The sequence below is a fragment of the Maylandia zebra genome, linkage group LG1, assembly GCF_041146795.1.
Source record: "Maylandia zebra isolate NMK-2024a linkage group LG1, Mzebra_GT3a, whole genome shotgun sequence".
In the NCBI taxonomy this organism is placed as follows: domain Eukaryota; kingdom Metazoa; phylum Chordata; class Actinopteri; order Cichliformes; family Cichlidae; genus Maylandia; species Maylandia zebra.
The window spans coordinates 43,808,457-44,096,814 of NC_135167.1; the positions used below are offsets into that span (position 1 = coordinate 43,808,457).

The following is a 288,358-nucleotide window of genomic DNA, read 5'->3' on the forward strand; positions in this document are numbered from 1 at the left end:
GGCTTCAAAATACAAAGTCCATAAACCAATGGCTGACATGGGTTTTATCATAAGGGTGATAAATATACAAATTTCAGTCTGTCTTAGAGATTTGATGTTCATTTACCTGCAGATGCCCTATACGTACATGCTCCATGGTTTTTCACAACATTTTGCACATCACTATTTAATACAGGAAGTAGGTGAACTAAAACAAGTCATCGTTCTTTGTGAGAGGACCATATTAATGAAACCAACCTCAATGACATCATAGGGATCCCTAAAGATGCTCCTGCTGCTTTTCTTCCTCCTCATCCTAAGCTTCCTTCTCCTTGTCCTCGCCTTCCATCCAATTGTAATTCAACCTAATTGTGTTTCTCCCCCTCCTCTTCCTCATTTTGTTGGAGCTGTGAACACAATTAATGTGAATCTGGATTAATTTGTGCAAACAAGAAAAATCTACAGCTTTTTGGTCAGAGGTGCTCTTGTGATTTAAGCCGGGTAGAGTAGATTTATGTGTTGATGCTACCTGCTTCAGCTGAGTGATATTTACACCCTGGCTGGATTACAAACTTTAACCATGTGCTGAACTTTGGCCCAGCGTTGATACCTCTTGTTAGTATAACGACCTCTTCTTAGCTTGTATGTATGATGTATGATGGTGGATAAATGAGATATACAAAAAAATTAACTATATTACAAAAGAACATCTACCTTGGAAACATCAAATGACCGGAGCATAACTTGTCAACTAGTCCGAAACTAAGTTATGCAGGAACAGTCAAAGACACACCTTCTCATGTCACATTTCTATTCATTTCTATATAATTCGATTAGACAATAAAGAGTCATCTAATCTAATTATTCATTCAAAACACTTATGCATAGCTGTATTTTATACAGCTCATACAGAATTCAAAGTACAGGTTCATGTGAGTATTTAATGTACGGCTCAGATCTACAGAATTTCAGAGTTTCTAGAGCAGACACAGAGCTCACGTCACAACAGGCTTCAGGCGCCATTTTAGTGACTTTAACAATATATTACATTTTAATTTCGGTCTAGCTGACATTAGGTTATGTACGCAGCACGCAATTGAACCACATATTTTAGAAGCCAAAGGTTCAAATTAGCTGGGAGCCCCTTCACTTAATTATAACAGTGGTTTTGTTAGGAAAACCGTTGGATACTAAATTGCGTTGACCTCAACGGCTAACGTATCTAGCTAATCGCTACTGTTAGCACAACATCAACAGCAAGCTACAATGACGAGTAACAAAAACAAAACCGTAATAAGGTTTTAATGAAAATGTTTTACCTTTTCTAACAGTCCCAGAATCCACAGCTTCAAAGTCCAGCAGGTACTGAAGACTGTTATCCGTTTCGCTGTCACCGTCCGTGAGTTTTTTTCCCCGAAGGTCAAGGCCCGCCGCTCGCACACTCTGTCTGCGCATGCGCATCCCAACGACTGACCCCCTCCGTCCGCTCCCGGGAGGTTATAGTATGACCTGTTCTGACGTCACTCTCTCTCTCCCTGTCATTTATTTGGCTCGAAACACATATTAACAAATTGCTCAGTGATGAACAACTACTCAGATCATTTACCTAAGCAGTGTGCTTTGTCAAAACGAAGTCTGTGTCCATTACACTGACATTCTGTTCTGCAATTGTTATTTACTTGTATTTTATAATTTGACTTTACATACTGCTGGGTGGTTTGTAAAGTTTACAATAACTAGTATTATCATTATGCTATATTTTCAAAAATATATAATAATCTCAAAAGTAATGCCTTGGAGTAGAAAATAGTAATGCTTTATTAAAATTTAAAACTAAAGTACAGTATTTGAATGTGTGTATTGTGTCTATTGTTTGCAAATATTTCTAACTTTTATTTGAATATTCAGTTTCCTACCATCTTCTCTTAAAGGGTAATTGCCAGGTATCCCGCCCTTCCCCTTCGCACACACATGCACACAAAGAAAACACACAGTATAATTCACAGCCTCATTATAGTGAATAAATATTTATGCCATTTACACCATCAAACTTAGATTGCTAAGGATAAAGAACCTTTTGTTCTTTAAAGAACCATTTGTAATAGCTGAAGAACCATCAACAAAATAAAAAGGTTCTTTGACGTATGATGGTTCTTTAAAGAACCATGAAGACATCTGAAGAACCATTTAAGAACCATAATTTTTCTGAGTGTACGGTAAGTACAAGAGTGATAAACGAAGCCTTGGTCGTCTATCATTCCACAAAAAACGTACAAAAATTGTCTTCAGGTGTGAAAATAAGTTAGCAGGGGGTGACAATGGGATGTTCTGGAACAGGTACAAAAGTTTGGGCATTATGTTTAATTTAAGAACATTAATTCTCGCTATAAGTGACAAGGGCAAGGGCTTCCATCTATCTAGGGATGAGGTGATTGAGTCTACCATAGGGGTGTAGTTAGCTCCAACAATGTCTCTCAAACATGGCACTATCTTAATCCCCAGATAGGTAAAACAGTCTACCATTTTGAATTGGAAAGAATTTCCAGCACCCTCTCTCTCTTCTGAGTTAAGTATCATTAGTGAAGATTTTTCTTTGTTCACTTTATATCCTGAAATCCGTCCAAATACGTGTAGTAGATCCAACAAGGCTGGGATAGACTCCTTCAGCTTTTCCAAGAAGAGAATAACATCATCTGCAAATAAAGCAATTCTGTGTTCCTGTTGGTTTACTGATACACCAGTTATGCTCTTATGGGACCGCACCACAATGGCAAACGGTTCGATTGCTAAAATAAACAATAAAGGGGACAAAGGGCACCCTTGTCTACAGCCCCGTTTGATTTCAAACGGTTTAGATATAATTCCATTTGTCAGTATTTCAGCATATGGCTCATTATATAAAAGTCTAATCCACCGACAGAAATTATCCCCACAGCCAAATCTTTTTAATATTTCAAATAAATAGGGCCACTCAACTCTATCAAAGGCCTTTTCGGCATCTAATGATAGTAGAGCAGTGTCCGGTTTTCCCTCCTGACTATGAAGAATATCCAACACTCTCCTCACATTATGAAATCCCTGCCTGCCCGCAATAAACCCATTCTGATCACAGGTAATTAGATCAGGTAAAAATCTCTCCAGTCTTCGAGCCAAAATTTTGCAAAGTATCTTTAGATCCACATTAAGGAGACTTATCGGTCTTAGGTTACCACATTTATTGCACGGTTTACCAGGTTTGGGCAGTAAAGTTATCAGGGCTCCTCTTAATGAGACCGGAAGGATTCCCTTTTCAAATGAATCCGAAAACATGTCAAAAAAAGGGGACAGCAGTTTAGTTTTAAATTCCCTATAAATTTCTGTCGGCAGCCCATCTGGGCCTGGGGTATATTAAATATGTTATAAAAAATATAAAAACATCAGTTATTTTTAAACTGTATTTTTTAATTGGCTGTAAAAAATGAATGTATTTCATTTTTCAGTACTGCGTGAAATGCTTATGTATAAAAGTGGCTAACTTGGGATTTTTATAACATTCAAAAAAGTATAGCAATGAAGCAGACGTTAAGGAAAAATAAAATTAGCGTTTACGTGTTGCTTAAAACAGATTTAGTGGGACACTGAGTCAAATATTGATTTTAACTGGTTGCTTCAACAAAGTTTTCCAAACGGAGAGTAAAATACTACATGTGGTGACTTTTACTAACGCAACATTTTTCTAGTTTTTGTGTGCTCATGAACTGTGAAATATTCATGTTAACAAATCCTGATTCACCCCTTTTAGCACTTAAATTCACCCCTCCACAGACAGCAGTAATGGAAACAGCCAGGAGTGTTGCTTTACCAGCATACAATGATACAAATCTAAGACAGTGCTGAACATCCTCAGCACAAAATGACTCTTAGTTAATTCTGTGGTTTGTGGGGTGTACCAGCAACTGAAGAAATGGGTTGAAAGAGGAAGAACTAGTTCGAACAACAATGTTGGACAATTGCAGAAGAAATGTTACTTTTCTTTGGATGTATTAATAATGCACTTTATCTTTGGTAAACTTTGATATCTAAGTAAAGGAATATAATCGAAACAACATTGATATTCATCATGTTTTCTGTTTAATAATTCATTTAATAAGACTGACACTGACACAAAGTACATAATAGTTGATATAGTTTTCGCTTTGATGTATTTTTCACTGATGCTCAGTAAATTAACACAAATCTTGACAGATTTTCTAAAACCAAATATTTGGACTCAATGAAAGGTTAATAAATTAAAGCTACATAACCAAATGAAATTTAACTGGTGAGTGTGCCATGTTAATGCCATGTTCATTGAACTTAATCGAGACACCTGCAGCAAACTTAAAATTTTAGATGGAAATATGGTGGCAGGATAAAATTTAATTAATTCAAAGGATCTTTTTTTTTTTTTTTAGTGTACTGATTCGTAGTGCATGCAATGGCTGTTTTCTCATATTCACTGCTTCTGCTTTTGCAAAACTATGTGTAAACAGGACACAATGCAATTGTGCCCACAATTTGGAGAAGTATATAAACACAAAATTGGCTTTTGCAAGTTTTGCCCTCAGAAGAATTTCATCAGTGGGCAGTTTTTGTACTTATACCTCAGTACATCACCACTTTGTAGTTTAAATTAAACAATCAAGATGTGACTGAAGCAAAGACTTTAATTTAAGGGGTTTAACAAAACATTTGCGTTGACTGTTTAGGAATGGCAGTCTCTGAAATGAGCAGAGACTCAAAAGCAACAGGAAAAATCTGATTTTTTTCATTACTCCAATGAAAATGTCAGTGCCTTTATTGCAGACACCTCCAATTTAGAATAGAACAGAATAGAATAATCCTTTAATTGTCCCACAAGGGGAAATTTGGTTGTAACAGCGGCCAAAAAGACACATATACAAACAAACAGGACACAGGACAGAAACATACACAATTTTTCTTACATATTTACATTAAGGACAGTGGTTACTATATACAGAGAGTACTGTACAGTTATTAAATAAAATAAAAATAACTACAGATAAGAGGCAAACCAGGTTGTACTGCGAATCGGTTAATTAACTTATTGCAGTTACAGCGCAGATGTGAACATCTGTGTTTGTTGGGAGCAGTTCTGATTGTACAGTCTGACAGCTGCAGGGAGGAAGGAGCTGCAGAAACGCTCCTTCATGCATCGAGGATGCAGCAGTCTGTCACTGAAGCAGCTCTGCAGCAACATCTACATGCATGGGCTGGGAGACTCTGTCCATCAGAGATGCTATTTTGGCCACAGTCCTTCTGTCTCCCACCACCTGCACTGGGTCCAGGGTGCATCCCAGAACACAGCTGGCCTTCCTCATGAGTTTATCCAACCTCTTCCTCTCAGCTGCAGATAAACTGCTGCTCCAACAAACCACACTGTAAAAAATGACAGATGCCACCACAGAGTCATAGAAGGTCTTTAAAAGCGCTCCCTGGACTCCAAATGACCTCAGCCGCCTCAGCAGGTAGCGTCTGCTCTGACCCTTCCTGTAAAGAGCATCAGTGTTGTGACTCCAGTCCAGTTTATTACTCAGGTGAACACCCAGGTACCTATAAGAGTCCACTATCTCAATGTCCACTCCCTGGATGTTCACATACTGTGGACGTCCTGTGAGGTAGTCCAGTATCCACTGGGACATGTGGTGGTCCACTCCCAATAGCTCCAGCCTGTCTCTCAGAAGTCGTGGCTGGATGGTGTTGAAAGCACTGGAGAAATCAAAGAACATGATCCTCACAGAGCTTCCAGGCTTCTCCAGGTGAGTCAGAGCTCGGTGCAGGAGGTAGATGATGGCGTCCTCCACCCCGATGCCAGGCTGGTAAGCAAACTGTAGCGGATCCAATGAAGACCTCACCAGGGAGCGCAGATGGTTTAGAACCAACCTCTCGAGGGTCTTCATCAGATGCGATGTCAGGGCTACCGGCCTGTAGCTGCTGAGGTCCTTGGGAGGGGAGGTCTTTGGTAGCGGTACCACAGGAGGTCTTCCACAGCTGTGGTACTTTCCCCAGTGACAGGCTCAGGTTGAACAGATATCCTAGGATGCCACACAGTTCATCTGCACAGCATCTCAGGAGCCTGGAGCTGACGCCATCTGGACCTGCAGCCTTCTGCACCTTGATCTTGCGAAGCTCATTCCTCACTTGAAGTGCTGAGATAGAAAGAGTGGATTTTGGGGGAGGGGTGTGTATGTTGGAGTCCACAGAAGCCTGGGGTGGGTGTGATGGCTGGGAGCTGAGAGGTGTGAAGTCCTGAGATGAAGGACAGGCGGTCCCTGAAGATGAAGGAGATTGCAGCAGGGGGGACGATGCTGTGGTGGGCGTTTGATCAAACCTATTAAAATATTTATTTAGGTCATTCACCCACCCCAAGTCTCCTGCAGCCTGGGAGGTTGGTTTTTGTCCTGAGATTGTCTTCAGGCTGTTCCAATTTCATCTTCAGAAAATGAACAGCATGCTCTGGTTAGTCACTAGGAGAGTTTTGAAGCAGTTGGCTAAATGTTAGCAGAGTATAAGGCTGTAAACTTAAGAATTCACCCTATAACTTCTATCAGCAACCACATCTTCAGTGAACACTGACCCCGTGCCACTAACAGCCGCACATACATGCCTGTGCCATAACACTCCTCCACCATGTTTGACAGATTTAAATACATTGATGGTAACTATAATATTTGGACTGTGACATAATATAAAGACAGCAACAGCCTTTTTGTCTAATTTCATAATATGTTGAAACAGACGTGTTTAAGTAACAACTGTCATTTTCAGTTGAGTAATGAGTACTGGTTGAACAGCATGCCATATTAGGACAGAATTCAGCTGGCCTTTCTAACTATATAAGCCGAACACTTGTGTTTTCAGCAGGTATTTTCTCAGTCGGCTGCTCTTCTTCAGTAACCAGCCATGATCCTCCAGGCGGCTGTGCTCAGCGTGTTCTTGTGCTTCGCCCACACTTTTGTTATAGAGGTAAGCGTTGTAGTTAAGTATGCAGACGTAGATTTCCTCTCTGATTTGACCAAGATGTTTTATTTTGTTAAAATGGAATACAAGCTTTCTTCAAAACAAAACATAAGAACACAAAGAGAATACTTCTGTTTTTCATTTTATTAATTTATTGTATAAATTGGAATTTGCAATTTTAATCTTCAAGCATTTTTGAACTTGCACAAACAAATCAAATACTAGTCCTTATAAACCCTTTTATCTTATTACAGGCACCTTTTAAAAAAAGTGTTGAAAACTCCGGTAAGACTTTGCTATTTTTTACATTTAGCACTTGTATGTCATCACACTATGAGATATGCTCTTATTCATGTTGATTTGTATTCATTTATTTATTTATTATAATTGGTCCATATTGGATTTGCCTGACTCCTTGACATGTCTTTGTGATGTTGTAACATGTGACCTTGTCCTTATAGAACAGTCAAACATATGTGCTTCATATTGAACAGGAAACAACACTGAGGGTGATGATTTCAGTATCTCGACACTGCTGGAGAAGGCTAATGCTAATCTTGGTATGTTCAACTTCACTTCAGTTCCTATTCATCAGTAGTAAATATACAGCTTTAGTAACAACATCCAGGGGCTAACCTTAAAAACTGAGTTGATGTGTTAATGAAACCATCGAAAGTACACGGAAAATATGTTTTTCTTTCCATACTTTACAGGAAAGAACTTGGATGAACCTCTGGTCATATTTGGAGACATAGCAGTGCCAACAGGTCTACAGAACGCTGATCCGTGTACGGCTCGAGGCTGTTTGTGGCCTAAAAACAATGGCAGAGTTGTTGTACCTTATCGAATCTCCGACCAGTACTGTAAGTCTAGATACATGGAAACATTCCTTTTTATTGAGCTTTCTGCTAATTTTTCAGGTTTAACTGAAAACTATTAGAATGATTTTCTCCGTCTGTAGGGTTTGTTTTGGGGTTTGTTTGTTTTTTCCATTAGTGGGCAAAGCTGCTTCCCAAACCTTTTCCCTCTGAGATTCCACATTTTAGTGTCCTCTAAATACAAAGAGAAATCAACGGGTTCTCATCTCAGGGCTTCAAATACAGCTGTTTGGTCAAAAGACTAAACACTAAACAAGTATTTTAATGACATACAGAAAGGTTTTTGTGTACAGAGAATACAAAGAGTTTAAAAATACTACCAAGGAAACTGAAAAGGACAGTTTATTAAAAAAGGAATTAGTCAGTTACACATAAATTTCCTCCGATATATAAAAAAAACAACCTAAATATACATCAATCTGTATCAGATAGATGTAATATAAAATTATATATAAAGCTTTGCCAAAGCTTAGCATGGAGACTGATACAAGATATTCAGTCGCAATTTTGAAGACCTTAATGTTGCAGATAAAATTGCTGTTTTCTCGGTTCTAATGCCTTTTTCCTTCCATTGTGCTTTTGGCTCAATCCAACCCAAGAGGCGCTCTTTAATTCAAAAGTGCAGGAACTAGTTAGAGGAAACTACAAATAAAATTTACACCTTCTTCCAGTGTCACAATCAAAAAAAATTTATTTATTTTTTTTGGCAAGTTTGACAAGTTTTCTCCAGGGAATTACCTGACAAAGCATCCAGAGTGCCACAGACATTACACTGGGGGTGTCTTGTTATTGAACCTATGATATATCCCAATATAATAACACTCAAAGTTAGTTATAGTTAAGATATGTAGATAAAATGGGACAGATGTATTTTACCCTGAAAATTTCTGTTAGCTATGCCACATCAAAGATACTGGGGGGGAGCAGTTCAATGTTATGACCAATCTTTACAAGCTTCAAGCCAACATAATGAAGAATATTTTATGCTTTCTATAAATTCATTAAAGTTGTACAAAAACATCAGCTGATTTTGAGGCAGTAACATAGATTTGATTGATTTATAGGCCAGTGTAAGTAGTAAGCAGTTACTCAGGAGTAGCAGCATTGTGCTCAGTCTTAGTTGAATATAATGCCACAACAAACTAGAACCACAATACATGTTTTTCTGTGAAGCCCGCAGGGAACGTGACGTCATCGAGCAAGGTCTGAGGTCATTTGAAGCAGCCACGTGCGTCAGCTTTAGGCCCCAGAGCAGAGAAAGAGACTTTCTGGACATTCAGTCTCGTGATGGGTAAGTCCAACACAAAGTAGGCATTTATACTTGAATTCTACAGGCAAACTTTTCATCTAACGCAGGATGTTCTGAGTGAGGAAGCTGTTTTACTGGTTTGTCATAAAATTTTTATTTACCGCTCTTTTTCAGGTGTTACTCTTTTGTTGGGCGTCGTGGGGGTGGCCAGATAGTGTCACTGAGTCGCCAGGGCTGTGTTTTCCACCAGATAGTCCAACACGAGGTGCTCCATGCCCTGGGCTTCGACCATGAACAGACGCGTTCAGACAGAGACCAACATGTACGCATCTTGCTAGAGAACGTCATCCCAGGTGGGTCACATGACAAACAACAGCCAGAAACAACAGTCAGAAAAAATCTTTAAGTGGTCAGGATGACAAAAAAAACTTCTACATAAATGACAGTTCATTTACCAACAGTAGAGCAATAATCATGTTTTTTTTAGAATATTTCAAACAACCCAAAGTACAAACAATGTAGGGCAAAATGTGAAACATTCACAATAATCAAATCTGTCTGTGGAATTCTTTTATTTATTTATTAAATTTATTTATAAGTTTGAGACTAATCTATTTGAATTGGAAGAATGTTTTGTTCCTCTGTGCTTTTCAAAAAAAGATGTATGTATATGTGTGTGCAGCACGGTGGCACGATGGTTAGCACTGCTGCCGCACAGCAAGAAGGTCCTGAGTTCAATTCCACCATCAGGCCGGGGTCTTTCTGTGTGGAGTTTGCATGTTCTCCCCGTGTTTGCGTGGGTTCTCTCCGGGTACTCCGGCTTCCTCCCACCGTCCAAAGACATGCAGCTTGTGGGGATAGGTTAATTGGTTAATCCAAATTGCCCATAGGTGTGAATGTGAGTGCGAATGGTTGTCTGTCCCTGTGTGTTGGCCCTGCGACAGACTGGCGACCTGTCCAGGGTGTACCCCGCCTCTCGCCCTATGACAGCTGGGATAGGCTCCAGCGCCCCCCGCGACCCTGAAAAGGATAAGTGGACGCGAATGGATGGATGGATATGTGTTGTATATTAGTCTTTTGACCTGCATTCCTTCACTCACCCCAACCTGTCACGGCGGATGGCGCCCCTCCCTGAGCCACTGTCGCCAGAGTGCTTGCTCAAAGGGGGTCATATGATTGTTGGGTTTTTCTCTGTATGTATTATTGGAGGGTCTACCTTTCAATATAAAGTGCCTTGTTATGCTTTGGTGCTGTATAAATAAAATTGAATTGAATATTAACAAAAAGTATTAAAGTTAACCAAGTAATTTTATTGTCCAAACCTGAGTAGTTTTTGTATATTAACCCTGTCATGCATGAATTATGACAAACTCAATCAGGATTTATTTTCTTAAGTATTTGTATTCATCTTTAGGCATGAAAAGATGAACACAAATAAATCCTGATTGAGTTTGTCATAATTCATGCATGACAGGGTTAAATAATAAAATTACAATGAAACATTTCATACATCTATTGTAACATTAAACGACCAGTGGGTGTGACACATCAGTGTGTAATGGTTTATTTTGCAAGTATACCATCAGCAGTGACACAAATACAAGAACACAGCCTTTAAATAGCTGTAAACTGTAGCAACCACCATGCGTGAAAGGGTTAACATAGGCAAACATTATTCAAAATGGAAGTCAGCAGCAAAAGAAGTCACACCTCTTAAGTGTAAAAGTAGCATCAAAATAAATGCACAAGTCACTATGTGGAAGCGCAAGGTGAAATGACTTACAACTGTCCCAGCCCTCCCATGTCCATATGGAGAGCTCTCTCTTTAAAGCTGGAAAGCTCTTGTGTCCATGGACACAAATCAATAGATTTCTTTGTTTTTGTGCAAAGGAAAAAAGTTACCCAGGTGCTCTCACACAGCTGTAGGGTGAACTGAACTTTTGTGACATTTTAATGCTCAGCCTGGAGTAAGAGACAAACATTGACTGAGTTGTTTGAACCCCCACAGGGATGGAGCATAACTTTAGGAAAATCAACACAAGGAACCTTGATACTCCCTATGACTACAACTCTGTTATGCACTATGGAAGGTAAGATATCAGTTCACTCCCTGAACATGCTTCAAATGTATATTTATTTAAAAATTATGTCATAATAACACAGTTTTATTTGACACAGTTTTATCTGTTTTCAGTCCTTTCATTTTCAAGATTTTAATTTTCTACATCCTGTGTACATGTGTGTTGTAATCAACTTCTCTTACCACACTGGCCATTGAGAAAACCAGTAATTCAAACCAGTATAAAGCTGTGGTAACCAATGAAACAGTTTACACATTGAGTGCTATAACAATAATAATAATAACAATAATAATGATGATAATTTTATTATCAGTAATAATATTGCAGCTGCCTACAACGCACACATTTATAGACAAAAGCCACATTAGCTCGTCACAGAGTGCTAGCTTGCTGCCTAACGAGCAAATGCTACATGATGGACAATAATGGCGTGCAGGACTTTGCCTTTGGGCTCTTTTTGGGCAGATGATAAACCTTGAAACATTTATATCCCATTCTGTTAAATGTCTGAAATGGCAATAAGGACTCTGTTTGGCAGAGTCAATTAGGTAATAATTAGGTAGATAATCCTCTTGACTGACCTTTCCCTGCTGCATTGCTCAAGCTGAAGCCCATATTATAATTTCATGTTTTTAGCCTTCTCTTTGTAGTTGTTATAATGACACTTGTTTGAGACTACAATCACAATTTGCCTTACTACTGTGTGTTTGCACCCCAGGTTTGCCTTCTCAAGAGACAGGGAGCCAACCATCGTTCCCATACCCGATGAGAATGTAGCCATTGGCAGAGCTACAGAGATGAGTGCCAATGACATCCTTCGAGTGAATCGCCTTTATACCTGCAGTATGTACCTCGTTTCTTTTCGTTTCTTTTTCTTTCCTTTTTTATAAAGAAAAAAGGAAGCTGGATTAACAGTTGGAAGGTCAGTGGTTCAGTTCTTGGCTACTCCACTCTAAATTCAATTAGTTTAATTCAATTTTATTTTTATAGCGTCAAATCACAACAACAGTTGCCTCAAAGCACTTTATATTGTAAGGTAAAGACCTCCCTCCTGTCTTATAAACAAGTAAACAGAGGTCATGGCAGCCATCTGCTTCGACCGGATGGAGGTTGCAGGAAGTGAGTTTTAGTTTCTGCAGCACTTGGACAGTATTGGACAGTATTTACATATAAATAGTTATTGCACAGTGGTGGTTTATAGAGGGAATCCTTGGAATGTGGGTGGGACTGTGTTTATCAGTGCATGTGTGAGTTCTCTAAAAACTTTAGATAATATCTTTAAAATGATAGCGGCACAAACGAAAATTTTTGTAGCACAAACCAGCAGAAATGTAGCACAATTGATTGACACCAATTTTGTTTGATTTTGTTTGGAGTGGTTAGCACCAGAGTGTGAACAGACAGGAAGTCAGAACATCCAAGTCTGAGGCTCTCGATTTACTGGTGGATTTATGTCCCTGCTCTCACCTATGGTCACGAGCTTTGGGTAGTGACCGAAAGAATGAGATTGTGGATACAAGCGTCAGAAATGAGCTTCCTCCAAAGGGTGGCTGCCCTCTACCCTAGAGATAGGGTGAGGATTTCAGCCATCCGGGAGGGGTTCAGAGTAGAGCCGCTGCTCCTCCACATCGGACGAAGCCAGTTGAGGTTGTTCGGGCATCTGACAAGGATGCCTCCTGGGTGAGGTGTTCTGGGCATGTCCCACTGGGACAAGCCCTGGAGTAGACCCACTGGTGAGATAATATTACACTTGTAGTCAAGACCGCCTAATCCGAGACCAAGAAATAACCAAGTTAAGATGAGACAAAGACCGAGACAAAAAAAGTCTTTAAACTGCAGCCAGATGCTGTTTCGTTTACGGGTGTCAGGCATATTTATGTGTTTTTGCTTTCACACAGCCCTCCTCACCGCTGTCCACTATCTTACTCACTGAGAGGACAGACGCACGCTCCACGTGACTGTCGCGTCTCTCACCCTCTCTGTTTTTCACATAATGATATTATCCTATATCCTCGCATGTGATTGGCCGCAGTATGGAGGGATTGGAGCATAGCTGAGCCCCTGTGTGAGAGCCGAGCAGCTCTCACACAGGAATTTAAGGAAATTAGGTGAGGGTAGAAATGACTGAAAGATTATCAGGCTCTATTTTGAGTTTTGTTCAAAAAAGAATGACTTCATATAGGAAAAAAAAATCACATATGCAGGACACCTTAAACTATTTTTTTAATTAAGCAGCAAGGCAGAACAAAGTCGGGGCTGCATCAAACTGTCTGTATTTCTTAATTGTACCTCTGGTACTGTCATCCGAGACTTGCACCGCAGTGTCGGCGTTTGTTTCCCTGTTGGCCATGCTTCTTGTTGTGGTCATCTGTTGTCTTCCGGTATTTTCTCCGTAAGCGACCTTTCCTCGACCAATGAGATGAGCGGTAATCTGAATTGTCATACTCGAATTGTCATAAGTGTGCTGTCAGCTCAATGGTCACAAAGCAGGAGAGGGGCTGGGAATTATGTTTTCAAACAAAGCGTTAATTCCATAAACATTTATAGACTACTTTTGATTCTCACTGTATTACGGGACAAAGTGCGTCCCTTATTAGCTCAATACGGGACGTGTACTTTTGTTTCTAAATACGGAACGATTCCGTTTTTTAAGGGACGGTTGGCAACCCTAGGTGCAAAGTGGGCCAAAAACAAACCAGAGAGACGGACTCGCGACAGAAAAGCCGATCAGCTGATCATTAAGCAGTTTCATGATTGAAGTAGCAGCCGGAGAGCGAGAGGCAGTCGCTTGTTAAGCTTAACGTGGGAATGCTTTACAAACATTCAGAGATGGACTTACACACTTGCTTTACTTCTCTCGGGATAACTTTGTCGGAGATGAAATGCCAGGTTGCTAGCGAAGCTCCACATGCTATCCAGACCACCGACAGGTCCGGCATGCCACAGCTGCTCTATCACGTGATGCATACTGCTCCGAGTGCTAACGTTCTGAGGTGAGTTACGGCGTGTTGCAAGTTTTGCGAGGTGCTTTCGTGATATTTAATGGATCGGATTACATTTTTTATTTCTCTCCGATATCCGATCCAGTAATTTAGGTCAGTATCGGACCGATACCGATACGTAATATCGGATCGGTCCATCTCTAGCTTCGTGTGTTGTTTTTGTTTTATACAGTTGTCAGTCAGGCATCTAACTAACAAATTACACTCCAAAAGACCCCATGCTTCTGAAAAAATGACCCGGGCTTAAGCCCAGTAAGCCACCCCCCCGCTCCGCTGATGGTTGACTCCAAATCTCCCGAACACTATGTCGATTTGAGAATGCAAGACCGAAACAGCGAGACCAAGACCGAGACCAAAGTCAGTCGAGACCAAGACCACGTAAAAGTGGTCTCGAGACCAAGACCAGTCTCGAGACATCCAACTCTAGATAATATCTCTTGGGTGGTATGGGAACTCCTTGGTGTTCCCCTGGACAAGCTGGAGGAGGCAGCTAGGGCAGGGGTGGGCATTCTCAGTCCACGAGGGCCGGTGTCCCTGCAGGTTTTAGATCTCACCTTGGGTCAACACACCTGAATCACATGATTAGTTCGTTACGAGGCCTCTGAAGAACTTCAGGACAGGTTGAGGAGCTAATTTAGCCGTTTAAATCAGCTGTGTTGGTTCGAGGACACATCTAAAACCTGCAGGGACACCGGCCCTCGAAGCCTGGAGTTGCCCACCCCTGAGCTAGGGAGAGGGAGGTCTGGGCTTTTCTGCTTAGGTTGCTACCCGGCCCCAGAGAATCTGAAGAAAATGGATGGATGTATAGATGTTCCAGGTGTGTCGCCATGTGGGGAAAAATGCTTCAACACATGGTTGGGTTGGTAGTGTACCGGGGGCTTCTATTTAGGACTACGCTTCCTCCTCACCATCACTCAGCAATCATGTTTTCCCAACTGCTCGGGAAAATCCGATGGAAGAGAACTGACGGGGCCTCCGGAGCTACAAACAAGCTACATTTATAACAAGTATAGTTATTAGTAAAGTAGGCCAAGGGGTAACTAAACATCTGAGCAGGAAAGAGTAGGAGAGACAGGTGAAGAGCTAATGCTAAGCTAGCGAATCCCTAAAGACACAGTGACTGAACACTGTAAATATAATTAGTGGGTGATTCAACAGAGTGTGCTTTGGATAAAGCGCAGGAAGATTACACTATGAAATAAGACGTTATCTATAAGTTTTTAATTAAATTGGCTACACAGATAAGCAATGCAAAAATACCACTGTAAGATAGAACAGGAAGTGATACTCCAGACTGAGACAACACCAAGAAGTATTTTGAAATGACCTTGAGCAAGATACTGAACTCTGAGTCGCTATTGATAAATTTGTGCAAATGTGTGTCTGGTACTTAAGTATAAGAAAGAGCATTTACATGAATGTTTGTGCGACTGGCTAATAAGAATTTTGAGTGCTCAATTAGAGCACAAAAACACTGTATAAGTGCCAGTCTACTTGCCGTTTTTCTGCACCACCTTTAGTTTCCAAACCTACTACTGCACCCATTTGTGCTTAAAGGTTGAGAGGTTTTCAAAATTCAAACAAAATGTAACTGTACTATGAAGCTGTCTCCTCCTCAAATAATAATTATATAAATAGAAAAAGTTGGGACAAGCACAAAAACCTGGAATCCTGTTAACAAACAAGCAGAAAAACCAACGTCACTGGGGTAAAACGTGTTTGAAGATCAAATATGTACACAAAACTGACATTGGGTGATGCAAAATGGAGGGAAGAGGAAGCAATTTCTGTTTGGTATTATTGTCTATAGATAATAATATGCTTCAGAATATCATAACCATGAGAGCATGCTTATTTAATTATCTGCTTTGTGTGCTGAAGACCTTAAATTCTTTCAACCTATCTGCTCAGCCCCCGGCTTACTTTTCTACCTCCACTAGTTTCACAGAACAATCATGGAGACTAGTAAACACCAACATAGATATAGTACATCAAACTGTTCATCAAACTCAGATGTTCATGTGGTGTCTTAAAGAAATGCAGCAGCGTTTAAAGATTTCTCTCTGTTTGTTGTTTGACAGGCTCAAATGTGCCCATACCTGTGCAAAGGAACAAGTTCTTCTAGAAAAAGTAAGTAAATAAGCTCGGATGTTTTCGAATTTTGTTTACTTCATTATAATAGAAAATCATGTTCCTATACATTTATTTTACCAATTAAAGCTTTGTCAGGATAACTTTAGTGGAAACATTTGGTTTAAAACAAAAAACAATGAAATGTCATATATTTTAATTGATCAGGGTCAGAAGCATGTAGCTGGGATGAGTGAAAGGCATATAAACCAGAACACCAGACGAACACATCTCCTCAATTTACAGCCTGTGTTTGTGATTTTTTTGTGCAGATACTACATATGTGTAACATCTTCTTTCTGTTTCCACAGACAACCAAGAGATGGGGGAGATTGATGCAGCTTGAATTTTATGCTTTTCAAATTTGCCTGAAATAGCTTTGTTTAAAATGAGAAATGAAAATGTATCATTGTCTATACTTTTCACCTGTCCGTTGACTTAATCCCAATCACGCTTGTGTAATTGCTAGTCAGCTGTATGAAATACTAAAAAATGAACAAAAATAAACATTCATTTTCATTTCTAGTAAGTTTGTTTCTTTATTCCACAAATCCTACAAGTCTACAGGTCAAAAATACACATTTAACAAGTAAAGATATGAACTCAGTCTTGTACTAGTATTTTCCTGACAAAAAGATATAAAACCAAAGGTTAATCTACTTAAGTAACAGTCAAACAGAGTGGAAATGGCTTTCAGTGAGAAAAACAATATTATTTTCCCAGTATTACTCTCCTCAAAGTAAGAGTAAGGCCAGTCAAAAGAGTAAGTGAAATGCACACCGCCTTCGCTCCATGTTGCTTTACTGTTGACTGAACTGCTAACTTGGGGTTTGCTCTCTCTGTTAGTACAAGAATTAATAATTGAGCAACAAATTGATTTACTCTGACTTACAGAAACCTGGTTGCAGCAGGATGATTATATTAGTTTAAATAAATCAACCACCAATCATCAATCAAATGTGTTATGTACTGCTGTACTTTATTCACAATGAGTAAATAAGAATTTCATTAAAATGACTTTATTTTGGACTGTCACTTTAATTTTGTTTATACAGTACCAAATCCAAACAACAGTCGCCTCATGGTGCTTTATGTTTAAGATAAAGACCCTACAATAAACCCCAACAGTAAGATGAGCCCCTGTTAACAAGCACCTGGAGTCAGTGTGGAGGAAGAACTCCATTTTAACAGGAAGAAACCTCCAGCAGACCACGGCTTAGGGAGTGACAGCCGGTTTGAGGGGAGGACAAAGGGCAGAGAGGCAAATATTAACTTCATGTGGCCTACAGATTAGCTCGACAACAGTGCATAGAGGGCTTCATGGAATGGGTTTATATGGCCAAGCAGCTGCATCCAAGCCTTACAACATCAAGTGCAACACAAAACATCAGATGCAGTGTTGTAAAGCATCATTGTGAGGGGCGCTTTTTGTTAGGAGCTGGGCTCTGTCTTAGATCCAGTGAACTAGTGTTGGTGTGAGGGTCTTGGGGTTTGGGGTCTGGGATGCAGGGGGCCTGCAAGGAGTATGGAGCACCAGTGCCCGGAGTCGCCAGTTTCATGGTTTGGTCTCTCCATGCGCAGGGGGGGTCCACGCCTCCGCAGGGGGGTCCACGCCTCCTCGGATGCACTATCATGTGGAGCGAGCTGGCCCATGTTGGGAGGTACGATCTGCGCTTTAGGGAATCTCAGGAACCTCAAGGACCTTTGGGGGAAGCAAAATCCCACACCTAAGCAGCAGGCGTGGGGCATTTTGGGTAGGTTAGGGGCAGCTTGTCTTGTCCTTTCTTTGTGTGTGGATAACTGGCATGGGATGCAGCACATGGAAATCTGCAGCAGTGCAAGGCTGTTGTTACAGCCCTTCTAGGTAAACACAGTTCAAGTGCTGCAGTAGAGAAAACCTGACAAAATTGCACGGCAAAAAAAAAAGAAATAAATAGAGAGCAACTTTCCCCTGGCTGCTACACACCTATCTTTCATTAAAAAATGTAAACCATTATGTGACTCACAATTCAAATCATGTAATTTTATTTATAGAAAATAACATTTTTATTTCTTTAAATAAAGAAAGTTTTAACAAAGCTAACACAATAGCTCGATGATAAGCATAAACTTGTTGCCGTCACATTACGCAGCACATTTTAGGAGAGCTGGTCTGGGAGTTTGCCTTCTGTCGGATGAACTCTGGATAACAAACCAGAAGAGGAAAACAGAGAAAAGAAAAAAAAGTAGACACATTCCAGTGAACAAACAGAAAAACAGTCTTACGGCATTATTGGTCTTTCTGTGGAGAAATATTGTTAACTAATATTGTATGACTGTTAAAACTGACAAATAGTCTGACCAGTGAAAGGAAGTGACCTCCCTGATTAGCTCACCTGCCAAATCTGTCCGGGAGATTTCCACCAACCCCTCATAGAGGCCTTTGGTAGGGTTTTCTCCAGCTACGAGCACTCCATGAAGCCAGATTAACAGCATCCGGTGACCATGATCTTTGAAGCTTTTCTTACCTTCAATTTAGATTTATATCAAGCATTATCCATCTGAACTTTTAGTTAAACACAGTCACTGTAGACAGTTCTTATACCATCAGAACATTTATAGAATCACAGTAACTAACTAGTTCATATAGTCCACTGGGTCTGTATTGTAACCACAGACCAGCGTTAAGCAAGCGAGGTACTTGGCCAGTAAGCAAAGCTGAATGACATCCTGATATCTTACATTTTAAGTGCTCCAACAAAATGAAACAATATTTTATTTTATATAATTTAATATTTTATTTAAAGTTCAACTTTAAATTAAAAAAAAGGTTCAACAGGTTAAAAGTCAAATAGAGTTTAAAAGCAAGGTGTCAAAGATCTGGCATTTGGAATTAAAGAAAAAAGCTGTGCCCAGAATGTAACTCTTGCAACAGTGTACAAAAGCTGAGAAACTTATTACAATCCATGTTGCAAACTGCTGTCATCTTGGAGAGACTGCTCTTGGTTGGAGGACCAATCTACCCAAAGAGAAAGATTAGCAATTATATCCAACTATGTCCAACAAGGACAAGTGTGGGTTTGGATGGACGGAGGTACAGTATCTACCATTCAGGAGGAGGGCAATCTGGTGGGCAGTTTAGCCAAGTTATTGGCCAGTAGTTGGATGGGACCGGCCCCTTCTTGGGATCCTTGGGGATCAGGACAGCCTTCGGTTAGACATTCCGGGTGGGTCTCAACCATTAGCACCTGGTTCATTTGTGCTGCAGGATGCTAATGGAGTTAGCTTGTTAGCTTCCCTATCCAGTAGGTGTTAAACATGGCAGGGAATGGTGCTGTCCAATCCCTCTGCTTGACATGTCTGCCACTGTGATGGTTACTGGATCCTTTCAGGGAGGTTGTTGCAGTCTGCTCTTAGATCCACTAGGCACTGAGCATTTCTGTTATGTGTTGCATCCTTCTTACATATACTCTTCAGTATTGCTCTGTCTCCAGCGTTGGCGGGGCTGTTCTCATTTTGTTCTGCTGCCATTCAGACTATACTTTGGGTAGTTCAGTGGAGAACATCTGGTTTATTCTCCTGGCTTTTATCTCTCTGGTTAACCAAGATTCAGGTATCAGGTATAGGCAGTTGTAGTTGTGCTTCAGGTCATCATTATAAGACAAGATATTGTATGATAATAGACGTTTTTCTACAAAAAAGTGATGTTGTAAAAAAACCAAAAGAAAAACAACACCATCTGCTCTCTGAAATATTAAGGATTAAGCATCCATTTACTCATGTCAGACTATCCATATATTCTAAATAGATCTGTAGTTCATTTGTTGTAGTAGAATTGTAGAAAGAATTCTTGATCTGGGTTAAAATTGACCTAGACCAGAGTTAATCACCTCAGGTACTCAGAATGCTGTAGAGTGAATCAGTCAGTGCCAAATTTGAGAATTTATTTTCAATAAAATCACTGGACCCATGAAACAGTGCTTCTATGGTTCTGGACATTACAGGCCTTATATTACAGTTTTTCAAACTTGTATGATTTCCTGTGTAAAGATTTATATATATATATATATGAAAAAACCCAACAAGTACAAAAAAGGTAATAAAAATAGCAATAAAACTGTCAATAATTTTTTTAGGAACTCAGCACTGCTCACCTGTCCACTGTTGTTCTATAGCTTGTATATGTGCTTCACTAAAGTCCCAATGCTGAGCGAGAATCTTCCACTCCCCATAACACAGATGCTTTGTGGCGAGGGTCCATAAGACAGAACGGAAGTGCTGTGTCTCTGGCTGATGGTCCTGTTTGAAGCTCAGAGGTCTTCTTACCTGCTCACATCCCCCGTGATCCTGAATTCAACAGGGAGAAAGTTTTGTGAGTCGTTCGAAGTTAAAAGGATGTTATCACGTTTTATGCATATGATGTACAAAGAAAACAAACTCTCAGTACCTCTTGCTTTTAAAACTAGCACAAAGAATTTACAAGATACTTAGCTGGTTTGTTAAATACCTTCTCCAGGAACAAAAGGCAGTACACAGCTGTTTTACACCTTAAGCTTCACACTCCCTTGCTACCTCCAAAAGTCATTTCCTTCTAAACCTAATACGTGGTTTTGTCATCTAGCAAGAACTGCAATCAAGCATTTGCAATAACTAATAAAAAAAGCACTTGGGACAATTGTGTTGGTGACAGCTTTTGTTATAATATCAATAATATTCATATGAATATGGGATACTGTTACATGTTTGCATAGACTTTTGTGGAATATGGAGACACTCCTGGCATTATATGAGCAAAGTGAGACTCATTTTTTAGGGTTGGTGGAGATGAGTGTGAAGATCCAAACAATCCCTGTCAGTGATGGAGAAGCTTTGATGAAAATATTTGGTAAAAAGTTCACCAGCATGAAGGAAATGAAGTTTCAAACTTTCCTTAGGAGGAGCCCAGCACGCCTGCTTAAAGAAAAGTGAGTGTGGCGATGTGGATGCTTGCAGCGACTGCTGTATAGAGGCCATCCTGCTACACATGAAACACATCAGAGTCATAACTGTTATTTTAGTCACGTGTTTGTTTATTATCCTTATTGTTTTATCTGGGACTGTTTGCAGACATCTCAGAGAGAGGAGACACCAGCATCTGAACAGAGACTCAAACCAGCAACCTGCAGCTCCCTGCTTGGCTGCTCCAGTTTTCTCCTCACTCATGTTGCCCACCAGTGATTTCTAGCTGCCCACCCACACAGCAGGCTAGAATATGCGCTGAGCCTCAGCACCCAATACTTGGACATGTTTTCTTTATTAAATAATGAACCAGACCCCAAAAGTAAACAGCTGTTATTGCTAGGCAACGGGAGCAGCCTTTGGCGATGCAGCACCTGACATTCCTGACCATGTGGGCGGAGCATGCATGAAATGGAATGTTCAGTAGAACTGTGCAACACAAGCACTTAGTTCCAGCATGTTTCATTGTATCCAGACACAGCTAGAGACACATCTACAGCAGCATCTCTGTGCAGGACAAACGACAGTTGACGAAGAAACATCGAAAACTTCACTTCACTCCTCTACAAAACGTTGGCTCCTTTGTTTAAAAGGCCAAAATGAATCGAGGGAGAACGAGAAGAGGATCGGCGAGTGCTTCACCTCACAATTCAGTACAGCTGATTAACCTGCAAGAAGAACTTCAAATGATACAGGCTGAAAATATCAAATTAAAAGAAGAGGCAGAAAAATCAAGAGGAGAAGCTAAAGATTCAAAGTTTGAAACTGATGTAGTATTGCAGGAATTACTGCATGTGGGTCTCAAACTTAAAGGAGAGAAGATGGGAAAACAACAGGCAGAAAAGGAGAATGAAAAGATGAAGAAAGAACTGTTGGAAGCTCAAAAAGCATTGGAGGAAGAGAAAAGCACAGCACAAGAAGCCAACAATAAATATCAAACTGCAAAGAAGGAGGCAGGAAATGTGATGCAGGAATTACAGGAGGTGCAGGAAGCTTTTGAAGAGGGAAAAAAGAAAATGCAGTTGGCAACACAAGAAGCTGCAAATGTAACAGCTGAAGCTGAAACACTAAGGAAGGAATTACTGCATGTAAAGCAACAACTTGAAGAGGAGAAAAGACGTAAAGATGAGGCAGAAAATGAGATTGAAAATTTGAAGAAAGAATTGTTGGAAGCTCAAAAAGTGTTGGAGGAAGAGAAAATGAAAATACAGGAAGCAAAGAAAGAAATGGAAGATACAAAGAGTCACACTGAAAACATGAAGAAGGAACTGATGAAAGTACAAGAAGAACTTGCAGAAGAGAAAATTGAGGTGAAGGTATTCAAGAAAGAAATGACGGTGACCAAGAAAGACTGCAAAGACGCACTGAAAGAAATGCGAAAGCACAAAAAGGAAGCTAAAGAGCTCCTCAAACACAAAGGGAAACTGGCCAAACAGCAGCTGAAAGAAAAATTTAAAGATGCCGAGGAGCAGCTCAACAAGACCTTAAACGAACTGAAGGCAAAAGAAAAAGAAAAGCAAGCTGAGGACAGGAGGGGATTCTGGAGCAGACTGCTGAGAAAGAACTGACTCAGCAGCATCAATAGTTTCTTCCTCCTAATGTTAAAATCTCCACCTTTCTTTCACCCCATCCTTCTTCTTGGGACGTTTGCTTGTTTTTTAAAAACTGAAATGCACAAATAAAATTGCCATAACTTGACCTCATGTTGCCTGCTTCTTTTCTTGTGTGTCTGTGGATGTAAAACAGTAACACACTTTCTGCTCTGTGTCTTTAATTGTAAATAAATGCAATATGTTTTCATTTTAAAATGCAGTGCAAAAAACTTCTGCTCTGAATCTTTTTTTTAGCAAAAAGCTTTTTTTTTGCCTGTTGTGGAAGTTTTCCATTTAAATAAAGCTGCAGACGAGCGGTGAGCGGTAGCTAACATTCTTTAATCAAACACACAAAGAACAGACAACCAAGCTTGATGAAGTCCCTGCATGACCGCGGGACAGACGGTCAGCAGAGTCTGAGCCCAGCATGGCTCTCAGTTAAATATCTCCAGGAACAAAAGGCAGTACACAGCTGTTTCACACTCCCTTGCTGCCTCCCAGAGTCCTCAAAGACACAAAAGACTCTTCCTGTGGAGTCGTCTGCTTCCCCCAACTTCCTTACTACACCCCCACCATTTGTCTTACTGTATGAGTGTGAGACATGTTAAAATCCAGTGGCACCAAGGCATCATACAATAAAATAATGTGATTAATACATAAGTAAAAGAAATTCCTATACATGCCCCTTCCTGATTTCTTACACTTACATGTTTCCAATTTCAAATGTTAACACAGATGTTCAGAGTAAATACAGATTGTAGTTTTTCAAATGATGATTTAATTTAGTTTGGGGAAACAGCTCCAACTTTACCTCATGTAGAAAAAGTCATTTCCTTCTAAACCTAATACGTGGTTTTGTCATCTAGCAAGAACTGCAATCAAGCATTTGCAATAACTAATAAAAAAGCACTTGGGACAATTGTGTTGGTGACAGCTTTTGTTATAATATCAATAATATTCATATGAATATGGGATACTGTTACATGTTTGCACAGACTTTTGTGGAATATGGAGACACTCCTGGCATTATATGAGCAAAGTGAGACTCATTTTTTAGGGTTGGTGGAGATGAGTGTGAAGATCCAAACAATCCCTGTCAGTGATGGAGAAGCTTTGATGAAAATATTTGGTAAAAAGTTCACCAGCAGGAAGGAAATGAAGTTTCAAACTTTCCTTAGGAGGAGCCCAGCACGCCTGCTTAAAGAAAAGTGAGTGTGGCGATGTGGATGCTTGCAGCGACTGCTGTATAGAGGCCATCCTGCTACACATGAAACACATCAGAGTCATAACTGTTATTTTAGTCACGTGTTTGTTTATTATCCTTATTGTTTTATCTGGGACTGTTTGCAGACATCTCAGAGAGAGGAGACACCAGCATCTGAACAGAGACTCAAACCAGCAACCTGCAGCTCCCTGCTTGGCTGCTCCAGTTTTCTCCTCACTCATGTTGCCCACCAGTGATTTCTAGCTGCCCACCCACACAGCAGGCTAGAATATGCGCTGAGCCTCAGCACCCAATACTTGGACATGTTTTCTTTATTAAATAATGAACCAGACCCCAAAAGTAAACAGCTGTTATTGCTAGGCAACGGGAGCAGCCTTTGGCGATGCAGCACCTGACATTCCTGACCATGTGGGCGGAGCATGCATGAAATGGAATGTTTAGTAGAACTGTGCAACACAAGCACTTAGTTACAGCATGTTTCATTGTATCCAGACACAGCTAGAGACACATCTACAGCAGCATCTCTGTGCAGGACAAACGACAGTTGACGAAGAAACATCGAAAACTTCACTTCACTCCTCTACAAAACGTTGGCTCCTTTGTTTAAAAGGCCAAAATGAATCGAGGGAGAACGAGAAGAGGATCGGCGAGTGCTTCACCTCACAATTCAGTACAGCTGATTAACCTGCAAGAAGAACTTCAAATGATACAGGCTGAAAATATCAAATTAAAAGAAGAGGCAGAAAAATCAAGAGGAGAAGCTAAAGATTCAAAGTTTGAAACTGATGTAGTATTGCAGGAATTACTGCATGTGGGTCTCAAACTTAAAGGAGAGAAGATGGGAAAACAACAGGCAGAAAAGGAGAATGAAAAGATGAAGAAAGAACTGTTGGAAGCTCAAAAAGCATTGGAGGAAGAGAAAAGCACAGCACAAGAAGCCAACAATAAATATCAAACTGCAAAGAAGGAGGCAGGAAATGTGATGCAGGAATTACAGGAGGTGCAGGAAGCTTTTGAAGAGGGAAAAAAGAAAATGCAGTTGGCAACTCAAGAAGCTGCAAATGTAACAGCTGAAGCTGAAACACTAAGGAAGGAATTACTGCATGTAAAGCAACAACTTGAAGAGGAGAAAAGACGTAAAGATGAGGCAGAAAATGAGATTGAAAATTTGAAGAAAGAATTGTTGGAAGCTCAAAAAGTGTTGGAGGAAGAGAAAATTAAAATACAGGAAGCAAAGAAAGAAATGGAAGATACAAAGAGTCACACTGAAAACATGAAGAAGGAACTGATGAAAGTGCAAGAAGAACTTGCAGAAGAGAAAATTGAGGTGAAGGTATTCAAGAAAGAAATGACGGTGACCAAGAAAGACTGCAAAGACGCACTGAAAGAAATGCGAAAGCACAAAAAGGAAGCTAAAGAGCTCCTCAAACACAAAGGGAAACTGGCCAAACAGCAGCTGAAAGAAAAATTTAAAGATGCCGAGGAGCAGCTCAACAAGACCTTAAACGAACTGAAGGCAAAAGAAAAAGAAAAGCAAGCTGAGGACAGGAGGGGATTCTGGAGCAGACTGCTGAGAAAGAACTGACTCAGCAGCATCAATAGTTTCTTCCTCCTAATGTTAAAATCTCCACCTTTCTTTCACCCCATCCTTCTTCTTGGGACGTTTGCTTGTTTTTTAAAAACTGAAATGCACAAATAAAATTGCCATAACTTGACCTCATGTTGCCTGCTTCTTTTCTTGTGTGTCTGTGGATGTAAAACAGTAACACACTTTCTGCTCTGTGTCTTTAATTGTAAATAAATGCAATATGTTTTCATTTTAAAATGCAGTGCAAAAAACTTCTGCTCTGAATCTTTTTTTTAGCAAAAAGCTTTTTGTTGGCTGTTGTGGAAGTTTTCCATTTAAATAAAGCCTGCAGACGAGCGGTGAGCGGTAGCTAACATTCTTTAATCAAACACACAAAGAACAGACAACCAAGCTTGATGAAGTCCCTGCATGACCGCGGGACAGACGGTCAGCAGAGTCTGAGCCCAGCATGGCTCTCAGTTAAATATCTCCAGGAACAAAAGGCAGTACACAGCTGTTTCACACTCCCTTGCTGCCTCCCAGAGTCCTCAAAGACACAAAAGACTCTTCCTGTGGAGTCGTCTGCTTCCCCCAACTTCCTTACTACACCCCCACCATTTGTCTTACTGTATGAGTGTGAGACATGTTAAAATCCAGTGGCACCAAGGCATCATACAATAAAATAATGTGATTAATACATAAGTAAAAGAAATTCCTTTACATGCCCCTTCCTGATTTCTTATGTTTTAAGCATCTTGGAGACCTAGTCATAGTGTATGCTCTGAGTTGTTCTCGTTCTTTATAACTATGCCTGTATGCCAGGATTTTTTTTTTATTACAAAATCCAAAACAATTAATATGTATATAATGTGAAAAACTCAACAGGACATGGGTGCTGATACGCTGGAAAAGAGTGAAAATGTATTTATCGAATATGAGCACAGATTTCATATAAGGAGAGTGTATTTAGTATTAATATAGCGTTAGCAACACTTACCTTCTCCCATTTAGAAAAACGGTCAGCTTTAATTATCATGTCCACCAGGACGACATGGTTTCCTCTTGCTGCCACTTCCAGACATGTTTTTCCCTGCTGTGTACATTAGATGGCCAGAAAAGCATTGCTTTGTTAGAAGACACAGCTATGAGTGTCATAGATCTGAATCTATACTAAAACAGTTATCATGATGCTGTGCTACAAGATTAACTTTGTCCGGACAAAGAAAAAGTGAACTACGCATCAAGGTTTCAAATGGTGTGAAAAAAGATAAATATTCTACTTAAGACTAGCGTAACAAAGATCTTAATTAATATGATATAGAAGGATCAATGCACCAACTGAAAACTGTTTTTATTTGTTAGTGTACAATGTGAAATACACAGCTCAAAAAAGTAAAGGAACACTTGATCATCAACCACAAGTTAAACTTTACGGATATCAAGCTGTCGTCTTCGGAAGTGTAAGTGAATCAATTAATTTCACCTTTTTTTGGTGCAAATCAAACAGGTGTACTGAAGACGTTCCAAGACAAACCTTACTGTGTTATAGCACCACTAGAGGGGGTTGCCCTACTTTACTAAGGAGGTGGCAGATGACATCAACAGGATGTACAGCGTTGGTAGGGAGGCATTACAGTATTCACATGCAGGTAAAGGGGGTGTGAGTGTGTATATGGGTGTGTGTGGTCATACAGGAATGCAAGTAAATACGTTATCCTCCGACACACCTCTCATCTGTGCAGAACTGCGCTGAACACGTTCCCAACCGGAAGTACAGATACCGAGGTGCATCATGGGTAACGTAGTATAAACAGTTACAATGAACAAGCGGACTTTTAACAACTGTAGTAGTTGGGGGAGTCTCGTAGTGGGTGTGTGAGTATAGTGTGGCAGCCATTACATGCTTGTGTGTCTGTTCTGAGAGAAACCATACCTTTGTAACGGGCTGGCGCCGGTGACTACCCATCTCCGCACATGTACGTACGGACAGAGTAGAGCCGTGGAGACTTGGCTTGTATGGTCTTATGTTGCTAACATCAAATAAATGTGTTGTTCGATTTAACTGACTGACTTTGAGTTATCCAGCTAACCTCCACACCACATGCTCGCTGGACCTGCTAGCTGTTCTTCCTCGCCAAACTGCTCTTACAGTTCCAAGACAATCTCCATAAAGTAAATGATTCTGCAGGTGATGGGACAGACCATTATTCTCTCCTAGAATTGCTTTTTGATATCCTCGTCAGTACTGGTTTGATGAGAGAGTACCTGCAGCACATCCAGGTTACACTGTGGCCATGTCCACACTGAGACGCCGTTTTCGGTGAAGGAAAACGCAGCGTTTTGAAAACGCTATCCAAAGCCGTTTTCGTGTTGCAGTGTGGACAGCGAATCCCGAGCCTTTTCAAAAACGATGACACATTTTAGTGATGTGATGCAGTCATGTGACCAATCAAACTAAGATAGCGGAGGGCATTATACAGCGTTTGTTTTGTTTGCTCTCAGTTTTGACAGCGCTATTAAAGATTAATATCAGTCTGTACGTGCTCCAGAGCTTTTCTTCAAATTCTTTAACTCTCACTCGCTTTTGCAACTTTGTACTTTTGTGTTACTCGCAGCAACAACTCCACCTCATTGTTAGTCCATTTAAAAAACTCGGTGCTTTTCCTCAACATTTGCCGCGACGTTTCAAAGAGCCGGAAAAGTAAATAAATGGCAGACGGAAATGAGGCAGGCCGAATCTTCTTGCGTTTCACGCATGCACAGGACTGGAACGGAAGCGTTTTCGGCTGTTTCAATGTGGACGCACAACTCTGTGAAAACGACTGAAAACGATAGTGTGGACGCGGAACGTTTTCAGACAAAAACGCCATTTTCAAATTTTAGTGTGGACGTAGCCTGTGTTTCCCAGCACAGTCTGAAGAGTGAGGAGCAGATAGTAGGAGACAGGCCAGAGCTGAAAGTTCATCGCAGTGTGAATGCTAGATAGAATTGCGTGTATGCAGGTTTGAATTGGTAAATTATGTTGTGTAAAGCTCCTTTATCATTAACCATGCTAGCCAACAGTACCCTGTACTGCTGGGATGAAATCCTCAGAGCTTGTCTTAATGCACTCGGTCCTGGGTTTGTGTTGCAGGGCAATACCCAGTGACCTGGCAATTATATAATGATGAAGACACTGATGTCACTGCCTGGCCCTCATGTTTCACACACCTGAATCCCTCATCCAAATCTGGGAGGAGATCCCCCCACCACCATCCACCATCTCATCCAGCCTTCAAAAGGCTGATGATTATGGTTTTCACTGACCTTTGTGACCCCTGACCCCTTCTTGTTTTCAATGAATTTCAAAACGTACGTCAAAGTAACATGAATATTTTTTAAGGTCTGATGTGTGACTTTAGTACTCCATTTATTGTTTTGAGCAGTGTACATAATATTCTGTGTGAAGCTGTGTGTGGTACCTTATCAGTTAGACTGAGACTAACTCTAGAAATCAGCATCATCTCAGCCAGGTCATGCCAGCCATGTTCTGAGGCAATGTGTAGTGCGGTCTGCTGCCTCTGTCGCCCACATGACAGACAACCATTAAGTAAAATTACTGTATTATAGGACATTTTATTATGCATTGTGTTCATGTGGCTGTGGAACTTTGTACTTACAATGTCAGTGGCATTCAGGTTGCTGCCAGCATCGATAAGCAATCGTACAACTTTTGTGTGATTGTTGAAAACAGCCAGGTGGAGTGGTGTGCAGTGTTGCTGTTTCAAAGAGAAACAGGTATTAAAAAGCTGCTCTCTATGATATTAACTTTTAAAACGTTTACAAGTGTTTACTGCCTAATTTTAGATTTCTTCTTCATTTTATGCACCAAAATGCTAACATGCTAACATACCACTGTGTAAGAATACCCATATGGAAAAGATATATATAAATCTTATAAAGCTTTGTGTTATGTGAAACTTGTATGAAAAGCATACAAGAGTGAAAACAGATATAAGATCCTTTGATAAATTATATAAATGAAACTTGTTTTGGATACTTACTAAAACAATATATGAAAGTAATGAGAAAGTGGCCACTTTCATGAGTAAATCATATAAGCCTTATATGAAGTAAGCCAAATCTTATGCAAGTCTTTTATAAATTTCTTCTATTTCTTTTGCATATGGGTACTTTAAAAGAATTATCATAATTATTTTTTTCCGGAGATAGCTAACAGTGCTTACATTGTTTATAGCATCTACATTGATTCCTGCCTTCAGCAGCAAGCTGGCCTCTCTGTCATGACCATGCTGTGCCACATAATGGAGAGCATTCATTTTTCTCTACAGACAGAAGATAAATATTAATTCATGAAAATAACACTGCCAACCCACTCTTGAATTGCATATTTAAGTAAACAAGCATACATTAGTTTGTGCATTGACATTACAGCCAGAATCCAGCAGAAGTCTAACGCATTCATAGTGACCTCCGTCAGCTGCCGTGTGCAATGGTGTGAGATCATCCTACAACAACACAATACAACAGGTACAATCAAGGTCAAAGGTTTTTACAGTTTAAAGCTTATTATTCACAAGCATGAAGAAATGTGTTTTTTCAGGTTCAAAATGCTTGAGTGATCCCAAGAGTTTGGTGAGTAGGAATCATTTTTGCTTAGAAGGGTCTTGCAAGGCCAACAGGTCCTGGGTCAAAGGGCCAGGCTACTTGAAACTAGAGAAATCGCTGTGATTAGGAGTCAGCTACCTCACCCAGTTTACTGAGGAAACCACATAAACTAACATTGCTAATAGTTTTTCCCCATGCTGTGAAAGTTCTTTTATTTTTTGGCAAATTCAAATCTGGTCTTCCTGTTCTTGAGCGTAACCAGTGGTGTACACCTTGTTGTAAACTGTCTGAGCTGGCTAGTATATTCCTTCTGGTTGAAAATGTCCCAAATGTTATTTTGGCTCCTCATAAAACTTTTTAATCTCTCTCTGATATGTTTATTTAGTTTTTCATTTAATGATGGCTTCTGTTGCTTCATCAACATCTCCTTAAAACTCATATTAAGTGTTCCAGTAAACAGCTACCCAATGCCAAGTGTAAATGGTTGTCTGCCTCTCTGTGTTAGCACTGTAACAGATTGGCAGACTGTTCAAGGTATACCCTGCATCTCTCCCCATGGAGGTGAGATAGGCTCCAGCCCATCAATGACCCTGAATGGGTGAGTGGATGGCTAAAAAGAAAACAAGAAAAATGCTTCAGTGGCAGGACCCACTGATTGATAGGATTCACCCTTCTTTAAGGTTCTGGACATCATAAGGCTGCTCTGGTCTGCAACACAACACACAGTTAGGTACACAAGTGTTTTGGCAATTACAATTTCTGTAATTTGTTCAATCTTAGCCTTCGCTTGTGTCAGCATCTCTTTGGACCTCATACAAAGGGTTTCACTGGACATCTACTAAATGTAAGTTCAACACTTATCTCTATATCTCTGCTTAATTACTGATAGAATAATTATGGGAAAAGTCTTAAATGGCCACAAAACTGCTTGGCAGCCATGTATCCAAATGCTTTTGAGCCTCAAAGGTTTAAAAGAGTATAAAAATTTCTATAATTCCTAAACAATTAATGCAACACTTCTGTTAAACCCTTTATAACAACCCTGTTTCCTGCACCCTGTCCAGAGGTGCTGGATCTGGGGGGCATCCGTTCATCTGGGTCTATGGCTTGCAAAGCCTTGCTCCCTGTGGGACGCTGTTCTTGATGGTGGGATTGGTTTGGGATGGCAGAATGGGTGGCTTCAGGGGTGGGCACACGGTTGTCATAGAGATGTATGGGCTCTTTCTTCGGTACTCTTAGGGGTGCATAACAAGTAAACTATCATGGTAACGGTAAATGGTAAATGCACTCACACCCATTCGCACATGCTCTTTGGTAAATGGTAAATGGCCTGTATTTGTATAGCGCTTTCTATGTAAGTCCTTTTTATCTAATGTTCACACACATTCTTCGCGCGCTGGATGCATCTGAGAGAAACTTGGGGTTACTATCTTGCCCCAAGATAATTGCCATGCAACCTTGTTTGGTTTCCCAGATGTACAAATCATGGCAAACCTCCTGGCACTTAACAGCGAACACTATATTATTCTATTTGTGTTGGTGGAACCAATTTTTGGCACAGTGTGTTTTGGGTTTAAAAGCCATAGTAACTCTGTGTTTAGAAAAAAATGTGTCTCAATTATGGCCTGGCCTGTATTTATAGCACTTTACTAGTCCCTAAGGACCCCAAAGCGCTTTACATATCCTGTCACACACACACATTCACACACTGGTAATGGCAGCTACGGTGTAGCCACAGCCACCCTGGGGCACACTGACAGAGGCGAGGCTGCCGGACACTGGCGCCACCGGGCCCTCTGACCATCACCAGTAGGCAACGGGTGAAGTGTCTTGCCCAAGGACACAACGACCGAGACTGTCCAAGCCGGGGCTCAAACCGGCAACCTTCTGATTACAAGGCGAACTCCCAACTCTTGAGCCACGATCACCCCAATTGTTCTGATACTCCTGATACATACGGGATCACTAAGGGTTTTTGCTTAGACGGCAGTTTCACCTTCTTTCCTGGATCGGCTGGAGCTTTTTTTAGGTGCCTTGGATGAGTGACAAAACATTTCTTCCACTGAAAACACTACATCCAGATGAACAGAATCAACTTTTTGAAATTTCCTTACCTGGATGCTTGAGCATGCATTAAGACATTTTATATTAGAAACTGTGTGGGAGTTTCCATGGGAGTGTATGGGAATGAGTCTAACAAAAGCATAGGGTATATTTTCTACTTCTTACAATAATTGTAAACCTTGTAATATGTCTGTTGACTAACTAGTAAAAATAACAGAAGTAACTAAAGAACAAACAGAATTTCTTGTGGAAAACTGAACCAGCATGTGTGTGGGATGAGGCTGAAGGATAGTTTACCTTAAGAAACTACAATCAGCAGAAGCAATTCCTAGCAATGCTGCCGTTATTTCAGGATACATTCATAAGGTTGGAAATTAGACTTATCAATAGAACATATGTAAAGATTTCTGACATGGTTTTTTTAATCTTTTTATTATTTTTCTTATTAGCATGAAACATACATAAAATATAATTACCATTATATAAACAATCACACATCTATGTCTATACATACATATTTATATACCTAAATGAGTATATATATACAAAAAAACAAAACAAAAAAAAACAAAAAAAGGAGAAAGAGAGAGAGGGGAAAAAAAGAACAATACACCTGCCCAGACCAATATATATAAACTTGGAGCAGATATGGGAGGAGGCCATCCCTCCCAGCTTACTTATTAAAGTAATCTATAAAGGGCTGCCAAATTACGTAAAACCGTTTAACATGATCTCTCAATGAAAACTTAATTTTCTCCAACTGTAAATGATACATTGTGTCTCTTAACAAAGCAGAGTGAGTTGGGGGGGCTTTATTTTTCCAATTCAGAAGTATAAGGCGTCTTGCAAGCAATGTTTTAACGCTCAAAACATGAATTTGTTTGTCATTTAAGTATTTAACTGTAGCTACACCAAAAAGTGCCATTACTGGGTCTGGGGGGAGCTGTTTTTTTAAAAATATCAGACAATGTTTTAAATATTTTAGACCAGTAGGTGGCGATGCTGGGACATGTCCAAACACAGTGAGGCAGAATTCTGGCCACATCGATCACATCTTGAGTCAGCCCCTGGAAACATCCTTGAAACCTTCAGTTTAGACAGATGGAGTCTGTGCAGGACCTTAAATTGTAGCAGTCCGTGCCTGCAGCAGACAGAAGTGGAGTGAACCAGTTCTTGTGCTTTGGTCCATTGATCTTCAGTGATGTTAGTACCCAGTTCCTCACTCCAACTGTTTCTCAAGTGATCCAATGTAGTTGTACTGTCTATTTGCGAAAGTTGGTTGTAGATCCTGGAAATAGCTCCTTTCTTTAGCGGGTTCATCGGGAACAGATCATCTGAAACTAGCTTTTGTGGTTCATTGGGAAAGGATGGAAACGTTTCTTTAATAAAATGACGTATTTGTAAATACTTGAAAAAATCATTTTCTATGGAAAGTTTTTGCTGAAGTTGTTGAAACGAAGGAAAGAGATTATCAATAAACAGATCCTTGATTGTGTGTATCCCTTTGGAAGTCCATAACTGGAATGTGGATCCTGAGAACAATGTGTATGCTTGATTATGGATTAATGGTGTAAAGATTGAACATTGACGCCAATGAAAATGCTTTCTAATTTGAGACCAAACTTTTAGTGAGTCAGACACTACCGGATTTTTACATTTATGCTTACCCAGATCTGAGTTTGAATGAACCAAAGATTTAAGAGTATTAGAGAAAAAAGTCAAACTTTCCATCCGTTCCCAATCAGGTCTATGTTCCCCACCCCAGAATGACATACAACGTATGTTACAGGCCCAATAACAGAGCTGAAAGCAAGGCAACCCCATTCCTCCTGTAATCTTGGCTCTGTGGAGAAATATCTTTTTTATTCTGGGTGTCTTCTTGTTCCAGATAAACTGAGAGATTAACTGGTCTATTTTCTTAAAAAAGGTTTTTGTGATCAATATTGGGATACATTGAAACAAAAATAAAAATTTGGGTAAAGTGCTCATCCTAATGATATTTACTCGTCCAGCAAGCGAGATGGGCAGTTTAGACAGTCTTTCCAAGTTCTGTTCAGTTTGATGGTATAAATTAATAAAATTAAGTTTGAAAAGGCCAGAGAATTCACGGGTTACAGTTATTCCAAGATATTTGAAAGTATTTGAGACGGTAAAAGGAAACAAAGTCAATGTAGCGCTATCTAACTTTTCTAAAGAACTAACAGGAAACAATATGCTTTTTGTTAGGTTGATTTTGTATCCAGAAATTTTCCCAAATTCAGTTAAAACTGTCAGAATTTTTGGCACAGAGAGACACCTTATGTTCTACACCAAATCTCCTTATTCCTTTATAATCCTTTGTAGAGCGTAATTGAATGGCGAGAGGTTCTATGACAAGTGCAAATAGCAATGGGGACAGAAGGCACCCTGGTCTTGTAGAGCGGTGGAGGAGGAAAGGACTAGAAGTTATATTATTTGTGTTAACCGAGGTTTTGTGTAAAGCAGCTTAGCAAGGGAAATATAATTAGGGCCTATGCCAAACTTTGACAGGGTCGAGAAGAGGAAACCTACTCGACCTGTCAAAGGCCTTCTCCGCATCTAGTGAGAGTAGTATTTCTGACATGTTTTTAAAAAATGTTGGTTTGTGTTTTTTAAGAAATATTCTAGATTTACTAAGACACGTTTTAACATCGTCATTATGGGTTTTTCACTGTGGGCTGATAGAAAATGTAATTTATACCGCTTAAAATGAATAAACATGTACAAAAGAGAAGGATTCGTAAATGTTTCTGAACATACCCCTTTAAGTGTACAGGCTCATCATCATACTTACTATATTCCTTTTATCCACACTGACACCAGTCTCTAGGATCTTCTGTAGGATCTCTGCGTGCCCTTTCCTTGCTGCTAGGTGCATAGGCGTGTTTTCTTTCTGTAATCCAGACATAACAATATATAATAACTAATATATATATATATATATATATATATACATATATATATATATACACAAATCACATCCAGTTTGCGTTTAGTTAGACCATCATTTATTTTTCACACACCTCCAGGCTGTGTAAGGGCTATCTGACCAAGAAGGACAGTGATGGTGCGCTGCACCAAATGGCCTGGCCTCTACAGTCACCTGACCTAAACTTAGTGGAGATGGTTTGGGATGAGATGGAGCGCAGAGTGAAGGCAAAAGGACCAACAAGTGCTCAGCATCTCTGGGAACTCCTTCAAGGCTGTTGGAAAACCATTTCAGGTAATGACCACATGAAGCTCGTCCAGAGAATGCCAACAGTGTGCAAAGCAGTAATTAAAGCAAAGGGTGGCTGTTTTGATCTGAATGAAAATATACAATATAAAAAATGTTTTGAGTTATTTCTCACTTTTTCGTTTACTTCATAATTCCATGTGTGTTCATTCATAGTTCTGATGCCTTCATTGAGAATCTACAATGTAAATAGTCATGGTTCTCACTTGGCCTTGTTTTTATAAACATTTCAACACATCTTTTCAAGTCAGTTTCAAAACTCTGAAATGCTGGCTGCTGCTCAGCACAAATTACCTTGGCAGAAGTATGGGAGAGCCTAACAAAGCTTTTTTGCACAGCTTCTGCTTGTATGGCTAAACACATCTGCTGATTCAAAGTGTGTGTATGTGTGTCCATGTCTAGCTATCTTTGTGAGGACCGAAATCTGCATTCTGCTATACTTGTGAGAACCAACAGTCACTTGTGAGGACACACAACCTGGTCCTCACAAATTTGAAGGCATTTCAAGGCATTTTTGAGGCTCAAAATGTGGTTTTAGTGTCAGGGTTACAATTAGGTTATGTTTAGGTTTAGGGTAAGGGTTAGGGTTAGGCATTCATATTTAATGGTTAGGGTAAGGGGCTAGGGAAAGCATTATGTCAATGAAGGTCCTCACTAAGATAGCTGAACGGGGTTGTGTGTGTGTGTGTGTGTGTGTGTGTGTGTGTGTGTGTGTGTGTGTGTGTGTGTGTGTGTACCTTGTCCTTCAAACCAGGCATGTAACCCATTCCAATCAGAAATTCAACTGCTTCAAGCTGTCCATGTTCAGCAGCTAGGTGTAGAGCTGTCTTCCCTGACTGAGCAGAAAGACATACACATATGTTACATATAGTGTATACAATAGTGCTTCACTGAGTGCTTCACTGAGTGCTTCACTGAGTGAATGGGTTAAATGCAGAGCGGGATTTCCCCACAGGGATCAATAAAGTATGCATTAGTATTATTATTATTACAAACAAGATATAATAATTCCATTAATATCCATATAATAAAAATTCCATTCATTTTCAGCTTGATTTATTGATATACTGCTTATACACTGCTCAAACATGTAAGGAAACACTTAATCTGACTATAGCATCAACTAAATAAAATTTCTGGGATGTTGATCTGGTCAGCTAAGTAGTAAAGCACTCAAAGCGCTTTGTACCGGATTCAAAAGTGATGGGCTAAAGCTTAGGTCTCCCAGTTTGCCTACCAGATGCTGTGGGATGATGGTATTCTTCTCCAGGTGTGCAAGGTTCCGGTACAGAGCCAAGGAGATGGCATCCTCAATGGAGTGAGTTTGCCAGTAGGCAAACTGGAAGGGGTCGAATTTGGAAGGGAATCTAGAGCTAATTGACCAGGAAACATCTCCTGGACCGCGAGTCTTCTATGAAGAGCCGTTTTTCTTTGTCACCAGCGGTCGCGGCCGCTACTGTGTGCTGGCGGGGCCCGTGTCCCGGGGACGGAAAAGCATGAGGCAGCAGGCAGCGGCCCGCTCTGGCGCCAAAACGCTGATGGTAGAAACAGAGGTCCTGTCCACGGCGCCGCTGCGCCACGATCTCTGCCATAAGCAAAGGGTGGGATGCTCCGGGGCAGGTCGGCGGGGAAGTGGAAGGTGCCGCCGGCGAGGCAGGAGAATACGATCCGCTACCTCAGCCAGGGAGCGATAATCGTTCGCACCCAGGAGCGGAGAGTTGGCGAGGCTGGCTCTCACGGCTACCGGCAGCTGTCGGAAGAAGATGTGGGCGAAGAGCGAAGAGGAATCCCCTGTTGTCCAGTCCAAGCAAGGATAGCATGTGCTCCATCAGTTCCAGAGCCGTACCGCCACCCAGGCCTGAGAGGGAGAGGAGCTTTTCGGCTCGCTCTGCGTCAAAAAGGGCATAGCGCCGAAGAAGCAGGTCCTTAAGGGCGGTGTATTTCCCTTGGGTCCCAGAGGAGAGTCAATGCACGACGGGTGGCTAGCGGGTCGAGCAAGGCCACCACATAGTGATATTTCGTGTCGTCGTCAGCCAAGATGCCACGAAGAGCGAACTAAGCCTCCATGTGCACGAACCACGACGGGGGATCGTGAAGCCAAAAGTCCGGCAGCTCAAGCGCCACAGCAAAGGCAGCTGCAGCAGGAGGCAGAGGTCTGGCAGCCGCTGATGCATCCAGAGCGGAGCCGGTGCCACCATCAGGCTGCAGCATGCTTGAGTCAGGGGTCACCAATGTGGAGGTAAACACAGGCGACACGAGGGCTCTTGACTAACACTCCTCATGTATTACTCATTACCACACAATTGAATACTTTTCCCTCCAAAACACAGCAACAACACTTCCTCAGAACTGGGTGTGAGTCGAGCCTCCAGTGGTCCACCACAGTAGGATTATATTTAACTGCTAAAACTTTCTGAACAAGTTTTACACCACTGAAAAAATAATATGTGAGGGCATCATTTTTTATATTTTGACTTTCACTTCCACTCCATTAAGTGACGTGGCATCCTTTATTCCTAGCACATTACTTAGTCCATATCAGTATAGATATCCAACATGATTTTATGTTTTGAAAATGTTCCTTTTTGGGGGGCAGTGTATTTTGCGCAAATAATTTTTTGCTAGGAGATGAGAAAAGAAAGGAAGTGTTTGTTCTTTTTATGACTCAGTTAGTACAAAATTGCTCTGTAAAGCTAGTAGTCCGTCACCTTTTCAACTCCATCTAGACTGATGCCTTCTAGGTGCGCCAAGATGAACTCCAATACTCTGATGTGTCCTCGCTGAGCAGCACAGTGCAGCATATTCAGACCATCCTAAGATGAAAAGGATATCAGGTCAAGACAATAACCTTGTTATAAATAAGTTGCATTGCAACCCAATAAAAAAAAAAGAAACCCTGTTAAATTCAGATTTTTTAACAGTTCAATGAAATATGGCAGCTCTTACTTTGTTTTCAGAGTTGAGCTTGGCTCCACAGGACACCAGGATCTGTAGGATGTTTAGGTGACCAAACCAGGATGCCAGAAGCAGAGCATTCATCCCAAACTGTGGACGATATTTACAAACTAATGAATCAGAACACAGAGAAAAATGTCTGACATAGGAATGGGAATCAAAAACCGGTTCTATTAGAAGACTGGTTCCCAGTAGTTTAATTCCTTGGAATTTAGTCTGCCTGCCTATCGATTCCAGTTGCACTTGCGCTACAATCAGCTGAATTTAGTGTGTGCTGGAGGACGAAAATAGTGGCACAGTCCACAGTTTGTATATGTACATTGCTATTATTCTTATTGCACAAAAAGGACAAGACCGTGACAGTAAGATGGAAACTGCATCCAGGACAGAAACAACTGCATTATGTTGCTAACACAACTTTGGCTCTTTGCATGCACAGACAGCATAACAAACCCATCATTGTCAAATTTCTCTAAGATTATGTTAAATGATGGTTTTCACAAGGTATAGCAATTCTATTTTCAATTCAGTTTTATTCATATAGTGCCAAATCACATAACCAGTTGCTGCAAGTCACTTTATATTTAAAGGTAAAGACCCTACAATAATACAGAGAAAACAGACAGCCAAATGACCCCCAGTGTCTGACAACTGATGGTACCCCCTGAAAACCAGAACCAATGCAGGGGAATACTGATGTATGACTACCAGTTGAACAACTTTGGCAAACATTGGTGTGGCTGCTCATTGGAAGACACAGTGGATTCGAGCATGTCAGGTGAGTATGGGAACTACCCTCAACCATTTCAACTGAAGGCATGTTTTTTAGCTAACTGTTAGATTACTGAATTCTTATTGTACACATGGGCTTACAAGCAGGATATGGCTGTAGGGCTATTCACAGACAAAGCTACTAGCTATAATTCTAACTATTCTAAAAATGTCACTACCCATTATGAACTAAATATCAATTTAATTAGTGTTAATTAGTGTCCTAGATGTATGAGACTGACAGCAAAACCCAGGGTAAAATAACTTCAGCAACAATACAAATCCACAGTGAGTTATTCCCCATATCAAGGAATGGTGTTATGGGCGTGTTATCGTTACCACGTTTGCGAGACTAGTAGGGAAGGAGCGCAACATCTGCATGCATGCACAGACTAGCCTATGCCGACAACCCCACAATGTTCCAACTATGAATGCACCGAACCAAACTGTAACAGGAACAGGTGTGTGCCGCTGTCTTTATCCACATCTGTAACAGAATACAATCCCCTTTCAGCTTCCCCCTTGAACTTACAAAGGAATTTTGTAACTAAGGAAGTGAGAAATTGTTCTTGTATCAGTTCAAGTTTACTTACACTGTCAGTCTCATTAATGTCCATATCATGCTCCAGTAGGAGACGCAAAGCCTGTTCATTCCCAGCTCCTGCTGCCCAGTGCAGTGCTTTTCGGCCTACCTACACACACACACACACACAAAAGACAATAACAGCACAGCGTATTTCTTGTTTGTTAGTGCTGACATTTTGGATTAAAATCACTTGTCCATAATAATTCCTTTGAGCTCATTCATTCGTTCTTGTGGCAGCTGAGTGCGATGCGGCAGGAATGAGAATCAGGACACCCAAGTCTGAGGCCGTGGTCCTTAGCTGGGAAAGGGTAGAGTGCCCATTCTGGGTAACGGACAAGTTACTGCCCCAAGTGGAGGAGTTTAAGTATCTCGGGTCTTGTTCACAAGTGAGGGGAGATCGACAGATGGATTGGCTGCAGTGATGCGGACGCTGTACCAGTCTGTTGTGCTGAAGAGAGAGCTGAGTGTAAAAGCCAAGCTCTCAATTTACCGGCCGATCTACATCCCCACCTTCACCTAAGGACATGAGCTTTGGGTAGTGAAAGAACAAGATTGCGGTCAGCCATCCGGGAGGGGTTCAAAGTAGAGCCGCTATGCTTCCACATCAAAATGAGCCAGTTAAGGTGGTTCGGGCATCTGACAAGGATGCCTCCTGGGTGCCTCCTGGGTGAGGTATTCCGGGCATGTCCCACTGGGTGGAGGTCCCAGGGCAGACCCAGGACACGCTGGAGAAAGTGTCTGGGGAGAAGGAGGTCTGGGCTTCTCTGCTTAATAATAATAATAATAATAATAATAATAATAATAATGGATTGCATTTATATAGCGCTTTTTGAGACCCTCAAAGTCCTTTTCAATTCCACTATTCATTCACTCTCACATTCACTGGTGGAGGCAGCTATGGTTGTAGCCACAGCTGCCCTGGGACAGACTGACAGAAGCGAGGCTGCCATATCGCACCATCGGCCCCTCTGGCCAACACCAGTAGGCGGTAGGGTAAAGTGTCTTGCCCAAGGACACAACGACCAGGATCGAACCGGTTGTAAATAACAAATATACATTTCAAAAAACATGGTGCAGAAACATTTTGTACAAGTCAAAGGAGCTTGCAAAGAAAAGCGTCTGGACTTCTTTAAGTTGCTTGAAGACGTTTCACCTCTCATCCAAGAAGCTTCTTCAGTTCTAAGGTCAAATGGTGGAGAGTCCCAGATATAAACCCAGTGGGAGTTTCCCCCCCACAGAGGGACAAAAGGACCCCCTGATGATCCTCTAATCGCCTGAGCCAAGGTGTGAAACTGGGCGTGGGTCCCAATCAGCCAGAGTTTCGGGTGTGTTCATTGTGAAACCTGGCCCCACCTTATCATGTGATGTCCTGAGGTCAGATGGCCCAGGATGTGAGTGGGCGTTAAGGCGTCTGGGAAGGGATCTCAAAACTGGATTATAGATGGCAGAGAGTTGGTGTCGTAAGCCCCGCCTCTGTTCAAAGATGGTCGCTCACAGTGGACACACCATCTTTGATGATCTTTGATCACCGTCTCTGATTATCACTGGTTCAAATGTTTAGGGATAACTGGTAATTAAATTTGATAAGTAATTACATAAAAACAACAACAACAACAACACTAAATAGTCCACATTTTGACAAACATGCTAATAAGGTCTTCTTTAATTTCCGTACATAATCTGGCTACAATGTAGCTTGCCATCGCCAGTGTGTGAATGTGTGTGTGAATGGGTGAATGACTGAATGTAGTGTGAAGCGCTTTGGGGTCCTTAGGGACTAGAAAAGCGCTATACAAATGCAGGCCATTTACCATGTACCATGAGTCTGTACCAAGCATGTCACGACCTGCAGGATCAGCCAGGTGCTGATCAGAATCTCTCCACTCCTAGCCCTCCTCTCTTTTTCCCTCTCTCTCCCCCTCTCTCCTTCTCTCCCCTGTTTTGCCAGGGTGGAACTCATGGCTCAGCCCCGCCTGTTGGGTTATCATATAGCCCGACGGGCGGGGCTGAGATAGATTTTGGTCGCCCGACCGGAGATATCGCTAGCTCCGGGACGTCGGGCTAGCGATTTTGCGAGCCCTGTGGCGGGTTCACGCCCTCGGTCCACGCCTTCCTGGATTGTGAACACCTGGGCCTCATCAGACCAGCTGGTATATTAGAGGGAGGAGATCAGCTGTTCAACGCTGGATTGTTGTGAAGGCTCTAGTCAGTACACGTCTAGCTCAAGTTTCCTGTGCCTCTGTCTCAGAGACTTAACGAGTGTTTCTTTGTTCCTAGATTCCCCGGACCCGGATTGAACTGAGCGCATGTGTGATTTCCCCGTTTTCCCTGGAGTCCTGGACCCATGCCCCTCACGTCTTGTATATAGCACTAATCCCGCACTGTCTGTACATACACTTGGTGAAGATCTGTAAATAAACAGTCTCTGTTTAAACGCTACTCAGGAGTCCTGCGAGTGGATCCTCTAAGCAACCCGTGACAAAGCAAGACAATAACCAGGGCATTATCTCAAAAAGGACTTTAGTATAGCATATAATATATTATGTTATAAAATATTATCCATCAATGCATATAGGTGGACCAAAGTCCAGGACAGCTTAGTTATTCTAAGACAAATTTACAAATTTTAAGTGCCGACGGCCCGCTAACATGCTCTATCAAAAATGTGCTTTGTTGTGTATCTGACGGACGAAAGCTAAACCAGTTCCACATCACTGAAGCTGCAGCATTTTTACGAACCAGTTCAGGTTCATCCGTTTCATTCAACGATCCGCTCTCGCCCTTCTCATTCTCCATCGCTGCCATGCTTTTTCCACCATGTGCGTATGAAAACAAAGGCACTGCGCATGCGCGTTTCACCCATACTCTATCGTGATATTTCATTTTCTTATCGTTGCCCAACATTATACCGGTATTACCGTGAACGGTATGATATGGCCCAGCCCTACAATTAACTTCATCATACATAAATAACCCAGGAGTCTTCGAAGTAACTTTGGTCCATCGAGACGACAATAAAATGATAATATGGTCTCCTGTTAGTTTGGAATTGAATATTGGTCAAGGGTTCCCTTTGTTCACTTCAGACTTTCAGTACAACTGTGTATCACACCAGTTACAAAATACTGATGAGCAGGACAAGGAACTGAGAGCAGTAGCAGTCAATGAGAAATCTGTTCCAGATCGTGAATAAAACCAGAAAGATAGTGACCGACTCTAGACAACAGAGGACAGATATTTATCAGAGCCTGTGTTTATCCTGGGACAGGACGTTAGTATACAGTTGTGTTCATAAATGGTAAATGGCCTGTATTTATATAGCGCTTTACTAGTCCCTAAGGACCCCAAAGCGCTTTACATATCCAGCCATCCACCCATTCACACACACATTCACACACTGGTGATGGCAGCTACATTGTAGCCACAGCCACCCTGGGGCGCACTGACAGAGGTGAGGCTGCCGAACACTGGCGCCACCGGGCCCTCTGACCACCACCAGTAGGCAACGGGTGAAGCGTCTCGCCCAAGGACACAACGACCGAGACTGTCCAAGCCGGGGCTCGAACAGGCAACCTTCCAATTACAAGGCGAACTCCCAACTCTTGAGCCACGATCGCCCAAGTTTACATACTCTGGTATATGCATATAGATGATAAAAGAAAAACATTTCTTTCACTCATGGTTAGTGGTTGGCTGATGCCATTTATTGTCAAACAACTGCGGGAAAAGGTAGTTGACTTCTATAAAACAGGACAAGGAAATAAGAAAATATCAGCAGTGTCAAACTCCAGTTAAGAAGTGAAAAATGGGGGTTCTGCTGAAACCAAACCACAGTCAAGTAGACCAACTAAAATTTCAGCCACAACTGCCAGACATATTGTTTGGGATGCAGCTCCCCCAATCAGAAGCAGGACCTGCAGACTCTTAAAGGTGCAGAACACTCATACACAACAGACCAGACATACTGACACACCGATTCAAAACATGGCCAGGGCCACATAACAGAGTAAGCCAGAATGAGACTAGGCAAGAAAAGAAAATGAGAATTTAGAGGAGTAAATAAGACCCAAGGCTTGGATTTTCAAAGCCATCAACTGCTGACATCCAGAAAAGTCTGTGCTTCAGCATGCTTACTTTGTTTTTGGCATTGACGTCCACACCCTTCTTGATGAGTTCTTGCATTTTCCATGTGTCATTTCTTTTGGCAGCATCGTGAAAATCCTTTTCAGACCACAACACTGAAATCAGACAAAGAAAAAACCTTAAGCGTCAAATCTGTGCTGGAGTTGAAATGTCATTTGCCACCTTTGAACCTAACCCCACCCATTGCATAAAAGTTAATAATCCAAGAAAAAGTTTACAAGAGGAAGACGGGGGTGCAGAAAGAGTGAAATAAGCTACATGAATGTGTGAGCCTGAGTGATGCTCAGGCCACAGGTAAATGGCCTGAGCCAAGTGGCACCAAGTGGCACAACAATTCACTTCTGCCACAGTTTCTTTTGACATAAAGGGACTTTAGCATGACATTCAAGTTCCAGCACCACTCTGCTTGAAGCTAAAACTAAGTCTTTGATCTCTATTGGCATTCATGACCTGTGCTACCATTTGTAACTGTGGAGACACGTATGGCTGCAAAGGAAATGAATTTAGTATGGTTGTTAGCTGTACTTCCTTTCACCCTCATGTTGTGTTCTGGTCAAATTTGACTGATTTAAAACATTTAGCTTTGAAAGAAGTTTCATCAGACTGACCTGAACATTCCATGACTTTGTCCACAAAAGAGTCCACACACTCAAACGCAAAACACACTCCTTGGGTTCCCTGGCAACCACTACAGAAACATTTTCCCTAGTAGAGCCTCTCTTCCACGGAACAACTCCAACTGTGTTGGCAGTTCTCACAAACAGTTGAAACATTGTTTCAAAGGCATCAAACTTGTTTCATAAATTTGGTTTATAATACTTTTTTGGAAGCAAAGCCCCCCCAAAAAAGCATAGAGGCAACTATGTGGCAACACCAGGGCAGGTTGATATACCCTAAGTGAGGCTCTTGATTACACAGTTGATCTCTACACTGGTGAGGACAAGTGAGAGAATGAAACTGACAATGAGGATGAAATAGAGGAGGAAGTGTCAGAAGCTAAAGACAGCACTGAATATAATTTGTGCAATCCAGACCAAGATAAGATGAGGAGGAATTCAGTGATGAAGATGACGCTGCTGTCACATTCAAGAACTTCAGGAACTTATCCCCACCTGACAATCACGTTAGGTTTTCTGCTGAAAATTTCATTAGAACCTGCAAAATTTGCTGTGTCCTGGATGATGACATCAAATCCTGCTTCGAACAGTTACTGACTGTGTTGATCTAAACCATAGCGGCAAACTTTGAAGGGGAAACAAAAACAGAGTTACAAAGAAAGTTGGAAGGAAGTAACCCAGAAACAGATCAAAGCACAGATGAATCTTTGGATGTTGAGTAATGAATTCAGATCCAGAAATATTCAACCAGCAGTTTATGGGATGCAGCGTCTGGTCAGTCAATGTTTCAGGCCACCATGTCACTCCAATAATCTTACATGTTTTTTCGGGTGATTCTCTTTGACAGCCACGATACAGGACCAGGTTGTCATCACGAAGACAAACTGGCGGTGATCGGAGAGGTCTGGGGCAAGTGTGTGGAGTGCCAGCCACTATATTTCAAGTCCAAACGTCACAGTGACGGAGCATCTGCTGGCTTTTAGGGGACACTGCCCTTTTAAACAGCATGTGCATTCTAAATACAGCATAAAGAAATGGGCAACATATGAAATATAAAGTATTCCCAGTCACTTTTGACACAACAGGTGTTACTCTGTTTGACTGTAAAAATATTGTAAATGGTTTAAAAAAAAACAACCTGTTCCTGGTAACTTTGACCCAATGTAATCTGTGACAATTGTTTCTCGTAGTCAAAACAATGCAGAAATTACTTTTTAGTAGTCGAATTCACAGGTTATAACCTCGGATTAATGAAACATAAATAACAAACAGAAGTTTAGAAATGGTTTATATGAGAAACAGAAAAGCCACTGGGCTGCTCAGTCACTAACTAACATTACTGTACTTTTATTATGAGTGTTAGACTGTAAGAGTAACAGCTGAATACTAAATGTGTTCAAACAGCAGCATATTTCTCTCTCTCCACATCTGTAAGGACAGGTGAGAATGAGACTTTATTCGAGCTTTGAGGGATAAACTTCACATCTGACACTGATTCTTCTCTCTGATTACAGGAGCTGCACTCAGATTCAGACATCAGCAACACCCAGTGATGATTTATGCTGAAAACAGTTTTTTAGTACTGGAAAAAATTAACTGATGAAAAAAGAACAAAGGCTAAACTAAGTTAGCCCTAAGTTATTAAGTCGTATTGTATCACGCACTTAACTGTAGATTGTTATTCATACATTCATTTCATCACGTTTGGACAACTGTATTTCACTGTTTATATGTGTAAGAAAAAACTCCCTGGAATTCCTGCAGGTTGTTCAAAACGCTGCAGCAAGGCTTCTGACCAAATCTTCAAGTACTCACATGTGACGCCATCTTGGCATTGGCTCCCCATTGAATTCACATTCCATTTTAAGATTCTGATTCTGACTTTTAGAGCTCTCCATGGACAAGCAGCAGTTTACATTATTGAACTTCTACAGCCCTATGTCCCTAGCAGGTCCCTGAGGTCATGTGATCAGGGCCTACTTATTATACAGCATACGAGGCTTAGAACTAAGGCAGACAGAGCTTTTGCCTCTGTGGGCCCTAGAGGAACCCAGAGGCAGTAAATCGAGAGCACTGGCCTACAGCACTGGCCTAAATCTCGGCAGTGTCTCTCCTTCCTCAAAATACTTAAAGACTTCCATCTGCCTCTGAAGGTGCTCAAGAACTTCTACTCCTACACCATCCTGACGGGAAATACCTGCACCTGGTATGGGTAAAGCACCAAGCAGGACGAGCTCTCCAAAGAGTGCTTTGCTCTGCCGAACACATCATTCCCTCAGAGCTTCCTGACCTGCAGTCTGTTTACACCAAGTGGTGCAGTACCACAACCAGGAAGATTATGAAGGACCTCTTCCATCCCCACAATGGACTCTTCTCACTGTTGAGGTCAGGGAAGCGCTTCTGCTCCTTTAAGGCCAAAACAGGGAGAATGAGGAGGAGCTTCTTCCCCCAGGCTATTCAGGCCCTGAACCAGGTGTAGGACTGCAATCTCTACACATCACTGTACATGCACTTAACAACAACAATAATCGTCAGTTTTGACTGTTTGATCCAAGACTGTCAATCTGCACACGGCTGATTTGCACACCTTTTTATTTTAATTTTTAATTTCAGTGTGTTCTTGTATTTTTAATGGTTGAGAATTGCACAGCAATAAGCATTTCACTGCATGTTGTACTGTGTATGATTGTGTATGAAAAATAAAATTTGAATTTGAAAATTGAGCCCTGTGGAGTGCCACATGACATAAGCATTAGATGCTTCAGAACTGCAAAGGTTTACAGACAAAGATCTATCTGCCAGATAAGACCTAAACCATTTAAGCACAGTGCAATGCAATGATGTAGCAAAGATATTAAAAATGTTGTGGTCTATTGTGTCAGAGGCAGCAGTTAAGTCAAACAAAACCAGAACAACAAGTTTACCAGTCACATGCGATAAGGATGTTGTTAAACACCCTTAATAATACAGATTATGTGCTATAAAGAGTTTTACCCAGCCTCCCTGGGAAAGTCTATGCCAGGGTGCTGGAAAGGAGAGTCCGTCCGTTAGTCGAACCTCGGATACAGGAGGAACAATGCGGTTTTCGTCCTGGTCGCGGAACACTGGACCAGCTCTTTATCCTCTCCAGGATACTTGAGGGTGCATGGGAGTTTGCCCAACCAGTCTACATGTGTTTTGTGGACTCGGAGAAGGCATTCGACCGTGTCCCTCGGGGTGTCCTGTGGGAGGTGTTGCGGGAGTATGGGGTGTCTGGCCCATTGCTACGGGCCATTCGATCCCTATACGACCGTTGCAAGAGCTTGGTTCGCATTGCCGGCAATAAGTCGGACTCGTTCCCGGTGGGTGATGGGCTCCGCCAGGGCTGCCCTTCGTCTCCGGTTCTGTTCATAAATTTTATGGACAGGATTTCTAGGCGCAGCCAAGTGGCGGAGGGCTTTCGCTTTGGTGGCCTCAGAATCTCATCTCTGCTTTTTGCAGATGATGTGGTTCTGTTGGCTTCATCGGGTGAAGGCCTCCAGCTCGCACTGGAACGGTTCGCAGCCGAGTGTGAAGCAGCGGGAATGAGGATCAGCACCTTCAAATCTGAGGCCATGGTTCTCAGCCGGAAAAGGGTGGAGTGCCCACTCCGGGTCGGGGATGAGTTCCTGCCCCAAGTGGAGGAGTTCAAGTATCTCGGGGTCTTGTTCGCGAGTGATGGGAGAAGGGAGCCGGAGATCGACAGACGGATTGGGGCTGCAGCTGCAGTAATGCGGACGCTGCACCGGTCTGTCGTGGTGAAGAGGGAGCTGAGTGTAAAAGCAAAGCTCTCAATTTACCGGTCGATCTACGTCCCTACCCTCACCTATGGCCACGAGCTGTGGGTAGTGACCGAAAGAACGAGATCGCGGATACAAGCGGCGGAAATGAGCTTCCTCCGAAGGGTGGCTGGCCTCTCCCTTAGAGATAGGGTGAGAAGTTCAGCCATCCGGGAGGGGCTCAGAGTAGAGCAGCTGCTGCTCCACATCGAAAGGAGCCAGCTGAGGTGGTTCGGGCATCTGACAAGGATGCCTCCTGGGCGCCTCCTGAGGTGAGGTGTTCCAGTCATGTCCCACCGGGAGGAGGCCCCGGGGCAGACCCAGGACACGCTGGAGAGATTATATCTCTCGGCTGGCCTGGGAACGCCTTGGTATTCCCCCGGATAAGCTGGAGGAGGTGGCTGGGGAGAGGGAGGTCTGGGCCTCTTTGCTTAAGCTGCTGCCCCCGCGACCCGACCTCGGATAAAGCGGATGAAGATGGATGGATGGATGGATGGATGGATGGAAAGAGTTTTACCCGACCCACAGGAGGTTATTCATATCTAGAAAATGTTTTAGTTGACATGATACAATTTTCTCTAAAACTTTGGTAAGAAAAGGCAGCTTGGACTGAGGCCTATATTTAGCCAGTTCAGTGTGCTCAAGAACAGGTTTCCTAAGCAATGGCTGCATTACTGCACATTTAAAATTTACAGGAACTAGACCAGAGGACAGACTGCTGTTTATAATAGCAAGAACAGACTGCCTGCCCTATAGCAGTCAAAAAAAAAGAAGAGCTGAGGCCTTAATATAGCGAACCACATCCTCTAAGAGTGAGAGGGTCACCGGCTCAAACTGAGTAAAAACAGCAGAAGGGACAGAGGCAGAGAGGCGAGTCAGCAGCTGTGATAACAGCCCATGTGGTAGCAACCTTTAAAAGAAAACACACAGAAAACCATTGCATATATCAGGAGAAGCGTCTAAACAGAAACAGAGGCAAAGGTGTTAAATAACGTGGCCTATGGCTGTTTTAAGAAATGAAATCTGTAAAATATTCCTTTTTTGCCTCTTTAACAGTATTCTGGTAGTGACACTGGCAGTCTTACAATTTGAAATGACAGCTTTTCCATCTGTGCTCTGCTCTGTGACATTCCCTCCTGATAGCATGAGCTCTGTCATTAAACCAAGGTTCAGGTTTAGAATTAGGCTGCCTGACGTTACTAGCCAGAGATGAACTATTTGTTATTAATCTCCCGCTCTCTTCAACAGCTTGTCCTTTCCTCCAAGGATGGTTTGACAGGAAGAATAAAACCAGGAACAGGAAGGGCCACAAAGCTGATTAAAATCAGCAAAAAACTGAGAGGCAATGGGAGATAATAGCCCAACATTGCTGAACAGGAGGGCGAGCTGCAGTACATGTAAAACCCACATTAAATAAAACACACATCTGAGAGTACAGAGGTACAGACAGGTTAGTCACAGGGAGACTATATGAAAGAATAAGGTCTATTGTGTGTCTCCGCTTATGCAGGGCCCAGTACAGAGTGAGCAACAATAAATAAAAACAAGTTGCCCCCCCCCCCCCCCCCCCCCCCGTACTGGATAGAACAACAGGGGGAGACGAGCAACTCCTTTTTCCCACAGGATGCAAAATGCAGTCAGCTTATCGTCCCTGAAGCGTCCCGAGCAGGTGAACCTGTCATTAAATGGACATTAGCGCGTGATAATAGCAATAGAGGGGATCATAGCATTAAATGTGACCCATCCTTTCTTGTTGCCAATAAATGTCTTGAGCAGTAGATGGCAGCTAGAACTGGAATTAAATGTAGGCTCTTATCTTCACTTCATCTACGTCCATCCAATCCTCGCACCTTTGCGTCCCATGCAAGTCAGACTTCATGCTGCTGATGTGAGCAATTGCATAGAGTATGTGTCCTGGTGTGAAACCAGTTACTAGTGGTTTGCAGTGCATGCTCTCTGCATTAGTGGGAAACCACTAACTATTCTAGAGCACTCAAAGCACTTTATACAACATGCCTCATCCACCCATTCATACAAGGGTTTTTTTCAATGCTTAATTGCTTTCCATCTAACATTCACACATATTCATACTCCAGTGGTTGCATCATAGAGCAGCTTGGGATTAGTGTCTTGCTAGAGGATATTTGGCATGCAGACTGTCGCAGCCAGGGAACCACAAACCTTCCTATCAGTAGGCGACCCAGTCTACCTCCTAACTAGACACACCATCACGAGACATCCACTCACCATCCACTGCTCAGCCTCCTAGTAGATACACCTATGGTAACAACTTCAAAAATCCTACATAACCTTGTTCAAGTTATTTCATTCACAAGTTTTAAAAAAAATTGACCTCTAACCTTGACCATGAGGTCGATGTCACCGAGATTTGAAGTTCTCCAAGATTTGTAATAGATACACCCATGGTATCGATTTCAAAATCCTCATTATGGAGTTATCACAATCACAAATTTGTATGTCCGTACTGCTCGCCTATCTGGTGGGCAACTATAACCCATCATATAACCCTGTACACCTCTGACTTCTGCTACAACTCTGAATTATGCCACATTCAGAAGTTTGCAGACGACACAGCCATCATGGGGTGTATCTGGGATGATCAGGAAGAGGAGTACAGAAGTCTGGTGAGGAACTTTGTCGCATGGAGTCACACAAACCACCTGCAACTCAACACCTCAAAGACTAAGGAACTGGTTGTGGACTTCGGGAGGTCCAGAGAAGGTCCACTGCCGGTTCAGATAGAGGGGGAGGAGGTGGAGGTGGTCAACAAGTACAAGTACCTCGGGCTGTGGGTGGACAATAAACTGGACTGGTCATGCAACACAGAGCACCTGTATAAAAAAGCCCAAAGCCGACTGTACTTCCTCAGGAGGCTGAGGTCTTTTAACATCTGCAGGAAGCTCCTGAGGATGTTTTACCAGTCGGTGGTTGCTGGAGTACTTTTCTATGCTGTGGTGTGCTGGGGGAGCAGCACAGCAAAGAGGGATCATCCAGGCTGGAGAAACTGATCAGGAGGGCTAGCTCTGTGGTCGGCATGAAGCTGGACACTCTGGTGACAGTGGCAGAGAAAAGGACATTAAAGAAACTGATGGACATTATGAACAATGCTGGGCATCCTCTGCACACAGCCATTAACAACCAGAAGAGTCTGTTCAGTGACAGGTTGCTTCTCCCAAAGACAAGAACTAACAGACTTAAAAACTCCTTTGTCCCACACGCCATCAGACTGTTTAACTCCTCTCTGGAGGGGAGAGGGAGGGGAAACAGGAGGACAAAGGAGGGGAACAACTAAGCTGTAGTGCCTCTGCACCTCACTGTACAATACCTTGTGCAATACTTTTGTAAATAGTCAACAGTGCAATAGACTCAATACTTGAAATGTGCAATTCACTTGTATTTTTATTTTTTATTCCTATTTATTCTATTTATCCCCTTTGTATATTTTATTTATATTTGTTTCTGTATTTATATGTGTGTGTGTGTGTGTGTGTGTGTGTGTGTGTGTGTGTGTGTGTGTGTGTGTGTGTGTGTGTGTGTGTGTGTGTGTGTGTATATATATATATAACAATTCTGTAACTGTAACTTCGGTCGTTGCTGTGCTTTTTTTGGAAATCGAATTTCCCAGAGGAACCCACCCGAGGGATTAATAAAGTTCTATCTTATCTCTTATCAGCTTTTTACAGCTGAGGGGGGAAAAAATTTAGTTTTCATGGTTTTCAATTCCGCAATTCAGCAAAAATGGTCAAGGGGGGGGCAGACACAAATGGCCAGCATGAAGCCCAGAGGGCTAACTTAATCTAATGCAATGTTTAAATTAAGGTCCCAGTATGCCTGCCACAACATCATCTCACAGTCACTTGTACCTGTAGGACTATTGTTCCAACATCTCACTCTGTGTACCTGTATGTCTCTAAGCTCCTGTATTTGAAATATCACTGAAATGGTAGGAAAAACCGTTACAAAGCACACTTGTGTCTTCAACCCAGCTGGATCAGGAAAAGCCTGATGCACCAGGTTATAACAATTGAGACCTGGTAACACAAAGACTGTGTTCTAACTTCTCAACATGACATGAGAACATGACATTGACTAAAATCATCCACATTTTTCTAACCGAAAACCTTAGATGACGAGTACAGGCTGTGAGGGACAGTTCCCTGTACAGCGGTATCCAAGCCCTCACTAACTACAAAGGATAGAGCCCCCCCAAGCCCCAAAATCACCCTCAAACTCGCGAAAGGAGCTCAACACCTTCTTTGCTTAGGTTGAGGTGGACTGCTCAGTTTGCTCTCTGTGGACTAAAGCTCAGCATTCAACACTATAAAACCAGACATCCTCATCATCAAACTGGACCATCTTCATATCCCCCCCTACCAACTGCTCCTGGATCAAAGACTTCCTCACAAACCGGCCTCAATCAGTCCAACTCGGACCCCAAACTGGGTGTTTGGTACACAGACCACTACTGAGAAAAGCAAGGCTACGCAGAGGGTAATGACACTGCCCAGAAAAATCATTGGCTGTACTCTGCTACAAATTTTGTGGAGGGTGGCACACTGGTCTGGTGCTCATTGGTCTGGTCTAGAACAATGACGAGTGACGAGTCTGCATACAGACAGGAAATAGCAGTCAGAACCACCTGGAGCTGAACCTGCTCAAGATTGTGGCGATATTGGATTGTCGGAGACCCCCCCACGCCTTCGTCCCTCTCACCATCCTGAACAATAAAGTATCCGATGTGGATCACGGATTTGAAGTGGTCCTCACATCAGTCTGTCTGGAACAAGGCCCAGCAGAGGTTGTATTCCCTGCAGCAATTCAGGAAGTTCCACCTGCCACAGGAGCTGATGGTCATCTTCTACACTGCAGTCATCCAGTCTGTCCTGTGTACATCAATCATTGTCTGGTTTGGCTTAGCCACGAAGCAGGACAGGGCCAGACTGCATCAGAGAGGATCCTCAAGCAGAAAACATCTCTGCAGATCCTGGACATAAACTGTTCTATTTTTACAAAAACCAGCCACCACTCAGCCATGACTCAGGTCATATGCATATTGTACTGCACAATCTGCACTATTCAAAATTAATACTTAAGGTTCATCCAGGTTGCTCTATGTTCAGCCTATTTATATCTATCATTCATGCCCAGCTGCAACTTGTCATAGTTTGTATAGTTTCTTAAGACCTTCCACAACTTGCACTTTTCTAACTTTCTAACCTCGTATTTATGTTCTCCTTCTGTATATATGACTTATTTGCTTATTTAAAAATGTTTATTTTTTACATGCAGAGAGTAAAGCGAACCTGAGTCAAATTCCTTGTTTGTGTGCACAAACGTGGCCAAATAAAGAAGATTTTGGTTTTGAATCAATGCATGCAACACCTGTTTCAGGTAGAGAAAGGCAGCAGTGTCCTCAAGATTGCTTGTTTATTTCTTTTCATTCAAAAGACCCTCAACGGCAGTAAATGTTTCTAAAATAGACAGTATAAAACTGTGGGTGATTATCTACATCCATCTTTTATACTGAGTATAGTTACATCTCCTGTTCCAAATGTATCCTGAGCTATGAATGGTTTCTTATTATCCTACAAAGTATCAACAGGCTTTTTCAGTGCAAAATCTAAACAATTAAATGAATAGATACAAAAAAATAGAACAAAAAAGAAATCTCAGAAATCATATTGACTTTAAATGTTGATGACAGGAATTTAAACTCCTCAACAGTTTACTCAGTCACACAAAGAAATCTGTGAAATTGCACTTTTAATTCCTGTTTCCTGTTAATTGCAGTGTGGAGAGCAAATGATCAGGATACTCCAGTCACTCTTTTGTCAAACTTGAGCAGCAACACAACCATCACAGGGGCTTTAATGGGGACAAATAAAATGTGATAGGCTAAGATAACAGCCACTATACAGATAAGATTACCCAAACTGCTAATACATAAACTGTGCCTCTAGGCTGTTGGCTGAGCGTGAGGGTGGGCTTCCCTGCGCCACAGACGGACATCCTGCGCTGAGCGAGGACAGAAATACTTACAGAAGTCGTCCTCCGACAGCAGCTCATCGCCCATGACTGCTGCTCCTCAGAGCCGCTTCTACCGGCCCGGCTCCTCTTCCATCACTCGAGCCCGTTATCCTTCTCCAGCACAAGTTTATCCTGCGTGCTAACGTCAGTACATTTGTCAAGCTACACATGTCAAAACCAAAGAACCACCATATCCGGTCTATACCTTCAAAATAAAGCGAGCACGTCTTCAAAGCAGAAACGACGCTTCTCGGTCTTTTTCTGGCAGACAGCGAAGCGTGACATTCCCGTCACCAACTGCTGTGATCTATGGACTCAACTCACCATAAACCACATATTTAATAAACAGATAGATCTATCTAAAATAGACTTTTGGCCTGATAGATTTCACTTGGGACCAGCTCCCAATTTGGATTCTGGAGACAGACACTATCTCTACTTTTGAGATCAGGGTTAAAACTTTTCTTTTTGATGAAGCATATAGTTAGGGCTGGACCAGGTGACCTTGAATCCTCCCTTAGTTAAGCTGCAGCAGGTGTGGGGATTCTGTGTTTCTTTTTCACTCATCTCTCTGTACTCAGTTATTAGTCATTATTAATCTCTGGCTCTTTACCAGAGTGTCTTTATCCTCTCTCCCCCTCCTCACCCATTCAGTAATGCCGATGGCTGCCCCTCCCTGAACATTGTTCAGCTACAAGCTTCTTCCTTTTAGAAGGTTTTTCCTTCCCACTGACTCCAAGTGCACGCTCAGAGGAGCGTCGTCTGATTGTTGGGTCTCTCAGTATTATTGCTCTGGTGTAAACTTAGAGCTACATAAATAAAACTGAACTGAAATGAATATTGCAATTTTTAAAGCGTGTCCGAGTCATAATGGGGCTGTTTCCTCTCTGTTTCTTCCTGTTTCTCATGTCTCCTGCTTACTTTGGAGTTTATAAAACCATCTCCACCTCTCTTCTTCCTGGCATGGTTTTGGAGCAAAAAGGCAGCTGGTAACTGGCCAGTCATATTGATTCTGTAACGTGTTTGTTGAATCTCTATCTGAATATCTGGTGTGCTGTCTGAATGGCTATCCCACAAAATGACCAATAATGAATTTGAATCTGAACAGATTAATGAAGCTAATGATCTTGTGTCTTTAATCCACTAAAAACAGCTAAAAGGTACTGCAACCATTCCTCATCACTGGCCCAAGTAGAAGATCTCTCCTTGAGGAACAATTTAACCCAGCGCTGTTGTCATTTTAATTTCTATTGTGAAACTGTTATTAATATAAAATGACAAACTTCACACTACAGTCACAACAGTCCAAGTAACCCGCTAATCACATAAAAACTGTAAATTTGAAGCTGCAAGCAGCAAGTGATGTAATTTTATTGAAACACTTATTGTTTCATTACATTTTTTAATGATCAAATATACTTTCATTTTGCATTGGTTGACCATCACACCACATTAGCCAGTGTTTATTTCTAAAAAGGGTTTTTAAAAATCGCTGTTGGGATGTTAACAAATTTTAACAAAGGTGCAAAAAACAATCGAAGAAATTTCAACCCTCACCTCAGCAGGATGATTATATCAGGCTACAGTATAACAGAAGGAAGCTACAGTGCAGCATGTGTAACACTGTTGATAAATGCTTCAAATGGTTTGTAAGACTGAAGACATAACAACAAAAGTAAATCATTTATCTTTATTTAAGCAATAGCAAACTTTATCAAAGAGTACAAAACTTCAGTCGATCTACTGTTATGAAAATATGCTTACATATTCTGGAGGACATAAAAATTACATTTCTAGCACTAGAAAAACCCGGAAGATTCTTCATTAATAATCAGTTCAACATTCAGACAGGGGAGAATGATGCACATACCCCCCATACAAAAGACAAGTATTAGAGAATAGTAATAGGCATTAGTGAGAGCTGCTCTAAGTGCGTTTCTGTGCAATATACAGTACATTAATGAAATGATATTACTAATGATAAAAAAACCCTGTAAAGTAAAAATATTCCTTTATTTGCTTTATCAATGTTAAGAGTCTGAACAGATCCTTACCTACACCGTACATCTTCACCTTCACCAGTGACAAACACCATGAAGGCGGTGATTAAAGTATAATTTCTCTAATAGCAACTTGTCAGCAAAAACTTCCCAATGAAAAGGAGAGAAAAAAGCTTCTGAGGTTCACAAATGATTAGAAATGCTTTTAGGCATTAACAGAAGTGCTTATTTGTAGCTGTATATATTTAACCTATATTTATATATTATATATTTAACCTCTTAGGACCTGGCGTCCACATATGTGGTCATCACATTTTGGGTTGTCTAGACCAAAATACTAAATTTTGCTCTACAAGGGCCTGATATCCACTCACGAGGACGTCATCCTCCCACTGTTCTATCGAAATTTAAAATGGATGTCCTCATATGTGGATCAGGTAAAAAAAGAAATCAGGTAATTCTTTGTTTTTACATTCATCAGGTCCCAATGAACCCAAATAGCAAAGAGAAATTAAAAATGCTGCCATGAAAGAGTTCGGGTCTTAGGAGGCTAAAGCATTGATTCATCGATACTTTGTTAGTCCTCACAGCTCAGGTGAACAGAACCTTCAAAGACCTGCTGTGTACCAACACTTCTCCTGGATTTGAAACATTGATCCGTCTAGAAGAGCTCACAACATAAGAGATGACTAAAGCCAGATGCTATGCTTCCAGTTTTTTTTTTTACATAAATCCCTTTGGATAGCAAGAAAATTACCTTAAGAAACATTAAAGGTGTTAAGGCACACAGACAAATCTGTGCGTAGCAAGAGTTCACACACAAATCCATGATTTATCAATATTTTCGTACCTGAATTTGTTTGCACTGTAGAAACAAATGAAGAAGTACCATGTGTACAAACAAACACAAATGGCTGCTGAAGGACATTTAATGAAATGAATACTACTATAACTAAAGCTACTATTAATAGTATTAAGAATTGTTATCATTATTATTGTTATTATTATTGTTGTTGTTGCTTTCATGTAATATTAACAGTTTTACAAAACACAACATGCTCAGTTACAATTAAATAAAAAAGTAAATCGTATGCAAAGAAAACAAAATACTAAATTGAAACATTTTTAATTGCAACATATTCCAGTATTTCTTTGATCTTTTTTTGTCTTTTATCAGTTTATCCTCCCTAAAATTATCTTATTGTTCATTTAAAAAAAAAAGACTTCTATCACTTGCGGTCTAATTTTTTTGTTCGTTCATACAGTGAGTTTTGTCATGTGGAGCCGACAGACTTTCCAGCTGCTTATACTCTGTCGGGTCTTTTTACATCAGTTTCAAACTTTTTTTACTTGAGTCACAGTGAGTGTGTCTCTGCCTTAGCGGTGCAGGCTGCTGTCTCATGACATTACTGCATTTTCCACTTCACCTCCAGGTAAACTAATTTATTTATACAGGGAAATGGAGGAGTGGCTGTATGTTTTATGCATATTGCACACGGCAAGCATGAGCGTGCTGATTTAGAGTCTGATTGACTACCAAAAGTAAATCATTTATCAAACACGTGCAAGAACAAAATCAGCCAGTGCATTTGTTGCATAGGGTAAGGCTGTTCCCACGCACATATTAGTAATGAGGGCCATTATTTTGTATCTACAAAAGAAAACACAGTAGTAAAAAAGTATACAGTAACACATTACTTTCCGCTGCAGAAAAACATCCATTAGAAATAATTCCACAAAAAGTTCCAAGTGCAGCAAAACCATCGACAATAACACAGTTTTGTCCATCAGACTATTCCAGCCATTCATTCAAACCCTCTTTAATACTGTTGCACACCACAGCGCATTTAAAAAGCATAACGCTCAAAAACCTTAAAAGCACTTTGAGGTGACTGTTGTTGTGATTTTCTATATACAGTACTGTGCAAAAGTGTTAGGCAGGTGTGAAAAACTGTTATAAAGAACGCTTTCAGAAATATAAATGCTTGTTTATTGAACCCAAATGTATTCTGCAGCAGGACAACAACCCCAAACACGCAGCCACAGTCATTAAGAACAAGTACTGGAAGTGATGCTCTGGCCCCCACAGAGCCCTGATCCCAACATCATTGAGTGTGTCTGGGATTACATGAAGAGACAGAAGGATGTGAGGAAGCCTGCATCCACAGATCTGTGGTTAACAACCGACCAGCCGAGTTCCTTCAAAAACTCTGCAAGTGTACCTAGAAGAATTGATGCTGTTTTGAAGGCAAAGGGTGGTCACACCAAATACTGACTAGATTTAGATTTCTCTTTTGTTCCTTCACTTCATTTTGTTGATTGGTGAAAATAAATGATAAACACTTCCATTTTTCAAAGCATTCTTTGTTTATAGCATTTTTTCCTCACCTGCCTAAAACCTTTGCACAGTACTGTAAATAAAGTTGAACTGAATTGAATCCAGTACAGTGTCCAGGTCAGGCCTGCACACCATGATCATACAGAGTGAATAAGCTCATCATAAACGACCATCTCTGATGATACAGAATACCACTGGCCCTTCACTTTTAGGCAAATTGTATTTAGTGGGGTCTTTTTACATTTTCCATGATGTGACTGCACTATCACTGTCTAGGTAAAGGGTTTATCAGTTGGTCAATTTCAGTCAGTGTGTGACGTTCACCAACTCTTCCTTTTGCTTCCGTTTGTTGCAAATTTCAGTTTCTTGACCTCCCTGAGGACGTGGTCTGCCTTCTTCAGCTTCTCCATGGCCTCAGCCAGCAAATCCCCCGGTACATCCTCCTCTTCACTTCCATGGTCCTGGGACACTTTGCTCAAGAGCTTGCTCGTCTTTTCCATCTCTAGAGCCACTTCAGTCTCAAGTTTAATGACATCATCACTAGAACCCCCAGCACTCACAGCTCCACCTCTGCTAGACTCTTTCATCTGATTACAGACATCAGATTCAGACAGCAAATTTCCAATTGAGGCTGACCTGCCCTTGGCTGAGGGCTTGAGAGGAGGGATGGGTTTTATGTTCTTAGAGCTAACCTGAGGCACTGTTGTGACCTGTGCTGGTCTTAAAATAACAGATACCTGAATGCTGTCCTCACTAGCATCCACCACATCCAAAGCAGAATGGCTTCCCCTGAGTGCAGCTGTCGCAGCTACCAATGTGTCTTGACTTCCAGAGCCTTCACTCTCATCATCTGAGTGCTGACCACTGTCTACAGATTTCTCATCTTGCTTTTTTTTCTCCCCGGACAAGTGATAAAGCAGTGGACTCAGGGTAAGGGTCTCAGTGGTTGAGTCATTCAAAGAGGGGACTTCACTCTCGGCCAGTGCGTCTTTTGAATCGACAGAATTGAGTGAGGCAGTATTGTCGGGTCCCTCTTTAGGATTACTCTTAGCCGAGGTGCTCTCTATCCGCTGTATGTCAGGCTCGGCACATTCATCAGGCTTTTTGTTGAATTTTGGATGGGAACTTGGACTCTTTCTCAGTGACTCTGTGGGTATTTGTTCCCCACAGTCAGATACCATCTTTGTGTTGCTGCTAACTGTTTCTTCTGTGCAGTGACTCTCGTGTTTATCATCTTTCACATCAGGTGACGTTTCTTTAGCAATCAGCTGCACTGCCTCATCTGTTTCCACGGCTGTTTCTATAGTCTCCTTCCTACTTTCATCTTCCTTCTCATTATCCTCATTACTAATCCCTTCAACCTGCTGGTCTGTCTCAGAGCCAGAATGGGAGGGCTTCTTCTCCTTGGATGGAGGCATAGGAGGGTGAGAGTGTGGCTTGGACTGTAAAGCATCAACATTACTCACAGAGCTGGGTTTACTGGGAGGCATTGGTGGTGGAGCTGCCTTTTTACTGGCATCAGAACTTGTTTCAGAAATCTTCTCATGTTTTGCCTCTTCTGTAGTTTCTTCAACAGGTGAAGTAGAGGGTTTTGCTTCTTTCGATGGGGGCATTGGTACCTTCAAATAATATAGCAATTATAGCAAGGCCATGATATCCAAACACAAAGACATGCACAAATGTTACAACATTTCACAATTACAATTTTTAGAAAAATTTGACATACCTTTTTCTCTGAACCATCATTCTTTTGAGGTTCATCTTCATGTGCTGTGCTGGGTTTAGCCTCCTTGATAGGCGGCATTGGAGGTTTGATGACCTTTTTTTGGGGACTGACGTCTGGATCTGGCTGAGCTTCCTCCTCGGTAATTGACACCAACTGTTTCTCTTTGGAGGTCTCACTGCCATCAACATTGGCATAATGTGCTCCATTAGGCATTACGGCATCTTCAAGATCAAGATCCAAGCGCAGGATTCCATCAGATGACACATCAGCTACCTAGAAGAAAAATATACGATTAAATGACACAGAGCACACGGACAGGAAAGAACTGAGTAGAGTTCACCTAAGGGTGAAGCTCAGGAAATTTAAGGAACCTACGGGAACAAGATCAAGGCCAAACTAGAATACCAAGGATTTGTGGAGTAGTGCAAATTAAATCAGTAGGTTCAAGGTGAGAGACAAGCAGTGGGCAAATAAGCTAAAAGTTTCCTTATGATAATCTGTTTACAAGCCTCTGCTGCCTCCTCCATCACACACCCTTGCCTTCACAGACCATCACTACCCTCACTGGGTTTGCTATTCTCCTTTCACCCCATGTGAACTCTGTGAATTAGACTCCACCCCCTTATCTGATAAACAGTCCCTGCTTGATCGTGATAGCTGACACAGCGGTATTCTAGGGACCTGTACTGCTAGCCAACACGTTTAGAACCTGAGTGTCAAACAGGAGAATATACCAGTGTTTCAGATAACATTCACCTCATGGAGGAAGCTGTACTGCAGAATGTTGCTCAATTTGAGAACTATTTGCCGTATCGTACGATATCATCCACATACATAAACTAAGATTTACAAATGTGTACAGTGATTTGTGTCTAACTTTAATCATTTTGGGGGCAGATTTCAGCACTCTTTCTTGTGCCTTCTTGTCAGAATGGTCTCCACTACACAATAATAAACAGAAGTCAGCACAGCTGCACCAAAACCATGCTGCGTCAACCTCATTATTAAAACAAAACAAACAAACAAACAAAAACAGCTGTTGATGGCCTCATGAGATATGCAGACCAACACTGTGAGTTGATGATGCAATCATCTTCATGATGCAGAGACCTTACTTTCATGTAGAATAGAATAGAAAAAAGTAGAAAAGCCCACAAACAAACAACAACTGAATGCTGCAGTAAAGGCCTGCAGAGCATTAAAAAGGAGGAAACCAGCATCTGGTGATGTCCACGAGTTTAAGACTTCAGGCTGTCATTGCCAGCAAAGGGTTTTCAGCCAAGTATGAGAAATGAACATTTTATTTTCAGTTAGCTAATTTTTCCAATTACCTTTGAGCCCCTGAAATGAATAGGTTGTCTTAAAAATGCTTTAGTTCTTCACATTTTGATGCAATCTTTTTGTTTAACCTGCTGAGTTAAAGTTGGAAGTCTGAACTTCAATTGTATTTCTTTCACTTAAAATTCATTGTGGTAAAAAATGTCTTAGCCTTTTTAATTATTATTGTAATGAGGGCATAAATCAGAGGCAAGCTTTAGGAAAAGCAGTACACTAATTATTTTTTGACTCAGTCTTGTAGACATCCAGAGTTTCAGGAAACAAATTCATCAATACGTCATCAATGCCAGTCAAGTAACAAAATTGTAGGCCAACAAACTGACCTTATTTATTTATTTTCACTTTTTTAGTTCACAGATCGAGATTCAACCCAGAACCAGGAAATGGAGAGGATTATGGGTTATGGGCCTGGATCCGTTCATAGTGGCTTATTTTGTTCTGGGATGATCTGTTAAAAAACGTCATCCTTCCAAAACTGTCCTGAAATATGTCAAATCTAGATGATCAGTTTACAAACAGCTCTATAAAAGCCAAGGCACTTGTGACATATTTGCCTTTTTCTGAGGAAACCTTACATTCAAAAAACTTTTTTTTAGTTAAATGTGAAACAGCAACTATCAGTGAAGACTGACATCAGATCAAATCATCAATACTCACACTGGGAACATTAAAGTTTTTCTGATCTCAAACATTTAATTTAATAATGGCAGAAACAATTGAATTCTTTATTATTGGAATTATAGAAAAAATGAAATGTTCATAAATAAGTGCAGAAAAACCTTTTATTGAATAAATCTGAGCAGAGGGTGGATCCACCTCTTGTCTGTTGCTCTCACAGGTCCATCAGTAAACTGTCTAATCTGTTCCTTCACACCTTTTCTCTTATATACATTATGTACATTTTGAATAAATACATTCAAAATGAATGTAAAATTAGGATTCAGCTTCATCTAATGAAAGTTCAAGCTGGCTGCATGATGATCGTGGATATAATAAACTGATACGTATTATGTCAGACTCATTCTGTCTGTGATGATGACAAAGTTGCCCAAGCTGATTAAAATGACTCTTTTTATATCGTGGTAAGCACTGAAACTTGTTCATATTCCTTAGATCACATGACCTTAAAACTCACTTTTTGTTTACATGTTGCCATGGTGAATGATAATCACACCTAACTCATGCTTAACATCCTCGGAGCTAATTGAACTTGCTCTGATTGGCTGTTTTGGAACAGGAAACTCTGTGTTTTGCCAATGTCAGAGTTAATTAACTCAGAACATGCTTACAGAAACAGGAGCCTGCTTTTCTACCCCACCATGTAAGCCTCAGTAATTTCCATCCACTATCTGCGCTTCCTGTGATATGCAATGCAACCTGCCAGTTCTTCAGTGACATTCGGTAGAGTCATTTCCTTTCTTGCATAAGTACTGTGCCTTGTTGGAGATTGTTGGAGTCGCTCCTTTTTAGGTACTAAATTATTATCAGAGCGTGATACGTTGCTCTTACTCTCAGACATGGCTGGGCTTGTGTTATTGTTGCACAAGCAATGACATTGTGACAATATAAGTAAAATTGATATTGTGAAAAATTTATAACAATATTATCACAGGCATTATTATATGGCACAGCTGCAGTCAAAGCCCCTTACTACCATAAATGGTCAATATGATATCAAATTTAAATAATATAAATCTATCTAAAACCACAGTGACTCACTATTCTAACTCACTGCGGTTGGCAGCTTATTTTTAATGTACTGGGCCCAAACAAATAGCCTTTCTATTAGAATATAGCATCCAGTGGCATACAGCATGGACATTTTTGATTTTAAATAACAGGTAAATCCTGGCGTTACTAATCACATTCATTCTGGCTCTGCATCTTAACACAACACAACCTTAGTAATGTAGTTACGTTGATTAGTTACGATGTGGGTTTCATGTCAGTTAATACAAATCAATCAAAGACCCAGGTAACCACGGAAGCAAAGTTTGTATTAAGAGCAAATTAAAACAAAAGACACGTTACAACAATACTACAAGCACTATTTCAATTTGACACGCACCTCTTTCATGTGTATCCTGGTCGGTGGACGCCGGTTGCGGTTCCCTTTGGGTCTTGTTCGAGTAACGTGCTCTAAGTTGCTGCTTTGATCAATCTTCACCTGTGAAAATAAGAAATAATTTGAGTTTTAAAACTACATGCTTATTAAAACCGAGACAAAGACAAGATTTAAGATAAATTTATGGCTCTATCGCATGTTTACCTCATCAAAAATTTTATTTTTTGCTCGATTAATGCCATCACTGAGGGCTTTAATCCAAGCCTCCTTGTCCTCCACTGTCTGAGCCTGGAATTTAACATCATGGACCTGTGAATGAATGAAGCAGACAATAGTCAACTCAAACTAAGGTAGATAATCGAACTGCGACACAATAACAGGAGTATTGACAGTTTTTTCTTCTATTTTTAAAAACTGTGCTCATTATTGTGTTTTTTTTAAGAATAAGAAATAATCTATTTAGGCCACAGGCCCTTACGTAGGAATTCTGGTTGTGCTTACTGACCATGAACCGATTTTATGTGGTACATGGCGCTCAAAAATCTGTCAAAAAATGTTTTAGTACGACTTTGCTAAGCTACGAAGCCGCACTGCTTGATGGATTGTTGGAGCATTACGTCAGGAGCCTCACGGAGGCATCTGGGTCCAAAACTCCGTCAGCTTCTGTCTAAAAACTGAATTCTTTCATCTTTAATAAAATGATCAGCGTTGCTGCTTTACCAGGTGTAACTATTAAGTTTAACATCCAGGCATCCATGAAAACAGAATTTATTAAATTTAATGGAGTTAGAAGTTAACAGGAAGTTAGCTCGCTAGTTTCCACCTAAGCATGATATAGCACGTTCTGACTGAGAGATTTATGAAAGAATTCAAACGTACAGCTCTGCTATCACTTCCAACATAAATGAAGACAGGAAACTAAACAGCAGTGACGTTTGTAGGGTTACTGAAGTTGGGCTAGCTGGTATATAATGATGTGCTACGTGACCGCTAGCGACACAGCTATGTTAGCATAACATAAACACAGTGAAGCTGGAGGATGAACACTAACTTTTTTTCCACTCGATAAAAGTTAACGTGAGGGATTCTGGTGGTCAGGGACAAATGCAATCGCATGGCAGGATGCTGTAAACGGACCAAACTTCAGTCAGGAGAACAACTGAGATAATCCATCCACAATACGAGGTTAGTCATTAATATACTGCAACAACATGGGAATAGAGCAGCTGCCAGAGAATTCAACATTAATGAATCAATGTTACAGAAGTGGAGGAAGCAAGAAGAATGACTGAGTAAAGTTTGACTTATCAATTTATCTGTTTCGCTTAATGCGCCTTATAATCCGGTGCGCCTTGTCATCCGAAAAATACGGTAGGTTTAATAAACATGTGCAGATCAGGAAAAGAACTCTAACTTCTCTAACTCCCAAAGGTTTTATTAGAAAATAGGAAATTTCCTGTAGGGAGTATGACTGTTGATGCTCGTCCCGTGACACTATGTCTGAGAACTGTGAAACACCAAAAACTACCTGCAGCCTCAACTGTCATTCCTCTCGTCTGCCGGCTACCTTGATTTTCAGCCACTTATCACATTTGCCAGCGTCTAAGCAGTCCTTGATATCATTTTCCTGTCATATTCCTTCATCATTTATCAAATCAGCCTTTGGAGAACTGGATGCAGCTTCCACCATATCATTCTGAGCCATTTGTGACAGCACTGGTAACCGTGACCCGCTGTTCATTCGCATCACTGGCTGCAGGCTATCCGGTTGTTCAGTCTGACGTCACTAGCCGTGTCTGGGCCTAAACTCCGCTGCAGGTCCATATATCAAACGATCACTATGGCATTACTGAGAGTTGAAAAACTGTCTAAAGTCTTTCATCTTTAATAAAATGATCAGCGTTCTGCTCTACCAGGTGTAACAATTGAGTTTAACATCCAGGCATCCATGAAAACGGAATTTATGACATTTAACGGAGTTAGAAGTTAGCAGGGAGTTAGCTCGCTAACTTCTATCTAAATACAATATAGCATGTCCTGACTGCCGGGTTTTGGAAACAAATTAAAACGTACAGCTCTGTTATCACTTCCAACATAAATGAAGACAGAAAACTAAACAGCAGTGACGTTTGTAGGGTTACTGAAGTTGGGCTAGCTGGTATATAATGATGTGCTACGTGACCGCTAGCGACACAGCTATGTTAGCATAATATAAACAAGCTAACTTTTTTTCCACTGGATAAAAGTTACCGTGAGTGTTCTCGGTGGTCAGGAACAAATGTAATCGCATGGCAGGATGCTGTAAACGGACCAAACTTCAGCCAGGAGAACAACTGAGATAATCCATCCACAATACGAGGTTAGTCATTCATATACTGCTGCATGGGCTGGGCTGTAGTTACATCCTAAGGTTTTAAAAACTGAGCTTAAATAAATGATTAGCGGTAATAAAAGCCGAGGGAGGTCAACGGTGATCACTGACTGTTTTAGGAGCTTTTTGAGATCAAATAGAAGAAAATACAAAACATTAAACATGTTAACAACACAAAAGCCATATTAAACGCAGACTACTTTAGGCCCGGAAGTAGGATTCGTCACGTCATCACTGAACAACCGGATTGCTCACCAGCATCACTGCAACCAGCACCACTAATCTGAGCCTGCTGCTTACCTGCACCACGATCTACAACGTGTTCTTTGTGCAGGCAGGACAAATGTTTGTGACAGGGACAGAAAGAGATAGAGAGACAGACTCTTCTCTCACCTTATTTGTGGACTTTGCTGATCGTATGAGTATAAGTCTTTGCTTCTTCGTGAAGGGGCTCTTTAATTCATGACATTTGTCATAGTTTTCCAGGTCAAGCCTCTCCAAGCAGTTCTGTAGGTCCTGCAACACAAATGACTGATATTTGAAAATTTGTGTGTATAATTTAAGGATAAAGCCAACATCATTTTAGCTTATTATCTTATCAACAAGCAAGAGAGAAATTAGACCATCTACTTGATTATCTGATGTTAAATAAAAGTTAACAGCTGCAAGACTACAAGAATTAAATGGCAATATTGATATAAGTTCATATTCTCACACCCGATGTATTGAAACTTTATATACCTCATTTTCATACACCACAATCTCTGTCTTCTCCACCTGGATGTAGCGGTCTTTATAGCTTGCCAGCAGTCTGCCATAGCCCTTCTTCAACCAGCCAGCCTTACTCAGGAACTTAGGCTCTTTCTGGAGGGCTGGGTCCTCTTTTGCACCCTGTATTGATACAGAGGAAGGAAGTCACACTCAGTACACACCAGCATACTTGCAGGATGCAGACAATTATATTCACTTTCATTTTATCACTGCTCTAAATGACGGTCGTACAATATACCTGTACAGGAAAAGAACAGAGGTGTTGATTCTCTTCTGCACATTTTCACCAACGTGGAATCCAAATTTATGAGCAACTAAAGTGATTTATTAGCATGAGCACATATTAAAGGTTATATCAAGTAGTGTTACTGTCATTTGTCACCCACAGCCCACAGAAACTGTCAAGATACTGAAGCCTGGATGTGTCAATGTGATAAAAGTGCTGTTTTTCCTGGAGTTTTGTAGTGTCCTCATTTTCCTCTGCGTCGTCGATTCTGTCACTAGTTAGTAAACATAAACTAATATGTCTATCAGCTGCAACCAACCAATCACATGGCATCACGTTCAATGACAGAAGATGGCTCTAAACATGTTTTTAAAACTTTATGTACTTATTTCTTAAATCCAACTTTTACATCTATGTCGGTTTTTGAGAGCAGGGCTCTCCTCATATATCAGCACCTATGTGGTGACATCGTCTGAGTGGCAACAACTACCATCCAGGAGAATACTGCGGCAGCTTTCTGGATGGGCTCCTACAAGTGACGTCACAAAGGACACTCCAGTCATTATTAGAGGCACAAGAGTCATCAAACAACAGTGTGCAGTGCACCGAATTTGGATTATTCCAGGCAACTGAGTCATACCACTGAGGATATCACCCTCACCAAGGAGGTTTTGTTTTTGGTAGCATTTGTATGTCATTCTGAATGTTAACAGGATCGCTTTGACCTCTCCTGATAATAATGTTATATAGAGCTATATAAAAAATGTGTTTGTATGGACATTTGGGAAATGACACTGGAAAATGGGAATCTAAATATCACATTATAGTTTGCATCCAATATCATATTTGACCTCTGACCTCACTTTTACATTTCACATCTGCCTTTCTCTCAAGTTGATACAGATGTATAACAGATTGTGAGAGCAGCTGAGAAGATCATTGGAGCCTCTCTTCCCCCCACCACAGACACCTGGAGCACCCGCTGCATCCACAAAACCTCACTGTCAGACTGCGAAACAGTTTCTTTCCCAAGCCGTCAGACTCCTGAACACTCGGTGACTGGACTGACACACACACACCTTTATACACAAAGTGACTTTTTGCACAATGCTCAGTCTTTTGCACATTTCTATTGCACTGCTGTGCCTGCACTGTCTTGTGTCTGTATCATTCTGTTCTGTTGGCTGTTGCACTGTCTTTGTTTTGGTTTTTTGCAACTTTTGCACATTGCACTTTGCGTGTTGTTTGTCTGTTATATGTCATTTGTAGCACCAAGCTCTTGGAGGAATGTTGTCTCGTTTCACTGTGTACTGGACAGTTCTTAAGAACAAACCTTTGGTTTCAAGTGAGACTGCTTGCAGACGTGCAGACCTTTAACATCTGCTGTCAGGTGTCTTCCTATACAGACTGCTGAGACAATACTAGCGCTAAAAACTGTGTAATCTCCAGTGTGAGGAAGAAACTATGGGTCATTATGTGATATTTAAGTCAAAGTCAGACTCAACTTAGACATAGATTGGTTGAGTTGTAGATAAGTAGATGGCTGATTTGACCACAGACTGTGGTGAAATTAGCAACTACTGCAAACTCAAAAATAAAACCTGCTGGTGTATGTAAGGTGAAATACCTCAACGCTGCTGTCACTTTGCTGTTAACTTCCTCTGTGCATGGTTTTTTCTGGCTTTAAAAACCTGTGTGCTGTTGCTCATGCTTTGGGTATTACACAGCAACACGGCACAGAATTCAGTGGATCAGCTGTGGTCTGGCACACCGTGCAGCTTTCTAAGTCGGAAATGATATCCAACCTATCCATTCCTATTCAATCCCATGTTGAAAATGCCAATATTTTTGAATGTGGAGCCTTGTGATAAATCTGATCCTAGTTTTTAAGCCAATTTTTAAGGTGCTTCTGAATGTAGAGTGCAGGTAGATGACATTCAATGTTTAAACTTTGAGCAATAATGTTTAACCCTCCTGCCATCCTTTAAAAAACTCACACCCATCACCCTAGGGACCATTCTCAGCCACGCCATAAAAAGACCATATATCCATATTTTATTCCACTTTAAATTAGCCAACCTTGTAAAACTACTTCTCCCTGAAATATTCATGTAAAGTTTTAATTATATTTTCGTTGTTTTAACCCTTCAAATCCCAGTGTTATTACATGAGCGCCCTGTGTTATAAGCCCCAAAAACCAAAAAACGAAACTAAATATTTCCACAAAAAACCAGTTGAAGTAATATGTGATTGTCATTATAAGTAGGCCTTTAGATGGACCAAAGATTGGCACCAACATACATTTTGACCTGCCATTATTTTTTTTGCATTTTTTTTGCAATTTAAAAATTAAAACTTCAAGGCCCTGAGTCTTCATTGACATCCAAGAAAAGAAGAAAAAATAAAATCATATGATGATAATTTGGGGTTGAAAAATAGCGTTTATAATGGAAGTCAATGGGCAGAAAATGGTCCCCAGGGTGATGGGTGTGGGGATTTCTGCTGCTCAGCCATTTTAGGCTGATTTAAGGAATTCACACTGGAATATTAACATTGACAGGTAAAAACTATCCTGTGGCAAGTTTGGTTATATTCCACTGAACACAGTGGAAATGGCAGCCATTTAACACATAGCAGTGGCACAAAAAGGTCCCAAGAAGGCAGGAAGGTTAAATACTGCTGAGCAACATTTTGTTCATGGAAATGTTTGGTCAGTTTAAACCGTGATCCTCTTCCAACTGCAAATAATCTAAGATTTCTTATTATGGGTTAGGCTAAGTGGGAGCACTCTTAAGCACTTTTACTGTAACTCAGAGTATCTCTTATCTTAGTGAAGAGCACCGCAGCAGCAAATGAAGGGTAAAAGGGCAAAACTGAAAAGCTAGCTTTCAAAATAAAGTGATAGCACAACTAGAATAGTCATTGGTGCTCCTGGATGGAATTACTGTGTAGGGCTGATCAAACCCTTGGAACACAGAAAGGTTTCCATTACTCAAGCCTGAGCCGACTGCTGCAGCTCTGCACTATGATATCAGATGGTAAGTTACAAAGTTCCAATTTTGGACTTAGACAGGAAGTCAGACGCGAAACAATGTTTTACCTAAAACTGCCCACACATGCTTGTGATCTATTACCTCTCCTATCTGTGGTGTTGTGGTTGCTGCAAAAATGGATCAACACCTACCTACCATCGCTCTGTTAAAAAAACATGCAGGGATAAATTATAGTACAGTTACAAAGTGACAAGATACTAAGCAAAGGTATCTCATGCAAGTTGGGTCTTAGAAGAGGATTAGAAAACAGAGTAGGTGCTTTTGTGGAAGTGGTACTTTAAGTTTAGGGTGTATCTGGCATTCATTCCCAGTTTAAGTCTCAGCGTAACTCACACTTTAACCCCCGACAGGCTGGAAGAAGACAGCAGGGTTAAGTGGGGGGGTTTTTTTGTTTGGTTTTTTTTTTGGAGAGGGGGGGGGGGGGGGTCAGAACATATTGTTAGCAAGTCAATTAGCCAGTCAGTACGAGTACCTACCACATGTCTGAAGTTTAAAAAGGTGCAGCTTCACTGTTTAAGCCTTAGTAGGTTCCACACACAACTGTAGAGTGAATAACACTATCAGTGTTATCAGAAATCAGTGTAGCACTATTATTCAATAAGTCAACTTATTGTATAAAATTGCAGTCCATTCTAGATTTAAACCTAATTTATAGGCCTACATATATATATATAACATATATATATATGTGTACATATAACACCACAGACCACAGTGGTGTCCTAAAGTTTTGATAGCAACTGACCTCACAAAAATTTCCACTTTGTGGTCCTTACTCTTTAGTCAGTGTTTGCAAAGCAGCATCTCTCTTTATTTCTAGTGAAAACTGAGTCAACTTTCTATGGTAAAGAGCCACAAAACTCTGCAGAACAGCTCATATTCTGTAGGCCAAAGAAGTAAAAGATGATGGGGACAACACCTTTTTTAGAACACTCTTGCAGCCGTGACACATAGCACATTAACACCCACAGTCTTGTGTTTATAATAAAGTGTCATGCTATATTAGTGCACACAGTTCTTCATTATGAATTCCCAAATGTAAATAGTAAAAAAAAAATGTACTGCTTCTCATTAGCATTACAAATGTATTTTTCATATTGAATACAGGGGATGAAAACTACTGTAATGCACTCTGGACTCACTGTTCTCCAAACAAAGATTAGCGCAACCAAAAGCACCAGTCCAACACCTCCTGTTATAGCATTTATCTGCCAGTACACTGGCTGTGTTTATGACTGTTAATGACTTACATATCATTGAGACTCATAGTTATGAATCGGGCCTCTTTTTTGTATGCATCAGTGTCGGCTAGCTGCCACTCGTAGTATTAAATATTCCTTACATTTTATTACAATTAAACTTACACAATATGAGATCCTTGATGTCCTGGTATGTTTTGTGCTGGTGTTTTAAAAGAGGTTTATGCCCTTCTTGATATGGAAACAGCATATTGTCCATTGCTTACTATGAAAGGTGGACCCAAAGTATGATGGTGTGCAGACATTCATCCATTGTAGGGAAGAAAGCTTGACTGTGATGATGAGAGAGAGCTGTTTTCTGCCCGACAACAATGTGAGTTTCTTTTCTTTTCTCTGACGAGGTCAGAGAGGAATGGAGAGTGTAGATGACTCAGAGCCAAGGGCTGTGACGCTTTCTGGGTGCAAGTTTAAGAAAATAGGTGAGCAGGGAAGTGCAAATTAAAAATACAGAAACACAGTCACATGGTGGGACTCTCCAGGCATAAACATGCCCATGTACTCGTTTCAGTTCTGCTTTACATGCAGATCACAGAGTGACCCGCTGATGAGCTAGAGACAACCTTTAGTGAAGCTAGCCCACACAGTGAAAATGTAGGACTCAAATCTTACTGATCTCTGACACATTCTTAAATCTTCCAGCAGTTCTACTTCAGGCAGTTTCTATGGCGTCTTCCTCAGTGAACCCGAGCCAAGCTGGATGTGACGATCGCCACAGAGTCACACTGATGTTTTCAAATGCATTAACTGATTTCACCATCAGCACTGCAAATTCCAGACTGAACAGATTGCAAAAGAGAGGCTGCTGCTTTAATCGTGACACTGTAGACTGAAGGTAGAGAGCAGCTAACAAACAGCATACTTTTGATGAATCCCACTCAAAGGGCGTGGCACCACATGCATTAAGTGTGCACAACAAGTTCCTTACATACAGTAGTTGACATAGTATGTGTCTTTCTGACTTCCCTATTCTGGTAAACTGGCTTCCTCAAAATGCCCAAATGTAACTGAGGTATGCAGGTCATATATAGAATACTGTGACTTGGGTAACTGTGATGTTTTTGAATGAAAAGCGTCAAGTTTTCAGCAGATGACCAGACTATCTGATCCTGAGACTGCGGCCGCAGGTTGTCATAAATCATAACGTACTAAGATAAGAGAGGCCCTCACTAACGCAGCCTTAAAACTCAGAGAACAACTGCCGAACGTACACTTCAGCTACTTTCTTCCGTTTGATTCTATTCTGCCTTTTTATCCTGTTTGTGTAGCCGTGCGAGGCTCGGCATGTCCTGCTGCTGTCCTGCCAGAACCAACCAGGCAGCCAGTGATGAACCGCTAATCGCGTTTACCAGAGTTTCTCTCTGAAAGGCTCCACATTTTCTCTCTGCGCTCTTTCATTAACGCGGTCAGTTTGTGGGTGGAATTAGCCGCCCTGCCCTGGCTGTGGTCCTTCCACCCTGACTCTGTGCTGGAAGGAGCAGATTCCGTGGATCGGTGACGTGGAGACAGGTGAACAGGTGTTTCCACCCCCAGAACGTTTTCACTGCAGTTGACTGAAGCAGGCAAGCCCGTCTGCTGGAAACGTCACCTAACAACTTGTTGCTTCGCATGACTCTCCCATGAAAAGTGCTCCAGCTTCACACTGCCAGCACTCTTTGGGCCTCAGAAGCTGATCGCGCCTTTGCAAAGTACATTATTCTAACGTCACGGGGTGCTTTGATTCAACGCTTCTGTCAAAAGTGGTGAAACTGTCACAAAACAAAAGCACAACAAGGGCAGGCAGCACACGCAGTAAGACTCAAGGGACTACTCACATCTTCCATGATAAAGACTGGGCTCCGTTATGTGGCTGCTGACTAGCCCAGAATCACTCGACGTCGCCCTTTCTCACCAAAAACGCTTGAGTTGTCGCCTGCGGGCCGGCAGCTGACACATTTCCAGCGCACACGTTAATGAGCAAAAATAAGGAAATAGTCCGTTTATGACAAGGAGGGTCGGCCCGTTTTCCTTTTTTTCTGACAGAAAAAGTTCGAAGAAAAAAAAAGTAGTTTCCGGTTGAAGTCCCTTTACACTCTTGAACTGAAAAATCTGCAAGGAGGAGCAACGCGAGCAGTGTGTGCGCGTGCAGCAGCCACGCATCCTCGCAGCACGCTTGCGTTAAAGTGGACATCTGCGTCTGCGGCCCCGCGTCTGCGTCTGCAGCGGACCAACAAGACCCGCAGCTGCAGCTCCAGCATCCTTTGACAAGCAGACTCACAGCTCGGCCATCACTCCGTGGATGAAACCGCAGGAAACTTTTCCACTGCTTGGCAGACAGCGGGAGGGGGAGGGGTTTGTTGTTTGTTTGTTTACTTTCTTTTCAAAGTCGTTGTACATAATAACTAACATCACAGTGCTGTGACCTAGCATGTTCGCTATAGTCACTACTTCATTCACTCAGCACTTCCTGGTAGGTGTGGCTGTTCCTGTTGGTTTGTGAGGTTATGTTTGAAATCTGTAGCACGCATCTTTCTAATCCGCAATCGAAGTGGTCGCACAAATTCTGAAATAGAATGAAAATAGACGGCGTATCACCCCAACAAAATATAAAGAAAGCAAAGGATTTAGTCATTTATTTAGTTATATTTATTTTAAAAGACATTTTAAGAGTTTTCAGGGAGCAATACCTCAAATGAGGCCAGTGTGGTAAAAAAAAAGTTTTGATGCCAGCTACATCCTTGGAAAAGGTGTGTAATTCCAAAGACAGGGAAAAGAAAAGTCAGTCAATCATAGTGAATTGGTAACAGGTCAGTAAAAAGAACTGGTATAAAAATGCATATGAGTCACTCTGATAGAAATGTGTTAGCCCTGCAACAGACTGTTGAGACCTGCACAGCGTGTACACTTCCTCTTGCCCCATGGTAGCTGGGAAAGGCTGATAAGGATAAGTGAAAGAGAGTGGATATATTTTTATTTCTTCTAGAGTGTGGGGCGAGAGAAGAAGATTGGCAACGAGCTCTACAAGGCAACCCTAACCATGTTTAAAGAGTCTGGCAATCCCACAGGTAGAAGAAGAGGAAGCTCCAGAAACAGCATAATGTGACCTTGATTACACTCTTTTCAGTGCAATCAGAGAAGACTGAGCTAAAGACTGCCACAACAAGGACAACAACACTGCTGATGATGCTCATGGCCAGAGGAACTCACACCCAAGGTTGAAGGTACACACTTGCAGCTCACATACCCGGTAGCATACAGCCTTTGTTCACATTAGTTATGTCCTATCTTGAAAATTCAGGTGCCACACACTCAGTCGTTAAGGGAATTTCCAACTCCTCCAAAGGTTAGTGGCAACTATTTGTCAGGGTGTCAGGACACATGATGAGAGAAAGTTTCACTGTACCACTTACGATGGTGCAATGATGAACTGGGGAAAACTTTTAAAAAACAAAAACTTGAATAGAAGTGAAGTGAACTGCAAGTTGCTGGAGCAAGTACTGGGCTACCAGTCTGATCAAGCACCACTACAGCCATGGATCCAGATGGGGGACACAGCAGAGAGCAAGCTTGGAAGTTGACCTTCATATGTATCGATTCATATTTTTGTAAACAGTCATCACTTCCATTGAAAGAGAGGAAAGCTGCGGCTCTTCCTCCTTGGACCCTATTATTCCATTTGCTACAGTCAGATTTTCACTGCACAGCGTATGCTGTGTTGTTTAGCTTGTGTTTGGGAGTTTTGTCCTTGGAATGAACCAGTTTGTGTGTGAGTGTGTGGCTCGGATGTCGTTCTTGGAGAAGTTTCTCTGATAAACCTGCTATGTAAGGCATGACAGTGTTGTTCCGTTTGTCAGTCTGATGCTCCCTCGTTGGTGTCTGACCTTTACTGTGCATCTTCGCTGATTTGATGAAGGCCCAGTTGGGATAACATGTCTGTGTTCCTTTTCTTTCCCTGTGTGTGGTCTGTGTGTGTGGGCTTCCTTCAGTGTTGAGGTTTTCATTCTCCTTGATATGGACACAGACACAGCATTTTTTAGATGGATTATCGTGGAATGTAATTAATTTGTGGTTAAAAACTACGAGTGACGAGTGACTAGATCGTTGATAAGGTAAAGGTGATGAAGAATATTTTACCTTTCATAAGAGAGGCAGAGATTAATAATAACTAATGCGTAAGTGCAGAATGGTGCACAAACACAGAGTGAGTAAAAAGGTGAGAGGAGAAGAAGCACTCAGTTCCTGATCCAGCACTAACTAAAGCCCTATGCTGGTTCCACAGAAGAGGGGCCTGAAAGCTCAATGCTTTGCCTCCCATTCTGCTTTTACAAACCCTTCAAGTAGGCCCCCAGTCTGAGAGTAAAGGCTCTATTGGGGTGATACAGTTCTATAACGTTGTTAAGATAAGATGGGGCCTGATTACCAAAGATATTTTACTTAAGGAGCAGGATATTGAATTCAATTCTGTATTCAACAGGGAGCCAGTGAAGGGAAGCCAAGATAGGAGAAATATGCTTGGGGAGGGAAACAGATTAACTACAGATACTGATACTGTGACAGCCTTCGAATTTGAAGTTCCCAACACCCCCTCAATTAAAGAGAGCCTAGGAAATCTGATTTAAAAAGTCACATTTTTATTTTTTATCAACAACAACAAATACAATTAAGGGGAAATAATCCTATGTAATGCTGTAAACAGCAGGTCTGTTCAATAGTTTAGTTCCAAAGGGTCACTTCCCTGTTCATTTGTTCCCCTTTTGGCAACAAGGGAACAGCCAACGAGTAGTCCCTCTTCCTCTGCACAGCAGCTCCTCCCAGTACTGCTTCCTGATCCACTCTGTGGTACAGAAACAAACAAAGACTGGTACTTTGCTTTTAAACAAACTGCATCACAGACATCCCAGCTGATACCAACTATGGATATCACTCTCAAAAACAGATTTAAATGGTGCTTTATTGGCATGACAGTTTATAAAAACTATAGTTACAATCTGTGAATGCTCAAACTACTAACTTGGTTTGTTATAATTGCCACTGAAAGATGGTGAAAGCTGTAATCTAAGGCTAAGGCTACATCTTTGCAGTGTTGTGATTGCAGACATTCCCAGCTCTCTGTGAACAGCGCTAATCGGTGGTCATGAGAAACTTTCTTGACGCATGCTCGTCATCCAAGTTAATCCCTGTAAATCCCAGAAAGCTGATTGGGAGAAAGTCACTTCTTCAGCGCTTCTTTGTAACTGTTGATTGGTTCACAGTCCACACCACACGGTGGCGGTAATTCACTGTGTGGTTTCTTGCCAAACACCAATAAACGCGAAGAAGAAGGAGCAGGAGCAGCATGTCTGCAGACAGTGTCCCCGCACAGACGTCTGAATATGCAAACGGAGGTTAGTAATGAAGTCATTCTGAAAGATACCTATAGTTTCGGTTTGGTTCCGTTTTTTAATGATATCTGTACGCACGTATGTGACGTATTTCCTCTGCTGTTTCTCAAAGTGGTCGCCATATTGCGGGGCGGGGGGGGGGGGCAGCGGTCTGTATACAGAGGAAACCGTCACAAGTTCCAAAATCCAGCGATTTCTAAGCGTTTCGTGTGGTTTGCTTTGCTCTGTTGTCTTGTCCGTGTTTGACTGACACATGCGGACCGATCATCTGCTGTCTGGCTGTGCTGCGCACCATTAATGCGCAGGAAACAAAGACTTCAATAATGTGATCGCAGATACAGACTGGCAGCTTTGCCCTGGTTGTTCAACTGAAAGCGTGAATGGCTGATTGAGGCAGGCTGTTAAAGGCGTTACACAAGAACCAGGCTGCTTCCAGTTTCCATTGACTTTGTGCTGCTGCTGTTTGGGTTGCTGTGATAACACAGCTGTTGTTACACGTGACTGAACTGTAAAGACGCCTGTGTGACAGCTCAGCGGTCTAAGGTGATGCTGACCCCTCACTATATCATGACTTAGTATTAGCTATGATGTTATTAAACGCTGAGAGCATTCAGAGTCGTAAGAGGGTTACGGGAACGGTCCAGTCAGCTGGGGGAGGGAAGCCCAGGCTGGACTATTAAAATGCAGCACTCAGTGTAACTACATATTGGGTCGAAGCAGCAAACAACAACTTGAATGGCGTGGAAGGTTGCAGTGTAGTAAACAATGGGCTTTCCAGGAAATACAATTAGAAATTAGGAAGTAGATTTCAAATTGAGCTTTACTTTCCCTGCAGTGTCCAGCTGCTTTCACACCCTCTGACCCAAATCCTCTCTCTCTGCGGGTTTAAGACACTGACCGACTTGTTGGGGTTTTTTAATCGGACTCTTGCGAAAAGGTCTAAATAAAAAGTCAGTTTTGTAGTTACATGTGTGAAAATACTAACTTAACGTTGCTCAGAAGTTAATGAAATTTGGAGAGTTCAGTGTCAGTCTGGTGTCCTGGTCAGTGATGGAGACAGGCAGCATCGTCCCTGCAGCAGTTTTAGAGAAGGATTACTTAATCAAACATGTTTGTAAGGCTGGAAAAACATTGAGCTTCTCGCCTGTGAAACTTAGACCTGCTTCTTTCATTCAAACATCAACGGTAGTGTCAAAGTCTGGCATTTTATACTTTATAGGAATGCCTCACAAGCCATAGTCACGAGCAAGATGGCAAAACCACGTCTGTGTTCACTAACATTAGCCCGGCTAGCTAAGCAGCTCCAGACAAGTTACTAAATTCTTGATGTGATTTACATGATGTTGGGTTCCATGAATAGTTGTGTTTGTGTCAGCTTTTAAAGTCGTCTTTGTCCATTTCAGGAAACAAGAGGATACCGTGTCCGTTGCACGCCTGTAAGAGAGTGTACCGCGACACAAGTGCTCTGGAGAGCCACATCAAAGATCATGATATCCCGGCTCAGTCTCTACCTGGTGAGGTCCTGCACTCCAACTGTGGACATAAACAAATAAGGTTGCGGCTGGAAATAAACCAGTATTGAAGCGCATAATAAAAGCAAACATGGTTTATTTCTATCAGTCTCCAGTCCTGAACAGTGCTTTCCATCAAAACATGTTTTTGTGTTCATGATATGAAACTTGGTATAATTTCTTTAGACAGTGTGACTGCGTTGTTTGCTGTAACACATGTGGCAGTGATGGCTGTACTGTGGACGTGCTGTTGTCTGCTGTACTGCACTGGGACTCTTAAAGTAACTGGTCATCATTAATGGTTAACAGTCTGAGTTTTGCTGTTATTCACGGCTGTGGTTTTGTTCAGTGAGACTTTTCGCACCGTCTCCGTGTTTTTAGTCTATTTGTTATGTTGCTTTAGAATAAAGTGTAACCGAATCCTGAAAACACTCAAATGATGTTCAAGTGTGTGACGATGTTTTTCCTGTTCAGAAGTACACCACTGTCGTCCAAAGTTATTCCTCTAATAAATGATAGATACTCAAATGTTATTTGAACCATAGTGATAAAAAGAGCGTAGGAAATAAGCAGAAACTAACAACCGTGATGTTAGAAGAGAAGTAAGCTAGGAACCCATCAGATAACCTGCTGACTTATGGTTCTGCACATGTGTCGGGCAGAGGGGAGGGCTTTTCACCCAGTACCCTAATAGTATATTCTAAATGTCAGATTATAGCTGAATCCCAAAAATCTTGCCTTACAGTTTCTGCATGTTCCTGTGGACAACAAAGGTTGTATCAGATGACAAACACTATTTTTGATCTCCTTAGGTAAAGTGCTGCTGTGCTCTACTGTCGGCTGCGGTGGTTCTTTCTCCAACATGCAGAAACTGATGGAGCACATGAGGCATCATCACAAACCCAACATTTTCTTCCAGTGAGTTGGCCTGTGTTCTCCGGATGTGCTGATGTGCTGTCAGTGAGCTGTAGACATGTTTACAATCGTCTGGCTTCTCTTTCTGCAGGTGTGAAAGCTGTCGCACTAAGTTGCGCTCATACCGTGGCCTGCTGACTCACCTGCACACCTGTTCTAAAGTCACACGGAGTAAAACGAAGCCTGTTGAACAGACACCCCCTCAGCTTGCTGCTGTTACCAACCCAAAACCCACAGAGCAGCACCTCCCACGGCTGGAGTCGGTGTCTGCACCCCAGCAACTGCCGCCTCAAATCCCAAACCCAGATGGAGCCATCCGCCCTGCTGATCCTCAGGCACACTCCTCAGCCCCACCTCTGCTCAGTTCCCCTATCTTGCATCTCCAAGAAACCTCCCCTCTTCAAAACATTAATGAAGCTCGTACTTTGCCTAAGGAAAAAGCCCCTAACATGCCCCCATGTCTAAAGATGGATGGTCCAAAAGCAAGCGCTGACCCTCCTGAGTTCCAGGTTCAGCACCAGCCACAGACCAGGTCACCTGAGCCCATCCCTCCTGCTCCAGGATCAGCACCTCATTCTCCTCCTGGGTCATCGGCTATCTGGAAGAAGAGTCCAGGTGAGTTCGGGTTCACTGCAGACTAGCACCATGGGAACAGTTACTCAGCCCAGCGCAAGTGCAGCAGTAGTTAAATAAAGTAGTTTCCTGGTTGATCATTGTTTTTGAAAGGATGATTAAAAATGGTCGCAGATGAAACCCGTCACCTTTTGCAAAGCCTTAAATGTATCCTGTGACGTTAGCATGCTTTTGACTGCTTTTGTGTAAGTTTAATCAGTGAGCAAATCAAACACTCACAGTTATTTGTTTTGTGCATTAGGTTTGGCCTGCAGCAGACGCATCCTTTGGGAGCACACCAGGGGGCGCTATACATGTGTACAGTGTGGCCATGTAGTAACCAACCGCAAGGAAATGACCCTGCACATCAGCAGTAAACACGGCACCATCAAAGCTGTAGAAGATACAGGGAGCTCTGCTACTAACACTTAGTGTGGCAACTCTAGTTGTCTGTATGTGTCGAGGTTTTAGCCAAATTCTGAGTGCTGGCTGTGCACAGCAGGGTTGACTCAGAGCGAAACACCCGCAGGAGTTATGTGCATGTATCTGCTTGGGTAATGATGCTAAGAAAATTGTATATTACTGTTTCTGTAGAGCATCTAACATCTTCACCTCTTGAATAAAAGGTTCAGACGTTTTTGTGAAAGTTTTTGTTTAAATATCTGACTTTTGGGTCACTCCAGTACAAACAAGAAGACCACAGAGAAGATTGAAGGAGGACATGCAGAGGTTTGGCGTGGCATGAGATGAAGGCAGATGTGACCAACTCTAAAGAAAAGCTGAAAGATGAAGAGGAGTGCAATAGTTTTAGATCACTAAACCCTGTTCAGTGAATGAACAGTGAGTTAACTTAAGTAGTTACTTCCTCCAAAACATCACCTTGTCTTTTAGACCCCATTCATGCAAGACTGTGTTGACACACCTCTCTGCATTGAGTCATTACTTATTATCTTTGGCTCTCTTCTATAGTGTTGTCTTATCTCTCACCTCCAGCCAATTCTTAAAAGGGAGTTTTTCCTTCCCACTGTCGCCCAATGCTTTCTCATACGGGGTTATCTGTATTGTTGGGTTTTTACCTTACAGTATTAAGCACCTGTAGCTCACTGTTCTTGTGATTTGGTGCTGTGTAAATAAAACTGAATTGAATTGGTTCGATCCTTGGCTGCTCCAGTCTGCATGCCAAATATCTTTTGACAATATACGGAACCCAAGTTCCCCTCTGATGCATCCAAAAGCACTTCCATATAGAAGTGCTTGCATGAATGGGTAAATGAGGGAAGTTGTATAAAGTGCTTTTACTCTACAGGTAGAGTAAAAGCACTTTATACAAAAACCAGTCAACTAGATTACAAATCCAAGATCACTTATTCTACAGTAATAGTTGTGCACTGCACATGCATCACACTCCCATCACCAACAGGTGTTTAACACAAGTCCCAGAACTCCTTAATAAATGTCCAGCTATTAGAGGGGTGGGTGGTGTGGACACTCAAGCCTTTTTCAGATTTTGTAGGTGGCACTGTTGGGCCAATTTGTAACATCCAATGAAAAGAGTTAACCTGAAAAGTTCACATCACATTCAAGGTGCGTGCTAAATCTCACGACCTTTTAAGCTTTCCAAACCCCTCGATTATCATGTCACCAGGGTGCACCATTAAATAAAAACAAATTTCATGTCAAAGCATCATTAAAACCTGATGTACATAAACTAAACATACGGTACACTAAAACCAGCTCCTTAAGGCTTTTCATGTCCAAAGTTCAAGTTGCTCAAGTGTAACCACCTTGAAGCTATACCTCAAAGTGTAAAACATGATATTTTCTGTGCGTACTAAGTGGAGATGTGATGATTGTTAAACACTCCAAATAAAAAATGTGTTCAGGGGCACACCCTTATCACAATTGAGAAGATTGAGCCAGATTGGACACGGTATTACAATAAAAATGTCATGGCAAATGATTGAAATTTGCTGTGGCGCCACAGATGCACCCTATAGCCCAGGTCTGTAGTGTACACTGAACAATTATTCAAGATTCAAAAGCTTTATTGTCAATACAGCAGTATACAAAGTATAATCAAATGCTGTTTCACCCCAAGCCCCCTATGGTGCATTTATGAGTATATAAAAGATATATCTCCAAGAGATATACAACTAGGAATTACAAATAAATAATAGGCTAAGTTTCGGTAAAATTAAGGGATAAAAATATATCAATTACTAACTATACAATACTATAATGATAACTATACAATACTGCCTGTACGATAAACAAAGGCAGGACAGACAATACAAAGTGGGTTGTGCAGTGTAATTGCATACCATGTTCAAGTTATTGTCAGGATATTATAGACGAGACAAAGACATGTGCAAGATGCAAAGTGTGCAAATATAGTATAGTATAATTATAATATAATTATAACGTTTATTGAATGAACACTTTGAAAATAGTAAAATCGGCACCAGTTTTATCTTCAATTCAAAATATTGGACTTCCTGTTTGGTTTGATCAAGGAGCCCAGAGGCTTTTTGTCCCTCTTAGCTTGTTATATGTGTACATTTTTCATTCATGTAGCTCAAACTACGTGTCCGTCCGTAGGACTTCATTATAGTCTGCATAGGTGGCGCTCTAGAGCCATTTTCAAATGTCCCAAACAATAACGTATCTGTGTATTTGAGCACGTTAAGGCCCCGGAAAGTCGATTAATTTGCCTGAAAAACAATAACAATAATAACGATTAAGGGAGCAGTGCTCGGTAATAATAGTAGACTGTAGTAGTCCTCCCGGTGGGTCCCCCCGGTGGGTCCTCCCGGCTTTACTTTGAAATTCTCCACCGGTCTGCAATGCCGGCCGGACTCTTTTGACACGCCCCTCTCGTCTTGTGACCGGCAGACTTCACAGCCAATCACAGGGTACCATCTGGAAACATGGCGTCTGGCTTTCTGTGGAGATGCGCGGTGCTTGTGCTCTGCACACACATGCTTTGTGCTGTAGAGACCGAGACTAAAGCAAAGGCCAAGAAAAAGAAGGACATCCGAGACTACAACGATGCTGACATGGCACGGCTCCTGGAACAGTGGGAGGCAAGTTTTCCCGTCCACAGCCTTCAGATGTTAGCAGCTGTTAGCCGCTGGCTAGGTGTCGTGAGCCCAGCTAAGTCTGAGTGTTTAACTGATATATTGGTGGAAGTGCTAGGGGTTACTATTAGATGCCGGACTCTTTCGTCGCTACAGAAAGACTAAACACCACAGTCATTATAAGAGAGAGACGTGGCACACATTCCACAGTGGGAGAGATGCGGGGTATTCTTTCCAGAGGAAGTTGTTTTAGTTTAAACTCCACAAGAGGTTATTATAATTTCACTGGTTAATCAATACATACAGTTTTTTTTGGTTCCGGTGATCCTTTTAAAATGTTTATTTATTTTTCAAAAGCAGTTTTTCCTTTTCACTGTAGCCAAGTGCTTGCTCATCATTTGATTGTTGGGGTTGTCCGTTATTGTACCTTTACCTTACTGTATTAAGCACCTTGAGGCGACTGCTGTTGTGCTTTGGTGTTAAATAAGTCAAACTGAATTCAAAGTAAGCCAGCAGTCTGATAGCAAAGTGCTCTGTTGAGTGATATGAAGTTATCCACATTGTAAAGACTGAGTGTATAGATATAGGTTAGCTTAAGTATATGATTGTCTCTTTTGCTTAGCTTGATTTTATTGTCAGTCCTACTTTTCAGAAGGAGGTACCTCCTACTTTCAGTCTGAAATGATCACTAAATGATACAATGAGTCATCCTATTTCCGAATATTCCGTTCGGTCTCTTTTAAACCAGTTATTTTAGGGATAAAAAACATGAATTAAAAAAACAAGAGTGCCATTTGTTTAAAATAAAAAACAAAACTCAACATCATCTAAATATTTGTGTCTAGAGTGCAGGGGTGGGGGAAGTCCAGGCCTCAAGGTGCCCTGCAGGGTTTAGATCTCACCCTGGTTCAACACACTGAATCAAATGATTAGTTCATTACCAGGCCTCTGGAGAGCTTCATGGCATGTTGAGGAGTTAATTTAGCCATTTAAATCAGCTGTGTTGGATCAAGGACACATCGGCCCTTGAGGCCTGGAGTTTCGTCCACACATGCTATAGTGTAAGAGTGGAAAGTATAAAATAGATTCAAACGAGTGAGACGCAGTATTAGCTGCTGTTTCATCTTAAACTGTTGTCATGTGTTTTGTTTTTTTTCTCTCCATGTGGTTTAATAGGCAGACGATGACATCGAGGAAGGTGACCTTCCAGAGCACAAAAGGTCTCCTCCTCCCATCGACTTCTCTAAGGTGAACCCCTCCAAACCAGAGGAGCTGCTTAAGATGTCCAAAAAAGGTCGGACTCTGATGGTTTTTGCCACAGTTTCAGGAGATCCTACAGAGAAAGAGACAGAGGAGATCACAGGCCTGTGGCAGGGCAGCCTTTTCAATGCCAACTTTGATATTCAGAGGTATTTCCTTTCTGACCTTGTTTCGTTTTTTGTTTCTTGTTGTCGTTTGCGTGGGAGTGATTTCTATTTGTAGAGCAGTAACAAACAAACTGTGTTCACTGACAGTCATTTTCAGAACAGTTTAAGAGCCCATTCTGTGATACTGATCAATACTGAAGCATGCATTTATTTATTTTTTATTCCAGAATTATCATCACTCTGCCCAATTCATCCCACAGATGTAATATTATCTACAGCTACTCTTAGTACCATTGATGTTAAGTTAGACTCTTTTTCTCCAATTGATCTTTCTGAGTTAACTTCAATAATTACTTCCTCCAAACCATCAACGTGTCTTTTAGACCCCATTCCTACAAAACTGCTCAAAGAAGTCCTGCCATTAATTAATTCTTCGATCTTAAATATGATCAACCTATCTCTAATAATCAGCTATGTACCACAGGCCTTCAAGCTGGCTGTAGTTAAACCTTTACTCAAAAAGCATCTCTAGACCCAGCAGTCTTAGCTAATTATAGGCCAATCTCCAACCTTCCTTTATATCAAACATCCTTGAAAGAGTAGTTGTCAAACAGCTAACAGATCATCTGCAGAGGTTTATTTGAAGAGTTTCAGTCAGGTTTCAGAGCTCATCACAGCACAGAAACAGCTTTAGTGAAGGTTACAAATGATCTTCTTATGGCCTCTGACAGTGGACTCATCTCTGTGCTTGTCCTGCTAGACCTCAGTGCAGCGTTCGATACTGTCGACCATAATATCCTATTAGAGCGATTAGAACATGCTGTAGGTATTACAGGTACTGCACTGCAGTGGTTTGTATCATATCTATCTAATAGACTCCAGTTTGTGCATGTAAATGGAGAGTACTCTTCACACACTGAGGTTAATTATTTTTCCTTCCCACTGTCGCCAAAGCTCTTGCTCAGAGCGGGGCGTCTAATAGTTGGGGTCTTTGCATTATTGTAGGGTCTACCTTACAATACAAAGGGCCTTGAGGCAACTGCTGTTGTTATTTGGTGCTTTATTAATAAAACTGAATGTTTCCTCTTGTAGGTTCGTGGTGGGTTCCAACAGGGTGATCTTCATGCTGCGAGATGGTAGTTTTGCCTGGGAGGTGAAAGACTTCCTTGTGGCTCAAGAGCGCTGCGTAGATGTTACTGTAGAGGGACAGGTGTTTCCAGGGAAGGCTGCCAACAAGGATGATGCCAAATACAAGCAGCAGAATGAGGTCAACACTAAGAGAAAGAGCAAGAAGAAAACGGAGAGCAAGAAGCCTGATTTGGAGGGAAACCGTGCAAACTCTCTGAAACAGGAGCTCTGATGAGTTTGTGAGTTAGTAATTAACCTTGTGGTCTCATAAATGATGCTTCCCACATCCACTCTGTGAGCAGTGAACTGGTGAGGGCCCACTGGACCACCTGGAGATGTGGAGGGATGAGTGAACTAATGAATTCTGATGGGTAACGTCACCTTCACTGCTCAGCTGGAATCGTCACTCTTTCAGATCATTTTCAATGGAAGCCATATTGATTTCTGTTAAGTCATCACCAGATCAAAAGGAGCACATGCATTTATTGTTAACAAGGTACTCCACATGAGCACTGTCAAACATTTAATCCTTTGTATCCATGATTGGTTGTGGAATAATTTTTGTGTGGTGCAGGCATGGAGGCACAGATCTCACCGTCCTGTCCTCGTGTGTTTGTAGCATCCACATTTTCTATTTGATTTGATGAGAAAATAAACTTTTGATATCTTTGACTTCCACTGTGAAAACATTGCATTCAGTAACAAGTGCAGACTTGCTTTCGATTGAGAGGCATGCGTGCAGATATATACAGCAGCGGTCCCCAATCCCCGGGCCTCGGACCGAGTCGTTTGGGTCGGATATTCCCTGGGTCTTTTCCCGTGTTGTAGCTGTGCGTCTTATTTTGAAAGAAATATTTATGCATTGCCATGGCAACCAGAAAGCATTAAGGGGCAGAGAGAAGGATGTTACACTCAATGTTGTGGGCGCATTTCAGGAGGATGCTGCTAACAAAGTAACACAATTACACATTGTGTTCATTATTATGTTTACAAAATCCCAGAGTCTGTCTTGGTTGTATCATTTTATTTTGTTGTTTTTATCCGCGACACCTTTTTCACACCTGTGAAAATATTGTCTGACAGTAAACTGGTCCGTGGCACAAAAAAGGTTGAGGACCGCTGATGTTCAGTACAGCCACGTGATGCTGCTGCTGATACCAGCATAAACAAACGCAGCTGAACTTGAAACCCAAGTTTTAGTAAAGCTACTGACAGTACATTGTAATTAAAGCTTTGGCCAACAGGGGGCACACAAGCTTTGTGTGTAGGTATAGATGCAATGGATCCTAAAAGGCATCAAGCTGTCACTGGGTGAGAGGCAGGTTGTGTACATATCTGTACAGACTTTATTCACAAAACAGGCTAAAATTAGCAGAAGTGTAGGGATGTCACATGGATGGTGCAGCTGCAACTCAGCTATTACATATTACTCTTCAGTAGAATTATTGTGGTCTTGATCTTAAAATGTGCAGTCACTCTGATTTTGTGTTTTTTAAGCAGTAAAATTATATTTTGTTCATCCCAGTATTGTATCCCAGTTAACGTCCACTGCTGTGGTTGCTAGTCACGCTGGGGTCCACTGTGTTGGTTTAATCAGGGACACAGAGATGTGCAGACAAACTGTCTTTATTTATGTGCAAAAATCCTCAAAGAAATTCAGAGTCATGGAGTTTCATCACCTTAGCCACTTATACAACACATCCATTTGGTATACAGTTAAAACAAGGCAACTATACCAGGAGTCATAGGCATGTATGCAATAAGTGGACCTATGATGGTTTTTGTTTCCTACATCCAGTATACATACAGGACAGTAATAACATTACAACTCAAAACAAGTCCCTCGTAGATTTACATCAAGAGTGTCTGTACAATAAATAAGTATAAAATATATCTCTTAGCAACCTGTGGATCTTTAAAAACACATACACGCATACAAAACGCTAAATTACTGCTACAACCTCCGAAAAAAGACCAGCTATTTCGGTAAAGGGAGAAGAATCGTTTTTTCTGGTCACATTGGAATCATTTTGAAGAGGGGGGAGCGACACATTTAAAAACAACCTGATTAAACATTCAGTGGACTGCTCAATTTCATCTTTTATATCTTTATGGGCTTCTTGCTGGTTCATTCCAACTGACAGGCAGATGGATCGCAAACACTGACGAAAACAAAAGAACCCAAACCATCAGCAGAAGACTACATCACAATATCAAGTGAGCGAGTGCTCGGAATGCAACAAAGCAAGTTAACCACCAGCTGGGATGCAAACCAGGAATGTTTTTGTTTCTTCTCTTCTGTTGTTTAAACGGAGCAGAACATTAGACTCACTTAACTGTTACACATCACAGGATGATTAATTATGCACATGCATCACACATGTGCTTGAAAAGACAACTGAAACTTAGTATTTGCTCCAGAAACTGCCTAGTAACCGTGGCTGACATGAAGGTCTGCTGGAGAATTGTCCAGCAGTTCATAATGTACACATATCAACCAGGCTACAAAGTACCGGACTGTATCCAAGTACCTCCTGTCCTGTTAATAGAAGGACAGTTGTGTTGTTTGTAATCTGGCTTTAGTTGCCATGTGCATATATTAAGAAATGATCTAACTGAAAAGCATCAGCTTAATCTGAATGGCACCTCACCTGATAACACAAAATAGATGCAATTCATTCAGATTTATGTATAGCTCAATTACAGACTTCCATATCGGCCCATATACAGGGAGTGCGTAATTATTAGGCAAGTTGTATTTCTGAGGAATAATTTTATTATAGAACAACAACCATGTTCTCAATGAACCCAAAACACTCATTAATATCAAAGCTGAATGTTTTTGGAAGTAGTTTTTAGTTTGTTTTTAGTTTGAGCTATTTTAGGGGGATATCTGTGTGTGCAGGTGACTATTACTGTGCATAATTATTAGGCAACTTAACAAAAAACAAATATATACCCATTTCAATGATTTATTTTTACCAGTGACACCAATATAACATCTCCACATTCACAAATATACATTTCTGACATTCAAAAACAAAACAAAAACAAATCAGCGACCAATATAGCCACCTTTCTTTGCAAGGACACTCAAAAGCCTGCCATCCATGGATTCTGTCAGTGTTTTGATCTGTTCACCATCAACATTGCGTGCAGCAGCAACCACAGCCTCCCAGACACTGTTCAGAGAGGTGTACTGTTTTCCCTCCTTGTAAATCTCACATTTGATGATGGACCACAGGTTCTCAATGGGGTTCAGATCAGGTGAACAAGGAGGCCATGTCATTAGTTTTTCTTCTTTTATACCCTTTCTTGCCAGCCACGCTGTGGAGTACTTGGACGCGTGTGATGGAGCATTGTCCTGCATGAAAATCATGTTTTTCTTGAAGGATGCAGACTTCTTCCTGTACCACTGCTTGAAGAAGGTGTCTTGCAGAAACTGGCAGTAGGACTGGGAGTTGAGCTTGACTCCATCCTCAACCCGAAAAGGCCCCACAAGCTCATCTTTGATGATACCAGCCCAAACCAGTACTCCACCTCCACCTTGCTGGCGTCTGAGTGGGACTGGAGCTCTCTGCCCTTTACCAATCCAGCCACGGGCCCATCCATCTGGCCCATCAAGACTCACTCTCATTTCATCAGTCCATAAAACCTTAGAAAAACCAGTCTTGAGATATTTCTTGGCCCAGTCTTGACGTTTCAGCTTGTGTGTCTTGTTCAGTGGTGGTCGTCTTTCAGCCTTTCTTACCTTGGCCATGTCTCTGAGTATTGCACACCTTGTGCTTTTGGGCACTCCAGTGATGTTGCAGCTCTGAAATATGGCCAAACTGGTGGCAAGTGGCATCTTGGCAGCTGCACGCTTGACTTTTCTCAGTTCATGGGCAGTTATTTTGCGCCTTGGTTTTTCCACACGCTTCTTGCGACCCTGTTGACTATTTTGAATGAAACGCTTGATTGTTCGATGATCACGCTTCAGAAGCTTTGCAATTTTGAGACTGCTGCATCCCTCTGCAAGATATCTCCCTATTTTTGACTTTTCTGAGCCTGTCAAGTCCTTCTTTTGACCCATTTTGCCAAAGGAAAGGACGTTGCCTAATAATTATGCACACCTGATATAGGGTGTTTATGTCATTAGACCACACCCCTTCTCATTACAGAGATGCACATCACCTAATATGCTTAATTGGTAGTAGGCTTTCGAGCCTATACAGCTTGGAGTAAGACAACATGCATGAAGAGGAGGATGTGGACAAAATACTCATTTGCCTAATAATTCTGCACTCCCTGTATATGTCAGAGTGCTGTCTCAGTGCTCTGTGAAAAACTTTGTAACCAGTTAATTTTATACTGCTCTCCTTATCCAACCATTAACTGTCCCAGTGACACATGCAAACAAGTATGAAATGAGTTCCAGTTATTTTGCAAGCAGTCATGAACCTCGGAGGGAACATGCTGTTCAGCTGCTACACCAAATGTGCAGATCAAAAACTGGCTTGTCTGTTAGTCTGATGACAATGTGCTGTCAGTGTGGCTGCTGTTGGGATTTAAACTAGTATCCTGTGTCATCCTGTCTTTGAAATGGGAAACAATCATTTGGTGAAAGAAGAACTTGTTCTTAGTTTTTGTGTTCCAAACGACTCCTAGAACTGCAACTGTAGCAGCTCACAGCTGTCTTCGTCATGCAGTTATTTTAAAGCCCATCTGGGGACAGAGCTCTAACTTTCATTTCAACAGCTGCAAAAAAAGTCCTCATCACTATACAATTAATGTTTTTTTCAGTGTACAAACAGGTCAAGACAAAGCCTTCAAGAAGAGACTGACCTAATGATGAGTCAAAGTTTCCCATTTTACACTTATCAATGACTTCCACCTTCAAGTGCGTGTTTTCATTTACTTTCTGTACTCTTTGGATGACCCATATGGGTCAGATTTAAAGATTTTAGCTGGGTGATGAGGTACATGAGCACAATCCCCAAATAACGCTCACAGGTGTGGCTAGTTTTAGCAGCGATCTACAATTTGTGCTGTTTTTAAAACAAACATTTCAATATCAAGTGCAAATAATAAGACAGTTTTTTTTTCACTACAGGTTGAAGACTGATTTCTGTGCTAAAGCTCAAATCTGTGAAAGATTTAATTAAGATTTTTGGTTGTGTCAGAGACCTGATGACCTTTAGTAAAGGGAGCCAATCCCAGCTGCTGGGAACAAACGTGTCAAAACACTGATTGTTAGTCCTAAAATTGGTAAGTGCCAAAAACCTGTTCAGGATTAAAGTTGGAGTCTGGTTGTGCTTTAGCCGTATGGAACAAGCACGTTTTCAGAAATGGTTAGCTGTTGCTGTCCCAATCAAATCTTATAGATGCATTTTGGCCTCACAATGCCTCTGTTACAAGCTTTTCCTCTTGTACAGAAAAAAACATCCTAAAAAAGGCGTGAATGTTAGAGGTTAACTGCAGTTGCTCTCTTAACATCTACCAGGTTTGCAAAATCCAATGGTGACTTTAGCCAGCAAGCTAGCATTATGTAAACAAATCAATGTTGTTGGCAGTGTTCTGTCAGAAAAAAAGATTCAACAGTGACCATCATCATCTATCATCACCTATTAATATTTTTCTAGAGACACTTGCATAGACACCATTGGCTGTTCTGAGCTACTGCTGCCATGAGCTGACCGCTAACATGGCTGCCAGAGAGGGTGTTATCACCTGACAGTTCATCCCAGGCAGTGCTAGCTCTGTGAGGGGTGCCTCCACCTTTTACATACTTTCACATCATCCTTTCTCATAACCAAACACAGAATAAGCACCACATGATCCTGGATCAGTGGCTCGGAGCAACTGACTGTAGTGTGCATGTGTGTGTGACTGTGCATTCATATTAAGGAGTTGATAGTGGACTTCCGGAGGTGCAGAGAAGTACACACCCCCATCACCATCAACGGCGCTGCTGTGGAGAGAGTGAGCAGCTTCCGGTTCCTTGGTGTACATCTGGCTGAGGATCTTACGTGGTCAGTACACACAAACAAAACAGTGAAGAAGGCGCAGCAGCGCCTCTTCTTTCTCAGGAGACTGAAAAGATTCGGCATGAGCCCCCGCATCCTCAGGACCTTCTATCACTGTGCCATTGAGAGCATCCTCACTGGATGCATCACCACCTGGTACGGCAACAGCACCGCCTACAACTGCAAAGCTCTCCAGCGAGTAGTGCGGTGCTCTGAACGGATAATTGGAGGTGAGCTTCCCTCCCTCCAAGACATCTACAGGAAGCGCTGCCTGAGGAAAGCGGGGAGGATCATCAAGGACTCCAGTCACCCCAGCCATAAACTGTTCAGACTGCTTCCATCAGGAAGGAGGTTCTGCAGCATCCGGTCCCGTACCAGCAGACTGAGAGACAGCTTCTTCCACCAGGCCATCAGACTGCTGAACACGTCATAGACACCTCAGCTTCACTACTGGAACTTCAACATTATGCACTCCACACTGTATATAAATGCCACTGTTTTGCACATATTCAACTCTGTATATTTTATTTTATATATTTTATTTTATTGTTTACTCTATTTAATTTGTAAAATATGTGTACACACACACACACACACACACACACACATACACACACACACACACACACACACACACACATACACACACACACACACACACACATACACACACACACACACACACACACACACACACACACATACACACACACACACACACACACACACACACGCAGAAAAACATATTTAGTATACACATCCAGAAATGCATATACTGTATGCATTTATATATATTGTACATATATTTGTTAGTTTCAGATTTAGCCATTCTTATATTTTGCTTGTTTTACGTTATTGTATTTTGCACAACTCTGTTCCTTGTGAAGCTCGCACACAAGAATTTCACTCACATGTACCTGCACATGTGACGTGACAATAAAAGTGATTTGATTTGATTTGATTTGATTTGATTTGATTTGATTTTGTGGGGGTGTTGTGTTTCAGTATCCAGGCCCAAATGGTCACTTGGCTGATCCTCCCCACTCTGACTGCCACTCATAGCTTCATCTTGTGGATCACAGGGACGGGCAAAACTTGATGGATCTTGGCTTGTTCGCTGTCCGCCTCCAGATAGACCCAGTCAGGGTGGAAGGAGCCCTTAAAGCCCACAAATGCCAGCTTATCTGCAGAAAAGCCAGATGACACCAATAAAAGAGACATAAGTGGAGTACAAGTGGGATTCCACAGGATGTCCTAAAGCTGATTACTGTTTCTAACAATTCCTATAGTTTTACACTTTCTGCTTTCATTAACTTAACCATCTAGAGTATTTTTTTAAAATCAGTAGTATTTCCTCATTCCTCAAAGAAAAAGTTAAACTTGTAGCAGGTGCTTATACATTTGCCCTACAACTGCTCACTTCATGCTCTCCTTCATTGAAAAGGACAGATTTTATGCTTCTTTGATAGAACAACTTCTGGCATAATTCAGTATTCACTGTTAAGTCTGTGATGGAGTGCTGTCCTGGATTGGATGCAGTGGATCCGGTAAAATTCTTACACTCCCACTTCCATGTTTCACAAAGAGTTCTGATGCTAAATTGAAGTGTTTTCTCTAAAGAAGACGTCTCATTCAAACAAAGAAGTTCTATGTTGGTCTCATCTGCAGAGATGGGCAGTAACGCGTTACAAGTAACGCGTTATTGTAATCTGATTACTTTTTTCGAGTAACGAGTAAAGTAAGGGATTACTATTGCAAAAACGGTAATTAGATTACCGTTACTTTCCCGTAGGAACGCTGCGTTACTGCGTTACTAAAACCGTGATTTTTTGCGAGAATGTCTCACGACAGTGACGTAAGCGAGTGCGACGTTGGTGACAACAGCTGTGTGCAGATCAACAATGGATCACATATCGAGTGCGGGAGAGAGTATGAGCGTGCAGCGTTTAAAGCGTGGAAGTACTGACCTTACTTTGAGTTTGATTCCATAAAAAGTGACAAAAACATTAGTGTCCGCTGTGCGTGGGAAGAAAACTTCTTTTTACAGCGAAAAAACCCCTAAACTTCCAGCAAGCACCGAGTAGCTACGACGTAATGGGAAACTCACAGAGAAACTCACGGATTCTTCCACTGACCGCGGCACACCTGCACCAGGGTAAACCTCCGCCTACCCCACTCCTGCTTTACAGGTGAAAATAGAGCAACAGGACCGCTGAGTCTTTGACTTTATTTATTTTCTGCTGTGTTTTACTTGCATCTATTTGAAAGACTGAGTGTAAACACACAAAATATTTTATTTTATGTGCTGGAATGTGCAGAAAATAGGTTTAAATGTTAAACTAATTTATTCAACTCAGAGAATGTTGCATATAATTAAATGTTTGCTTGATGCATAAAGTTAAAAGATTAAAACTAATAAAACAAGTTTTAAAAAGAGACTTTTCCATTTGATGACATTTTGTATGATGGATTATGCAGAAAAAGTAGAATTGGGCTGAGAGATCTATCACTTTATGGTAAATGGTAAATGGCCTGCATTTGTATAGCGCTTTTCTAGTCCCTAAGGACCCCAAAGCGCTTCACACTACATTCACCCATTCACACACTGACAATGACAAGCTACATGCTTTATCTCCTATTCAGGTTGTAAATCGTGTTTTTAAAAAGTAACTAAGTAACTAAGTAATTAATTACTTTTGAAAATAAGTAATCAGTAAAGTAACGGGATTACTTTTGGGGGAAGTACTGATTACTTTTTTCAAGTAACTTGACCAACACTGCCCATCTGTAAACAAAGAAGCCTTTTTGGCCCGATGTGATCTTTTTGTTTTTGAATAGCAGAGTTTTCTCTATGCAGCCATGAACATTAGTCAATATTAGAGAGACTAGTTGATTAAAAGTTACTGTGCCTGATGGGTAAGGAAACAATTAACTACTCATGCCATGTAATAGAAGTTTTCCATCCTGTTATTTTTATTTGTGGCATTAACGATAGATAAGATCGATTAGGCAGCCATGCTCCAAGAAAGAACAGTCTATACCAGGGGTAGGCAACTCCAGGTCTCGAGGGCTGGTGTCCTGCAGGTTTTAGATCTCACACCTGAATCAAATGATTAGTTCATTATCAACTTCAAGACATGTTGAGGTCATTTAGCCATTTGAATCAGCTGTGTTGGATCAAGGACACATCTAAAGCCTGCAGGACACCGGCCCTCGAGGTCTGGAGTTGCCTACCCCTGGTATATATAAATAAAATTTTTACCAATTTTAAAAGTTGGCAGGAGAAACCAGTGCTACCCCTCAGCCTCTGAGCAGACCCACCTACAGTATCACATTCAAAATCCTACATATCAAGTTATCACATTCACGAGACTTTTGGAACACTTACTCTGACCTTGATGTCAAGGTCACTGAGATAGTCGAGGCACTTTCAGTATCAATTTGAAACTCCTACGTTGGCTCGTTCTCAAGTTATTGGGTGTCCACACCACCCGCCCACTCAGCAGGGTGATGGCAATACTCCATCAGCCTTTACAGAGTAAAAAGACAAGATAATAGAATAAGCACATAACAGCTACCTTTCAAACGGACGCTTTTCTCTGCGCCAAGTTTCCCCAGGACTTTGGTCCAGGATCCTCTGGTAACCAGGCGACCCTTGGATGTCATGAGGACAATTGAACTAGTGAAAGAGGGAGAGACACATTGATTGATATTTTAATGCAGCAAAATACATTTTTTGATCTGAAAAGCATTTAGATGAGTTTAACACACAATGTCAATGTAAATCAATTTTTGGAGGTCCTTTTATGTCCCCAAAGGACACAGTCTATCAGAACATGAAACAGCAATGTACCTCAGGGTGTTTGTCAGTGTAGGTGGAGAGAGTTTCTTACTTGTCTCTCAGTCCACTGATGTAGTTGTCTATCTCTGCAGGAATTCCCTGGAGGATGGAATTCCTGAAGCCTTTCGTGTCCACCACCTTCCCATCATGCCCATCAATTACTGTCAGGTGCACTCCATCTTCAGGTTGGTGCAACGTCTTGCCATTTACCTGTCACAACAGAGGCAGCCAATCACACTGCAGCTCCGAGATGTGTTAAGCCAATAATTTCTTTTTCACCTTTCTCTTTTGACTCCATAAGCATATACCGCTCCGTACATTACATTATTAGTCTTTAATATGTGTCTCTCTTTGTCTCTCTGCTCTTTTTCCCCCGAACCCCCAAACTATCGCAGAACATGACTGTCCCTCCCTGAGCCTGGATCTGCTCCCCCATGAGGGGGCTGATTGTTGGGGTTTCTACTGTATGGTTTACCTTACAATATAAAACACATTGAGGTGACTGTATTCAAATGATCACTTTAAGGATGTGACATCACAGAGCACCAGAGTTGTACAGCCTATCAGAATAAGTAAAAGGAAATAAAACTCTTACAGAGCGGAGTTGCACAATCTATGCTGCTTTTTTACAGAAACGTAAATAAATGATTCCTCTGGCGTCCCTGCTGGAAAGCAGCTGTGAACATTTGTTTCCCTCTTTATTTATAGACTTTTTACATGTAATTTGACATATCAGAACATAACATGTTCCAGCCAACGTGATCGAGCAGGAGGGTGAGGAGTTTTCCAAGACAGCAAAATTCCACGCCGTGCCAGCAATAAAGGGAAAGCGATGACATCCAGCTGCTAACGATGAAGGTTTAGGGTGGAATCTTCAGAAACATGAGAGAGCACTTTAAAATAAAAAGTGCAGTATAACTAAAGTGTTGGGCAGGTAAAAACGAGTTAAACCACAGGGGGAGGTGTTGCATCTGTTGCACAGGTCAGGAATACCGGGATATATTTTAGATCTAGTCTACATCTTGAGAAGTGTAATCTGTATACCGTCGTAAACTGAATAAGGGAGAGTCTTGCACACGAGGATGAGGTATGAATTATGTCAGTGACTTTGTCCCAGTAATCTTCCACAAACTTAAGACCCAAATCCTGTTCCCAACTGGAAGCAATTTTTTGGGTTGAATAATTGCCCGATGCCGTAATGAAAGTATATATTTGTGATATAAGAGCCTTATGGTGAGGCTTTAGCTCAAATAAGTCTTCCTACCAATGATTGGGGGCATGACTTGGAAACTCGGGCCAGATAGAAGATGCACATGTCTTTGAAAATAGCGGAACAACTGACACGAGGGCAAATCGTACAAAGAAGTCAGGTCACTAAAGCTGAGGAAAGTGTTCTCTTTAAAAAACCATTTAATACCGTTTCTTGCCCATTTACAGAAGGACGAGTCCACCAGGGAGGGGGGAGGAGGTGGTTGTTACAGATTGGGGCCAGAGCAGAGGCTGAACTGAAGTGATGCCAGAATTAATACCATATTTTTAGAGAGGCAATTAGAACAGGGTTGTCTGTAAACTGTAACAGGGAAACAGGGAGGGATGAAAATAATAGTGCTGAAGGTGTAAGAAGGTGAGGTAGAGAGACACGATTAAGCCTCAGGGCAACACCAAGTAGCCTGAAGATCATTCAGCCAGTAAGTAAACTTTTGAAGAGCGAGACCACCACTGAGCCTACCCTGTTGTAGTGAGGTCATACTAATCCTGGGGGTTTTGTTTGCCCAAATAAATGATGAAATCATTCGATTCACAGATTTGAAAAAGGATTTAGGTAAAAACACAGGGATGCACTGAAAACCACAGAGAAATATGGGTAGATTATTCATTTCCTACCAAGAAGTGATAGAGGAAGGTTTGCCCACCTTTGAAAGCCAACCTTACATAGTTTAGCAAAGGATTACCATCTGCAGCTTTAAATGAAGTGGTAATATGTACCTGAAGAAGCCAGGTGGAAATCAAAATGGGTTTGATTTGATTGATTTCTCACGGACAATAACCATATCCAACTTCTTGATAGCACTGAACTGGTTTGCATTGGTGCATTATATCTTTTATATCTTTATTCTCTTCCCCCCCCCCTTTCTTAAATAGACAACCATCATATCTCACAGTACAATAATATTGAACGGGTTGCATTGTTGCATTTTGTCATGTTTCTCAGGTCTTTGTCTGAATGTCCTATGAACATTACCTGTCTTGTTCTCATGTTGTTGCTAAGGATTGTCTCATTGCACTGAAGTCACACTGGGTTAAATATTTACACTTGGGTTTTAAGGGTTTTTTTTTTTTTACGGGTTGCACGGAAGCCCCAAACGCAATTTCATTGTTCTTTGACAATGACAATAAATAAATACTTGACTTTGTCTAAGCTCGTGTGCAGCTGGGCTTGCAGGAAAGCGTTCACTCTTTTGTACAGCCGTGAACACTTTAGATCCAACCTTTAGAACTGCTCATCTCACAGAAGACAAAAGGGAAAAAGCTCATATCCTTTTGTACCTGCTCACCCTTTCTGCCCACTCTCACACTGGATGTCACATCTTCTGACATCTAACCACACACAGGGACATCCAATCACATTATTAACGCCTAATCACCTGATGTGGACCCACATCTTCTTCACTCTGTCTGTGTGTAATTCTACTTCAATTAGATATGAATTTAATTAGTTACTTCATCAGGCCATGTGCTCTGAATCTCAGTTTGTTGCACTTTGGAGGAGCATGAGGCTGAACACGGTGACAGTCTAGCACACAGCTGTCAGGTGGCTGAGGCAGAGTACTGAAAAGAGTCTGGGACCTGAGCGCAGGAGTTCAAGAGTTTTGTGAAAAGAAAGACACTCCAGACGAAGCTCTCAGGTGCAGAACGGGAGGCTGATCGTGCTTGCTGTACTAACAAATGAACTTAAAACCAAACTGCAATGCAAGGGCCTATTTGCACATGAAACATACAGCCTGAAGGCTTTCATGAGAAAGAGAGCAACTTTCTCACGCTGTCTCATCAGCTGATCGTCTCAGCTCCTGCTCATCCACTCCCTGCAAGATGAGTTTCAAGGTGATTTGCCTTCAAACATTCGAAGTGAAAAGCACATGGTTTAATCTCCCTTTACTTGCAGTGTAGATAAATAATCCAGTGATGTTCGGCTTGAACTCCTTGACCTGCAGTCTGACTCACTACATGCGGCACTTCAAGTCAGCAACACTGCTGGAACTTTCCACACAAAAGCTCAGAAGATGTTTGTTGTCCTTATTTGTATCTTTAAATAAAAACATTCTGAGTGATGAGGTTTAACAAAAGTAGATACAGGTTCAATCAAACTCTCGGTAACTAGATCATTAGAGCCATTCTTCAGGTGTGTCTGAGAGAGAGGTTACCTCAGTAAAGGCAACGTCCTTCTTGATGTGGAAGTGGCGGGTGTTGTAGGACTCCAGTTTGATCTCCAGGAAGTGCTCTGAGGAGTGCTAGGAGCAAGTCCACAAAGAAACAGTGATGATAGTATATTCACAGCAGCAAAAACACATTTAACATGGGGAAAATATGACATCGTGAATGACTGTTCAGGGGAAACCAGCGGCAGGGAAAATAAGAGGAAAACAGTATGTATCAGATGGTGCTTGGAATATATATCTTTGAAATACAACCACAGAATTTAAAATATCAATCACACAGCAAGCAGCAAAAACATGAGTAGATGGTCTGCTTCTGAAAAACAAACAATATCAATACGCTCACTATGAAACTAATATAAGTGAAGAAATATGTGTCAGACAGCAGCAAATCCTCTGGATTTCCACCAATAATGTACAAACTGTGTAATATGTCCAAATCTAGATGAAGTTGGTGTGTATTTGTCTGCATGCCTCTCTTTTCACTCATGTATTTGTTCTGTAGTTCGTTTTTTGTCCCGCTTGTTGTTTGTTTGTATTTTCTTGCCTCAAACCCAGCAGCAGTAGATGGCTGTCGCTTGCTGAGCCTGATTCTGCCATTTCCTGTTAAAAGAGTCCTTTTTCAGAGTGGACAACTAAATCTCTCTGTTATACTGTACGTCTTTACCTTACATTATGAAGCGGCTTGAGACAACTCAAGCTGTGTATGCAGTGTTCAAGTAGTCCAAAGATCATTGATGGCCAAGGCTCACTGATGCTCGTGGGCAGTGAAGACTGGCCCTTGTGGTCTGACTCAACAGATGAGATACTATCAGTCAAATTGCTGAAAAAAGTTGATTCTGGTTCTGACAGAAAGATGTCAGAATACACAGCGTATCACAGTGTGTTGCACATGTGGCTGCAGACCAGTCAGGATGCTCATGCTGACCTCTGTGCACCACTGAAAACACCAGCAATGGACACATGAGCGTCAGAATTGGAGCAATGGAAGAAGGTAGGCTAATATGATGAGTCACATTTTCTTTTACATCACGTGGATGGCCAGGGTTGGAATTTATGTAGGCAATATTTGATATTGTATAAATTTGATACTGCGCGTCATTTCCTGGGGAACACCTGACTGGATGCACCATGGGAAAAAGACGAGCTAGCAGTGTGACGCTTTAGACAATGTTCTGCTGCAAAACTTCGGGTAATTCATCAATCTGGATGTTACTTTGACACGTTCCACCTGTCTAAGTCTTGTTGCAGACCATGTACACCCTTTCATGGAAATGGTGCTCCCTGATGGCTGTGGTGTCTTTAGGCAGGATCATTCACCCAGCCACAGAGCAATGGTTTGAGGAGCACAACAATGCATTTGAGGGTTTGACCTCCATATTCCCCAAATCTCAGTCAAATCAGGCATCTGTGGGATATGCTAGAGTCTGATCCATCAAGGCTCAACCTCGCAACTCACAGGACTTACAGGATCTGTTACATTGGAAGCAAAAGGGGGACCAAGACAATATTAGGCAGGTGGTCAATAAAATAAAATTAAATTTTATTTATACAGCGCCAACCAGGCTCAGGGAGGGGCGGGGCCATCTGCTGTGACCGGTTGGGGTGAGAGAAGGAAGACAGGATAAAGACATGCTGTACGTATGATTCAGTGCAGAGAGGTCTATTCACACATAGTGAGTGAGAAAGGTAACTGAAGAAGAAACACCCAATGCATCATGGGAATCCCCGGCAGCCTACGTCTATTGCAGCATAACTAAGGGAGGATTCAGGGTCACCTGGTCCAGCCCTAACTATATGCTTTAGCAAAAAGGAAAGTTTGAAGCCTGATCTTGAAAGTAGAGATAGTGTCTGTCTCCTGAATCCAAACTGGAAGCTGGTTCCACAGAAGAGGGGCCTGAAAACTGAAGGCTCTGCCTCCCATTCTACTTTTAAATACTCTAGGAACAACAAGTAGGCCTGCAGAGCGAGAGCGAAGTGCTCTAATAGGGTGATATGGTACTACAAGGTCATTAAGATAAGATGGGGCCTGATTACTGATAACATATTAATGAGATTTTTAGGACCGAGTACAATAACCTCAGTTTTATATTACTTTTTATGTCGTCCTAGCACTGAACCCTGTGGAACTCCATAATTAACCTCAGTGTGTGAAGAGGACTCTCCATTTACATGCACAAACTGGAGTCTATTAGATAGATATGATACAAACCACTGCAGTGCAGTACCTGTAATACCTACAGCATGTTCTAATCGCTCTAATAGGATATTATGGTCGACAGTATCGAACGCTGCACTGAGGTCTAGCAGGACAAGCACAGAGATGAGTCCACTGTCAGAGGCCATAAGAAGATCATTTGTAACCTTCACTAAAGCTGTTTCTGTGCTGTGATGAGCTCTGACTGACTGAAACTCTTCAAATAAGCCTCTGCAGATGATCTGTTAGCTGTTTGACAACTACTCTTAGGTTGATCATATTTAAGATTGAAGCATTAATTAATGGCAGGACTTCTTTGAGCAGTCTTGTAGGAATGGGGTCTGACAGACACGCTGATGGTTTGGAGGAAGAGAGAAACCTTTTCTTCAATCAGTGATGAATAGTAAGATGTTCTAGCTTTCTTATAAAGCAGGAAACTATTTCTCCAGGCTAAATGATGATCTTCTAAATTTGTGATATGTCATTTTCTCTCCAGCTTACGAGTTATGTGCTTTAAGGTGCGTGTTTGAGAATTATACCAGGGATCAAGTGGTATGATTGTCACAGTACTATACCTGGTTACTGTATATTGCACCTCTACTGAATCTCTCCACTCTCCCTCTCTCTTTACGGTGTTTCAGAGTGGATTTTAACACCAAGAGAAGAAAATAAGCATTTCTTTTAATCTTCCATCTAGCCAGGACATATATTCTTTCTATACTTCTAATGACATGAATAATGCCAATTCCACAGGAAAATAGTGGGGAGTTGGAATCATTTTAATTTCATTGCTCACCAGCCTGGCAGTGGGAATTTTTCTGGGCATTGGAACATCGACAATGGGCAGCTCAGCATGTTTGGGGTACGCCTTAGCCAAGCAGTTGCTGGGTGGACTGCCTTTTGGTACGATTGCTGTGATCTTCACCCTCTCACAACCCTTCACAGAGCAGAAGGCAAACGTCTCTCTGTGATTGTGGGCTTTCACCTTCAGGAAGAGGAGGCTGCGAGACACACAATGAATGACAGGCATCATATGCTTTCCCTGACACTTAGCAACCAAAAACAAATCACACTGTTAAAGGTATTCCTGACATCTGACATTGCAATGCACAGAGGTTTCACAGTACACTCATGTCATCTAACCCTGAGCAGTCAGGTGATCAGTAATACCTACAGGTACACTTTTTTGTGAAATCTTACAGTGCCATCCATCCATCCTCTTAACAGTATATCAGTATATATCCAGGGTATGCCCAGCTTTATGTGTGCTTAGTCACAAAGGTCACACCTTTGCATCTTTTATTGTAGGAATGCCACATTTCACTTTGGGCTGATGTAGCTCTTATTTTACTGTAAGAGTGATCTTTTCTGTGTGTCTAATCCCTGTATATTTTTCCTAGTTGTCCTACTTCTGGTAATGAGTGTAATGTAGTGGTCTGTGCATGTGTCGGACCCAGTGTCTTCTTCCCAGTAGAAATATCCTCTGGCCAAGTGCAAGTGGTTGATCTTCTCCTTGTGAGTCGTCCTCACGAAGACGCCAGTCTTGCGGGTTTGTTTGGTCAGCCGATTGTGGATGTCTGACAGGATTGTGAAGGTGGTACCTTGTGGATAGCAGAGGCCCACATTGATCCAGTCATTCCTGAAACACAAGGGAAACACCAATCCAATCCAAATCCAATATGATCTGATTTAATTTCAAAAGCAAAAACATGGGGACATCACTATCAGGTATTTTTGTGTAAATGAAACTGAACCTTATGATTTACACAACAACACATGTACAGACTTAAAGTCAACATGATATAAGCTGATGTTAAACGAGCTACTGTGGCTGATTTCTAGCCTGCAGACACTACGAGGCAGGTTGAAAGGTGGAATTCAGCGAGCGACTAATGAGTATTACCTTTAATATCAGCTTAAATTCTAATTGACTGGTACCTTGATGTAACCTAAAAGTGCAACCACCACAGCTTACCAACCTGTCCAACAAAATGCATTACCATAAACAGAATGCTGTTTAGACTGCATGAACTGCCAAGTATATTCATGCAACCTTCAAATAATGCAGAGTTCAACTTGCTGTCAAACATATTTCATTATATGAAAAACCATTCACATCTTATACTGATGCAATATCTGATTTAAAAACTCTAAAATGATTTAAATGCAGTCCTTATATTGACTGTTTATCAGATGTCACTGAGCACCTGACATTTCTCTGACCTTCCTCTTAATTTAAAATTGGTTTAACACTGAAAAGAAAAGCAGTGATGTGAACAAGTGGCTTCAGATGAACTAAGTGCAAAGTAACAAGCCTGCTTTGAAAATGTAAGGAGTGGAACGTAGATGTATTGCTGTTCAAATGTAGGGAGTGAGCATTAAAAGTTGCCAGTTGCATAATGACTGAAACTAGCACCACTGGGCTGTGAGGTCAGTTCCTTGATCATTAATGTGCAAATCGTCGTGACCATTAATTAACAACAACTAATCAAAGCCCACTGATCACTGATCAAAGACCAAATGTACCGTTACAAACTGTCACGGTGGGGAAACCTGCAGTCGGCTGAGACTGAAGAAGTCACCTGGATGAGTGACGAAACGTTTCTCTCACTGAAAACGTCCAGATGAGCAGACTCAACCTTTTGGGATTGTTAGAGGGTAAGATGCAGGGCGCACCATTTAAAGACTCACCAGTCTATCACAGATATGCATCAGTATTCAAAAATCAAAGTGTTTAATTTATACACTGTGGCATGGGGCTGATTCTCAGTCATTTGTGTGCAGCATACAGAATGCATGTTATTTGCATTTACATTGCAAAACGTTCTGATTACCTTAATGACTCTTCTGTCAGCTGCTCAGCTTAACTATTCAGGATCTGACTTCACAAAGCCACGCATGCTGTTTATCAATCATCAGTTCCCCTTAGTGGTCTGCTGAAAGGTGCCAGCTCTACTTAAAGACTAAATACATGAAAAAACACTAAATAAGGTCAAATATTACGTGAAATAAAACCTGCCATATAAACTGACTCAAATCAGATCTCTTTAACTCAAAAGCTTCTTCAAAATGAATCTTCTACAAGATTTTTTGTCAATATTTTTTAAAACAAACAAACGAAAACTGTGTCATTATATGAAAGTCAGACAAAAACATAATTAAACTCGTCAGTTTACTCTCAAAACAGGAACAAGATGTGGTTCGCTTCTTTTTACAGAAGTTTGCCTCACTTGCTAAACACCACAATGAGCTGTAGATGGAGCCATTGTTCTTTGCACAATCAGTGAAAATGATTCGTATTAGTTCTGTCATGTTTTGATTCAGGCCATCAGGGATTAACTGACAAGCTTGAAATAACAAACAGACTTCATGCAGTTTAAATAGCTCAGGGCCGCACCATGAAAGCCAGCTGAAGAGAGGCCAAAGCTCAAAAAGAAACTTTTCCTATTTTTGCAGCGAATCGTTGGAAAGAATGTTGAGAGGTGAAGGGGCTGATGGGCTCCATTTCATTCAAATTAATAACAGAAATCCTCTAAATATAGACTCTAGTTTCAAAGCAGAATCCATGTGTTCAATAAACTCCCATCATGTTCCCAATTACTTTAACTGTTTCATCTTTCTGTGCTAAGGTCAAGGGTCGACTCACCACAGTAGCCTGACACCTACCTACATTCCAACAGTCCATTTTGCTTAGGAAGTTTCCTAACTGACAGACCTGGAATTATCTGTGTGGTGGCCATAATCAAAGCTCTTCCAATTCTCCAAATTTGTTTGAAGATTTGAAGAACTGGAACAGGAAATGACAATAAACCCCCTTTAAACTGGAAACAGGAAAGGAAAGGGGGCTTCAGTGCTTCCTTTATTGCTTCCTTATCATAGGATACACTGGACCATCCTGGGTCCACTGGGAGGAAAAAACATCCCGTCTAATAAGTCATCGTGATGGACCATCCAACCAATTATGAAAACAATCGACATAATAAACAAAGCAGATGATGGAAATGTTCACTGTAACTGCACGTTCATCCAAAACGTCCTGATAGATTTAACAACAGTTTGTTAAACTCACAGCTGAACTTGTTGTAATAAGAGCTGAAGAACACCATGTGAGCTCAAGATTATGATCTACATTAATGTTAATGTTCCGTATATTCAGCTTTCACCAGCAATGTCCTTGTTTTTAAGATTCATTCTTACTTGAGGTCAGCTGGGATAAGTGACGGACTGAGGGAATTTTACGGCAGTCAGGGAGGAGGAACTACTTTTGATCAACAACAGTAAAATACAAGAAAACAAGATGGATCTAATTTATATGCTATGGGACAGATTTACTAAGTGAGGAAATTTATTTTCATGTCACAATTGCAGGATGATCTAACAATGCACTGTGATTTATATACAACGAGGCAGCTGGTTCACTTCAGTAAAAACCAGCATTCTGCTGAGATTCAGTGGCTCAAAAATCCAGTGTGAGCTCAAGTTTCACACTCTAAAAACAGCGAGGGAAAATAAATCAATCAATATACTTTTAATATAAGAAATATCTCTTATGATAGAAATCACTAAGCACCGGTGCAGAGGGTTCTGAGGATTAGGAGTCAGGTGGAGCTCAGGGTTTATCTAGAGGAGAGCTGCATTATTACAAACTATTCAACCATATAAACCTGAACTCTGTGTGGAACGGCTGAGCTGTACAATGTGCAGAAGAACTGATGGCACATGCAGTCCTTGCTGTCTCTCACAGTGGTGTCCAGAAAACCATGAAATCCTGGTCTTATTAGAGAGGACGTCCATGCTGCTTCAGAAAGTGTAGCTGGACGGATAAGCTACATAAAAATTCTTAGGCATGGAAACAGACGCAGAACTGCAGTCTTACATAGTTCTCTCAACTATTTCCTCCAGCTTCAGCCAAAGATTTGATCAATTTATCTTTATTTAACGTTTAGTTAAAACAACTGTGCTTGACTTGTGCCACGATATGCGGAGGCAGATTGTTTGGATTCTTTTTACGTGAGGACCCAAATGCAAACATGACAGACAGGGGGGGCCTGGAATAGTCACGAGGAGGGGAACATGGGAACTAAATGTTGGAAAACTCAGACATGAGGATCAAATGCACAGAGGGGCACAGAGGACAAAGACACAAGGGGAACATAAAAAACAAATAACTGAACTGATCATAAGTAAACTCAGAGACGTAATAAGAATGAACTCAGAACTAACCAGTGAAAATAATAATAATACATAGCAGATACCAAAACATCATGTGACGTTATGCACCGTAGAGGCTGAAATACCCTGTGAAGTCGAGGCACACAACTGATGATGTGTTCCGATGGTAAAGCTTCTGGGCTGCTTTCTCACAGCAGCCGTCCCTCGAGACTTTCTCCATTTGAAGCAATGCATCATCGGGGACTGTAACATCCAGTCCTTTTATACTTCTAAACTAAGACTAAAGTTACTGGATTAGACACACTTAAACTTTGTCAGGATGGCGCTATGTTGAGCTCTACTGCTATTATGAGGAACCAAATTTATGAAAAGTCTGTGAAAAAATAACCTACCATTATACTTCCATCAGACCAGGACACCCAATAGCACAAGGGTAAGTATTCAAAGGAAATTGAAAACACTGAAGAACCATGTTAGCTTCTCTTAATTGGCTCCCAGGATAGAATTTCAAATCTTTCTATTTATATACAAAGTGTTTAATGACCAACCTCACACAGTGTGTGTGGTACAATGGTCCAACAGTACAGACACTGGTGCTGTTAACGTGCTTTGAGTAAAAAAATGTTTCTAAGTTTATTCACTGACTTGTTGAAGTTGATGAGCCAGATGGTGACCTCAGCAGGTGCCGCCTGGTCCCAGTGGATGGTGTAGCCTTTGGCCAGGGTGACCACTGGCTGGAACTGCTGGTAAACTTTCCGCTTGTCCAGGGCGCCTTCAAGTGTTAGGGGTCGATCAGGGTATTCATCCCTCACTATCTGCATGTTAAGGTTGGCAGGGTTTCGTGTTTGAACATAGATCTGAAAAAAAAAGAAAAGAATGCATTGCATATAATATATAAAATCATAGAAGTACCTGATTTAGTAGAAGTATCACGTTTTAGTTATTCAATTAGTATAGCCACTCTGACTTCACTCTGTGACAATCCTTTCTCTTCCAACCACTTTGTTCACTCTATACATGTTCGGTGCTCTGTATTGTAAACCCGACACCCTCATTGTGGCGTCTCTACTTTACAATATAAAGTGCTGTGAGGTGACTGTTGTGAATTGGTACAGGTCACTATGTTTGTTCATACACTGAATACCTGTACATGATGCACACAGATATGGATCCAGATTCAACACTAGCCTCTAATTCACTTTGAAAGATGGGAAGTCATGACTATGGATGCATTGGTTCACTTTGCTTGTGCTACTGCAATATAGGTGTCAGCTAATTGAATCACATTTACTTAAAATGCCCAGAAGCGTGAGGTTGACGCTTGTGCAGCTGGTTGGTTCGATTTAATATGAAGGAGATGAAGTTGACCTTGGTGGTGTGCAGTGGCATGAGTCACTAGTTGTCGTTGCTATGATGAGCCCCCCAGGAAAGATACCACACCAAGACATCAGGCACACACCCACTGAATACATGTATTTGAATCCTGGCTAAGAACTGAAGTGCCTCTGGTTTAGTGACTAATGACAACCTTTCTAAAACAGGTTGTCATTAGTCACTAAAAAGGGAGAAAGGTGCTAGAGTGTGGTGGTGCATTTTAGTGTAAGAAGGTCTGTCCTTGTGATTTTGTGTCCCACTGGGTTTGACTGCCACCAGTCAACTGTCCAGCTGTCGAAGCTCCTGCTCCTCGTTGGTCCGGGCTGGTGGCTGGTGTACATTCCCTTCTGGGCCCAGTTTAATGTAAGGGTAAAGCTTTCTGTGGCTTGGCTTCTTTTTTTACACAATGAGGTTGCTGGCGTTATGTCCAACCCATGTGCAGTTTGGGAGGTTTCTCAGTTTAAGTACTATGTTTCCTTTAACCTAGGTGGCCTGCCTAACATGACCTCCCACCTAGGCTAAAGAAAACATTTTACATTGGACTGTCCTTTTTCTAGCCAGAAGGTTATTGAACTCCTTTACATTTGGGGCATTGGTGTGAACCAGGAAGTATATGCATGCTAGTGAGCCCTGTTTGGAACACCTTTTGGCCTCCAACATGCTCCAGGATCCCAGATGTTCTGCCTGTGCATACAAAGCGGGAGGTGATGGAATCGCTGAGGAGGCTGAATGACAAGTGAGGTCAACTTATGCCCTTCACTCTTTTTCAGCTAGCATTTAATTATAATTAATTATAATTATGAGAAGTCAACACCTGACTATTTGTGTTGTGGAGTATAAACAAATACAGCTTTGCACACAAAGACTGTTTGTGATCGAGGCTCATTGTGAGGGAATGCAAAATCCATTGTGTATTTGTTGGCTTTATTGCACAAAGAAGCAGACATTTCCCAAAACATATTCAGAACATCAGAAAATAACTGGTGTTAAGAAGGACTTGAAACAGCACTTTATTCTTATCCCTTCTGACTCTTTTTTTTCAAGAGTTTTCAGATACCCCAACAAACAAGTTTCACGGGCTGATATAAATGAAAATGCACACAATCAAGCAGAAATGACATTTGTGTTTGTGAAGACTGATATATGAAGATGAATGAATGAGGAATCGGGTGTGACACCTGCTGACCCACCTGTGCATAGTGCCCACTGCAGATAGCACCCTTCCAGTCAGGCACATCAATGCAGTCAGGGTGACGAAGCAGCCAGTTGTCTTCTTTAACCAGGAAAGCTCCGGGATACTCACTGACCGATCCATCAATATCATGGAAGATGGTTGTCTTGTCCCCGTCCATCTGCATTTTACTGAACCAGGGACCCGGCTCCCCAAAAAATACCCGAGATGTAATCTATAAGAGAGGGATGCATTAGTCTAGAGCCATTTACTGTGGCTTTCTGTGGTGCTACGCATCATTCACATTCAATATTCCAAATGTGTTCAGTGTTTCTTTATTTTCAACATTTAAAACATGGCTCTATATTTGAATATATTTGACATTTAGCTGAGAAATATCCAGAATTATTCAGTCGATCTGATAATCTACAAAAGTGGAACATACAGGACAATGGAACTGGAATACAGTTTTCAAATAACAAGAGTATTTTAAAATGCTTTTGTGTAAAGCTACAGTTGTCGGTTTTTCTTCCAAATGAAGCAAAGATTCAAGTTTGTAAAAACGTGTTAAACCAGTGTCTCTGGTTTTGTGTATTTCACACAGAAGTGGACTCACAGGTACATGGTCAAAGGTGATGTTGGTGACATTATTGTTGGGGCAGCTCTGCCACGAGTTGTTGAGCCTGAAGCCAAAGGCGCTGGTGTGCCTTCCGTTTAGTGCCGTGTATTTCCTAAATGTACAGTTCTGTACATTGATCGGCCCATCGTAGATCTGCATGCCTCGGATTGGAAAATCACTGCTCAAACACAGATGCACAAACGTCGTCATTGATGTTTGGCTCTACATACACGGGAACAGAAGCTTCAGAAAGTCACTGAACTGAAAAGAGACGCGCAACTACAGCACAATGTGTTTCTTTGAGACAAGCCTTCAAGGAGCTATAAAGGCAAGTTTTATTTTCATGTGCAGCAAAATGCATGGCTGTATGGCACATGTAGTCAACATCATCAAAGATGTTGTGTGTTAGCTAACTACAAGAGAAAGTACTACACAAAAATAAAGAGTAACCAGCATGTCAGCAAGTCTTTGGTGAAACATGTTATTAACTGGCTCTGTGGGAGAACTTTAATCAGAACGTACTCTTTTGTTATACTAATTCTTGTTGTGTAGATTTTTTGAGGACGTTCTGTTATTAAATTGCATTTAAAAAGGATGCATCAAGTACACATTTTGATGAAAAAAAATGTCCACAAATGACTCCCCGCTGTGGGTGTCACTAAAAAGCTTTTCTTTACAGCAGCTCTCAAGAAGTGGTCAGCAATGCAGAACATGAGAGCGCAATAGTGTCAGAGAATGTTAGTCTGAACTGCAGATTAAGGCAGAAGTGGTTTCAATTATATTCATTTTTCCAATAAAGGGATCTCTAATAATACCACTGGTGAGACGTTCTTTTTGTACACTGCCCAGGTGGCCAGAGCACGGGACTGATTTCTGAGCATACAAATCTGGCTCTCACACATGCCAGCCTCGATCAAACTGTTATTTGACACAGACTAAAAAAGTGCAGTCAAATAAGGTGTTAACTGCAATGGCCACACATACTTTGTTTTTGCAAAACAGGTTCTTATGAACCGAGTAGTTCCAGAGTCATTACTGACGCAGAAAAACTAGTCCATGCATTTGTTACTTTGAGTCTGGACTACTGCAAATTTTTATGATCCCTATAATTATCATGCAGTTAAAAGCTACCTGGAAAGCATTCAAATGCTGCTGCAATGGTACTGACTAGAATTACAAAGAGAGACCACTTTCTCCCACATTAGTTTCTTGTGATTGGTTCCCTGTTAAATAGAAACATGGAATTAAAATACTTTTCAGAAATAAAGTCTTAAATGACACGGTTCCATCTTGAAGACCTCATATGTTAGTATGATTTTAATACAGCATTATGCTCTGTGGGTGAAGGCTGAAGTCCTCAAAGTAAACACGGGAGGCTATCAGGACTTGCTCACGAGGAAATAGCTCCGTTTGGGTTCAGAAGACCGACAGACTCAAGTTTTCTCTCTCCCATAGTTTGTGTTTTTCCTCATTTGTCTTTACTCCTTCTTTTGTCTCGTCTTTTCCCTTCCCCTCCGCCCAGTCATAGCAGAAGGCTGCCTGGACCTGCTTCTGTACTCTCTTCTTGTTAAAAGGGAGTTCTTCCTCCCCACTGTCACCAAGTGCTTCATAAATGGTGTCATAATACAATTTGAAAAACATTGTAAAAAATACAGTTGTGACCTTGTAATAAATAAAACTGATGTGAACAGAATATTATAAGCATAGTGAAGTAAATCAACCTTACCACGACATAGTGACAGTGTAAACATAAAAAACCACAATATCTGTGTTTTTAAAGCAATTATTAAATGTACATTTTGCTTTTCAAACAGAGGTTTTTTTTTATCAGTTGCTAAGAGTAAAAAAAACTAAAAATAAAACTTCTGAAACACCAATATTGAGAAGAGAGTTTGTGAGCTTAAAAACAAAAATAAAATTAGCTGTAATCACCACTTACATGCCACGTGGCAGGGTCCTGTCAGTAAGGTCAGGACCCCCAGGGCCCCAAATCCTCTTGTCTGGGAAAGGCATACCACGATTGTCACTTTCACCCACAAAAAGTGAATTCTTCACCTGCTGATGAGAGCCGTCATCTTCTGGAAATGTGCCTCCACTGCACACAGACATTGTGAGTAAAGTCATGTAGTTAAAATCTGTTTTCTGTTGTTGATTATGTAAAGCTTAAACATCCAAGGCCCTGAAAATATACAATACAACATGCCAAAGCTAAAAAACAATGGAAAAGCACATCACTGTGATTTAAAGAAGCTACACACTAACATCTTGGTTACACTCTGCTATTATAATTGCAGAGTTTATGCATCGGTTATTAAGCAATCCTTGTGCAGCACAGTAAGAATATATGAGTTGGTTCACAAAAGATAAAAAGAATAGTTGTTATTTATAACAAATTAAAATGTAACAGTGTGTGCTTTTCCAAACATTTTAGCTTAGCTGCTAGATACAAGCTAACCGGCAACCAAGGTAACATGTAGCAATATGTTCACCAGAAACAGAAGAAATCATTTGCAAGCAGCGTCTCTCAAGGGCACCTGCCTATCTAACATCTGCCTGTAGTTGTGGTCAGAAGTTTACATACACTCATGTCAGGGTCATTTTAGGATTTCTGGTTTGAATTGTTCCTTTTCAAGGGTTGAATGATCATAGAGCTGGATTCTAAGTATAGTCCACAAATTTCCAACATGGCTGATGTTGGGGATTTGGGAAGGCCTTAATGTTAGCCTGCTTTATCCACTCCAAAACCAGTTTTGATGTATATTTAAAATCACTTTCCTGTTGAGCTTAAAAATGCTGAATTTGGAGCAGAAGCATCTCTCTTGGTCAGCACCCTCTCAGTCCATGGCAATGTAAACGTGCTTCACTGTAGACAGTGACGATAGTGTTCCTGCAGTTTCCAGCTCATTGCGAGCTTGAGCCCTTTTGGTTCCTGGGTTGTTCCTGAACATCCAAACCGATTTCCTCTCGTCTCTGGGTGACAGTTTGGGTCTTCTTACAGAGCCAGGCAAAGTTTTGACACATTGACACAACTGTACTCGTGTGCAGTTATTTGAACTGATGATCTCAGAATCTGCAGTTGCTTAGAAATGGCTCCAAGAGAACTTTTCAATCAAACTTCTGTTGAGCTCTTAGACTTTCCTATTGTCCTGGGAAGAGAAACTACCAGCTGTTGTCAATCATATTCACTAACCAGGAGTTAATAAGCCTTGTAAACTTAAAAGACATTGTAGAACTTCAGCACGACTTGTTAGTTCCCAAATCCACACACGACTGTGTGGATTTGGGAACATCAAAATTCAATTCAAACTTATGCACCCAATTCTTGGTGTTGTTTTTAAGTCATTAATGTATGCTACACCCTTGAAATAGAAAAGTTCAGAGACATAATTAAAAGCCTAAAATTACCCTGACATTCATGCCCATGATGCGTGCATGTAAACTTCTCACCACAGCTGTGAGTTATATAACAACAGGAAATTCTGGTATCCATTAACCCTTTAAGACCTACCAAGTCCACCAGAGCTTATATTATATTTTTACATGCTGTAGTGCCATTTTTGGGAGCATTTCAAGTTGCCATCAATACAACTGTTATAGCCCAGATTTTAATAATATGTCTGCATTAAGTGCATAGCAATTACATAAATTGCAAAAAAGTGCAATAAACTATAACAAAATTTTAAATCATTTTTGTTTTTTTTAACATATATTTCTAGTTAGAGAAATTTAAGAGGTTTATCCCTCAAAACTGTAAATACAAAAAAGTTGCACAAAATAGTTTCCTACCACAGGAAATTTATTTTGAGTGTCTTCATAGTTTTATTTTTGAAATACACCAATTTTTAAACACTGCAGGAAAAACGAAAATAAATATAATAGTGCAAATTTGCAAAAAAACAGCATGTGCATCAAAATGTTTCTGTATTAAACATGGAGTTTCTTTTTAGGTTATATTTAAGTCTCCCTAAAAAGCTGATTCTGTTCATCTGGATGTAGTGTTTTCAGTGGGAGAAACGTTTCATCACTCAGCCGAGTCGCTTCTTCACTTTCAGCTGACTGCAGGCTTGGTCAATGGTCAATTTATGTGAAAAGTCTGAGGAGGGGGCCTAACGACACATCTTTCACCATCATACAATGCTGTGATTGCAACCATTCCCCAAATCTCTGTGAATGGTACTAAGGTGGTGGTTTTCACATCTTAAGTTGTTTTCAATAAATTGCATGCTCAAAAAAAAAGTTTTTGTCCTTTGTGTCTGTGTGTGTGTGTGTGTGTGTGTGTGTGTGGGGGGGGGGGGCACACAAACACTGATTTAGTATGGATAAAAGGCTGAGCCATGGCAGCACGGTGGCACGATGGTTAGCACTGTTGCCGCACAGCAAGAAGGTCCTGAGTTCAATTCCACCATCAGGCCGGGGTCTTTCTGTGTGGAGTTTGCATGTTCTCCCCGTGTTTGCGTGGGTTCTCTCCGGGTACTCCGGCTTCCTCCCACCGTCCAAAGACATGCAGCTTGTGGGGATAGGTTAATTGGATAATCCAAATTGTCACTAGGTGTGAATGTTCGAGTGAATGTGAGAGCGAATGGTTGTCTGTCCCTGTGTGTTGGCCCTGCGACAGACTGGCGACCTGTCCAGGGTGTACCCCGCCTCTCGCCCTATGACAGCTGGGATAGGCTCCAGCGCCCCCTGCGACCCTGAAAAGGATAAGCGGAAGCGAATGGATGGATGGATGGAGAAGGCTGAGCCTTAGGTATTTGCAAATTTAGGTATTAGGTTAGTATTGATAATGTCTCCTGTCAGGAGAAAACGTTTTGTCAATTCTTGCCATCACACTCCTAAGCTACTTCTCACTCTGCATCAGAGCACGCCTTTTCTAACAGGATCCTGAGGAGACTCCATATAAGGCATTTTCCAATTAGGCAGAGAGAGAGAGAGAAAGTGAGCAGGAGAACAATAAACGCATACAACAGCCCTTTTATTTCTAACATGATTTAATAAAAGGGGAGTCTTACCTTGCTAAAGTGAGGCCAATGCCATTATCAGCAAATCTACCGAAAAAAGGAATATTATCATTAGAAGCACAGAAACACAGGAACAATGTGATGTTCCCATGGATACACACACACACACACACACACACACACACACACACACACACACACACACACACACTAAGAGACTAAAGCAGATAGCAAGTTATTGTTAGATGGGAATGAACGTGCAGAAAAAACACTTGCTTTGTTCGACATGCATCACTTTCAGTGACATTCACTTGCACTAGAAGTTGATCAACTTTACTTATTCACTTGTTTATTTTACTTGGGTGACAAGTAAAATAAACAAGTAAAATCACTCAGTGTGTGTATCACTCACTGGCAGTCATCTAACCACACATCCCCTCCTCTCAGCCAAGCTCCATGGTACTGGTTCTTATAGGCAGTGAAGTGATGGATGAGAGCTGGGACTCTAGGTTTGAACGGGTCAGAATCCTGATGGGGGCCATACCTAAACAACAGAAGGACATACAGTGCTAATATTTAACAATATTTTTCAAGGCTGCAAAGGAGCAATTTATATAAACTGTAATGTTGTAGCTTTTTAAATGGTCATTCATCCATCCATCCATTTTCTTTTGCTTATCTGGGGCCAGGTTGCTTGGGCAGCAGCCACAGCATTGAAGCCCAGACGTCCCTCTCCCTAGCCACCTCCAACATCTTATCTGGGGGAACACTGAGGTATTCCCAGGCCAGTTGAGAAATACAGTTTCTCCAACGTGTCCTGCGTCTGCCCTGGGGCCTCCTCCTGGTGGGACATGCCCAGAAGACCGAACTCAGGAGGCGCCCAAGATGCATCTATGTGGAGGAGTAGCTCGTGACCATAGGTGAGGGTAGGGACATCGATCTCGTAAATCGAGAGCTTCGTTTAAATACTCAGCTCTCTCTTCACCATGACAGACCAGTGCAGCGCCCGCATCACTGCAGTTGCAGCAACAATCCGTCCGTCCGCTCCCCTGTCTCCGCACTTGTGAACAAGACACTGAGACACTTAAACTCCTCCACTTGGGGCAGCAACTTGTTCCTGACCTGGGCGCTCCAGCCATTTCCGGCTAAGGAACATGGCTTCAGTCTTGGAAGTGTTAATTCTCATTACCATTGCTTTACACTCAGATGCGAACCACTCTAATGTGAGCAGGAGGCCTCCACCTGGTGAAACCAGAAGAACCACATCATCTGCAAAAAGCTGAGACAACAGTCTGAGACCACCAAAGTGGAAGCCTTCTGCCACTTGACTACACCCTCTGTCATCACTGAATCGAAAAAATTCTAAAAATTATGCTCAGAATCGCTGACAAAGGGCAGTCCCGGCATGGTCAACACCCACTGGGAATTAGTCAGCCTTATTGCCGTCGATGTGGACCAAGCTCTCGCAGTGCTTGTTCAAGGACTGAACGCTCATAGCAGCCCCATACTCCCAAAGCACCTCACACAGAATACCCAGAGGGATGTGGTCAAATATCCAAGTCCACAAATCACATGTAGACCAGTTAGGCCTACTCCCACCCACCATCAAATATTCTTGAGAAGATAAAGAGCTGGTCCAGTGTTTCATGACCAGGATGAAAAGTGTATTGTTCCTCCTGCATCCAAGCTTCGACTAATGGTAAGAGTCTTATTTCTAGCACCTTGGCGAAGACTTTGCCGGGGAGGATGAGGAGTGTGATCATCTTACAGTTGGAGCACACTTTCCGGTCCTACTTCTTCAACATGGAAACAACCACCCCAGTCTGCCAATCCAGAGGCACTGTCCAAGATCTCTATGTGACAGATCTCACCCCCAGTGATGGATGAGTCATCCCACATGAGTCTCCAGGTGGAGCAACCTCGAGAACCCCACCTATGGACTCCAAGAATGCTGGGTAATTTAAACTATCATTTGGCACATAATTTTAATCCACAAGAGTAAAAGAGCAGTTCAACAAACGGGATGGTAAGTAGTAAACGGACTGGTTCTTATACAGTGCTTTTCTATCTGAGCACTCAAAGCACTTTACACAACTTGTACATTCACCCATTTGCACAAACACTTTTTTCTAAGTGCTTCCTGTCCAATAATCACATGCATTCATCGGAGAGCAACATGGGGTTAGTATCTTGCCCAAGGCATTTGGCATGCAGACTGGAGCAGACTGGGATCAAACCAGTCTTTGAGTAAATTAATAATTTTTAATTTTATTTATTTATTTTTACCAGATAGCCATATGTGTGCGACTAGTATCTTTTATTACTTGACAGCATCTTTATCTTATTAATGATTAATAACACAAAAACCTTCATTGCACTGACAGATCTACACTTTCTTTCTCCAGTAAAAAGTTTTTCTGCCCATTTAATTGGCCTGTGCACTGACAATATGAAAAAGAGCACACCCAGTGCTCACGAAAACATTAACAGGAAATGTCATCATTACAGAGTAAACTCATCACACTGAATCACACTGGGTGGGATGTGATTTCTCATGCAGGGTGTTTGTTACAGGGTCTGACCTGGCTCCTATCAGAGACAGGAAGGGTCTCTTGTCCTTGTTGTTTGCCTGGGTCGTCTTAACTCCATTATCAAGGATCATTCCAGCCTAAAATAAAAAGACAACAGAAATTGTGAGTTTGTTTGCCCTGTATGTAGAATTTTTAAAAAGACATGGACTTTATTTATTTATGCGAGAGGTAAAGCCGTGTGCTTGGAGAGCAGATCGCTGTGTTCAAGGATTATTCAAAGATTATCACCATTATGAGACGAAACACATGAAGGAATCCAAGAACCCGACTGATGCAGAGCAGGAATAGACTTGAGACTAGCAAAAGGGCTTTTTCACAAAGTTTACACATCCAGGGACAGAGCAGTCAAGACCAACTTTGTGATTTCCCACAACATTACAAAAACCAATAAGCCTTTGACTGATTTAGAGTTTATCAAAGAGTATTTGGTGGTGCTCTAACACGCCTTGAAAAAAATGAAGGATTTGAAAACGCCCCTCTCCAGGTAAACCAAGATGGACTGTGGGCATTATGGGAAATCTGGAGCTTCAGTTTAAAAACAAAGAGGACAGTTTTCATGTTTTCCTACTTAGTCAAGGACCAGAGCAGCATGGTTACTCATCTTTATACAAAAGAGGTACCAGCAGAACTTTAAGTCGATGTTACAGTTGGATTTTTATTTGTCTCTCAAAGGGGAGAAGTTTCCACACATGAGCAGACATGTGAAGATGTTGGCTCTCTTTGGAGCTACCTTTATAAGCGAACAAGCATTCTCAGGGGTGAAGTTTAACAAATCCAGGTGCAGATTCTGTGTCAGTGACGATGTCCACTGTCTCATGCATTTCCGCCTCAGATGAACGTGACTTTAATCTGCTTGTTCAAGCCCAAAACAGACCAGATTTCTCTCAGTGAAAAAGAAAAAAGAACTTAAAAATTGCAGATAAGTAAAAAAGCAACAGCACTTAGTATAACAGTTCTACATCTTTAAAATATTGCAAAAACAGTTTTAGAAATATTGATTAAACAGTGATAAAATGCTGGTACTACACCTATTTCACATTTTCCATAATTGTAATATCAACTCTTACCAGTAGCAGTTTATAAAGAGATCAAATTAATATTGAGAAGAATTGACAGGCCCCCTGGGTAAATTAATTGGTTTAGCGCTGATTTAACAAATGGTTTGTGGTTAATTTTGCATGTAACTCTTGTCATTATTTGGAAAAATGTCAAAAGTATAATAAATAAAAATATATATACTGTCAACAAGTTTCCAACTGAAGGTACAATTTTTATTCAGCAAATGAATTTTGAGTTGAAACCACTACCTTCGTCCTGTTTCCCTCCCTTAGCTGCAGGAGAAATGCATGAATGTTATGAAACATTTTTATTGGCTTCTTCAAGCAATAAATCAGGCTCAGTAGCAGAAGACTTCTTCTTTGCACCCTTTTCCAGACACATGTTGAGCAGCCCAGCATCAGGTCGTAATTCGCAGTAAACCAGCAACAGCTGCTAGCTCGTATAATCCCTTTTAGTAAAAACTCTGTTAACTCTTTTGGCCCCAACATATTTCATAGGTTTTTTAAAAAGCTGACCATTAACTTGACCTGCATTACTTTCCGTGGCATTTAATAATTGTAGATGTCAGGTGGCAGTGAAAACGCAAATGTTCCAAAAACCTGTGTTGGATCTAAAAGGGAGTCTATAGGGATTCCCTTTCTAACCTTAAGGAACTGCAGGTTCTGGAACATTTGTGTTTTCGTTAAAACGCTCGACTTTATAGTAAAGTTAAAATATTTTATAGCATGCTACAAAAAACACTTTAGTCTTTCATTTCAACATCTTTTCTTGTCTTCGTTTGTTCCTAGCTGACAGTCGACAGGGGAGGTCGTCAACGAAGCGAATACGTTGCCGTGGGTGCCGTAGGGTTTCCATCTTGGTCAGCGATCCACTTCCCGGCCTTGCGATCTTTGGCCTTGACCTTTGCTTGCTCCAGGGTTAGATGTCGTTTTTTAAGATCGTCATCAATTTGCTTGATCCAAGTCTTCTTGGATGCTTGATTCTTCAGCGGGCGGAGAGGTGATGCAGCAGAAGTCGATATCGGAGGCGATGGTTGCTCATGCAACAGACGTGTCCAAACCAGATTGCAGTCGTTTCTTCTGGATCAGCTCTTCCATCGAGGGTTGCTGGTGACATTGACTACGTTTTGTGCTGTTGGTAAGATGGTCGAGGAGGGACACTCTGATAACCTGATGCAAACAGTGGAAGACCTCAAACTTGTTGAGGTCGTGCTTGAGGATAGCAACTGCATAGTAAGTGACAACTCTGGGTTGTAATCAGTCTTAACTTAGAAGTGTGCCTGCTGTGGCTGACAGGCAGCTGTAGCCTGCAGCTGTGTGCTGGGTCTGCCCACGTTTGTGTACTTGTTTCCTTTTGGAACAGTTTTCATTATTAACTCCTTTCTTAGCTTACTTCTTAGTTATACAGGTTTGTTAGCATCAGGATGATAAGTCTTAGCTCCTCAACATGCCACTGACTACATCCATATTTTTTATACACTCCAACGTGTCTAAAATGGTAAATGGCCTGTATTTATATAGCGCTTTACTAGTCCCTAAGGACCCCAAAGTGCTTTACACATCCTGTCATCCACCCATTCACACACTGGTGATGGCAGCTACATTGTAGCCACAGCCACCCTGGGGCGCACTGACAGAGGCGAGGCTGCCGGACACTGGCGCCACCGGGCCCTCTGACCACCACCAGTAGGCAACGGGTGAAGTGTCTCGCCCAAGGACACAACGACCGAGACTGTCCAAGCCGGGGCTCGAACCAGCAACCTTCCGATTACAAGGCGAACTCCCAACTCTTGAGCCACGATCGCCCCATTAAAATATAATAAAACATCTCTTCCTGTTAATCAAGCCACTTGTATACCAGTGTCACCAGTGTCACTAGACTGCTCTTCATAAATTCTGCTAACCTTACCATGACATCATGTAAATTTAGTGAGCAGCAGCAAATTGGGGATATACATGTGAGGGGCACAGAGATAAAAATCAATCAATAAATAAATGAAATCAATTTTACTTTATAAATTGTTTTAGACATTACATACAGGAAGAAAATAGGGATGAAGACTATAGAGTGAGAGCCGGGCTTTGAGTGTCATATTATCTCAAACAGTGACAAAGGTTTCTGTTGGACTGAAAAAGGTGACAGGCCTTTAGGTGAAGTGAGGTGTTATTTATAATTCCTTCTGTTTTATAACACTAGTTTATCAAGTTTCAAGGTGAAGCCTCAGCTGACTGATTCCTGTTTGCTTTGCTGAAGTAACATTACACTGTTAACACTGTTGAGACTTGCTTTTGGTTGGCATGCATCTGTCTCTGCTGATATAAGACCAGTCATCATCACAGTCATGCCCCTAAAGCCTGAAAAGAGCTGCAGATTTTCAAATCAATCACCATAGATTTAGGAGGCAAGTAAAACTATGAAAAAATACAGTTACAGAGAACTGGGAAACATTTAAATAAAGGATAAATACACTGCATGAAATGTTCCCGTATCTCACTTAACGAAGCTTTAAATCCAATCATCTGATAAGAAACATTTATTGAAACTTTCCTAAATCAAGCAAAGAATAACCCTACATGCTTCCCAATTTCTAATCCAGCCTTCTGTAGCATTTTCTTAAATAAAATAAAAAGTATCACAACAATAAAAGTATCCTAATGGCAGTGTGCTGCTTCTAAACAAAGACACTGCCATTGTGTTGCTGTTGAACACTCAACCAGCAGCCCTGAAACAACCTTTTCTCTCACACCAACCTCACATGATTTATGCTCCTGTTAGGATGATCCAAATTAAAAGTGCAGAAGGGAACGAGAGAGTGAGATGGAACAGGAAAGAAATCACTGTAGGGCTTGAGAAAGTAAGGCAATAACAACAGCGCTTCCCTTTCAGTGGTGCCTCATAAATCTCTCTCTGCTCCAGCTGTGCTGTGTTAGGAGCCACAGGTAACTCCAAACTCGGTCCTATCTCACCACCAATCTCATTCCACTCATCTGGCTTGCTTTCCTCCGTTTCTGTTATCTTGACTTTTTCCAACTATCTCTCTTTTTTTCTAACAGTTTGACCATTTCTCAGTTCTTGCACAAAAGTGTGTTCACACTATCACTGTGACTAAGTTACCGGTCGCTGCAGATGGCCCCGCCCCTCTCTGAGCCTGGTTCTGCTGGAGGTTTCTTCCTGTTAAAAGGGAGTTTTTCCTTCCCACTGTTGCCAGAGTGCTTGCTCATAGGGGGTCATATGATTGTGGGGTTTTCTCTGTATGTATTATTGTACGGTCTACCTTACAATATAAAGCGCCTCGAGGCGACTGATGTTGTGATTTGATGCTGTGTAAATAAAATTGAATTGAAGTGGGGACCACTGTATAACCATTAGTATCTTTGCTGGCTTTGTGGAAAAATGGATCCAATCCAATTCCACCATTTAAGGGAGGACAGGCCATCAGCACTGATGATGACGGCACTTTTAACATTAAGTGTTCATGTTTGGTGAGCTGTGAATTTAGCATTATCTGTGATATTCTTAGGGACTGTATTCTTTGAAATGTTCTACACGCACTTGTAAATGACAAGTGAAAGAAAATATTGCAAAGTAAGTTAACTATATACTATATGACAATTAAAACTCTGGAACTCTGGTCTGTCCTGAAAGAACTGGCTTACTGAGACTGCTTTCTGGGTCACAGGCAGGAGGATGGAGGAGTAGAAACAAATGAAGCTGACATTTGTATAGGATCAGCAATTTTCTTTCTTTAGTCTGATGTTCTTTATTATTCACCACATAAAACGTTACATCAAGTAGGCCCACAAAACACTGTTAAAGCTAGGGTAGGTATAAGTCCTAAGCCCAAAGCTCTTCTCCACTCTTACTTTGAAACACCAAATAAAATAAGCCTGTGCATGTGTCACAGGTTTGATTCAGAGTGGTGAGTGGGAGTTTGTCATTGTTTGTTTTTTTTACCATGGTGGAGTCTTAAGTAAGAAAACATTTTTCATAAATGGATTGGTTCTTATATAGTGGTTTTCTACTCTACTGGAGCACTCAAAGCACTTCCCATCCATACAAACAAGCTTTCTTCTATGCTTACTATCTAACATTTACACACATTTGTAGTCTGATTGATGCATTGGAGAGTAACATGGCCTGGCCTGTATTTATATAGCGCTTTTCTAGTCCCTAAGGACCCCAACCAGTCATCCACCCAGTCATTCACACACTGGTGATGGCAGCTACGTTGTAGCCACAGCCACCCTGGGGCGCACTGACAGAGGCGAGGCTGCCGGACACTGGCGCCACCGGGCCCTCTGACCACCACCAGTAGGCAACGGGTGACGTGTCTTGCCCAAGGACACAACGACTGAGACTGTCCAAGCCGGGGCTCGAACCGGCAACCTTCCGATTACAAGGTGAACTCCCAACTCGTGAGCCACGATCACACCGTGGGGTTAGTATCTTGCCCAAAGATATTTGGCATGCAGACTAAAGCAGCTGGGGATCAAACTGCCAACTTTCTGATGACCTGCTGTATGTTTGACCATAATTAGCTACCCTGAACAATTCGGAACAAACGAATGAACAACAGTGTTTTCACACTTAGTGTAAATTACTGAGAGAGGTCTAACAAAAAAAGCTGATGTGTTGTTTGCTAGATTCAACTTTCAGTATACTTGTCGGGCAAAAACAAAATCCATGTTGCTACAAATTTTGGGGGGACAGGGTTTTGTATGATAAGGGATGCGAATTGATTCCAATATCGATATCACTTATTCGTTTAATTCTCTATTGATTGTCATTGCGAAACCAATGAGAGCTATTGGCTCTGCTTTGATAATCAAACACCAAATGAGTCAAATGAAGAACACCTCATTTCAATTATCTGGATGGGTGAGGCCATAGGTTTTGCAAAACTGTGTATTTGGATTGTGAAGTGAACCATTTAAATACATAATAGTGGGAGTAAACAAAATAATCATCCAAGCAATCAGATCACCTGAAATCAGTGTCATGGTGCTGGGTCGTTGACCCAGTGTTTTGTGTTTGGCATTATGTTTATTATTATTAGCTCATCTGATGTTTAATTTCTTCATGGTTATCTTTATTAGTATGTAGGTTTCATTCTCAGGGTTTCCAGTTCTGGGTTTATTTCCTGTGTCATTCTCCTGGTGCTTTGTTCGTGTCCCTGACTTTGTCTTTAAAGGTCTGTGTCTGTTATCACTGTGTCAGCTTGTGTCTTCCTGTCGTCTTGTGAATTAGGATCAGCTGTGCTTCCCTCCTGTGTGTCATTACCTGATTACCTTGTGTGTGTGTATATAGTTGGTGTCGGTCTGTCTGTGTAACTGTGTATTTCCGTGTCTCTTTTCCTGACATTCTCCGTGCCGTTTTCCCGTGTTTGTATGATTTCAGGTTTGTTCTCTAGTTTTCCTCAGTTTAGGTTATCGCTTAATTTTGTCCTCACTTCTGTTCATTGTCACTCACTGTAAATAAACTCACTCGCATCACCGCCGTTGTCTGATACTTTGGTCCTCCTTCACAACACCACACGACTGCTGCCCCAGCCGTGACACACAGTTGGTTTCTACTTTCCCCTTTTTTAATATTGGTTATAATCTTATTGTAGACTGATGAACACTTACTTCTTTAAGAATCCTTTTATAGATTTTATCCTTTCCCAGATTTGTGGAAGTTGTTGTGATAGAGGCACAGTTTACATGGTCATGGAAAGAAAAGACTTTGCCAGTACCCAGTAACTTCAACCTTATCTCCAAGCAGAAGACTGAACTTCTTTTCGTTAGCTCACTTCCTGCTTGCTCTTTCCAACAGTAAATAACTGATTACTTAATGTGTTGAACAAGTAGAGACAAATTCCAACTTTTTATTCATTTTTTAGTCAAATTCCCTATCACAGCTTTCTTTATCTCCCCACAGCAGTTCATCCTCAGACTCACCCTGAAGTTGGAATGGGCTCTGTTGTTGGTGAACTGGCCCATAGGTGTGTGCTCTGTATATCCAGGCGAGTATGACCCATTTGAGGGGCCTGTCGCCATATGGTGGAAAAGGAACCAGAAGCCTGTTTCCTGAGGGTTTACACACAAATAGACATGTAGTTACAAACAGAGCTATTAGGATAAAATGTTTTAGTTTAGAGTAACTACTTTATCTGTAAAACAAAAACTATCTGTATTTCTGTTCATACACAAACATGTGCAGACTCCTATACATAAACATAACCACAGAATCAGTTTTGCACTTTGCATGTCAGCCTCTGTTTTGCTATTGTTCTTTACAAGTGTGTAAATGAGAAAAGTTCTTATACTGGTGAGGATAATTGACACTTCCTCCCAATGGATCCTGGTGAAATCCTCAAAGTAAGATCATAATTGGCACTCTATCATAGTGAAAGTATGGCAGGGCGTCTGTTGTCTGCTTGTTCCAGACGGTGATAGAAGTATACAGCCATTAATCTGACCTGGCAATGTGGTAATGAGAAAGAGCTCCACCTGGAGAAACAGGGGATATAGGAGGGGTGGGGAAGGGTTGAGAGATGAGAAAGTGACAACTCACCTCCGAGCCTGCAGCCGCACAGTTGATGAGGTTGTTATTAGGGTTGGCAATCCAGAACGTGGAAGTTGCACTATAGAAGAAGATTGTTGTAAAAGAAAAAAAATGTTGGATTTCACATAAATAGTTTAAATCAGTAATGCAGAGGAGAAGAAGGAGAGAAAATAGCTTCTAAATTGTCAGAGTGTTGTATGTGCAAAAATGGACATAATTTACGTCTATGTCTGGATCTGAAATCAGTCCTGCAGGGTGCTAGAACAAGAAGGAAACTCTACACGAGTAAGGACGTATGTTCTGTTCCCAAAATGAGGGAAACTGTCCAAATGTCACTACTGTCATGGTCCCTGTGCCTCACCAGCTGATTCTGTATTAGGCAACATGTGCTCTCTCTCTCCCCCCTGCCGGGGCGATGCTCATTATGGGCTCCCGCCCCTGGCCCACGCACCTGCTGCCTATCGGGATGATCACAAGGCCGATTTAAGACAGCAGCACTGTGTCACTCGTCGCTGGATCGTTGAGTTATCAGCGTCAGTCGCTCAGTAGATTGTAAATAAGGATCTGTGAGTTCGTTCCGTCTGTTCGCCTCTAACTATAATCTCTGTGTACAGATCTATCCCGGACCTTTCCCTGCCTGTCTGTCATCCCGTGGACGAGTGAGTGGATGGTGTTTCCCCAGTGTGGGGAGTGAAGAGAGAGAGCCTTTGGAGGACGTCAGATTCCCGTCTTTTCCCTCACACACCCCGGAGCCCTGGACCCCCCTCCCCTCCCTCCAGCACTTTGTAAATAGCATCACCTGGTGTCGTTGTGTAAATAAAATCTGTAAATCCTGTAAGGAGTCCCGGTCTGCGCCTGAGTCCGTTAACTGAAACCTGACAACTACAGTACACATTTTCTAATGAACTTGGAAAGAAAAGCATCTGGACTTCTTTAGGTTGCTTGAAGACGTTTCACCTCTCATCCGAGAAGCTTCTTCAGATCGAAGGTCAAATGGTGGAGTGGTTGGGGTTCCCATTTGCCTGTGGGATCTCTAGGTACTTCTAGCTGTGCTCGATGTCTGCAATGTTGCCTTCTGGTAGTTCGATGTGCTCAGTTCTGACTACCCTCCCTCTCTTTGTTACCATCTGACTACACTTCTTCGATCTGAACAACATTCCGATGTCCTTGCTGCAGATCCTGGTGGCGTGGATCCGTGAATCGATGTATCGTTCATGCCTGACATACAACTTGATATCATACATGTGCTTCATTAGTGCTCCATTCTGTAGTCAGTATCTGCAGCCAGTCTTGTCAGTGATCTCACTGAGGGGGTTCAGGCCTATGCATAATAGTAGTGGGGGCAGAGGACTTCCTTGGTAGATCCCGCATTTGATGGTGACTTGTGCTATGGGCTTGAAGTTGGCCTCTAGTGTTGTACACCCTATCCACACTGAGTTCCTGAAGAAGGCTCTTAGGGTCCTGTTGATCTTGTATAGTTCTAGGCATTCCAGGATCTAGGTGAGGGGCAAGTTATGAGTCCAGACAGTGCACAGTCTGGTGGGCCTGGTCTTACAGTCTTAGATGACTGTTCTGTCTACCAGTACCTGGTGTTTTGCTCCTATGGTATTCATACTAATTCCTGTTCAGGGACATTTCAGTGGTCTGCTCTAAGGTCCACCAGCCACTGAGCGTTGGCGTTATGTGTTGCATCCTTCTGCCATATGCTCTTCCTGTTGTAGGCTTGAGATGGAGTTAGCCTAGCCTTGGTGGTGCTGTTCCACTAAGAGTAGACCTTGGATGGTTCTGTCGAGAACAGCTGATTTATTCTCCTGTCCTCTATTTCTCTCGCTCATTGTTAGTATGGTGGGTCCTAGGGACCCTTACTGGATGCAGATGCCCCAGTTGGGATTCGAACCCACAACTCTCATAAGATGGAAATGGCTCCAGAACAGCATCAGCATGAAGTAGGTGAAGGAGGAATAATAGATGCATTAAACATACATTACATTTACAGGGTTCTCCTTTTGTCCAGTAGTTCAATATCCATGCTAGAAAGTTTTGCTTGTCATTCATCTTTATTTAGCAAAAAATGATCCTCATGAAGTACCCAATACACACCCAGCAGGTGTATGTAATGATTGGGACAGAGATTGTGTCACCACCTCATATCATGATCACAGAGCTTTTAACCACCGTCTTTATCAATGAACGGAGCTACTGGTTCAGTTATCATGGAGTCACAGGGTTGGAATATCATGAGAATATTTGAAAGCTCTCTCATTATCCGTGCTCTACCTTTCCACCAAGTTTCATGATGTACAAATTGTACTGATCACAGACCTCCACCTCTGCTTTTGCCTTTTGCAGAAGAACAGAGTGTGTTTGCTTTCTTTCACAGTTCTCAACTTGACCTATCTGTTAACATCTCCTCTCCATTATGCAGCCTTAACAATGATTTACGCTTGTCAACTCATCACCCCCTGCTGCAGCTCAATTGAGGTGAGAACGATATTAGCTCAATGTAATCAACGTCTCAACCAGTCCCAATCAAGGCTTAGCCCCCCTCCAGCCTGCTTGATGTGATTTCTGTCACAAGTGATGGGAGGGAGGAAGGTCTGAGAGCTGAGCTAAACGTCACCATGCTCAATTGTGTGACAATGATGTGACTTGCACAGCTCCATTATAGGAATTTGTAGTTAGTCTTAAAATCTTAAAAGGATGAATACAACAACAGTGCAATGCAAAAGAATCATTTACATAAGAAGTCTGCAAATAACCCAAAACACTTTTACTGTAGGCATGGTAACATGATTCAAGGGAGAGCAAACTAGATTCTTCAACCAAGTTAGCTTCTATCAAGGGAAATCATGTCCAGGTTTAATGGCAAAACTGGGATTTTTTTCAAATTATTATGGTTATAATTAATAACACACATTGACAGTGCATTAATAACATCACCAAATTACTGAAAAACATTATCACTTCCCACTAGTGGGAATACTAGTGCTGGTGCTTATTTTACCATAGAGCAGAGTTAAGAAGAAAGTCACCTCAGTCACGCTGAAAATAGTAATAAACAAATGAATGAGACATTAAAGTGTGCATTTAGTGGAGCACTCTATTGGCTCAGGCAGACCTAAAGTTACTTTAACAGGACACCAAACCAACTTTCTAGCATGTCATCATGTTCCTGACTTGGTGCAAAGCAACCACTTTCTCAATGAGTGTGAATTTCAGCCTTATCCACAAACATTAGTGGAGCTACTTTTCTTCAAACTCTATGTTGAAGCTATTCTAAACAAAAGGAAAGAGTAAATATATCTGCAGGAGAAAAAGTGAAGCATAGAAAGACCATGACCATAAAATGAGGAAAAACTACATGTGAGAACAGGCAAAAGTTACTAACATGCAATAGTGGCTTTACTATTCAGTCGTGTCAGCTCTATGGATATCCACTGGAACCATCTGAAAGCCCACAACACTGGCTGTTACCCAGTGACTGAGTCATCACACAATAGTAGCTTATTCATCAGCTTGCACACTCCTGTTTCTGTCTAATAGCCCCACTATAATATATGTTTATCTTTTTATTGTAGAATTAAGCTTTCAGTTCAGGGTTTCATTTTTGGCCACACTCTTACTTCAAAGAGGGAAGTGGATTTCAACTCACCTCTGTCAAGACTGTAAGTGACTCACTGCCTGTCAGTGCATTGTTAAACAATATCTTACTACTTGCAAAGAATGTTTTGTTAAGTTTTATATACAATATATACACAAGTTGTTTTTTAAAATAATTTACCCATTAATCATACATCAAATAACTGAAGTATAAACAAAATGCAATTTTTAAATAGCGACGTAACAAAGGGAAAAATCCAAACCTACCCCTCTATGAAAACCAATTATTCCCTCAACCTAATAACTTATTGTGCCATCGTTATCGTTGAAATAATCAAGCAGTTTCAATAACTGGCAATGAGTCTTTCACTTCACTTATATGCAGAATTGCTCCAACTGAAAGGGTTTTTCAGCATGAACGGCCTCTTTAAAGCCACGTCAAAGCATCTCAGTATTTACATGGCAGGACTGTTAAATATGAATATCAACAGAAGATGACAAGATAAGACAGAAAGGCAAAAGACACATGCAGGACTCGACGTATATCTAATAACTCAGATCATTTTTTTGTGTTGTTACTTTCTTGAATTTCTTGAAATTCAGCATTTGCACCGTGTTAAGGTTGCTGCCTGTTTTATCCTTAACTATTAACTGATGAAGGTCTCGTATCAAAACTAAGCAAATAAAAATAGTCACTGTGTGGGAGTCAGCAGTAGAACACTGAAACATATCCATACAATGTAGAGGTAGAAATAAATACCTTAGTAGAAAAATGTAATTGCTTTTCATTCACTCATGTGTGTTGATGCTAAAACAGGTCTGCTGGGAATTAAAAAATCAAAAAACCAAAAAAGGAAGCTTGAAGCATCTTCACTGATGCTTATATAACCAAGTGCCATGTCTTACTGTTTAATCTGAAGAGCATGATTTGGATGAATGATTTTGCCCGATGCATACTCACACTCATGCACATAAAAACACACATGCTCAAAAACAGTGAAAGCACTTGAGCCCTAAATGACTGTTTTAAGTAACTGTTTTCATCCCCGTCATGCAGAGACAGTGGTGAGATAGAAAGTCATGTGACCTGGACTAAACTGCTATGTATTCTGAGTGGGTCTACCTTACAATACAAAGCACCTTGTTGTGATTTGGCGCTGTATAAATACAATTGCGTTGAATTGATGATAGGATGAGCATGTAGTTCTCAACAGTCTACATTCAAAAACCGTAATGTCTCTGTTTTGTTCATAATGGAAATGAAGTGATGTGAAGACATGCTGCTTGCATTTTTATAGTCCAACATCTGGTCATAATTTTACTAAAATACCTAATAATGGATGGATGGATAGCTGCTACTTAATATTTATCATCTCTGGAGGTTTATGCGTCATTGTTTGACACACACAAACCAGCTCAGCACTGTGGCACCAGCACAGTTGTTACCTGTAAATGTGGTATCAAATCTAAAGTGCTTTACAAAATAAGTGATTCTGGATTCTCCAGTGCAGCAGTGGAGCATCTGTCCTCGTTTTTGTACAAACACGTCACATCTAACAATGAGCCCCTTGGACTGCTCTTCAGTTTTAGTTTCAGTTGGTTCAGTCGTTACTCAGCCAACACAAGATGCAGCTAGTAACTGCAACCAACCAACCAACCAAATGAATTACATCATAAGTCATACTTGGACAAGATGGTGGCACACTTGTTAAAAACTCAATACTGAAACTTCTTTTTAGAACAGGTATCATGAACAATGACCTTTTAAAAAAAGAAGACAGTGTAGGCACTGTAAGTACACAGTTACAACTAAACAAGAGAGTCTAAAAAAATCTATTTAAAACATGTCGTTTATGTACAATCAAACTTTCTTTGTGTACCTGCAATCTTGACGTGGATTGGGCACATATCCTGGATATGCTCCATCAGTGATGTCACGACACATTTTGCTATCTCTGTCTGAAGGCAGCAGGGTCCCTGCTCGAACCATCAGACCCAAACAGTGCTCAAATGTATTCCTTTCTTCTGGACCATCCTCCGTGAAGAAACAGTGGCCTAGTGTGTCATATCCCACCACATCCTTTACCTGGGAGGCAACACAGTACATTACTGATTGTAGAGTAGGTCACCATAGTGCATGGGGTCCATTTCAAATCTAACTGTAGAAAAAAATGTCTATAACAAAAGTGTGAACTTTCTAAAGTGTAATTGCTCATCAGAAGCTCCATTATTTATCAAATGCGTTTCTTTTGTGGCTTAGGAAGCAAATTCTTGCACCAAATTTAACCCAACTTCAGCTTTGAATTCTAGTCAACGAAAATGGTTTAGTGCAGTGGTTCCCAAACTTTTTCATGTTTACGTGAGATGAATTGCAGAATGATGACAAAATGCTGTTAATCTGACTGTCTGCAGGTTTTACACGCAGTTACTGTCCCTCCATTTACAAAGGCAGCGGCGTCACGGTGTCATTATTTTATGTGTTGTTGTTTTTTTCCTGTGTAATAATGTTCAACATTGCATCAATACATTTTTCAAAAAATGCCTCTCTGTGCAACATGGGTTCAAAAACATAAACAGCTGTGGGATCCTGTTTGTCTGTGACTTGAACCGGGGGAACAAATCGTGGCAGGATCAGCCTGATGTTATTTGTATCCTGCTGTAACTTTACTGTATAAAGAGCAAACATCTCCAACATGTCAGGAGTAGTTAGTCATTATGAGAAGTGTTTGAACTAAAAATCAAGAATGTGGGATCCTGTTTGTCTGTGATTTAAACAGCCTGGCGAAAACCAACCCTGCAGGGAGACCTACCTCGGCACCTGTGCAGGTGAAGCCAAAGGGCAGATTTGCTTCACCATATTTTCTAGTCTTTGTTTTAGAATGAAGTTGGTTTGGAAACATATTCAGCGACGTTTCATCTCCTGCTTTGCGTTTGTGTGGGCGCCCCGTGCTAGCAGTGTCCAAGCTTTCTGTTTTTTTCCCCTTTTTATACCGAGCCCCCCCTGCAATGGCTCTGCAGCCCCCTAGTGGGGCGGGCCCCACACTTTGGGAAGCTCTGGTTTAGTGGATAAATGCAAACTGATAAGTGGATGAAGTTAGGTTGAATTTGTGCTTGTTATTCGCTTTCCCTTTTCGGCCAAATTTAGGATACATCAGTTTAAAGTCTGTGAAAGGCTGAACAAATGTAGCCAGACAGAAACACACATGGGCAGCCGGTGCAGGACAGAGTAGCACTAATGCTACACAAGCGACAGCAGGGAATCTTGGAATATGATGACCAAAGAAGCAACCTGCTTGATATGAACCTGAAAACTGACTCAGCTGGACCCTTTCAATTTGGAGGAGTAGCCACTCTGAGTCCAACATGAATGACTCCTCAGCCTATCACTAAGCCAGAGCCTAGACACCCTTCAGAGATGTCAGTGGTCTACCCAGACCCTGTGACCATAGGTGACAGTAAGAACATTAATTAACCGCTTCAATTTAATACTCAGCTCTCTTCACCACAACAGATCTAATCTCCCGCTCCACTCTTCTTTGGCTCATGAACAAGACCCCAAGATACTTATAGTCGTGCACTTGTCTTTAATAGCTTGAATCCCCCTATTATCCATGTCACACAGTGCCCAATCTCCTGCGTTTTAATTCATATATTTCATATACATCTTCATACAAACTGTTTCTTTCAGAGATTTAAAATTATATGCCTGTCACTATAATAATGATTTTATGAGACATTACTGGAGACTAAAAAGAATATAAAACCCTTTAAATGAGGTCATCGTATCTGCCTTAGTAAGAGTCACCAACACCAATAAGTACGGCGCTATACGAATACAAAAACACTGTCCCTAACATTACCAGGTTGCTTCTGAGCCAGTGAAGGTTAAGAGCTGCAATAATGACTCTTAACAATAAATTACACATTTTTATGTATGCGTTCTTATATATGCATTACTACATACAAAAAATACAGAAATAAATTATACAACTTCCTAACTGACCATCAGTCCATTGGAGCCGTGGATAGTGACGCAGCGGGAGAAAGAGTGGTGAATGGATAAATCGCTGACAGACGTTGGAGGGTCATAGCCTCCCCTCTCATCCACATCTCCATTCATGTGAAAATGGACAGGATAGTGTCCCATGGTCTGCTGGCCCATGTGCTGCAGCTCCATCCCAGATATGTGGACTGCCCTAAAACCATGCTCCACCTGGTGATGACAGTGGACACATTGCAGTCAGAGAGCTCAAGTTACTGCATCAATCAGACACGAGCAAAAAAACAAAAGTACATGAAAAGCAGGACTAGCAACACTAGAGTCAGATTTAGATTTTTAAATCATTATTTTATGTTTTTTTATTCTAATGTTCAATTTCTTTGTTTTGCACATAGACTGTAAATAAAAGATGGACGTAGCTACCAGTGTTGGGTGTAATTTATTTCTTTGTACTTTTTTACTGTGATCACATGACATTGTTGATTAACGCAATAATGGGACTCCAGTTTGGTCATGTGAATCAGGGCTCTTAAACTTGCGGCCCAGGGGCCACTTGCATTAACATATTAATGTTGAGAAATATAGTGCAATTTGTCCCTTGAAGTGACTTTTTTGTTGTTTGTTGTTGAGTGTAATGTTAGGATAAGTTCTTTAAAAAGCAAAAAATTATTTAACATGACGGCGATATGAGCAGAGCGCACAAACATGTTGAGGCTGAGTTCAGTGAGCGAGTCAAAAACTAAAGTGAACACTTAGGTCTTCATTTTGATTTTGTTAAATACAAACAAAACGATAGCAGAAGTGCTGCCACGTGTCTGGCCACAAAGAGAGGACCGATGTGTTTATTTGGTAGTTCAATGTAAGGCTTCAGTTAAGAGTGAGGGAAAAAAAATGTTCACGTTTGCGGTTTTGTCTTGTTATACAATATTTGAAATTAAAAAAACAAAAACAAAATGCTACATTTTAGGAAATATTTCTCAGTGTTTTCATGTTAGTTTTTTGCATTACTTGAACACTACAGTGGCTCTCACATGAGATGACAGTGGCAGCAGGGGCCCACAGCTCATTTTAGTTTGAGACCTCTGATGGAGAGTCCTCGTCACAGTTTAATTATGGAGTTCCACAGGGTTCAGTGCTAGGACCAATTCTGTTTACATTATACATGCTTCCTTTAGGCAGCATCATTAGAAGACATAGCATACTTTTTCGCTGCTATTCAGATGACACCCAGCTCTATCTGTCCATGAAGCCAGATAACACACACCAATGAGTTAAACTGCAGGAATGTCTTAAAGACATAAAGACCTGGATGGCCGCTAACTTTCTGCTTCTTAATTCAGATCAAACTGAGGTTATTGTACTCGGCCCTGAAAATCTTAGAAATATGGTATCTAAGCAGATTCTTACTCTGGATGGCATTACCTTGGCCTCCAGTAATGCTGTGAGGAACCTTGGAGTCATTTTTGACCAGGACATGTCCTTCAACGCACATATTAAACAAATATGTAAGACTGCGTTCTTCCATTTGCACACTCACTGAAACTCCCTGAAAAGCCTTCAGCTGATCCAAAATGCTGCAGCAAGAGTCCTGACAGGGACTAGAAAGAGAGAGCAGATTTCTCCTGTTTTGGCTTCCCTTCATTGGCTTCCTGTTAAATCCACAATTCCAAATCCTGCTCCTCACATACAAGGTCTTAAATAATCAGGCCCCATCTTATCTTAATGACCTTGTAGTACCATATCACCCTATTAGAGCACTTTGCTCTCGCTCTGCAGGCCTACTTGTTGTTCCTAGAGTATTTAAAAGTAGAATGGGAGGCAGAGCCTTCAGTTTTCAGGCCCCTAGTTATGCTGCAATAAGCCTACGTTGCCCTTTAGCCATTGAGTGTTTGTTTTTCACTCACTATGTATTTATACACCTCTCTGCATTTAACCATTAATTATTATTAGTATCTAGCTCTCTCTCTATTAATGTAGGATCTTTATCTTATAATAGAAAGCACCTCGAGGTAACTGGTGCTGGTGCTATATAAATAAAATTGAACTGAATCAAGTATGTCTTGTAATGTAGTGTAATGTAACTCATTGCAGTACTAAACTCAATAATTACATCACGGTTACAATGATGTCATTCTTCAGTTCTCTGCCAGCCGGGCGAACAGAAAGAAACATGTTTTTTATTTCCTGGACACTCTCGCGGCTACAATCAGCTGATTTCCGTGCATGTGTGGGAGGTAGAAAGTGGTACAGAGATGCAGATTTTGAGTAGCGGGTATAGACATGACTTTTTTTCAAGTGCAGAGAAGGACAAGAGTGAGACGGTAAAGTGGGAGATACTGAATTACTTTTTAAAGTAACGAGTGATGTGTAATACGTGACTCTTCCTGAGTAATGACCCCAACACTTGTAATCACTATTACAACAGCCATTGTTCAGTGAAAACTTTAAATCAATGTAACAAAACTGGAACAAGACAAATCCCCGACTCCCGCGTTGAAATACGCATGTCTGCAAGCATCTTCACAGCCTGGTAGATAACAAAACACAAACGAACAAACCACAAGTCGACACCATGCATCGTTTTCTTCCAGGTAACATGTTTGTAATAATTAGTCACACTTTTGGATCCTGATAAGTCCTGAAATTTGGCAGGTTGACATCAGTGTCTGCTAGGCCTCACCTCTGCTACTTCGAGTCACCACATTTGTTTCCACTTCACTGAAGTATTTTTAAAGGAGTTATATGATCAATGACATAACTTGCTATTAAAGCAGCAACAATACTACGAGAGAGGAACAGAACAGGACGTTAAAATAATGAAAACACTGAAATTTGGACAAATAAAAGATGAAGTTACAGACAGGTATGGGTTGATGTGGAGAACGAAGCAGGATGGCAGATGCCAGGAGACTCTGTGACGCCATGCAGCTATGTCCCAAAAAACCCACAGAATCATGAGAACCAACACTTCTTGCAGTCACACTGGTTTTCATTACATCATAGTGTTTGTGAAAAGGCTAAAAAATGAAAGAAATATCACCCGGATCACAGTCAGCGACATTCAGCTTGCGACCAGCTAATAATTCTGGAGATGGGAGGTTTTCACACGACAGGACTTGTCCTGAGGCATTTAGTGTTTCTCACCCTCTGTGTGTGTGTGCTCATGTGTGTGTTATGCTATTTCATGCTCTACACACACCCATGCATGAGAAATATGTGACATGAGGCTGAGATGGAAATTTATAATGGAATATGATATCTTGCCCTGGGGAAAGGGAGGCATTGAGGCAGCAGGAAGACAACCACACACTCCCCCCTCTCCTTCCTGCGTCAGTGTCTCTGTTGCCTCTTTCTGATGATAGGGTGCACGAGGCTGACAGAAAGAAGGACGTTTCAGTGATGAACACATACAGAGGCCCGAGAGTCTTAATGAGCCTTAAACTAAATTAAGATTTTAGATGTTAATGTGGATTATTTGCTGTAGTGGTGCATTAACGTGGAGGAAGTCAGAAGAAACAAAAGACTAGCTTCAGTATAACAACGATGCTCAAAAATGTGTTTTTTTAAAGGATCTTTTTAACTTATTGCCTTTAATATGCTCTAAACACACATTCCTACCAAAGCAGCAACATTTTTATTGTTTAAAATATTTTAAATGTATAATACATATTACACCTATAATGTGCAAAGCACTCTGGGTGCAATTCAGAGCTGCTATTTCTAATGACCCAGAGTTTTAGTGTAAAAACATACTTTGAGTGCCACCGAGCTGCATTTAGTTGTGATTTCTGGCAGAGAGAAAAAGTGTCGGCTGTGAAGGCTACGCAGAAAAAATGACAGAGCAGGAGCACGACTTTTGAAAAGTCAGCGTCCAAAAGAGCTGCTGCTGTGTCCTTTTCACTTTTCTCCCAATTTATTTGACGCATTTAAAAGAGCTCAAAAACAGTGCAGGTTACAAACAGTGACAATTACCAGATTCTGCACTTGTGTAGAAAATGATCATCACTGATTATCACTGTGCGGTTCCTGAGCAGAGCTCATTAGTGAATGGTAAATGGACTGATTCTTCTGTAGGCTTTTCACAGTGCTTCATACAACATGCCTTTTTAAAGCCATTCATACAGCCACTTCTTCTATGCTTAAGCTCTTTCTAGCTACCATTCACACACATTCATGGATGCATCGGAGAGCAACTTGGGGTTAGTGTCTTGCCCAAGGATGTTTGGCATGCAGAATGGACCAGATGGGGATTGAACCACCAACCTTCTAATTCATAGATGACCTGCACTACCTTCTGCCCTTGGGAAGATGGATCTAGGATTAAGACTGGTTCTTAATTACGCAGATGCATGCTCTGATGCACCTGTAACATTTGCTTGAGTGCAGATGTTCAAACAGCTGGTGAGACGAGTCCTTTAGGATGCAGTGTACTTTCTGCAGGCAGTGTAATATGCACATGTCTTCAAGGGCAGGCAGCTGTGTGTTGTTTATCTTTTGTGAAGGTTTATGACTCTGCAGTGTTCTTATCTGCTGCGGAGTTGTTTCCATATCATGTCAGCATGTCGTGAGTGAGGATGCTTTGAATGGTGCAGCAGTACAAAAACACCAGAAGGCTTTAAGCCACTCAGGGTGCACAGGAAGTGCAGACTGTTTTAGAGGGACACAGTGTCCATGTGAGGTCTTCTGTGATGTGTGTACCCAGAAACCTGAAACAAGAGACTCTCCACATTGTTGGTGTTCAGAGCCAGATTATTATGACTCTGAACATAGAAGATAAAATAACCTCTTGTCTGTATGCACACTTATCTCCATTAGATGATCCGTCCTGTGTTTTCTTTAAATGTAATGAAGCTGTTATGAGATGATCAACAGTCATATGTGTACTGAGAACAGAAAGGGCTCAAAAACAGTATGATGGAGCTCCTCCCCCAAGTAAGAGTTTGGAGGAGCAGTAGGGAACCTGAAATTCGTTCAGTGTTATCCAACTTAGTCTGGTCCAGGTACTCAGATGGATAAAGACACACTAGGTGTCACAATACAGTGTCCAGCAAATGTGTGCAAGTCAGTAATTATGGAGCACGATTCCATCTGTGAGCATGAAAGGACAAATATTCTTCCTCTGTGTCTCTGAGGAAGAGTACTGGACTTGTTGGTATACAGTCTGAGTAATGTCTTTTATGTTTTCAAATTCAAATTGGGACCCTATGTTCATCTAGCTGTAGGATCTACAGATGGGACCAAGGCTTGTCCAACCACCTGACAGTTTTTCAAATGTTGACAAAAGCTAATATATCTGTTATCGTCAATGAAAAATGTATTTTATTAAAGCTTGTGTTACTAAATAATCAGGTTTCCTTATAAAGTTCCAGAGTAAATGATGAAAAATGCTGCGATTGGCTAGAGTCCTGGTCAAACACACAGCTGTGGTGTTTGGTATGGTTTGTGGAGGTAGAGGTGGGACAGTATGGCTGAGCAGAAACACTTTAAAGCTGGGCAGCTGTAAAGCACTGGCCTGGGCGTGTGCACTAATCACTCCATCTCTGGGGTTACTGAGGCAAACATGCTTCACTGGTTCCAACGTACCTCAGTAACAGCGAACCGTCGGGTCACAGCCAGCGCAGAAGGCAAAGACTTTGGAACAGATGTGGGCAGGCACACTCAGGTGCTGCCCTCTATGTGAAGTATCTGCTTCACACCCCAAAGCACCGGGATACATGGGATACACATACGTGGGATTGACCATCCAGTTCTTTACACCAGTGGGAACCTGAAATTCGCTAAAGCATGATACATGGTAAAAGAGTGTTTGGCAATCTGGTGGCTGATTTCCTATGGCGAGGAGTAGATCAGGCTGGATAGATCCCAGGCCTAAGTTAGGCAGTGGGTGGATGTGATGGCAGGGTATCGCCTGTGGATTGGTTGTAGGAGGGAATGGGACGGCAGAATGGCTGAGGGTGTGGCACACCTGGAGTGCATTTACTAATTTCTCTGTGTAGTAGCTATGAGGGCGCAGGACGAGGAGTTTTGGCAGAGCACGCGAGCAAGAATGCACCGAAGCTTGGCAGCTTTATACCGTTTTCCTGTGTATGTGTGCAGTAATCACTCCCACTCTGTGGAGCTCTGCAGTTCCTGAGAAAAGTAGCTGTCATTGGTCTGGAATAAAACGTTTTTTGTTGCTTGAATCACAGGTCATAACCTTCTTTTTAACAGGTTTTTTTTCTACTCTTGGGTCCATATCCCTAACTTCACCTCAGACAGCTGAGGCAGAAGCCCTGCATATCTGCTTTTACAATCTTATAAAAGGATTATCATTATCATCATTAAGCAGATGGCAGAACACTATTCTATAGTATAGCCCAAGAATTAAAGTATGAAGCTGGGAATAAATGGCTACGACAGGTTCTCTTTAAAGGGATCGTTTTTCCTCCTTTTCAAGCCTGTTCACACGGTGTTGCCTATTCTGCAAACGACAGCTAACAGAAGAGTTTACCTTCAAATGTCCTCCGAAAGTGTCAAAGTTGAAGAACTTGCAGGCCTCATTGCCATAGCAGCTGGGCTCCATCTCACCACGAAGCAGGATATTACGACTCAGCAGGCCGACCTCGGCCCTCATGTCTACCCCATCCACCTCCTCTCCCATGTGGATAAACTTGGCTTTACCTGCATACACAGAACACATGCACAGTAAAAAAGAACCGTTGGTGTGAAAACACACTGACCTACAACACATCAGCGTCAGAGACAAAGAAGACGAGTTCAACTCTGAGTCAAGCACAGGAGCACTTCTTTACCTCTGCCTTACCCACACTCAGACTGAACTTATTAACATCCACGCTGCACCTGCTGATAACCTTGTTGGCCAGTGAGGACGACTTTCCTCAGCCTGCTGCAACCAAAAGGCAGCGTGCCCTTTTACTCCTTGAGCAGTTGCAAGGTTTAAGGGCCTATTCCTGTGGAAATGCAACTACTTCATCAATGTGGTATTTTCCTTTCTTTTAGTCTGACGTTGCCCATCGCTTTTTGATGCCCAGTGCAGATCCCATAACACAGACGCAGGTGCTTAATCAAGTCAAAAAGCACAAAACAATTTGTGCAAACATCAAATGTAACAATTTAATGCAGGAGAATCAGGGAGTTGGAAACGAGATAGAGCCAGTGCAATTCCAATCCATTACAGAATCAGTTTTTTCCTACAAAGCCACCAAAAGAAATCAATAGCATCATAATATCTACAGATGTAAAAAAGAAAGAAAGAAAGAAAGAAAGAAAGAAAGAAAGAAAGAAAGAAAGAAAGAAAGAAAGAAAGAAAGAAAGAAAGAAAGCATTTAATAAGAATCATCCTTAAGTTCACAGTGGGTTTTTTTTGGAATTCAAAATAACAATAACAGCATCAACAAAGTGTTAAAACATTTAAAAAGACTAGAATGTAGAAAAACGGCAATTAGTTAATCCTGTGGCTGCAGTAGTTCTTATAAATTAAAGGCAGGATAAAATAAAAGACCTTTTACAGGTAAGTCTTCCAACCACACAGGCACAAACCCAGGTGTTTGCTTTGATGGCCTCTCTCTCAATTTTGTTCAGCAACAAGGTTAAAAATGCTAAATGGCCTGTATTCGTATAGCGCTTTACACTACATTCAGTCATTCACACACACTGGTGATGGCAGCTACATTGCAGCCACAGATACACTGACAGAGGCGAGGCTGGGCCCTCTGACCACCACCAGTAGGCAACGGGTGAAGTGTCTCGCCCACGGACACAACGACCGAGACTGTCAGAGCCGGGGCTCGAACCGGCAACCTTCCGATTACAAGATGAACTGCCAACTGTTGAGCCACGATCGCCCCAAAAAGACAGGTTACACCTTGACCAGTTCCCCAACATTCAAGAAGAAAATTCTCTGATTATGGCTTTGGGAATACCAGCACAAGTCACTACGCTGACTGATTCTTTGGGGGAAAAGGCAGGAGACCATTCTGTTTATCCAAGATGGACTCAGTCACTGTGCCATCATCTATGAGTTTGGGGCATTTTTGATCAATGCCACCATGATAGTGTTTTTGAGTCAAAATTTATTTACATGCTCTGACATGTAATCACTGTAATATTATTTGTCAGATACTTTCATGAAAAATGCTCCAAAGGTACCAACAGCAGGTACAAAACAACAACAAAGTGTTTCTGAATTCTGCAAACGTTCTAAAACTCTGTAGCGAGCAAAAAACCCAAAGCGTCCCCCACACCTACAGTCACACTGGGCCTCATAGGCAAGCTACAGTATTATGTTTTTTGTAATTAAAATAAAGCCTTGGAAGGACCATTTATACCTCAGTAAAAAAGCAGTGAAGGAAAAGCAAAAATGATCCCATGAAAAGCAGTGAGAAGTAGAAAGGACAACAAGATCAGAGTAAGTGGAAGACGGCTCTTAGAAACGATAACAGTTCTCGTCCGCCCTCCTCCACATACATATCCTCAACAACACAAACGTGCTGATTAGAAAAACTGAAGCCAAGCCAGGAAAAAACTGTCAAAGAAATATTCAAGTGTGAAATCTGAGAGAGTGAGCATCATACACCCACACATGCTTAATCTCTTTTCTCCACCTACTCCCTCCACCAGAGCAGCCAGAGCTTAAAAAGTACAAAAGAACATTTTCATTCTGATTTAAAGCATCAACAGCCCAGACTTAAAGGTTTTAGATCCCTGTTCTTTACAATGCAAACAAAAGAAGAGTTACTGAATGCTGCAATTTCTTCTGCATTACAAAGGGATGCGCTAAAGAGGTTTCACTTGTATTTGCTCAATAAAAAGCAATACATTGTTTTAAGTTGGTTACCTGCAGCAGTACCGTATACTTCTTTGCGATCCCTTTGACGCTGTTGACTCGCAGATAGCACTTTGCACACTTTAGCCTAGTGACTGGTGATTGATAGGGGTCACCGCCAGCAGCATTCAGTGACTACTCACAATTAATTGTTTGCAGTTAGGACAGTCAGGAACTGTTCCCCTGAAGGAAAACAAGCCTCTTACCCCACTGGGAGAAACCCCAGCGTACAGGTCAATCGCCCCATCTCTCACCGAGGCAATTCCATGCTGGTAAAAGTCCAGCCCTTCTCCAGGAGACTGGTTTTTGAGTCCAAGAGATCCACTGAAGTGAGCACAAGGTTAACTCGTATCGTCCAACATCAGACACCAACTGGGGCTCTTACGTCACCAGAGCGATGAGTTGTGAGGAAGTTGTAGATTTGACCTCTGACTGCACACTGCACCTGACTCCTACAACACCTCCTCCAGGTGATGAGCCAATGAGAGGGCTGCACCTCATAGACTTAGGCCTGTGAGCTCAGAACTGGCTCCATGGTGGGGCCCTGTTAATCTTGTCCTGGGCACTATAGTGTGGTCATGGACTCAACTGAAGCTACCAGGGGCAAAAGCCCCCTACAACATATCTCCTGGGATCACTGGGACACACAAACCACCATGACTCAAGGAGGCATAACCAATATGCCTGTTAGAACTGTCAAATGTTCAGATGATTGAAGTCATACTGATAAATAGCCTCAGGCTGTCTCGCTCTCTTTCTCATCTATCTCCCAGCTCTCTGCTGGGACAACAAAAACAACACTCTTCCTGTTTGTGTATAACCTCAAGGGTGGAGGACAAACTCGATTATCAGCGTGTGTTCAAAAATAGTGCTGCAAAGTGGCACGTGAGCAGGAATTAATGTAACAGATTATAGTCGTGCTGAGAGTGACAAGAGCTCTGAGGAAAAGCCTCGGGCTGGTAAAAGCAGGGCTTTCACTTAGCAAAATAACAAGTGATGTCAGAGACCTAAGGAAAAAAGAGAGCGCTACTAGGTCTGATATTTTTATGCAGCCATGCAGAAAAGAAATTCCAGCAGCTTCAGTGGAGACTTGAAAATAAATCTGTTAATACTGAAATGCAAACTTATCTTTTTGGTGTGTGAATTAGTGTCAGGAATTGACAGGTAGGAAAGAAGATGCCATGCCAGTTCTAGCTTCTGCAAGCACCAGGGGCTTTTCCGAGGGACAAACAGGAGGGCTGACAAAGCTGACCTGAAGAGCTATAGCATGTGAATGCAGCGAGACAGAAAGAAAAATAGTCTGCAAGTGAATGTTTTCATATCAGTATGCGTGATGGTATCCAAGTGTGTGTGTGCCAACATGAATGGGCTCAGTCAAGAACATACAGTCCTCCAGGATACAGGCTAAGACTTTTCCTTGGCCCTGAGTCAGACCAAACACCTTCCACCAACTCCCACACACTGCTATAGGCTGTCTCCACCTGGCCTCTATCACACTGCATATTTAGAAATACACATACCCACAGAGGATGTGTTACCATCCTTTCACTCGGCTTACATTCATTTCCTGATATCTTTTTCTAGCTCTAGTTCCCTAGTGATGAACTATCCTTACTCTGGCAAGTCTTGGTTTAATGATTTAAGCAACATGGAACTGTCCTCTATAAGGGAGGCAAGTCCTCACAATGTGGCAAATACACAATTGTCATGACAGGAGTTCTAGATAAATAAATACATACAATAAAAAAAACTAAACAATAAATAGCAACTTCAGTGCCTCAATAAAATGTCTTTACATGCTGTGGGTAAAAAACAGTTGATCTGTGCTTGCAGGTAAGTGAACATCAGAGAAAGTGAAGCCTGTGTGACCAAATGGACATTTGTGCATTAGGTTAAAACTATTGTGATGTGCATCAGCGAGACAGGACATTTAATTGGTGAAGCAAACTTCTTTTGGCTAACGTTAGCCTGATGGATCACAGGCCAGCTAATGTATCTAGGCTGGCTACGTTGTCTATACGCTGCATGATGATCTTGTAACTTGGCTGGCCATCAGAAGATTCACAGTATATAACCACATAGAGTTATACCTAACAATTACATCATCCGAGTGACTTTGTGAAGAAGTCCAGATGAACAGAATTAGCTTTTTGGAATTTCCTTAATTTCCTTACATGTATCGAGACATTTTAACAGTAACAGTTAGTTGGCTAATCCTAGATTGACTGTTAGTGTTACTGCTACCAAATGCTAAAGTCTAATATGACTTCATGATAATAACTTACCTCTACAATAATCGTCAATATGGAGATAAATTAGCCAGCTAGCTGTAACTTAGCTACAGTGCAAGAATCTTGTGTGCAAGTCAACATTATTGTTGCAAGTGAAGAACAATAGTGCAGGACAGACTCGTGCACATCTTATCATTTTCATTTTGTTTTTGTGGCCAGTGGAGGAAAAAATAGAAACAGAATGCTGACTGCAGCTTACCTAATGACTAGGTGTGACATGAATTATGCTAAATTATGGTTCAGTGGGAACAGTAAACTGGCTGTGCACTTGGCAGTCTGAAAGCATTCGTTGCCAGCTCAGGGTGTGTAGTGTACAAACTGGTCTGAGGGTCACTCTTGCTCGTGCTGTTGTTGCGCCACCAGTTAAATGTGACAGGTGACAACAACGGTTCCTAAAAGCTTTATATTGTAAGGCAAACACATTAGAGCACCAACAATAATTATTAGTTGATAAAATGATGCCACAGGATCACACCTGCCATAATGCCATGTTGTTCTCAGACCACACCTGAATCAGTTGTGCTAAGTCACTTCAAAAGAAACACCTTCAAATGTTCAAAATGTTCACATTGCACACTCCGATTGCTTTTGCTTTGAGATAAACCTGCATTAATGCACACAGCAGACACAAAGGTGTGTGTGTATCTAAAGGGTGAAAGAAGCTGCCTCAGTGTGTTAAAGCTGACCAGACTGCCTTGCAGTTACAAGAAATTGATTGAGGGTCCCTCACCTTATCTTTCAGTGATAAGTTTCCACTGGGCTCAGCCTTTTTTCATTAGCTTAGCTTCTTTCTTGTGGCTACAGCTCTCACTTTTCACCTTTTGGTACATTTGGCAGCTTTTTAAGTCTTTTAGTGCCATAAAAGTAAACTTAGTAACTTAGCAACACACTTGTCTTGACGCATTCTCAATCAATCCAGGTAAGTAAATCTCCAAAGGTTGATTCTGTTCATCTGAAAACGCTACGTCCAGATGAACAGAATCAACCTTTGGAGAGTTAGCAACACACTTGGTTTTATTTTTCAATGTAGAATCAGTTCTGTCAAATAAAAAGAAGATGTGTGTTTATGACTAATGTTGAATGTTTACTTGGTACAAACCTCTTTCAGCCATTCACACAAACACATTTTTCTCAGCGTAGGTGCTTTCTATCGAGCATCCACACTCTGATAAACACATCAGGAGCACCTCAGCATCAGTGCCCAGGGATTCTCCTTTAACACATTACAGTTCCTGAATTCAGACATTTCAGGTGAATGTCTGAATTGTTCAAAGTACAACTTCCAGGCGGTTTCCCATCTAAATTACACAAAATGGGTTTAATTAATGATGCTTAATGTTGCAAATTTAAGATAGAAAGAGGCACCTATGTGCATGCATTATGGGAGTCTTCCAAAGTTTTTCTTTTCTGGAGAGATGTTTTGGATTATATGAGCCAATGGCTAAAGAATGATTTGCCCAGGTCATCAAGACTGCGCCTCCTTGGAAACAGTCTAAAAGTATGTAATGGGAGAACTGATGGTTGGTTTAGTGGTCACTGACTGTGACCATGGAAGAATCTGTGACTTCATATCCAAAGACAAAGTGGAAACATAACTTCATGTGAACCAGATAGTGTATACTGGATATCTGACAGATGAATATTACCCAGTAACTTAGTATTGGGTCAAATTTCCTTGCACTCTATGTCAGTGTCTTTAAACTGTCTTGTTATGTGTTAATGTTTTTATGTCTAATTCAATCAAATCTGAATGATTAAAATGTTTTTGTGTGAGTCTCAGTCTTAATCTTAGTGGGTCAGTGGCCACTTACTAAGGGACAAGCCCCACTAGTTAAAATACCTGGGACTCAGCATTTGGTTTTAGAACTGAAAATGTCTCTTGGATGAGAGGTGAAAGAGCTTCAGATAATTTAAAGAAGTCCAGCTGCCTTCTTACAAGCTCTTAAGATTAAATTTCATGTAGATGCTTCTAGAAGGATTTTTAGATCATGTGAAGGCAACAGTATAATCATAAAACGCCTTGGACACATACTCCATTAATACAGGCGTCTGTTCTAATACACTTTTAGTTAATCGTTTAATGAAACTGAAGCAGAGTTGTCATTCAGAAAAATGAAAAATATTCAGTGTTCACCACTAAACTAATCTGACTCTGGATACAATCAAAGAATGGCATTCCAGTTTCTTCAGAGGTAATGACAGCTTACATTTTTAAATTAGTTTCACTCGTTTCAAGGCAGTGGGACTCGAGTCATGACGTACTTTTTAGTCAGTAAATGGTAAATGGCCTGCATTTGTATAGCGCTTTTCTAGTCCCTAAGGACCCCAAAGCGCTTCACACTACATTCAGTCATTCACCCATTCACACACTGGTGATGGCAGACCACAGCTACAACTCTTTTTCAAAGACCTGTCTAGGACACTATGTGCCACAACTCTGAGTGAAAGCTGACATTTGACTGTGGTGCAGAATTACCAGCAGCATAAATTCCCGTCCTTGCAGCCTAGAACTGCAGCACACTGTCAGCTGCTGCACTCTTACCTCTGACCTTCAACTGGTTGGATGCGCAGGTCGGACAGGGCAACAGTGTAAACTCTTCAGCCTGGTGCATTGAGTAGTCTGTACTGGCCACCACCACCCGATCCCCAGGCCCCCAGCCCGCAGGGTGGTCAGCCAGCTCCAGGATGCTGCTGTTTGACATCATGTCGATGGAAACAGAGGCCTGTGGACGAACTACAGGGTGAGATGGAAAGAGTTAGGCGAAAACATGCAGCAACGCTGACACACCCATAATGTTATGCAATAAATATAGTCCTCACAACAATTGTGTTAGCCAAGTTTGTCAATCATCACAGCAATCAGGAAAAAAGAGAAAACTTTCAGACAACTTGACCTCTGACCTCTAGCCTTGAGGTCGAGGTTACTGAGATTGATTCCTTATGGAGTTACCGCATTCAAAAGAATTTCATAGAACTTGAACTCTGACCTTCAGAATCAGCATACTTTATAAATCCCTGAGGAAATCATGTGGGTTACAGTTGCTCCAACGCAGTAACAGAAACAGACTATTTAGCAATACAATATGTTACAGATCTACAAATTTAAGAAATAACACAATATATACAAATCACTCAATAATAAATATCAAGGACTGACAGAGGTGATTATAGTATTGACGGGAATATTACTGAGTAGAAAAGCGCGTGTGCAGAAAGGGTGCAACTACTGCAGTGTTTACAGTGTGTTAGATGGAGGAGATGTGCAGGTAGAAGGCCACGCGCAGGAATGATCTCACAGTCGCTGAGATTAGAACTAAGCTGAGGTTTCTAGCAGATACACCTGTGGTATCAGTTTCAAAGTCCTGTGGTGCTCCGTTCTCGAGTTATCGCATTCACAAACCTTGGCATCCACACCGCCTCTGCCCGCTCAGCAGGATGATGACAAAACCCCATCGCCTTTAACTGCTAAAAACTCTACACAGAGTCAGGGCCTATTTCCTGATGAACAAACTAACTAGAGACTGCAGCGCGTTGTGCGCTCTGCTGAGAAGGTGATTGGCTGCAGACTCCCATCTCTGCAGGACCTGTACACCTCCAGGACACTGGGGCGTGCAGCTCGGATCTCAGCTGACCCTTCTCACCCTGGACACAGTCTGTTTGACCTGCTCCCCTCAGGCAGGAGGCTCCGGTCCATTCGCACCAGAACCTCTCGCCATAAGAACAGTTTCTTCCCCTCATGTTGGACTCATGAACAATAACCGTATGACTGTTCCCACCACTAACATGTATATATCTATCTGCTTAGCACTTTTAAATTACATTTTATGTTTATTTAAGTGTTTGTTTAACAGTATGTTTCGCACTAAGTACCGAAGCAATTTCCTAATGTTGTAAACCTGCTCAACATTTGGCAATAAAACCCTTTCTGATTCTGACACTTATGGTCACACATGGACCCTGTATAGACACCTTATAAATGTCCCTGAAGGCTGATGATATGGTTTTACAGACAAGGTCAAACTGATGGTAGAAAGTGTAAATTCAGCAGTAATCTTTTGTCAAATAACTTAAAATGTTGATGGAAGTGAGGCTGTGGTAAGGAGAACAGTGTTTTGATTCACACGCAGCTTTTCCGCTGCCCTCTTCACACACACCGCACAGCTCTCTCCACCAGGACCCGGCTGCTACCTAAACAGGGAAGGAGTGGTTGGTGTGATGGCTGACAGCTGTGCCAGTCGGCCTCCTCTGGCACTGCCCCCATGAACATACTGCTCCACCCCTTCCCTGCAGCTGAGCCACAAACCACACGCCGCCACTGGCACACCAGATATGATGGAAGAAGTGACGGAGGTCAAAAATGCTTTTTGCAGCAGGCTGTAAACATGCCTTTCACTGGTGTAAGTTTGGGCATTTTGAAATAGGAGTCTGTGAGGACTAAAACACTTTCTGAACTGCAGACTTTGGACGTTCTGTGTTAGCTTTTCCCGCCCTGCACTTCCCTGCTTGTAATGGGTGAATGGTAAATGGACTGGTTCTAATATTGTGATTTTTAGCTGAGAAACAACTGAGTCTTTAAAGTTATGAAAGCACTTATTAACCAGAATAAATCTTTTCCTGAGATCACATCCTCAGCTCAGAGAAAAGCCAAGCAGACGCTTTCGTAGAATGACAGCTAGCCTACAACTGTAGTTTAATGCGTTGTGGGAGCGTGTTTGCGGGGTAAATCACAGAGTGTATAGAGTGCTTGTAGCCACTGTCAACCTTGACAAAAGACAACACTCGAAAGCCCATCTTTATATAACAAAAATATAGGGACAAGTCCAGACAAAGGACTGTAAATCTCTGCACAGATGGAGCTCCATGCATTCCAGTCATAGCAGCCCGCCCCCACAGAACATGTTCTCTGAAGCACAACAAGATTGTATGTCTATATAGACTCAGTGGCCACTGTATTCAGCTGCTCATTAACACAAAGATGTGATGAGCCAATCACACGACTGCAACTCAATGTGACATGTAGACGTGGTCAGCAGCCCCGTTGAAGTTCAAATAGACCATCAGACTGGGGATGAAAGGTGATGATGACTTTAAATGTGGCTTGTTTGTTGGTGCCAGATGGGCTGGCTTTCAGAATCTGTTGATCTGCTGGGATTTTCCTGCACAGCGAGTTCTCTTGTTGATAAAGAATGGTCTAAAACAATAAGAATATGCAGTTAGCCACAGTTGTTTTAGTGAAATGAGACATCGCATGAGCGGAACGGCCAGAATGATTCGAGCTGTTAGCAACAGAACTTTAGCTCAAATGACCACTTGTTACAACCAAGGTATGCACAAGGGCTCTAAACATAATATGTTGATGTTCTCTTTACTGACCGCACTCGGTGCTACCCCTGTAAACAAAAAGGGGGAACCGGGGCTACAGCTTGCATGGGTAGCAAAATTGAACAACATAACATTGTGAGTTTAAATTTCTGTTGCCATATTCAGAAGGCATGCTCTGAACGTAGCATAATCCACATGAAAGCAGGCTTATTACAAATTCATAGAGCTGATGGTGGTGTAATGGTATAGGGAATATTTTCTTGGCACACTTTGGACCCCTTAGTACCAAGTGAACATCATCAGTGCCAAAGCCTACCTGGGTATTGTTTCTCACCCTCCCCTTACAACAACAGTATACCCATCTTCTGATTGCTGCTTCCAGAATGATGATGTGTCCTGTCACACAACTTAAATCACCTGAAACTGGTTTCTTGAACATAAACAATTTTAAACTGTATCTTTGTAGCTAGAAGTGTGTCACAAAAATATATAGTTTGTTCAAATCTATTTTGTTGAATCTACAAAAGATGCAAAGGCAATGTAGTCTGGCAGGAATAAAGTATTTCTATACCAACGACGTGATTCCAAAGAGCTATTACCCCAAAAAGTGGCATATCTCAGCCTGGTCTGCAGTGCATCCTTAAAATGAAGGAAAATGAAAAACAAAAGACATAGCAGGCCGAAAACTACCTACAGATGATCAATACCTGAAATTCGTGTTCTTAAGAAATAAGAAAAGACCTGATGCAGGACCTGCGAGCTATGTCTGGACCATCAGTTTATCAAAGCCTCGTCAGAAATGATGTCAGTGGCTGTCAAGAAGCCATTCTTAAGGAAGGGAAACAGGGCAAAAATGCAGGGGTATGGTGTACTGTGAGAAGAAGTCTACGAGTGGAAAATATATACTCGTGCTACGCTTAAAGGTATAAACACAATATACACAGTCAAATGATTATACCTAGTTTTCCACAGAGGAAGCGGACCCTGTAGTTGTGACACAGGCCATGAGTCTGGTCTTTGTTGAGACAGACAAAGCCATAGTCCTTGTGTTTCTTGTGGATCACATCTCCCGTCTGGTTGGATGGAATGCCGTCATGGGTTTCAGCCTGGACAGTGGAAACATGAGAGACATGTGGATAAAAAGTGCTATTTTTACATTTTGCGACACACTGTTGGTTTTATTCCAGCTGTCAACTGTCCTCAAGAGGACCGTCTCAAAATGTTGGGCAACATGCTTGCTCACAGCTTGAGAGAAAAAGACAGAGAAATGTCTGGTGACTTGGCAATAGGACATTTTCTTTTATTGGGTGGCTTCTAAACGTGTTTGTTTTCATAAACTACATCTGAAATTTGTCTGCTGGCTGGCTTATGTTATTGGCAAACAGCAGGAATTTCATAAGGCCTCCAGCATACAGGGCTAGTCCTCAGTGTTCCACGGCTTCCTAATCTGTCTAGACACAAAGACTTACTTGAGCAGAGTCCTACACACATTTTTGGAACTCTAACCTCATTCATTTTCAAACAGCTGTCACAGAAAGAATAGCATGCACCTTACTTAATTATTTTAGCCTACTGATAAGGTACTGGGGCCCAACAGCAATGCTGGGGAAAGTGGTGCAGCAGCATGGAACAACACAGCGGAAAGGCCAGCGTAGCACAAACTGCCAACTCTCCTTGTTTTCATATGCGGTTTCAGTTATTTAATGATAATCTATAAATTTATGTGGTAACCTTTGCTTGACCGTTTCAATTGCTGTAAATCCCTGCTTCTGATTAAACTTTCCAACAGGGGCAATAATAAAACTGTGACCTCTTAAACTCAGCAAACTGTGCTGTGACCACTAAAGCGAGAGGAAAGTATAGACATTTAGCATCTGGCACTGAGCCTCTTCACATACCTTCAGGATGTGTCAGATAATCGAAAAACAAATTTGACCCAAATTACACAACATACTGGAAGAACACCACTTGGCTGCTAGAACTAGAGATCCTGCTGTTTTAGAATGAGAACGGCAAACTTAGGAAAACAGACTGTCACGGTTCTGGGTCATGTTGACCCAGCTTTCTGTTTTTCATGCTTTGGTGTTTTTCTAGATTATGATTTATGATTTGATTTATCAGTGATACTGTTTTGATTATGATGATTATTTATTAGACTTTGGTCAGTGTCAAGTCTGTCTCTCTCTGTCTAGTCCGTGTCTTAGTAAAGTGTGTTTTGTTTCCTGTTTTACTTTGAAGGTTCTTGTTCCTGTCTGATGTCAGTGTTCCGGCTTTGCTCTCCCTGTCTCGTTAGGTCTTATTTCTCCCAGCTGTGTCCCCCTTCTGTCTCTAATTCCTTGATGACTCCCTCAGTGTATTTAAGCCCAGTGTGTCTTTGTGTCAGCGTTGTGTCGTTAACGGCTGTTCACCCTCACTTGCTGTGTGTTGATTTCCAGTCCTGCATCTCAGTTTAGAGTTTTGTTTGCTTTTGTGAGTTTTATTTTATGTTGAAGTTTTGTTCCAGCAATAAAGCTGCATTTTCAGTTGAAACCTCGTTTCCTAAGAGTCCTGCATTTTGGGTCCACCACTCCTGCCTGCCACACAGCCGACCATGACACAGACGTTGTCATTTTTTCCGTGAACCTGTTCAGAGGCACGCGGGCTCTCTAAATCTTCATCATTTAAAGCCCCTCATAAGAAAGAAAGCCAGAAAACCTAAAACTAATTTTTTTTTTTTTTAAGTTCAGTTCAGCAAAGGAACAAAAGAGACATAAGGGAACTGGTAGTATGGTTGTTGGAATCAGCATGCCAGAACTGCAGGCCTGGCATCACATGGAAAGCTAACAGCTGGCTGTGACATGTCCCAGCAGTACACTCATGTTGCAGCCATGTTTGACTGAGGACAGATCTGTTCGTCCAACTGGCCAAAGACAACTGCTCACAGGAGCAGCCTCAGCTGACCCCGGTGTAGTGACTCTTCACTGAGACACTTTTAACCTGACTTTAGCATTGCTACAAGGTTTTTGGGCTATCCTCCATGGGGCAATTTACTAGCATGGTTTTATTTTAGTCACAAAATCAGGCTTCATCTGTTATTGAAATGAAACTTGCCATTATATTTGAAAGGTTACAGTTTGTGGCACATCCAGTGAGGAGGTTGATTTCCTTTTGCAGTGTTTTAAGTGTAACAGAGTTATTTTTATGTCTTACTTTGATCTAGTATTAGAGAAAGATTTTATTTTAAATTTCCCTTGTTTTATCCATAGAGTCCAAAGTTTTCTTTGGACAATAAAGACTTAAACCTTAAAAAGAAAACCCCTGGGCTTGGGGGGCTAATGATGTAGGTCAGAGTCAGAGAGACTTTATTTATCCCCAAGGGGAAATTAAGATAGATACCTAGACCGTACATGCAATACACAAACATCACATTACATAACATGGAAAAGTCACATGACATGCAGGTTAAGGATACATGAAAAGATCAGCAAGCAGCAGTATGGCTCCAGGCCACTACTACTACTACTAGATGTTTACTTTGAGAGTGCTGATGCAGAAGTGTAGAGAAGGTCAGAAGGAGTTAAAGCAGTTGCACTGTGTCTTGTGGATCGAGAGAAAGCATATGGTATTGTGCTCAGAGAGAAACTTTTGTACTGCATAAGGGAGTCAGAAGTGGCACAAAAGTATGTGAGGGTGGTGCAGGACAGTGAGACACTTTTAAGGCGTGCAAAAGAAGTGACAGATGACTTCAAGGTGAGGAGGGGATCATATCAGGAATCAGCTGCGATCTCCTTCCTGTTTGCAATACTGATGGAGAGGCTGACAGATGAGGTCAGGCTGGAGTCTCCGTAGGTTGCGGTGTTTGCAGATGATATTGTGATGTGTAATGAGACTAGGGAGCAAGTGGAGAGGTTGAGATATGCTGTAGGGAGAAGAGGAATGAAACTCAGCCGAAGCGAGACAGATACATGCGTGTGAATGAGAGTGAGGTGTAACAGTGGAAAAGCAAGGGGTAAGAGGTAGCGAAGGTAGATGAGTTTAAATACATGCCATCCAAAAGGTGGAGTGGGTCGAGATGAGTGTCAGGGGTGATTTGTGACAGAGGGATAGCAGCAAGAGTGAAAGATGGTATCCTTGCTATGATGTCTGGTTTGGAGACAGTAGTACTGACAAAAAGACTGGAGGCTGAGCTGGTGGTGGCAGACTTGAATTTGCAAACAATTCCTTTGAGAGTGACCAGGATCGACAAGATTAAAAGCAGCAGCTCAAATTGAGCGGTTTGGAGACAAAGTTAGAGACACGACTGTGATGGTTTGGACTTGTGCAGTGGGACAGTGGATATAATGGGCAAAGGACATTGATGATGGAGCTGCCAGGCAGCGAGAAAAGAGGAACACTTCCGAGAAGTTTAATCGATGTAGTGAAGGAGGAGATGAAGAGGGTCGGCATGACAGAGGAGAATGCCAGCGATTGGATAAGACAGAGGCAGATGGTATGCTGTGGTGTCGCCTAAAGGGAGAAGCTAAAAGAAGATCAAGATATGGTACAAGATAATGTCAGGGTTACTGTAAATCATCTAAAGCGTAGTACAAGCTGACAGTGAACCTGTATATAAGCAGAATTACTTCTATTGAAGAAAATTGACTGTTCAGTGACAGATCTAAGCTTGTGACCTTGTAAACGTGAAAGAGGAAGATGGTTACAAAGAGATGCATAAAATGCCTTTTCAGTCAGTGATGATCTAGTATTATTGGTGAATTATATCAACAGCAAGCTGACTGTATAAAATGTATGAAGGTCGCACAGAGATTTCTACACTTCTTAGGGAATTCAGAAACTGCAGAATAGGACAGCACATTTCTTTGTTTCATTTTGTTTCCTGGGGCCAGCTCTTTGCTCCGATTTTAGAGCCATGAGCAATGCAATTAAAGACCATCCCTAGTTCAAACTAAAAGGCTAAACAAATCACAAACTATTACCAGACAACTAAATAAAAGCTGCTTTGTGATAGCTCAGCCTCCTGTTTGTTTTATGGTTTTATGGTGATTTACACCACTCACCACTATGATTAACAGTTGTTTTTTTAACAATACTCGTGATCACAATGGGCAAACATACATTAATATTAAAAATCTAAGCACATTCAATTAAATTAAAGGAAGAACAGCAACTCAGAAACAAAGTGGTAGGACCCATAAACTCACAGAGTGGAGTCAGCGGATGCTGAGGTGCATGGTGCACAGAGGTCACCAACTTTCTGCAGAGTCAGTCCCTACAGACATCCAAACGTAGATCCAATGAAAGAAACTCTAAACGATTTAGCGTAACAAGACATTTTGGACAGTTTTTTTTCTCCCAAATTTGTGGGAACAGCTTTAGGGATGGCCTCTTCCTGTTCCAACATGACCGGACACCAGTGCACAAAGCAAGGTCCATGGATGAGTGAGTTTGGTGTGGAAGAACGTGACTGGCCTGCACAAAGTTCTGACCTCAGCCCAGAAAGTTGATTGTCTTCACGTGGCCATTAAAACAACACCACATCCAGATGAACAGAATCTGATTTGAGGATATGTTTACCTGATGAGCATGAATCAAGACCTTTGGGATGAATTAGAACGGTGACTGTGAGCCAGGCCAACATCAGTCTGACCTCACAAATGCACTTTTGGAAGAATGATCGAAAATTCTCCAACACTCACAGACCTTGTGGAAAGCCTCGCAGAAGAGTTGAAGCTATTAAAGATTAATGTGCAGATATAATGGTTAACTCTATGGGTTAAGACTAGGATGTTACTCAAGTATGCATGTGAAGTCAGACCAGTGATTTACAATACTAACCACATAATATGCCTTAATATGATTGGTGTGACTGGTGCACAGCTGGGGGTTATATTTCTTGCTGAAGTGAAATTTGCATTAATAAATAATATCTACACAATAAATGTAAGAAAAACAGCTGCGTGAGGGTATAATACAAAAATATGTTTGGGATCTTCTGCCTGACAGGTGTGTTCACCTGTCACAGAATAGAGAGTTATTATACGGCTTTATATCAACGGTAGGAATGATTTCCAGATGGATTCTCTACGGCAGCACGGTTGAAGGAGCTGGTATGCTTTAGAAGTGTGGAGCAGTTTGTTCAGTGACTCGAAGGAATCAAACCTTCCAAAAAGTTCAGCTTTTGTGAGTGCCTTTCTGAATCATGGCCAACCCACTGAGCTGACCACAGGTGGACTCCAATCAGTTTGCAGACATCTGACAGATGATCAGATGGCTGCAACAGATCACCAGTGGAAGCTGGACGCAATACTTATGCACGTGTTGTATTTCAATTTTTTATTATGTCACATATGTAGAATTTTGACATGAAATATTAATTCCATCCACTTTGGAGGTTGTAACGTGACAAAATGTGGAACGAGTGAATACTTTTTGGATGCACTGCAGTAAAGTTCAGCAAGTTAACATTAACGCACACATCCAAGCATAGATGCAAGGATGGAGTCATTAACACATTAATAGTGAGAACTTTTAATTAGGGACAGTAGTAATATTTTAAATTGAACTTTTAGGAACCAACGTTGGATCGTGAAATACACACTGAATTTATTTCTTAGTATTTTCTGTGAAAGATAAACTCATTTCATTTAGATTCCTCTTTTTCTTGAGCGTATTGATGCTTAATTGCATTGTCTTACTCCTAATGAAAGTGTCACTTATTGTAAGTTAGGTTGTGTTGTTCTCTAAGAATATCTTTACCTGAATGTCCAGCGGGCTGCTACATAGGCGGTCTGGATAGGCTTTATGCAGATCAGACAATTTCTCCCAGTCTCCAGATCCCCTTTCATCATCCCTGTCAAACCAGTTTGACCATTCTGCCTCTGTAGACACAAAGAAACACAAACACACACTTCTATATTGGTGGGAAGATGATGTGGGGATGACATCACCAATCAATTACAGCTCGGACAGAATACCCGGTGCCCAAATGAAATACTGGAGAGCTGAGCTGACATAACGACATACTGATTGATTGATAATACTTTACTGATCCTGAAGGAAATTGGGTTAAGGCTGCTGGCAACCAGCGCCATCTTACCCTTCCGAACATACATACATTACACAAACATCACATAGGGAAGACGGGTCGGAGAGGTAGAACAATGGAAATACACAATATGAGGAAAGACGGGGAGAAAAAAGGACTCCACCCAGACTGATATCAGATCAGCTCATATGATTAAGAAAATAAATGGTGTAGCTCGGGTGTTAGAACAGGTCACCTACTGATCAGGAGGTTGGTGGTTCGATTCCTGGCTGCTCTGTTCTGCGTACCAAATATCCTCGGGCACAATACTAACCGCATGTTGCTCTCTGGTGCATTCAGTGGTGTGTGAATGCTAAAAATATTTTCTGTTTTAAGTCAACACAAAGCGTTGTGGGGATCCCCAGGATTTCTCTGGCAACAGCTGAAGAATGACCATATTCTGCAGGTGCTGCTGTGCAGCGTGCTGACTAGTGTCCTCGCTGAACTCTATTACAACCTTTCACCATTTAATCTTTGCCTCAGCCTTCACTTACTTTCTCTTCTTCATGTCCAGAGTTATCCTACAGACTACTATCTGATGCTGACTAACTACATTGTTGCCTGACAGCAGCTTGCAGTCTCCTGTCTCTTTGAGATTGCACCTTCTGTCCACCTGTATGCACCGTTATCCACTCTTATAGGTCATCCTATGTTCCTCCCTCTTCTTAAAGTATGTTTTCAACAAAGCCATTTCTATCCTTTTTGAAAAAATTGCTGCCATCTGTCCATCTGCATGTCTCTTTTTAACCCACCCATGAGAACCACGAGTCAGCTCAGATAAATGAGGAGGGTTGCGTCAGGAAGGGCATCAGGCGTAAAATCTTGGGAAAATTAAACAAGGTGATCATAAAGAACGAGATTTCCAAACTGAACAGACTCTTGAAATGATTAAGTGCTTTGGGCAAGTTTGTGTCAGAGGAAAGACCTTTGATTCCAGATCAGACACCCTGATGGTCTTGTGTGAACTGAAGGGAACCTGATCTGGTGTAAGTCTTCTTTCTGAGGTGCATCTTTGTGAGGAAGCAGAGCTCTGGCCCTTATTTTTTTTATAAGAAACTCCTCTGCCACTCCTGATGAAGACTTTAATAAACGGCTGAAAGAGCTAAATGAAGGACTATGGACGGCCCTGAAGCTCTGCTGACTACCACTCAACTACCTACTAACGCTACCTATTTAGCACACCAATATATTGCCGATGTATATCCTCTGTGTGGGTAGTGGTAGGTGTTTGCATATTGGGAAGCGATTGTTTCTCTGTTTCTTAGTACTACCCACACAGATTTAATGTAGCTTTTTCCTGAGCAAGACCTCGGGATGATGTCGCACACCTCTGTTTCACCAACGCCTTTTCTCTGTCTGCACGATCTGACTGGAGAGACATTATGTAGCACAAACATTGTTTTCCCACTGAAAAGATGTAGCACTGACGAGGCATTAACATAGCTTATTGACACAGCAAATATAGTCTATGTCAGCAATATGTTGCTGCACTTTGTTTGATTGAACACAGTTTACTGACTATATTCCTCTGTAACACCAATGTTGCAGCGACAGAGGTTGGAGTCGAGATACTGAGTCTATACTCCAAGCAGGGGGGGATGGGCTGTTTATTTGTATATTTGTCCCTACAAAATACTTTTGACAGCAGAAAATGTTACTGCCTGTTGGTGAGGTGAGCAGCTAATTAGCAAAGCAACCAGACTGTAAGCTGATAGTAGCTAACACAGCCTGGCCTGGAAGATGGACAGCAATCAAGCAATGCTCAGAGTATCGTGGGGATGCCAGGATTTGTCTGGGTGTGTTTATTGTATCTCACCACACTGCATAGATACCTACAAAGAACACCAGGTTCTACTTGGAATTTAATATTTCCCTGTAATAATATTGTTACATGTTCTGCCTTGTCGTTGCACTAAGCTGTAGTGTGAATCTTAAACACAGAAGTCCTTCAGATATGAAGTAGTTTTTTATTATAGCACAATGTGTCATTGCAACACTTGTGCAGGACATTTACTGGTCAGAAGCTGCCACAACTACCTCTGTGTGTCTGCAGTGCAACAATAGTACCCAGTGTCAATAACATGAGCCAGTCTGCCTGAAACAAAAGCATGAAGATTTTGCTTGTGTTAGCTATGTTGCACCCCGGCAGCCTGTAACAATATAACAGTTTGATGGAAAATGTTTCTATGTTTTAAAAAACATGGAGCATAGAGACTTTCTTTCATTCTAGAGTAGCCATGTGGCTACAGCCAAGATAACTGCTAAGATGTAGCACAGCCCCACAGCATGTAACAGCTGATAACTAGAACTTTCCAGGAGGACAGTGTGGTGATCACAGGAGTGTAGTAAAGTGATGTTTTTCCTTCTCTTAACTGCTAACAAATGTAACGTGTTGCTGGCTTCATGACCTCAGCTACTTCTACATCTTGCTCTGTTCTGTGAATGCTTCCATTTCGGTCACATGTGGGAATTCTTCCATTTTACAGCAGTTTCTGATGTCTTCAGTGTCCACGTGGCTTATGTTATGTTCCCAAAATCTATAATGTGTAATTCGTTTAAACGTTCAAATTACACATAACCAGGCTAAGCTAGCGATCGTACAATTAGTAAGTAGTTAATGAACAATGGTTTGTTTTTTTGTTTTTTTACATACAGTGACTTGCAAAAGTATTCGGCCCCTTGAACTTTCCCACATTTTGTCACATTACAGCCACAAACATGAATCAATGTTATTGGAATTCCAGGTGAAAGACCAACACAAAGTGGTGCACACGTGAGAAGTGGAACAAAATCACACGATTCCAAACATTTGTTACAAATAAATAACTGCAAAGTGGGGTGTTCGTAATTATTCAGCCCCCTTTAGTCTGAGTGCAGTCAGTTGCACATAGACGTTGCCTGATGAGTGCTAATGACTAAATAGAGTGCACCTGTGTGTGATCTAATGTCAGTACAAATACAGCTGCTCTGCGACGGCCTCAGAGGTTGTCTAAGAGAATATTGGGAGCAACAACACCATGAAGTTTTTGCACATGTTTTTTGCACATGTCGAGGAGCGTGTCAGGCTACATTTCACTGTGTGTTATACTTGTATAACTATGCATGTGACAAATAAAGAACCTTGAACCTTGAACACAGCAGACAAGTCAGGGATAAAGTTACTGAGAAATTTAAAGCAGGCTTAGGCTACAAAAAGATTTCCCAAGCCTCAAACATCGCACGGAGCACTGTTCAAGCCATCATTCAGAAATGGAAGGAGTATGGCACAACTGTAAACCTACCAAGACAAGGCCGTCCACCTAAACTCACAGGCCGAACAAGGAGCTGATCAGAAATGCAGCCAAGAGGCCCATGGTGACTCTGGACGAGCTGCAGAGATCTACAGCTCAGGTGGGGGAATCTGTCCACAGGACAACTATTAGTCGTGCACTGCACAAAGTTGGCCTTTATGGAAGAGTGGCAAGAAGAAAGCCATTGTTAACAGGAAACCATAAGAAGTCCTGTTTGCAGTTTGCCACAAGCCATGAGGGGGACACAGCAAACATGTGGAAGAAGCTGCTCTGGTCAGATGAGACCAAAATGCAAAACGCTATGTGTGGAAAACTAACACTGCACATCACTCTGAACACACCATCCCCACTGTCAGATATGGTGGTGGCAGCATCATGCTCTGGGGGGGGGGCTTCTCTTCAGCAGGGACAGGGAAGCTGGTCAGAGTTGATGGGAAGATGGATGGAGCCAAATACAGGACAATCTTGGAAGAAAACCTCTTGGAGTCTGCAAAAGACTTGAGACTGGGGCGACCCTAAACATGAAGCCAGGGCAACGATGGGACGGTTTAAAACAAAACATATCCATGTGTTAGACTGGCCCAGTCAAAGTCCAGATCTAAATCCAATCGAGAATCTGTGGCAAGATCTGAAAACTGCTGTTCACAAACGCTGTCCATCTAATCTGACTGAGCTGGAGCTGTTTCAAAGAAGAATGGGCAAAGATTCAGTCTGTAGATGTGCAAAGCTGGTAGAGACATAACCTAAAAGACTGGCAGCTGGAACTGCAGCAAAAGCTGGTTCTACAAAGTATTGACTCAGAGGGCTGAATAAATACCCACACCCCACTTTGCAGTTATTTATTTGTAAAAAATGTTTGGAATCATGTGTGATTTTGTTCCACTTCTCACGTGTGCACCACTTTGTGTTGGTCCTTCACGTGCAATTACAATAACATTGATTCATGTTTGTGGCTGTAATGTGACAAAATGTGGGAAAGTTCAAGGGGGCCGAATACTTTTGCAACCCACTGTATGTAAAAAAACAAACCATTGTTCATTACTTAGTTAGCTTAGTATGCTTAGTTGGTAATAATGGGAACTGTTTGGGCTACCCTTGTGGGTGACTGTAACAAAGGTTTGTGGTCACTAGTGCAAGTTTTGGGAGATATATATGTATATGGTATAACTAGCAAGGTAAAGAGCACTGGAAACAGGCTCTTTAAGGGAAAAGGCTCTGTTCATATTAGTGCACCAGTAAAACCTGTTGCTTTGGCTGCCCCTATTCTTTGGGTACCATTGTGGTTAAATCCAAATGACTTCTGCTGCATTTATTTTGGATGGCAGTGTGTCCCTGATAAAAACTAAGTGGTGTTTAACATCTTGAGAGACACTGAGGCGCTGCATACTTTTGTCTGTGTATCTGCTCTCCCATTCTTTTCAGAAAGAAACACTGGTGTGGCTATGTGTCCGCAGAGTTACCTTGGACCCACTGGCTGCTGGCGGTGACGGTGAAATGCTCCCCAAAACTTGACTGAAAAACTTGAGCGCTCCGGGCCTCTGAAGACGCCTTAGTCCCTGTTACAACAAATGCTGTTAGTGCCGTAACATAAAACTTGCTGGGTTTCCTGGATGAAAAATGCTTTGATCATGTCATATCCCATTAAAATCATGCTAGTGGCAGGGTTAGGTTTTTTAAAAATAAAAAAAAATTCCTACCTTGATAGACAGCAGTGTCCTCCACAACAGAAGACACATCACCTTTTGTCACTATAAAGGTCCAGGGATGCCTGTAGATAACAAAAAAAAAAGCATATGAAGAAAGAAGCCAGAAAATGGTAGCAAATCAGACAGATGAAAGCAGTAGAACGAGGGCAGAGAGTGGAATGAAAAAATGTACAGAAGGCACAGAAAGAACAGAAGCGAGAGATGAAATGAATAAGAAATGAAGCTGAGCCAGAAGCAAAACTGTCTGGACTAAGAACTGCCAATAATGATTGTTCTTTTCACAGGTTCAGCATGTGCCATGTTGCAGAACCCAAAGTTTTCAAATCTTGTTTCAAGATTCAACAAGACCAATAAAATAATGCTGTCATTGTGCTGACAGCTCAACTCAACTGTGAATGCAACTGCGTTTGCATTCACAGGATGAGGTTCTCTCAGAAGTAGTGACAGCAAGGGAATGACTTCTGAAACTAAAACATGTTGATCCCTCTCTTGTAACTACAGGACATTAATAAAGAACCCAATCATGGTCCAGTCTTCTTCCCTTAAGCACAGTGACCTCTTTCTGAGAAGAATTAAATACAATTGTATTTATATAGCACCAAATCACAACAACAGTCGCCTTGAGGAGTTTTATACTGTAAGGTAAAGACCCCACAATAATACATACAGAGAAAACCCCAACAGTCAGATGACCCCCTATGAGCAAGCACTTTGGTGACAGTGAGAAAGAAAAACTCCTTTTTAACAGGAAGAAACTTCCAGCAGAACCAGGCTCAGGGAGGGGCGGGGCCATCTGCTGTGATTGGTTGGGGGTGAGGGGATGGAAACAAGACAAAAGACAGGCTGTAGAAGAGAGCTAGAAAATAATTATAACTCATAATTAAATGTAGAGTGGTGTATAAACAGTTGGTGAGTGAAAAAAGGTTAAGAGCTGGTTTAACAGAAGGGGGCCTGAAAGCTGGAGGCTCTGCCTCCTATTTTAAAATACTCTAGAAACAACAAGTAGGCCTGCAGAGCGAGAGCGAAGTGCTCTATTGGGGTGATATGGTACTACAAGGTCATTAAGATAAGATGGGGCCTGATTATTTAAGACCTTGTATGTGAGGAGCAGGATTTTGAATTTGTTTCTGGATTTAACAGGAAGCCAATGAAGGGAAGCCAAAACAGGAGCAATCTGCTCTCTCTTTCTAGTCCCTGTCAGGACTCTTGCTGCAGCATTTTGGATCAGCTGAAGGCTTTTCAGGGAGTTTTTTGGACATCCTGATAATAATGAATCACAGTCGTCCAGCCTGGAATAAATCCACAAGATATGATGTTGAGACAGGATTTTAGAGATTTTAGAATTTGTTCAATATGCACATTGAAGGACATGTCCCGGTCAAAACTGACTCCAAGATCCCTCATGGTGTCATTGCAGGCCAAGGTTTTTTTATCCAGAGTAAGTATCTGGTTAGATACCATGTTTTTAAGATTTTCATAGTCGAGTATAATAACCTACAATAACCAGTTTTATCTGAATTTAGAAGCAGAAAATTAGAGGTTATCCAGGTCTTTATGTCTTTAAGACATTCCTTCAGTTTAACTAATTAGTGTTTTAATGACTTCATGGATCGATAAAAGTGGGTATCATCTGCATAGCAGTGTAAATGTATGCTATGTCTTCTAATGATGCTGCCTAAGGGAAGCATGTATAATGTAAACAGAATTGGTCCTAGCACTGAACCCTGTGGAACTCCATAATTAACCTCAGTGTGTGAAGAGGACTCTCCATTTACATGCACAAACTGGAGTCTATTAGATAGATATGATACAAACCACTGCAGTGCAGTACCTGTAATACCTACAGCATGTTCTAATCGCTCTAATAGGATATTATGGTCGACAGTATCGAACGCTGCACTGAGGTCTAGCAGGACAAGCACAGAGATGAGTCCACTGTCAGAGGCCATAAGAAGATCATTTATAACCTTCACTAAAGCTGTTTCTGTGCTGTGATGAGCTCTGAAACCTGACTGAAACTCTTCAAATAAACCTCTGCAGATGATCTGTTAGCTGTTTGACAACTACTCTTTCAAGGATGTTTGATATGAAAGGAAGGTTGGAGATTGGCCTATAATTAGCTAAGACTGCTGGGTCTAGAGATGCTTTTTGAGTAAAGGTTTAACTACAGCCAGCTTGAAGGCCTGTGGTACATAGCCAATTATTAGAGATAGTTGATCATATTTAAGATCGAAGAATTAATTAATGGCAGGACTTCTTTGAGCAGCTTTGTAGGAATGGGGTCTAAAAGACACGTTGATGGTTTGGAGGAAGTAATTATTGAAGTTAACTCAGAAAGATCAATTGGAAAAAAGACTAAATAAATATCAATAATATTGAAAGCAGCTGTACGTAATGTTCCATCTGTTAGATAGTTATGAGCAATTTTTTCTCTAACAGTTAAAATTGTATTTGGGAAGAAAATCATGAAGTCATTACTAGTGAGCGTTAAAAGAATGGTTGGGTAAACAGAGCTCCGACAGTTTGTGGGGCTACAATGCTGAAGAGAAATCTAGGGTTGTCTTTATTTTCTTCAATCATTGATGAATAAGAAGGTGACACTTTTTTAGATGGTTTATACTCTTGAGGTCCTATAAGTTGGGAGGTGGGGCAGGACCCAAAGTTTCCCAGTAGGAGATTGTCCAAAGCACCACACTGCCTTCGCTGGTTTGCCTTCTATCCATAGTGCATCCTGACGCTGGGTGTTCCCTAGGTAAGTGATACTCATGCACCTGGTCCACTTCTGATGCTCGCTTGCAAATTGTTGGTGTTTTCAGTGGTGGACAGAGGTGAGCATGGGCACTCTGTCTCGTCTGCAGCTATGTAATGCCATATCAAACAAACTGTGCATTCTGACACCTTTCACCAAGAACCAGCATGAACTTTTTCAGCAATTTGAGCTGTAATAGCTCATCTGTTGGATATGACTACACTGACCCTCACTCTTGGCCTCACTCCATCTATGACGCTGTTGCTGGTTCACCACTGCTCCATTAAGGACCAATTTTGATAGATACTGACCACTGCAGACCAAGAACAGCCCACAAAAACTGGGGTGTCTTAGCATGGAGAGTGAGATGTTTGGACTCTAATGCAGCAAAGATAGCATTGTCACTCATTCTGGGTAAACACTGTTTATTTATTTAACCATTTGAAATCATGTACTTTTTCTCCCAGGATCCTTCTACTTGACTTGAACAGAATGATTTATATAATAAAAACAGTTATCATATGGTGATGAACTGCTGTGGGCAATCCCAACAAACAAAAACACAATGACTTCCTACCTCACCCCATACAAGCTGAGGCCAATTGATGTTTATTTTTGTATTTCTTCACTTTCCAAATAATCAAACTAGCAGTTGCTCGTTGCACTTCTCACCAAGCTTTTTGCTGCTGGTCTTTTAGCACATTCCAGCTTTGTGCAGATCTACAGTCTCACCCCTGACATCCTTTGACAGCTCTTTGGTCTTGCCCATAGTGATGTAGAGGTTGAAATAGAAGAAACTGATTTTGTGGATGGTGGTACAGTTGAGATCAGGAGTATCTGTAATTGATTAACTGTAATCTGTGATAGGCAGCCAACCTGTGAGAGCCTAAGGTTTGGCTGGGTTGTAGGGGATCAAATATTTATTTTTCCCACTGACATGCAAATCAATTCATAACTTTTGTATTTTTCTGGATTTCTTGCTGATATTCTGTCTCAATGAAACTACAATAGAAAATTCCTGTTTCATTCTGTGGAAGTGAGCAAACTTACAAACTCTGCAGGGCATTTGGGTAATTATTGTTCCTTTGTTAGTATGTCTAAAGAGCTTTGACTGAGAACCTTCACAGACATTTGTTAGTATGGTTGAACCATTTGTTTGGTGCAGTTTTTATACATATAAAATGAGTCTATTTTAAAAATATCAAATTACTTTGGACAAATTAAAAGTGGACATTTTTAAGAAAACGATTGGGTTGGTATCTACACCTTAAAGCTCATCTGTACATGCTGATTTACTTAAATTGATTTTTATGGAGCAAATAAGCATTGTGTTGCTGTATTTCTGCATGCTGCCACAAGTACTGCTGTGACAGCTGCAGTAAAGATATGCAAATGACATAACTGAAAATGTATTGCAGAGTCTCATAAATTCCAGCTTATTAAAATGTCTCTGGGTGCACCACAAATTACACAGCCTCTCTCTCCTGATGACACCAGTGTCTGCCTGTTTGGCAATAGTGTAAGGAGAGCCGGCGACAAGAGTCGTTAGGCAGGAATCCCTCTGTCGCCTCAACACTGCTCCGATCGTCCTCCACAGCATCTACAACTGTGGAAGAAAGTGCAAATTGGCAAAGGAATGTTAACTTGTGTCTCTGTCCTCAAGTCATTTATAAAACCCTCTCAGTGTTTCCCGGCTCTCATCTGCAGCATTCATTTTCATAATGCTGCGCGGCTCAGGGGCTAACCACAGGGCCTGCACTGCCAACATTAACCAACATCTCCTCTCAGCCCACAACAAGGCAGCTGACATTACAACTAACAAACACGGTGCAAAGCACAATCGCACAGGCCTGTATTTTACCATGCAAAGTCACCTTTCTTTTCTTTTTCTCAAAAACAGAAGAGCACAGTAGTGTTGTTTGAAAAAGGTCTCAGTTTACAAGTATGAACACTAATGTTAGAAAATCGGAGACCTCAGCAGTCGTTTGGTCGTGATTCATGATTCAGTTTCCATTTCCCATGCATGATACACACTGACACAGTGAGTGCAGCATAACTTCACACAGTGCTCTTAGCTTCCACAGCTTCCATAATATGTAAATGTGTGTCTTTTAATCAGCACACGTATGCACATTTAGTCTTTGTAGTAGGTATGTCAAGCCCACTTTACCTGAATGACAACAGTGATGCTGTGTACAGGAAGGAGATGAGCAGACACGCCTTTCTGAGGACACTCAGATCCTTTAATGTGTCCAGCATCATGTTGGAGATCTTCTACCAAGTAAGTGCTGTTTACTCTGCTGTTGTCTGCTGGGGGGCAGCATCAGTGCCAGAGATGCCGCAGGATCAAAAAACTAATCCACAAGGCTGGAAGCATCAGTGGTCAGAATTTACAGGCATTTGTCAGTGAGGGTCAGGGGTCACTGAACAAACGCCTTTTCTATCACGGACAACACACCCACTCCACTCCACACTACTGAATAAGCACAGGTCCTTCTCCTCAGACTAATCCAACCATAAAGTCCGCTTCACTCTTACCGTTCTCGTTAAAGCTATATAACAACTCTTCATTCTTTCACAGGTGAACACACCTTTCAGGCAGAAGATCCCAAACATGTCTGATGTTTATAGTCTACATATGATTTATTACTGCCATTTGCACTTCTCTCTTGAACACTGCAAGTCTTACTTTTACTGTTTTTAACCAACTTCATTTTTACTTTCTCCATTTTTTATGAGTGTATAAATTCCTACAGTATCTCATAGTGCATGGTCCTTACAAGGCGCTCGTGGTACTTTTATTCTAAATGTGTTGTTTTTTGTTTATTGCAGACTGTACAGTTTTTTAAAATCAACAACCTTTCACCTTCCACCACCTGAGGCACAGCCACCGATCTTAGATAAGTGCATAACATTTGAATCAAAGCACGTTTTCTCAAATGGTGGTAAACTGAACTGAACTTGTCTGTGTGCTACTTAAACCTTATATTAAACCTTATAAACCATAATGAACAAATCTAAATCGTAATATTTGGCTATTGTCAGCAGGTAGACTTGAAACACAGCTAAAAATGGTCTGCCTGAAACAGTGAATGTGAAAGCCGTTTAGTTTAATGTAAATCTAGAAAAATACACTACCAGTAGAAGCTTTAAGAACACCCCAATTCTTCCAGTTTTTTTAATTGCAATTCATGTCATTCAAGTCCAATGAATAGCTTGAAATGGTACAAAGGTAACTGGTGAACTGCCAGAGCTTTGAAAAAAAGAAGTTAAGGTTAACCCAAACTGAATATAATGTACATTTGAGAATTATAAAAAAAGGCCTTTTTCAGGGAACAAAACCTGGGTTAACTATTTAAAGCTGCTCTGCAGCAATGGAGGTTGATGAAGCTCTGAAAGCTGTTGTACTACTAATTCCTACAGGTGTTCCAACTTTTCTGGATTACTTACAGCCCCTCTGTCTGCATAAAAGCAGTGTTGGCTTGGAGCACACCGTGGTATCATACCCTCGTGAGCATCTGTTGAACAGTATTGTACTGCAGAAAGTAGCGTGTTGCTAAAACAATGGTGAGAAAAAGGCAATTAACAATGCAAGAGAGACAGACCATCATCCGGGGCTGTTTTGCTAGATCCAGGGTCGGTGACTTGTACAGAGTGAGAGGCACCCTGAACCAAAACGGCTACGACAGCATTCTGCAGCACCACGCAGGACCCTCTGGTGTGCGCCTACAGCAAAACGACCCAAAACACAAGTCCAAGCTATGCCAGAACTACCTCAGGAAGAAAGAACAAGGTGGTGAGCTTGAAAACATGGAGTGGCAGCACAGTCTCCAGACTTAAACCCCATCGAGCTGGTTTGCAATGAAGTGGACAGAAGAGTGAAAGCAAAGCAGCTACAAGGTCCACATTTATGGGAAGTTCTGCAACAGACATGGGAAGAACGTTCTGAAGAATATTTGATTTCTATTTTAGAAAGAACGCCACAGGTGTGTTCAGCTGTTATAGCTGCCAAAGGTGTCTACATTGATGAGTCAAAAGTTTAGCATACATTCGATGATTTCTTTTTTAACTCCAATTGCTTATTTGTACTGTGCTTTCATTTAAGAGTGCAATGAGACATTAAACTGCATAATTTTCAATAAAAAACTGGAAAAAATGGGGTGTTCTGAAACTTTTGACCGGTAGGAAACTCAGTAGGAAACAAAGACGAACACTGTCTGCTCTCCCATGGCACATTATTCTCTAAATGATCAAGAAGACTTTATAACCAGATATAAAAGTACAAGTCTTCCAATCAGGAGTTGCTGCAGCAGACTGCAGTTGTCTCTTAGAAAACAAATGTCCTTTCTTTGTTTCCAATACTTCTCACCTTTTTAAAGTTATATTTTAGATTGCTATTTTATCACTGTGCAAGCAAAAGAAAAGTGGCCAGTGTTAGTTTGCCTAACAAATATTACCCTTGACATAGTTTGTAGAAAATCATTAATCACCAAGAGATCCCCAAAAGCTTCAGGCATTGATTAGAGAAAAGGACAACTATTCAAGGTGCTTCACCTGAGGTTCTAACATTTTCTCATTAAATCAAAGCAGTCCATGAAATGAATGCTCTGGACAATACTGTGCTGAGAGCTCAAAAACACATTTTCTTTCCTGACACGGTTTGAGCTCAGAAGTTTACACACACTCGTCAGGGACAAGAGAATTAGTATCATTTAGAATATGCTTTGGTAGAATTGGGGGAGTGTATTTAAATGAATCAACTTCCTGTGACACACCTGGCAAAATGACAGGTTCGGTTACAGAGGTTGATGGACTTCATTTTAAAATTGTGTTTCAATAGCCTACCGAAAGCCGAGACTCCCGATGTGTTTGCTGCCAAGCCTGGATATACTCTTCTTAGCGGAGTCCTCCAAGTTGTTGGAGCCCTCGTCATTGACCATCATCGCCAGTATGAGCCCAGGCTTGATGCCATCGACATATTTTGCAAGGCGATAACTCTCGTTTTTGCTGCGGTACGTGTCAAACCTGTGAGAATGATGCAGAGATTAAAAGAGAGACAGATAAAAGAGGAAAAGCACCAAATTCTTACGCCTTCTGTTCAGGGGACTTTTGAAAGCTGTGCTATTTTGCAAACAGTCTGCCATCATGAGATGACATGGAGAACACGAGCTATTTTGCACACTTGCCACTTTGCATTTTTTGCTTCAGAGCGGTTCACAGCTTGAATGAATCTCTGACGCATTTTTACTTGTAATTAAATGGTTTAAAACAAAGTTTAAAAACCTAACCAATAATGTTTCAGTCACGCTTGAGTAAAAATTGAATTGGCATTGTCCTTGTAACTAGAATAAAATTAGGAGAGTTACGACTGCATTTCACTTTTGACAACTGATTTTAAGTAGCTGCTGCAACCATTTCTACCCCTATGTACAGGTAAGTCTGCCGAGCGCCTCTCTCATTTTGCAGTAAAATCGCCGTCCTGCAGGTTTTAGCTTTAGGAGACTTTAGCTTTCTGGCACCTCGTTTGTGGAACCAGCTCCCAGTTTCAGAAGACAGACATCCTCTCTACTTTTAAGAGTTTTTGATGAAGCCCATGGTTAGGGATGGATTAGTGACCTTAAACCCTGGACCCGGTTTCTTCTTTATTCATCTCTGGCTTTCTTTCACAACATGTCTTTTTCCTGCCTTCCCCACTTCACCCTCGACCACTCACACATCCCCTCCATGAGCCTTACTCTGCTGGAGGTTATATCCTGTTAAAAGGCAGTTTTTCTTTCCCACTGTCACCAAGTGCTTGACTTGTTTCATTGTTCTCTGTAGGTTGACTGTGGTTGTGATTTGGACCTATATAAATAAAACTGAATCAAATTGAATTCAAGGACAGTAACTGTGGTCTTTATTCATCAATGTCACCACCAAACATGAAAATCATTGTCACTGTATAGAAAAAGAAACTCTGTTTCAGCCTTTCTGACTGCCAAAGTGCATTTCTGTGACAGGAATGGCAGTTGGTAAGACTTCACTCATGAAATGAGAATTTTTTGATGTTATGTTTTAGCATAAAATGTCCGTTGTAAATGACACTTTTGAAATAAATGTTACTAAAGAGTCATGATAAATGACCCTTTAGTAACAACTGACATTCACTGGTAACAATCTCTCTTCGAAAGAGGGCTGACACTAATATTGCTCAATAATATATTTATGTCACTTTACTGGACCTATTGACCTGATGGCTGAATAGATTTTATTATTAATGAAAGGATATTAAGCATGTCATTGATTTCTAAATGTAATATCCGTCTGTAAAACACCGTTAGATTTATTAAGAGCACATTTGTCTACTTCATTACAACCCTTCATTAGAAGCTTATGATCTGACAGTTACCAGATCATTACTTCTCTAATTAAGTCTCCAGATTTTACTGCAGCTCTGATGCAGCCCTTATGTTCAAGAGGAACTTCACCTGTCATCATGCAGCACCTCCCCTGTCTTGGGGTCGATTACGTGGATTATGATGCCTCGATTCCCCCAGCTTCTTTGGAACAGATAGTTGTTTTGACTGCTCTCTCTGGGATGGAGGGTCTTGTTGAGGAATGTCCAGGACAGCTTCCTTTCTCCGTGAATCTCCAGTGTCCCCCCACTCCCCACGCCAATGTACTTCCTCCCAAAGTAGCTGTGCTCCTCATCGCTGTCATCCAGTCTATGGACAAGAATGGAGAATGATAAATGTTTGGACAGTATGCCAGTTTTCAAGTGGCTTTGAGACACAGAGTGTCATGGTCCTTGGCCATGTTGGCCCAGTGTTCTTAGTTTCCTTGTATGTTTGTATTTTATTCCATGCTTCCCCTGCCCATTATGTCTAGTTCTCCCCGTGCTCTCTCTTCCCCCTGTGTGCCCTCTATGTATTTATGAGCCCTCGTCCCCTTTCGTGTTTATTCCATGTCTCCCCTGCCTGTTACGTTGGGGTTCTACTCGTGCTCTCTCTCCTCCTGTACTTCCTGTTTCACCTCTCCCGTCGGTGTTCAGTTCACCCCGCCCTGTCTCGTTATGATTATCAGTGTCACCTGTGTTCCCCGTGTGTTCCCACTTCCCTCGTTAACCCTCTGTGTATTTCTGTCTGCGTCTCCCTCTGTTCAGTGTGACGTCGTCCCTCATGCCGTGTGTGGATCTCCCTGTGTCTCTCTGTGAATTCTTAGTTTGTGGTTTCCCAGTTTAGTTTAGTTTAGTTTGTATTTTTGTTCTGCCAGCGAATAAAGCTGAGTTTTGAGTTCATTCCCTCGTGCCTGTGAGTCCTGCATTTTGGGTCCTACTCCTGCCTGCCGCACGGCGATTCGTGACACAGAGTGCACTTTAGTTAGCCTTGATGTCGGTTTATACAAACAAATTATTGCAGAATAATTATTAAGAGTTTGTTTTCTTTCTCTTCCAAGAATTAAAAAACCCAAAAATCTTTTATGTGTGTCAGTTTTGTTAGATAGTTGGTCTTAAGGAGAGACAGAAGAATCAAATAACAAGAGAGCACAAGTCCTGTACAACAGGCTGTGACTCGTGATTACTTTACCTAAAAATTTGTCTGTTTTATTAATCTAAATTAATTTTTAGAAAAAATTCCGTTAGAGTTTGTGTCTGATTAGGTGAAAACTATGCAGTCAAATTCATGAAACCTGATGAAGACAACAAAGATGGCATCAATTAATACTTTTTAATAACCATAACAGGTATTAAGTAAATGAGTAAATAGATCTTTTATTAACAGCAAAATGATAATAAATATTTTTCTTACTAATCACAAGTAGTCTAATATGATAATGTTTGTCATTAGTTTGTGTGCAACAACAAATTCACTATTTAATACGCTATCATCACTGATAACAAAAGACAACACATTGGGATATCGAACATATTTGTTTATTACTACCGTATGTTGAGGTCGTTCTCTGTTAAAAGTTTCATTACTGGTCTTATTCTTCTGCTGCCTCATTCTACCTTCCCGTCACAGTCACGTGGCGTCACACGAGCCTCAGTCAGTCCCCTGATGTGTGCGTCACAAGAATTCTCGGATGGGTCTCAGGACCAAGTCGCTCCATTTTAACCAAACCACAATCCTTTCTTTACCACTCAGTTTACTTTTAGTCTTGTGATTCACACTGCTACCTTCTTCCAAACAAGTATAATCACTGCTTTTTAAACACGGTGTATCCACCAATTAGTAAACGTGGTAAAAATCTTACACTTACTTTTTTTCTTAACAGTAAATACCTAATAACTCATTTTTAACAAATAGTGTTTTTATTCTGCTACGTTTTATAAACCCTCACCTTCCAAATAGCAAGATGGTGAGGTTGCCTTTATAAGGACAGTCTGGGCTTCCAATGTGCAGCTCCCCCTTGTTCCCAATCAGAATGTGTTTTGTCCGAAGCAGTATAGGCCGGTTGGTGTCAGCAATCACCAGCTTTCCTGTGGGGAAGAGAGGAGGGTGGGTGAGTGATGAAGCCTCCTGGCAGGTCTTTCATGCCCCTGTGCCCACAAACTCCTTCTGTCTTCCTACCATTTATGGCCCTGAATTCAGGCTTTCCACACAAACACATACATGGATGTAGCTTGACAGCTATCTCTTTTACTTTGTCTGTAGTTCAATGATTTCAGCTCAGTAGTAAATAAGCATTCAGTGATACATCCTGCATGTATTACTTCTCTCAGAACGACCGTAGCCCTTTGTTTACCACATTTCTGTCATTAATTAAAATGATTTCTTTTGCACAATATACTCTATATACTTTTCACTTTTTAATTAAATTCAGACCATCAAGCAATCCCACAGGGAACTGGGAAAAATGAAGAAGCTGCTAAGAAACTGCAACCATCAAATACCTGCAGAGTCAGGGACAATCAGCAACTACACTCTGCCAGTAATCAGATAACCTGCTGGAACAATCAGCTGGCCAAAAGAAGAGAAACAAGCCACTGACACCAAGACAAAGAAGCTCCTTACTATGCATGGAGGGTTTCACCCCAAAGCCAGCACCCTGAGTCTGTACGCTAAACAGAAGAAAGGTGGCCAAGGACTAGTGGATGTCAGAACTGCTAGCGAAGATAAAAGAACAAAGATCTATGAGTAAATCAGGAAGATTAATAGTTTTCTTAGTGAATATCTCAGGTAGCAGAAACGCAAGCAAGAGAAGGAGCAAGAAGAGGAAGCATCATGGAAGGACAAGCCCCTGTAAGGCTTCTCATTTGTGACCCCTGCACAGGGGCGTAAGTTCCAGGGGGGTTAGGGGGGTTATGACCCCCCGAACCAATATAACCCCCCAATAAAACTATGAATTATCTTGCATAAATAGGCTGTTGATTTTCTTTACTCATTTCAGGTATTACCAGCAAAATAGTCGCATGTTTAATCATCTGGGAATTTACCCACAAAGTTACGCTGATGCCCCTGCGTATCAAAAACCCAGGCAGTAGGAGAGCATGCTTTCCACTGAGGAGCAGTAGAAGGCCAGCAGCAGCTTCTGGTTCAAGTTACTCTTCCTCAGGACATGGAGAAAGTGCAGCTGCTGTTGATCCTGCTGTTCTTTACCAGGGCAATGGTGTTGTGAACGAGATCAGCAGAGATGAGACCAGGTGTCCAGAAATCTGAAGGTGGAGACAGATTCCACCAGTTCCCCATTTATAATGAGAGGGGAGGGGACCAGTCCGTGCCTCCTGAAGTCCATTATAAGTTCTTTTGTTTGAAGGATATTCAGCTTCAGGCTATTTTCGGAGCAACAGCCAGACATGTTTTCCATCTCTGCCCAGTACACTGTCTCACCTCCATCAGAGATGAGCCCTACCATGGTGTTGTCATCAGCATACTTGACAATGACGTTAGTTGAGGTGGGCTGGTGAGCAGTCATCGATGTACAGGGTGTATAGTAGGGGGTTGAGAATGTGCTTGGACCAACTGGTAGAGTGGCAAAATTTGTTGAGCTCCTCTGAGACTGAAGCTGCAGGTTTGGGGGGTTCTGGTAAGGGCTACGAGTTCAGTGACTGTAAATCCCAGTGTAGCTGCAGCCTTAGTTAGACTGAAAGACTTTTCCTGGAGTATTTCAAACACAGATAAGCTATGCCCCCCTACTCCTCACCAAAACACCTCACCTACTGCTCATATTACACAGTCCAAATGTTACTTTTCTCTGGTGGGTCTGTGTTGGGTTCAGCTAAATTCAAACCACAATCCCAAACCACTGCAACTATGGGACACCTTTTGTTATCTCTGAAGCATGTAAGAATCATGGTCTCTTTCTTCTTCCTTTCTCTTGCTAGTTTTCTTCCTATGCTGAAGCTTTTCTTCACCGGTCTCCTGAAATATCACTTCAGTTTAGAGAAAGATAAAGAGATGATAGATTTGTCCAGTTTACCTCCGCTGAGAATCTCAATAGAGTGGACAGTAGCTGAAGTTGTGAGAAGGACCGTGCTGTTATTACTGATCGTCACACGGTGGTCTTCACTGTGTCCTGGCATCCATGGTTGCAGTCCTGGCTCCTTATCTGGGCATACTGAATGACACAGAAAAAAACACCGTTAACTTTGATCAGCTCATCAGTCAATGAGATCAACATGTGTACATTTCACTCATGAAAAGATTTCAGAACAGTTGGTTCAGCATCATTTTTACATCCATGTTTAGGGACAAATATTGTACACTGTTATATACTGAATGTTTTTCAGTTACATTTTATAGACATCAAAAAATACAAACGTTTAAAATATACAGATGGCCAACAAAGCAGAGGAAAATGAAATATAGAGTTTCTTAGCACATCTTCAGTGCTCCCTAACATTGATTGTCCTTCTTTGGTGAAGCCCAGACTGACTTCCCTGCAGCAGAAAGAAGTGATGATGCTAGTCACAGCTGTCAGAACAAATATTGCTGTGCCCTCACATATGTGGATCACAGACTTTCATTGATTACAGATAAATATCAAATCTGAGAACTTTGTTGATTGCACCTTGTTTTTTGTATCCAACTCTGAAGCTGTGGGATCATTTCACAGAAGGACTATGTTGGTGCTTAAATGAAGGATGTCTCAGTTCCTAAAATTCACCAAGTGAAAGTGAAGTGAAAGATGGGGCTGCAGGTGGAGCTTCAACTGTAAATGCACAAGTGTATCTTTTAGGTGTTTTTACCTTCAGTGAGGCATGGCACACATATGGCTTTACAACACATGGTAAGAGAAGGACTTTAAACAGCTGATCCTTTTCATTCATGTTTTTTAAGTTACTTAAAATGATCAGGTTTTCTGCCCATCACTGTTTCAGTGTTCAAAAATAAATTCTTGTTCATAAGAAATATGTGTCTGTCATATTTCACAATGCTTTTCTTAATTAAATTTGTCTGTCCATGTGATAACACCCATTGGAAGTCAAAAAAGAATGAAAAGGTTCTATACCAAAAGAGCCAAGCTAGGACAAGTTCTTAAAAATGCAATCAAACAGGACACCACTGTAAGTGGATTAAGAGACAGCCCCAGGTCAGTGCCTCAGTCTTACAGCCCTTGCACATTTTTATTGGCCTGCAAAAAAAACTTTTTAATTTATATTTTTAAATATGAATGCAGTTATTATTATTGTATTTGTTACACTTTAAATCTGAAAAATAAAGACAATATGGTACAGCCTCCAATTTCTCAACAAGCCTGTCTTTTAAAGTGGCCTCTAACTATAAGCATTAAAAAATCCAGGTAAGTTGAAAAATCTTACCTGCTGTGGAGTTATTATGGAGTAAATTATTCATAGCCATGAAAATAAGCTTTTGTAACAGGCTGCAAACCCAGCAACATTGCTGGAAATATAGACATTAACATTACTCATGTTTTATTACACAGCCACACGGGATTGATGTTAGAGTAACAATGATCAAGTTAGGCCCGTGTGGCCTCCTACACATTGTTTCCAAGCAGCTCCCTCTTCTAAAGACGCTCAGACACTGAGTATGTCCAGTAGGGCTGCACGATTAATCGTTAGAAAATCGCGATCTCGATTCATACTTATGTGCGATCTCATTTCCAAATGACAACGATTTAAAAAAAAAAAAAAGACGACGATTGTACCGCATTTTGATCCGGGACGTACTCTGCATGAAAACAAGCACTCACTCTTCCTGCTCAACAAATGACGAGGGCGGAGCCTTATACCACATGATACAGAAGCTGTGCCGTGTGATGCTAAAATTAGCAGGAAAAAACAACGGAGAGCACGTCAGCGATGACGAGAAAGTGACAGGAGAAAATCCGTCCCGGTCAACCACCCAAACATCAATAACGGGAACCTTACACAGCGCTTCTCTATACCCGTCGACCTCCCGCAGGCACAAAGAAATTACGGAGGCTATCACTTATCACCTGACCAAAGATATGGCTCCATCAACACTGCAAAACGAGGGATTTAGGAAAACGATCAACACCCTAGACAAACGCTACACAGTGCCGTCCCACAACTATTTTTCTATTGTTGCAGTACCTGCTCTATACACGCAGCGTCGAGCAACGGTGGAGACGGAATCTCAAGCAGTACAACATTTTGCAGCAACAACAAAACGTGAGACATTTGTTGTTTTTATGTTTATTTATTGTTTTTATGTTCAGTCTCAACTGTTACGAAGTTGATGTGCAGTTAATAAGTGCAATAAATATTTATACTGGAAAAGAAAATCTGAGAGAATCGTGATCTCAATTCTAAGCCAAAAAATCGTGATTCTCATTTTATGCAAAATCGAACAGCCCTACTGTCCAGTAATGCGAATTCTTCTGAAGTACATCCTGTTGTGTACTATATGGGAGAAGGCCACTTTGGCATCAGCGTCCTCTACTACATGATATCTCATTGTCATTCACATTCTGAATCATTAAAGTCCATCTCCCATATATTTTTCAGGTCATACTGGTTATAAAACCGACTGCAAACAGCAATATTGGCAGTTGAATCCAGCTGCATTAAATGGTGAACCAGGACATAAGACTAAAATCATTCTTCATCAGTCATTCTTTGCCTGCCCACTAATTCATAGAAGAAAGAACAACTAAACTAAACTAAAAAAAATTCAGATTACTTCCAGTTATGCTCACGTATCATGATGTCACCAAATTCCTCAGAGTTCGAGCCGCTCATTGATATGCAGCACCATTACTAAGCCTCTAATAAAAAGTAGATCTGCATCAGATTGGAGAGCTCTTATGGTTGTGATGAGAAAGATTTTCTCCGTTTGCAGTCTGACTAAAGCTGCATTAAAAAAGAGCCATGAAGAAAGATGCAGATACGTGTGTTAAGTTTAAAGTGGAAGAACTTTTGTAATGCTTTAGGCACACTCTCACACACACACACACACACACACACACACACACACAAACACACACACACACACACACACACACACACAATGTTGGGTCAGGATTGGTTGTGACCTTGCTTGGCCCAATGCCTTTGAGATAAAGAATTCTACTTTCTCGTACAAAATCCAGGTAAACACAAGCCTGTAGTGTGTGTGTGTGTGTGTGTGTGTGTGTGTGTGTGTGTGTGTGTGTGTGTGTGTGTGTGTTTAGACGTCTTTGTGATACTTGTGGAGACCAACTGTCCCTTATGGGGACAAAACGCCCGTCTCATTGAGTTTGAAGACATTTTTGAGGCTCAAAATGTTGTTTTAATGTCAGGTTTAGGGTTCAGGCAAAGGGTCAGGGTTAGGCATTCTGTTCTGATGGGTAGGGTAAGCGGCTGGGGAAAGCATTATGTCAATTAGATGTCCTCACTAAGATATGAAAACGAGTGTGTGTATGTGTGTGAGAGAGAGAGATTGAATGTCTTTTCTTTCTGTCCACAGGCATGTACGCAGAGTGTATGCGCATGCATATGTCATACATGTGCATGCACTGTATTTTACTATGTGTGAGGAAGGGGTTGGTGGAAATCTTTGGTTATTTAATTCAGCGTCCCTAAATCATCCAATTTTGCTGCTCAGTTCAGTCAAGCCAAACAACAGCTCTCCTCTCACTGCCTCCCCCGTTCCTTCTCTCCCAGTCTGGGACATCAATCTGATGAAAAACATTAGCATCCATCAAACCTCTTTAGCTGTAAATCCACAAGTTGATAATAGTATTCTTGCAGGTGAACATCATAGATCACAGTGCTTCCTGCTGATTGATTTCACTACAGCCAGCACTTGTTATTTTATCTTTGTTCTGCACATCTGTTATTTTTTCTTTAAGCATGTATTTACATCCATTAGTATGCCAAAGAGGGACGGTGTCTGATGAAATGTATGTTTTAGAAATGCTATTGTGTAGCTCACTTATATTACCACGTTACACAAAATGTTCATATTACCTGTCAGTGCCACAGAAAAAATGTCATTTCAAGTCAATTAAGAACGTCATGATGATGAAGGAAGAAATTCTCTGGTTGCTTTTAGAGAAAGGGATGGATCAGCTGATAAAATGTTCCTACGCTGACCCTGAAGAATGGGGAAAACACTGCACAGAACAGTGCAAGCATCAGTGTCAATATCCTTTATACTGATTAAGTCAGAACTATAAATAGCATGAAATGAAAGAGCTGGGGTGGAGATGAGGTGTAGCGAGTCCATGCTGACTGCAGCAGCTTCAATAGCATCCCCGAAATGGAATTTGTCAGTAGGTTATCACTCAGACAAGCTGATATGTCCAGATTACCGGTTGATTTGTGGCCTACCACAAATATGCTCAATTGTCATGAAAATAAAAGGAGAAATTAGGTTTTTCTGTTGATGTATTTCATTTGGGCACCGGAGAACTGCTGTAGTCCAACACATCTTTCTGGCTGTTACGGTCACAGTCGGGCAGACTCACGAGTAGAAAAGATTTGTCTTTAAATGAAAACAGCATGCAATTTCCAAATCCAGCTCAAAGAGAGCAACATTAGTATTCTGTCAGCGGCAGAGCGGCTGGTCTTCTTTCCACCTTGTCAGTCTATGTGTGTATGCAGGGAGGTGTTCATGGCAATATGTGGTCCTGGGGACATTAGCCCACAGACCACTATGTAAGATCCACTGTAGTCCAAAAGCCAAAAGGCCGGGAAGATTCAACAACATAGCAGAAAAAGCATGAAAGCAGGAACTGGGGTGGAAATGGGTTGCAGAGGCAGCACTAACACCATATTCTAACTCATTTCATAATAGTTTTCATGTCTGCTTCGACATGAAAATTATTGTGACTGTGACATCTCAGACTCGGTTAGCATGTTAAAGTTCATGACAGTGCAATTAGACTGAGCAAATATGGCTTGGTTAGAAAAGTCGTCAAGTGATAAAAACCTCTTTTTAAAAAAAAGAACATGGCAGCACATCTTAGGTTTCAAAGGTTATATCAGAATATACCAAACGACTTCTGAAACATGTTCAATTAAATTTGTGTGAAAACATTCTTACCCTATACAAAAAACACATGCCTATGCAAATTTACCATAAGTTTCATGAAACGTGCACTTCCCACTGTGGGTAAGTACATACACACACACTCAGACACAGAGTAAATTGGCTTTTCTTACCTGCGTGGATGGTCGGGAGCAGCAGAGCTGCCAGGAACACGACGCACGTCTTCATCTCTCTCAGCCTGCCGCTGACCAACTTTGCACCTGAGGCTTTCAAAGGCTGCGGCAGACCTCCCAGTGGGCTTCAGAGGTGGTTTCAGAGTACCAAGTGCCAAGTTCACAGAGGGAGGCCACCAAAAGCACCTACAATATCACATTGAAATGCAAAGGGATCAGTCAGACATGTACAAATAGACAAAGATTGAATGAACAAACCTGTAATGGAACATCACACGCTATCCACATTTCAGGATAGCTTTGTCATACACTTTATTTAGCATTTCAGAACATTTGATTTTTTTTTTACTATGTCTTACAGGGTTATGTAACTTCATATAGCTCTGTTAACGATATACTGGATAGTTTTGTAAAGTAGAAATAAATCACATTCACTGTTGCTGCTATTTTTCCTTCAGTTTTCATAACTGACTGCAGCAGCCACTGTCTCACACTATGCTATACTTTAAATCCAGCTCTCTTTGATCAGTGCATTTCCATTGTTGCCCAACTCAACACTAGACGCTCTGTGCGCATTCACTTGCTCATTTTTACAAACACTTTGGTAGAAAAGGTTCTACACTGTGAATAAAAAATACTGTTCGTTTTCTTAGGAAATGTTTGGACAGACACAGACAGCACAAGTGAACTGTGGGAGGATCTGCCATTTTGCCATCAGATTTACGGTGGCATTCCCAGGTGTCCTAAAAGTGGTACCAGCATCCACAGTCTCCCCATCCATAAAGAAGACTGCCACAGCTGCTGCACAGGGATACAACCGCATCCTAAAAATATGCTGCAACATTTTGCATTTTCAGTTACTTATTTAATATCTGTGCAATGTTCACTGCAGATTAATTAATGGAAAGTGTGTTCTGTTTTTGAAAAAAAGTCACTTAATGACAAAACACAGTATCCTGATGCTTTGATTAGATTTAATTAGTTCATGCTGCCATGTGGGAAATGCAGCAAGATGCTGTGAGCATAAAAGAGTGCTATAATAATTAATCATCATTTATTTTATCTTATAATTAGCTTGCTGTTTGTCTATGGGGGACACAGTTAGTGTGACTTTCTCAGTGCAGTCAGCTATGGTACACTGGCCGACGATGAGCTCTGAATCACTGTTCACAACAATGCTAACTTAATGAACTATGGACTCAGTCTGTTTGCTAGACTTCATTTTGTTAATGCTACTTATTTCCTTCCCCTTTTTTCAAATATACTTTATCAGTGTCCAGTATGAATGAAAGATTGTGAAAATGCTCTGCCATTCGTCTTGGCTGTATTCATGTGTGCGCTCACAGCAAACATTTCTCCCAGGTTTCCTCCCCTGCGTATTAGTGTAATATGTTTATCTTGTCTGGCAGCAAATAATTAATGATGAGGCGGTTGCAACAAAAGGAAAATAAAAGATTGTTTTTCTTTCTTGCGAGGAGCCCATTTAAGCAAATATGAGGTTTGTGGCTGTCATAGTTGAACAACAAAATTTCCATGTGGAAATCACTGTTTATTTAATCTGGCCTCTAATCTTGCTGTGGATACAAGTGGCAGAAATGAGCTTTTTCCGAAGGGTGGCTGGCTTTCTCTTTAGAGGTAAGGTACCGGTACTGATTTTCAAGTATAAGGGTAATGTGCAGAACTGCATCAGCTACAAAGGGAAACAACTGAGGAGCCCTACTGTTATGCTATGGGAAAGACTTGCTGAAGCTAGGTTAAGAAGAGAGGTGTTGATCTGTGAGCAGCGGTTCCGCTTCGTGCCAGAACAGATGCAATGTTTTCTTTGGGAAATACATTTGCTGTCAGTTTGTCTAACCTACGGGACTGTTTCGTTTCCTAGTGACATCACTGCACAGTTTTATTTTTAGAAATGAAAGTCTTGTCTCCATATTAACCGAATCGTCTCAAAATCTTTTGTTGTAAATGTAAGTCATACGTAACTCAAATCTAAGTTTTCACTTGTTGAAAAGATAAGCATGGAAAAATCACATCAGAATGTTTTTTTATTCCACTAAAAAGACAGCACTACCTGAATCTGAATGCACAAAAGATTCTTCCATTTGCAGCTGAGGGTATAGTATATTTGGGAAACATTATCATCAGCAGTGCAATACCACACAAGAACAACAACAATAATAACATCATAAGTAAGAACAGATGTGTTATACCATCATAAATTGTGCAAGTTGTCAAATCCAATGCGATGCATTATAGTAAAGTTGCTTGGTGGATAAGGGGATTTACAGAAGTAAATCAAAACCAGTTGTTTAAAATAATGATTTAGTGCATAAGTGAGACCCTGTATGTGCAGCAGTTTTTAAACTGCATTTATTATTGTGACTGTGCAATCTAAATACTCCTCGAGGAGCTGGACTGATGCACACTTAAGACGGTGTAGAAGTTCATATAAATGAGCTTGCAGAGCTGTTCAGATTACCCTTTAGTTTGTGTTCTCGTTGATGCATTGAGTGTGAGTGCCTCATGAGTGAGTTCACATGCTGTCTTCTCTAAGGACTAAAAGGCTCCTGACTTGGCAGTGAAAACAGGTTCAGTGCATGTGTTTCTGTTAGTAGTACTCTAGAATCAAACGGGGGGTCTGAAAAAGCTCCAGTACCATGATAAGACAAAAAAAAACAAGTAAATCCCATAGACTCTCATGTTAATATGCATGTTTACAGCCTAGGTCAAAAACAGTTTCAACTTCCCATGGGAGCTGATTTTTCTCATAACTCACCCCTCTGGATACCAGTAAGGCTTAAAGTTAGGGCCATGATCACTTAGATTGGGGTTACTTAGCAAATCCCCATCTCATTCAAATTTTGTAACTTCTGGTTTTAAAGAACCAATACGGTAACTGCCAAATGGTTAGTGAGGATTGAAAATGTGGAGAACAGAACCTGATGGGTGGGTGAAATAGAAAGAGGTATGTAAATCAATCTTCTACATACAGTCCATGCTTTAACTTGAGCCTTACAAGCTACTCTTCTAAGTACAGGACATGCTACTTGATTCAAATTATGAGGTGTGGAATCTTACAGAAGTTATTATCAGTCATTTAAACCTAACGGTATTCTCACAAAAATATCAAATAGAACCAATTAAAATCCAGCCCAATGCTAAGGCCAAAATGAACAGCTGTGGTCTGTATGGATAAGAGGCTTTCAAATACAATAGAGCTGCCTTTGTATTACCTAGCCCAAGAGATATGAAAAACTCTGAAAACTGTGATTTAAATTTCTACCTCCACTTTATCAAAATGAAAACCTTATGATAGTAAGCGGTCAGTAACCACTGACAAAAGTGAACTTCTCAGCTGCAACTCTAGCACATCTGATATAACAGATGGCCATTTGGATGCAAAGGTACAGCATTTTTGTCAGCTTTTAAGTAATGTATGTTCTATTTGTATGCATCTTTTAGCAAACAATATTGTACACAACACACTGTACACTATTGTCATTTATACCAAAGGGTCTACAAAGAACAACTTAGAACAGTGTTCTGACACTTTCATTTAATTAATAATTACCGTATTTTCTGCACTATAAGGTGCACTTAAAATCGACAGTGTGCCTCATAATCCGGTATGAATTCTGGTTGTGCTTAGTGACCTCGAACCAATTTTATGTGGCACACGGCGCTCAAAAATTTGTTTTGTTACCACTAAATTTAGCTACGAAGCCCCACCGCTTGATGGATTGTCGGAGCATTACGGTTACTGTAGTCAGGAGCCTTGCGGACTCGGAGTAATCTGGGTCGAAAACTCCGTCAGCTTCAGGTCCCAAAGTCAAACAAACACTGCGGCATCACTGAGAGTTAAAAACTGTCTAAATTCTTTCATCTTTAATAAAATGATCAGCGTTGCTGCTTTACCAGGTATAACAATTAAGTTTAACATCCAGGCATCCATGAAAACAGGATTTATTAAATTTAATGGAGTTAGAAGTTAGCAGGAAGTTAGCTCGCTAGTTTCCATCTAAGCACGATATAGCACGTTCTGACTGAGAGATTTATGAAAGAATTCAAACGTACAGCTCTGCTATCACTTCCAACATAAATGAAGACAGAAAACTAAACAGCAGTGACGTTTGTAGGGTTACTGAAGTTGGGCTAGCTGCTATATAATGATGTGCTACGTGGTGGCTAGCGACACAGCTATGTTAGCATAACATAAACAGTGAAGCTGGAGGATGAACGCTAACTTTTTTCCACTTGATGAAAGTTAATGTGAGGGTTCCTGATGGTTAGAGACAAATGCATGGCAGGATGCTGTAAATGGACCAAACTTCAGTCAGGAGAACAACTGAGATAATCCATCCACAATACGAGGATGGAGCAACCGAGCCGAATTCAACATTAATGAATCAATGGTGCGGAAGTGAAGAAAGCAAGAAGAATGAGTTGAGTAAAGTTTGACTTATCTGATTGTTTAGTTTTGCTTAATGCGCCTTATAATCCGGTGCACCTTATGGTCTGAAAAATACACTAAATCTGACAGAAAGACTTATTAACAATACTGTAGAGAGTTAATTTTTCATGTAACTGCTGCTGCTTCCACCTGAGACCTTAAAGTTACTTGCTCAGGAACAATGTTCCCTCTAATTTTTCATGTGTCTGAACAAACACACAAACTCCCTGAGCAGTCCCGTACCATAAATAAAACACCGAGTTGTATTATGAGTATGAATCTGTAGTCTGGGAGAGAGTCTTTAACTCTCTGTCAGCAAAATACAGTATATAAAGACCAATGTTGGCAATTAATTATATAGTTACTTCTTCAAAAAAGGTAACTGAGTTTTTTGCAGCTGTTTACCTAAAAATGCAGCCAATGTGTTTTTTTAAATAAACATTTAACACTATTTACAGAACAATCAGCTGTTCTGCATCAAATTTGATGCCACACAAATTATTTGTGCCACTCCAAAACATAATTTCTCTGCACTATGAGATGAAGGAGAACAACAGCCTGATACCTGCAGGCCTGACAACAGCAGATGTATCACTGCTGTAACACCTGTAACACTCAGCAGTCGCCTCATTGTTCTGACACACACAACAACACTACTGACTACACTACACACTAACTACACAAGACAACACACTAACTAAATCTCTCACATCTCAAAACACGCCGTCACTCCTAAAACTTCCCCCTTCCTAAACAACTAAATGCCATGTTGCCATACCATTTTTTGATTGGTCGACATGGTACATTTTTCCACCAATAGGAAAGGCTGGGGTTTTTTTGTTTTTGTTTTTGCTCATAGGCGGAGAGTGCCAAATGTTTCCCGTGAATTGTGCCATCTGTGACGGCTCACATCTCCAGTGGTTGTACACGTTGTCATTAACGTGGCTTCACTCCACATCAGCCACGCCGTTTGCTCGCTAAAACACCGGTGTCGGCACATAAGGACGCTGTCATGGCCTGTCAACGACGTTGATTAGCTGCGTATATACGAATGTGAATCGCATCATTGTCTGGAGCAGCCAGTCACTGATCACTTACTGACTCACACTGCAGAACAGAATGAATTGTTAACATATTTATTTTAATTTCAATTCAGGTTAGATTTTTTTTGTGCACAAAGCAGATTTTCTGTGCGCGGAGACCGTGCCAGTGCGTGATTGCGCAGGTGTGCAGCTTAGAGGGACCACTGCTCAAGAATAAGGAAATAATGTTATACCCCATTTCCCTTGTACCTGCAACACACCCTTCATCCCTACTCACCCCTATTATGTGTTCATGGACAGTTGACAAGGGACTGCAGGGGAAGAGGGTTTGTTTTGTGTTTTTAGCACAGGAATGGAAAAAGACCATGGCAGTAAATGCTAATATTTAATAATAAAAATAAATAAAAAATAAATAATTGTTTCTCCTGTTCTCAGCTTTAGTGACATTATTAACCCTTTCATGCATGCATTATGACAACCTCAATCTGGATTTTTTTTTTCTCAAGTATTTTTATTCATCTTTAGACATGAAAAAAGATTTTTGAACTTCAGTTTTTAAACATGTACTTTTCAAAAAGTGTTTTACATGTCCACTTATACATGTCCACTGGCTGACAAGTGGGTGGCAGGGTATGGAGTGACACATCAGTGCCCAATGGAGTGGTTTATGTACAAGTACACCATCAACACTGACACGAATACAAGAAAACAGCTTTTGAATAGCTGTCCACTGTAGTGACCACTATGTGTGAAAGGGATAAAGCATATTGTCAAGAATTGTGACATACAGCTAAGTGGAAAAGCTATTTGCTATTGCGCTGCTCAGCTTTTAGCAAGGTTAGTAATTACACTTGACCTCCTATTCAGTTGACATCCATGTTCTAGCTGAGCAAAACTTGTTTTAAAAGAATAAAGGCTCAAGTGGAAATGGATTCACATCGCGATACCACTTGTAGAACAAAAAGAAAAGAAAGCAGGAAACGAAAGGCAGCAATATGGAGGTGATGAAAATGAAGGTGGTTTTAAATCCAGTGGTATTGTTTCTCCAGGGCTGGCTCCTGCTGTTGTATTCCTCTCCAAACAGCAGTCAGCCTTTGCAAAAGCCTTATTGTTGCACTGCTTTGTGCTGGCTGACAGAAAGTGATTCGCACATTCATCACTTACAGCCTTTTGCGTGAAAGACATGAACATAAAGGAGGAAAGCCACAAGGGAAAAGAGCATGTCATTAAACAGTGTATCAAAAGAATAGAAAATGTGCCCTGATGCTGGAGAGTTTTTAAGCAAACAAATATTTTCCATGCAACCTCTCTCCAAGGAAGACAGACGGCTAGTTATATAACTTCAGAATATTAACAAAACGTTTTTAATCATGTGCTCATCAAGGGAGAGTCAAAATAAGGGCAAAAAGATGCATCACAACAGGGATCAGTGGCAGATAACTATTAAACCTGAAGAGGCCTGAATGCTGAGAACGTTTTCAAAATTCCATGAAAAATATATGTAAACCTTTTTTAGTGTCTTTTTATTTTTCCTTATAGCATCACAAGTTATTACCATCAGGGGGACAACGAGAAATACCCACAAATCTATCACATTGTAACCATAAAATCATGCATCCTGCTCAGAGTGATGTCAAGCTTAAACAACAGCTGCTCTCCTTTTCTCTTCTCAAATTGTGAGCATACATTTGTTCACAAGAATGAGTAACCATGGTTACAGGGAGACGCTCTGTCACTCTGCAATTCTTATGATTCCTTATAAACAATCTGTGGTTTTTATTTCCATGCATGACAAATTGGCCAAAGAACGGCAGGAGACAGATGCTGTCCAGTGTAGCAGGTGATTTATTTATCATCATTGTGACCAAAATTATTTATAAAAATAAGAAAAGCTTAATAACTCCAAAGTTAACTTGGTACAAATAAACACAACTGAACTTAAGCCAACCAAAATGACTGTCACATGCACTCAGCTACACTAACCTGGTCCTCCTCTCTCAAACACCTGAGTTCTTCTGCTTCAATACTCTACCCAAAGCTACCCAACCACAATGTTCTCCTGTGGAATATTCCATTCAATGGGTGTTACTAAACATTACAATCATAATCAAACACTTATGATGCTACGCTGTACCAGCAATAAAACACAATTCAAAGGTATAGCCATTGCATTTTACAACAGTACATATAACTCTCAAGCAAACAAACCCCTAAAACTGATTTTGTTTGCTTGAGATCATCATCCCCCCTCTTCACCCGGTCCCTTCCTGTGACATCAGCACTAGGAAGCTATAAATACAGGAAGTGAGGCAGCACTTCCTCCCTTTGCTCCTGGAACACAGGTAAGTAAGGTGAGCTCTAACAAAGCAAACTGGACAAACTAACAGTTGAAATAAATAAAATGTTAACTTAACAAACTTGTCCAAGTTAATTTAAACCGAGATGTTATATTAGGTAATCTGTAAAAGTGGAAAACATAAACAAACCTGGGATAGTAAGTGTTTGCGTTACTACAGAATAAGGATTAGGTAAATCAAAACAACAATCTTAACTAAGAATAGCAAGCCTGGGCGAATGATGCTGTCACGCATTTTGTCGCAATGCAAATTCAAGAATGTATGTACCTGATTGACACACAGTGAAGAAGTTATACTGTGTTTATATGGTGTATATGTGGGCTACTGGAACAAGAAGGCACATGTGGGAAGAGATGAAAATAGGGCGCTGTTGGACTGCTACTACGCAAGTAACCCCAGCAGGCGGGGTTACACGAATAGGATGAAGGAACTATGGAATCATCGATACCCAGCAAAACAGTAGTTCAGTGTTCCATCATTTCATTATTAAATGTGGCCTACCACTTTTTGGCTAAATTGCTGCTCTTACTAATCACTTCCACTTTGTTACAAAACCACTAAAGGTTGAAAAATAGTTCAATGTGAAATATTCAGTAGGAAAGAAAGTTAATGACTAGACTTGTTGCACAGGTGCCATCCTATCATGGTACCATGCTGGAATTCACTGAGCTTCTGGGAGTCATCCATTCTTTCACTAATCTGTGTAGAAGCAGTCTGCATGCCTAGGTGCATGACTTTATACACCAGTGACCGTGGAAGTAATTGGTGCAGCTGAATTCATTGACCTGGATGGGTGATTGAATACTTTTGGTAATATAGTGTAAAAATGCATTTCCTGTAGTGAAAATCTAAAAGGAAATGTCAGCTTTTTCCACCTATTGTTTCATATGAGAAACCATAAATCTGGTTACTGTAAACTGCAGACATTAACATATTTGTGGGGACGAATGGATCATATTTTGCTTAGGGCACATGGAGAGCCTAACTCGGTGCTAAAAATATGTATATCATTAGCAACATCCTGAGGTCTGCAGTGACAATGGGTAATATGATTCACTCAGCAGTCAGCCAGTTTTGATAGCAGACCTGCCTCAACACACATTCTAACAGGCGTGAGGGGGTGGAGCAGGTATGGATGCGTGTGTGTGTGAGTGAGTTCAGACTGGATTCGTTTGCAGGAAAATAAGTCGCACATTAAGTGTTCAGTGCAAACAAACACGCACAGGAATCCTTAACTTCAGGACCTTACACTGACTGACAGTAATTTCCTGTCACCACAAACCAATCATCACTAAATACTAAAAGGTCTAGACATTAAAATTTAATGAAGAACTTGTTATTTCCCCATATAAGGAATACCCATGCCTACAATGTTAGTCTTCACAACACAAGTAATATGATAAATATGATGATTTTTGTATACATTTACCCATGAGCCAATGTTGCATGACGTTATGTGAAATAGTATTAATTAATACATATTCAGTGCTATAGAATAATGTGCAATCAGTACTTGAACTTACACATTTCTTGTTAGCGTAAGCATTGTGTAGCAGGGTGTGGTTTGCTGCTCAGCTGCAGGGGACGGGTGGAGCAGTGGGTTCAGCAGAGGACAAACACTGGCTGCTTTACGGTAATCTTGAATGAAAGGGAGTGATTTATAATAGAGAGGAGCCGGGGGGAGATGACTTTAATGAATTTAGGAGTGTGCATGTATGAGACTGTCAAAAAGCTTTGAGGAAATTAGTTTGAACTTGGACAACAGAACTGGGTGAGAGACTTGAAGAAGTACAGACTTGAACTGTGACCTGATGCTGTTTATCTTTCCAGTGAAGAAATCAGAAATGTTTTTGCAGTAATTAGAGGACATGGGAGGGAAAACGGATTGAGGAGGATTAGGGAGTCTGCTGATGGTTTCAAACGGGAATCCTTGGGTTATGTTTGTTATCGTAAAGCAAACTAGCAACATATGATGTTTCCACAGTTGACAACTCGACTCATCTTTTCAGATTGGGTTGGCTGTTCCTCTCAATACATGAGAGGAGCACAGAAAGGAATTGGCAAGAATACCAGAGGTGCAAAACACCAGCTACTGGTAGACCGAGCAGTCAGCCGAGACTGCAAGACCAGGCTGACCAACCTGCACTGCCTGGACTGATTACAAGAAGGCCCATGACATGATGCCCCACACGGGGATCCTGGCATACCTAGACCAAGATCAACATAACCCTAAACACCCTTATTTAATCTTTAGGCATTTGCCATTACTTCTCAGTGATTACATAAGAGCCAAAGGGCTGTGGTCATTGAGTGACTTTGGGTTTTGTTTGTCAACTGCACAATAATGCACTTTTTCCAAATGCAAGGAACCCTGTTGTGACAACATGACCAGCACCCACGTGACGAAAAAGAAAATATTAAATCTGCTAACTCATAAGCACAGTTAGTAAGGATTTGCCCTCCAATAACATTAGGACCAGACCTTTTCCTGTCCTTCAGACCTCTGAAAAGTTTCAACATCTTATCCTTGATAACCTGCACACAATTTTTTAAAAAGTCCGTAGACGAAACAAACTGTTCAAGACTAAAATCATGGATTTTAAAACAACTGTAAAAGAAATTCTGTAAATTAGAAAGTTCAAATTCTGACTTCAAATTGCGAGAAATGCAATCTTTCTCCAATTATGGGTGTCACACTGCCAGCTGTGACTTACCAGTACTGAGCATTATTTAATAATAATAATAATAATAATAATAATGGATTGCATTTATATAGCGCTTTTCGAGACCCTCAAAGCGCTTTACAATTCCACTATTCATTCACTCTCACATTCACACACTTTTCAACAAAGACTTGATATCTTACTTACTTGTTCAGGCAATTCCTTACTACGTGGAGTGCAGATACAAAGCTGACAGACCGCTGGTGCTCACAAGTAGTTTTATATTAATATTTATTCTTTACTGGAAATAAGATAAGCAATCACTTTGTTTGGCAGTGAGAGGCTAACTGATTCTGTTGCACAGGGCATAATTCTAATCATTTCTGTCTGTATACTTTGGAGCCTGTATTTTCAGCCTGGTACAGTGACTGGTGTATACTGCCAGGCATTCGCTTTTCTTCCCATGAGACCCTTGGGCTTCCTCGTGCTTTTTGTGTTTACATCTGCATGTCTTATTGCATTATCCATCATTTCCCTGTTTTATTTTGAAAAGTCAGAAACAGCAACATGAGAAACAAAGATTTAATTTCCTTTGAAAACATTCATGAGTGCTCGAAAATCAATTCTAGCTCTTAATATTTCTTCTTGTTTCTGAAACCTCCACTATGTTTAGCTCTGCCTCCCTACTTCCAGTTACTCTGGCTGTCCTAATTAGATTAGGTTTAGTTTCTGTGCCACCTCCGGCCAGAGCATTGTGTTTCATTCTAAACTGAAAACATTACTTAATGCTGACAGCAGTCTAATATTACTTTTGACTGACTGAGAAATGGCTTCAATGCGAGCAGACTGGCAGGTGCAGTTATCAGTCCTGGCTGGCATAGCACGTGGCCAGCAGGTCATTGCTGATGCGATAAATACATATATAAGAGATTTGTTTTAATCACTTTTTGCCATTAAGGAGAAAGTCTCTCACTTCATGAGAGGGGAAGTGAGAGACCACTGATGGAGTTCCTACTCATGGTTTCAAAAGAAGACGTGGTGCACCAAGACAGGCAGTCATACAGATATACAAGTGGTCCACGACTTTGTTCACCACGACAGAGTTCCCAAAGAGCAGACTACAGCAGCCAATCAATAGCCTCAAGCAGTGACACATTCACACATAAAAAAAGTTTTAACATTGGCCATATTCGGCACCACTATAGTCAAAAGAAGATTATTTCCATCTCCAGTAATTTATATGGTAGTATAGTGGTACAGTGGTCCCTTGTTTATCGTGGGAGTTACGTTCTAAAAACATGAACATTTTCACACTTTTCTCTCATGTTTAAATACTTTCACAGTTCAAACCTTCGTAGAAAAATAAGCCCAGTATTATAGAATGAAACCAAAGATCAAACCCTGTTTTCAGGTCCAGAACATGGGAACAGAGCAGCTGTGAGAGAATTCAACATAACAGTACAGAAGTGGAGAAAGCAAGAGGAATGAGTTGAGTAAAGTTTGACTTATCTGTTTGGATTTCACTTATGGTCTGAAAAATACGGTAGCTTCTACCTTCCTTTAGCATGTCCAGAAGTCCAACTTTTCATGCGATGGTTAGCACCTTCCTCTGCCTGTTGGGAGCTACCGCAGCTGCCTTTGACGGTCCAAAACGTTTCGTCGACATTGTTGTGTTTGTTGGGGAGAAAACTTACAAACATACAGCACTGCACTTCAGAGTCACACTGCTAGTGATCAAAGATTTATGTAAATTTCACAAGTTGAACGCATTCTGTGCGGGACAGCCAATCACTACGCAGAACACAATGCGCTGTTTAGGGGGGGGAGAAGCATGCAAAATTGCACAAAAAGATATCTGCGAAACAGCAAGGCCGCGAAAGGTGAACCGCGTTATAGCGAGGGACCACTGTTTAGCGATCTCCCGGGCGCTCTATAACATGTGAATACATGAAAAGATGCAAGTTGTGAAAACGGTACCAAGAAATCAGCACACAATAGAGAATAAAAGGTACACTGATTAAATCAGGTATAGCATGAAAATGGGTTGCAAAATGGCTTACAGATGCACAACAACTGAGAGCAGGCTAAAGTTGGTGAAATACTTCCCATATGAAACCTTCTACTTGGCTGAGATTGACTTTGTGGCCTGCTTTGCTTGGACAAAGTACATGTAGTCAACAGAGCAGTGCATTGCTAACAGCTATTACCACCAGTAGCATCAGATATCACCAAATCACTGAAAATCTTCCCCATCTGTGGCACTGAACCCCAAGCACATCCTAAATCACCACAAGTACCAAATCATAAAACTATCATAAAGCAGAGCTGTATCAGCTCCAGGAAGTCATAACAAATACATTTGGATTCTCTTTGAATCAAAATGAAAAGATTACACCAGAAAATAGTCACACAAGTTCAGTGCTGACAGGACAGAATCTATGGCAGATGTTGCTATAATTCAGCATGTTCACTCAGCACATGTCATTATCCAATCTGCTGAGCATCCTGCCCTGCCCTCTGTCACAATGATTTCTCTCTGCTGGAATGACAAATTCCCATTTCAATGACCTGGAAACCACCAGAATTTGCCTTCACTGCACATCCGCATTCATCCTGCTATAATATAAATGTCCCCCAAATCCTCTCTGGGTCTATTTGCTTCAATTCACTATGCTTTATTGGAATGAAATTAAACACCCTTCAACTAAGTTGGACAAATCGAATAGTCCATCTTTACACAAAGCACTGACAGTAAAAACTACCAAACATATCTATCAAGATTGACTTACAGCTAACATATGTTTTATTTAGAAACAAAGATTGTGTCACGATGTCTATGATATAACTCAATTTTTATTTGCAGAACATATGCTCATCAGTGCAAACACTTATATCAGTGCTGCTTTACCCCGACGTAAATCGATGCAAACCAAAAGCAGATCTGACATTAAAAATCAGCAAAGCAAACCGGACTATAACTCAAACCATACACACTGCAGGGCTCTGCACCTCAGGGAAACCTGGATATTGTTGAGTCTTGTTCCTGAGCATAGTGCCCTCGTTAGACACTGTCGTGGTAGCTGCTTTTCTTGGGATAGGTGCCTACAGTGTTGTCTCTTTCAGAGTGTAATTTCTGCTTATCGTGGTTCCTTGGTTGACGACCCAGTCTTTTTAGTTTTGTTTGTTTATGAAGTGATATGGAATTCTAGTTCTGTAGGGCTTCATCCCTGAGTATAGTATTATTTATTTCTGAGTTTGTTAACCATGTTTTTAGTTCAGTTCCTTGGTTGTTAGATCTCTGTCTCCAGGTGTCTGTCATTCTCTGTGTTCTTTCTCAGTTGCTGTATGTGTTTCCACTCTTGTCGTGATAATCCATGTGTAGTCTTGCTCCATGTTATTCTGTTTCCCCTTTTGTCTCCAGTCTGTCACATCTCCATGTCTGTTTATCCCCAGTCCCCAGAGTCAATTTCACGTGTCCTTGTCTGAGTCTCAGAATGGATGTGTAACTTCCTGATCTCGTGAGCATCATGTTTAGTTTTGCTTCTCCTGTGTCACAAGTTTGATTATGTCCTTTCTACCCTCATTCCCTCTTGTGTATATATCGTCTGTTTCGCCCATTGTTCTTGGTCACATCCCCGTCTTACATTTCCTCTGTTTAGCAAATTCTTTACCTTCCTAGTTCAAGTTCTTATTTTTAAATCCTACTGTATTTTGAGTTCAGTCCTGTATCTCAGTCCTTCAACTCTGGCACACACACAGCGTAATATGACACTGGTTAATATGACGATAACAAAGCTTTCTTTTAAGCTGACAGAAAGCTACAAGTCTATCCCATCAATTACCTAAATGGGTATCCTAACCTGATTTATGTAAGACTGTGGGTGGGTGTAGCTCAGGGTTTGGGCTGCATCTGTCCAGGGCTTGTGAGTGAAGGCCCAGCCACAAGCTCCGTCCTGAGGCCTGGTTCCAGTGTGGAGCACCAGTAACCCTGGGAGATGCTGGAGAAACTGTTCCTTTGATCATTTATTCTTTCACTGTTTTCACATTTATAATTATATTTTTACCGTATGTTTCAGACCATAAGGCGCACCGGATTATAAACACACTGTCGATGAACAGGTGTGTTTTCATACATAAGGCACACCAGATTATAAGGCGCATTAAGCGAAACAAAACAGTCAGATAAGTCAAATTTTACTCAACTCGTTCTTCTTGCTCCCTCCGCTTCCGTACCATTGATTCATTAATGTTGAATTCTCTCACAGCTGCTCTATTCCCATGTTGTTGCAGTATATTAATGACTAACCTCGTATTGTGGATGGATTATCTCAGTTGTTCTCCTGACTGAAGTTTGGTCCGTTTACAGCATCCTGCCATGGGCATTTGTCCCTAACCATCAGGAACCCTCACATTAACTTTCATCGAGTGGAAAAAAGTTAGCGTTCATCCTCCAGCTTCACTGTGTTTATGTTATGCTAACATAGCTGTGTCGCTAGCGGTCACGTAGCACATCATTATATACCAGCTAGCCCAACTTCAGTAACCCTACAAACGTCACTGCTGTTTAGTTTTCTGTCTTCATTTATGCTGGAAGTGATAACAGAGCTGTACGTTTGAATTCTTTCAGAAATCTCTCAGTCAGAACATGCTATATCATGTTTAGGTGGAAACTAGCGAGCTAACTTCCTGCTAACTTCTAACTGTTAAATTTAATAAACTCTATTTTCATGGATGCCTGGATGTTAAACTTGGTTTGTTACACCTGGTAAAGCAGCAACGCTGATCATTTTATTAACCTCCTAAGACCTGAACTCTTCCACAGCATGCATTTTTAATTTCTCTTTGATATCTGGGCATATTGGGACCAGATGAATGCAAAAACAAAGAATTACCCTTTTTTTTTCTAAGAAAAATGAGAGCCACATATGAGGATATTCGTTTAAAATTTCGATAGAACAGTAGCAGTATAATATCCTCGTAAGTGGATATCAGGCCATTGTTGAGTAAAATTGAGTATTTTGAGTATTTTTTGACAGATTTTTGAGCTCCGCGTACCACATAAAATATATGTTTTATGTTTGACACTGTTCTCAGTGTTGACTTGAGGTTTTAGGGAGGTTTTGAATACTGGAACTATATGCCCAACCACAACTACATCACCAAAACCACTGATGTCTGCAGATTTAATTTCATTTTACATAGACAGCACTTGATCAGTATGTACTTTCTGTCTGCTCTGCTCTTTTACCATGATAGTTGCAGTCAAGCGAGTCAAGCTTGAATGTTTTGTTGAGATGAATTCTTGAGTCTTGTTTCTCTCTCCCAGACAAAGTATATTTCCTTTGTTCTTCATGCTATACCATGGAGTGACCGGAGTTCTTATACTTATTGTATATTTTTGATATTTCTTTTTTACCCATCGGCATAAGACCAGCAGTCAGTTTGTTAGGGCTTCTCAATGCTTTCAACCTATAGACATCAGGCCAGATGAAACCCCCAGGGTTATTAAACAAAGCCTGACTGAAATGCTGAGTTGAATACAGAAGTCACGCTAACATGCGTGCAACAGATATAAAACTGTCTAACCCAGGCGCAAAGGAACTCCTTCATATTAATCAGTGCCTTCTCAACATCCACCAGAGAAAGAAACTGCCAGAGAAAGAAGCACTAAGATGTGCTTCAATGTGATATTGGCTGTGTGGAAGCAGGGAAACACTGGAGAGGTGAGAAAGGAGTGTGGAAAGAAGCAAGGAAATGGCTATTGATCTTTGTGGAGGTGTTGCAGAACTAAACCAAAGTATTTAACAAACTCACTCCTTGTCCGTTTCACTCATTTCACATTCTGCATGCGCATCAGCAACATTCCTTCAACCATGCTTGATAAGAGGCTTGACTAAACCACTCGCAAATCTCAATTTCCTGATAAATGACTCCTGACACGGCACGGAGCTTCTTTGATATCCTCCCTGGACACATCACCGATGGTTTTTAATAAGATCATCTCATCTCAATGGGATCCTTGCCAAATGGTCCAGCAGAAAGTCAGATGAGAGGAAGACATACAGACACGCACACACACACACACACACACGGAAAGCCAAACCAGACTTTATTAGCAAGTCCATTGCACGGTGGGAAATAAAATGTTTGCAACATCAAGCTGAGCTGACAGAACATGGAACGTTCTCCTATTAATCTGACTACATCTCTCCCACCTGACATGTTTACCTGTTAATGCTGGCTGCCCCACTGCATCATACATCCATAATGTATATCACATCTGATGCTTATATCTAACCTTACCTTACAGGTAAGCTGATACCAAAGCTACAGATACATATCAGTGCAACTGACAGTAGAGGGACATCTAAATCCACAAGGACAACCTTGACAGCACATAGGAACACAGTGATTTAAACAACAGGATCATTTTCTGGACATGACTATATTTCTTGTTCTTTTACCTTTTTTGGTCTGTACTTAGCAGCTTTTCTTGCACAATACCGTCTAAGAATCAGTGTAAATGTCCATTTAGGGAATGATACTTAGAAGAAGAAGAATTTAATCTCATTTAGCCTTCATGTCCTATTAATGTGTTTAAATTAAATAAAGTTCACTAGCCTTAAATGCAGGGCGAAGCTGGGCCATAATCTGATCAACTTCAGTTGGCCGTTAAGGAGAACAAAGCACTGCTGGATCACACAGAGTCAATCTGGAGAACAAGCTCTAATCTAGGTGCTCTGGTAGTTACAAACCTATTTGGAGTGGTATAGGAAGACAGTATATCACTATTGAACACATTAAATTATTATCATGCGGGTGACTAAGGACACCAAAGTGCTCCTCAATGAATGATGAGGAGCAGGCAACAGAGAGGAGGTGAAAATGATTCAGGCATTATTTAAGGCTAAGGACAATTAAAGGAGAAAGATTGAGTGGAAACTCCAGCCCAGCAGCATGATAGACGTGTGGAGTGGCAGCAAGACCATCACTGGATTCAGGCCATCCAACAATAGAGGAGCTGAGGACAATGAGGATAGAGCTAACGAGTTGAATTTGTTCTTCAACAAAATCGACACTGCAGTGAATGCTCACCCCCCTACAGCCTTACATGGAAGACGTCGTACCTCGTCCTTGTACCAAAAACGCCACGTTCCAGTGGCCACCAGGATTAAAGACCTGTGACACTGACCTCCCACATCATGAAGACCGTGCAAAGACTCATCCTTGACCAGCTACGACCTATTGTCAGGCCACATCAGGATCCCTTTCAGTTTGCTTACCAGCCCCATCTCGGAGCTGAGGACATCATGATCTACCTTCTCAATCCTGTCTACGCCCATCTGGTGAACACTGTGAGGGTCATGTTTGTTGACTTTTCCAGTGTATTAAACACTATCAGGCCACCCCTCCTGGGTAATAAGCTGACAGCAATTCAAGTGGATGCCTCTCGTGTCCTGAATTGTTTATTACCTGACAGAAAGACCACAATATGTGCGTTTTTGTCATGCTTGCGTGATCAGGAACACATGGCCACCACAAGGGACGGTCTTGTCCCCTTGCCTCTTCACCCTCTACACCACAGACTTCAGCCACTGGACAGAGACCTGCGATATTCAGACGTTTTCTGATGACTGTCATGGTTGGATGCATCAGGGTGATGACACAGAGTACCAGGCTGTGGTTGACTCCTTTGTCACGTGGTGAGAGCAGGATCATCAGCTCAACGTGTCAAGACCAAAAAATGGATTAAGGACTTAAGGAGGACGAGGAAACCTATGACATTTCTGGACAATACCTCCACCCAGTCACAGGACCACATTCAGTGAAAGACTCAGATTATCCAAATGTACCACAGAACGACACAGAAAATCATTCCTCCTAGAACAAGTGCCACCCCCTTAATATTCTGGGATATTTACAGTTGAGCTTTTTGTATATATTGGAGTTATTTCTTATATTTTATAACTTTGTAATATATTGTGTTATTTAATTTAGTTCAGTCTGTTACTGTTGTTACTCTCTTGGAGCAACTGTAACAACTGATTCTAATTGAAACTGATTAAGTTCTTTCAAGATATTTAGAGACATTGGCCTCTCACAATTATCCATATTATTATTATTGTTGTGTGCTGACAAACTGGCAATCATTTTGTGGAAATAAAAATAGAACAGCTGCATGGAAATGTGTCCAGTAAGCACTAAAAGCCAAGATGAAAGAGCGATGTTTTCATGGTAATGAACATTACATTACAGGTTATACTTTCACTTAAAAACAAGCAGCGCAGTGCTGGGGAAAAACTACAGTACCTGGTTTTTTATTTAACAGCACAGAAAATGAAAAGTATGTTTCTTCTTTCTTCTTCTTTCTTTGCCTTTAGACAATAATTCTGATGGCAAAAGAGCCAAACGGGACAGGCAAAAAAAAAAAAGAAAAAAAAAAAGATTTTAAGGCAATGTCAAATGACTTAAATACGGCTAATTCAGGCTGCACCTGTTTGAATGTCTGAAATGTCTGAATATTATTCCTTTATTTCTGGCATTAGACAAGTACTTTTACCAAGGTATCCATTTTTTATTGATACTTAAGCATATAATCTTTTTTTTTTCTTTTCTTTTTATGGATTAACTAAGAAATAACTAAGGAATCCTCCTTTAGTTATGCTGCAGTATCTGTAGGATGCTGGTGGATTCCCATGATGCACTGAGTTTTTCCTTTTCAGTCACCTTTCTCACTCACTATGTGTTAATAGACTTCTCTGGACTAAATAATACGTGTTATTAACCTCTGTCTTTCTTCCACAGCATGTCTTTATCCTGTCTTCCTTCTCTCACCCCAACCAATCACAGCAGATGGCCCCGCCCCTCCCTGAGCCTGGTTCTGCCGGAGGTTTCTTCCTGTTAAAAGGGAGTTTTTCCTTCCCACTGTTGCCAAAGTGCTGCTCATAGGGGGTCTTATGATTGTTGGGTTTCTCTCTGTATGTATTACTGTAGGATCTACCTTACAATATAAAGCACCTTGAAGCAACTGTTGTGATTTGGTGCTGTATAAATAACATTGAACTAAATTGTATGTGTATGTTCTATTAACTTATGCAACTTATGATTGTACTGCTGTCCTTCTCGACCAGGATACTCTTGGAAAAGAGGTTTTGATGTCAAAGTTTTTTCCTTTTTTAAATAAACAAATAATCATAATAATAATACATGTGACCAACTCAGATCCTCATTGATGTTAATTCCCAGGAACCTAAAGCACCGACTCTCTCTAACAGTAAAAAGAAGTTAATTGTCTGTCAATAACATACACCCTCATTTATGTCAGTGAAGCTGAGGCAGAGAATGTGCACAGTTTTGGGTTCCTGCAAATCAGTGCAAGACAAACTGTAATTAAGGAAATAAAGCTAAATAAGACTAAATTCATACTGTTTTTTTGTCTATAGTAAGCTCCTCAGTCTTGCTGATGTTGAGCAGCAGATTCTTGTCCCGACACCATGATATCAGGGCTCTCACCTCTGCTCGGTAAGCAAACTCATCTACATCTATGCAGCTGATGAAGACATGGGCAGATCCCAAAACTTCATGATAAGCCTAGATAGAATCATAGTGTTAAAAATGGAGCTGCAGTCAGCAAACAGCATCCGCATATATGTGTTGTTATGGTCCAGGTGGGAGATGGCGGTGTGCAGAGTGATATTGCTATCTGCAGGCCTGTAGGCAAACTGAAAAGGATCAAGTGTAGCAGGCAGTGAAGATGTGATGTGAGCTTTGACTATACTCTCAAAGCACTTTATAACAATGGAGGTGAGTGCCTGTGGGCAACAGTCATTGAGGAAATTCACATTATGTGTCATTGTTTTGGGGATGATGGTGGTCCTCTTGAAGGATGAGGGGACAACAGACAAAAGCAGGGAGAGGCTGAAAATGTCTGTGACAACATCTGCCAGTTCGTGAGCGCATATTTCTGAGAGCACAACCTGTCTAATCCAGGAGCTTTCTCTATGTTTACTTTTTAGAAGTACTTACAGGCGTCTGCCTGAGGGATCTGAAAAGGACAGCTGTGCTCCTCTGACAGAAGCACTGGCTTGCTGCTTTGGCCTCTCAAAGAAGGCTTAGAAAGTGTTCAGCTCCTCAGGTAGAGAAGCCGTCTCCCCCTCCATGCTGTAGCCCTTCCCCTTGTAGTCTGTTATAACCTTTAACCACTCCACATATGCCTGCTGTTTTAGCCGCTGCAGCAGGACTCACTGATTATTGATAGTTATTTAGACTTTTGAGTTAACTTCAGGAATTATATCCTTCCAACCATCAACATGTATTTTAGACCCCATTCCTAATAGACTGCTCTAAGAAGTCCTACCAGTAATTATTGCTTTAGTTCTAAATATGATTAACCTATCTCTATGTATTGGCTATGTACCACAGGCCTTCAAGCTGGCAGGAGTTAAACCATTACTTGAAAAGACATCACTTCACCCAGCAGTCTTAGCTAATTATAGGCCAATCTCCAACCTTCCTTTATATCAAACATCCTTGAAAGAGTAGTTGTCAAACAGCTAACAGATCATCTGCAGAGGCTTATTGAAGAGTTTCAGTCAGGTTTCAGAGCTCATCACAGCACAGAAACAGCTTTAGTGAAGGTTACAAATGATCTTCTTATGGCCTCTGACAGTGGACTCATCTCTGTGCTTGTCCTGCTAGACCTCAGTGCAGCGTTCGATACTGTCGACCATAATATCCTATTAGAGCGATTAGAACATGCTGTAGGTATTACAGGTACTGCACTGCAGTGGTTTGTATCATATCTATCTAATAGACTCCAGTTTGTGCATGTAAATGGAGAGTCCTCTTCACACACTGAGGTTAATTATGGAGTTCCACAGGGTTCAGTGCACATATTAAAAACTGTTTCTTCTATTTCTTCTATTTGTATTATAAAATCACTAAAATTAGAAACATCCTGTCTCAGAGTGGTGCTGAAAACTAGTTCATGCATATCTTGACTGGACTATGTGTCTGCACTGGCAGAACGTGTGGACTTGAATTGAAAATTGAGAACCCAAGCTTGACACAAGAGACCAAGAGAGGGAGCTACAGAGGGAGAGAGGAAACTTAACCACAGGGTCATGAGAAAGAGGCAACGATGGGTGAAGAAACATATATGGATACACATGACAGACAGGGAAGACATGAAACATAGCCCAGGGAGAAGACGTGCAAACTGGAAGGAAAGACGAGACACCTTGCCTAGACAACATGGAAATAAAAATAACTAAACATGAACGCAAAGCAACGAATAACTTAAAACTAATAGAAAACTAAAACATTTTAGACACAGGAGACTTCAGAATTCACAAAAAGACAATAACCTCAAAATGTTGGGTCTGTCACTATGTGTGGAATATGCCCTGATAAGAAGGTACACAGAAAGGAAAGAATACTTTAACAAAACTGCAACCTCAGTGACGGAAAAATCAAGCAAAATACTACAGTGTGTGTTTTGACCAACAACTGTGTCACCAGAGAGCGATCCAAGATGAGATGAGATAAGATAACCTTTATTAGTTCCACACGTGGGAAATTTGTTTTGTTACAGCAGAAAGTGGACAGTGCAAAGTTATATAGCAAAAATAAGAACAATGATAAATGGCCTGTATTTGTATAGCGCCTTACTAGTCCCTAAGGACCCCAAAGCGCTTTACACATCCTGTCATCCACCCATTCACACACTGGTGATGGCACAGCTGCCCTGGGGCGCACTGACAGAGGCGAGGCTGCCGGACACTGGCATCACCGGGCCCTCTTGAGCCACGATCGCCCCTCAAGATGCTGTACACAACTGTACAGAACAGAATAGAATAAAATAAAATACTATATACAATAAGATAAAAATAGAATACAAATGCTATATACACCTTTGTCAGAAAAAAAGTATTGCACTTAGTCTTATTGCACATGTGTGGGTTTGTGTGTTTGATCAGCTGCAAAGTCTTTGTTGTGGAGTCACTAAGGTCTTATATATGCCATTCTACCAGAACTCCAATATTCCAAAAAGAAAACTGGAAATCATCACATTTTCAGAGTTTACATATCTGCTTCAATCAGCCTCTTTAATCAGCTTCACACATTATTTAATTGCTGGACTTCCTTTAATTATTACCTTTTAAATCTTCACTGCTACTGATATTTTTTAATTAATTATTTGTACCTGCTTGGCATTTTTTCTTATCTGTATTTGATGTGATGCGGTATTGGCTGGACTCATAATTTCCCTGAGGGGACCTCCCCAAGGGATTAAACAAATTATATTCTATTCTATGCTACATTCAGTTATTGCAAATTCTTATTTTTATATTTGCTAAACATTATATTACAACATGAACCTTATCTGAAAATGGAAGACTTGAAATATGCAGCTCACCTTTTGTACCTGCATTTTCTTTTCACATTTTTTAAACACACTCATCCAATCTCTTACAGGGACACCCAGAAATGGATGGCTGTTAAAATGTTCCAAAAAGACACTTCAAATGTAATAGTCTGCTATCTTAAAACTGTTTGAAGGTCAACATGTTCATTGTTCCATGTGCTACATTGCACTCTCTGACGATCAAAGGTAATTACCACACAGAAAAGTGCACTACCTTCGGAGCAGTGTTAGACTACTCAGAGCTGAGTGGGGTTTTTTCTTTCTTTAAAAAAGAAATAGTAATTCCGATCTGTAAAGTCTTTTATGTGTTCTTCAGTTGGAATTTGGGTTCCATATTGTTTTAAGCAGCCTTAAAAACATGGTCACAGTTCCTGTGTTTTCAAAGCACGCTGACCTAAAACAGCATTTTTTTTTATCAGGCTTGATTATTATACATGAGACTGAGTATCTACATTTTATACAGTTCCACTCTTAAATTTTTATGATATATAACATTCAGTGCTGGTGCCCTGTTGCTTAAGCATAGTGAGGTATTGTGAGAGTTTAATCAATGCAGAGACTATGGAGATGCACTTGCATGCATTCCTTGAAAAAGCCAACAGAACATCCCAGTCGCAATAATGCTCTACTCTGATAAGATTCTAGTTGGCTAAAATGGACTGCTACTTACATAGTGCTTTGGCTGGACAACGAAAATAACCCACAGCAAAGTCAGTTCGAAAGAATATGAATGAGAAGCAAAAACAACACTGTTTTCGACATTCTGCATCACTTTACTACAAAGAAGTTCTTGTTATGACGTTTGTTGGCTCCACAACAGGGAAAAAGGACCAGCAACAGCACAATCATAAATGAGAGTAGCCCACAATACTAGCTGTTACACATATTTGCAAACCTGCCCCTTTGTGACAATACAAACATTTAGATGTAAATGGTAAATGGCCTGTATTTGTATAGCGCTTTATTAGTCCCTAAGGACCCCAAAGCACTTTACACATCCAGGCATCCACCCATTCACACACACATTCACCCACTAGGTCAACAAAGATGTTCAGGTCACCAACGTACCACTATGGTGGTTGCTTAACAGCAGCCCTCGTGCAGGATTGTGCTTTGAGTCCTCATCTTTCTGTGTGAATGGTACTGAGACAGAAAGAAGAGGCACTGTTGCATATTTAAACTGGCTTTGATTGGTGCGAAAAGGTTTAGCAAAGGTGGCATAATGAGGTGACCTGCTTTGCAGTATTATAGCACCACCTACATGTGAAAAGACTCAGTCAGTGAGACTGACTGAGTCACTGACTGAGTTATTTCAACATTTCCCAGATACATTAATTTATTACAGACAGAGAGGAGGAATAAACATCATGGCAAGAATACTTGGAATCAGTACTCTGTGCATGCATATCATTGCAAGTGCAGAAGCAGTGAAATACTAATGCCAGTGAACACGGATGCCAGAGGGCAAAGGCAAGGATTGGAGAGAGTTTCCTGTGCATGCTAAAGCTGCCAGAACTAACTCAATATCTGCACTTTACTGACTTAGCATTTTCTCTGAATCTTGAGAAGTGAGACAGCAAAGGAAGCTGGAGAACTTTAGTGAGACCGAGAAAAAAGACTCCATTGATGGGTTCGTCTTTCTAAAGTGTTCCTTTATATTGCAGACAATGAAACAATCACAGGAAAATGAAAGGGGCACAGAAACAAACATGAGAGATTCTTCACCTCTCTTTTGAAATATTAATCATTGTCCCTTTCCTTCCATTTTCTTCTATAAATCTGCATTAAGCAATTCATCCACTGTAAAGAAAGAAAGAGCCTGCAGCAACTGGCCATGTGTTTAGCAGAATGAATGGCTAGTCGGGACCATTTAAATCCCACGTCTTCCTTTGTGGGATGCCTGCTAGCGAGTTACTCATGATCACTCAAAGAACAGCCACATAAAATAGATACAACTGTGAGAATCTTAACCCTTTAAGACCTACCATAGAACCAAGTCCGCCAGAGCTTATATTATATTTTTACATGCTGTAGCGCCATTTTTGGGAGCATTTCAAGTTGCTATACATCAATACAACCATTATAGCCCAGATTTTAATAATATGTATGCATTAAGTGCATAGTAACCACATAAATTGCAAAAAAGTGCAATAAACTACAAAAAAACTGAAAATCATTTTTGCTTTTTTAACATATATTTCTATCCATCCATCCATTCGCTTCCGCTTATCCTTTTCAGGGTCACGGGGGGCGCTGGAGCCTATCCCAGCTGTCATAGTGCGAGAGGCGGGGTACACCCTGGACAGGTCGCCAGTCTGTCGCAGGGCCAACACACAGAGACAGACAACCATTCGCACTCACATTCATTCGCACATTCACACATAGTGGCAATTTGGATTATCCAATTAACCTATCCCCACAAGCTGCATGTCTTTGGACGGTGGGAGGAAGCCGGATAGCCATATATTTCTAGTTAGAGAAATTTTAATTTGTATTTAAATTTAAATTTAAATACAAAAAAGTTGCACAAAATAGTTTCCTACCACAGGAAATTTATTTTGAGTGTCTTCATAGTTTTATTTTTGAAATACACCAATTTTTATACACTGCAGGAAAAACGAAAATAAATATTATAATGCAAATTTGCAACAAAACAGCATGTGCATGAAAATAAACTATTTCCAGCAGTGCAATATGAGTCCTAAGCATCCCAGAAATGACACAGGAAGTCATAAAGTCAAAGATAACTTTTAAAAACACCAGTATAGACTCATGAGGATATATGGTAAAAAAAAACTGATAGTTGGCTAACTTCCCTGAGTGCTACCTGGGTCTTGGCCTCTATTCTCCTTCTCCATGGAGGGTATTGCCCCTTGTGGCTGTTCATCTTGTAGCCAAGAATCTTAGTGATCACTGCCGCCGTGGTCACCTTTTTTGTTTTGGTGAAGGTCGCAGTCGGAAATACATATAATGTTTTCGAACAACTGTGATCAATTAGGTTGTTGTTGTGTTTTGTTGATTTTTAAGTGAAAAATATCAGCCTCACAACGCCACACTGAGATAAATGCTCTCTCCCTCTCTCTCTAAAGACTCATTCACCCTTCTGTATATGAAAGTTCAAAGTACACACCAACAGGGGTCCTCAGAAAATAAGTTCAAGACAGCCAAGTCATGACTTGGAGTGAAAATTCATTTCTTGCTGTAAACTACATACCACCCTCAGAGACATCACATTAAATACTCCAATCAGCTGACAAGATGCACTTAAAAAGCTAAAGTAAGAAAAATCTTGAACAGAACTGACAGAGCAAAGCTTAACATGGCACATGAGACGAAGGACTCTCAAAATGAGCACAGGAAGTAACGAACACTGAGACCAGGACTAAGACCTATGAGCTTGACAGAACAAACAGGATGACCAGAAAATAACGAGACAGGAAACAGGGAGAGCAGACAGACATGGGGAGATGATTGGTGTGACGAAAATGTATCCAAAAAAGTGATAACTACAGTGCTAGATAGGGATGGGTATCGAAACCCGGTTCTTGTTGAGAACCGGTTCCCACTGTCGATTCCAGTCGCCCCGAATGACGTCACCACGTTGTGGAGCGTCATTTACCCGGCAGGAAACATGCCGCCTAAGTGGCTCAAACGCTCAAAAGTTTGGTTATACTTTACGAGAACGGATGACGACAGGGCAACTTGCAATACTTGCAAAGTAGATATTTCATTTAAGGGAGGAAACACTACGAATATGCAAAAGCATTTGCTCACAAAACACGCGATGACCTTAAATGAATGTCGTGTTTTTAATTCCGCTCCGGACTCGTGAATCTCAACCCAGCAGCAGCGGTAACGTTTGCACCTCCTCTCCCGTTAATGCGGCAGGTAAATAATCAACAACAGTGCATATTATGTTAGCGCGATCTGCCTTATTACAAACCTGCCATTACTGTGCATTTAGTGACCATGATGAGACAGAGTCTGGCTCAGATGCTGGCAGTTCTCGCTGCAGTCTACCGGTAGCGTCTCCTTTCAGGCCAGGATAGACGAATGTCACCGAGCAGTGACTGAGTTTGTGGTCAAAGGCTTGCACCCGTTTGCCACAGAAGATGATTTTCAGTAAGTGAATGTGTTTAATTGTAGGCAGGGGCATTACTGGATATTCTTGTGTAATTGCTACAGAATAATTTATGTTACACTTTGTTATTGCTACAGAAGAATATTTATTTTATTATTTTACATTTACAATTTTTTTTCCTGGGGACCCTGTGACACCCCATTGAAGAGCCGCAGGCTGGATCTCTTAAGATCTCACTGCTGGGTTTGTAAGGCCATGTTACTCCTAAATTTCTATCTTGTTCAAAGAGAAGATATAAAACAAAGTTCTAAGCTAATCGACCTTAGTGTTCTCCTTTTTTAAAAAGAATCGATAAGAGAATCGATAAAGAATCGAATCGTTAAACAGAATCGAAAATGGAATCGGAATCGTGAAAATCTTATCAGTACCCATCCCTAGTGCTAGAACACTGGCAGCAGCCAACCAAGCTAGAGTGTGTCTGGTAGTACCTGTCCAGACATCTCTGTGAACATCTGTATTTACACCTGTGTGCAAACCTGTGTTTGTGTTCATAAGGTCTCCATGTAAATGTATAATAGTGGGTGTGGGGAGCTATAGCCCTGCCACCCAGAACATAAAGTAGGCATGGAGGAGATCCAGGTCCTAGCCATCCAGAGGCCCCCCAGAACATGAGAGCCCAAGGAGGACCACCTCAGGGGCAATCATGTCACCCACCTAGAAACGAGCTGAGGAGAGCCCCGGACTAGGCCGCCCAGCAGCCACAGTGCAGAAGTAGTGCTCTACCCGCACTATACACAGTTCAGGCAGAGCACTGCTTTCCCCTCCTGAGTCGCCTGATGGTTTGCCAGAATCTTTTTCTATGGCCTCTCTGAACTCCTCCCACACCTGTGTTTTTGTTTTAGCCACTGCCTTAGTCATGTTCCGCTTGGTCAGTTGGTACGTATCAGCTGCCTCCAAAGTCCCAAGGCTAACCAAGCCCAATAGGACTTCTTCTTCAGCCCGGTGGCTCCCTTCACCTCTTGTGTCCACCATCTGGTTCGGAGATACCAATGACACACACAACGACAGGCACCAACCACCACCGCTGTATCTACAGCTCAGTGCAGCGACTTCGCCAATGGAGGTGCTAAACATGGCCCATTCGGACTCACTCTCCCCAGTCTCCCTCAGAATGCTGCTGAATCTCTGCCAGAGGTGTGAGTTGAAATCTTGCGGACCGGGGCCTCTGCCAGGCATTCTCAGTGCACCCTCACCATATGTTTAGGTGCACCAGGTCTGTCCAGCATCCTCCCCCACTATTTGATCCAATTCATCACCAGGTGGTGATCAGCCCCTCTCTTCACCCAAGTGTCCAGAACATTTGGCTGTAATTCTGGGGGTATGATTATAAAATTCATCATCAACATGCATCAACCTGCAGCCTAGGGTGTCCTGGTGCCACGTGCAGTTATAGACACCCTTATGTTCAAACATGATGTTTGTTATGGACAAACTGTGGTTTGCACAGAAGTCAAAAAACAAAACACCACTTGGGTTCAGATTCCCACCCCAACCAACCCACTGCCTCTCACCAAAGGCAACTCCAGACTGAGACAGTCCAGCTCCTCTCCAGGAAACTGGTTCCAGAGCCCAAGCCATGTGTTGGGGTGAGCCTGACTATATCTTACTGGTACCTCTCAACCTCACGCACTAACTCAGGCTCCTTCCCCACCAGAGAGGTGTTATTCCATGTCCCAATCACTAGTTTTAGTAGTCACCAGGGCCAACACACATTGGATCCAACCCCTACAGCACCTCATGTGGGTGGTGGGCCCAAAGGAGGATGGGCCCATGTCGCTTTTTTAGGTGGGCCTGGCCAGGATCCATGGACTAAGGCCCGGCTTCCAGACGGTCACCCTTGGGCACCCTCCTTGAGCCTGGCTCCAGGGCAGGGCCCCAGTAACCCTATCCTGGGAAGGGTGAACTCTTCCCTTGATGTTCTACTCACAGGGGTCTTTTGAATCGCTCTTTCTCTGGTCCCTCACCCATGACCAATTTGCACTGGGTGATCCTACCAGGGGGCAAAAGCCCCGTGACAACATAGCCCCTGGGATCCCTGGGACTCACAAACCCCTCCACCATGATAAGGTAGCGATTTACAGAGGGATATTAAATTTTCGGAATTTCTTTGTAGACTAGGATAACGTAACCATCCTAACACTGTAAAAAAATCATTTATTTTTATTTGTGGTGCTCATTATTCTGAAAGAGATCAGCACAATTAAATTTCTCCCAGAAAACTGACAGTTACTGTTCTAGTAGCCATCATTGCCCTGGTTTGTTAGAAACCAAGGATTTTAAGGGCAGAAATTTTTGAAAATGTTTGAAAAGCAGACATCTTGCAGGTTCCTTCACACTGTAACAAGCACATACTTGCCCAAACTATTAGCCACCTGGCCAATAGATCCAACCTCCTCGCAGCACCCAGTATTATTCATTTTAGGCTTTTGAAAAAGCAACTGGCGCTGTAATATTGTTAGTTATTCAGACAGTGTTGCCCTGAAAAGAGTCATTAGGATTTTCTCCATGTCTTTCTTTTCACTTTCTATAACAAGATGGTTATCTTTCCCGTTATCAATAGAAGCAAGAGGAATCTTAATTGTGTGTGAAACTATCAGGGTGAAATTTTATAAATATCAATCGAAACAGCAATGAATTAGATAATAAGTTATTCTAAATTTAGGTCTTCAAATGTGTGTTTGTTTCTGTGTGGTGTAGCCCTAGCACTCAAGCACACATGATTCATATGAAAGTAGGTTTTGATCGGTGAAGGAACATGTTAAAATCAGGTTTTTCTTTCCAGTATCTTATGTGGATCAGTGACACTTCTCTTTGGACACACATACCCCAACAGACCGAAGGGTGAGCAACAGCAACCAGTGTGGGTTCTATGTAGACTATAATAGTAAACAACGATGCACATATATACGAGTAAGTGAATGTGCGTACCTGTGATATTTTTTGTATGTTCTTGAAATGTATTCACTGGCTAAAAAATTAAAGGAACACTTTAAAAACACATCAAATCAATAGGGGGGAAAAAATCATGCTGGATATCTATACTGATATGTACTGGGTAATGTATTAGGAATGAAAGGATGCCACATTGTTTGATGAAAATTAAAAAATATCAACCTACAGAGGGATGAATTCAAGGACACCCCAAGAATCGAAGTAAAAAAATTATCCAGCAGGCTAGTTGAGGGATGCTCCCAATGCTCAGACAACGGATGATGTCGTTCCTGATTTGGACCAGGACATTAGTGAGGTCTTCGACAGTCTGACGTACAACCTGACAGTCAGATGGACTGAATCATAATGTCTCAGAGGTATTCCATTGGATTTAGGTCAGGTGAACCTGGGAGTCAGTAAGTGGTATCAATTCCTTCATCCTCCAGGAACTGCCTGGATACTCTTACCACATGCCTAGCCCCTGAGTTAAATGGCTTCTTCATACAGAAAGACTGCATAAGTATGATGTTGCATTTTAATGCTGCAGATATTTAAGGCTGTGCATTAATTCTCACCAATAATGTATTTTCTTTTTGGCATTGCAGTCCTATTAAAAACAAGTCTGATTTGGTCATGAGCTCAAACCTTAACTGAAAACAAAAAACAAGGCTAAGTTTGAAACGTCAAGTGTGGAAGTGCCTGAAATCTGTTTAGTATAGCAATTGAGTAAAATCTACTTTGTTCAGGACTGACTATGTGTTTGTTGTTTCAATATATCACACTCTTTTTATGTTGTCCTCTCTACACACAAACTTCATGGGGTAGAGCAATAAAAAAGTCCTCCAGATTAAACAGAATTTCAGAATTATATGTTAACATTTTAAGTGTTCCCAAATGAACTCACTGAACATGGATCATTTATAGAAGTCATAGATTATCTTCTCATGAAGATAATCTGTCTGGATATATGTAAAGCTTCTCATGAGCTTTACATATATCCAGATAATTGTTTTTTAAACACTATTCTTAAGGTTTTTTAATACTACGCCAACCATAAGCCTCAGTCACAATTGCTATGGAGAAGAAGCCAATAAGACAAATGAATCACACCATATTAAAAACACTGTGCCGTCACAGTTGGCCACATAATGCCAGCCTCTAAAATGGTATTAGAATGTTAAATACAGGCTTTTGGTACAGCTTGCCATTTCTGCAGAACAGATTCTTTAAGCCAAGTGACTGGATGTTTATGTCAATATAGTATAGCGATGCAATGACTTGACAATAGTTTTAGATAGTTGTTTAAATAACTGTGTTAAGCACAATGGTACTGCTATGTATTTGTGCAACTTTATTTTCTTTCAAAATAACTGTTAGAAATTTGCTCTAATAATGACAAAGAGTGACTGACATTTGATGTTTACCATCTGGATTATGTGATTGTGGTTAGAGGGTCAGAATGTTCACATTTGATGGTCTTCTCTGCGACATTTAACAAAGCTAAACACAATATACTGAATGATAAAGGTTTGCACTTATGACTCACAAATGTGGTCTTCTTTAAATGCGGTGCAGCATGTTTTGCTGCTTTAGTAAATCAGCTGCTCCATACTAGACTGTAATGTCTGGGGTGTGATGCAGATGTTAAACTGAAAATGTCTCCGTCACAGAGATATCCCTATACATTTGTTTTTTAGCATAGCTGACAACCAGAAGGACCCAATTTTCTTTTGGTAATGGTTAATATTTTGAACTGTAGGGAAATTGCCATAGTATTTGGTACACAGTCATTGGTGTTTACCACACACCTTTATACCTTCTTAGGACGAAACAAAGATTTGAAAACAATAACATAACTTTACATGCATGAACATCATGCTAATTTTGGATTTTACTGATGTCTCTGAACTGTTCCTTTTTTGGAATAACTGAATTTATTTTGATTTTTTGGGGATTATCTCTGATCTACACAGGGTCAAAACTATTCAAAGAAACTTATTTACACTTCCAGTAATATTTGGCTAAACATCTGGTGAATGTGAATGTTGGCACATTGACCAGAGGTTTTTGGTACCCTTCAACAAGCTCCCAGCATAATTCTGGCTGCATGTCAGAAACTGTTCTCGGCAGAATTAGGAGAGTTCATTCCAATCTGCTTCTTTCCTGGCATGAGCGTCGCTTTTAAGCATTGTCTTGTCATTTTGGTTGAATAACATCCTGAACATCCTAACCAATTTCCTCATCTAAGGGATACATTTTGGATTATCTTCCAGACCTCAACAGAGTGGTGACACATCCAAATAACTTGTATTTACATACAGTTGTTTCAACTGATGAGCTTGGAATCTGCACTTGTTTAGGAGACCTCACCAAGTTGTTTGAATCTGTAGTTCTGCAGTTCAGTGTGTGATGTCAAAAAAACATTTTTATGCTGGAAACACCCCAAAAAAGTGTTTTTGTTCTGTTACCCTTTTTTGAAAACACAATTATCAGAAAGATTTATAAGTTACTAAAAAACAGCAGATAAAGCAAAAAAAACAACAACAACAAAAAAACGTCCAACCAAACAAATTGTTGTGTTATTTTATTATTGACCAGAAGAGTTGAATGTCAATGAAGTGTCGGAGTCATGCTGATGACACAGATAATCAGCATGACTCAAAATATCAAACACTTATATTAAATATATATTAAACATTAAGTGTGAAAGCCAGAAGGCTGCCCTGCAGTGTGTTTGTTCTTACTTCCATGCCCACCTAGAGCTATCCAGCTAAATTACACTGATTTGATGTGGTAGGAGTGGTGAGCCAGTTTATTCCCTTTCTTACCTTTCATGAGCCAACTGCACTGTGCCTGTGTGCTAACACATCAGCTCATCACTGCAGACATTTTAAAGCAGAAAGCACAAATATCTGTATCACGCAGCTCTATAAGCTTCTGCAGCATACACCTGCTGTTCTCCATATGACGTTCCTTAATAACCATTTCCCCTTACAAACTGGTAATTATGTTCCTGCAGATCCCGGGCTTTGTTAATATGCACCGTCTCCCCATGCACCAGTGCTCTGGAATACATTCATGTTCTGAATACCTTCCACTGCATTGTTATCATTTCACATACCTAATCCTCAATTCACTGACCTGTCAACACTCGTACTGGTAAGCAGTCACACACACGCAGCACTCACATGAGTTTCAACATGATCACAACAACAATATTCAGAGCCCAATTTAGATCCGAACAAGCTGGGGCATGCTAAAAAAATATATATTAAAAAAGGTTGAACAATTTGGCAGTAAAGTATGTGTTCCTGCGTCTTTGTGTGCATTTCTCAAAGGGCTTGTCAGCACTAAATAATGGAGCACAACATTCTGTGTTATATTAAATTACAGTACAAAGAAGACATGATGTTACTACCATCACTCTTACTTTGAGACCTACTCTGCTCTGACAGACACCACCAAGTGTGTCTCAGAGCAAAACACCAGCTTTTTTTCCCAGGAAGGCTGTTTCTTCATTTGTGACATATTGCTGCAGCCAGAGACAAAACCCTCGGTGTCATGACCCCTGGGTTTCGTCTCTGAGGTTTAAGGCCAGTGTTCTTATGTGGATTTTGGGCTGAGTTAAAATAGTGTTCCTAGTTATTTAAGTCTAGCTTATTTTTAGTTTAGACTGGTGCTTTTAAATACCTTCCAGGGTTTTGAGTTTCTTCTAAATTTTATTTAGGTAGTCCCAACTCAAGCTGCTTTATATTGTAAGGTAAAGACCCTACAATAATACTCGGAAACCCCCAACTACAACTGAGCAAGCATTTGGTAACAGTGGGAAGGAAAATCTGCAACAGGCTGTGGGTGAGGGCAGGTAGACAGGATGAGAAGTACACTGGGGAAGAGTTTCCTAGTTGGTGTATGATATTCCCAGTTTATTCTTTGGTGGTGCTTAGCCTTTGGTTTTGTTGCCTTTTTGGAAATCTATTTAGGTTTGGTACTTTAACCAGCTACCAGTATTTCTGTGTTAAGTTGCCACATATACCTGTGTATATGTAGGTACTTCTGTAGTCTGTAGTTTAAATTAGCCTGTCTCGTTGTCTTGATTATTTTCAGCTGTAATAATCACCAAGGTGTCCCATCTACCTGATTACTCTCTATGTATTTAAACCCTGAGTTCAGTGGTGTTTGATGTGGTGTCATATGGTGTTCCTGATTGCCATTCCTTGGGTATTTTGTACTTATGGACTTTTTCTGCTGCTATTTGAACTACTACTCTTTCTGAATAAAGGTTTCTCTTTTGCTGCTAAAACATGTCTCAGTGTCAGGGGAGGCTGCTCGACATGGTCGACCCATCGTGCTGAGCAATGGAGGTGCCTTTTGAATGCATTGGCACGGGGCTATCGTTTTGCATTAGTGCTGGTGGATGGACGCAATATCCCAAAGCAGTGCCAGTGCACACCATTTCTGCATAGGGTGTGGCACAGGTGCAATTTCAGGTCATCTCCCAAGTCTGTATCTTGAAAGAGACACTGACCGATTAGGGTCTGTCAGTGTCTCTTTCACGTGGCATGTTGGTCATGTCTCACACACTAGAAACACAGACAAACAAATTACATTTGGACCAGTGTCTATAACCTGTACAGTGAATCCTGGTCACAGGTACGAGCCCAGCTAAGGATGAAATTCAATACGTTCTGGGCCAAAGTTACACACGTTGGGGAGGTTATCACGGGAGAAGATGCCCCAGGACCATCAGCAGCCCCTGTACAAAAGTAAGATTAGACAAACTGCTAGTATTAGTCCCTTCTTCTAGTTCAAAGTTACTGGCCAAGTTGCTTTGTGGTCATAGGGGATTTTGACTATGAAGTGTTGCAGTCGGACAGGAGAGGAGCCACACAGGTATATCACCTCAACCTGCTCTGAATCCGCTGCTCTTTTCACAGTCGGACGGATTTTCTTTACTTTTGTAGACCGAACACTCAAACACAAACATAACAAAGAGACATCACTGAAGCTCGCTTTAGACTTTGGGAGTTGTGCTATGTGTCGACCGGACATGCAGTTACATTTCTTTTGCACGTCAGGTTATGTAGAAGGTTGCAGTGTGGCGTTCAAATGGGGTTCCAGTTATGGTGCAAGTTAATGCGTACACCTGATACACATGTATAATTTACATGTAATGGGATGGCAGGATCTCCTTGAAATTTGACAAACTGGTCTGTTGATAATGAAAACCATTAGAACTTGGCAGTTTTTAAATGATCTTTATTATGATACGACTTGGTATTAATTTGTGATAGAACTGAAAGGATAAGAGCAAATCTAAAACTGGACATGTACTAGTTCGATCCCACAGAGGTGTAGGTGGGTGGACTTTACTAATACGGAGCACTTATTAGATTAAAATAACTATTTATGCCACAATAGGCAATTTAGTTTGACAGTCCAAAATGAAAATAAGAACAAAGTGCTACTACTGACATTTAACACCTTAATAGATGGTGTGAAAGGATTTAGTAGTGTTTTGTTTTTCTAAAGGGTGCATGGTAACATGACCCGAAGGCAATGAAATAAATTCACTTGAGAGAACATGTTCAGGTTGACAAGTAATAAAAAGCTCTTTTAACCTGCTGTTAGGACTGTTTCTATCCTTCAGACAATGCACTAAACCAGCATATGAAAGAAAATGTTGAAACGCTTTGAATAAACAAATGTTTAAAATGTATTTTTTTTTTTAGAAACACTTAAATAGTTTCACTTGTGCAACAAGTAAATTCTTCGTTGTCCTTGTTTAACCACTGACTGACTCAAAAACTGTTCCCATAAATTAAATGGACTGATTCTTACATAGCGCTTTTCTACTCTGCCAGAGCACTCAAAGCACTTTAGACAACATGCCACATTCACACAAGCACTTTCTTCTATGCTTTAAGTGCTTTCATACACATTCATGCTCCGATGGGGATTGAATCCACCAACCTTCTGATCAGTAGATGACCTCCTGAGCTACAGCAACCCCCATACTAAGCCTAGGAATTTTTCATTGTGTCATAATGACTTTTGGCTTACCATAAATCAGTCACTAAGTAATTATTTCGTTTTAGCCAAATTAAGGTTGAGAAAGGCATCACCACCCCATTTGGTAAATGAAGACAAGGCGCCACCATGATCAGACTGAACTCTGAAGGAAACACACCAGTGCACTATCATCAGAAAACTGCACTCTTGAAAAGACCTGCAGCCGTCTGCGTAAATTATAAAAAGAACACATATTGGGAATCCAATGTTTCAGATGATACATGGATAATTAAGTTAGGTGCATGGCAGCATTAACTGGCAGGTGCCCTAACACAGGCATCTGTAGCCAAAAAGCATTTGCTAAGCCTCATCTACTACTATAAGTCATTAAAAGTGACCTATTTACTGTTTGTGCACTATTAGAGCCTTTAGCGTTTGTAATGGATTATCTAATACTATGGTTTGTGTGTGGCACTGACCATCCAAGAAGTTTCTTTTGGTGAGTGAAATTCTTATTAGTCAGTTACTAAACACAATTTACCTGTGCTGCACCCATACAGTTTACACGGATCCATGAAAGCACAACAATCTGCTTTGTTACGTCCCCACATGAAAGCTAGGCGAAGAGGGTGGGGGACAGTAACAGTTGGATCCGGGTCGAAATGAAAGGGACGCCAGGCAGAGGTGTTTAACACAAAATAAATCTTTATTATAATTAATTAACCCAATAATCATATAAGCAGTAACAACAGAAAGAGACAGCAACGCTGCTTTAATGATAAATTAGACAGGCCAACCCAAAGAGATGGTGACCGCTTCAGCTAAGAAAACAACTATAAGGATTCAACAGAAAAAGACAGCAACGCTGCTATTAGCAATAACCAGGAAGGCCAAACCAAGTAATGGAGGCCGCCGTCACTTAAGCAAAACCACTGCTCAGTTGAGTTACTCACAACAAGCCACGCACGGTGGGGCTGGTCACACACACACAGCAGGCCTTTTCCACACCTAGACCAGAAGCACACCCTGACCAGCACAGTGGAAATCCACCAGAAGCCTCTCCCACACCCACACTGCTCTCCTCCAGCTTATATCACCTCTGGAGGGTAATTGGTGATAAACGAGGGCAGATGGTGTGTCCTAAAGGAGAATGCAGGGGCAGAGAGAAACAAGGGGAGGGGCAAGAAAGAAGGAGGAGGAGAGGACAACACCACGTCCACACACTCCCACATCCTCACAGGATGTAACAGCTTTATTTAATGAGAGGCTAAGTGCCACTATATTAAAAAAACTATGATGCACTGTGTGTGGATTCTGTGCGATGGTAGCTCTTCTGAAGGAGCCAGGTCTTTGATCCCATTTTGTTCTCCTTCCTTTGAACTCTTTTGGTTGTACCAACTAGAGATGGCACGATACCACTTTTTTATGTCCGATACCGATACCGATATCATAAATTTGGATATCTGCCGATACCGATATGAATCCGATATAGTGTTTTTTAATCAATAAAACTGTTTTTTAATATCTTGCTGCATTTTGTATAAGTTCATACTCAAGTTTAAAACAACAACTACACTAAAGCTATTCTGTTATACCTGTATGCAAAAAAAAATATTTCATAGTTCAGCAATACTGATCAATCTAATAAACTTAAACCTACACCATCCTCCCTATTCTGGTATTTTAAAGAGTACTTAGCGTAAATATTAAGCAACCTAACTAATAGGGTTCCAACTCCCAGCAACAACAAAAATAAATAAATAAAAAATAGGGAACCACCCCTCACGCTCCACCTCATGATGCTTAATCGACGTAATCAACCTTAATTTGATGCAGTGTGGAAAAAAAATGCACAGAAATCAATTATTTTTCAAGAAATATTAAATAGATTCAACATCTTTCTTCAACAAAATTGCAGACTGCACAGATGGTACCTTCCCAAAGGAAAAAGTACTATAGCTTACTAGGGTATATATTAGACTTAATAGTTACTATATACAGTAATGGACTTCTATTCATTTTGCATCAAATTAAAACTTTGGCTGTCAGATAATTATTTATTAAAAGCGAGACATTTTAAATGAGAATAAGAAAGAAAAGTATGTCTTTGTGCCCCCTTTTCCCTGTTCATGCCCTATCGGCCCCCCTGGCTAAACTTTGCTAGATCCGCCCCTGCACAGTTACGTCAGCTACGTAGAAAAAGATCCTCGAGTAGAAAGTAATAATAAATAAATTCTAACAACAGCTTATCAAGCTTAAACGTGCTGCTGTTGTTCAGCCGCTGGTTTCCTCTTTCTGGTGCAAAGTGGGCCAAAAACAAACCAGAGAGACGGACTCGCGACAGAAAAGCCGATCAGCTGATCGTTAAGCAGTTTCATGATTGAAGTAGCAGCCGGAGAGCAAGAGGCAGTCGCTTGTTAAGCTTAACGCAGGAATGCTTTACAAACATTCAGAGATGGACTTACACACTTGCTTTACTTCTCTCGGGATAACTTTGTCGGAGATGAAATGCCGGGTTGCTAGCGAAGCTCCACATGCTATCCAGACCACTGACAGGTCCTGCATGCCACAGCCGCTCTATCACGTGATGCATACTGCTCCGACGTGCTAACCTGAGGTGAGTTACGGTGTGTTGCAAGTTTTGTGAGGTGCTTTCGTGATATTTAATGGATCGGATTACATTTTTTATTTTTCTCCGATATCCGATCCAGTAATTTAGGTCAGTATCGGACCGATACCGATACGTAATATCGGATCGGTCCATCTCTAGTACCAACCACAGCCTATCAAAAACATCCGAGAAGACCTATGACTTCATGCAATCCCACTTTGGTGCCTAATGTATCCACTCCCTTGACAAGTTACAAGATGATTGATGTGATTAATACTGACCTCTTGGTGTTTTTAATTATGTGACTATCAGTAAAGCCTACATTAAACTCTGTTGTGAACACAGACACGCACACCAGGAGACCAAACAGCCAGGTAGTCAATCCTGTTATATTGACATCTGCTGCATGAGGAGCAAGTGTAGTTGGTGCATTATAAATTCTTTAAAACGAGTCTGTGCAGTCACAAAAAACAGGCAGGCATCCGGATATCCACTTGGAACCTTGCACTAACCTTCTGATGACACCATTTACATCACTGGGACCCAAGCAGACTTGCAGATGTGGAAAGTATAATCGCTGCTTAAGACTGAATGAAATATAGAGCACATTCCCCAATCCAACATTTGGTTGTTTCAGTGCATGTTATAAAACTTAAATGGATGCAAAAAAATCACAAAAATAACAACAACTAGGTCAGATCCACACATGACACAGTAATAGCAGACCAGTTTCCTTTTATAGCAAAGCAGCTGACAGATTCTTGGTTTTAGGTGCTAGCAGCAACAACTCAGCATCTTCTGGGACGTATTCTGGCATCCTGCCACAATTTACAGAGCAAACAACAGACAGCGTACAGCAAACAATAGGCAGAAGATAAATGTGTGAGCGCATAACAGGCAGTCCTCAAAGTGAAGCATTTCTCCCCAGGCAAAGAACAAATCGTAGGTTCAGTTATTCCAGTCAGTGTGAAGATCAGCCTCTGTTCAAACAGCCATCGTCAGCATGTTTGTGTAAAACAGGTCAGAGTGGGAAACCACAATTCATCATCATTTGTGTACAGTTTTAAGGGCTTAATAATCATCACACATTTACTAGAACTCAGTGCTGTATGGTGACTTTTACATAAAGGCAAGCAGAGACAATTCCCCATCCCCCTATGGACAAACTAAAACATCTTCCTCCACCATTTAACCAGATAAACTGCATCAGATTACAACAAAAAGAACGACATCAGAGCCCATTATAACTGTCACAGATCGAACTGTGAAAAGTGCCTTCTATATAACATTTATACACATTTAATGGGCTGCATTAGAGAGCAATTTGGGGATCATTATCTTGCCCAAGGATACTTTGGCATGCTGGAGCAGCCAGGGCTCACCACCAACCTTCCAATCAGTGGATAACCTGCTCTACCTCCTGAGCTCCAGCCACCCTGAGATTTAGTGTCTGGACACTTGTGTGGTTACTGTTATGCAATTGTACACACACGCACGCACGCACGCACGCACGCACGCACGCACACACACACATATACACACACACAGAGGTGCAGCTGTGCACGCCTACAAATATCGACTGTCTGGTTTGGTAATCTCCTGCACTCTTAGGTGACAGCAGAGAAAGAAATTATCTGTGAGAGACAGAGAGACAAGAGTGCAACAGAACCATGGTTCAACTACCTCAAGTAGTTTGACAAATTACTGCGAAAGGCTAAGTAAATATGACACTGAATATGTTATTTAGGGAGTATTCTTATTATAAGAGATTAAATCCAAATTAGCCCAGAAGGACATAGTAAGTCCAAAAACATCCATGACAAATAGCAAGGCAAGTTTTACAATAAGAATGAAGTTGTAACCTGGCTATTTTCTAACAGAGAGTAATAGACTGAAGTCTGTGAGATAGTTAAGGCAGTCAGCTGGAGCTGTGTTGCATCAAAAACATGTAAGATCTGAGCGCAACCAGGCTGAACAAGAGAGAAAAATCATGTGATGGTGTGAAGTGTGAAGAAACACACACATTTGCTCTTGAGTCAAAAGGAGCTGTAGAGTTATTTTTTGCTTTGGGATCCCCAAATGGTTTTCCCAATCACCCAATTACTTATCAATTTACCCAGTAGCAAGATTTCCAAAATCTAACATTCTTGCAATCAAAACAGATGTGATTAAAATCTTTGGATTTGAGTGATTTCACCCGCTCCTCACATACGCTCATATAAACCTAAAGGTTATAAGTGTATAGAACACAAATCTTGCTTAATGTAGCAGAAAGTGTAGCAAATATTAACAAATAGCTAATCTGGTTTTATTTAATTATTAGTCTTGTGTGGTGGAATCAATTTTTTATTTTTATTTTTCCAATTCATCTGCGTTAACTTGTTAGCCCGTTTCAACGAGTTTATGCGTTAACGCTGACAGCACTACTTATTTCACACGCCAATAAAAATATAAATGGGCCATTAAAGCCACTGACCTAAGGATTGTTAGGTTGGACATTGAATTATAATTAATATTAAATAACATCTACACCATCATAAGTTCTTTTAAAACAGCACAAAAATTTGCCTCCTATAATGTCAGAAGTGCTTCCAAGAAGACTAAATAAAGAACAGTAAAGGTAATTTTTTATGCCTCACTTTAGATTGTATATATATTAGAGCTGGGCGATATATCGAGTTTTTTAAAAATATCAATATATTTTTATACGAGATATAAGATGTGACAATATCCTTTATATCGATATAGTCTATGTTACGTTATAATTATACTTGTGGAGCCGCAAATTTGCCTCTCTTTCGTCCACTTTTGTCTTTACGCAGCGTTACTCGACCTCGCCTCTCGCCTTCACTGAACACAACTCCCCCTCCTCCCCCATCGCTTCACCTGCAGGCAGCGACAAGATGGACACGGCAAATCTGCGTTAACGAGTTACTGCGCATCGCCCCGTGCGTGGGGCTGGACGGCGTCAACATGTTAACAAGCTAACCACGCTAACGAGCTAACCCCGCTAACGCCATGCAGCCCAGAGGGGCTGCACAGCCTAAAATCCTTTCATTCTCTCAAAAGTTGACAGCGCGCCTTTTGTATGAATTCTGGTTGTGCTTGATGGCCGCGAACCGATTTTATGTGGAACACGGCGCTCAGCAATCTGTCAAAAAATGTTTTAGTACGACTTTGGTAAGCTACGGAGCTGCACCGCTTGATGGATTGTCAGAGCATTACGGCTGAGCCTGGCGGAGTGATACATACTGTGCTTCAACGTAATATTACCCTACTGTGTATAAGGACCATAAATGGCACCTGTTCAGAGACGTGGTTATGAAGAGGATTTCAAACTCCAGGCTGTCAGTCACAGAGTACAAGTTGGGAACAGAGCAGCTGTGAAATCTTTGTTATTACGCTCAGCGTCTTTTAGTTTACATTCTGACTGCACAGTGGTGAGCTCTTTGTTATGCACAAAAACAACAGTTTTCTTTTATTTATGGAGCATTATTATTTAATAAATGCTCATAATTTATTTTTGAGTAGTTTTTTTCATGTACATCTATGCTGTATGTTAATAAAAGTGCCTGTGTGACATCTGGGACACAGCTTTGACTATGAACTCTCTTTTGTTCTTACTTTATGGCTTTAAAAAAATATATATATTGAGATATATATCGTATATCGCCATCCAGTTAAAAAATATCAAGATATGAATTTTGGGTCATATCGCCCAGCCCTAATATATATCTTATTTTATTTGACTTTGACTGTACTTGACATTATTTATATGTTTTTGCATTTAAAAAATTATTCCTTTAAAAATGGACCTCCTTAATCCCACTGACACATCTTCCATAGAGGAAGCAGAGTCTGGGTGTGATGGGGACAACTCGTCCATCACTGGGGTTGAGGTCACCAGGCAGTTAAAAAATACTCCTTTATGGCGGGGACGCTGGGGGGGGGATGAGGTTTGCCCTGAATTACTGAAGGCTTTGGATGTTATAGGGCTGTCTTGGATGATACACCTCTACAATGTTGCGTGAAGATCGACAACGGGTTGGTGCTGCATATACAGTGATCTGGACGCTGTACCGGTCCATCTTGGTAAAAAGAGAGCTGAGCAAAAAATAGAGGTCTCAATTTAACAGTCGCTCTACGTCTACACCCTCACCTATGATCACGATCTTTGGGTAGTGTCTGAAAGAACGAGATTGTGGATACAAGCAGTGGAAATAAGCTTTGTCTGTAGAGTGGCTGGCCTTTCTGCGATATGGTGAGGAGTTCAGTGATCTGGATGGGGCTCTAAGTTGAGCTGCTTCTCCTCCACATCAAAAGGAGCCAGTTGAGGTGTTTCGGGCATCTGACAACAATGCCTCGTGGGTGTTCCAGGCATGTCCCACTGGGATGAGTCCCCGGGGCAGACCCAGGACACGCTCAAGAGATCATATCTCTTGGCTGGCCTGGTAGCGCTTGGTTTTCCCCCGGATAAGGTGGAGGAGGTGGTCGGGGAGAGGGAGGTCTAGGCCTCTCTGCTCAGGCTGCTGCCTAAGCAATGAAGCCCAGACTGATGCCTAAGCGACCCACGATCCGGCCCCAGATAAGCAGAAGAAGATAGATGGACAGTTATAACTGCAATCACACATCCTTCCTTCCATCCTCCTTCCTTTTTGAGCCCTGAGTTGGGGCTATGATGACATCAAGTGTTGCCGCTGCTTTCACACATAGCAGTATTATAGCCAATCCCTGAATTCGTTTCAAGACAGATAGACACTTTCAATTTCACACATAACCACCCATGTCCGACTGCATACATTAGAGCCATCGATTTGACATCACAGTGAATTATGAGCTTGAAACGTACAGGTTTCCATTTAACTGCATCAGATTATTGATGAAAATCTGTACGCGGCAGGTTGTCATTAGCCAGGCATTATCTTCGGGTCGTCTATTGGCTTTTAAATAAGCAGATGCTTTCGTCAGAAAAATAGAAGGTAATTAAAATCAACCACAGAAAGACACAGAAATAATATGCTTTTTACCTCCCATCTGCAGTGGAATTAAACAGTGACACCATTATATATTTAGATCTACCAGTATGTATTTCTGGGCTAAACGTCAGCATGTTTCAACTGTAATGCTAGTACTTTGACAGGAAATGGCATAGTTAGATATATGCTGCACTTTTTGTGCCACAATCATTCCCTTCACCCTAGGAGGGAAATCATACACACAGTCACACTCTGTGTGGACGACCTGTAGATAGAGGAACATTTTCAGTTCGTCTTCCAACGTCTGGTGGGTCTTATGAATACAAAATACTACTGCTGTGACTAAGAGGATGTTTGAACCGACAATTCACACAACAGTAAAGAAAATAGGTTCTCTCAGTACCCTCAGAAATATCTCTAATATGCCTCGCTGAGCATCTATTTACCCAGTTTTTGAGATACAATGTGGGAAGCGTCTGTTTCTAAACATCTCCTTTTTCCTGAAACTGCAGAATCGACATTTCAGTGTTTAAAACACAAAAATGTAGAGAACAAATTACCTTTAATAGTCCCATATATTTCTTGATAAAATTTGGTAAAATCCCATTAGTACAAAAAAATGTAATTAACATTGCTGTAACACAGTTGCAGCACTAGAATATGTTGTGGGCGGGGCACAGCTCAAAGATCATGAGTCAGGTTCCATATGGGTCAAAGCACAACTCACCTGACATCTGACCCATATTAGGACTTGAGTTGAGTTGAGTAATTCAGATCTACACTGCCAATCAAATATAATAACAAGTGACAACATTTGGAAAACTTTCAATCTGGATTGTTCATTTAACATTTAATTTCTAAACTCTGTATCATTCCTCAAATTATCATTTCATGTGTAATTTTGTAATTTAGCCTCTATGCACCACCAAACTTTCAGCTTTAGTTTAGGAAGTTTAAGTACTGAATTACCTGTTTTGCAATACAGCAAGTTTTACAAATAGAGCCTCAACATTAAATGGACAAACTAGCATAATTTAAATTGTAAAGAATTTTGTTAATAATACTTGGATAAAAATCTTTTGAAGCCAATGACTACCTGAAGTCTGGAATTCATTACATTATAAATGCTGCATTTTCTCCCATTAAATACTCTCAGGCTTTTACTGCCCATACATTCAGTTTCTTCTTGTGTGGGGGTCTTTGTGGCCCCCAACTGCACATTTCTTCTGAATGTGAGCAGAAACTTTACATCCTATTACTTCTGTCAGCAGTCACATCATCAATAAACACAAGTTAGCCAGCTCCACTAGCAACCACAAACAAATGTCCAAACAAATGGCTGTAAATATTGTCCTCACTCTACCACAAGTTTATTTGAGATCGGAGACCTTGCTTGGTCAATAAGGGAATATAAATTACTAATAGCTATGAAAAGACAACACTGTCACTGTCCATAAGATGTTAAGGATGTCTAAGACATAGGGTAGCTAATGAGCTATTACATGCTTATATGTGGTACAGATGGATCCAACCATCTCTCCATCCAAATCAGGTTTGCAGGAGCCCATCCCAGCTGCCACTGGGCAAAAGGCAGAGATTAATAATAACTAATCATTACATTTGTTTTTATATCACAAAGATTGTTGAGTGAAAATCAACTGCCTCAATCATACTAGTCCACTGCTATGCACACATGCGTGTGTAGATTAGCCAGCTTTGGGTCATGGCAAAGACGGAGAGCTGAATAAACCTGTTTTTGTTTATTGGCTAAAGTTTTAATAACGGATTGGTTGCAACAAAGTCTTCCACAAATATACTGCAAACATTCCTACTGTCCCTTTAACATGACAATCTACCAACAAATGAGAACAGACAAAGATTTTAAATCAATTCTTGCAATACAAAGCATAGGAAGTTAAATCTGTTGGTGCTGCTGGTGAATATGAGGAGATTAAAGTTAATTAACTAAAGCCTGGACCAGCTGGAAAAGACAAACAGGATTAGTGTTTATGTGGTGGTGATGATGTGAAGGTGATATTCTTTTCTGATAAACAATCACATCATCAGGTGCAGGGAGGCATCCTCTAATATGAAAATGCAGGAGTCTCTCAGGTCGACGTCAAAGCTGTTTTAGATAGAGTAAGTACATCAGAAGATGTAAGAGACCATAATGCATCCGTGAATCTGGCAGTGGTGAGCCGTTGGGAGGAATCTAAAAATAGGAATAAATCAAAACCTACAAAAGTAAAGCAATCTCTCTTTCCTTTAATCTCAGACAGCAATTGTCATATAGCTCCTTGCCCATTTGAATTCATCCTTTACATTATAGCTATTTTGTGGCTACAATTGTCTATTTTCACTGAAAGCTCAGCTTATTTTGTGCTCATTGAGGACTGTAGCTCTCTCTGTTATACGAGTGTGTCTGCCTCCAATTAACAATGACTGAAGCTGGGCGAGCCGAGCGGCCAGCAGCTTGTTCAAAGTTATGGTCTGTGCTTCATACACATCAAGTAATTAGCAAGTACAAAAACGTCAGTGATTTAGCATCATAACAGATAAGTTTCATCTTGCTTCTCTACACATGTTAATAACTCCTTTGGTACATTAACAAGGAACTCTCTGAAAGGGGACGGCACTTCTGACCACATCCGTAAAATAGGAAAGTTGACCAAGTTCAGGCTCAGCGGTACGTTTAAGTTAGCATGTAAAAGAATGTCTGAATGCAGCACTTTTAACCAGCCGTTTTACCAACACGCCACTTTCAAATTTCATTCATATTCTGAACGCCTCCGAAGAAACTGACAGAACCATATCACACTTTCCTCAAGCCTTTTAATTTAGCTGATTTTCTTGTTAATATATTTTAATATAAACGTGCATACCAGACTTCTGAGCATATAAGCAGCTTTTTTAGAGACATGTGGTCCTCACAGGAAAGCCATGATGCTGAACATCGAATGAAATATAAAGTTTTTAAAATGACTCTCATCTCATGCAGCAGTTATATTAATCCATTTGCCACAGATGAAGAACATTTTTCTGCAGAATACTCATAATCACGATTTTCCACTAAGTTTTATGTCTAGTGAGGCATTTTATTTTTATATACACTCTAAGGGGAATCGTGACAAGGATGGTAGGACGTCAACCACAGTGAAAAATCAGAAGAAGAAAAGACCGTAATCATCACAACACGGGCAGTTCCACGCAAAACTCTGAGAGCAATGGGAAGAAGGAAGGTGAGAGTTAGTGAGTGAGCGAGCAGCCATCAGGAAGATGCACAGATATAGTGAAGAATCTGCACAGAGACCTAAGGCAAAAGTCTGAGGAAGGCAAACAAACCACCACCCAGGGTGGAGCGAGGCCTTTCTTTTTTATACACGATGGATCTGAAGGTTTTATCATTGAAGCTTTAATGACCATCTTTAAAGCTTCAGTGTGAGGGAGCATAAATTATTGATCTAGCAGGCAGTACATTTCTTTCTCTCTCACTCGCTGCATGTTTCACCTTGTTCTGTTGCAGCTCGTTCACTTCAGTGAATTTAGACTGTAAATGATATATTACAATAACTACATGAGAGCAACAGAATAAATTGGTGTTCATTACAAAGCAAAATTGAATTTCCACAATATAGCAAAGCACCAAGGATAACAAAGAGCTTGAATGGGCCATTAATAAATTAATGGCTAGAATAATATTTCTGTGCACATCTGGTGAGCAGGTGCTAGTTTGTAGCAAGACAGTCTTTGTTGTTCAAAATAATCTGCTCGTCAGCCATTTATCAACCTGCTGTATGTATGTGTCCGATATATTCTGGAAACTTCTGGAAGTCCTTTCTTAGTCTACAAAGGTAAATTGAATATTGCAACTCAAAAAGTGGATAAACAAAAATTTCATTGGGTGTATGCTACACTACACCCTTTTCTCAGTACTTTGATCTAAATTGGGCTCCTGAGATCCAAACAAAAAGGGTGTGGCATACGTGTGTGTGTGTGTGTGTGTGTGTCTAATTTCAGCACCAGCTTTTAAGCTGCTGAATGTGCATTTTAGGCAGCAGAGGCACGTGCACACGCAGGTTGAGGTGGATCTCTCTCTGTATTCTGTCTGTCTGGATCACATCATCCACAAAAATAACAGGCTTGCACACAAAGCCAAAATAGCTGTCTGTTACAATGCCAGGGCAATGCCTGGAATCAATTTATACCCAGTTGTTCATGCAAGCTTCTCATTGCATGTCATTAAGAACATGGACTGGGTGGAGGTGCTTTAAGTCAGGGTGATCCAGCTTCTGTTGCAGACTACAAAGTCCAGACAAGAAAGGAGCCAATCTAAACAATTTCACATCAAATTAAGAAACTGATGGAAGCGTCAAGGGTATAAAAAAAAAGACAAAAAGGATCAAAAGCTTTTGTCTTTGTCACTTCATTTATGAATACGACGTTCTTCTTAAAAATATACCAGAGGAGAAAGCAAAGAGAAGTACAGCTGACAGGCCTGACTGGAAGGGAGAGAAATTTTCCTCTTTCAGTTGAGGCTAAAAAGCTGATGGTTTCCTCAAGTAAACTGTGGCCTTTGGCTGCCAGCCCAGTCATGCACGGCAGTAGCGCTTTGCCAGTTCTTCCCACTGACTATACGTCGTTGACTGTGTGTGTGGAAAGTAAATGTTTTTTTTCCTCTGCCAACAGTTGTGTTCCTCACTTTGGAAATGGAATGCTTACAGTAGACATAATACAAGAGAAGCCAGAGATTTCAGACATATTTGTGTGTGTGTGTGTGTGTGTGTGTGTGTGTGTGTGTGTGTGTGTGTGTGTGTGTGTGTGTGTGTGTGTTAGGGCTGGGCGATATGACCCAAAATTCATATCTCGATATTTTTTAGCTGGATGGCGATATAAGATATATATCTCGATATTTTTTTTAAGCCATAAAGTAAGAACAAAAAGAGTTCTTAGTCAAAGCTGTGTCCCAGATGTCACACAGGCACTTTTATTAACATACAGCACAGATGTACATGAAAAATTACTCAAAATTAAATTATGAGCATTCATTAAATAATAATGCTCCATAAATAAAAGAAAACAAGGTTGTTTTTGTGCTAAACAAAGAGCTCACAATTGTGCAGTCAAAATGTAAACTAAAAGACGCTGAGCGTAATAACAAAGACAGACAGATTTCACAGCTGCTCTGTTCCCAAGTTTTACTGTGTGACTGACAGCCTGGAGTTTGAAATCCGCTTCATAACCACGTCTCTTACAGGTGCCATTTATGGTCCTTATACACACACAATACGGTAATATTACGTTGATGCACAGTACGTATCACTCCGCGAAGCTCCTCGGTAGCCATAATGCGCCGACAATCTATCAAGCGGTGCAGCTCCGTAGCTTACCAAAGTCGTACTCAAACATTTTTGACAGATTGCTGAACGCCGTGTACCACATAAAATCGGTTCGCGGCCACCAAGCACAACCAGAATTCATACATAAGGCGCGCTATCAACTTTTGAGAGAATGAAAGGATTTTAGGGTTAGCGCTGTTAGCTCGTTAGCGCGGTTAGCTCGTTAGCATGTTTAGCTCGTTAGCACGTTGACGCCGTCCAGCCCCACGCATGGGGCGATGCGCAGTAACTCGTTAACGGAGATTTGCCGTGTCCGTCTTGTTGCTGCCTGCACGTGAAGCGATGGGGTAGGAGGGGGAGTTGTCTTCAGTGAAGGCGAGGCGGAGTAACGTTGCGTAGAGACAAAAGTGGACGAAAGAGAGGCAAACTTGCGGCTCCACAACTATAATTATAACGTAACATAGACTATATCGATATAAAGGATATTGTCACATCTTATATCTCGTATAAAAATATATCGATATGTTTTAAAAACTCGATATATCGCCCAGCTCTAGTGTGTGTGTGTGTTTTCTTACTCACTTGCTATGAGAAATGCGATTCTGAGATCTTAAGACTAGTTCAAGTACAGCTCTATGAACATTTTTTAAAGGGCATTTCTACAAGTATCGTCACGAACAAGGTGAAAACATGCTGTATTGCTTTTAGATTCTATTTTACATTATATACATTATAAGTGAAATACATGAATAAATCAAATGAACATAAAGTTATACCACCAAGCTTGCAATTCCCTCTGAACACAAGCAAGAGTTTAGTCAGAAATAAGATAAGATAGAACTTTATTAATCCCTCGGGTGGGTTCCTCTGGGAAACTCGATTTCCAAAAAAGCACAGCACCGACAGAAGTTACAGTTACAGAATATCATATATATATATATATACACACACACACATATACACACATATATAAATACAGAGACAAATATAAATAAAATATACGAAGGGGATAAATAGAATAAATAGGAATTAAAATAAAAATACAAGTGAAATAGCCATGGACTAAGAGAGAAAAGCAAACTTTTTCAAAGACAAGATTGTTTTTCTCAGAAAAGCAGAAGCGAATGAAAGTAGGAAAGAATATTTTTGGTGGGTGAACTGTGAGCTGACAAAGCCAAATCTGAAATTTGAGTGTGTCCACTGTAGCAGTGTGCTGTATACAGGTAACACTGAGAAACGAATGCTAGTTTAGGAAAAGAACTCAAGCTACCCTCATTTCAGCCTGATGTCTTGTACTTTTAACAGGTCTGTAGGCTTTCTGAAGGTCTATCTAAACATAATCTGCCACTTCACTCATATTTAGTCCAGTCCTTGTATCTAAACATTTTCAGAGGAATGTCTTTTGTTGTTCGTTTGCTACTTATTACTGACCACTGAAGAATACAAAAGGCTCCTAACATCCTAAAGAATGAAACAGTGTCGTGTCCACACATAACAACTTAGCAAAGAACCAATTTTAAATTGTATTTTTAAGCACTTTGTCACGAGCAGCCTGTCACAAAAAACATAATTTGTTTACATTTCTTCATTTGAATCTATGAATCTTGAATCTTACTGCTGCACCAAGAAGGTGATTCCCAAAGAGCTACTACCTACAAACTGTTGGCATGTATCTACTAGGGCTGGGCCATATTATACCGTTCACGGTAATACCGGTATAATGTTAGGCAACGATAGGAAAATGAAATATCGCGATAGAATGGGAGTAAAACGCGCATGCGCAGTGCCTTTGTTTTCATACGCACATGGCCGATTGTTGAGTGAAACAGATGATCCAGAATTGGTTTGTAAAAATGGTGCAACTTCAGTGATGTGGAACTGGTTTGGTGTTTGTCCGTCAGATACACAACAAAGCACATTTTTTTGCAGAACATGCAAGCGGCCGTTGTTATTGTCATATTTGTCGGACTAAGATGCTCTTAAATCTGGGAATAATCTGGGTCCTAAACTCCGTATGCTTCAGGTCAAACTACACTGCAGCATCACTTAGAGTTAAAAACTGTCTAAATTCTTTCATCTTTAATAAAACGATCAGCATTGCTGCTTTACGAGGTGTAACTATAAAGTTTAACTTCCAGGCATCCATGAAAACAAAAGTTATTACATTTAACGGAGTTAGAAGTTAGCAGGAAGCTAGCGGAAGTTAGCTCGCTAGTTTCGCTAGTTACCCAAGCATGATATAGCATGTTCTGACTGAGAGATTTCTGAAAAAAATCAAACGTACAGCTCTGCTATCACTTGCAACATAAATGAAGACAGGAAACTAAACAGCAGTGACGTTTGTAGGGTTACTGAAGTTGGGCTAGTTGGTATATAATGATGTGCTACGTGATCGCTAGCGACACAGCTATGTTAGCATAACATAAACAGTGAAGCTGGAGGACGAACACTAACACTTTTCCACTTATAAAAGTTAACGTGAAGGTTCTTCATGGTTAGAGACAAATGCAATCGCATGGCAGGATGCTGTAAACGGACCAAACTTCAGTCAGGAGAACAACTGAGATAATCCATCCACAATACGAGGTTAGTCATTAATATACTGCAACAACATGGGAATAGAGCAGCTGCCAGAGAATTCAACATTAAGGAATCAATGGTACAGAAATGGAGGAAGCAAGAAGAATGAGTTTAATAAAGTTTGATTTATCTGACTGCTTTGTTTCGCTTAATGTGCCTTATAATCCCGTGCACCTTATGGTCCGAAAAATGCGTACTGCACACTGCAGTTTAATGTTGCAAAGCACCTCTTTTTAACTTCAGTGGATATTATACGTGGTTATGCTCAGGACATGTCAGCCCATTTCTACTGGAAATGCCTTTTGGTTAAACTTTCAGCAAGCAATTTGCATTTGTACTGTTACATTTTTATAAAGCTTTAATGTACATAAAAACCAGCTTCTTGTTTAAGTGAATATAAATGGAAGGTTGTCTTTTTGCGCTAGTAATGTTGTGGAGTTGTATTTTGTCTCGCATCAATTATATCGTCGGTTATATCGTTATCGCAAATTTTCAAATATATATCGTGATAAATATTTTTGGCCATATCGCCCTGCTCTAGTATCTACAGCAAATGAGCAGCATCCAAAATTCATCTTCTTAAGAAACAGGGCAGGAAAAAAGACGCAGCAAAGCCCTGAAACAACACCTGACTGAAACAGAAATGGTGCCAGCGGAAAGGGCAAAAAGTTTGATGTAGTGATAAATCCAATCTTAACGTTTTTGGTTCAATTTTCAAATTCTTTGTCAGTATGTACAGAGGAGGTCAGGAAAGAGGTCCAATGAGTGTCTACAGCAATCTGTAAAAAATGGTCAGTTACTGCTACATTTTACCCAATGTGGGGGGTCTTGTCAAAATCGATGGCAATAAAAGTAGTGTGAGGTTTCAGTCCACCAAGTATCTGATTGGCAGTGGCTATGTGATACTGAAAAAGAACCACAAAAAATACAGGGTGTATGAAAAGGAATGATTTGATTTCAATGTGCTCTTTACTGCCATTCAGTGGTAATGATCGAAACGTACTGTTAGAGGGGATTTGCAAGTTTCAAGTGGTTGGCAGCGGGTAGCATAACAACAGCACTGATGGAGACATGGAACAAATTGTGTCCAGAGGCTAACACACTGAGCACTTGTAAACATTTCAAGTTTTGTATTTTAAAATTTATCACAGGTTTCACGTGTACATTACTTTAAGAAAACAGATGATTCTTTTTGATTCACCCTATAGATGTTTTCACCTGTGGTTTGGGGTAAATACCACCCTTTACCACCCCAACATTAGCCAACCTTTAGAAAACGTTTCTTTTTTAACCTATGACAGTGTACAAACAATACAACACTTCAGCTATCAGACCATACTCCTACGTTCAACACATCACACACTGTGTCCGCTTGACTAGAAGCAGCAGCATTTCTTGAGCAAAGAACAACTGTATCAGTTCTTTGAGGCTTAAATTACATGTTGATGTAAGTGACAAACGCCTCTAGTTTAACACAGTAATTACAACAAAAGTAAAGAAGCTGGTCAGATAGTACAAAACCACAGAGTGTCTGTTAGAAATGAGTTGGTGGTGGGAATAAACAAAACAGTGGATTAGACCAAATTACTTCTTCCTCATTCCCAACAGAAAGTCACTGCAATGAAATATTAGTCTTTGATAGACCAAGCCGCAGCAGCTGATCCCAGACCAGTCCCTGAGGATCAGACACATCAGAGCAGCTGCCGATTCAGAAGTGATGCAAGTCTAGAATAAGAAGAAGCTCTCTGACAGCACAGACACACACAGACAAACACCAGATCTTGCAACAGCTTGTACATTTGCAAGTCAGCTATAGATGAAAGGAAATTCCACAGGCTTACACCTTCACTCGTGTAACCCGTGCTCCTAACTCCAGCTGCACAGCCCAGCACTCATCTCTCCCACTCAGCTCATTTATGTTCAAGATTTTCTACACGCCTTCATATTCTCTGCTGATATTCTGACAACCACCCCAGCCTGAGTCTCTTTTTGCTAGCACTTTAGTCAGTCTCAGTTAGTTGCATAACCATTTTTGTAAGAGCAGGCCACTCAGAACCAAATGATTTTGACAAGAATGCTACATATTGTACATATGAATGTAAACTGTGGTTTTGTATATGTATATCGAATTAATTGTTGTCCAGAGAGGATGCCGTGGTGATGACAAGTTGAACAGCACCACGATAAGACAGCAGTGAGCCACAGACAGCTCTGCAGCATCATCACTCCATCAGGCCAAGCACATGTTCCAAATGACTTGCACATTTTGTAGCAGAAACACTTATCAAGATTTAAAGAAGGCAGTACAGACACATGCTCAAGTAATAATTATTTGTATGTCAAAATGCTGACATGAAGACAGTGCAATAGTACGGTGTCATTAACATGGTTTTAAACTGAAATTAGTTTAATCTCATTTTGTTACAGGCTCTAAACAAAAGTGAGCTAACTAGGAACAACTAAAAAACACAGTTACATATTGATATTTGCATTAGGTTTTGAGATCTGAGCTTACTCTGAAATGATGCACCGCCTGGCTTAGATGACCCATTTGTCTTAAATTTGTGTTTGTGTATATCCAAGACATCAAACACTTACCCGAGTCATTTAACTTCTTAATGCAATACACTCTATGTTAAACAAAAACCCAATTTAATACTCGGAACTGTTTGGCTATGCTCACTATAGTTATACTACAGCTAGCGCTGGCTGTGGAGTTCCACGCATGAAAGGCTTTTGCACGTTTCTCCTGCTAATCCAGCAGCAGAAAATCTTAGTGTTACACATCAGTTTGGGAGATGGCAGTAAATTTTTCCTCTAATTTTTTTCTCCCTTTTTTTGTTTGTTTTGTTTTCTCAATGATGGCTAGCAAATGTGCATGACCACCACCTGCAGGTGGTAGCGGAATATTGCATCCAACCGTTCCATCAATTTGTTTCACATTCTTTTGTCTCACCCGTTAATGTGGTCTGACAGAGAATGTTACAAACAGTTGTTGAGTGCATGCATAGACAGAAGCTTTGGGGAGCTGTGTTTGAGAAGTTTAAACTTTAAACTACTACTCAGCTACCGCCCGGAGATTATGTAGGATGATGGTCACTACCTGTTGGAGCAGAGTGCAGAGCAGACTCCGCTTGCTTCCTCTGGTGGTGAACAGCAGCGCGGGAGTAAAACGTGCTCAAAGGTTTTTTTTTGCTCTATTTGTGGCTGAGCTTGTAACATTCTCAGACAGACGTACTGTCACACTCTTGAGCTCAGGTGATATTTTATAGATGCTGCCCACAAATGAAGAGATGCTCCTGGCAGCATCTGAAGGCGCAGCCGCCACAGAGGACCTCTCTAAGCCCGGCTGCGTTCAGAAAGGTGCTCACCACATCACGGCCAGCATTTGTACTCTCACAGTTTCAGCCTGCGGCTTACAGCTGCACGCAGCTGGCGCGGGCTGTTTGGTGGGCAAGTTATCAGGCGTGTGCCGAATGCTGCGCGGTCCAATCAGCACCAAGTGTTCGGGAGTGCTTACCTTTGCCCGCAAGTCGTGGCAGGACGGGCAACGTGCGTTCAGCAAACCTGCCCGGACCCGCTGCTGAGTCCACCTGGTGAACTGCGATCTCCTCGGTAACACGCGATAAGCGCACTTAAAACACATTCACACGCATGTTTTTCCCTGCACACCTGTGGATCGCCGTGACCAACAAATACATAACCCCTCACCACAACCTCACCATGTACAGCTCGCCCACGCCCAGAGAGAGAGGTTAAAGAATCCGTAGACACCTACCTACCTCATACAATCCGTGTCTCGTCCCAGAGTCCGCAAAGGCGCAGGGTGGAGCAGAGCAGTGATGGAGGGAGCGCTCATGTGTCAGCCGGTGTCCCTGTCCGAGCGCATGCTGCAGAGCCGCCTCTATTTACTCCAGCTGGAAGAACGACACGCCCACTGTGCGTGTGGGTGGGTGACAGAGAGAGAAAGAGAAAGAAATTTGGAACCATGTTTACATTTTTGTCTGTTTGGAAGCGCTGTGCATGGATGTTGCCAGGATTTTTAAACTGATGTGGAAAAAAAGGTATTAGGAAAAAGTCTATAAATAAATGAAAACATATATAATAAAACGCACAGGCCACGAACTCGTACATTTATTTGTTGTAAGATGTCAATTTGTTTGAAAGCCTTCTCTGTACTGCCAGAAATCATCATCAGGAGATACTGTGTGTCCGTTTAGGTGATTTTAAGACCGCAGTAAAAAGTAATAAAATGTTCATAACTGTGCTTCACACCACAGAGAGGACTTGCATGATTAGGTCTATCTGCAAACTTCAGAACACTTCCTCCAAGTTACTGGGAAAATACATCAAAAATAAGCTGTGTAAAGATCTTTAAATGTAAAAAGAAAAAGAGAGAAAATAAAGCAGCTGACTGAAATAACTTCACATAGTATCAAAATAAAAGTCATAATACAACAATAATATAATAATATGATATAAGGACTGAATTCACCCATCCACATTGGTAAAACTGCTGAGGAACAGTCAAAAGAAAACAACAAAGAGCCCAAGGCGATGACCTGACCAGACTTCCCATATCCTAGTCTATCTGTGGATCTGTATGATGCACTGGAACAAGCTGAGGCACAGAGACCCTACCCCGCAACCAACAGGACCAGAAGGATTAACTGGCACAAGAAGGTGGGTTTGTTGCTGACTTCATTTTCATAATAAGATCTTTTTTTTTTCACTTTAGAATTCGCCTTTTAAAAAGTTCTATTGTGGCATTTCACATAATTTAAGGCAAGTTTTATTTATTAAGTGAAAGAAGCTATTGCAAACAGGTCTGGACTTGCTGATCTTTCCATCAGTCCTATTATCATGAACACGGCACACAGAACATCAGTGAAGAATTTCTTCAACTCTTTTCTTGGAAATACTCAGAGGTGGAAGGTCACAAGGTTAGCTAGTGGGCTGTGTTCTGAAGGTAGAGCAGGTTGCACACTAATCGAAGGGTCATTGGCTTGATGACTGACTCCCTCAAACTGCATGCTGATTGCACCTGATGCATGCATTAGTTTGTGAGTGGAAAGTTTACTGGTGGAGGCCACTGACATCTTTTCTGATGTTGTTGTTGCTGTTATTTTCCACCATTTTTTGTTGTTGTCGTCTTTGCATTTTGCATTTTGCTAGGGTCAGTGTCGCCGCTGGTAGCAAGGAGGAACAAGATGAGCATACAAAACGACCTCCAGCAGGGTCGTGGTGTAAATATCTCTGACCAAACAATCAGAAACAGACTTCCCAAGGGTGGTCTGAGGGCCTAACATCCTCTAGTGGGCCCTGTGCTCACTGTTCAGCACCATGGAGCCCAACTGGCATTTACCACAGAATTGGTAGGTCTACCACTGGCATCCTGTGGTTTTCACAGATGAGAACAGGTTCACTTTTTTTTTTTTCTTTGGCTCTCGGAGGAGGCGGACGCACTTTTTCTCCTCTCCCTTATCTTCCCTGCTTATATCCTTGTCTAGTATTGAGAGTGGAGAGATATTTTGCTGCTATTGTTAATAATCATCATCATTACCATTGCATTATTAATATAATTTACAGTATTGATAGTGCATTCAGATGTTTAAACATTTTGGTACCCAATTAGCCTTTAAGATAAGAGATAAGATAAGATAGAACTTTATTAATCCCTCGGGTGGGTTCCTCTGGGAAATTCGATTTCCAAAAAGCGCAGCACCGACAGAAGTTACAGTTACAGAATATTATATATATATATATACACACACACACATACACACACATATATAAATACAGAGACAAATATAAATAAAATATACGAAGGGGATAAATAGAATAAATAGGAATAAAGATAAAAATACAAGTGAATTGCACATTTCAAGTATTTATTACAGGTGCAGTGATAACCACTTTAAACTGTTGAGTTGAATCTATAATCTTAAATGCTTTTGAATGCTTGTTATAATCTTAAGTGTGTATGTGATGATCCTGTTGATTTTGAGTACATCCTGTACAGAGTCAGAGTAACAGGAAACTGCAGGGTTGCAGAGCATTTGCTGAAGTGAAACCGAAAGCAGAATCTAAGTGCAGGTTATTCTGAGGAGCTGGTTAGACGAGGCTATGTGAATAACTAGGTTATTCAAATTGTCTTTTATACTTTTATATTCTTTTATTAAGCTTTTAGTAGAGGTTCTTGATTAAAACATTTATTCAACATAGTACATATAGTTTCAGTTAGGTTGTTACACATAAGGATGAGCCTCTGTTCTTGTGAAAGGTCAGAAGTGCAACGGGTGAGATGAGAGAGCATGTAAGGATGAGACACACATATAGTTAGTGAATGTTAGTACGCGAGAAGTGACATAGAGGCCGAGTGAGGTCGTGACATATACACACACACACACACACATTAGTTAGACTCTTTTATGGGTGAGAGGTTAGTCATGTCTGGTTGTAAATGCGAAATTGTCTCTGTAAAAGAGAAACGGTGACTTGCAGGATGAGTGTCTTGAACGGGAAGTCAAAAGGTTGACAGGAAGAACCGGCCATAAAGATAGAAGACAATGTTCTTTGGAACTGTATTAAAAGTCATTGTGGTTTTGACCTGACCTATGTATGGAATTGATCTGACGTATGAAGGGGCATCAAACCCTGATGCTATAAAATAATTGTTTGTGCTTTGATTAAGTCGAAGATCAATTCCTGTCTGCGTACAGAGTGAGCTTCCCACACGTGTATTCATTAAAATCAATTGTTTGACCAAGTTCTGGACCATGGTTGTTTGTACTCTCCTTCCCCAATATTTGAACCCCAACACTAGTCTCGTGTTTTTTTTGTATTTTCCCTGGAACACTCTCTCACAGTCTGTTCTCTAAAACCTAAAAGAGGAATTATGGATTGGATCAACTGGTCCCTAAATGCAATTGACACCCCTTTCTCATCGAGAAGTTTGGGCTTGGGTGAGCCTGAGTGCTGAAGATATCTACCTATTCTGAACCATGGTAACAGGGTTCTTGCTGATCGGAGCTGGCTTGGCCCTGACTTATCGAAGAATTAAGGAAGCGGAACCAGCTGTTCAAACCCCCACAAGGCTGCCCGCTGGGATTGGAACGATGGGAGAGGCGTGAGTTTCTCAAAATGGGCTCATTGAGTGCAGCACAGATAAGATCTTGGAGAAGCTATGGCTGCTGTGAACACTCAGAACAAGATCTCTGACTGCAGACTGGATACATCTCGGAAGGGCTCGCTCGGAATGAGATCTCTGGGCGCAAAATCGGATGACATCTGCCAGGAGTGAACAAGACATTCATTTACTGATCCACACCAGTAGGATCTACAACAATAACACTGGAATGCTGCTCTGACTGAAATAGAGGAGTCAGGGATCCAAAAGTCTCAAAGTGAATCCGCATCCCCACTTGTCTTGGTTGTCAAGCTGAATGGTTACCTACACATTTCTAATGACTTCACATGGTTGAATGTAAGAACAGTTAAAGACACACATGCATTGCCTCATGAGTCGGATGCACTTTGCTGCACTCGGTGGAAATGTCTTCTATGCACTGGATCTCACAGGGTTGTACAATGTCAAATACAAGCATTCTCCTCCCCATTTGGCCTTAATGAGTTCAACAGGATGATCATGCTACCTGGACAACCTTATGGTCTGTACGTCATCTGAACAGGTAGAACTTGAGCATCAACAGATGGTTTTCTCATGTACAGTGCAGACAAGCATTCAGGGCTTTGAAACAAGAACTTGTCCGTAGTGTCACATGAGCCCATCTGGATTTTAATGCAGATGGGCTTCATCCTTGCAGCTCTTGTTTCTTTTGATGGCCTTGGAGCCGTCCTCTTACAAACTGCTCAAAGAAGTCCTGACATTAATTAATTCTTCGATCTTAAATATGATCAACCTATCTCTAATGATCGGCTATGTACCACAGGCCTTCAAGCTGGCTGTAGTTAAACCTTTACTCAAAAAGCATCTCTAGACCCAGCAGTCTTAGCTAATTATAGGCCAATCTCCAACCTTCCTTTATATCAAACATCCTTGAAAGAGTAGTTGTCAAACAGCTAACAGATCATCTGCAGAGGCTTATTTGAAGAGTTTCAGTCAGGTTTCAGAGCTCATCACAGCACAGAAACAGCTTTAGTGAAGGTTACAAATGATCTTCTTATGGCCTCTGACAGTGGACTCATCTCTGTGCTTGTCCTGCTAGACCTCAGTGCAGCGTTCGATACTGTCGACCATAATATCCTATTAGAGCGATTAGAACATGCTGTAGGTATTACAGGTACTGTGCTGCAGTGGTTTGTATCATATCTATCTAATAGACTCCAGTTTGTGCATGTAAATGGAGAGTCCTCTTCACACACTGAGGTTAATTATGGAGTTCCACAGGGTTCAGTGCTAGGACCAATTCTGTTTACATTATACATGCTTCCCTTAGGCAGTATCATTAGAAGACATAGCATACATTTACACTGCTATGCTGATGACACCCAGCTCTATCTGTCCATGAAGCCAGATAACACACACCAATGAGTTAAACTGCAGGAATGTCTTAAAGACATAAAGACCTGGATGGCTGCTAACTTTCTGCTTCTTAATTCAGATCAAACTGAGGTTATTGTACTCGGCCCTGAAAAGCTTAGAAATACGGTATCTAAGCAGATTCTTACTCTGGATGGCATTACCTTGGCCTCCAGTAACGCTGTGAGGAACCTTGGAGTCATTTTTGACCAGGACATGTCCTTCAATGCACATATTAAACAAATATGTAAGACTGCGTTCTTCCATTTGCGCAACATCTCTAAAATTAGAAACATCCTGTCTCAGAGTGACGCTGAAAAACTAGCTCATGCATTTATTACTTCCAGGCTGGACGACTGTAATTCATTATTATCAGGATGTCCAAAAAACTCCCTGAAAAGCCTTCAGCTAATCCAAAATGCTGCAGCAAGAGTCCTGACAGGGACTAGAAAGAGAGAGCAGATTTCTCCTGTTTTGGCTTCCTGTTAAATCCAGAATTGAATTCAAAATCCTGCTCCTCACATACAAGGTCTTAAATAATCAGGCCCCATCTTATCTTAATGACCTTGTAGTACCATATCACCCTATTAGAGCACTTCGCTCTCACACTGCAGGCCTACTTGTTGTTCCTAGAGTATTTAAAAGTAGAATGGGAGGCAGAGCCTTCAGTTTTCAGGCCCCTCTTCTGTAGAACCAGCTTCCAGTTTGGATTCAGGAGACAGACACTATCTCTACTTTTAAGATTAGGCTTCAAACTTTCCTTTTTGCTAAAGCATATAGTTAGGGCTGGACCAGGTGACCCTGAATCCTCCCTTAGTTATGCTGCAATAGATGTAGGCTGCCGGGGGATTCCCATGATGCATTGAGTTTTTCCTTTCCAGTCACCTTTCTCACTCACTATGTATTAACAGACCTCTCTGCATTGAATCATATCTGTTATTAACCTCTGTCTCTCTTCCACAGCATGTTTCTTATCCTGTCTTCCTTCTCTCACCCCAACCAGTCGCAGCAGATGGCCCCGCCCCGCCCCTCCCTGAGCCTGGTTCTGCCGGAGGTTTGTTCCTGTTAAAAGGGAGTTTTTCCTTCCCACTGTTGCCAAAGTGCTTGCTCATAGGGGGTCATATGATTGTTGGGTTTTTCTCTGTATCTATGAAGCGCCTTGAGGCGACTTATGTTGTGATTTGGCGCTATATAAATAAAATTGAATTGAATTGAATTGAATTGAATTACAGTTTCCCCTTGATGGAAAGATTGCCAGACCAGTGGCATTTGCCAGCAGGACCTTCTGACACTCTCAGCTAAACTATCCAGTGCATCATTTGGACTTTCTTTCTCTGAAATGGGCAATCTGTTAAATTTTACTGACAAAACCACCAGTCTATTCAGGAAAAACCCAGTCTGGGAAGCTATAAAAGACAGGAAAACTGAGGACTTAAAAAAAGGGTAATTAGAAAGACTGAACACACTCGGGGGGAAAGTCACAGGTAAAGTGAATCAGTAGACAAGACTATCAAAATAACACAGGCAGTAGCTTAGCAAAGAAAGGAGATACAAAAAACAGTTGAAAATACAGCCAAAACTCTACGGACTGATCTGAGCGTAAAACCAAGGAGATCTAAAAATTTATTTAAAAAAAAAAAAAGCAAAATTCAAAACACTATACAAAGGAAACAATCTCAGCTAAGGACAAGGTAAAAGCAGAAACCAAGAACTCAAAATGCTCTGACAAAAAGTAAACAATAACTTCAATCAGATCATTACAAAAGAAATTGTACGTTTAGTTAAAAGCATTAACTAAATGTACCGGATCAAAACACAAAACACCGGGTCAAAGATCCATGCAGAAATGTACACATGCTTACTTCCAGACCAAACACTGTACACATGTATACCATTCAGAGGTTCTTGTGCAAGGGAGCAACTACTCTGCAATATGTGGCAATTCCCTCCAACAGTTATTATTAGGGAGTCCAAAAAGTATATGGTGCAAACTGTGCAAACACACTAAGTCCCTGAGCGGTCCCTTGGACCACTGTGAGCAACATCAGATGTGTGCACTGTGGTCACGCCAGCAAACCATCCATTCAAGTTACATGGTTTATTAAAAGAGTCAAATTACAGCATTTACATTTCTGTTAGAATGCTTTTAAAGGGTTCAGCCCAATTACAATGAAAATGACAAAAGTCTTGTTTGTGGCCTGTGTAGTATGTTAACGTATTTGGATGTATAAATATTTATTTTTAGCAATGGCAAACATAAACTGCTAACCAAACCAAGCAGACTATAAACTCCAATATTGAAAACATGATTAGGATTTTTATTAAAAAGCTCTGACTTGTATTATGAGTCAGTTTGTGAAGCTATGCTGCTATGCACTGGGTGAGATTGTCCTACTGTGGTCTGGGAGAGAGTCCTGTAACTCTCCCAGACCACAGTAGGACAATAAAAATTGTAAATAAATGACATTAGAGGAGCAGAATTCTAATTGAGAACTTAAATTTCATCTCATTTTTCCTGTGTCCTTCTCACTTCTCCAGTGGTTGCACACTTTGTCCCAGCTGAACCCCCCTCTGCTTCTTTCACATTGTGTCATGAATCGCTGTGTAGCAGGCACTCAGACACGAGGTTTAAACACAAAGAACTCAGCTTTATTTGCTGGCAGGGGAAAGTCATACAAAAGCAAACTAAACTAGAAAAATTTGCATTTCCTGCGAAAATGCAGTGGGATGCCTTAACGCTGAAGATGTCTGTTGAAAAAAGCTGAAAAAATTGAAAGTCGAAAAAAAATGCTGCCCTGAGTAGGATTCGAATCTGGCCATACTGGTCTAAGTGCTGCTAATTACTCACTGAGCCAAACTCATTCTCAGAAAGAAGAGGTGGAGACACTGACAATTGTGCTGAAATGAGCAGAAGCTGCTGAGAATTGTGCTAATAAGAGGAGAAAAGGCTGCAAATTTTGCAGAAAAGAGGTGAATCAGAAGAATTTCTGCTGAAAAGAGATGAAGCAGCAGAATTTCTGGAAAAGCTTAAAATTCTAATGAAAACAGCAGAAGAGGCTGAGATTTGTGGTGATAAGAGGTGAAAATGCTGAACCAATCAGAGGTAGTGCTTCTCTCTGCTTCAGCAGGCTGTGTACTTGTATGTATTTCTGCCATGGACTGTCAACAAGAATCTGAGGTCCATATTAGAAAAGCTGCTAAATTCATAAAACTTTGCAGAATTGTAATAAATTATCATTATGAATTATTTGTCTGTGATAGTGTATTAATTTGTAGTGGAAAAAAAACATGTAGACAAGGTGGAATTGAACCCACGACCTTTGGGCTTCAGACCCGTGTCATTACCAACTGCGGCACTGGGAAACAGGGTGATGAGCAGTCAGAATTAGATCCCGGTAAGAGGCGAAAAACGCCGTTTTTTGGAGTTACAAAACGTCGTGTAACACAAAAACTAGGTGGACTAGAAGCATAATTCTTGCACTGGGTGAATCAGCGGACTGGAAACTGAAACTAAACTCACAGTGAGATCCACACAGCATGAGACGAAAGGAGAGCACAGCTGGGGGAAATCAGAACTGACGAGACAAGGAGGCATAACCTGAACACACTGAGATCAGACGCGGACTATCAAAATAAAACAGGAAACAAACACAAAGACAGACTAAGAGACACAGGCTTAACACAGAGACCTGACTACATACCTCCAAGGTTTGGAGGCCTATCTCCCCCCACCACCACCACTTCCCCTGCCAGTGGCGGACTCCCTCAGACATCGGTGCGTTGGTGGTTCTTTGTGTCCGGGGATGGGCGTCCAGGTACACACCGGCTCACTCCTTGGAGGCCGCTTATCGGGGCCTGGAGCCTGGGGCTCGCTCGGGCCACTTCGGAGGTGGGGTGCCCCCGGCCTCTCGGCCTGGGGCTCGGTCACTCAGGCACAGCTGGCTGCCGGCGGAGCTCACGGGCGCGTCACTGCAACCCCCCCTGGCTTCTGCTCCACGGCTGCTGAGTGAGCCCTCATCTGGGACTCTCCTCAGCTCTTTCCGGGACAGTGGCGCGGCTGCCCCTCTGTTGGTCTTCCTTGGTCTCTTGTGTTCTGGGGGCCTCTGGATGTCTGGAGTTTTGATCTCCTCCATACCTGCTTCATGCCCTGGAGGACGGGGCTGTGGCCCCCCCACACCCTCTAGCAGATCATTACATGAAGGAACCTTTTAAAAACAAGCGCGTCCATGCTCACAGGTGTACACACGGGTGATCACACCCACAAACTACACCCTTTTTGGCTCCTACCTCAAAGCACACTGTGTTCTGCTGATCTTATGTGCTGCACAATAATGTTTAATATTTAGTATTTACTGTCATATTCCCATATATCATTGTGATGTTGTTTATTCTATTACTCTTGTTCTCTTCTGCTTGTTTTCTTTTTTCTTTCTCAGCAGGTGATCCAGGTGATTGATATATGCTTTTTTTTTCTTTTTTTCTTCTTTTTTTTTCTTTCTCTGCCCGTTCTGTTGGTTTTTGTCTTTTGCCCTTCTCCCCCGTCCCTCTTCTCAGCTGTTTCTCTTTCCCTCTTTCTTTCTCCCCTTCTTTCCCCCAGTCAAGTCTGTCCCGTATTCAGCAAGTGAAAATAAAATGAACAATAAAAGGTGAATCAAATGGACCATTATGGCAAGGCTGGGATGGTCAATTTGGTAAAGTAAATCCGTTGGGCATCTTTCTTTGCCTTTAGACAACAATTCTGATGCAAAAGAGCCAAACGGGACAGGCCAAAAAAAAAAAATAGAATGCTTTTAAAGGGTTCAGCCCAATTACAATGAAAATGACAAAAGTCTTGTTTGTGGCCTGTGTAGTATGTTAACATATTTGGATGTATAAATATTTATTTTTAGCAATGGCAAACATAAACTGCTAACCAAACCAAGCAGACTATAAACTCCAATATTGAAAACATGATTAGGATTTTTATTAAAAAGCTCTGACTTCAAGGTTCTTTATTTGTCACATGCATAGTTATACAAGTATAACACACAGTGAAATGTAGCCTAACACGCTCCTCGACATGTGCAAAAATTGGGGGGGGGTGTAGAGGAAGAACATTATATATATCTACATATAGTATATACACTGGGTGAATGTGCAGTAGTAGCAGCAAGCAGGTGAATTCTGTACATTAATATGAATAGACATCTGACTATTTTACAGGATAGACAATATAAACATATTTAAAATTAAAGGAATTGAAATGTACATTGTGCCTTGGTTTAGTGTCTGGAAGAGTCCTGTCTCAGTCAATTATAGATGATGTGAGAGGGCGGGTGTGTGTGTTTAGGGCACGGATGGCTTGGGGATAGAAGCTCCTCTTGAGTCTCTCTGTCCTTGCCCGGAAGATGCGGAACCTTCTACCAGATTGCAGAAGTTGGAACAGTTTGTTGCCAGGATGGGACGGGTCCTTCAGTATCTGCGCTGCTCTAGTCCGGCATTTCCTGGTGTAGGTGTCCTGAAGCGGGGGGAGAGCAATCCTGCAGCAGTGTTCTGCTGTACGGATCACTCTCTGGAGAGCTTTTTGGTCCTTCACACAGCTGTTCTCAAACCACGATGTCATGTTCTGTGTGAGGATGCTCTCCACAGCGCCTGTATAGAAGATCCTGAGGATCTTTGGAGAGACCCTGAACTTCCTCAGTTGTCGTAGGTGATACTTGTATTATGAGTCAGTTTGTGAAGCTATGCTGCTATGCACTGGGTGAGATTGTCCTACTGTGGTCTGGGAGAGAGTCCTGTAACTCTCCCAGACCACAGTAGGACAATAAAAATTGTAAATAAATGACATTACACTGTAAAAACGATAACTAGTAATTGTTGATTTGATTAAAGTTTTCTGACTTAGAAATAAAACTTTCCATTTACAACCTAAAAAAGCTTGTCTGCCCAACAAATTTCTTCCATTGTTGTCCTAACTAAGATTTTCTAGAGAGCATAACAAAGATTATCAACTCTTGAGTAGATTTTTTTGAGTCAAGTTGGGAACCAGTGGGAAACCCCGTAGATGACTGGCACACGTGGTCTTTGCTAAGTTTGAACTAGACCAAACGAGCCTGAGCAGACCTGAGCTGTGTGATAGATAGTGGTTTGTCAATGTTTCCTGGACTGAAAACCTGCTAAGAAAATGTGAAGAAACGTGTCCAAAGTTGGATGGAAATTACAATTTTTCGACTATTACGGATTTTACCTGGTCTGAAGTTGGAGTGTATTTTTTGACCATTTTTGGACAGGACAAGCTGACTATTTGCCCTAGCAGGTAAGCTAACGAGATCTATTATTAGGATTTTCTACAAGCGTCTAGGCTGCATCCTCCTCAGGACCCAGGAGGGTGGAATGAGTAAAACACTGAAAAAAAGCCAAACAATAACATATTTAAGTTATCTAAGTGACTTATATATCATGTTTAAGCTAGCGAAGGACCGCGCGGGGGGGTTGAAAATGATATGCCAGCTAGCTACCGAAGCCGGTGGTAACAGACGTCTCCGAAAACGTAGAAGCATGTTTGCAAATATGTGTTGTCTTAATAAACTGAGCAGATATTTGAAATTTACACAGCTACATTCTCGCCTGAAAATATCTTAAAAGTTTACTTTGTGACCCAGAAAGGGTAATCAGAGTAATATTAAAACTAAGTGGCTTCCACCATTGTTGGAGACTAGAATCAGCTGGGCCGCACTATGAATTCTGGCATAGGGTGGGCCACGAAGGATACACCTGACCATCCTTCAAAGCCGTGGAAAGTATTGTATTGTTTTGAGAGCCTTTTTGTTGGTGGAGTATTGATTTTATGTACAATTCCACAGGCAGACGCGATCTGTACTGTCCGACTTTGCACATGCGCAGTAAGGATCAGGGAGTCCGATCCGTAACTCGTCTTTTTTCTCTTTTTTTTTTCTACGTTATATTGAAATGTTTCATTATTGCAAACATTTTCTCTCAGGTGGAGAGAGGTCGTGGAGTGTCAGCCCATGGTGTCCAGTGTGTGTGTGTGTCCAGGAGAGATGACCTGCGCTGTTTTACTCTGAGGAGGTAAGACTGTCCTAATCTATTTATAATTTAATTATTATTCAAATTGGGCATGATTTATACTAGATTGACTATATTGAAGTAGTGCAGTATTTGCTGGGGTAATGCATTGGCCAACTTTATTATATTGTGCTACTATTGCAGTCAAGACCCTTGTCAGTGTTACATTGAAATCCTTACCCTGAACTTTTCTTTACACAGAAAATGTGTAAAGAAATTTCTTTCAAGAAAAGAGTCCCATGCTAAATCGAAATTGTGAAACAGAAAGGCAATCTCATAAGTTTGACTTGGCATGTTTTGGGTTTTTTTTGTTGTTGTTTTGTTTTTCTTTTAGTGGTAGAAATAGGACTTCTATAGACTGAGATGGTTAGGGAAAGAATACTAAGGCAGGTCACAGATTTTGGTGCAACTTAGAACATAATATGTATTTGCATATTGATACTGGGTTTTGTGGAGGGTATTTCTATTCCTGTGCAAAATACATATTCATGAGAGATTTTTGAAGTAGGTTTTGCTGTTGATAACACAGTCAGGCATATAGCATGGTGCAGACTGTCCAAGACCGCTACCCAGGAATTTTCTGTGCTGAATAAATGACAATATTTTGGTGAATGTCTTGTTTAGATATCTGAAAAATTTCATCGGATCACAAGCAAAGACCTCCTGGGGACCTTCAATGCATCCCTTGACAAATTTGTGCCTGGCCTGCTGAAACTGTACCGGTCTAACGGTGTGTTCACACCGAACGCGATGGATGCGAATAGAGCGTCAGGTTTACATGTAAAGTCAATGGAAAGGCGCGATGACGCGCGATTGCGGGTCCCGCGAAAATTCAGAAGCAGATTTGCGTCGCCAAAACGCGTGAAACGCACGTCAGTGTAGCGCGTCTGGCGCATTTGACGCGCGAATAAAACCACGTGCGTCAGTTTTTGTGTTGCATTTTGTGCATACGCGCGTTTCGCATCTACCGCTCGAGTTGGAAAAATCTGAACTCCAGCGTCAAATCGTGCCGCGACAACCAATCAGGAGCCTGGTGACGTGGCTGTGACCTAGGTCAAAGGGGCAGGTCCAGCCAAAGCCTTTCATACTTCAATGGAGGGGAAGGCTAATCAATGCGGTAGCAAACAACCCGGAGCTGTACGACACCAGCTGCTTTCTGGACCGAGACAGGAATAAAAAGGACCGAGCTTGGAGGAAGATATGTGAAGAGATCGGGCAACCTGGTAAGTTCATTCACAGTGTTGGGAAGGTTACTTTTAAAATGTATTCCGTTACAGAGTACAGAATACATGCCCCAAAATGTATTCTGTAACGTATTCCGTTACGTTACTCAATGAGCGTAACGTATTCTGAATACTTTGGATTACTTAATATATTATCGTGCTTTTTACAACAACGTGAATGTACTATTGCTGTGTGATTTATTACTATTACTGAAGGTCCGCGACTCCGAACTGTAGTAAAGGGACCTCTGACTAATACGGCGGGGTCCCTGTCGGCTCGTAGCCGAAAAATAGCTTTACTTTGTTGTGTGGGTCAACTTTTCTTGCGAGAGACAGAGAGAGGCGTTGAAAGACTGCTCCAACGGAAATTATTGTTTTCGGAGGAAACAGTCGAGTCTTAATAGCTTACTTACAACTGGGCTCGTCAGGCTCTCTTCTTGGCTGCAGTGGTTATTATTATATTTACATGCTTCCAGCTCCCGTTTTTGCTCGACGACAACTCGTACCTTTCCACTCGCCTTTTTCTCCCTCCTCGCGCTCACAGACACATAACGTGTATGGCAGTCCATTCTCCCTGCAGCACGGACTACACTGCCCATGATGCTACATTCTTTAGAGCTATGCTTGTAGCATTCTGCCTGTTAGCTTAGCACAACAACAACAACGAAAAGGCGCTCTCTCACCCAGGAAACACACAGTCGCAGAGAGAGCGAGAGCGTCGCCCTGTAACCATGGCAACTGTAACGCTGCCGCCTGGAACGAAAGAACACAGCTGTCAAACAAAACCCAAACAGTCCTGACCCGCGACAAAATGAAACAGGAAAGTACCGCAGTGTAATCCATTTATTTCAACAAAGTAACTGTATTCTGAATACCACCTTTTTAAACGGTAACTGTAACGGAATACAGTTACTCATATTTTGTATTCTAAATACGTAACGGCGGCACATGTATTCCGTTACTCCCCAACACTGTTCATTCATTTCTCTTTTGAAAGTTTTTACTGACCTGGGGAAGCCGCACAAAAGCTAGCAAGCCACCGCTTTTTTTTTCCACTGACGTACAAATACCGTTCTGCTTTTATCCATGTTGTCATTTAGGAATATATTTTCTTTATTAATAAGCAGCACACAGTGGTCCCGCTGTTCATCCGTCACTGCTTCGCTTTTCCGCTGATTTTCTTTTTCTTTTCTTTTTTTTGCACAGCATTGCATTCTGCAGCCTGATTGACAAATCTGCTCCGTGTCGTGTCTCCTGCGCTTGCCAAATTTATCACGTTTGGTTTTGATAACCATCACATTCAATAGAAAAAACAGCACAAAAACACCCATAACTATGACCCTCATTCGGAAATACACACCTGCACCGCGAGGGGAAAAAGGCGCATGAAAGTGGCGGGCAGATGAAGACAAAACGCGGCATAATACCGTATTTCCCGGACTACAAAGCGCACCTGAATATTAGCCGCACAAGCTAAAATCAGGGGAAAATCCTGTTTTGTACATACATTAGCCGCACCTGACCAAAAGCCGCAGGTGTTTCAATGTTGACTTATCATATGTAAGAGAATATGCACAAAGCGAATTGTCAGGAAAGAGATGGCTGTTTGGAGACATCACTTTTATTAATATTTTGAAAATCAAGTTATGGGTACATATTTGCACATGTGCTGTGCTTCATAAATGAGTAACAAATGTAGTACATAACAATAACCTGCAGCACACCAGAAAAATAAATTCAGACTAGGGCTGCTCGATTATGGAAAAAATGATAATCACGATTATTTTCACTGAAATTGAGATCGCGATTATTTGACGATATTTATTTAACCCTTACGACCTACTATAGAACCAAGTCCGCCAGAGCTTATATTATATTTTTACATGTTGTAGTGCCATTTGTGGGAGCATTTCAATTTGCTATGCAACTGTTATAGCCCATATTTTAATAATATGTATGCATTAAGTCCATAGTAACTACATTAATTGCAAAAAAGTGCAATAAACTATAAAAAAATTAAAAATCGTTTTTGTTTTTTACATGTATTTCTACTTGGAGAAATTTAAGAGGTTTATCCCTCAAAACTTTAAATACAAAAAAGTTGCAAAAAATAGTTTACAACAACAGGAAATTTATTTTGAGTGTCTTCATAGTTTTATTTTGGAGATACACCAATTTTTATATACTGCAGGAAAAACGAAAAAACAATCCTATGATGCAAATTTGCAAAGAAAACAGCATGTGCATCAAAATAAACTATTTCCAGCTGTGCAATTTGAGTTCTAAGCATCACAGAAACTATTCAGAAAGGTCAAACATGACCAGTATAGGCTTTTAAGGCCTATAAGTAAAAAACTACAATTTCCGCGAAAATGACGTCACTTCCGGTTTCGGCCAGGAAATGGCGGACATGCGACAGTTCCCGCTGACGTCTGTTTCACTGTGGGAAGTGTTACGAACAGCTGATAGGAACGGCAAAGCGTGTTTCTGGAATATTGTGTTTTTGTTCCTGCAAGAGCTTTTTATGCAGTTTTTGCAAAGCTTTATGTGGAAGGAAACTGTGACGGAGGACAAGCTGATGGCATCAGATGTAAGTACAACTCCTCCGGTTTCATATGCAAAACAAATTATTGCGCTAGCTTACACAGTTCCGGTTCTACAGGGATTTAAAAATAGTTACACAACACGGAGCGTGCTGCTCTGACCGGCTTTAAAGGGTTAACAATGACTTTAAAAAATAATATAAAATAGTGTGCAACACCACTGAAGTTTTTTTACCTCTCTTTTCAACCAGCGGCAGTCACTCTCCTCTCCAAATAACTTCTGTTTAGCTTTCCGGGCTTCCCTCGGGTCCTCTTAATCAGCGGTCTCCAACCTTTTTTGCGCCCGACAATATTTTCACGGACCGGCCTTTAAGGTGTCGCGGATAAATGAGGGAGGGGCTAATAATCGGCTCAGTCATTTTTAATGATCGTTGAAAGCCCAGATCGTAATCGTGATTAAAATTCGATTAATTGAGCAGCCCTAATTCAGACTACCTTTTAGGCTCAGGTGCAGTGACACGGCTTTAACAAGAAGAAAAGTCAGTCATTCACCATCTTTCTCTTCTTCCTGCGCACTAAAAACACCAAAGTCCTCTCCTCCAGTGTCGGAAACGAACAGGCTCAGGGTGGCTTCATCATCCACTCTCAGCTTCTTTCCTTCGTTGTCACTTTCAAAACCAAAGAAATCCTCGTTGTCAGTGTCAGAGTCGAACACCCTCAGAAGGGCCGTGGCGGTGTCCTCCTCACCATCATGCAGCAGTCCAGCCCTTCGAAATCCGTTGGTGATCGTGGATGTTTGCACACTTTTCCAGTGATATTTGAGAAGTGAAAAGAAGTTTACTGGATTTACAGAAAGTGTGCAATAATTGTTTAAACAAAATCAAGCAGGTGCATAAATTTGGGCACCACAAAAAAGAAATGCAATAAATATTTAGTGTATATCAAAGTGTGTGTCTCCTATATGATATATGGGGTGCCTTTGTCTGGACGTGCTTCCCATCCAGAGCTGCACAGCACAGAGGGAAGTTCTAGCGCTCCTGGAATCCCTCTGTGATGGACCGCCAGTCTCCAGGTGAAGGCACAGCCATGAAGTCGTCCACTAGACAGTCCCAGATGGCCGTCGCTGCCTGGGGGGTGATCTGGCTCACCGTGGACACACCGACTCTGTAACTGAACGCTTGGTTGTGAAGGAGTCCCCGGTGACAAGGAACCTGGACAAAATTGTTCAAAATCAGTATTATGTGTACTGCAGTTACAAAATACATTATTCAAATTCCAAAATACTTTTGTGATGTCAGATTTAAATTACAAAACATGAATCTTACGTAAAACATTTTGTAATTATAAGGATAATTACAAAATGTATATTAGATCATATCTAAAACAGTTGTTTTGTTTTAACTTTAACATATCATAATTTGATTGGTAGCAACTTTTACAACTACAGTGAGCCAATCACTCATAATTCCTAAACATGTCAATCAGGTAGGAATGAAGTAAGACATTAATAGAAATAAAGAGTTGTGTGTTGACATGTAGCCCTTTCCTTGCTTAAATCATTAATATTTTTGAAAAATTAATCTGTGATAAGACATAGCTTATCAAGATAGAACCATGTAACTAGAGATGAACCAAACTGTTCACAGTTTTATCTAACTCTGTTTTAATAAAGGCTGTGACCCCTGCTATAGAGTCTGACAGCTGCAGGGATTATATACAAATATTCAACTATCCCAGAATCAAACCAGGTCTAAATAAAAAGGAGTGAGTATCACTACAAAGGTTAACTCAGTGGTCCTAATGCTACAGTTTGATATCAGCAAACACCGAGCGCATACATTGATGTGACACCACAGCCATGCTATCATTCAAACACTGATAACAGCATAAATCGAATTAAATCGGGACTTGATGAGACCTTCTGAGTATCACTAGAAATATTATAAACAGTCGTCTTTGTACCACAGTTTGCTTTCAGTAAACACCGACAGCATTCACTGTTAGCATAGCACATCCATGTTAGCAGTGTATAAATGGATGGATTAGCATATTAGCACAGGTATCAATAAAGGACTACCGTATTAAACACTTTTACTAACCTCAGGCAGACGGACAGCCGCTCTGCAGGTGGGATTGAGCGCCTGTAGTTGGTGTCTAGGCGGGCGATGCTGGGACCGACGAGGGAAAGCAGGTCCTCAAACTGGCCGACGGTGATAGCGCTGGAATCGACCGTCATCCAGGCGCAGCTCCTGGAGCAAATGGTGAAACTCACCAAACTGCTCACGCCTCTGGAGGACCTGATGGACCCAGGTACGGCGAGGACGTCTTTTACGCTGCTGCTCTGCTCTCCACAGTACATAGAGAAGGGAGACTCTCTCTTCAAGCGCTAGCTCAACAGCTGCCATCTTGCAAAGATACCGGTCTGGCACAACTCCCTCCCACATTCCTCCCACATTTCCGGTTCACGCGCGTCAAAATATCATATTTTGACGTGCGATGGATTTTTCTTGGACACGCGTTGAGACGCGAATGTGCACGCGTCAAATTAGGGGCGTTTGGGGCGTTTTGTTCGCGTCCATCGCGTTCGGTGTGAACACACCGTAAGAAGGGAGCTCTTTGTGAGGAGATGGAAGACCTCCTGGATAAACTTGACGAACAGGTGAGTAAAGTGCTTCTTTAGCTGACATTTTTAGAAGAGAGTATACTTTTCTCTTAACAGAAACTGAAAAAAATGTTGGCTTCAAACAAAACACATCAGTGGACATGTCAGTAAAAAATAATGTCATCAGTCATTGCTTTGTTCTTATTTGGCAGTATTTCTATTTAATTTGTAAATAGAAAGTAAAATTGTTAACATGATGTTGTTGTTGGTTTTTTTTGTAAGTTTTGTGTGGTGCTGGGTCTGACCTGTGCTTTATTTTCATTACTATGAGAGTTCTGATTTTGCATTGTGTATAGTACACCATGTTACTACACTAATTGAAATTCTTGTTTTCCACTGAATACTTTTTAGGCATCTGACATTGTGTCCCACCGGCACTGAGAGGCCTGCCCATTTTCCTCAGAGAGGATGCAACAGAGGTTTTCCTGAAATGCTTAGTAAGTACAAAAAAGTAATGCAAGTAAAACTAATTGCTATGAGATGTTTTTAAAGGATGAGTTAATCCAAAATGGAAATGTACACGTCCTCAGTGCAGTCCAGATAATTTTATAGTGGGGATTGCAGTTGTCATAACTCTCACTCCTTTTTTTTCTGCTGAGCAGCAGCTGGGCATTGTTAGTGGGTGTTCCATAGCAGAAAATATTTCTTGTACAAAACTCACAAGGTGGCATTAAGGAAAATAAGCTTTTTCTTCTTAAAACTTCTATGAGTCAAATGACCAGCATGGTATAGAGGTTACAGTTAAAATCTTTAGAAATTTGTTTGGTCTTTAGTTTTTCTTAGCTTTCAATAATTCATATTTTACTTATCTTCAGGACACTGACATTTTGGAACCAGTGTTGAACGGTGTATCAGTTGCCATCCTCACCATCCTACAAGATGACGATGCCGATACGTCTGTGCGAGAACATGCAGTTGTGTTGGAAGGGGACATCGTGCTACATAACATTCCAGATCTCTCTACTGCCTTGGCATACCTCTTTGGCCTTCTGTATGCCCTCAACATTGATTATTGTGATATTATTCTGTTATTATATGTTACCTTATATATGTAATCAAAGTAGTTGAATTAGAATACTGCTGTAGATCATATTATACCCTTTAAAATAGAGTGTGTGATCTGTATTAGTTTAGTTCTCATTATACTTTTGAGTTAACAGAACATATTCACATATTAGTTCATTAGATAAATGTGCATCACTCTGTATCCTTGATCTGCTGGGAATGTGTTACACTGTTTTCTTGACATGCTTAATTGTTGAATCATGAAGAGAAGGTTGTAAGCAGGAGACTCTGTGTCTAAAGACAGGGGAGATAGACAGACCACATTCCACACCCCCACCTTACAGAAAGCAGAGAAACAACTGCCGAGGTCATAACTTAGGCGCTGTAACAGAGAAAAAATGTGATGTTTTGGCTTTTACGACTAGCTGGGGGCCACTAGAGACTATAAAAAGCTGAGCAACCCGTCACCATTTTGAGACATGTGCCTGACCCTCTGGTAGCATCTCTCCCGTCCGGACGTTCTAATGCTCTTATTGTTGAATTGTATGGAAATAAATGATTGTTGATTGAGCATTGATACACCGAGTATTGTCCCTCCTTCAGCCCAAAGATTCAAAGAACTGCGTGTTTTCAACAACTTGGTGCCGTGACCCGGATCTTTGGTGTGCTGAGGAGGTGTAGATTTGGCCTTTGGTGAGATCGTGGGGCAAAGTGAACAGAAGGCCGGCCTAAAACAGAAAGGTAAGCACAGCCTGTTGTATTATAAATACCAAATGTGCATATTGGGCTTTCCAAATTAATCTGTTCACTGAGTCACATGTATTTTCACAGTAAATTTGTCGGTGTCTGGTTTTTGGCGCAAGATACTAACAACATAAGTTGAGGCTGAATTCCAGTGTGTTAAATAAACTGCTTCTACCGAGATACTAATAACATACTACGTTGGTCTAGATTGCAGTAATCTGCTTCTACCGAGATACTAATAACACACTACGTTGGTCTAGATTGCAGTAATCTGCCTCTACCGAGATACTAATAACATACTACGTTGGACTAGAGTGCAGCCACTTTACCTTCCACATTTAATTTTGTCTAATACTGGCTTCTGTAGCAATAATACGTTAGAATTTATTCTGAAGACGCGGCCATAAGTTCAGTACATTGAAGTCGAGGTTTGAAGTTTGTTTATGATGTCGGTTACGTCCTGGCTCTTGCCGGCTGTGAAATAGAAGTTGATTTAAGGAAAAGCAGATGCTGGCTTCACGGTGCGGTTAAACACTGGCAACGCGAGAGCGAAACACGTCCGTAGGTTTGGTTTATGATACGGCCGTGTTCCGGTGATATGCGGCCGTGAAGTGCAGTAGTGGTTGGTGCTAATTTTAGTACATTGAACAGAGGTTTGACGGTGGTTTGTGGCGTCAGTCGAGTTTTTTTTTTTAAAGGGCTGCGGTCATAAAACAAAGTAAAATTTTACTTGCCAAGAAGTACATAGAGCAAAACCTGGTTTATGATGTCTGGTATAACTTCGGGGATGCAAGCATCACTTTTATGATGCGACTTTGCCCCGTGGTGGCGGTCATAATCGCAGAGAAAAGGGTATTTTGGTCTATGGTGCAGTGTGCTTTAAGAAGATCTAATAGTTGAGCTCAGAGGTTTCTGTGTAAAATTCCCGCTGAGGAAAAGTGTTGTGTGTGAGTGTCAAAGCGCGCTCTGGGTGAGAGTGTGTGTGAAGCTGCGAGGCGCGCTCTGGGTGCTGTCGGGTGGGTGAAGCGCGCACTGAGTGAGAGTGTGACTGAGGCGCGCTCTGAGTGTGTTTTGTGTGGAGTGTGAAGCGTGAACACAGTGACAGTGACGGTTAATGTGTTTGATTAGGAGGACATTAGAGCAAATACACATTTTAGGATCAAAGGTTGATGCCTAGTGTACCTGTGGAACTTTGCCCTAGGAGTGGCGACCCTCCTGTCCGGGGACGCTTGGCCAGGACCGGCGGCGTCCGGGTGCCGAGGTGGTGACTTGGGGAGGTGAGGGCCCCCGCATAGCTACGGATATAACACTGGAACGGCCGTGTAATCACGGGTTCACATTTATTCCGGACTAGAACAAGACACATTTTTGCGAACAAACGTTGAGTCTAGATTAGTGAAGAAATATAAAAAGGTTGAATTCCTCGTTTCAGTGGTTGAAATTGTTGTGTGCCTGTCCCCTGACGAGTGTGAAATTAGAATAAAGAGGGAATTTGGAGCCACATAGAGATAGACGGGCATAATTGGGTGTATTACTCTGTGGTGTAATAAAAATAAAAAGGAGAGATAGTAAGAGGTGTGCAGTGGAGAATTATGGAGGAGTACAGAGAGGAATGTGTTGGGAGACTGGCGTACAGTTTACGCTGTCAAGGTAGGCGTGTTGCCTGCTTATCTGTTTAAAAGTGATGAAAATGAAATTAAATAAATCTCTTAGTGTGTTAATACAGGAAGCTGCGGACCTGGACCAACTGCCCCCACAAGCACAGCGGCCGAAGCAAAATTATAGGTAATGGGAACCACATCCAGCACGAATCAGCAGCTGTGAAAAAGACAGCAGCGAGGAGAGAATTAGAGGAGAAATTAAGAGAAGTTTTAACACATAAAATTGGGGCCAACGGACTTGTGGAGGTTGGGAAGGCGTCCGGAGCATCACAACAAAAAGGTGAAACAAAAACACACACAAGCAGAGAAATCTGAGAGAAAGGCTCCTTTTAAGGTAACGCCTAGTTTGAGAAAAGATAAAATTAACCTGCTTTTATACAAATGCACATACACGCAATGAAGAAACAGCTTACACTCATGAACACGTGAAGATTTTCCAGCAAGGTTAAAGAAAAATTAACATACTTAAATGATGAAGTCTATACATTACTGACAAAGAAACCCTCTGGGTTGCAGGACAACAATTTAACAAAAAAAAAAGGAACACTGGTCTAACCAACCAGGCAAGACACAACAAATTTAGTGGTTAAAAGATTCAAATTGTGACATGTTTTCTGTTGATTGATTAATAAAAGTGATTACTGAATGAAAGAAAGTTCCTTTTTGGGCTTTTAAACATGATCTTAAGAATTTTAACATGTACTTGTGTTGTCCTGTCAACTTGGTGGGTTAGGAGTTGATTATATCGGGAGACAAAAAACAAAAAAAAAAGGGGGAGAGAAGGCTGACACAGGGCCTGGCCCCATTGCCTCCCCTCTGAATAACACAGCCAACACAACATCATTTTCCTGTTCGTTTGTTTTTGTTTTTTGTTTTTTGTTTGTTTTTGTTTTGTTTTTGTTTTTTCTATACATATTTAATTACAGGCTGCTTTGCCGGCCCTGAAAGCCGAGGCTGACTGGACTCCTGCTCTCCCCCATACGTGACACTGACCAAATGCTGCAACAGCTGGACCCACAACAACGACCTGAGAATGTCAACAGACCTGCAGGAATGTGATCTCATGCAGCCGAGACGGAGAGCACTAAACCTAAGGCCCGTTTCACTACACGGGGGAAAATTCCCAGACTGCGTCAGCTGACAGAGCTGTGACGAGACGCCCGCCAAGCCCGAATGAAAAGTAAGGCCGAGCGAAAGAATGCTGACCTTGATAACTTTGCATTCACACTGTGCAGGACAGTGATGGACCAACACGGATGATCGGGTGGCGAAAAAGGGCGTGACCGAGACAGGAGGAGTAACTGAGGTCAGAAGGCACCTCAGAATGGACAAAAACACAGAAGAAGATGCAGGTTTCACCTGCGGTGAACATCGACACTGGAGAAAGGACTGCCCCAATTGGGGTCAGAACCAGGACGGACTGAATTTTGAGCAGCAGCAGCAGCAATGGTCGCAAACAAACTGAAAAAGGAGGGGGGGGCAGGACCCCAGGGCACGCTTCAGGCCGTGGTTTACCCAGAACACCAGAACAGGAAAGTGATGAACACACACACACACACACACACACACGTCTCCAAACACACAGATTCAGAATGAAGTGAAATACACACATGAACACGTGCACTCGTTGAGTGAGTGAGAAATGACACACACACACACACACACACACACACACACACACACGGGAATGTTGATTCACTGAGAAGTGATGCACACACATACACATGCACACGCTTGTGCAATGAAGAGTGATCCACACGCACACACACATACACGCTGATGCAATGAAGAATGCTTTGCTTATGCTGATATGCAAAATGCTGCACACAAACATCCCAATGCATAATTTTTATGAGGAGCCATTGATTACTTAGAATGTGTTATATGTCACCTAGAAGGCATTTATGTAGATTTTAGGAATAAGCTCTAAAACGGTTTGGTTATGAAAACAATGTCTGTGCGTGATGTCTGTTTATGGCTCAAGGCCTTGACTGAATTCTTTGCTGTGCTTCACACAGCCCTGATGAGGAACAGTGGCACAGAGTGAAATTGATGAATTAATAGTGTAAGTTTAGGTTGGAGTACGGCATTTTCTGTGATTGAGTTTTAATTCAAGGAGGAACAAAAGGTGTTACGGCACCTGAGCTTCTCATTCCCACACAATATTGTCCCGGCAGGAAGCAAAATGTTCCTGTGAATTTCTGGTTGATTGTTTGGTTTTGTTTAGCGCTAGCTTGATTTTATCAGTGAGCTTTGGCTTGTGTTCTTTCTCGTAAGCGAGAGAGGGATAGTTTTATGCTTGGACATGTCTGCAACGGGCCCTAGTTTGTGTTATTTTAGTAGTATTTTGTTGGTTATGTCTGTTTTCGTTTTTGGTACAGTGCACTGGAGAAAAAACATCTGAGAGGTGTGATCCACCGGTGGTGATATGTTGATATTTTGTGAGTTCATGATTTAACAATCAGCTCTTTAAACAAGGCCTGAAAGATTGAAATTTAAAGCGCTATAAAATATTATTACTGTAAACAGTTGCAAAGTGTGCTTCTCCATGATTGTAATTGGCTTGGGAGAAATTCACTTATAGGGAACACTGAGAAGTTCTGAGTCTAAAAGGATTGCACCGAGTCAATCCGGCCCAAAAAACAACAAGGAATTGTTTTCCTTTAAAATGATGACGTCAACTTGCTGGTGATGGATGCTCGAATAGGTTGCGCGGGAGACTCCATTATCAGCAACATCTGGTATGAATGTGTATGGAGGTATGCATGTGAATGGACTGTGATGGACTGACGACTAAAAGTTTTGACTGACTTGATACTGAGACAAGGACTGCACCCACTTTAGGATTAGTAAATGCCAATAAACAATTCATAAACAATTCACCCAGCCGACAAGAGAAGGGTGGATGCTTCGCTTTGTTTTGTTTTGTTTTTTCAGGAGCAGGAGGATAAGAGAGACTGGAGGAGGAGACTCTAGCTTCACATAAGTATGAACTGCAGACTTAACACTGTGGTTGCTGATTTTGAGTTACTGATGTTTGCATTAAGAAAACTGTGCTATATTAGCTGTGTTTTGATTAAGGTATCATGTTATATTATTGGGAATGCCAAATGCTACAGTGGAGAAGACTTTTTGATACCACTCATGACAGGAATATGTTATTATTAACCACAGCAGGCCACTGTAAAAAAGTCAATTAAATTTTATAGAGGAAAATCGCCAAAATTGAACAATACCTATGAATGACTGGCCACATTCAGAATAGAGATATGCAATAATAAACATTGGTCCACGTGATTTAGGTTCTCACTTGAAATAGTAAGTTATTAAATGTAGAATATAATCGACAGGGACATTTGATAGGATGTGGTACTGCAAAAGAACAAGAGCAAAGTAAATAAAGAAATATTGTGTTTAGTTTGGATAAATTCAAATTAAAATGTACCATTACACTCAGAGGATCAATATGAAATAAAACATATGCAAAATTTGTAGGAAGTACATGACTGATAACTGTTCTGTCCTGAGCGTTTGTTTCTAGAGCACCCACTTGACCACACCAACAGTTTCTCGCCACCGAGGAGGGGTACTTGCAAAAAAAGAATAAAATACAAATCTGAGTTTAACAAAACATTTTAAATGTAAATATCAAGCTTACCTTTCTTTTTCCATGAAATATGCTTGTGGGCACGCCAGCCATTTTGAAAAGGTGGGCAAAACAATTGGCAAGGCCACACCCCCACACGTGTGATATAATTTTAAAGGTACTGTTGCCCTCTCTAAGAAACATCAGGACTTAGAGGAGTGGCAAGTAGAGTATGCGAGCTACAAGCAAAAACTAAAATGTGTACTACAGTGTGCAAAAATGAAATACTGGGTCATCAGGGGGTCATGAGGGACATTTATAAAACTAAAAGTCCCACTAACCTTAAAGTGCACTTGAAAAGCCCACACAAGAAGGTTAACCTAGCTTACCTAGAAGACCTCATCAGGGGGAGCACACTCCCCCTCCTTGAAGAGCTCACCCACTCAACCCGCATCCCCAGAAAACAGCTCACCCCAGATAAGGCAGCGTGATGTATCCCGAGACAACAGGACTGGGACATCTAAATAAAGGTGTGAAACAATCGCCTTCAAAAGGTTATCAATTCACTTGAACCAAAATTAGGAACACACGGTGCGGCAAGAGTTAATAGTTATTAGTCTCAACACCCAAGGATAACCAGAAGAGCATGACTGATATGATGGAACTGGGATTTTGTTACACTTAATTTTTGCAAAACACAAATAAAACTAAATTGAAACTAAGGATTTTCAGAAAATAAAAACTACACTAAACTAGCAAAGAATTGGTAAAAACTAATATAAACTGATGAAAATTGCAAAACTATTACAACCCTGGTGCAGAGATTGGCAAATCTGACCAGGAAACGTTATAAAATGGATTGTCAGGATAGTCAGCGTTAAAGCCACTTTTGACAGTCCATACTAGGATGGCATTGGACATCTTCGGGGCAGAAAAGGGTTGGTGTGACCAAGGTGTGGTTTGGCTTGTTGTATGTACATTTCAAAATGTTACAGCTCTGGATGGACCAGTTACCAGGGCATGGAAGGATGACAGACTTTATTACATGAGGAGAAGGGACATTTTCGGGATCGAAGATCCTCAGGGATGACAAGGCTGGAGCAACGGTACTCGAGAGAAGAATTTCTGATACTTTCTGAGATATGATGTCACTAACCTTCTCTTTTAATTGTCTAGCTCCAATGAATTGACACATGGGAGTGTGTCAAAAAGGGGGAGTTGAGTCCGAACATCAAACAATGGTTTTATGAACATCTTATGACGTTATTTCTGTGTTTAATAATTTAGCTATGGTAAAACTTAAGCTTATAATGTGTTAGACTTAGAAAGGGTTCACTAATTTTTGATTTCTTTTACACACACATAGATTATGATTAGAATAGGTCCTGAACATAATATTTTAAACCAAATTTGAATCATTAGAACAACAATGGATAACAATATTAGATTATCAAGGCTAGGGAGAGAGGTGTTTTGGTTTTCTGTCTCTTGCAGAGAAAGGAACAGACACCAGACGGGGACACGGAGATGTGAGGACCCTTCACAGCAGAGACAGATGTAGGGACTGCCGAGACAGCAACTGGGGTCAAGTGTCATGACGTTTGGGCTCCTGGAGAAGATGGATCCCACAAACACAGCAATAACCATGAAGGGGTTGGCGAAAACCAGGAACACCAGACCAACGAGGTTCGAGAGGCTCTTGGCAAAAAGGGGGACACGGCGGTGACCCCAAAACACACAGATCCTTGTTTGAAATCGCAATAATCCCCAGAACTGTGCAATGACTAAAGGGTGGTCTAACCCCGGAGGACGAAGAAAGAAGCTGAGAATCACCCAACTGGAAGACACTGGTAGCTGCAGCAATAAAAATAAAGGTTAAAAGCTCCTTAGACAGAGGTTCTAGTCTAAGTACATTTGAAAGGTATAAGGGGGCATTAAAATGGGAGTGGAAAACTGGAGCACCAAAATAAAGCTGTGGGAAAATGGGGAGTGATGGGAGAGTCATCTGTAACTGCTGTTATGGTTGTAAATCTAACTTTGCTTGCATCTGAACTGCGTGAACACAGAGGTCATCCCCCATATGGTCCACCCGTTAAAGGGGGACAGAGGGCCTCAGGATCAAGAAAACCTGGACCTTGCAACGCTGAAGTGCTTGTTATTAGTGATCTCTTTAATGAGAGATCAAAAGAGGGTATTGTGATATTATTCTGTTATTATATGTTACCTTATATATGTAATCAAAGTAGTTGAATTAGAATACTGCTGTAGATCATATTATACCCTTTAAAATAGAGTGTGTGATCTGTATTAGTTTAGTTCTCATTATACTTTTGAGTTAACAGAACATATTCACATATTAGTTCATTAGATAAATGTGCATCACTCTGTATCCTTGATCTGCTGGGAATGTGTTACACTGTTTTCTTGACATGCTTAATTGTTGAATCATGAAGAGAAGGTTGTAAGCAGGAGACTCTGTGTCTAAAGACAGGGGAGATAGACAGACCACATTCCACACCCCCACCTTACAGAAAGCAGAGAAACAACTGCCGAGGTCATAACTTAGGCGCTGTAACAGAGAAAAAATGTGATGTTTTGGCTTTTACGACTAGCTGGGGGCCACTAGAGACTATAAAAAGCTGAGCAACCCGTCACCATTTTGAGACATGTGCCTGACCCTCTGGTAGCATCTCTCCCGTCCGGACGTTCTAATGCTCTTATTGTTGAATTGTATGGAAATAAATGATTGTTGATTGAGCATTGATACACCGAGTATTGTCCCTCCTTCAGCCCAAAGATTCAAAGAACTGCGTGTTTTCAACATTATCCAAAGCAGATGAGTTACACCTTTAAAGCAATTGAGGCCATCTTATTTTGACCTGGTCGGACTTTATGAAGGTGAAGTGGATAAATCATTATTTGAAATGTAAATTTTAGTCAGATGAATCTGTATTGTTGAGAATATATGGTGAAAATTTGTCTTGTAGTATTTTAAAAGATTTGTTATAGTGTTTTCCATATGAAGCATAGAACTGGTGTTTTACCTGTTAGTTTCCTCTTCATTGATGGTAACATTTCTAATCACTTTTAACTTCCATAGTTCATCATAGTAAGCCCATGTAAAATGTCAGTGTCTGGGTACATAGGCACTCGTTTGTGGCACTACCCTATTTAAGGTGCAATAGTTATGTTCAGCTTTTACAAGACGGTCAGGGTGTGTGCGTGAATTATTAAGTTGCTGGACACTTTGCTTTTTTGGTTCTGGACTCTGGAATTTTAACGTCTCTGCTCAAAGCACCCAAAAGAAACTGGCAACACGTTTTTGTTTCTTTCTTTTTTTTTTAACAGAAATTCACCCTACTGCCCATGACATTCTGAAATGTACTGAAAGCACTGTTGAACAAAATAAATAAGCTTTTAGATAACATTGAATTGTGCTTTGTTTTATTCTATATCTATTTATTGAGTGTTCTTTCAAGTATAATCACAGCATACATTTTCCTTTGTTTATATAGGTACATTTTCAACTCACTGGAGTAAGAATTGTATGATTACTCAACAAGAATATCCTTGTTTGGTGAAGGCAGAAAAACATGGCATTGAAACCAGAATTTCTTCGTTAGACTTCCAGGATTATCCTAATTAGGTGAACAAGAAGAACCAAGTTGGCAGAACTTGTGAATCTTAGTTAAGTCAACAACAGTTGCAAAAGTTGAGAAAACTCAAATCTCTTGCATCATGTTGCCTTGAAATTTTACGTTTTCTCAACTTTTTCTTTTTTACAGTGTAGATGAGCAGAATTCTAATTGAGAACTTAAATTTCATCTCATTTTTCCTGTGTCCTTCTCACTTCTCCAGTGGTTGCACACTTTGTCCCAGCTGAACCCCCCTCTGCTTCTTTCACATTGTGTCATGAATCGCTGTGTAGCAGGCACTCAGACACGAGGTTTAAACACAAAGAACTCAGCTTTATTTGCTGGCAGGGGAAAGTCATACAAAAGCAAACTAAACTAGAAAAATTTGCATTTCCTGCGAAAATGCAGTGGGATGCCTTAACGCTGAAGATGTCTGTTGAAAAAAGCTGAAAAAATTGAAAGTCGAAAAAAATGCTGCCCTGAGTAGGATTCGAATCTGGCCATACTGGTCTAAGTGCGGCTAATTACTCACTGAGCCAAACTCATTCTCAGAAAGAAGAGGTGGAGACACTGACAATTGTGCTGAAATGAGCAGAAGCTGCTGAGAATTGTGCTAATAAGAGGAGAAAAGGCTGCAAATTTTGCAGAAAAGAGGTGAATCAGAAGAATTTCTGGAAAAGCTTAAAATTCTAATGAAAACAGCAGAAGAGGCTGAGATTTGTGCTGATAAGAGGAGAAAATGCTGAACCAAACAGAGGTAGTGCTTCTGTCTGTTTCAGCAGCCTGTGTACTTGTATGTATTTCTGCCATGGACTGTTAACAAGAATCTGAGGTCCATACTTTGCAGAATTGTGATAAATTACCATTATGAATTACTTGTCTGTGATAGTGTATTAATTTGTAGTGAAAAAAAACATGTGGACAAGGTGGAATTGAACCCACGACCTTTGGGCTTCAGACCCGTGTCATTACCAACTGCGGCACTGGGAAACAGGGTGATGAGCAGTCAGAATTAGATCCCGGTAAGAGGCGAAAAACGCCGTTTTTTGGAGTTACAAAACGTTGTGTAACTCAAAAACTAGGTGGACTAGAAACATAATTCTTGCACTGGGTGAATCAGCGGACTGGAAACTGAAACTAAACTCACAGTGAGATCCACACAGCATGAGACGAAAGGAGAGCACAGCTGGGGGAAATCAGAACTGACGAGACAAGGAGGCATAACCTGAACACACTGAGATCAGACGCGGACTATCAAAATAAAACAGGAAGCAAACACAAAGGCAGACTAAGAGACACAGGCTTAACACAGAGACCTGACTACATTACAGGGGATACACAGGCGTAGACGACGGAAAACAGAGGGAGCACAGAATAAACACTGGGAAACCAAAACACAAACTTTCATAATTCATAATATCAAAAATAAGAGTAGAAAAATCAAAAACACGGGGTCACCGACCCAGAACCAGGACACATTGGGTGTGAAGGTCCTCCTTCTGGGCTCCTGTTCTGGAAGACTTGAGACATGTGCCCCTATTAGAGATAACATTTTGTTCTCATTAAAACTTTCACATTTTGCACAATTACATATGTACTGTAGCACAAGCATGTGATACTGTAAACGCTGTAAAATATATAATTACACTGTTTTCATTAGCATTTCTACTACTCATAGTAACAGCATTTAATTAACCATTATAGATGAACATTCCTAATAAATTACACTAGAAAAAGCACAAAGCTGATTGAGAACTTAAATTTCACCTTATTTTTTCCGTCTGTCCTTCTCACATCTCTAATGGTTGTACACGTTGTCATTAGCGTGTCTTCACTCCACATCAGCCACACCGTTTTGCTTGCTAACGCAGTGCAGATTTTCTGTGTTCAGAGACCACGTCAGCATGCGCACAGCTTAGAGGAAACAGTGGTCCCACAGTGTTTTGATGATGTTGCACTGTCATTTCTTCCCTGGGCCTAAGGCTGTGAAATCAGGTCAGGGCAGGGACCTTTCTGTGTGGACTTTGCATTTTTCTTTCTGTGATTTTGTGGGTTCTCTCCCATTTCCTCCCACAGACAAAGGCATGCATGTTGGGCTAATTAGTGACCATCTGTTGTTATCTGTGCCCTGTGATGGACTGGCAACCTGTACAGAGTCTACCCTGTATAGAATGCACCTGACAACTGGGAGAAGCTCCAGCCCCCCTGGAACCCAAGTGTTTAAAAAGGTGGAGGAATGGAAAGAACAATCCCAGTGGATGCAGTGGTCAGCCATTAGATAGCATCAGCTATTTAATTTGTCATTGACTCAGTCAGTGCATTTAAGTCGGTACATCTTCCACAACAGCTGAGAGCAGAGATTGACAGTATAAAATACACACTATAAGAGAGCCAGAGATTAATAATACCTAATAGTTAAATGCAAACTGGTGTATAAACAAACACAGAGTTAAAAGAGGTGAATGAAGGAGAAATGCTCAGTGAATGATGGGAAGCCCCCAGCAGCCTAGGCGTATTGTAGTATATCCAAGGAAGGAGTCAGGTTCAACATCCCATCCCTAACAATATGCCTAATGAATAAGGAAAGTTTAAGCCTAATCTTAAAAGTACAGAGAGTGTCTGTCTCCTGAATCCAAGGTTAGAGCTGCTTCTACAGAAAATGGACCTGAAAACTAAAGGCTCCGCCTCCCATTCTAGTACTAGTAACCTAGGAACCACAAGTAAGCTCGCAGTCTGATAGCAAAACACCGCCGTCACTCCTAAAACTTCCTCCTTCCTAAACAACTAAATGCCATGTTCCCATATCATTTTTTGATTGGTCGACATGGTACATTTTTCCACCAATAGGAAAGGGTGGGGGGGGTTTGGTTTTGTTTTTGCTCACAGGCTTTCGAGCGTTTTCCTTATAAAACCCCGTTTTTACCGTTTCTTCCCGCAGTAAATATAAACAACGACAGTATTCAGGAAGAAAACCAAACATGCATCCAGGGAGTCCGATTTGGGATCCTCTATCCGGCAAGACTACGGATCACTTATCAAGGAATGCAGCGCGACTTCGTCTCGCCAGATGAGGCCAAGGAATATATTAAGACAATAACCACAAGATAAAAGATATAGCAGGACAATGTTTGTCTGTTTGAAATAGCGTATGATCCTAATCCAAACATCATTGTGGTAAGCTAAGTTTGTTACTCTGCCAAACACTTGTTTTGTTTTACCTGTCTAATAGTAAAATATAATTGGGTTATTTTTATTTTATTTGTGCCTTTTAATCTATTGCGAAAAGACTCTGTTGGAGCTTTGGTTTGACACGGTTCGTTTCGTAGTCGGGAGCGTTTTTGTTCAGATTGCTCCGGGTGGGAGCGTGCACTGCCGTCTCCGTCGTTTGGGGATGGGGGCTTTTGCTGTGCAGGGGGGAGGCGGGAGGGTGTGTTTGACGTGTTATTATTATTTTTATTCTGAAGCTGTACTTTTGTTGTTGTGGGTTTGCGTTGTGTGTTTGTGTGAGTGTGTTTTTCCCACTTGTTCTTTCTTTGGGGGTGAAGAAATAAGTATTTTCTCTTTTATCTTTCTGCAATGACCAGCACTTCAGGTCAGTCCTTAGGCAATAGTGGTATTAGATTTTTAACTTGGAATGTCAAAGGTATGAATAGCCCAATTAAACGATCTAAAATATTTACGCATCTTAAACGTTTAAAGAGTGATGTAATGTTTTTGCAAGAGACCCATTTGCGAGATCGGGATCATCTTAGGCTCAGGTGCCCATGGGTGGGTCATACTTTCCATTCAATGTTTAATTCAAAAGCCAGGGGGGTGGCGATCTTAATAAACAGAAGGGTACAGTTTACAGCCTCTGCGATTAAAGCTGACAAAAACGGGAGGTATTTGGTTGTTGTAGGCACCATGTACAATGTACCCGTCCTCTTAGTCAATGTGTATGCGCCAAATTTTGATAATCCAGGTTTTACAGATGCACTTTTGAGTAGTCTCCCTTCCCTTGATACTCATCTTTTGATATTGGGTGGTGACCTAAACTGTGTTATTGATCCTGCCTTAGATCGTTCGAATCCTCGGACCCTGACCCAATCCTCTATGTCCAAGTCTATTTCTGAGTTTATGTTTCAGAATGGTTTTGTAGATCCCTGGAGGTTTTCTAACCCTACTGCCAGAGCGTACTCTTTCTTTTCTCAGGTACATCAGTCCTTTTCGCAGATTGATTATTTTTTTGTGGACGGTTCCCTTATTCCAAAAGTACTGTCATCTACATATCATCCTGTTGTCATTTCCGATCACGCACCACTTAGCGTTGACATCAAGCTCATGGCCCAGTCCTCTTTTTCCTCACCCTGGAGATTTAACTCTTTGTTGCTTTCGGATGAGGGGTTTGTTACCTTTATCAAATCCGCAATTGATGAATTTATGGTGTTTAACGACAGCAATACTGTTACGAGGTCATTGCTTTGGGAATCTCTTAAGGCATATGTGCGTGGGCAAATAATTTCTTTCTCTGCCCATTCCACTAAAAGCCACAAAGCCAAACTTCAAACTTTGACTACACAAATTTGTGACATAGATAGACAGGTTGTTGACAGTCCCACTCCCGATTTGCATAAAAGACGACTTGACTTGCAGACTGAATTTGATTTACTTTCTACGGCAGATGCTGAACGTCTTTTACTTCGTGCGCGTGCGACTTATTATGAATATGGTGATAAGCCCAGAAGGCTTTTGGCCCATCAGTTAAAACGTCAGGCCTCGTCTCGATTAATTTCCCAGATTAAAGATGCGGCAGGCAACTCGGTCTCTGATTCAAAGGAAGTAAACGAGGTGTTTAAGACGTACTATTCCTCCCTATATGAATCTGAATCTGCTGCTGACGCCTCAGAGATGGATTCTTTTTTTAACGGTCTTACAATGCCCACTGTCGATCCTGTTATAGCTGAACAATTAGATGCCCCTCTTAGGCTGGATGAAATTGTGCATGCAATCAAGACCATGCACAATGGTAAGGCACCAGGACCTGACGGGTTTTCAGTTGAATTTTTAAAAACTTTTATAGACAAGTTAGCCCCACTACTTCTTTCAGTGTATAATGAATCTTTTGAACGTGGTCTATTGCCCCCTACATTGTCTCAAGCACTAATTACTGTTCTCTTAAAGAAGGGTAAGGATCCTACGTCTTGCACCTCGTATAGGCCTATTTCACTGCTGAATGTTGATGTTAAAGTCTTGGCTAAAATTTTAGCAATTCGCCTTGAAAAGGTTCTTCCTACTATTATTTCAGATGAACAGAATGGCTTTATTAAAGGCCGCCAGCTGTTCTTTAATGTCCGCACGCTTTTGAATGTCATTCTTTCCCAACACTCAACCACTAATCCAGAAGTAGTTATCTCACTTGATGCTGAGAAAGCTTTCGATCGTGTAGAGTGGAGCTTTCTCTTTGCGGTCTTGCAAAGATTTGGTTTCAAGGACAGATTCATTTCATGGATTCGACTGTTGTACAGGGCACCCCAAGCCAGTGTCTATACAAATGGTGTTTCCTCTGGCTACTTCTCATTGTCACGCGGGACGAGACAGGGTTGCCCCCTGTCCCCCCTACTTTTTGCTATTGTAATTGAACCCCTATCTGTAGCTTTGAAGGCCCTTCCTCATTTTCGTGGTATTTCCCGGTCAGGCCTTGACGTAAAATTGTCTTTATATGCAGATGACCTGCTTCTATATGTTTCTGATCCCTTATCTAGCATACCATCGATTGTGTCTCTACTAAACAAGTTCGGCTCTCTGTCAGGTTACAAAATAAATCTTCTTAAAAGTGAATGTTTCCCCATAAATTCTTTAAGTCTTACACTTAAACAATCTGACATTCCTTTTAGACTTAGCCCTGCTGGCTTTAAATATTTGGGAGTTAACATGACTCGTACTTTGTCTTCTCTATACTCTTCCAATTTCTCCCCTTTAATGACTCAAATTCAATCAGATTTTCAGAGATGGAAATCGCTACCTTTGTCCCTAATTGGTCGGATCAATGCTGTAAAGATGAACATTTTGCCTCGATTGTTATTTCTGTTTCAGAGTATTCCTATATTTTTACCTAAAGCTTTTTTCAAAAAGTTAGACCAGCTAGTTACATCGTTTTTGTGGGGAGGGAAACACCCCAGGGTGAGGAAATCATTATTACAGAGACTGACATTTGATGGTGGTCTTGCCTTGCCTAACTTTTTATTTTACTATTGGTCCTCTCATGTTCACAAATTGACCCATTGGCTTGAATCTCAAGACCTGCTGTGGTGCAAACTGGAACGCCTGTCGTGCACTTCCTCATCCTTAGAAGCTTTATTATTCTCTCCACTACCACTTAAGCCTTCTCATTTCACCCAAAATCCCGTGGTACAGTCTAGTCTAAGGGTCTGGTCACAATTCAGGAGTCATTTTAAGTACATCTCTGCGTCAGTACACATGCCCATCACGCAGAACCATCTGTTTACTCCTGGCCTCATTGATGGTACCTATGTACAGTGGAAGCGTCATGGTATTAATACATTTAAGGATCTCTATAAAGATGGCACTTTCTTAACTTTTTTAGACCTGTGTTCAGAAACAAATCTTCCGGCTACCAATCTATTCCGTTATTTTCAGGCACGGCATTGCACTTCTGCTCTCTTCCCCTCCTACCCTCTTCTCCCAAATGTCCAACCGTGGGAGGAATTCTTATCCCTTAAACCCAATAAGAAGTCAATTATATCTTTAATATATAAACAACTTATGGATTTAAATGTCCATTCCGTTGCTAAAATTAGGGGGGCTTGGGAGCAGGAGTTAGGAATAATTTTTTCGGATCAGCAATGGGAGAAAGCAGTATCCAATGTCCGTTATAGTACGTCCTGTGCCAGGTTACAACTCATCCAGTTCAAGGTGTTGTACAGGGTTTACTATTCAAAGTCTCGTCTGTCTGAGATTTACCCACAAGTGATGGATCAGTGTGAGAGATGTCATGCCACCCCATGTGACCTAGGCCATATGTTCTTTCTGTGCCCAAGACTCCATGGCTTCTGGAGTCAGTATTCAGTTATTCTTTCCAAAGCTCTTGGGACCCAAATCTGCATGGACCCTTTTCTAGCTGTTTTTGGGCTTCCAGTCAACACTGGTCTAACCGACCCTACACACTTCAAAATATTAGCCTTTACATCACTTTTGGCTAGACGTTGCATCTTACTCCTTTGGAAATCTTCAAAGCCACCTTCAGTTTCTTTTTGGTTTAGAGATGTGATGTCATCTCTTAAATTGCAAAAGATAGGCCTTGTGGCGAAGGGCAAATACAGAGAATTTTATTCTATCTGGGGCCCCTTCGTGGACTATTGCAAGTCATTAAACGCTCTACCAGCTGATTAATATCATGTCTCTTCCCCCCCCCCCCCCCCCCCCCTTTTTTTTTTTTTTTTTTTTTTTTTTTTCCCCCTTTTGGGGTTTGTGTTTGTTTTGGGTTTCTTATTAGGTTTTGTTTTGTTTGTTTACTTAAGCGTGTGTGTAGGTGTGCCTGTGTGTGTGTGTTATTGTGTCTGTTCATGTAAGAAAAACTAAAAAATATGTGAGGGGAACAGATTGTGTTGTCATTGTAAACTACTGTACACTTGTCTCTCAATAAAAATATTAAAAAAAAAAAAAAAGAAAACCAAACATTGCAGATATTTTGATTAGGGCTGGGACAACGCGTCGACGTAATCGATTACGTCGACGCAAAAAATACGTCGACGTAAAAAAATCTGCGTCGATGCGTCGTCACTTTCAAAAAAAGACATGGCGGCAGCGAGTAGCGAAATCATGAGTGAGGCAGTTGCAGTCAACTTAAATCACTCCACCCGAACACGCAGCTCTACAGTATGGGGATATTTTAACAGAAAAGGAAGTGATTCAGTCGTCTGCCGGCTTTGTGAGGTGGAAATGGCCTATCATAAAAGCACGACGGCTATGCACCAGCACCTCAAACGACTGCATCCAGGAGCAGCTTCTGCAAAGGACAAACCACCGTAAGTTTTCAACTTTTTTACTAACGCTAGTTTTTACCCGTTAATTCATCCAGACCCCCCCGCCCCACGTAGACGTACACTCACTCATAGACACAGAGATAAACACCCAACCTCCGTAAATACAAAACTAATTTAAGCTGCTTAGCAGTAACATACAGCAGCTGCTGTTTAGTTGTTATTGTTTTTTTGGTTTGTGGCCCATGCTGGCAAAATGAGTCGGAATGCGCGCAGGCTGATTATCAGAATCGGCGAAAGACAAAAATGTGAGACAGCGAATTGGCCGCAGGAGAAATGTTAACAAGGATAATGCACCACCTGCTAAACGTAGCCGTCGTGGACACTATTACAACATTGTTAAAGTGCTTGCAAAAGCAAAATGACAACGAACTCTTGATTTGTCAAATTTAATGTGTTTCATCCTATTTGAACGCTGTTTTTATACATAATGCTTCTCCAGCTTGATCTTATAGGTCAAAGTTATGCCATCTAATGACTAGAAAGCAGTGCACCAGTAAAGGTGCCATCAGCTATGGCTGTTTAAACGTTATCTTTTCCAGCCATCATGATTACTGCATATCATATGTTCAACACTGGGGATTATTATTAACCTCTTACTGTTATGCTATGAAAGAACATGGCATGACAGTATGTGTGTATATATCTATCTATCTATCTATCTATCTATCTATCTATCTATCTCTCTCTCTCTCTCTCTCTCTCTCTCTCTCTCTCTCTCTCTCTCTCTCTCTCTCTCTCTCAACCAGATCCTTATCAAATTATTTTGATATTATGCTTTCCATATGATTATTTAGTAATTATTCGAATTCATCTGTGTGCTGTGTGTGATTTATGATTTCAGGAATAAACAGAGAAGTCTGGAGGACTACTGTCAGAGAAGAAGTACACCATGCACCCCCCAGGAGGTGGCTGTACTTACTGAGAGCGTCTTATCTATGATTTTAAAAGACAAGAGACCACTTGCTGTGGGTGAGGGATTCAAAGAAATGCTGACCACTTTCCAACCAGGTTACACTCTGCCGTCTAAGCGTCATTTTACAAGCATGATGGAGAGAAAGTATGAAACTTCAGTGCAGAGACTAAGGAATGAACTAAAAAAAAAGCCTCCAAAACATCCAAAATCTCCCTTACCACTGATGCTTGGACAAGTCTGGTCACAGAGTCCTACTTAGGGGTAACTTGTCATTTCATTATTTGTTCAAAGACGCCATTGCTGCTGTTTGTATATTATTCATTTTTTGCTATGATTTCCTTTGTTATATTTGTTTTGCAAAACATTTAATTTTTTGTTAAAAACAGCAGATTGTAGTACAATGTTATTGTGGATTTTATTTTGTGAATGAAGAGCACTTTTTGGCAGAAAGCAAAGTGAATGTTACATTTTGTTTGTTTAAAGACACCATTGTTGCTATTTATTTGAAATGTTTTGTTAACTTTTCCTTAATTTTATATATGTTTGCACATTTCATTTCTTGTTAAATGCTATCTCTATTGTATTGATTGTACGACCTCTACAACTTTATTTTGCAATTTTTTTTTATTAAAAGGTCTTCAAATGAATAAATTTGTGTTTTTCATTTATATACATAAATTAGTAAATGTGAAATTGCTATACAAGTCAAATAATGGGGGAAAAAATCATTAATCGAATCGAATCGAAATCGAATCGGATTGAAAAATGACTCGTTAGATTAATCGATGCATCGAAAAATTAATCGCTAGATTCATCGATTAGGAAAATAATCGTTTTGCCCAGCCCTAATTTTGATCATAACTCTGGTTTTTTATTAATTTTAATTTCAATTCAGGTTAGATTTTTTTTGTGCATAACGCAGATTTTATGTGCGCAGAGACGTGCCAGCAGTGCGCAATTGCGCACGCGCGCAGCTCAGAGAGAACATTGGATGCCGCTATAATATATTAAGTATTATTTTGATATTCTGTATTTGTCAGTCATAAATGTGGTTTGAGGATAATTCAAAAGATTAATCACGACTCAGTTCTGAATTATAGGCTCATAATCATGCACATCCATTGCAGCTGCTTTAGAATTGCCTGTTTTCACCACTGCACGCCATTACTGACAGGAGGAAGCAGTGAGCAATTTGAAACAGTATGCAACCTCTAGCAAGGCTCAGAAAGCAGCCTAGAGCAGCAGCAGTCAGTGTAGAGGCAGACAAACTCTGAGAGTAGCTGCTGCTATGTACTCACACTGTGCTCCACTCAGCTCCCACACACTCCGGGAGGGGTTTGTTGTTCCACAGATCAACTTCCTCCAAAAACACATTACTACACACACTGTCATTCATTCAATAGGGTCATACATACTGTGACTCGGACAGTAATTATGTTGTCAAAAGATATGATAAGGCACTGATCAGATATTCATGAACTAGCTTCTTTTTGTCTAGTTGCTTCTGTCTGGTTAATATGCTGCCAACAGTATCATTTGTTCATTTTTCAAAATCAAGGCTACTATGCTAGTCTAAGGATGTGGCATGGGTCCAGGCTGATGGAGCAGCAGTCTAAACAAGTGTATACTTTCCATGTCTGTGAGTCTCTGAGGTATTGTCATTGCAGGTCTTATGTATTCTGACCTCCCCATGCCCTAAAACAGGGGTGTCGAACTCCAGGCCTTGAGGGCCGGTGTCCTGCAAGGTTTTAGATCTCACCCTGGGTCAACACACCTGAATCAAATAATTAATTCATTACCAGGCCTCTGGAGAACTTCAAGATATGTTGAGGAGGTCATTTATTTATTTTATTTTTTTTCTCTTTTTCATTTTTTTTTCTCCTCTTTCTTCATTCATTGTCCGGGATGACTTCCATCCTCTTCACCGACAGTACACTTTAAAGTTGATATTGAGTTGGAATTTGATTAACGTAATTAGCTTAACTTCAGACTCATCTCTGCTACACTTGATGTAGCCTAACACTGACCATGAAACCACAGCCACTGTGAAAAGAAGGCCACGGGTTTGCAGCGCAGTTTTTTCTTTGTTACATAATTCCATATATTTTGCATCATATATTTGATGTCTTCAGTATGTATCTACAATGTAGAAATGAGTAAAAATAAAGAAAAAAGACTGGATGAGAAGGCGTGTTAAAACATTTGAACAGTAGTGTACAGCACCTTTCTTCTCTCCCACAGTTTCAAAGCACTTTGTACAACATGCCTTATTCACCTATTCATAGAACTTTCTTCTATGCTTAAGATCTAACATTTACATGCATTTATAGTCCGATGAGTATAAATGCTTCCAACCTTCCAATCACCAGCTGTATTATTATTATTATCATTATTGTTATTGTTGTTGTTGTTTTTATTTATTTATTAGATTTTTTTTTTGTTTTATTCTTTTAATGTTAATCACTTTGATGAGCACTTGTTGTTTTAAAGCGCTTTATCAGTAAAGTTGGCTTGGCTTGCCTAGCCGGCGGGGTAGGCTGCCCGGTCCTCCATTTCGTTGGGGCTCTTGCCCTTTGGCTGAAAGAGTTCAGTCTGGCCTCTTTCCTTCATCTGCTGGGGCAGGCAGTCAGTCTTCATCGAGGTGAATAGCCTCAGGTCTTCAGTACTCTTGGGTGGTTGTGGACTGCACAGCTCTGTCTTTCTGCCTCTGGCTCCTGGGGGAGGGCGTTGTTGTGGCTTCTCACCCTCATTATAAAGTATGTTTCTTGACAAAGACATTTACACACACACAGGTCATACACTCACTCATCCACACATATCTACACAAATACCTCACATACCTCAAAGCTGTGAGCGTGGTGCTAAAACTTTGGCTCTGTGTGCAGCTATTCACGGAGTTTTAACACTCCATTCATCACACCAAAATTTGGTAAGACATCTCAGTGTTGTTGGAGGAATTGTAGAGAGTTAGGTGACTTTATTCACATATTTTGGGATTGGCCTGGAATTTTTGAGTTTTGGAAATCTGTGCAAATAGATATAAAAAGTATTCTAGGGTTTGATTTATACTTGGACCCATGCGTATACATTTTGGGAATAGTCCCCAGGGATGTAGTGGACAAAGACTGTAAATATGTACTGAGAGTTCTGCTTCTGATTGTGAAGAAATGTATTACATCTGCATCACATTCTCTCAGTATCACACAATGATGAGATAGAATTAAAAAGGTCTACATTATGGAAAAAACAACATGGGAACCAATAGTAAGATTTATGGCACCTCTATGTATTCTTTAAAAAAAAAAGATTTATTACTATTTCCCCTGTGTTTATCTTAGTCATTTTTTTTATACAGGGAGTGCAGAATTATTAGGCAAGTTGTATTTCTGAGGAATAATTTTATTATTGAACAACAACCATGTTCTCAATGAACCCAAAACACTCATTAATATCAAAGCTGAATGTTTTTGGAAGTAGTTTTTAGTTTGTTTTTAGTTTTAGCTATTTTAGGGGGATATCTGTGTGTGCAGGTGACTATTACTGTGCAGAATTATTAGGCAACTTAACAAAAACAAATATATACCCATTTCAATTATTTATTTTTACCAGTGACACCAATATAACATCTCCACATTCACAAATATACATTTCTGACATTCAAAAACAAAACAAAAACAAATCAGCGACCAATATAGCCACCTTTCTTTGCAAGGACACTCAAAAGCCTGCCATCCATGGATTCTGTCAGTGTTTTGATCTGTTCACCATCAACATTGCGTGCAGCAGCAACCACAGCCTCCCAGACACTGTTCAGAGAGGTGTACTGTTTTCCCTCCTTGTAAATCTCACATTTGATGATGGACCACAGGTTCTCAATGGGGTTCAGATCAGGTGAACAAGGAGGCCATGTCATTAGTTTTTCTTCTTTTATACCCTTTCTTGCCAGCCACGCTGTGGAGTACTTGGACGCGTGTGATGGAGCATTGTCCTGCATGACAATCATGTTTTTCTTGAAGGATGCAGACTTCTTCCTGTACCACTGCTTGAAGAAGGTGTCTTCCAGAAACTGGCAGTAGGACTGGGAGTTGAGCTTGACTCCATCCTCAACCCGAAAAGGCCCCACAAGCTCATCTTTGATGATACCAGCCCAAACCAGTACTCCACCTCCACCTTGCTGGCGTCTGAGTGGGACTGGAGCTCTCTGCCCTTTACCAATCCAGCCACGGGCCCATCCATCTGGCCCATCAAGACTCACTCTCATTTCATCAGTCCATAAAACCTTAGAAAAACCAGTCTTGAGATATTTCTTGGCCCAGTCTTGACGTTTCAGCTTGTGTGTCTTGTTCAGTGGTGGTCGTCTTTCAGCCTTTCTTACCTTGGCCATGTCTCTGAGTATTGCACACCTTGTGCTTTTGGGCACTCCAGTGATGTTGCAGCTCTGAAATATGGCCAAACTGGTGGCAAGTGGCATCTTGGCAGCTGCACGCTTGACTTTTCTCAGTTCATGGGCAGTTATTTGGCGCCTTGGTTTTTCCACACGCTTCTTGCGACCCTGTTGACTATTTTGAATGAAACGCTTGATTGTTCGATGATCACGCTTCAGAAGCTTTGCAATTTTGAGACTGCTGCATCCCTCTGCAAGATATCTCACTATTTTTGACTTTTCTGAGCCTGTCAAGTCCTTCTTTTGACCCATTTTGCCAAAGGAAAGGACGTTGCCTAATAATTATGCACACCTGATATAGGGTGTTGATGTCATTAGACCACACCCCTTCTCATCACAGAGATGCACATCACCTAATATGCTTAATTGGTAGTAGGCTTTCGAGCTTATACAGCTTGGAGTAAGACAACATGCATGAAGAGGATGATGTGGACAAAATACTCATTTGCCTAATAATTCTGCACTCCCTGTATTTTGATTTTGGCCTTTTTCAGCTTTATTGGACAGAGCAGTAAAGAGTGACAGGAAAGCGGAGGGAGAGAAAAGGGAAGACATGCAGTAAAGGACCGCTCATCCCTGAACCAGCACCCATCTCAGTCATTCTTTATATAGTAATTGTTTTTTGTTTCACTGTTTATGTGTGTAGTTATTTCAATATTATTTTTACATCATAAGGTTATGGTTTATTTTGGGGAAGTGTAGTTTGGCCAGATGTTTTGTTATTGTGTTCATTGGTAGTTTCCAGAACACCGGAATGACAATTAAAAGGTATGACCACATACGATTTAACTACCAAGACTAATGATTATAATGGATGATCGTAAGGGGTAAAAAAGCTAATAAAGCTGTTTAAAGTGAAACGGGGCAAGGATGGACGACTGTACATGCTTGTATAAAACAGTTTGAAGATAAATAAAAAGTAAAAAAAAAAATGCTGCCAAAACAGTGGACTTCAGGGTGAAACCAGCTCCTCTAGATCCCACTTTCCTCCATGCCTGGCCAGTGGAGGCAACAAAATCCTTCCACTTTCTGGAAACAGTCACCTTCCGGGACCCAAGGTAGGAGCAAAATATCAGCTCCCTCATCAAGATAGCACAGCAGAGTATGTACCTCCACCTGTAAAAGGAGAACCTGCTGAAGTCAATGATAGTGCAGTTTTACTCCTTACTCACTCAAGTCTCAGCTCCTCCTGCATCCTCTGGTATGCTGCTGCAATTTCCAAGGACTAAGGCAAACTATATCATAGTGGTGCAATGGATCACTGTTAATCCGTGATGAACCGATCCCACACCACAGTTCGGCACACACGTGATCCAAAGATTCGAAAAAGAGAAAGAAAAAAGTGTGTGTATGGTGCACATGGTGAGTCTGTCAAGCGATAGTCATGGCCAGCGATAGTCATGGCCAGCGATAGTCATGGCCAGCGCTAGCGGTCCAAGTGGAGGAGCAGCGGCATTTAAGCAGCCCTTTGCTGCCCAATCCGACCGGGCTAAAGCTATTACAAAAGTTATTGAGATGTTTATAACTGCAGACATGAGGCCATATTCTTTTGTGCAAAACAAGGGGTTTAAACATAAGATGGACGTGCTTGAACCACGCTATGACATCCCGTTGCACGTCCACTTCGGTGACAAGATCGCTCCAAGCATGTATGAGCAGGAAAGGTCTAAAGTTATGGCTGAACTATCCCAGGAATCTTCTGTTGCCCTAACTACAGATGGGAGGACCTCCAGGACAACGAAAAGCTACGTGACCGCTCGTTATATCACAGCGGAGTGGTAGATACAAAGCCGTGTACTGCCCTATATTGCACCTTAATTTGTTTTTATATAATTGTGTGGAATGAGTCTGAGTTGAATGTTTTTCAATGGGAAAAAAATACTTAAATGGCAAGTTAAATTTTTCTTGTCTTTTTTCTTTTTTTGCTGATCCAAAGATTTATCCGATCTGAACCGTGAGTCTTTTGATCCGTTGCACATGTATGTATGTATGTATGTATGTATGTATGGATGGATAGATGGATAGAAAAAATTCCCCACTCACCCCTGTGGGCGGTCAATCCTTCAAGCTCGGGTCCTCTACCAGAGGCCTGGGAGCTTGAGGGTCCTGCGCAGTATCTTAGCTGTTCCCAGGACTGCGCTCTTCTGGACAGAGATCTCCGATGTTATTCCCGGGATCTGCTGGAGCCACTCGCCTAGCTTGGGAGTCACCGCACCTAGTGCTCCGATTACCACGGGGACCACCGTTACCTTCACCCTCCACATCCTCTCGAGCTCTTCTCTGAGCCCTTGGTATTTCTCCAGCTTCTCGTGTTCCTTCTTCCTGATATTGCTGTCATTCGGAACCGCTACATCGATCACTACGGCCATCTTCTTCTGTTTGTCTACCACCACTATGTCCGGTTGGTTAGCCACCACTATTTTGTCCGTCTGTATCTGGAAGTCCCACAGGGTCTTAGTTCGGTCATTCTACACCACCCTTGGGGGCGTCTCCCATTTTGACCTCGGGACTTCCAGGTTATACTCGGCACAGATGTTCCTGTACACTATGCCAGCCACTTGGTTATGGCGTTCCATGTATGCCCTGCCTGCTAGCATCTTGCACCCTGCTGTTATGTGCTGGATTGTCTCTGGGGCATCTTTACACAGCCTGCACCTGGGGTCTTGTCTGGTGTGATAGACCCCAGCCTCTATGGATCTTGTGCTCAGAGCTTGTTCTTGTGCTGCCATGATTAGTGCCTCTGTGCTGTCTTTCAGTCCAGCTTTGTCCAGCCACTGGTAGGATTTCTGGATGTCAGCCACCTCCTCTATCTGCCGGTGGTACATACCGTGCAGGGGCCTGTCCTTCCATGATGGTTCCTCGTCTCCCTCCTCTTTCTTGGGTTTCTGCTGCCTGAGGTATTCACTGAGCACTCGGTCAGTTGGGGCCATCTTCCCAATGTATTCTTGGATGTTCGTTGTCTCATCCTGGACTGTGGTGCTGACACTCACCAGTCCCCGGTCTCCTTCCTTCCGCTTAGCGTACAGCCTCAGGGTGAAACCCTCCATGCATGGTAAGGAGCTTTCTTGTCTTGATGTCAGTGGCTTCTATCTCCTCCTTTGGCCAGCCTATTACCCCAGCATGGTACCTGATCACGGGCAGGGCGTGCGTGTTGATGCCCCGGATCTTGTTCTTACCGTTCAGCTGACTCCTCAGGACTTGCCTGACCCTCTGCAGGTACTTGGTGGTTGCAGCTTTTCTAGTGGCCTCTTCATGTTTCTCATTCGCCTGCGGGATCCCCAGGTACTTGTAACTGTCCTCTATGTCTGCAATGTTGCCTTCTGGTAGTTCGACCCCCTCAGTTCTGACTACCTTCCCTCTCTTTGTTATCATCTGACTACACTTCTCCAGCCTGAACGACATTCCAATGTCATTGCTGTATAGCCTGGTAGTGTGGATCAGTGAATCGATGTCTTGTTCACTCTTGGCATACAACTTGATGTCATCCATGTACAGGAGGTGGCTGACAACTGCTCCGTTCCGTAGTCGGTATCCGTAGCCAGTCTTGTTAATGATCTCACTGAGGGGGTTCAGGCCTATGCAGAACAGCAGTGGGGACAGAGCATCTCCTTGGTAGATCCCGCACTTGATGGTGACTTGTGCTATGGGCTTGAGGATGGCCTCCAGTGTTGTTTGCCACATCCCCATTGAGTTCCTGATGAAGGCTTTCAGGGTCCTGTTGATCTTGTATAGTTCTAGGCATTCCAGTATCCAGCTGTGGGGCATTGAGTCATAGGCCTTCTTGTAATCAACCCAGGCAGTGCACAGGTTGGTCAGTCTGGTCCTGCAGTCTCGGCTGACTGCTGCCAGTAGCTGGTGTTTTGCGCCTCTGGTATTCTTGCCCATCCCTTTCTGTGCCCCGCTCATGTATTGACCCATGTGCCTGTTCATCTTAGCCGCTATGATACCTGACAGGAGCTTCCACGTGGTGCTGAGGCAGGTTATTGGTCGGTAGTTGGAGGGGATCGGTCCCTTCTGGGGGTCCTTGAGGATCAGGACTGTCCGGCCTTCGGTTAGCTGGTTCATTTGTGCTGCCAGGCGCTCGTGGAGTGCAGTCAGCTTCTTCAGCCGGTAGGCGTGAACCATGTCAGGGCCTGGTGCTTGCTGTCCGACTCTTCATACTGGAGACCCTTTCTTGGATATCTGCCACGGATATGGATATATGGATATGGATAAAACACCCAGCACGCCCCTGCGGGCGGTTTATCCTTCAAGCTCGGGTCCTCTACCAGAGGCCTGGGAGCTTGAGGGTCCTGCGCAGTATCTTAGCTGTTCCCAGGACTGCGCTCTTCTGGACAGAGATCTCCGATGTTGTTCCTGGGATCTGCTGGAGCCACTCGCCTAGCTTGGGAGTCACCGCACCTAGTGCTCCGATTACGACGGGGACCACCGTTACCTTCACCCTCCACATCCTCTCGAGCTCTTCTCTGAGCCCTTGGTATTTCTCCAGCTTCTCGTGTTCCTTCTTCCTGATATTGCTGTCATTCGGAACCGCTACATCGATCACTACGGCCATCTTCTTCTGTTTGTCTACCACCACTATGTCCGGTTGGTTAGCCACCACCATTTTGTCCGTCTGTATCTGGAAGTCCCACAGGATCTTAGCTTGGTCATTCTCCACCACCCTTGGGGGCATCTCCCATTTTGACCTCGGGACTTCCAGGTTATACTCGGCACAGATGTTCCTGTACACTATGCCGGCCACTTGGTTATGGCGTTCCAGTATGCCTTGCCTGCTAGCATCTTGCACCCTGCTGTTATGTGCTGGATTGTCTCTGGGGCATCTTTACACAGCCTGCACCTGGGGTCTTGCCTGGTGTGATAGACCCCAGCCTCTATGGATCTTGTGCTCAGAGCTTGTTCTTGTGCTGCCATGATTAGTGCCTCTGTGCTGTCTTTCAGTCCAGCTTTGTCCAGCCACTGGTAGGATTTCTGGATATCAGCCACCTCCTCTATCTGCCGGTGGTACATACCGTGCAGGGGCCTGTCCTTCCATGATGGTTCCTCGTCTCCCTCCTCTTTCTTGGGTTTCTGCTGCCTGAGGTATTCACTGAGCACTCGGTCAGTTGGGGCCATCTTCCTAATGTATTCTTGGATGTTCGTTGTCTCATCCTGGACTGTGGTGCTGACACTCACCAGTCCCCGGCCCCCTTCCTTCCGCTTAGCGTACAGCCTCAGGGTGCTGGATTTGGGGTGAAACCCTCCATGCATGGTAAGGAGCTTTCTTGTCTTTATGTCAGTGGCTTCTATCTCCTCCTTTGGGCAGCCTATTACCCCAGCAGGGTACCTGATCACGGGCAGGGCGTACGTGTTGATGGCCCGGATCTTGTTCTTACCATTCAGCTGACTCCTCAGGACTTGCCTGACCCTCTGCAGGTACTTGGTGGTTGCAGCTTTTCTAGCGGCCTCTTCATGGTTCCCATTCGCCTGTGGGATCCCCAAGTACTTGTAACTGTCCTCTATGTCTGCAATGTTGCCTTCTGGTAGTTCAATCCCCTCAGTTCTGACTACCTTCCCTCTCTTTGTTACCATCCGACTACACTTCTCCAGTCCGAACGACATTCCAATGTCATTGCTGTATAGCCTGGTAGTGTGGATCAGTGAATCGATGTCTCGTTCACTCTTGGCATACAGCTTGATGTCATCCATGTACAGGAGGTGGCTGACAACTGCTCCGTTCTGTAGTCGGTATCCGTAGCCAGTCTTGTTAATGATCTCACTGAGGGGGTTCAGGCCTATGCAGAACAGCAGTGGGGACAGAGCATCTCCTTGGTAGATCCCGCACTTGATGGTGACTTGTGCTATGGGCTTGGAGTTGGCCTCTAGTGTTGTACGCCACATCCCCATTGAGTTCCTGATGAAGGCTCTTAGGGTCCCATTGATCTTGTACAATTCTAGGCATTCCAGTATCCAGCTGTGGGGCATTGAGTCATAGGCCTTCTTGTAATCAATCCAGGCAGTGCACAGGTTGGTCAGTCTGGTCTTGCAGTCTCGGCTGATTGTTCTGTCTACCAGTAGCTGGTGTTTTGCGCCTCTGGTATTCTTGCCAATTCCTTTCTGTGTCCCGCTCATGTATTGACCCATGTGCCTGTTCATCTTAGCCGATATGATGCCTGACAGGAGCTTCCATGTAGTACTGAGGCAGGTTATTGGTCGGTAGTTGGAGGGGACCGGTCCCTTCTTGGGGTCCTTGGGGATCAGGACCGTCCGGCCTTCAGTTAGCCATTCCGGGTGTCTCTCGTTAACTAGCAGCTGGTTCATTTGTGCTGCCAGACGCTCGTGGAGTGCAGTCAGCTTCTTCAGCCAGTAGGCGTGAACCATGTCGGGCCCTGGTGCTGTCCAACTCTTCATACTGGAGACCCTTTCTTGGATATCTGCCACTGTGATGGTTACTGGACCCTGTTCAGGGAGGTCGCTGTGGTCTGCCCTCAGATCCTCTAGCCACTGAGCATTGCCATTATGGGTTGCATCCTTCTCCCATATGCTCTTCCAGTATTGCTCCGTCTCCAGCCTTGGTGGTGCTGTTCTCTTATTGTTCCCTTGCCACTGAGAGTACACCTTTGCTGGTTCTGTGGAGAACAGCTGGTTTATTCTCCTTCAGGTATGTGGATGACACCTGGATGAAAATCAAATCTCAGGACGTACCACAATTCACAGATCACATTAACTCGGTGGACCAACACATCAAATTCACCAGGGAGGATATGAAAAGTGGAAGGTCAGACTTCTTAAACTGTGAGATTTCCATCAGTAATGGGGGACATCTAAAAGCTGATGTGTACCGTAAACCTACGCATACGGATCAGTATTTGAGGTTTGACTCTCATCATCCACTGGAGCACAAACTGAGCTTTATCAGGACACTACAACATTGAGCGAACACCATCCCCACAGACACAGCGGCCAGGGAAGCAGAAAAACACCAGTTCAAGAAGGCCCTGAGTAAATGTGGTTATCCCAGCAGGACTTTTGTCAAAGCTGGGAAGGCGCCAAAAGAAGGCTCCAGCCGATCCAGGAGAGAAGGACAACCGCTGCCTAAGCGAAAACCCTTAGCGAGCCCATATCTGTCAGGCGTTTCGGAACAGTTGAGACGCATTTTTTTCTAAACACCGGGTCTCTGTGGCTATTAAACCCCAAAATATGCTGCAACAAAAACCGGTCCACCTCAAGGATCGGGTCCCCCGACACAAACAGAAGTGTACACTGTTAAATGCCAGGAGGATTGCCAGGATTTATACATCGGGGAAACCAAACAACATCTGGTGAAGTGGATGGCACAACACAGAAGAGCTCCCTCGTCAGGCCTGGACTCTGCAGTCTATTCACACCTACAGGCCAGTGGACACTCTTTCAATGATGAGGATGTAACATCCATAGGGAGGAACGCTGGCTTGAGTGCGGAGTCAAGGAGGCCATTTACGTAAATAGGGAAAGACCATCTCTGAATCGAAGAGGGGGCCTCAGAGTACATCTTCCTCCATCTTCCAATGCTGTGATTGGAGCCATTCTCCAACTCTCTGTTAATGGTATTTATGGCCATTGATCAGTGGTCTATGATCAATGGTTGTTGATCAGTGGTCATGACAGTTTGCATATTAATTACAACAGACTTTGTTGGTGATGACAGCTTCAAGACACCTCCTACATGGAGAACCTGGTATCATGCATTACTCAGGTGTGGCACATTCTTCCATAAAAACAGTTCAAATTCTGAAGGTTTTGTGGGCCCCTTCTATGAACTCAAATGTCTATCAGCTTTGCTTCTTACCACAGATTTTCAATTAGATTCGGTTCAGGTGATTGGCTGGGCGATTCTAGTAGCTTTATTTTCTTTTCTGAGTTTTCTTGGCTTGTGTTTGGAATCATGGTCTTCCTGAATGTCTACCCTCGTTTGTCCACCACCATTATTTTGGTTGATAGCAGCAAATTTTTATCAAGAATGTATCAAGAACAGGCCCACAACTTGATATTTCCAACTCAAAAGGCACTGCGTAACAACCTAAGACAACAAAGTTTGAACCTCCAAACATGTTGTGTATTACGGTTTGGAGTTCAAGTTTTGTCCTACCTGACCAGACTATATGTCTGTGTGTCTTTCTGTGTCTTTCTGGCTGCTGCCAAATTTCCCCTTGTGGGACAATTAAAGGATTATTCTATTCTATTCTACAGGGTGGGCCATTTATATTGATACACCATAATAACATGGAAATGGCTGGTGATATGTTAAAGTCCTGTTTGTTGCACATTAGTATATGTGAGGGGGTAAAAGAGAATAAAGTTACGTTTGTGGACTTCAGCTCTGCCTTCAACACCATCCTTCCAGACCATCTCCGAGGCAAGCTTTCCCAGATGAATGTGCCTGATCCCATCTGCCGGTGGATCACTGACTTCCTGACGGACAGGAAGCAGCATGTGAGGCTGGGAAAGAATGTCTCGGACTCCCGGACCATCAGCACCGGCTCCCCTCAGGGCTGTGTTCTTTCTCCTCTGCTCTTCTCCCTGTACACCAACTGCTGCACCTCCACCCACCAGTCTGTCAAGCTAATCAAGTTTGCAGATGACACCACCGTTATTGGGCTCATCTCGGACGGGGACGAGTCTGCCTACAGGAGGGAGGTTGAACGTCTGGTGTCCTGGTGCAGCCACAACAACCTGGTGCTAAATGCCCAGAAGACAGTGGAGATTATTGTGGACTTCAGGAAGCACACAGCCCCACTCCCCCCCCCATCATCCTGACTGACACCCCCATCACCTCTGTGGACTCATTCCGCTTCCTGGGTACCACCATCACCCAGGACCTGAAGTGGGAGCCCACCATCACCTCCGTCATCAAGAAAGCCCAGCAGAGGATGTACTTCCTGAGGCAGCTGAAGAAATTCAACCTGCCAACACGGACGATGATGCAGTTCTACACTGCAATCATCGAGTCCATCCTCACCTCCTCCATCACCGTGTGGTACGCTGGAGCCACTATCAGGGACAAACAGAGACTGCAGCGTGTTGTGCGCTCTGCTGAGAAGGTGATTGGCTGTAGACTCCCATCTCTGCAGGACCTGTACATCTCCAGGACACTGCGGTGTGCAGCTCAGATCTCAGCTGACCCTTCTCACCCTGGACACAGTCTGTTTGACCTGCTCCCCTCAGGCAGGAGGCTCCGGTCCATTCGCACCAGAACCTCTCGCCATAAGAACAGTTTCTTCCCCTCTGCTGTTGGACACATGAACAATAACCGTATGACTGTTCCCACCACTAACACATGACCCTACGCTGTGTTCACTGCATCATTCCATGTTTGGCACTGATCACCACCTGCACTCATGTATATATCTTTCTACGTAGCACTTTTAATTCTTATTCTCATGTATATATCTCATGTATATCTCATGCATATATCTTTCTATGTAGCACTTTTAATTCTTATTCTTACTTTTATTTTTTCATGTCTATTTAAGCGCAATTTATGACAGTATGTTTGCACTGAAGCACCGCAGCAATTTCCTAATGTTGTAAACCTGCTCAACATTTGGCAATAAAACCCTTTCTGATTCTGATTCTGAAACCAAGCACACCATTGTTTTTCTTGTGACATTACCAATAAGTTTGATGTGTCACATGGCCCTCTTCCTATTGAAAAAACAAAAGTTTTATCCAAGATGGCCGACTTCTAAATGGCCACCATGGTCACCACCCAGCTTGAGGAGTTTGCCCCCTCACATATACTAATGTGCCACAAACAGGACTTTAATATCACCAACCATTCCCATGTTATTACGGTGTATCCATATAAATGGTCCACCCTGTATATTCTCCTGGTATTTCACAGGCTTGTCTAAATATTGTTAAACTGTTGTATGTTTAACACAGCCTTGGCTCCCATGGGACATCATCGTGGAGGGAGGGGTTTCCTCTCTCTACCTCTCCCTGCTGCCCCTTCTTGGAATGCAGCTGGATGTTCTGGTGTGGTCGTTAACACCCTTCCTTGGTCATCTGGTTTGACTAGGAGCTCTTCCTTGTTATATTTTCTCCCCCCTTCATTAGAGCCAATTTGGGAAAAGAAAAATGTGTTTGGCACAACAGTCCATTCAGTTAATAATTCTAATGGCAACAGCTGCCAGACAGAAAGGATGGGAGTTTACATTCTTTTGTAACCAATGCCATCAGTATGTCTTAGCTGTCCATATCTGAGGCCTCGGAAACTGCCAGGCAAAGACTCACAGCTTTGGCCAGCTGCTATTCCACTTAACCATCCAAGGTGTACTCTCAGTGGCAGCGGAACAACATGAGAACAGCCCAACCAAGGCTGGAGATGAAGCAATATTGGATAAGCGTATGGGACATGGACACAACCCATGACAAGAATGCTCAGTGGCTAGTGGATCTAAGAGGAAACCACAGCAACCTCCCTGAATAGGATCCAGTAACCATCACAGTGGCAGACATCCAAGAAAGGGTCTCAAGCATGAAAACCTGGACAGCACGAGGCCCAGACATGATTCACATCTACTGACTATAGAAGCTAACTGCACTGCATGAGTATCTGGCAGCACCTGTGAATCAGGTACTAATAGATGAGTCATACCCAGAATGGCTAATGGAAGGCCAGGCAGCGCCTATCCCAAAAGATCCAAAGGGACCAGTCCCTCTACCACACTATTATCAAGCACAGGTAGAGTTGCACAAATTAAATATATTAAAAGCCTTCAGAAAAGTGAAAGTAGAAGAGTGAGTCAAAAAACAGAGAGACATGCTGTAGACGGAAACTGATGAACTCAAAAGTCAATACAAGATTTTGTTTTACTGATTTATGTACTGTCACATACAGGCACAGACTACAACCTGAAAAAGTTAGAACAATATAAAATTAATAGCTCATTTAAAGCATAAAGTTAATTAGACATATTGGAATTTAAGGCTGAAATTGTTTTGCGATGCCAGGAAAAAAATAAAATACCAAACAAACAAAAAGAATTACCCAATAACTGGGAGAAGGTCTCTCTTGTAGATGAGGAAAAGTTCAACTAGGGATACAGCTAAAATGTATGAATACAGTTTATCAATAGGAAAGCAAAATATTAGGAGATTTTATCAATGACACTTTTGACAAATTTCTGTAGAAAAGAGAAAACCACTACTGAATGGCTGTTATGTTCACTGCAGATTGTGGAATGGAAGTCATGGCATGGATCAAAATACTTCTGAAAACCACATTCTGTCACGTTGTTCACAGTTTCCAAAGTACTCAGAAATATGGTTGTATTACTACAATATTGGTATTTCATCACCCTAACATGGTGGTGAGACAAAGAAAAGATCAGAAACACAATTCCACATGTCCTTTATTCCACTATAACCAATGAAACATCCATTGTGCTGCTTCTTGCAACCACTACATGTATGATGTATCCATTTCACAGCATATTTAAGGCTTATTTCATTGTTTTACACACCATGATCAATATACGATTCTACTAGCTGTCTTTCATTTGCATAATAAAATCAATAAAAACTAGCCAGCCTTATGAAAGGCCTAATATGTACCGAGTACTGAAGTATACCATTACAGAGGATTACTGTACAAACCATTTTCAGAAACGGTGTAAATCTTTCAACATTTAGATTGGACAAATGTGTAAAAATGTCAGTATCAAAAGAAGAATCGGGTCCTAAGAGGATCTTCATTTCCTTTTAGAAGAGAAACTAAAGGAAATACACTGGAGATGATTGAGGACT

The 288,358-nt window shown here is 41.4% G+C and overlaps 7 protein-coding genes and 1 long non-coding RNA gene across 15 annotated transcripts in view; 4 read left to right on the plus strand and 4 right to left on the minus strand.

Moving 5' to 3' along the window:
• The first annotated feature begins 6,843 nt into the window (after positions 1–6,843).
• LOC143419763 (hatching enzyme 1.2-like) lies at positions 6,844–16,837 on the plus strand. Its single transcript, XM_076887149.1, has 10 exons — positions 6,844–6,984; positions 7,233–7,263; positions 7,473–7,538; positions 7,692–7,841; positions 9,030–9,147; positions 9,280–9,458; positions 11,114–11,195; positions 11,905–12,029; positions 16,270–16,318; positions 16,630–16,837. Exons 1-9 carry the CDS (start codon positions 6,922–6,924, stop codon positions 16,311–16,313), a joined length of 858 nt encoding a protein of 285 aa, XP_076743264.1. The 5' UTR covers positions 6,844–6,921; the 3' UTR covers positions 16,314–16,318; positions 16,630–16,837.
• A 357-nt stretch (positions 16,838–17,194) lies between these two features.
• Positions 17,195–54,670, minus strand: ankdd1a (ankyrin repeat and death domain containing 1A). 4 transcript variants are annotated; one of them, XM_076887128.1, is made up of 15 exons: positions 54,534–54,670; positions 44,051–44,154; positions 39,924–40,022; positions 38,551–38,649; positions 38,313–38,417; positions 36,342–36,440; positions 35,164–35,262; positions 30,089–30,187; positions 29,906–30,004; positions 29,339–29,437; positions 29,141–29,239; positions 26,677–26,772; positions 20,452–20,644; positions 18,694–18,825; positions 17,195–18,045 (listed from the first exon to the last, which is right to left on the minus strand). In XM_076887128.1, the coding sequence occupies exons 1-15, from the start codon at positions 54,565–54,567 to the stop codon at positions 17,783–17,785; spliced, it is 1,719 nt and encodes a 572-aa protein (XP_076743243.1). In that variant the 5' UTR covers positions 54,568–54,670; the 3' UTR covers positions 17,195–17,782. The 4 variants fall into 4 exon arrangements, with proteins under 4 accessions (XP_076743243.1, XP_076743246.1, XP_076743257.1 ...); XM_076887134.1 differs by having other exon boundaries at positions 17,913–18,499; XM_076887131.1 differs by lacking the exon at positions 44,051–44,154.
• A 1,526-nt stretch (positions 54,671–56,196) lies between these two features.
• On the minus strand, positions 56,197–74,012 carry plekho2 (pleckstrin homology domain containing, family O member 2). Its single transcript, XM_004568681.4, has 7 exons — positions 73,480–74,012; positions 67,101–67,250; positions 66,753–66,875; positions 64,193–64,297; positions 63,992–64,090; positions 60,586–60,858; positions 56,197–60,478 (listed from the first exon to the last, which is right to left on the minus strand). Exons 1-7 carry the CDS (start codon positions 73,486–73,488, stop codon positions 59,180–59,182), a joined length of 2,058 nt encoding a protein of 685 aa, XP_004568738.2. The 5' UTR covers positions 73,489–74,012; the 3' UTR covers positions 56,197–59,179.
• Positions 74,013–74,053: 41 nt separating this feature from the next.
• Positions 74,054–80,700, plus strand: znf414 (zinc finger protein 414). 2 transcript variants are annotated; one of them, XM_004568680.3, is made up of 6 exons: positions 74,054–74,865; positions 76,897–77,028; positions 78,429–78,539; positions 79,349–79,454; positions 79,543–80,066; positions 80,326–80,700. In XM_004568680.3, the coding sequence occupies exons 2-6, from the start codon at positions 76,980–76,982 to the stop codon at positions 80,493–80,495; spliced, it is 960 nt and encodes a 319-aa protein (XP_004568737.1). In that variant the 5' UTR covers positions 74,054–74,865; positions 76,897–76,979; the 3' UTR covers positions 80,496–80,700. The 2 variants fall into 2 exon arrangements, with proteins under 2 accessions (XP_004568737.1, XP_012779414.1); XM_012923960.5 differs by lacking the exon at positions 74,054–74,865 and having other exon boundaries at positions 74,909–77,028.
• A 2,236-nt stretch (positions 80,701–82,936) lies between these two features.
• On the plus strand, positions 82,937–86,307 carry mesd (mesoderm development LRP chaperone). The gene is made up of 3 exons (XM_076887182.1): positions 82,937–83,150; positions 84,321–84,549; positions 85,600–86,307. Exons 1-3 carry the CDS (start codon positions 82,991–82,993, stop codon positions 85,865–85,867), a joined length of 657 nt encoding a protein of 218 aa, XP_076743297.1. The 5' UTR covers positions 82,937–82,990; the 3' UTR covers positions 85,868–86,307.
• A 938-nt stretch (positions 86,308–87,245) lies between these two features.
• On the minus strand, positions 87,246–234,394 carry cemip (cell migration inducing hyaluronidase 1). 3 transcript variants are annotated; one of them, XM_014411347.3, is made up of 29 exons: positions 234,307–234,394; positions 179,004–179,189; positions 173,849–173,986; positions 171,770–171,908; positions 169,915–170,151; positions 168,293–168,472; positions 160,690–160,760; positions 160,453–160,548; positions 155,375–155,496; positions 149,598–149,745; positions 145,860–146,051; positions 138,693–138,862; positions 132,206–132,415; positions 130,083–130,288; positions 124,612–124,681; positions 123,996–124,124; positions 116,989–117,074; positions 114,819–114,950; positions 114,458–114,493; positions 111,388–111,543; positions 109,446–109,626; positions 108,849–109,064; positions 106,930–107,141; positions 102,566–102,751; positions 101,909–102,113; positions 98,904–98,990; positions 95,534–95,691; positions 95,219–95,319; positions 87,246–92,824 (listed from the first exon to the last, which is right to left on the minus strand). In XM_014411347.3, the coding sequence occupies exons 2-29, from the start codon at positions 179,056–179,058 to the stop codon at positions 92,697–92,699; spliced, it is 4,047 nt and encodes a 1,348-aa protein (XP_014266833.3). In that variant the 5' UTR covers positions 179,059–179,189; positions 234,307–234,394; the 3' UTR covers positions 87,246–92,696. The 3 variants fall into 3 exon arrangements, with proteins under 3 accessions (XP_014266833.3, XP_014266834.3, XP_014266835.3); XM_014411348.3 differs by having other exon boundaries at positions 234,303–234,394; XM_014411349.3 differs by lacking the exon at positions 234,307–234,394 and adding an exon at positions 234,045–234,112.
• A 19,181-nt stretch (positions 234,395–253,575) lies between these two features.
• LOC143419768 (uncharacterized) lies at positions 253,576–262,313 on the plus strand. The gene is made up of 2 exons (XR_013099768.1): positions 253,576–254,305; positions 256,896–262,313. It is a non-coding gene; the product is annotated as an uncharacterized LOC143419768 (long non-coding RNA).
• A 25,633-nt stretch (positions 262,314–287,946) lies between these two features.
• Positions 287,947–288,358, minus strand: part of abhd17c (abhydrolase domain containing 17C, depalmitoylase) — a 33,968-nt gene continuing 33,556 nt past the window's right edge. For both annotated transcript variants that reach the window (XM_004568683.5, XM_004568682.4), the window contains one exon: positions 287,947–288,358. This exon is cut by the window's right edge and continues 2,914 nt beyond it. The gene's annotated coding sequence lies outside the window, so the exon portion shown is untranslated.

What these genes read in the sequence shown, in the direction of transcription:
- LOC143419763 (XM_076887149.1), top strand. Translation starts at nt 6,922, where the DNA reads ATGATCCTCCAGGCGGCTGTGCTCAGCGTGTTCTTGTGCTTCGCCCAC. An exon ending in CCCACACTTTTGTTATAGAG is followed by an intron (nt 6,985 to 7,232) that starts GTAAGCGTTGTA and finishes ATCTTATTACAG; the next exon opens with GCACCTTTTAAAAAAAGTGT. An exon ending in GAAGGCTAATGCTAATCTTG is followed by an intron (nt 7,539 to 7,691) that starts GTATGTTCAACT and finishes CATACTTTACAG; the next exon opens with GAAAGAACTTGGATGAACCT.
- ankdd1a (XM_076887128.1), bottom strand. Translation starts at nt 54,567, where the DNA reads ATGGGCGATGAGCTGCTGTCGGAGGACGACTTCT. An exon ending in GTCTCAGTCTAACTGATAAG is followed by an intron (nt 26,773 to 29,140) that starts GTACCACACACA and finishes TAATGTACACAG; the next exon opens with CAGGGAAAAACATGTCTGGA. An exon ending in GTTTTTCTAAATGGGAGAAG is followed by an intron (nt 20,645 to 26,676) that starts GTAAGTGTTGCT and finishes TGTTGAATTCAG; the next exon opens with GATCACGGGGGATGTGAGCA.
- plekho2 (XM_004568681.4), bottom strand. An exon ending in CAGCAAAGTCCACAAATAAG is followed by an intron (nt 64,298 to 66,752) that starts GTGAGAGAAGAG and finishes ATTCATTCACAG; the next exon opens with GTCCATGATGTTAAATTCCA. An exon ending in ATGATGGTTCAGAGAAAAAG is followed by an intron (nt 60,479 to 60,585) that starts GTATGTCAAATT and finishes TATTATTTGAAG; the next exon opens with GTACCAATGCCCCCATCGAA.
- znf414 (XM_004568680.3), top strand. Translation starts at nt 76,980, where the DNA reads ATGTCTGCAGACAGTGTCCCCGCACAGACGTCTGAATATGCAAACGGA. An exon ending in CCCGGCTCAGTCTCTACCTG is followed by an intron (nt 78,540 to 79,348) that starts GTGAGGTCCTGC and finishes TGATCTCCTTAG; the next exon opens with GTAAAGTGCTGCTGTGCTCT. An exon ending in TATCTGGAAGAAGAGTCCAG is followed by an intron (nt 80,067 to 80,325) that starts GTGAGTTCGGGT and finishes TTTGTGCATTAG; the next exon opens with GTTTGGCCTGCAGCAGACGC.
- mesd (XM_076887182.1), top strand. Translation starts at nt 82,991, where the DNA reads ATGGCGTCTGGCTTTCTGTGGAGATGCGCGGTGCTTGTGCTCTGCACA. An exon ending in CCTGGAACAGTGGGAGGCAA is followed by an intron (nt 83,151 to 84,320) that starts GTTTTCCCGTCC and finishes TTTAATAGGCAG; the next exon opens with ACGATGACATCGAGGAAGGT. An exon ending in GCCAACTTTGATATTCAGAG is followed by an intron (nt 84,550 to 85,599) that starts GTATTTCCTTTC and finishes TTCCTCTTGTAG; the next exon opens with GTTCGTGGTGGGTTCCAACA.
- cemip (XM_014411347.3), bottom strand. Translation starts at nt 179,058, where the DNA reads ATGAAGACGTGCGTCGTGTTCCTGGCAGCTCTGCTGCTCCCGACCATC. An exon ending in ATTGGCCTCACTTTAGCAAG is followed by an intron (nt 111,544 to 114,457) that starts GTAAGACTCCCC and finishes GTCTGTGTGCAG; the next exon opens with TGGAGGCACATTTCCAGAAG. An exon ending in TGGCTCATCAACTTCAACAA is followed by an intron (nt 102,752 to 106,929) that starts GTCAGTGAATAA and finishes CTTGTGTTTCAG; the next exon opens with GAATGACTGGATCAATGTGG.